The 247,644-nt window shown below is 34.3% G+C and overlaps 7 protein-coding genes and 1 long non-coding RNA gene across 15 annotated transcripts; 3 read left to right on the top strand and 5 right to left on the bottom strand.

The window, feature by feature from the left end:
- Window positions 1-18,718: 18,718 nt before the first annotated feature.
- Window positions 18,719-36,740, bottom strand: LOC125059441 (fez family zinc finger protein erm-like). Its single transcript, XM_047663869.1, has 2 exons — window positions 36,632-36,740; window positions 18,719-20,200 (listed from the first exon to the last, which is right to left on the bottom strand). Exon 2 carries the CDS (start codon window positions 20,189-20,191, stop codon window positions 19,076-19,078), a length of 1,116 nt encoding a protein of 371 aa, XP_047519825.1. The 5' UTR covers window positions 20,192-20,200; window positions 36,632-36,740; the 3' UTR covers window positions 18,719-19,075.
- Window positions 36,741-44,434: 7,694 nt separating this feature from the next.
- On the bottom strand, window positions 44,435-70,229 carry LOC125059346 (transcriptional activator protein Pur-alpha). Of its 3 annotated transcripts, none has more exons than XM_047663728.1 (9): window positions 69,896-70,229; window positions 59,591-59,638; window positions 55,906-56,018; window positions 53,475-53,639; window positions 52,634-52,812; window positions 51,178-51,301; window positions 50,622-50,744; window positions 49,477-49,530; window positions 44,435-49,337 (listed from the first exon to the last, which is right to left on the bottom strand). In XM_047663728.1, exons 1-9 carry the CDS (start codon window positions 69,936-69,938, stop codon window positions 49,302-49,304), a joined length of 885 nt encoding a protein of 294 aa, XP_047519684.1. In that variant the 5' UTR covers window positions 69,939-70,229; the 3' UTR covers window positions 44,435-49,301. The 3 variants fall into 3 exon arrangements, with proteins under 3 accessions (XP_047519684.1, XP_047519685.1, XP_047519686.1); XM_047663729.1 differs by having other exon boundaries at window positions 51,196-51,301; XM_047663730.1 differs by lacking the exon at window positions 69,896-70,229 and adding an exon at window positions 69,503-69,882.
- Window positions 70,230-71,485: 1,256 nt separating this feature from the next.
- LOC125059179 (atrophin-1) lies at window positions 71,486-142,777 on the bottom strand. 4 transcript variants are annotated; one of them, XM_047663469.1, is made up of 18 exons: window positions 142,654-142,777; window positions 110,097-110,669; window positions 88,792-88,945; window positions 86,638-86,769; window positions 85,526-85,756; window positions 84,558-84,751; window positions 83,722-84,028; window positions 82,788-82,968; window positions 82,304-82,467; window positions 81,475-81,681; window positions 80,694-80,906; window positions 79,434-79,637; window positions 79,129-79,261; window positions 78,497-78,572; window positions 78,185-78,270; window positions 77,685-77,946; window positions 77,037-77,205; window positions 71,486-76,294 (listed from the first exon to the last, which is right to left on the bottom strand). In XM_047663469.1, the coding sequence occupies exons 1-18, from the start codon at window positions 142,686-142,688 to the stop codon at window positions 76,187-76,189; spliced, it is 3,429 nt and encodes a 1,142-aa protein (XP_047519425.1). In that variant the 5' UTR covers window positions 142,689-142,777; the 3' UTR covers window positions 71,486-76,186. The 4 variants fall into 4 exon arrangements, with proteins under 4 accessions (XP_047519425.1, XP_047519428.1, XP_047519429.1 ...); XM_047663472.1 differs by having other exon boundaries at window positions 83,734-84,028; XM_047663473.1 differs by having other exon boundaries at window positions 83,722-84,013.
- A 257-nt stretch (window positions 142,778-143,034) lies between these two features.
- LOC125059180 (zinc finger protein 239-like) lies at window positions 143,035-168,212 on the top strand. Of its 2 annotated transcripts, none has more exons than XM_047663475.1 (10): window positions 143,035-143,135; window positions 159,009-159,112; window positions 159,481-159,981; window positions 160,404-160,488; window positions 161,322-161,445; window positions 162,637-162,739; window positions 163,571-163,807; window positions 164,695-164,829; window positions 165,764-165,922; window positions 167,582-168,212. In XM_047663475.1, the coding sequence occupies exons 1-10, from the start codon at window positions 143,064-143,066 to the stop codon at window positions 167,595-167,597; spliced, it is 1,536 nt and encodes a 511-aa protein (XP_047519431.1). In that variant the 5' UTR covers window positions 143,035-143,063; the 3' UTR covers window positions 167,598-168,212. The 2 variants fall into 2 exon arrangements, with proteins under 2 accessions (XP_047519431.1, XP_047519430.1); XM_047663474.1 differs by lacking the exon at window positions 143,035-143,135 and adding an exon at window positions 157,784-158,922.
- LOC125059181 lies at window positions 143,309-144,364 on the bottom strand. The gene is made up of 2 exons (XR_007118610.1): window positions 144,070-144,364; window positions 143,309-143,698 (listed from the first exon to the last, which is right to left on the bottom strand). It is a non-coding gene; the product is annotated as an uncharacterized LOC125059181 (long non-coding RNA).
- A 2,777-nt stretch (window positions 168,213-170,989) lies between the features above and the next one.
- Window positions 170,990-200,872, top strand: LOC125059246 (hexokinase-2-like). Its single transcript, XM_047663572.1, has 11 exons — window positions 170,990-171,132; window positions 189,632-189,890; window positions 193,790-193,943; window positions 195,018-195,129; window positions 195,910-196,016; window positions 196,504-196,724; window positions 197,284-197,492; window positions 197,830-197,967; window positions 198,686-198,831; window positions 199,530-199,663; window positions 200,362-200,872. The coding sequence occupies exons 2-11, from the start codon at window positions 189,639-189,641 to the stop codon at window positions 200,449-200,451; spliced, it is 1,563 nt and encodes a 520-aa protein (XP_047519528.1). The 5' UTR covers window positions 170,990-171,132; window positions 189,632-189,638; the 3' UTR covers window positions 200,452-200,872.
- Window positions 200,873-203,382: 2,510 nt separating this feature from the next.
- LOC125059113 (epidermal growth factor receptor kinase substrate 8-like) lies at window positions 203,383-231,776 on the bottom strand. 2 transcript variants are annotated; one of them, XM_047663331.1, is made up of 17 exons: window positions 231,648-231,775; window positions 221,359-221,461; window positions 220,578-220,737; window positions 219,844-219,914; window positions 218,686-218,900; window positions 217,595-217,694; window positions 212,772-213,313; window positions 212,381-212,473; window positions 211,586-211,708; window positions 211,215-211,309; window positions 210,093-210,217; window positions 209,408-209,551; window positions 208,849-208,903; window positions 206,347-206,442; window positions 204,450-204,565; window positions 203,809-203,997; window positions 203,386-203,696 (listed from the first exon to the last, which is right to left on the bottom strand). In XM_047663331.1, exons 2-17 carry the CDS (start codon window positions 221,416-221,418, stop codon window positions 203,625-203,627), a joined length of 2,256 nt encoding a protein of 751 aa, XP_047519287.1. In that variant the 5' UTR covers window positions 221,419-221,461; window positions 231,648-231,775; the 3' UTR covers window positions 203,386-203,624. The 2 variants fall into 2 exon arrangements, with proteins under 2 accessions (XP_047519288.1, XP_047519287.1); XM_047663332.1 differs by lacking the exon at window positions 211,586-211,708 and having other exon boundaries at window positions 203,383-203,696; window positions 231,648-231,776.
- An 18-nt stretch (window positions 231,777-231,794) lies between these two features.
- LOC125059115 (Na(+)/H(+) exchange regulatory cofactor NHE-RF2) lies at window positions 231,795-232,759 on the top strand. Its single transcript, XM_047663333.1, has one exon. It carries the CDS (start codon window positions 231,857-231,859, stop codon window positions 232,391-232,393), a length of 537 nt encoding a protein of 178 aa, XP_047519289.1. The 5' UTR covers window positions 231,795-231,856; the 3' UTR covers window positions 232,394-232,759.
- The last annotated feature ends 14,885 nt before the right edge of the window (window positions 232,760-247,644 follow it).

Here is a 247,644-nt window from a genome sequence, read left to right as displayed (position 1 = left end):
CGCTCCGACTAACCTAATGAGAGAGAGCGCGAGAAACATACACGAACTCCGTATAATAAACAGAGACGACCATATGTGGCGGGCAAAGCGCAATACCTATACAAAGCGAGACAGAGACAGCATTACATTTAAACGTATGCAAAAAAGAGATAGATATTGGTACTCAGTCGTGCTTGGATAGTGAATAATTCATGACGACCGCCCTTTTGCGAACGTACACAAGCGTACATAAATATATAACGAGTTATCGTATATACTAAGTAAATAAGCGATCTATGGAGCTTAGGAATTATCTCCCAAGATCCTAGGTATCTACTTTAATTAGGTGGCTTAGGTATATAGCATTATAACTTAGCTTTTGATACGAACTTTAATTCACGGTGAAAGAAGCATTTGGTTTGGCTTAAAGTGGAAAATGTTGTTATAAGCTGTTTTATTTAGTATTATTTTATAATCTCATAGGTTTTTTTTTAATTTTACGTTTATTATATATTATATAGATTTTTTATCTTACAGGAGGCAAACGGGCAGGAGGGTTATCTGTTGTTAAGTGATACCGCCGCCCATGGACACTCACACTCCCAGAAGGCTAGCAAGCGCGCTGCCGGCCTTTTAAGAATTGTTTAATGATGAATGAAGATTTTTAAGCCTAATATCACAATTTAAGTTAGCAGTTAAGGATTTTTATTTATTTATTGTACGCTATCACAATAGCGTTAGTTATGCAAAATTAAAATATTCTAGACATTTTATTCTTTGCAAAAAATACTTATCTTAACTTTAATGAGATTTTATAAATTTATGAATGTGGATGCGTCGTCGTTTATTTTTGGGTTCTATCCAAAATGTCATAAATTTAAGTTTGAGTATATTTTTACGGAAAACAGTTAACGAATGAATAAAAGTAACCAAGCGTTTGACAGTGACATCCGTACCTATGTCAAAATTGGATTTTGACCCTACTGCTATCTCTGGATCCGAAATCTTATTATTTATTGATATAACTATTGTTCTCCATATTCAAAAACATATTATTATATTATATATTATTAAAAACATAAATTCATGTATGGACATCTTACTAAATAGGACAAAAAAGCCGGCGACGCACTCGGGAGCCCTCTCGCATTGAGAGTGTCCAAGGGTAGCGGTAACACTTAACAGGTGAGCCCAATTGCCCACTGTTCTATAATTGTTTTTATAAGAAAATTCATTTTCTCTGTTTAACAGTGATTTGAACCCCAGACCAGCAACCTATGATACCGTGTCTAAATAAGTATCAATAACAATTAACTTGTGAATACCGAGTCCCCAAAGTGATTAAACCCTACAAATATTTGCGGCCCCCGGGCGAAACCCTATTTGCCTAATATTTGGCTCAATGGCTTTTACACCCGCGGGTAAAATATTTGCCTCTCTTTCTTACTCCACTTCTACCGTCTCCCTTATAAAAATCTGTTTGTCCTTGGAGCGACGTCCATTCTGCAGTCACTAGTTCATCGCAGAGAAATCAGTCACCCACATTGTCCTGCAATGCGTGGCTGTGGCCGAACAGAAATCCTCGGAGCAGTGAGGTCGATAAGCCTGCAAAGTGCCTGGAAACTTCTGATCTTCTGGAAGGAGCTAGGTTGGCTTAATCAGGCAGGACTTTACGAACAAGTGTAGGTACATTGTGTTAACTATATGAATAAATGATTTTTGACTCTACTTTAAATTCCGGGACCTCTGGAAGAAGAAGATGTACCTAACCGTATCAAATAATATCTAGTCCGTCGTCCGTGTATACATTTAAAAATGTTATAGAAAATTCTTACTGTTCGTGGTTAAACCCGGTACCAGACACGGCACGTGTCAGAACAACCTTTGTGGGAACCTAGTTAACTAAACTGTAATAAAACTAAACGATTAAAAATGTTATTAAGGAATAATAGTATCTTTGCGTTGTGTTCTTTTTAATTTTTGCGGATCAAGTTTCGATATTTTTCGTTTTAGTTTTTAGCTGGAGTTAGAATAATGTATTATATAGGTATGCCAATTTCATAGATCATGAAAAATTTGTTACTGTTTTTAGGTATTTTTTACCACCGCTATGTGGAACTAGCTGCCCACTGAAGTATTTCCGAATCAGTTTGGCTTAGGGTCCTTTAAGAACAGAGCGTTTCAATTCTTAAACCGGCAACGCACTCGCGAACCTTTTGGCAGTGTACATGGGCCGTACTTAAGATCGAGTGAGATTCCTGCCCGTTTGCCCTTGTTCTATAAAAAAATGTGGATTGACCAGAGTCGCGCGTTATTAAAATTATTGTTAAAACTAGTTTTCTTCACGCTTTATAGCGTCCGCATAATTATTGATTATAGGTGTACTTCAATTGTTTAAACACACAATTAGCGAGGTCACGTGACTACCACGTGTCGACATTTTAAACAGCCCTATGTCACGCGTTTGAACACTATATTTTGCGAATCTCTATCTGATAGGTATAGTAGACCGAGGCGAATCGGATCACTTTTTCTTTGAGGTTGAGTAAATCATACTAAAGTGTGATATAATGTTATTTTTATTAATAAAATCGTAAGAAGTATTAATAACCTATGAAACAAACATTTGAAAACTTAAATCATACATATATTCTCTTAATTACCTATTAAAAACTAAAAAAAGGAAAATATCCGAATCGCCCCAACTTTCGGGGTGAATCGGATCGTACACAACATATAACAAAATTTTAAGGTATAGTGTTAAATAACTTTGGAATCAGTAAAAATATATAATAATAAGATCAATTTTGATTATTGGCAAATAATTCACATATATATGGTCCTTTTTTTCTGTAAGCTCGTGAACGGTACTGAAAAAATCTTAGCAGCTTTACGTAAGGTAAACTCTTTGTTCTGGACTTTATTAACAGCCTCTTTCATTTTTTTTTGAGACCATTCTCCGGCGGTCATGAAATAAATAAATAATCAATAACCTCAAACATGTAATAAATCAGTTTAAAAGTATCATCCAATTCGCCCCTAAGGATATGATCCGATTAGCCCCATAATTAGGACTTTTGAAATAAATATTTTAGACGTTAACCTCTAAGATTATACTTAAAAGCTAATTGGTTCTTTAATATAAACACCTTGCTTAACAATATAAGCCAATGTAGTTGAATTTTAAGACAAATCCGTCATATGACACAAAGAAATTGTAAGTACGCGTACCTTAGATGAGCGCCAAATTGCGACACACACAAAAAACCGAGTGGCTGACGATCGGCATTGCCACTGATCCACAAGCGCGATCGAAATACTGCTTATGTCGGGAGGTGCTCAGTAAATGAAGAGACATAAAACGCCGGTTGAGTGCGTTCTATGTGATTGTGATATTTGAATTATCAACAGATTTCTAATTTTGATCCGATTCGCCCTGTGATCCGATTCGCCTCGGTCTACCCTATAGTTAATTGCCTGGTTAACTTCGATGCGGTATAAAAAAATTCTAACCTCAAAGCTTTAAAATTGATCGGTTAATTTTGTCATTTAAAAACTGTTGTGGAATTGATTTATTTATGGGTAATAGTTTATGGGTTTGGGGCATGGGGCAAATTTCTGCGTTTAAATTCATAATTTTTCGTTATACTAGACATTATCATAAACGGGTCTAATGTTTTCGTCGTAAAAAAAAGGAAATTTTTTAAACTATTTTTTTATCTAAATCTAATTGCAGCTGAAATTCCTTATATACTGAAGGATTTGCAATTACTGAACATACTCGCGTCTACTGACCTCACTGCAAAACAAATTAACCAATCAACCTTTGAACAATTGCAATTTAGTATACCGCCCGCATAGATAAACGAAACCGGTACTATCAACCGTATAGCCTTGTAATAAAATCGTTTTTTTATACTATATAAAGCAGGAAATCAATTTGCTAATCAGAGTGTCTGCCACTAGTAGGTTCAATCATTTACGACAGCTTTTTCCATGAATCTATAGACTTTTTAATATTAATAAATAACCTTTAGCTACACATATCCATACCTATTATAAAAGAAAACAATTAGACAATATACGAGTACAAAGCCAAAACAGATAACATTGTTAAACAAAATATAAATAAATAAATCCGTGGCACTACAACAGCAGTGTTGCCCAAGTGGTTTCAGCGTGCGAAAGTTCATAAGTGTACATAGTGTTACCTATATGAATAAACGATTTTTGAGTTTGACTTTGAAGCATAAACCAGATCCATGCAACTTCCTCACAATCGCATGCATCCGCTAATCATATTGATATATTATACGAATTTTGACGTACACGAGTCATACTTACCTATAGGTAAATACTATATAGTCTCGACTATGAGTTTCATCATCGGACGTCAAGGCAAATATACCATCCGTATCACCTTGATGTCCGTCGTTCCACAACTGTGCCTTTTCCAAGGCAATTTTTGCCGCGCACCACCACTATGTCGAACCAGCTGCCCACTGAAGTATTTCCAAACCAAATCGACTTAGGGTCTTTCAAGAAAAGAGCATACCAATTCTTAAAAGACCGGCAACGCACTTGCGAGCCTTCTGGCAATGTGTGTCCATGGGCGGCGGTATCACTCAACATCAGGTGAGCCTCCTGCCCGTTTGCGTCCTATTACATAACAACATTTTTTTCTTAAAATCGTTAACAGATCGTTACCGTTAATTACCTTATAAAACTTGCTATAAATATATCTTTAATCGCAGAGTTCAAAACACGACATATGAACCCTCTCGGCAGCGAGGTTTGCACAATTAATTTGTGCAAACATTTGCAAATTATTACAAATATTTACAAAACAATATTCTGTTTCCATATGTTTCGGGTTAGATAAATCCCTATTGGATTTAACATTAAGTTTTTCTAAAAACTTATATAGATATTCAGGGCGTACCAAGACTATGGGAAATCAAGAGAAAGTACCTTAAATATCGTAGGTAGGATATTTTGCTGAAAGAAGACTTTATTTTGTATTAAAAGTAAGTATTTCTGCATTCAATGATATTCTAAAAATTACTTGTCTCGTCTGGGAATCCAACCGACTCTAATGTGAATAAAACACTTTAATGTCAATCAAGAGAATGGACAATAAAAAATAATTCTTCTAATTAACATAGTATTTTGAAAGAAAGGAACAACTTGAAATCAATAATTTGAATCAAATAACAGCTCCATCGTGCTTCTAGAGGAGCGTTGTCTGAAAGGGGATGACAGAATCAGACTGTGCAGTTCCATGGCACATTCTTCGGAGTGCAATGTAGGCATCTCCTATAGAAGACTGAAAGGCAGGCAACTGGACGGCGATAGCAATGCATTGTATACCTATGAGATTTTTCTGTTGGCCCACTATTGATTTTTAATTATCTTGAATTTGTCCTAATATAACTTTTTAACTGAAGAATGCTGAGGATAAGCTGGGTCCATAGAGTCACGAACGAAGAAGTTCTACGGCAAACGATTCCGAGAACTCACGTTGAAGATAAGTTACTTGGGACATGTGTTTCGACACGAACGGTACCGACTTCTTCAAGTAATCATGATGGGCAAGGTCGAGGGGAAAAGACGCGCTGGCAGAAGGAGGAAGTCGTGGCAATATTAGAGAATGGACGGGAGTGGCCAGCGTAGTACAGTTGATGCGCTTGGCGAAATTAAGAAGGAGTTTGTCGAGCTGATCGAGACCTGAGAAGAAGAAGAACTTCTTAACAAACCTACTGGCTTTAACGAAACATTCACTATACTCTTCTCTTATAATATTTGTTTGGAAATCATATATTCAATAATTACTCACCCCATTTGACCAACTGCCACTGAATGGTTGGGGTCCATTTATGAAGAAAATTTATTTCCTGATCTAGTTTAATATTGCTCCCAATTTTGAATTTGAACGTCCTTACTTTCTGTTCGTGCGTTCGTTCGACATAATGTTTAATTAGCGTCTGTGCATTTCAACCCTATAGCCCAAGAGTCTCTTATCTTATTTATGAAAGAAACAAATGCCAAAATTGGAGAATCATTTTTACTATTCGTAATACTCATTCAAAAGAAAAAATATATATTCAATACATAACTTGTTAATCTACAAGCGTGCATGTCAAGTAATCTATATATATAAAAATGAAACCCGTTTTCCGTTGTCACGACATAACTTGAAAACGGCTTGACCGATTTGTCTGATTCTTTTTTTTATATTCCTTGAAGTACGAGGATGGTTCTTACGGAGAGAAAAATTAAAAAAAATTGAGTGAAAAAGTCTAATAACAACACTTTTCTATATTCCCATACAAAATATTCGTAATAATATTTAAAGGCAATTTAAACTTTAATACCATGTCATAAAGTTCAAGTGTTAGTGGAGGGGTTCCGTGAAGGTAAATTTTTATTTTTTTGACAATGTATTTGTTGTATTATCAACTTTCTTTTTTTTATCTTAACTAGACCGGTGTCCCGAATAGCAGAATAAGTATTTAAAAAAAAGTAAAGAAACGACTGTTAGGCGGTACGTTGTTCGCCAGGCCAACTAGTAAATAATAAAAACTAGATAATCTAATATTAATTATTAATATATAAATATTTATAGACACCTGGATTTATCGGTCTAAAACTGGATTCTTCATGTTTTCTGCAGATGGAACATTGCACAGGATTCTAACACAAGACCTTAGTGTTACAATTGCTTAAATATAATAGTTTTTTTTTCCAACCACACTCCATGTATCTATAATCCCTCAATAACCATTGACGAAGCGTCATCATTAGAAACGCTTGGAAAAATTTAAAACGCAAACGGAAGTACGGAAATCTATTGTGCAAGATACAATAGACATACCGACAGACTATATTGAATTTGTCATCACTTTTTAATATACACAACTTAGCAAATAGCAAAAAAATACGAAAATTGAGAGTGTGCCAGCAAGGGATTGAACGAGGCATGTTAAAAATCAAAAGACGAGACAGTAAGACTAGCACAAATAAGAAATAGAACGAAACTAGAGAATAAATTGCAAGGTTGAGTTGAGTTATTAATAATTAAATTATTAAAAGTGTATCTATTACTGAAGTTTTGAGTTGTTTTTAGTACACTATATAAATGTTGGAACAATTTATTTGATGACTATATTTTTAATATCAAATTAACAATTAAAAACCAATGCTAGGCTTTCTTTATTCAAATATTAAAAGATTGTAGTTTCATATTATTACGTTTATTTATAAATATCCATTTTATTACTTATTATTTTAATTTAAAGAAATTTTTTTATTATATATAATAAAGAAAAGAAAGTACATTCACCCCCACACTAGGATTCCCTGAGTCGTGGGCAGATAGTCTCTTCTTTTTGCCATGTTAACAGTACTTGACATAATCATTTCTACATAACACTTACATTTTATAATTAAACTATTGTTTCACAATTAGAATATTTTCCGTTTCAGCATGGGAATATTTAAAGTATTAAATTTCCAATCTAAGTTACAATTTTATAATATTTTATTAACTGAACACTCTATGAATTCTTCGAATGCTTAAAAAAATTCGGAAGCGGAGGATTATAAGCTCAAAGGCGGCGTTTGTATTGTGATTAGTTTGTGGGTGTCGATACATCAATTGAAGGTGTTGTGCTTTGGTTATTAGATTTAGTTTCAATTAAATTTAGGTAATGAGATAAAACTTTTAGACATAGACATAAGATTTATTACAATCAAAAACACACACACAAAATCACAGTACCTACTTAAAGAAAAAAATAAAATAAAAGATCAAAAACAATAAAAAATTAAAACTAAAATTAAAAATTCCCTTTTGCCATTCAGTTCGCTTCCAGTGTGCAATGTGTGTGCACTGTGGTTGTAATTGGCCCTGGCTCAGCATTTTGCTGAGGAGCAAAAAGTTCCACAGCGCTGGTCATTCTGCCAGAGACCACAGCAGCTAGTTTGCGCCTCTAATAAAATAAAATAAATAATAATAATACCAAGTAGAAAAATGATAATAATATTAAAGTTGTGTGAGTAAATCGTGTGTAACGGTGCATAATAAATAAAATAAAATAAAAAGTTAAAAATAAGAATAATTGTAAATAAGTAGATATTTTTTGTTTTATGGCTTTTAGTACATTTGTGACTTGCTCTCATGGGATCCTGACCCTGGGGGCTGAAAGAAGTACATCATGAGAAGTAATTTCAACTGTGTGTGGTTTGATGTTAACTTGATCATTAAATAGGACTAAATGCTATCTTATAACTTATAAAATATCATTGTCATCCCTTTAATTTTCTTTAATAATATCTTATAATAAAAATCAATGTCCCGGGACGTCTTAAAAGTAAAATACCTATGTGCTCGTTCGATTTAGTGTTAATGGCAAACGGAAACTTAAAGTGGATGGAGCAGATGCTTTTACAGTAGGAGAATTGTAGAGGAATTCTGGAGAAAAAATATACATCGCAAACCATATTTCTACAGGAGCTTTCGCCTCGTAACAGCATCAAAAGCATGAGCTTTGTTGGCCTAGTGGCTTTAACGTGCGACTCTCATCCCTGAGGGCGAAGGTTCGATCCCCAGCTGTGCACCAATGGACTTTCGCATTTAAGCGAATGGCTTAAGCTCAGGAAAACATCGCGAGGAAACGGTTTGCCTTAGACCCAAAAAAGTCTGACCCATAATGCTGATCACCTACTTGCCTATTAGACAAATGATCATAAAACAGATACTGATATCTGAGGCGCAGACCTTAAAAGGTTAAAGGGAATTTATTAAGAAAGGAAAGAAAACACTTTCCTATTCTACTAAGAAAAATCTTTGTTAGACGAATTTTGTTTATTAGTAAGATGTGTTTATAACTTATAAAATCACCGCTAGACAGATTTAAAATATTTACTATTATTGCATTTAAGTTCTAAAATACAACTGCGAAGATGTCTGCCATACAAAAATAATTCGTAGAAAATACGGAAGCAGTTGAAAAAGATGTAGCTAATATGTTCCACTCAACATCACACAAGCCGCAACCCCCGCTTTGTCCGCTTTAATCACTTCTAATCCTCAGCTAATGCCTCGCACCAATATTTCCGGTTACACTGATTTCCGACACCAAAAAAATCTTACGTAAGAAGTAAATGTATCGCTTTGTATGACACGATGACCAAAATGAATTAAAGTATTTAACAAAGCTTTATATATTGTCAAAATGAAGAAAGAAAGAACTGCTTTATACATAATAAAAACAGGACATTTAGTAAAAAGAAGTTTCTGAAGTCTTGAGTTGTTTTAGCACATACACCTTCAAATAATACTTCATACAAAATGGTGGAACAATTTATTTGATGACTATATAAATTATAACAAATTAACAATTAAAAACCAATGGTAACTAAGACTTGGTTCTTCCAAATAATAAAATATTGTAGTTTCATATTATTAAGTGTATTTAGAAATATCCATATTATTACTATTTTACGATTTCTTTATACATAATAAAAAAAAAAAGAGTATTCCCTGTGCGCTGCTAGTTTCTTCCTTTTGACACGTCCTCGGCTAGCCAAACATTCAACCCCTCTATATATTTGTAATTATTCTTATAGTGCCATTTCCTTTCGAAGGTTGGCGATCATCATGGCTACTTTAATTTTGGATGTCGGGCGTTGGAACAATGACTTGGTGCCTTTAATTTATTTGTAATTATCAAAACCTTGCCAACGCTCGGCACCCACTGGAAGAAAAATAAAATACAAGATTTAATGTGACAAGCAATTATAAGTAAACATAACAAACGCGAATAGAATAAAAGGAAAATTGATTTCAAAGTGTGAGGGGAGCAACTATGGATATCCAGACCTAGCTTGTTTATCAGAATTCTCAACAGATATGGGTGACTATTAGCCAAAATGCGTTCTTCTGAAAGAAGGGACAAATGGGATGATGGGATGCCTAGGGTATCTATAGGTAGGTACACGATTTTAATTTAGTTAATAAGTACCTTTTAATACTTAAACTACTACTGATACGCTATTGTTTCGAATTTCCCGTATACAACCTCCGAATGGGCTATTTGAAGGATGAAAAATAAAGTGTTATTAAAATATTGATTTAATACGTGTCACACAAAACTTATTCGAAAGGACGGTGACGTTTTTAAAGGCTGTTTTTGCCGCGCACCACCACTATGTGGAACCAGCTGACCACTGAAGTATTTCTGAACCAATTCCACTAGGGTCTTTCAAGAAAAGAACGTACCAATTCTTAAAAGGCCCACGCATTCGCCAGCCCCCTTGCATTGAGTGTCCATGGCGGTCTCACTTACCATCAGGCGAGCCTCCTGCTATGAAAATGTTCGTAACACCATTTTTCTTTAGTTTGTAAAATTATGATAGATTTAAATAATTTAATAATATATAAAATATCTACAGATTGCCCGTCACTTTCCTCAATGTCATGGTATTCAAATTACGAGCCGTAATAACTACGAGTCGTAGCTAAGACATTAAATTCGCTGTCTATAGACTAATAGAGATTATCTCTAGTATTTTGTATCACAACATACAAGGGCATACAAGCCGCACACCCTGCCCCGCCTGTTAATAGGCTTACCGTATTCTATATGGATTAGGCTATTGTAAGTGGAATTTGTGGAAAAAATAAAATTTTGCACAATTCCATATATACCTTTGAATTGGAATTATCTTATAAACGGAGCGACAAAAATTTGTAAAACTTTTCATCTGCCCACATTGCTACTTCTTTTGCGAAGAAGGTCAAATTTAAGATAATATGTCCAAATAAGCATACTTAACTAAAGTTCCTGGATTCGAAGTTTTCTAAAATAAAACTTAATAATTATTAATTATTTTTAATTATTTTTTAATAATTAGCAATAAATTGTTAGTTTGTAAATTTTTTTCGCTCAAAGATTTGTGTCGCAATACAGCGAGGAAATGAGTTAAAGGTACACTGCCACAGGGACCAAACTTTTAAAATTAGTTTTAATTTTCTATTTATCAATATATATGCAAATATTGTATATTATTTGATTGTTATGTTTAGTTACATGTAAAATTCTTTTTAAAATGTATTTAACAAATGGGGACATCGGAATCTCACTTACAATTGGCTTTTTTCATTTTTGATGTTTAAAGGTACAAGACATAAGAGCTTTTATTAAGTCAAAGGCAGGACCAGGTTGGTTGGTGGTTGAGGCGGTGGGTTTTGATAACAACGTTTTAAGGTTCGGTTTTAGTCTGATTAATCCAAATGACATAAGAACATTAAATTAACTTGTATATTAACTAATTCACTTGTATTGTGACTTCATTGTGTAAACGTAGGTTCGATCCCCGGCTGTGCACCAATGGACCATTTATGTGCGCATTTATATTCGCTCGAACAGTGAGGGAAAACATCGTGAGGAAACTAGCTTGCCTTAGACCAATAAGTCGTCAGTCACAGCTGATCACCTATTTGCCATATCATGAAACAGATACCACTGGTTTTGTTTAAGAATATTGTAACTACTATATATTTGTGTGTTGGAAATAAATATTAAAGACCTAATTAAGTACTTTTCCGTCTCTTTCTGTCAAATTATATTTACGCTGTGTTGAAAAGAGCCAGAGACTTTAGAAGCAACACGGCAATAAGACTTCCTACGTTTGCCTTAAGCAGTTCAAAAACTTTTTTACGATATTTTAACGATTAAATCAAGTGTAGACAAGGGTTGTTGGCAGTTAATGAATTCAGTTCATAAATCAATTAATAAAGGAAGTTTTAATAATAACTGATTTGTTGACCCCTACACTCGATAAAGTAATAAACGTTTAATACTTGAAATCATATAAAACATGAATTCAAAATCATAACAGGGTCATAGATTAAGAGAGAATTGCCGAAATTTGGTTGAGCTCTGTGAGGTAGGCGAAATCCTATAAAGAATAACAAAAAAGCAAATCAAACCATTTTACAAATAACCTTCTCATTAACGCTTTGGCAAATTAATTTTTTTAATCTCGATTCAGAACCGTATACTAGAAATGGGTATATCTTGTGCAAGATACCGAATATCCGGCCAAACATAGTTCAAAATCAAAAATCATTTATTCATGTAGTTTACACAATATACACTTATAAACGTTAAAAAAAGAAATATACATTAAATGCTTCTAATTTTACATTTATTGCCAGTTCTCAAATCAAGGGCGTAGAACGGAAGAGAAGAACTGACAACTATGTTCACCTCAACTCATAAACTCTCTGGCAAAAAGTTGAGAGGTGATCAGCTTATGCTGTACAAATCAACGAAGTTTTCTAACGTTTACCTTTCAGCGCCCTACCTTTCAGCGTCATATTTATTTGAAATCCGGTCGTTTATTAAACGGGTACTCGGTTCTTATCCGGTATTCGGCAGGATTTAAAATTTGAGCCGGATAGGCCGGTTACCGGATATCCGTTTCATATCTACTATATACTATATCTATACTATATTCACTTGCAGTCTTAAGCAGCAACTAATCTTGCCTTATCAAACCGAAACTTGTGCACAGTATTAACATTATACTAAGTTATGTAGAATTTATTACTTTAAGTTTTAAGTGTGTCAAATATAACATACTAGTCGTCCACAACACAGGGAAGAATGTGTCCTTGAACCAGGAGTCCAGCATGTCTTTGGGTAGTTTCTTTGAGTCCCGTGTGTCTGGACTCCCTATCTTACCCTATACACACGCTTACTTGTATAAAAATAACTGAGATAAAAAACTGTATCTGCCAGTAACCTAACAAATCTGTTAATCTTTGCCCCATCAAGTTTCCATAGCTATTGTTCCCTCCCTCTTGGGGTGTAAAAAACCAACGCAATATGCTTCTCATAAGCGCCCCTAAGCCCCATGCTCCAGTCGGCTCACATCAGACTTACTCTTTGATTGATATTTTATTGTTTTGACGTTTGTTGTATGAAGTGTTTTAACTCGAAGTCGCCTATTTAAAATAATAACAGATGTAGCGTACCTACTTATTACATATAGTAATGTATAGATTTGAACTAGTAGCTATTTTGTATATTTGGCTATATTTTTGAATTCTTAAATTTTTATATATTTTTCAAAACACTGTAGTTTACTATGACAAGACAAGTGTTTTGAATTCATTAAAATTATTTGGAATTTGAATTTCAGTTTTTCATTATGTTTTGAAAATTCACTTACTGTGTTTCGTTACAACAGTAATTTCTTCGTAAAACCTATCATTTAGGTTTAATAAGTAAACAATAAATTTTAATGTAAATTTCGAAGCATTTAGCATATTTTAATATGTACTTATTTCTATATTGACGTTCATAAGTGTACCTACATTGTGTTACCTAAATGATTTTGAATTAATAGTTCATGGAACAAAAATGATTGAGATACATTTATGTAGACAGTGACTTTGCAAGTTTATTCTGTATTTTAAAACATAACGTGAATTTGTAATTTAGACATAAATTAATCGATTTTTGATCGATTTAAATACTGAATAATAAAATATGTAGTTAAAAAGCCTAAATTAGCTTAACAATTATTTAACATTTATTCGAGACCAAATGGTCGGGACCTTATCCCTAAGGTTTTATAAACTAAAGCAGCAAAACAGGTTCAAATGCTTGGAGATTACGCCCAGTTGGTAAGTAGTTCGGCGTGCGATTGACTTAGTTGTCGTGTGTTTAAACTCCGTGCGTGTATTGTTTCTGTGTGTTCGTTGCTTGTTATAGACCGAATTACTTTAAAAAAACAGTGGCGCTATAACCTTTTAAGCCTCAGATTTTTGTATCTATTTATTATGTCAATCTAATAGGCAAGTAGGTGATCAGCCTGACACACACCGGCGACTTTTTGGGTCAAAGGCAAGGTTTCCTTACAATATTTTCCTTCACCGTTCGAACGTTAAATGCGCACATATACCTACAGAAAGTCCATTGGTGCACAGCCCGGGATTGAACCTACGAACTTAGGAATGATAGTCGCAGGCTAAAATCACTAGACCAACATGCCAAAAAAATACTTAAGGATATAAATATTAATTATTAAGGTGATGATGCTTTCCTGGCTCAACGAATAAATATCGCAATACCTACAGCAAGAAAATACTGCCAGCGTTAAAAGTACACAGCCACAGGGACCAAACTATTAAATTTGTTTTAAATTTCTTTTTGTTATTTTTTTTATTACTACTGGTTAAGGTTAAGAAAATTGTAATTACTGTATATTTGATTGTTATATATAATAATGATTATATTGAAATATATTATGAAATTATATAAATAGATGCCATGATAAATTTCTAGTTAGTATATTCCTTATCAAAAGTACATTTGCCCTCAGACATAGGCAATCTCACATATTGACACTCAGGACCGACACATCCCCGATAATTGCCTGTCAGGCACACGGGTGGCTTTTGAATACATGGAATCTTCATGTGAGAGCCGAAAAGGCTTATTTACCTTTTGTAGCTTTCATATGTGAGATACTTGATTAAATCCAGATACATGGATAAATAATTAAATGTTTCAAATACCATGTGTTTTACCGAAGTTATAACGACAGTAGGTACGCTTGATCTATTTAAAAAAATGTAAACAGACAACATATCTTCTGTTTTGTCTTGTCTTCTGTCTTGTCGTCTTCATATTATGTCCAGTAAAGCATGGAGTAATCCAGTGGCGGATTTACCAGCAGGCTAGGGCAATTTGGGAACCTATTTTTTTGCCACCTCATAGAAAACAAAAAGATTTCTGCATAACGGTTTTCTGGTGTTTTATAGATCTGTCTGCACAAATTTTGCTCAACCCCCCAGTAATTGGCCTCTGCGCCCTCATACTTTGTATGAGTGAAAAGAGCGGAGTTGCAGAAAGTGTACTTCCCTCTTCCCCCTGTCAACCTATACTGGTGGGAGGATTGTTTGGGTTTAATTTTGTGTTTTGAAAATTGTTGATTTCTAAAAATAATCTAGGACATGACTCTGAGGTTTATATAGAGAAAATTCACAGAAAAACCTAAAAAGTTTTCATTCCGAACAGTCTCCGGGGTAGCATAGCAAAATGATCCATGTTGGTAGGTACTAAATAGGTAGGCTAAGTAAAATAAAATACAATTTATATTGTGACAAGCAATGCATGTGACAGACACACATACATTAAGTGATAATAAACAAAACAATTAAATTAAGAAAAGTAAACGAAAATCATTCAAATTTAATGTGTGAGCAACCATGGATATTATTTTTCTGTGATATTTGCTTCCAGTTCGTGATTCCCATGGTCCTTGCCAAACCCCATTCATCCATCATAACTTTAGCATGCTACTTCTTCTGCCTCTGGGTCTCTCATTCAACAGCCTCCGTGCAACTTGTTCAGTCCGTTGTAGACCACAATCTATTTGATTGTCAAAAGTCATTCATCTATCATTTATTCATTATGTACATTGTACACTTATGCATGACAATTTACGCCATCTCATAGCGGCATTAGTGCCCACACATTGTTATCATCTACCTAAGTATTCTTGAACTGTGTAATATCCTTTTTTTATTAGGGTTTCCTTGATGTAAAGTTTAAACTTATGTAGCGGAAGTTTGGTTACATGATTTGGAATTTTGTTAAATGTCTGTATACATTTCCCCATTAATAAGTGAGCAGTTTTATGAAGTCTGAAAGCTGGAAAGCAAGTCTATTCCTACTTCTTGTGTTTATATAACGCACATAATATTTTCATACACATATTGGGAGGCAACTGTTAAAATACTGAACTCTTTAAATAATTATCTTAACGCGCGGGATTCATTTGTTTACAGCGTGTATTGGTCTTTTTTTGTAATACTACAATATCTTGAATATCGGGGTTATGATGATGTCTGATTCGACATACAGAAGGTGACGATCTGCAAACCAAGGACGAAAGTATAGGCTCTCGCTGACCGCGATCTGCTGAGGACGCTATATTTATCAAAACATATTTTACGAACATTTTATTTTATGCAAAAAGGTCCCTTACCACGCGTCGGCTGCGCCACAGTTGAGCCCACTTCCGGTCGCACAAAAGCGCAGTGCGATATGACTTCACTATTATTACAACAATAATTATTATTGTTCTCTGGCCTCTCAGATTACTTCGCGGTTCGGTTCTCAAACTTTGCTTTAATATGAAATTCACCTATAACCCTACCTACCTAGTGATTCTTATCAACTTGTCCGAAGACGAACATTCTAGATAAATTAAAATAAATTGCAAAAATAGACACATAAAACTAATAATAAAATAATATACATTGAAATAAATAACTAAACTTAACATAAACTAAAATATATCATTAAAAGGAGTCCCTTTAGGCAAGGTTCCGAAGATACTGGCAGCGTTCCCCCTTTGAATTGCTAGACTAATTCTTTGTCCGAGGTAGCTGCCAGATCTTCTGTCTCCTGTGAGATATGTGTTGGAACAACATGGCCATTCAACTATAACATTTAGCAGGTCTGAAAATTTTACAATTACGGAGATAGATATTTTTGATTAATAAATCAAAAATATGCAAAGCATCATAAGAAAATGCTTGTGTTTTGGGATCAGCAAACGGATATAATATTTTAATATAGGCAATTAAACGCCTATAATATTTTTTAAATGAAATAAATCTGAGTCTGAGGCCCATAAGCAATCAAGAAATTATTTAATTAACCGTAAAGGATCAGATAGACATTCTTATTTATACAAATGAAGTTTGTTACAAAAATTAATTCATTTATTAATTGAAGTTCATCGTGAGGAAACCACCTTGCCTTATACCCAAACAGACGACGGCGTGCGTCAGGCACAGGAAGCTGATCACCTACTTGCCTATTAGATTAACAAATGATCATGAAACAGATACAAAAATCTGAGGCCAGACCTATAAAGGTTGTAGGGTCACTGATTTTTTAAATTTATTTTATTACAAGAGCAAATTATTTTTATAATTAAAATAACGTCCAACTAATTTAGTTCCTGTCCTTATTTATTTATAGGAATATAAATATAGAAAATCTAACTATGTAAGGCCAACAAAATGAACATAATGATTATAAATTGAACTGAATTATATTAAAAACATCGTAAAAGTTTGGGCGACGTGGGGCGGGTCGCGTAATTTCGACTGTTCAGTTTACAATGCACAGCATGCACGTCACGATAATATTACTTAGCACTACATAATACTCCAATGGCATTTAAAATTGGCTAACGGACTTTTATTATCGAGTAGGTGGTTCGGAATAACGGTTTTTATAATCGTAAGTTGTTCCTTGAAGATATTTACTAAATATTTCAAGTGTAGTACTCTTTTGTCTTAAAGTATAAAAACTGTTATCTCTCAAATAAATTCCCTTCTTTAAGGGAGCTAAGTGTTCTCTGAAGATCGATCTCGAACCAAACCCCTTCCTTTAAGAAACTAGTGTACCAATTATTAAAAGACTAGCAACGCACTTGCGAGCCTTCTGGCAATGTACCTACTCACATCCATGGGCGGCGGTAACAGTTAACATCAGATGAGCCTCCTGTCCGTTTGCCTCCTATAACCTATTACATAAAAAAAGAATCTCTCACATTATTCTCTTAAAAGCCGGAAACGCACTCGCGAACCCTCTGCCAATGTGAGTGTCCATGGGCGGCGGTATCACTTAACATCCGGTGAGCCCGTTTGACCCCTGTGCTATAAAAAAATATTATATTACCCGGTACAAGAAATGTTATAATAATAAGTGTAATGACTTTTGATTTTATTTTTTGAATTTATTAGAATTAAAATTGTATTTACCGGAAAAAAATTTCAAATTATATGTCATTTATACCTTTTGGTAGTAATGGAAATCTAAACTATTGTATAGAGCAAATAATACAACGGAAATAATTTGTCATATTTATATTCTTTACATATTGCATTTTATAGCTATTTACAAAATAATCTATTAAACATTTATACTAATATAACTCTACGTAATAAACACAATTATTTTATAAGTAGGTATAATTATAAAGTATTTAACTATAAATTCGAAATAAAAAGTTCTTTGAAGGAAAATATGATACAATTTTACATCTTTACATTTTATAAAAGAAAATATACTATAAATTTGACACGATCTCCACGATTTATTTAAAAAAACAAATTAAAAATTACCTAAAGTGGGACACGGGTCTTTCGATATAATCTTTTTAACCACTTCAGTTCCCGCGTTGGAATATCGTGGCTTCTATGAAAACCATTTTTTTTTATAAAATGCGTCCATCACTCCTTCAGTTCACTACATTACTTTTTTCTCAATACATAAATTTAATATATAGAAATAATAGCCTATTTACAATATATACTTAAATAAATGCATTTATTTACACAAAATGTATCTACCGTACATAAATCATTTGTACGCATATAGCTGTTAAAAAGTTACAAATTTTTCATGAATGAAGCGCGTTAAATAATAGTTTACTAAATGTTTAAGTTTTATTTAAAAGTTGTACGGATACTCTCCGTGTATACTGTATAGACATCACCTGACATTTCGTCTTTGTTAATTTAAACATTTTTCCTAATAATTTCTAATCCTGCCTTGCGATTCTGTAACTCACTTTTCGAACTCGCACAGCGGTTATCGTAGCGGTGGTCGCGCTCAAATCAGTCGTGAAGCAGTCATTTTACGATTTGGCATAAGGAGGGAGCTTGTAGTTTATTGTTTATCAGAAAAGTGAGTTACAGAATCGCAAGGCTGAGTTCATAATAAATAAATCACTCTAATTACCCGTTTTAGTTAAACTACGAATCTGTCCCTTTTTATCATATCATAAACAAACGAATACCTACTTTAATTTAATCAGCTTTAAGACTGATATAGAACAAGGTTAATTTAATAAATATAATTACATACATTCTATAACTACTATACACCTCTATTTACAATAAATTTCCACTAAACTATTTACAATTAATATAATTCTAATCAAATCCTCAATCATATCATTCATTGCGTTCCCCAAAATTGAAGTAACTCGCGGGTCACAAAAGCTTTGAGAAGAACGTATTTGGCGCTGTCATTCGCGCCGGGTCAAGGATTCGGGGGTATGACCCCAAGAACGGTCTAAACGCTGCTCTACTACTCTCCTCGCCGGCACTGGTAGTGGCCTCCTGCGTTGATTCGTCCTGGGTATCCAAGGAAGACTCATTATTCGAATTACCAGCGCCCATATGCAACTTCCTCGTGTGCTTCTTAAGGTCAAAGTTCCTGCAAAATCCTTTCGCACATATATTACATGTGAACGGCTTCCTCTCGTTGTGTGTGTGCATGTGGAATGTCAGGTTGTAGATCTGGTGGAATGCTTTATTGCAAATGTTACATTTGTACGCTTTCTCGCCACTGTGGGTCAAACGGTGATTCTTATAGTTACCCTTTTGATGGAATCCCTTACCACAAAACTCGCACACAAATGGCTTGTAACCAGCATGGATCCGCGCGTGAGTATTCAGAGTCGAAGAGCGGTTGAAAGCTTTTCCACACGTCATACATTTATGAGGCTTTTCGGATGTATGAATGATTTTATGCCGACACAACGTTGACGCCTGACGAAAGCCCTTTCCACAAATCTTACACACAAACGGTCGCGCTCCTGTATGAACAGGCATATGTCTTGTTAGATTATAATGAGCGTTGAACACTTTACCGCAGTCCCCACATGCGAAGCTCTTATTCTTTGCTGGGGACGGTGTGGGACCAGTGGTCGATGAAACTGCATGATCCGCAGCCGGTGCACGGGGACTCGGAGGTCTCTGAACTGGGGACTGTACAGGTGGCGGTCTTGGAAGATTTAACTGATGTGCATATGTTAGTGATACTAAGTCAGGACCGTAATACAAAAGCGGATAATGTGACACCAATTGTCTTCTGGCTGCGGGAATGTATTGCTTAAACGCCGAGTCCAGCAAATGCGCTCCGTACGAGAGGAAATTAGGGGGCGGTATGGGTTCTGGTGAGGTGGATTTCTTTCTGTCCGGCTCCATGAGCCTCGCGATGGAGAAGTTGAGGACCGGGGCGGTCGGCGTGTCTGGGGATTTGGCCCTCTCCGGGGAGGACTCACGGGGTCCCTCGGGGCGTGTCGTCGATTGAAACGGCTGCATTTTGAGTACCTGCGGAGAGAGATTCATTGTTAGTTGGTGCAATCTCGCGAGTGTCGCATTGTGTCGCGGTTAGAGCGACTTGTTTTAAGTAAATTGGAAGGGGTGTAGCCCCGATCCGCGGCGCCTTTGTACAGAAATCGTTTGCAAACATTCGTACGAATTGCGTTTTGTGAATGGCACGAAATGGAAAAGAGCCCTTCAATCGTATTCAAACTTGAAATCCACTTTCGTTACTAATTACACGTGTTGTGTATTTCTTTCAAAGAAAATGTTCTTCAGAGCACATTTATAAGTGGGTCTGGAGAAAACAGAAATAGCATTGTTAAGTTAACATTACGTTAGTACGAAAGTTCTAATGTCAAATAGAAATAAAAACAGATGAATAGTATAAACATAGTATGAAATTTTTTGTAAATGTAGTGCAACAATTGATGGCGCGATAGACAGTTTAAAATTGTAAATCGTAATTACAAAATATTTCTTAATTTGATCGAGTCAACCGCTTAATTAATTAATTTTGTTTAAATCCGTTACAAAACATAAATACCTAAATAAATCAATCAATCAATAAAATATGTTTATTATGGAACATTCTTATGTTGCCGGTATTACCTATTCCACGTCATTAAATTTGAATAGGTAGACATCCCTACTCATCGGCAAAGAAGGCAGAGGGTGTAGGCCGAGAGAAAAAGCCGGCGTAAAGAACTCTCGGTAGGTACTCTTATAAAATAGCAAATCATCAAACAACACTTATTTTAAAACAAATATCGCAAATTAATTAAAAGTAGCCTGTCTAGCACTAATCCCAGGCCCTTTTATCAACTAGATAATCGTTAACAACTAACGTGTAAAAAGGCTAACTATAAAGTTAGCCTTTTTACACAGCTTTAGGATAGCATAGACCAAGACCATAGATAAACAGACTAATTAAAAACAATGCTTGAAATATATCTCTACAAAATATAATTAAATTATTTCCAAAATAATATCAAGTACCTACAACAAATATTGTTCCAATAAACGTGTTGTCAAGGGGTTGTTCATACACATTTTTAGAAGTGTACAGGAAATTCTAAATCGCGGAAGTTATAAAATACTTTAGTACTAAAGTATTATTAAAATGGCCGGCATTGTCTTAATTTTTGCAATCGGATAGGATTTCAAAAACCACATGAAAACAAAAGCGACTAAAATGGGGTTGGAGCATTGTTTTGAAATGCAATTAACACATGAAATTGACTTAACCCGTAAAATATGCTCGTGTGAACTTCAATGCAATAAAACAATTCACAAATAATTGGTCTTTTTGGCCTGAGGCAAGCATTTCTTTATGACAAAATTTTAAAATTTCGCTAAAATAATAAGTTACGTGGCAAGGTTTTTATCGGCTTGTAGAGAACAATGACGACATTTTGTAAATCTGTTTATACATTTTTCACGAATAAAAGACTTATGATACAATGAAATACATTTTAATTTTCAATGTGGACGTTATATTTTAAAATATAACGTCACACACATCCGAACCTCACCATGAAGTTGGATTCACGAAACACCGTCGATATTTTTTGTTTTATAAATTCAGGAATTAAATCAATGTACAGTTATTCAGTTGCCTATAGAAAACTAAAAATAATTCAATTCTTTGAATAATATTGCTTTCATTAAGTATGAATGTTAATTATTAATAAAACTTTTAAATTGTAAACAAACTTCCATAAATCATCTTTCGGATTTTGGTCGGTAAAAAAAGCATTTCCGTTTTGGTTGTAAATTTTATTTTTATCCGTAATAAATGCTGGCTTATGTGGAATATATTTTAACATACACCTCTGATGTATGTATTATTTAATATGTTCTTAATAAAAAAGATAATATACCTACAGCTTAGTTTGCTTTCAGGTTATTTTGTTTTTCTTTAGCTAAGAATATTTTCTTCGTACTTTTTTGTTTGACTGCGAAGTGTATCTGGATACAGTTCGCACACTACTCTACAACATAGTGTTATTTTATTTTATTTATAGAACAGGGGATAAACGGGAAGGACGCTCACCTGATGTTAAGTAATACCCAGGAACACTCAGTACCAGAGGGCTCACAAGTGCGTCGCTTGTACAGTGAAGGAAAAACATAACGGCTTTCCTTAGACCCAAAAAGTTGATCGTCGAGAGAAATTTGAGGCACAGACTTAAAAGGTTGTTGTGCCATTGATTTAATTTGTGTAATTTACTTCCATACGCAAACGTAATAACAATAAAAAACTATTTTATTAATTGAAGTGCCAGGTGGTAAATGTTGGTACAACAATTCGCTTGCGCGGTTAAACACAATGAACTCGACTTGTATGACCGCCATTATTTTGTGACTGACGGTTAACGGCTTACATTGTTTTGCTTAACTTGAATTACTCATTAGATTTTGATCTAAAGATTTTATCGCGATTGAAACTGCAAAACATATTAAAATTAATTAAATTATCCCATGTCAAATTGATTAAAACTGTGGCGGGTTCTTTAAGATCTATTGAAATAAATTGAAATATACAGAGACTTATGAGTATACGAGTAACTAGATAATATTTCAAAATTTAATTTGAGACTGTTGGTATATTATATAAAATTTTACGATGTCTTTACGTATGGTTGTCACACTGGGACATTTGACAAAATACAAATCATAGACAATACAAATAATAGAAGTGCCAAGGTAGGGCATCAAGCAAAAGGACAAACAAATAGATATCCGAAAAAGAACAAAGATTAAAAAGAGAATCAAAGGGTTTATGCACTAACTTTCTCTCTTCAAAGAAAGAAAGAAGAAATGGGCAGGATACGTGGTACAACGAAGACTGGTGATGACTGGGGTCACAAGGCACAAGATCGAGACGCCGGCCAGATGTACAGACGAAATTGCGATGCCGGCGGGGGAAATCTGGCTGAAGATAGCAAAGAAATGAACATTGTGGATTCTTGGAGCGTATGTACATATAAATACAACATTTTATTTTTATACTGTTAATGCCTTGTGTCGTATGTGTTTGTATTTTTATGGATTACCTATATTATTACTCTTTTATCATCCAAAAGACAAATCAATGTCATGACAAAAGAAAACGAGGAAGACAAATAAAGAGATGGGAAGATGATATAAGAAGAGCAGCTGGCCCTATGTGGCTACGTGCAGCTAGACACCGAGAAGTGTGGAAGCTCTTAGAGGAGGCATATGTTCAAGGACAAGCTGTAAAATAGAAATTAACCGGCTTGCCGATTAATTATTAGTGTTTATTTTAATGTTAATTATAAGTACTTAAAATTTGTATGTACTAGTGAAAGCTATAATTATTACTATTATATACATAAAATGTAAGCGATCAGACATGCTTTGTGACAAATAAGTTGATATAAAAAGATCTCCGAATAAATCTAAATCTTTGAAAATGGGAATCAACACAGATTTTATTATGAATTAATAGAAATGAAAGCTTATTACCTCGTGACCACGGTATGCATACTATCACTTAGTTTTAACAAACAGGCTTTAGGAAAACCTTTTCGAATCATTTCCAAAGCCCAAATTAGGTTCGACCCTTGTTCAATGCAATCTAGATCAGATAGTAAAATGATTACTTAACATGATGACACCAATATCATAATTACACCTTATCTTATCCTCTCGACGCGATGACAATGATTAGACAGCTCCTTTCAAAACCTCACCCTAAAATGTCTTTTAACTCGTTGTTATAAAGCTTATTTTCCATAGAAAACATATACAATGAATACTTGACATAAGTCTCAGAGGGGTTGAATCTTTGCGCGATTGTGGACCTTATCACGTCGTGATAGAAGTCCAGAGATTGCTAAAGTCAGTTGATTTAAATTAAACTTTATTTCAATTTGAATAAGATTCAATTTGATTAGAGTTTATCTCTTAGTTATTAAGTTATTACGTTGATTTAATGATATGGGGTTAATAAAAGTAATTTCCCGTTAGCGGATGTGTTGAGGGCGTATAAATATGCTAAATGTCTAGATTTTATCACCTCATCCATAAACTTACTACAAAATGATAAGGGAAGTTTTTAGGATAACATCTAGTGAGACATCCCATATGTAATCGTCTTTGACATACAAGAGCCATACTTTGTGCGATGCCTCGACTCTGAATCTCGAAAACGAATAAGTACTCGTATACAATACATAGGTAAATGACTTCTTAATGTGTAAATTTTATTTTCTATTAGTTCTAAAGGAAGGAAATAATAATTCCATATTCAATACTAAAACGGTATTAAAACGATGTACCTAAGCATTCGTTGTGTCAAAGTCATAGACCCAAATTTCACGTTTAAATTCTCAAAAAGAGTATATTTGTGTAAATAATATATATTTCAGTTACCACAAGCTGCAAAAAAGGAATATTTATCTATGTTTTTATGAGAGAGTTAGCACAATCGTGCGTTCTAACATCGGCTATGCACCCAGTGATTTTTCTGTCTGTGAAGTGTCTGTGTGCGCAATTAACACACATTATTTCGTGTATTGAGAGGAAACAGACACACCTTATAACTAAAACGACCGCGTTTATTAAGTACAGAAGGCTGTTTATGCAGATGTTATTTGCCAATGCAGGAAGATCAGAAGCCAACACCCAGAAAGATTGTAACGTATGGATGTTTAAACTATTAAAATAAATATTTTGCCTGATTCTATTCTGTGTGAATTAAAAAAAAAACCATAAATAATATTATATTTGACTTGACAGAATGAAACGCTAAATAAACATTTCTCTTTAAAATCAAAGTCTAATTTCCAACACGAAATCGTTTAGTATGACTTAAAGAACACTCGATCAGAGCACTATGAAAAGCCCGCGTTGCCTGCTTTTGACAGTTCGAATGTCAGATGTCTGTCACTTCAAGACGTCATTAGCGACGACAGAACAGCGGGTGTTTTGGCGCGAATTTCATTTGTGGCCGTAGATTGTAGGTGTCAACAGAGACTACAGATGTCACGGAATATAATTTTCCAATATAGCTAATTAAAGTTATATTTAATCTGACAACTAGATTAAAGGCGTAGAACAGACGAGAAGTATTACCTGTCTCTTGGCCACTTTGTTTGGTTAGCAGTTCAAAGATAAAATAATGCGTTAACGCGATTGTGTTTAGTCTATGGGATTATGCTATAGATACGCTTTCAATATAATTCGGTATGAAGTTCGTCTATTTTTGGAAAAGCCCAATTAGACTTTATATGTGAAAAGAATTAAAAGTTCGAACACATTTTTATTTATTTACAAAAAACAAAAATTAGGAAAAATAATCTAAAGAATTACGTACTAAATAAAGTAACTAATTACTATAGGCACTAACGAGTAGTAGAACTTTTGACAGTTCACTAAACGGACAATAAAAAAGGTTTTCCTATGTAATTCGTTAACTAAAGTACCTACAGTAATACAGTAATCATATGTGCTCTTTTCAGAAGGCTAGTCCTAGCTGTGGGCTCATGAAGTAAGGGCGGATGATGTTGATTTATGTAACCATCAGGCACATTGAAACTAAGGCACTGTATTATTAGGTTTGATTAGTTGTAACACTAAGCTTACTACCATGTACCACGGAATAATTGTTATCTAATTACCCACAACACAGGGACTCCCTAGCGTTAGATGAATTTTGTCATGAATAATGTTTTTATTATTAAAAATATATATAACAGAAGCAGTGAGATCAATATGTTTTAAGATCTAATAAAGTAGTGTTATTTAAGATGATTATTTTAATACTGTGTATTTACAATTATTGATTTTTCTGTGCACGTAAAGCCGTTCGATAACACGATTCTCATGTCATGGCGGATATCCATCCGTCCCGAGGACCGTACGTACATATTCCTAATAGAAATTTTATCTTTGGTGGTAACATAATGATTGCTAGCTGCAATTCCAACTGTAGGATTTTAAATTTAACTATAACGTCTAGGTACTATTAAATTGTATTGGAATCGTTAAACACTAATAAATTGCAAAGTCTTTATAATCCGGTAGAACAGAAATTTCGATTCACAAACCGATTATTAAGTGCGAGTGACATTCGTCACCCCATAATCCCCTAAATCACTGCTATCTTCTGTCCCTATCTGACATTAATTGTTTTGTATATCTGTCTCCCTCTGAATACGGTAATCCGGAACCGCAGAACATGGTCATTACTTTTGCGATCAACAAACATGTAGGGTGACAATAATGTACTTAGAATTAAAACTTCTTTATTTGTCATTTCCAAGTAAATACAATAGAATACTATCTAAAGTTAGTAACTCTTATTTGGGAAAAGGGATACTCTTCTTTAATAAAATCCCAGAGGCTCTTTTATCACTGCCTTTTAATAAATTTAAGAAATGTATTAAAGAAAAGCTGTGTAAAAAGGCTTACTATAAAGTCAACGATTATCTAGTTGATAAAAGGGCCTGGGACTAGTGCTAGACAGGCTACTTCTAATTAATTTGCGATATTTGTTTTAAATAAGTGTTGTTTGATGATTTGCTATTTTAAAAGAGTACCGAGAGTTTTTTACGCCGGCTTTTTCTCTCGGCCTACACCCTCTGTCTTCTTTGCTGATGAGTAGGGATGCCTACAGATTCAATTTTAATGACGTGGAATGAGTGATAGCTGTACCTTATGTTCTATAATAAACATATTTTTATTATACTATGTAGGTTGAGAATATTGTATATTTATGTGTTTGAAATATATATAGATTAATTCATGTAAGTGAATTTTATACACTATGTCCGTTATTAAACTTAAGAGACTCTAAAATTACAATTAGAACTGGCAATAAACTCTCCAATTTCGTCGAGAATCAAACCTAAATCCTCGTCTTCAGGAATTATGGTCACGCGTTGATCATAGCACCCATTTGGTATGTTAAACACAGTCATTAAATACATCAAAATAAATCGATCCCCTCGCACATATAACATGTTTGAGGAGAGAGGTCATTTTATAATGGCCGTGTTTGGCTTCGGGAATTGCTTGGGGTGGAGCCGCAAATTGTTTATTATTTATATATTGACATTTCATTTGGATTTCCAAATAATCGGGGATTAGTGTGGGGATAATGGCGAAGGAGAAGTGAGAAATCGTATTTCTCAATTACACATATAAAGCCTCTAGTGTACAATATTTTTCTCGGCCACAGAATTCTATATGTTGCGGGATCATGTGCTTTTTAATAGCCAAGCAGGTTAGGCTACAGCGAAACACAGCGTCTACCTTTTTAACGTATAATGTTTTCCTTCAGAAAGCTCAGAAATAAAAGCATTTTCCATTATCACAAAATTCCTAGTAAAGTCTGAAACTGGAAGTGTTGTGATTGTATTTTAAATTTTTTGTAACATTTTTACTATAATTGTCATATATTATAGCAAAGATAGCATTTATAGCATAGATACATACACTGTAGATATACGATGTGGTGAACTTTATTAAATAAATAGATTCTTTACTCAATATTAATCGGTCACGTAAGCTTATAAACTCTTTTGCAAAGCTAGAAGTTCTGACCAGTGGCGTAACAATAGGGTGGCAGGGCTGGCAAAATGCCACGGGCCCCTGACCCAAGAGAGCCCAAGAGATATTATGTTCTATGGATGAATGTGAAGTCTCCAATACGCATTGAGCTAGCGTGGGGACTAAAGACCATTCCCTCTCGCAAGAGAGGAGGCCTATGGCCATTAGTGGGACATATACAACGTTTAATTGAGTACGCTGAAAATCTAGAATTCTATTGAAAATGAGGCGGGACGATTTTTCCTGATAGGGCCCCATCAAAAGAATTGCCACGAAAGAAGATTTTCCACGGGCCCCAGATGCTAGTAGGTCTGGTGCTGACCTCCAATTAACCATGTCTGGGATGTTCTAAAGAGACCAGTAAGAACAGTGCCACCTGCTCCACAAAAAACGAGGAAGCTCGAGTCAGTGCAGAGAGGAAACGTATTTGTCAAACCAGTATTAAAAACATCGTGGTAAGCACGCCCAGAAGGATTCAAGCTGTGATTATGGCAACACTCGTAATTATGTTTTTACATTTGTAACTATAATTAAAAAAAGTAAAAAAAAACCTTCTTGTTCATTATTGCCTATTTCTTATTATTCTGCCGTGTACATTGGTTTTAAAGAATTCATCAAGAATTAATAAAAAAATTGCCAGAATTCACTTCTCGAGTATTTTACACGATTATAAGTAATATATACCGACTACGCCAGACATTATTAAGTTTTAACAAATCATGAAGACAAAATAACACATCGATACTTAACTTGTATAACATTCATGTACAGAAAGGGTAGTTAAGGACAAACAAACAAATTTTAATTAAAATACTAAGCAATTGATAAAACTATTGTATGAAAAAATAAGTCATAGGTACATACGATAGACACAGTTTTATAAATTTTTATTTAGAAAATAATTACCAGAAAATTAATTTATACATTTAAACCTCTTTGGTATTCGGACTTATGCGCCATTTTTTATGTCACATGCCAACATTTCATTATTTTTCGTAGTTCGATAGAAACGTATGTTTATTTATATTCAGTATTATATAAATTTAATCTGTAAGAATATAAAATTATTTGTTGTTAGGTAAATTAAGAAGTATTTTTCATAGTAAACCACTTTTAATCCTGGTTAAACGACCATAAAATTAATTGCTTATTTAATTGCTCCTGGCAATAAACCTTGTTCCTGGTCGGCAATACTTCAAATTAAAAAAAACTCACTCAATAGGGACAATTTTTTTGTCGTCATAAAATGTAAGGGAATCATAGTAAATATCAAATTATTATGACAAGTTTATAAAAGGTATACCCAAACGGATACACGTATCAACGAGTTTTAATCTATAAATTTTGCTCTATGACCATCACAGTGAAATCCAGAAACAATTTTTGACATCAAGTGGACGGGACGCGGCTTTTGTGATTTCAAAATAAAAGCGAGGGTTAAATTTAAGATTTACCCTCAACCACTTTATAAATATAATTAAATCATGGCAGACATATTTCTGTGTTTGTTTTATTGATTATTGGACGAAGCTTCTCAAAAACAAATTGCTATGGCTTTAGAAAAGAGAGGTTTAACAGTTGCAAAAGGATTTTTATGATGTTTGTAGTCTAAGTAGGAGAAAACAACATTTATATTTATTACATACTAATTATTTACACTTCATTGCCCACAAAAGTATGTAAAGTATGAGGTGACGGGCTTATTACGTATAATTATACGTATATTACGTATAAGCGATCTCTTCCAGGGAATCCGAGTTAAAAGAGATCTAAAAGTAACAGGGGAGCATGTACATAATAATCTTATTCATAATATTATCACAAAATTAAATAGGATAAGAGAGAAATGGTGATATATTTAAAAAATTATAGAGAAGTTAGTCGAATGGAAGTATGCAGCGGGTAATGTTACTTCGTCGCCGTAGTTTTAGATAGGTCTTTGCGGAGCTTTTAGGAAGCTACCACTTAGTTTAAATCTATGCTACTTTCCAACGAACATGAAACCTTTGGTCTGTATCTTGTTTACCGCTTAACATAAAAGATATTTCCAAAAAAGCCTTTACGATTAAGAAAAAAAGGAAAAACATGTCTATAAAAATAAACTATAGTAATGTCATACAAATCCTGAAATTAATATAGGCATATGGTATTCAGTAACGCAATTCAAAAAAACGAATTCACGTTAAAATTCTTTGGATTATAACTAGCGGTATCTGGTTGGAATTGGAGTAATTTTATACAAGACTTACATTTTGTTTACACAGTTAATGTAAATTACATTAACTCGATTAAAGGGCAAAGCTCCTAGCTACCTCATCTGATGAAATCAAAATAATGGTCACGGCTTTCCGCACTTAGGTGTTAGACACCCATTTGGTCCATTGTGCGAAAAGTCCTGGCTAATTAAGCCAGCCTAGCTCTTCCAGAAGCTCAGATGTTTCCTGCGTGCAAAGCTTCGCTTCGTGGAGCGACCTCACTCGGTCGTAATTACTGAACTGATTGCCGATGTCAAAGATGCAGTCTTTGCCATAACCTTGACTCTAAAACTTGGTTTTATTATTGTAACAATGTAGGTTTAAATGATTAAGCCTACAAGTGTAAGGTACGTGTACGGGGCAACAAAATTCTCACACCGTCGCTGTAGAATGATAACCTCGTACAAAAATGTTCAGAGGACCAAACATTACAGGAAACGAAAGAAATGTTTCATTTCGTCAATGTTCGTTAAATTATTATGTGTTTTTGCCCATAGTTTTGGATGGTAAAAAGGACTTATTAATAACATAAATAAGTCCTTACGTCATGATTAAATGACATAAGAGTCTAAGAACAAAAAATAAGTGGTTTTTTGACATACCTACGAGGTTATCATTCCGTGACGACATAAAAGCCTCAGAGATGCCTATAGTTCTGAGATTCAAACTTGAAAACAATTCTAGTAATATAGTACTAAGAGGAACTTAGCTATAAATGTGTTTGCCCCATGCCCCATGACATGATATTAATTGGATTGTACAACGATTGTCGCCTCTACCTACATCTACTATTGTCGCGATAAATAGAAGTTCCACCTGATGTCACTAAGCTTCACGCTTCACACCCTCGGAGGGCGGAGATTAGGCCATGTTTAATGCCCTCACAGATTGTTAAAATACGTGGAAAGAGGTGAGGGTCCCAATTATTAACGTATGCTTTCGAAATTGTATTGTAGAAATTAATTGGACTGTACCTTGAGCTTTTACCTTAGACCAGACAAGAGAATCCTCATGAGTTATTTGGACATATCGCAACGAAGCAGATATCACAAGGTAAGAGTAGTATCTATCTTCTTTTGTTTAAACTGTGTGCCGTATTTTTTTCTATGAGTGCAAAAATATTAGACCAGTGCAGATAGCCTTTAAAAATAATAAAAAGTGAAAAAAATCACAGTAGGATGAAACCCATTAGAAAAGCAGGGGAATATGATCAAAATGAAAGGAAAAATAAATTACGGTCGATCTGAGGTCGGGAAGGGGTAGGGGGGGGAGGTTTAAGGGTAAAAAACCGTTTATCTCGATTTCCGGCAAAACTAAAAGTCCTATCGAAGAAAACTAAATAAATAAAATAAACCATAGTAAATCTTCTCAGAAAATGCAAAAAATCGTATGCAGTAACGCCCAGACCCGTCATCCCCTTCCCTACTTCTCTATGAATCTTCTTTAAATTATAATAAGATGCCTATTTAATACTATTTTAAGATAACTTATATATACCTGAGTGACCTAAAAAAAAAATTTTTGCCTTTAGATGGGCTAAAATTTTCGTATTTCATAGAGAAGTAGGGAAGGGGATGACGGGTCTGGGCGTTACTGCATACGATTTTTTGCATTTTCTGAGAAGATTTACTATGGTAGTATATATATATTTTTTTACCATAGGAAAGTAGAGATTTCAACGAACTGAAAGCACACGAACTTTTTGAAAAAAGCTGAAATTTTGACGTCAGAATTTTCGATTAAAAATTAGGGTGTTTTTTCGATATTAATTCAAAATAAGGTGAAAAAATAAATATTTTTAATCAAATAAATTACAGTATATCTAGGACATAATAAGGTAAGTTTTCACCAAATTTAGTTTAAAAAAATAAATTTTTGTAAAAGATAGAAATAAAAAACCAAAAAGTTGGTTTTTTGAATTTTTCACGTAAATTTTGAGGTTATGTGAAAAATGTGTGAATACAAAAGTTGTAGATCTTTTTATGACCTACAACTTTGCCATTTAGTTTTCTTCGATAGGACTTTTAGTTTTGCCGGAAATCGAGATAAACCGTTTTTTAACCTTAAACCTCCCCCCCCTGCCCTTCCCGACCTCAGATCGACCGTAATTTATTTTTCCTTTCATTTTGATCATATTCCCCTGCTTTTCTAATGGGTTTCATCCTACTGTAATTTTTTTTGGTTTCAAAAATTATCGGCACTGGTCTATATTGCTTACTGAAGGTTTTTTTTTGTAAAATTATGAAAAATAGTTGTAAATTCATAACTTCAATCCGGTAAAAAATTGTTTTATTATCAAATGAAGGTATTTTCGATAAGTATTTAACACGTTGTAACAATGGTTGTATTCACAACTAGGTCCAGCTAATATAAATCCTTAATAAATTTAGTTTAAAGGTAATTCAGCGTAGTAAGTATGACTCAAAAACGTATTGGATATGGTGGGAAGAACTCGGAGTGTCATAGCGCATGTCATAATTTATTGTGAGTATGTATTGAATTAAATAACATATACATAACAATAAAAATAACATAACATAAATTTATCACGTTATTAGAAATAAGTAGGTACCTACAACTTTATTTCTTTTTAGTTAATAAACCGGGTTTTACCTAGGTAAAAATGAATAATTTAGAAACAAGATACAGTACCTACAACCTATTTTCGATCGTTATACCAATACAATGTCATGCGTCTCTCTCATATCAAGTGTTTTGACGCACAATATCCATCCCAGATTTCATCAGTGCGTTCGTTTCAGCCTGTTGGCGTCCATTGCTGGACATATGCCTCTCCCCTAAATCTCCAGTATGACCGGTTCGCGGCGCTCTGCATCCAACGCCTCCACTCTCTCCAGGTCATCTGTCCACGTAGTGAGGGCCCTCCAACGCTTCGCCGACTGGTCCTCCATTCCAGGATTTTTTGCCCCATAGGGAACCCGTTTTTCGGGAAATTGGCTTATACACCTTACACTTACTTACTTTATACTTAAGTTTTTCTGCGGATCTCTTCATTTCTAATTCGATGGCGTAGAGAAACACCGAGCATAAACCTATCCGGAGCTTGTGTATCAGGCTTGAAGTAAGAGAGCATCAGTATATTGCAGACAATCTCTGTATTGAAACATCATCATTGCCGATTCTGTTCTATTTAAAATGACAATCATTACCAGAAGTTTGATTGCCAACAGTTTCTCGACGATAGGCCTATACCCGACTTATAATAAACTTATAGAAACTAATATTCGTTACGAAATGTTTTCTTCCCATGTTACAAATATCATACACATCGCAAACCTATAGGTATATAAGCAACCCAAAATAACTTTCTTCACCCAAGGCTTTTTCTCCTTCCGATGCCCTTTACAACTTTCTTATAAACAAAATGTTCAGTAACATTTCAAACTCACAATAATTGTATACATTCACTAAAATCTTAAAAAAAACATATTGTCAACCTGTCCTATTCTGATACAGAAAATATTCATATTGTGCAGAAATAGTTTTTTTTTTTTAAATGGCTTTTATTTGTGCCAATTGGGTACAAGGTACTTCGCCAGTGTCGTGTAGATGGAGAAGGCACGAAGGAGATTGATCGGTGAAAATGATAATTAAAAAAAGTTGAAATTCGATTGTTAGTTTTAAGACAGCATAGACAACACAAATATGAGTAATAACTTTATAAAATACCTACTATTTCCTAGTTTAATTATTAATTGTGTTATGTAGAAATTATTGTCAAATACCGTTTACATGTCAAAAGGCAGAGACTAGTTGCCCACAACGTCATAGGCACTTTGTTTTACCTAAATATTCTGTTATTTTCAAAACAGTATTTCTTTTCATTTTTTCTTTATTTTAGTTCTCATTGCGATAATAATAGTTCAGGAATTGTAAAGTGTTCAAACTCTAACAAATAGTTTACAACTAAAAAACAATAACGTAAATGGTAATAGCGAACGGTTAACATCCCAGTTTGGACAATCTACTTCCTCTTCCCATTATGAAGGACAATAATGGGATAATATACCAGTTTACAAACATATTGCCATTTCAAAAAGCATGCCGCGGAAGGATTATCGTTTAGTGTGAAAGTGTTACCCCGTTTGTTGACCAAGTATTGTCCTCTTGGAGATTGTTTAATTTTAAAGAATTTTCTTGATATTCCTGTATTTGTCTTCGATACAAACACAATAGACTACAAATGTGGAAGCTATGAGTTAATAATTGTATAAAGGTTTAATACTTCTATATCTGATACCTAATCAGCATTGTTAAGCAAAAAACTACAGTAAAATCTAAAATTGTTTCTTTATTTAATTTAACATTTATGTAATTGGCATGTATTTTACAATAGATAGCTACTGCAGATAAAGCATCATATGTGATGTGGTGAACTTTATTACCTCAATTATAAAACTTATGAGGAACCTTAATTTGTAAGCAGTTCTTTTGTAATAACGGCTTAATACAAGAACTGATTCAGTGAGATCTGTTCAATGTCATTCGTCGTCTATTTGATCTAGTATAGAACAAAAAACAAATTAGAGTCTTATACAAAATTAACTCTCAAGCGAAAATTAAAAAAAATATTCAACATTGTCTGTATTATATAATTATTAAACGTTATATTATTTTAAGGATAAATAATGTAAGAATATACATAAAGAAATTGACGTTCTAAGGGCGATCTGTATACTTATGATCGTGTAACTAAATACGCGTAAAGTAAATTCTGGCAATTTTTTTATTGTTTTGATGATTTTTTAAATTTATAAAGGGACAAAATCTAATAACGTGTGTGACCTCTGGCAACAAAAAAAAATCGCAACTTAGATCCTTTTGGGCATGCTTTCCGCGATGTTTTTAAAAACATTTTGAGGGATACGGTATTCAGTATTCTGCAATAGCTCTTTTTAGCTCCCTGATATTTTGTGGAGCTGGTTGCACTGATCTTACACGTCTCTAAATATTACAGACATGCTATGGAACGTTCTTTTATAAGAGTAGAAGTTAGCTTTTGGACGGCCAGGGGTTTGGCTGGTAATATTAGGAGTTACCGCCCGGCCCGGTGCATTATACTACTCCGTGAGCACGGTGTTGTTCGACTTCAGTTTGTTTGTTTTTCGAAACTGTTTATATGAATACATTGTGTGTAAATTTATTAAGGCGAAAGTTTTTTACGGTTTAACAAGTACAAGTACAAGAAGCTCACCCGATCCCAAGACCGTCGTCCATAGACTCACTTTGCCAGAGGGCTCGCAAGTGCGTTGCCGGCGCTTTAAGAATTGGTACTTAAATTTAATTTATATACTAAGTAATAATACTAGTAAAATGAAGGAATCAAATCTACGTTCGTTTTTTAAAAATGAAGTTTTTTAAGTTATTTCCCGATTGGTCGAATTTCGAATTAGGTAGGTACCTACCAATTCCAAAAACAAATCAAATTATCAAAATATTACCAAGTAGTCGAACAGACGTCCCTAGGGTTGATAATCTCTTTTTTGACTGGGCTGATATAATCAGTTTTTATAAATGTTTAGAAATATTACAATTAAAATTTCTTAGACGGAAATCCTTAAGACAAATCTGCGTAGCACTATAGCGATGCATCTAGAAAGCTACAATAGCTACGGCGTAGCCTCCTTATCTAGGATTTAAAACAATGGCTATACATGTATGATAGTGTTACAAAAAATATAAAAGAAATTCCACTTTGTCGATAGAACAATTTAAAATATTGATTTAAAAAGTATTCAACATTAATTTATATTTCGAGTGAATTTTGCTATTTGTGTAAAAATTTATAAAAATACGCATAACTACGGTTTAAAATTGTATCAGAACAGATTAGAAAACTGCCTATAGGTGATAAGTATTTATACCGAGATAAATTTCAGTTAAAAAAAATTGTTGTACAATATTGTAACTTAACCAGTAATAAAGAAACCGTGATGCTACAAACGTTTAGGTCTGGGCGTAGAATTTCTGTATCTCTTTCCTGATCATTTGCTTCTAGGTGATCTGACTTCTGTCATCTGTGCATGACACACTCCGCCGTCTCTAAGGGCCGATTTACATTATCTTAGTGTTTAGGAGAGTGCTTTAGTACAACTTGAAAGGCAAGTTCTTTAGCGTAGCGTTTACTAAAGCAAGTAGCGTTCAATGTTTCAACTAAAGACTATCCTAAAGCACTCTCCTAAACACTAATATATATAATGTAAATCGGCCTTAAGTCATGCTGGTTTCCTGACGATGTTTTCCTTCACCGTACGAGCGAGCGCAAATAGGCACAGTTACTATGTTTCAAATCAATTAAAAAAAACAGTATGATGCGAGATTTGTGTACTGCGAGTGACTTTTGTTTAAATTTAAATTAACTTTATTCACAGGGCGTACGTTCAACTGTCTTTTTAAATTCCAGAAACTGTACCTATTAAAATATAACTTACAGTCATACATTAGAAATAGTTACTTCAGTATGTTACACTGACATATAGAGCCGGACTTATTGAAAAGTTTCGCCTTTGTCCCAATGTCATTAAATAGGTTATGCACTTATTTTTCCATCAATTACCAGCTAATATGAAAGTCTTTCACCAACCTTCGAATCCAGTTCAGCCTTTCCCCATCAGTTCAAAAGGTCACGGTCATTGCACTACACTACGATATACACTGGACCGGGAAAGGCAAGCAAGTGCTAGGCAAACAAGGCACAAACTAACCAACCCCCACCCACCAGCCAAAAGACAACGCCTTAATAATTCAGACTACGCCCCTCCCTTTCATACTGAGCGAGAAACATCGCTGTATCCCCCTCTAGCATGATGAGCATTCGATGCTGTATATTTCATCTCTGTCTGGTGAAAGGATATGTTGTATGTGCGTCTCATTTGCACGTGTTAGAAGAGAATGGTGGTGTGTATTATGCATCGTGTTTGAGCAAGGTTTTATGAAGTTTGCGCAGTCAGACATAGAGTAGGGGGCTATAGAGACTTTTATTGATTAAACGTATGTTTTTAATAAATTAAAAGGTAAGATTTTATACAAAATACTGTGTTCACAAATAAATAAAGCGTTATCTGTAGTTACACTGTTTTCTCTTTTTGATACTAAGAAAGCAGTACAGTCAAAAGAGAAAGAGTCTTAAACCATTATACAGAACCTAGACTTGTTTGATAGCAAGAAGACGCTTGAGCTCCCCTGTACCGAGAACCTCAGAGAAAGAATTAAAAGGCCGGCAACGCACCTATTAAAATGGTTGCCCCTGGGCTGCGATGTCTGCCCGTTTTGGACGCCCCGTAGGCTCGGAACCCCTATGCTATAAAAAATACCTTTTATCGTGGTATTATCAGAATCCAGCAAACACCAGCATTCGGTGAATGTTTCCTCAGTTACTAAACAGATAAATTAGTTTTTATTTATTGAAATACTTACATAATTAACGGATTCAGGTAAGAAAGGATAGACTGCAGCACCTATTTGGCGTGTGCGTTTGCGGCCGTTTTCCCCTAAGGCCCCTGAAATTATAGAATCGTTCCGTCTGTTTCATTGTTTTAGAAATACTTGACGTTTCATGTCGCCCAAGTGTGGCACAGGGCCACTTAGAAAACCAGCCTGGTCGGATCTGGACAGCTCTTTTAATTTCACTTCCACGTCATATCAGTTTCCATACCATTCTATGGCTTGCTTGGCAATGTGACTGGGATCCCTCCGAAACGCATGCCCATTTCCACTTTTATAGACCTGTCAATTGGCACCTCATTGAACAGTTCCAAGCTGATGATAAGAGATTCTCTCGGGCTAGAATATAAACAGTGTAATGACGGTTTTAAGTTTTCAATCATTATACTGCAGTAGTGAAGACACTTATCTGGTTGTGACTTACTCCATCATCAAAATTACGCCATCTATATTGGGAGCGTGTAACTAAAAACAGTTCTATTTCTGCTCAGTATTGTATTTAAAATTTTCTATACAATTATTTTACGTGAATTAAATACTTGAGACTAGTGATGCAACGAAAATTACTTAACAATACGAATATTTCAATAAATAATACACACAATTATTTTTTTACTAAGATTATTTAAATTAACTACTGAGACGGCGGATTTAGTGGCCTTGGAGCAACAAAGGGAGGCCCCTTGGCCCCAAATAAAATGAAAAAAAAACAGTCGAGTTTTTCAATCATTAATTTATTGTGAAACCAAGTAGATTCTTTTAGTACCTATTAAACGAACATAAAAATATACCCATCAAAAGAAAAGTTGTTTACTATTCGGACTTAAAACATTTTTGTTTTCGTAGTATTCTGTGGGGCCCTGACTACTGACAATTTTTTGGTCAAAAAGCACAACATTTGTATCTCATCTCTGATTTTTTTATGTTTATATATATATTCCTTCCGGTCGAAAATAATCTTTGTAAGGCGAATAAAGCTTTAATTAAAAGGACAGTTTAGGACAGTTTTTTCATCTTCGGGAAATATATTCGTTGCATCATTACTTGAGACAACCCCACTGTTAGTTGTTACCAAGATGTTTTAATATCGCTTTTAACTTTCGTGAAATGGAATAACAGATATAAATAAAATACACTACAATCGGATAAAAAGTTTTTACACAACTTTTTGGAAATACTAAACCCAAAATATGCTTATAAAACAATATATATACCAAATCTTTTAAACGCAAATTGTGGCATGATTCCCTAACATGATATTTTAAATACAGCAGCTGTGGACTGCGAGATTTTCAGCTAATACTACCTAGCGAACCCAACCGTTGATCTGTACACGGCTTAAATATAAAATTATCATCTAATTGTAAATCTCAACTGTTTTCGAACGATCTCGAAGATTGTAAAACTCATGAGTTTTTTTAGTTTAACGCGATACTAGGAACGATACTGTTTCGATCAGATTTTTTTTTATGTTGTAACATATTTTGTTCACGGGGGTAAAACCGCGGGGTGGAGTCAGAAATTAACACATTTAAAACATGTGTTAGTGTGTTAATATCTCTTAAATGTTACTTGATACGTGGCAATACAAACTTTTAGGTCTGGGCCAAAGATTTTTGGCGATTTTTTCCTTCTGCGTATGTAGTATTTTATTTATTAAGTATTATATAATATATAACAATTTTGACGAGACTACCTATGGGGAAGTAGAAATAAAATTGTACGCTTAAACCACTAAGCCGACACAGCCATCATGGGTATTTGAATACCAGTAATATATTTGGAATCAAAGTCGTAGGGTGGCGAGTGTCGAGAGCTGTCTTTGATGTCAATGCCTCTCATTCTGCTTATTTGCTTATTAAAGGATTATAATTGAATTGATTTCTTCCAAAAGTCACTTCACTTTTTGTGTTAATTAATGACGATTTTTGTCTTCAATTATAGGTATGTAGGTAAATTTACTTTTTTTTTAATAAACAAAGAGTGTCATACAATTAAATTGTTTATTTTTTCGGTTCTAAAAATGTAATTTGTTTGCCCAGTTTATTACGGACGGAAATTAATTTTGATTTAATTATATTTAGGTAGTGTAAAAAAAAGAACACTACGAATGATTTGTACCTATGGTTACGAAGCAGGTTGATCAGTGAATATGTAGAAAAGTTAAAAACAGACTCAGAAATTTGCCTTAATTTGTCGTTCCAAACTGCACGTAACGTTAACTTATAAGACTACAACAATAGTTTCACTCGACAGATTGTTTGCTTAGAAAAAATTATGAAAACGACGCGTTATGCAGATATGCTATCTGCCCAAGCTGCTATCGCTACTTACCTACATATATTATATATATTATATACATTATACATACTAGCAATTCAGTTAATATTTTTTTTTAACCATGACAACCACGATAACGATGTTTGCGTTCTTGGCAAAACTTTTTTTGTAACAACAAACAGTACCAGACCCATAATTTAATTATAGGTTTACGATTATAGGTTTAACTAGGTGGTCCCCAGATGTACCTACCTACAGTTTTTACATTGAAGTTGTAAATTAAAGCCCTGAATCGCGAATAAACTTAATATTATTCAGGTACAAGGATCCTTCACTCAACCTGTGTTTATTATAATCAAAAGAATAACAAAACACCCCGTTTTGAGAACCCCTTAATTTGCATCACAAAAGGCTGTTTTAACACTTATTTGAAGTCTTGTATAAGTTTTAATGAAGTTTATGTTTCTTATTTAACTAAATTGTTTAATGTGTTTGTGACATTTTTTAATTATTATTTACCTATAAAGATGAAAATCAAAAGTAAGACGTAGGGACAAGGCTTAAGTGCGAATCCCGTATGTCAAAAACGTATTGGATTTTGACATAACGTGAGTTAGGTATGTCCAAAGATAGCTGGAACGATTTTCTTGGTTTTAGATTTGTTTCCGACCCAAATATATATTAAAGAATTGGAAAATTAACGAAAAAAAATATTCAATACAAAATGTCAGTATCTATCTGGGTTTTGTACTTAACTGTCAAATATTTAATGTTCATGCAATTCAAATCAATCAAAGAACGTATGTATTTATAAATTTCGATTAGACATGATATCACAATGTTCGGATAATGGCATATTTTGATTTTAAAAATGTAGAATAATGTCATTGTTAGTTGTCAAATATTTATGGGTGTGTTCAAACGATTATTTCTTTGTGTTAATTTCGTAGTAAGTAGTTAAATTAATGTTTATTTTGTATTAATGTATTACTTTCATGAAATCTGTACCACAACACTCATTCGACTGAACATTGTGTCTGTTAGTGTTTATTAAAAATTCAGTGTTTTTTACATGTAGGAACGTAATTTTCTTTCAAAGAACCATCAATTTATTTAGAATTTACTTAACGTGAATACTGATAGATATATATCTTACGGACTCCCTATTCCGTGTAAAAATGTCCTTTGAAAGGATGCAATCACGCACACGGCCCTCGACCGACGATCAAAGGAATTCGAATCACTTCGCTCCTCTTCTAATTTATCTTCGGTACTTACTTGCTTTTGATTTTAGAAATAATAGTGTTAGCACTCGACTCATACTGGATTTTCCATTTTATTTTTAAATTAGAGGCTTCAGCGTGCAACTCATACCTACAACTGAATCAATTAACTTACTAAGTGCGCATTTAGCACTCGCAGTAACGGTGAAGAAAAATCGCCATGCCTAGGATCAAAAAATTCGACTGCTGCGTGTCTGGAAGGCTGATCACCAACTTGCCTTTTAGAAAAAAAAATGGTCACTAAACAGGCCAGACCGAAACGGTTGTAGCGCCACTGCCATCGGCTTTAATCATCTTTGTGAGATTGGTCTTTCATTAGGTACTTGGGTTCTAATCGGGATAAAGGATATGTGAAGCTAGGCACTTAGTCACAAAAAACTTAACTAACTGCTCTCGTAACTAAACCTAGGTACACTGTCGTTCGTTTCAGTCAAATAATGTTTATAAATTATTATTTTATGAATAAGGTATCTGAATATCAAAATTACCATAAAGCATATTGTTCGGTAGTAGGTATACTTGCGTAAAATTCCTTGTTAGCTTTCCTGCCTGGTAGTTATATAGTATACGCTTATATAAAATATCAAACTTTCCCAGCCTATGTGACAATAAAGAAAAATGATCCATAAAGCATGCACGTTTGAAGCAGAGGCCGATAGAGCGGCTGACGACTGGACCAATTTATTCTAGGATGATGTGGACAATTTAATAATTATTTAAAAAATCAGTGGCGCTACAACCTATTTAGGTCTGGGCCTCAGATGTCTGAATCTGTTTCATGATCTTTTTGTCTTTTTCAAGTAGGTAATCAGCCTCCTGTGCTTGACACACGCCGTCGACTTTTATTTTGGGTCTAAGACATGTCGGTTTCCTCACGATGTTTTCCTTCACCGTTCGAGCGAATGTTAAATGCGCACATAGAAAGAGAGTCCATTGGTGCACACCGGGGATCGAACCTCCAACCTCAGGGATGAGAGACGCACGCTGAAGCCACTAGGCCAACACTGCTCTCTATTTTATAATTATAGGTTAGAAAAATAAACAACAACCTTTTTTTAATTTCTTTATTTTTTCACCATTTATCGTAAAACTTTCCTACGGCACACCGCGCGTCGCAGTCGCGCACCAATATTCCGCCTTGTGTATGTCGAGCTCATTCTACCAAACACATCATGACGTAACACACCAGCCAACCAGAGATAGCTCACTTTGCTTTTATGTATACAAGAATTTAAGAAAATTTGATTACGAATTCATTAAGGAGCATGAAATACAAAAGCTTGTATGTACAAGCCTAAAATATGACGAATTTTGTATTTGGTTTTCATTACTATTAACATCGTTTATCAAGTGAGACAGTTCCCTGATTGGCTCACACAACACAATTCGCAAATTGCGTCGTTCACAATTTCAAGAACAGAGAAACAGATAAATACAATATGGCATAGCGGTTTCCATACAAAAAATAAGCGTAAAAATTCGTTTTCAAAAGTACAGAAACAATATAATGTATATCCATCGTAAGTACACACAAGCACCAAGTGTTGGCAGTTTAACTGCCTTCCTTACTCATACCGTTATAAAAACTCCCCGCGCAAACGTTGGTCAACATTCGACATGCAGACGTTAAGCGCGGAGATCCGCCCAGATCACATACATATACAGTAAACAATTTCGTGTCCTTAAGGACGTCTCCCACAGCCAACATAGACAACAGACGAACCAAATTTTTATTATGCTTTTTATCAATTTTACAACCGCGTAAACATCTATATTGGCCGAGTTTGGAAATGTATTCTAAATAGGAGATCTTTACCAGACATCTTACGTTAAATAATTAGAGAAAACAACATTATATATACTATGATAAACTTATAGGAATTTACATCACACTGCAATCTTTGGATACAAAGTATAGATGGCGCCTCGTTCCCTTGTCAACAAAACCTATTTTAGCTCTTACATACATAAACTTAAGATTTAAAATCACGAAAGCGCCAAATGTCGCTTTGCGCGTTTTGTCTTTGAAGCTGCACAACTCACAAGATGGCGCCAAATACAAACTCAACTTCAAAAACAACCCGCACAATTCCAAAACTAACCAAACCAGTCTCAAACATACGAGCCGTGTTACACACGAATTTAGAAAATTTCGAAAAAATTAAAAAGAAATATACCAAAATTTTATCCTCATCACATGAGCCACTTCAGTCCAATCGTTCCGTTCAATACGATATCCATTACCTACACCTCGCATATTGGTTGCGCATGAGCATTTTGTACCTCGACAACCTGAGAATTTAGCTTCAATCAGAAATTCTAGCCTCAAACGGCAAATTTTGAAAAATTGTCAACAAAGCCTTTTCGATGCCCTCGAGGTACAAAAGGCCCATCAGACAAGCCGCGACACCGACACATGGCTCTCCATACACAACACTCAATATGCCATCACCAACTTCAATTTATTAAAATCCTATTTTTTACAACTTATCTGAATCCGCTTATGCGGCTAACCGACCCTACAGCTATACTCATCCTGGCGTAAAGCAGGGCACAACTCGTAGTACATAATTATTGCTATCGTTGACAAATCAAAAATTCTGATTCTGCCTATACAGTATAGTTGTGGGGCCGATCGCGAACCTATCTAAACAATCCCCTGTCGTTCGATACACTACGGAACACAGTTTGTATCCATCTCACCCTAAGGAAAACATTTACATGGTGGCCGATCGTAATCGGATGATTGCACGCATCATTAAGATTGCGAGAAAGTTCGGAGCTCACCGAACTGAACTTGACGTTCGCCCGACTCGATCGCCCCACCGAATATCGATACTATACATAAAATATTAAATAGGACACATTATTTCGAAATTGTTAATCTACAAATTATCGTTTATATAAACTACAATCGATTGGCAGTATTTTCTCACCTCTCCTCGTCATGATATATCGTATCACTAGAGCATGACTCTAAATCGGGCTGCACAGCACGCCCCTCGACAACGGTGTTAACTCAAACTATCACATCAGTTGGATCTTTACCCCTGGACGTATGCTTAATATAACGCACCGAAGAGGCTAATGTTTAATATAGGGCAATGTAGATTTCAAAATTATTGCCAATAAGACTAATCGCACTCAATCACCTCAACGGCACCCCGATATCGGCTCGCATGTGTTCCCTTCAACCATTCTCATATTAAACACGCCGACACAAGCTCCGTTCAATAGAAACTTTGAAAGGAACTCGTCCCGGCAACTTATTGGTGCTTCTACGATCGTTCGGCTTATACATAATATAACTGATATTAGAAAATAACATGAATCACATCGTTTCAATCATCGTTCACGTACTTGCCGTAACAGTTCACAAAATTTGACGATGTTGATTCGGTTTTAATTAACATCTGACTTATAATTACTACATTTGATCCTTTCAGATGTTTCAAAATAGTCGTTATAAGTCAGAACTTGGACCGGGACCTGATGTACTTCTGCGATGACTCCACTTCAGTACTTCATATACCAGGTAGTGTATTCGGGGTTTTAAGAAACAAAGACGCGCGGCGGAGGCTGCGACGGCAGAGCGAATCCACGCGATCAAACGTAACGTACAGATAAATTATCTTTTAGCAAAACATCAATCAATATCAGAAATATAATTAATTAAAACTAACGTACTATTATAACTCTGAATTTTTAAATTTATTACTTTTTTTTAGTTTTTTATTTTACGTTTCGTAGTTGTCATTCAGTATCTATAGTGTACCTATTTTATGTATGTTTAACACTTAAGAGCGAGTGCGTCGCGGGCGCAGTGTCTTGTCATCACTTTAACTGTAAACGGTCTTAGATATGGTTATTTTAATTTAATCAACTATACGCATGCGTAATGCCTAGTTGAAAGCATGATCCAATAAAATACAGGTCCCGAACATGTCAAATATAACATCATTCACAATCCGTTATCCAAGAAACTGTGAGACCTCATTTTATTCCATCATGGTTTAAACTTTTTACAGTTTATCAGTGATTTTGACAAGTGAAGACAACAACTGCGCAACTTATGAATAGTATAATTGACTATCAACCTCAACCACACAATCATACCTGATTCGGTGACATCTATACAACTCCAATGACATCAAATTATGGAGAACCCTTGAAGCTAAGGAAGGGTTTTTTTAGTTTTAAGGCCTATGGCCATATATAGACGTCACCGAATCAGTTGCATTATAGTATAGGTTAAATATAGATGAGACAAATGTGCGGAATCAGAGGGGCGCGGCGCAAGTATCACAGGAGGCAGCCCTCGACCACTCGGCGGTGCGGCTCCTAACTGTCCTTAAATCGACGGCACACAATTACCCACAACACGTTCACAATTAGGACCATAAACACGATAACTTAATCATGACTGAGACAAATTAGTCAAAAAAGGTCCTTCGATCCGGATAGTACAAAACAACCGCCGATTCATCGGTACAGAAAATTTCCGAAAATCAATGAATCCGTAGCGTAACCCACAATCACGCACTACTGCCTATTGCCGACGTAATGAACTCACGCGATAACTAGCTTCATTAACATATAGACTCTATATTACTCCATATATCTCATTGTACCTTAAGTTATATTGACGACGGTCGAAAGACCGAAATGGGAATATATAATATCGATATCTTCTCTAAATATAAACTCTGTTAATCTTAAACGTCTATGGAACTAAAATTACATTTTGTACCATAAAGTTTGTTAAAATTAAGCCACAGTCGTGGGAAGACGCACTTTACGCCTCGTGCTTTCGCTTATGATCTAAAAGTTAATAATAAAGTGTGATAGATGTACTAATCTGCCGTTCTAAAGAGAAATGCCGCACTGGGAAGGGAATGTGACAATTACGAATGGAGTCTAGCTTTAGACTATGGGGTTTTGTCACAATGATTTAGTTTCGCATAAAATACTAGAACGACGAGTAAAACGGCTATCTCAATAACCCGGCAGGGTGTGAGGCAAATGCGCCTCCCCACGAGCCCTCAGTAACACATGACAAGCGATACAGAACACTGGACTATGTTCGCGCCGCGTCTCCGTCCGCACACCACTATTAAACGAATAAAGGAACAAGATATACCACAAATGATGAGACGACGTTTCAATAAATCTGAATTGCTGTGTTATGATAAAAGTTCTTATCCTATTGGATAAAGGGCAGTGCCTGGACCGTTCGTGGTCAGATTTCTATGGATTTTTTAAGTCCGTCGACCCATCTTAAAACAAAACTATAACTAACTTACGATAGTATGAGAACGCCGCACTCGCTCCGTTCATATATCTACTTTATATTAGTATAGAGAAGTGATTTTTATATGTATTTTTATTTTTCTCATCTATCTGTTATAGTTATCGGACGTAACCAACTTATTTCACTCTGTTTCACGAATAAACAAAATTGCAGACACCTCATGAAGTTTAATAAATATGGCCATATCTCGTCAATCAATAATTATGAAACTTCATGATGACGCCATTTAAGTGTCTAGAGATAAGACTAGTAGACTGCATCTGTTTTCTGTAAGTATTGACTGCATCGGATCGGATGCAATCTAAAAAGTCATCTATTACTACTATCTGTTAGGGTCTAAGTTATATTAGCTCAAATCCACGGCGAAACGCATTAATCGATTTTGATACACATGCGTTTCACGACAAAACCAGAGCTGCAAGTCTAAATTTGATGGCGCACGTAAGCTTACAAATAACGATACAGTCAACATGCACGGACCTATGACACAAAACCAAAATTCAGCTGCGTTCAAACTTAAATTAATGCTTAGATAAGCGAACTTCAATACGGTAAAGTGTTTCGATGATCGACAACTACAATATACTCAAATATACCTTTCGTTTTAGTAAAGATAACAGATGACGCTTAAAGTATATGATTACGTATGACGCAAGAAGTAACCCGTATCGAAAAATAAATTACTATGTTTGAATGTTTTTAAGTTGAAACTTTTGAAGCGATATCAACATTTATCGAGGCCATTTTACGAAGTATAAAATGTAAGACTTTTCCTGTCTATCGATACAGGTTTCCTATAGTTAGTTGCCATGAAAAAGCGAAGCGGAAACACGAAATAATTGTAGTGTACGTAATTAACAAAATGAGTCGAGCCGTAGACTGTAGACAACTACCTTCCTACTTACCGTAAACACTTAACAGCCTAAATCTTTTTTTGCTGCATTTTTTTATTTTTTCTTTCATTAATGTAAGGGGTGGAAAAAGCATGGCGCGACGTCGACGTCAAATGGGGGTAAAAACGTCCGACGAAAAAAGGCACGCCCGACGCACGTGCGCCTTAAACTATTGCGCCCGCGCATACATACATAATATATACAAACACCAACTCACGACTCGACGCGTAATAGCTTTTGTAAATCATGAAAGATTTTAGAATTCAATAGATTTTTGCACAAGCGATTACGAGTCACACAGGGTGCTTACAAACCAATCTTAAACTACCCTCCGTACGAACGCGTTCGTGTCGCGTATAGGCGGATAATTTTGAAAAACCCAAACCAAAAAATCCAAATTTAATTTGAAAACAACGATTTGGGTGGATTTAATCCAAACATTTAATTATTTCATACCATTTAACTGATCAGTGTTAGTCAGTAGAATTACCACCAAATATATAGAATAAGAGTATCACTTTTGAAGGCTACAACATATTTTTAAGTTATTGTAAATCTTAGTAGTCCTTTTTAAAGGTACGAAATAATTTGAAATAAAACTTATCGACTAGACCTGGCATAACTAAAACTAAGTTCAGTTAAATATTGGGAGTGTCACGGACGCGTTCGTACTTACATTTCTCGACTACGAGTATCACAGCAGCGTCACTTATATTATTAACGAGTGCCGCCGCCCTACCGCTGACCGCTTTTAGAAGACGAGCAAAATCTATGGAATATGTTTAAACAGGTAGTGTTGATGCATGTGTAAGAAATAGTAATTGGTGGGAAACATGTTTAGTTAGTCAAAGAAAATATCCAAGAACGACATGATGCGGTGGGAGATGACAAGAAGAATAGTCAGGGTAGAAATTACAAGAGAATATAAGAGGAATTTGATATTGATTGATTGCATATTATTTCAATGGGCACGTTGGAACGTGCACGTGTGACGTACACGTGTTAACGTTTAGTAAAGAGCGGTAAACGGCAGAGCGGCTGATTTAATACTCGCCATGTAAACACCCAATGTCTCCACTCAATGGGGTAATGTGTACATTCACAGGAATTATATTTGCTGTTCCCGTTTAACGCGAGCTAGACGTTAGAAGAGGCTATCAAACTAATAAAAATCATCCAGGTATATAACCCAAACTCTAAATCTATAACAACTTGACGATAAACCTTTAGAAGATCTCTAATGTATTTTATCGGATTTACATATTAATTAATGTATACACATTACCCCCCAACCATTCCTGTCGGTATACTACGTACACAGACAAAATGAAATAAACGAAAATACACCTAAAACTAACGTGGCTGTTAAATTTAACGCCAGATTTCATGTAGGTCAAGCGTTGCCCTGGCTAAATTGACGTTTCCCATAAATAAATAACAAAACGGATCGTTTTGAAACTTGTCGAGTATTAAAAAAAATAGACAATAGCGATCCGTTACGAGTTATGTAGATATAGGAATGGTGAATGGAATTATAATTCCGTTACAACACAAATCGTTTAGAACGAATATAAAGCTTAGCTTTAGTTTGCGGCGATTTTTTGGTTTTAAAACCGGTTAGTACAGAAGCATGTGCATCTTTCCAATTACATAAGTTTTTTAATTGTAAAATTATTGCCAAAACAAAAGTTTGAAGATCAGATATTGCTTATTACGAAGGATTAATATTAATTTTTGAAGTATTAAAAATAATTATTTAATTAGTAATAGATTGTACAAAAATCAGTTTAAAAGTGATTTAAATGAGAAAAACTAACAAGATTTAACGAACTGAAGTGCGAATATAACTTTTTACCGGTTGAAAGACAGGTTTAAGCAAAAATATGTCAAAAATCCTTCCTAAAAGCAGTAAACCGATGACGCCGCGCGACGCGAAACCGAATCAAACGAAATGTAATAAAGCTCAAACAGTTTATCACATCATCTTATTTCTAAAGGGCGTATGTACAGGGCTCACGGCCGGAAGTAGCCGAAGTGATCGCATCAAATCCGACTCGCGCCGTTTCCGCCAAATGTGTCCTGGAATTAAAGTGTTCCTATTTAAAAATTTTGTGCAGTTACGTAACCCAAACGTATACCAATCAGATGATCAAAATTCTTACAATGATATCTACGTATCAAGCCGACCAAAACTCAGTTCCGCATTAATAATATTTACCATTTCCCGTGCAGGCTGCGCACTGCCGGCTCTACCTCCAGAACCACTGCCGCCCTGAAACATTTTTTAATATAAAACTAGCAGACTCGGTCAAGCGTTGCTGTGGCTAAGGTTTTTGTTATATTACACAGTAGTAAACTACTTAACTACTATGACGACTCATTGGTCTAGTGGTTAGTACCCCTGACTGCGAAACCATGGGTCCCGGGTTCGATCCCCGGCTGAGACGAACATCGATGTGATGAGCATTTGGTGTTGTGCTTCGGTCTTGGGTGTTTAAATATGTATTTATATGTCTATCTATCTATAATATGTATGTATATCCGTTGCGTAGTACCCATAACACAAGCTTCACCAGCTTAGCATGGGACTAGGTCAATTGGTGTGAATTGTCTTTAAAAAAAAAAAAAAAAAAAAAAAAAAAAAAAAAAAAAAAAAAAAAAAAAAAAACTTAAGGGAAACGGTAGGAGAACACCAGCCATGGGGACCACCATGCTTTTTTGTGGTTATGCCATTAAATTGTAGCTTATGTGAAACTTTGTAATTTCAACACAGCGCCATCTGTTTGAATTGTGACTGCCAAATAATAAACAAATAATTTGTAATAAAATAATATTGCGGGTATAAATTAAGATGTAAGCTGTCCTATCTTTTAAGTTAGATCAAACTGCACACGGTGTGCAAATTTGATAGAAATCAGTTAAGTAGTTTAGGTGTCCATAGCGGACAAACAACGTGACGCGTAATTTATATATATTAAGATAACTGGTATAAACGCGAATGTCATTGAGGCAGCAAGGAACCGCAGCAAAGTTATTGTCAAGTACTGAATTTTCGAATGTAACAAATTCACGATTATATACGTTAAAAAGTTTTCTTTTAATGTATTAAATGATCCATGTTGGAATAAATAAAGGGTATAAGGCCATCCTCCTGGCCAAGTGCAAGTTGGCGAAGTCATATCGAAGTTAAAAAGACCTCCGTATAAAGTCAAAAACGTATCGAATTGACGTCATGCGTGATTTACGGAAATAATTATGGAAATGAAAAGAAAAATCTATTACTGCAAAGGATTCGAACCTGCGACCTCATGTTGACCCTGGAAGGAAGTCACTTTTCCATATAAAACACTTTTTTAATCATACCTGGTGCGTAGGCGGGGAGAGCTGCGCACGTCCCATCTTATCACAGTATTCGGCCATTATGTCCCGGAAACGAGACCAACACTTCTCTGGCACCGTGATCGCTGTACGGAAATTGCTTTTCACCTGAAATATGGAATCTTCTTACAAAAACATTCGGTTTTTATGAAGTCACTTAAAACTAAAAAAACAAATACTTATTTAACGTTAGTAGTAGATATTCTAAATATTTTTAAAACCATATTTTGAGAATTTCCTTCTAATTCGCAATCTTGCTGCGATAGATAGATAGAAAAACATCTTTAATCTATTTATGTATCCTTTATTTAAGGGCATATCATACGACAATTTATATATTTGAAACGAACGATTTGACACATCAAATACATTTTTAAGAATAAACACCCAACAAAAATATTTCAAAACACTTCACAAGAAGGAATGTTTCTATTAAAAACTAACAATACCAATTTTCTAAAGTCTACGAATGTTTAACTACACATACAACATCAAAAACAATACAAAAATGTTAATAAAACCGTATTGTGTTAGGAATTACTTGCAACGAAGGTACAACCTCGCTGACTTTCATGTATATCCCGCGATTGTTCTGTCCGATGTCAAAGTAGAAATTCTTGTTGTCAACGCGGAGGTGGCGCCCTTCGGGGAGCTCGCCTTTGTACCTAAACATTATTTCCAAATTTATTAGAGGACGAGGGATACTGGAGATGGCCCCAAACATGTGTAGATTAAGCATAATAAACTTTATCATATCTTCATGTTATTCATAACTAAGGGAGCGTTCAAATATTACGAAACACGTTTTTTGTCCTTTTGTAAAACGTTACGACGATGCGGGGCGGGGATTGAATTACGCGTTATTGGTAATATTATTTTCGACATACACCACATAATAGTAACTAAAGAGACACAAGGTGAAACGTTTTACTATACTTGAGTACAGTACTGTACTGAGTACTGAAAAACGTTACGGTGAGATACATGTCAATAATCTCCAAAAAATGCGTTACGTAATACTTGAACGCTCCCTAACTGCTGCCAAAACTTAGTTTCGCTCTAATGTGACCATTACAGTAGTAGTATACTACTATATAACCCACATATGGAACATTTTGCTATGCTACCCCATGTGACTGCTTTTCCAGAATAAAAATCAAAATACTAAATAAAACACAATTTTTGATATTTTCGAAAATTTTCTCAGAGTTCGAGGAATAAATTTAAAAAATACTCAAATTGTTCCAGCCGTCTTCAAGTTTTCAGCTACATTATTATTTATACAGATAAAATAAATTTTATTATTGCAGTAAATTATATTCTTTGGTGAACAAATTGAGAGAAGAGGTAATACATAATGTTGATTAGTGGGATACATATTTATTTTAATTAAAATATTAAAAAAGCTTTTCTGTAAATTAACATGCTTCACAGTTGGTGGGCTTAACATTAAGTTTAATCAAATGTATAGACACTAGTTTTTATTAAATTAAAGAAAATTTCCAAGACTTTACTTAATGTATGGTTTGAGGTATATGAAAATGGTAATTAATTATATCCCAAGTGATTAATAGTTATATGCCAAAATAAATTAGAATCCAAATACATAATTTCTTTAAATTTAAATGATAATATTAAAATAGGAGTTACAGCTGCGCTGAAAAGTAATGAAGAACAACATTTGCCTTCCGTTCTTGCTATTTCTTGCAGAATTTCTTTTACGCTGTGTAGTTTTACACAAATCTAACTAAATTTTTTCTAAAGAGAATTTACTTACCGGGATCAAAACCTATTAACAATATCACCCGTTCCTAACATGATAGAGATTGTAATTGACTGAAATAAGTATTATTCCAAAGTGAAAACTATATTTACTATGTAGTTGCTATCAAAATATATTTTGGCTTAAATACGTTTCCCTATATATAATAACTATATAATCATAATTACAATTCTGCGAGCCACTTCTTAGCTATGCTGTTTTAATACGGACTTACCCCCCATCATCAGTGCCAAAATCATCCAACAAATCAGTCAAAGCATCACGAAACTCAATCATTCCTTGAGCAGGCAACGCGATCTGACTGCGCGGTCCACCGCGTGTGATCGTCTGAGAAACGCGTAGGAAACGCCCGCGAGAATTCTCTTTAAGGTCTAGATAGTATCTCCTGTTGTCCTGGAAATTATTTTAAATTAATAAGCCATAAGGACAAAACACTTAACAAACTTATAAAATATGTGTATTGTCTATGCGTGTGTGTAGGTAACTGATTTGATTATGAGGAGTGATATTAATAGAATCTATTTCTGTAGTAAATATCATCACAAACTACAGTTTTTAACCAAAATTGGTTGGTGGTGGTGGTAGGTTGGTGCCCTATGAGGCAGAAGTTTAAGTGAAACAATTTTACTTAGATTGCTATTGTTTTCTCAGTTCACTATCAGCATTTGCAAGTACATCTATGTAAAATATATCTTGTAGAGATAGGAGTAATTGGTACCCATCTAAACTTTTGATTAATAAAAACAAAGATTGTTGTATAGCAAACAGTTAATAATATAAAAATATATTTTAATTGCATAATGTATAATAATTTAAATTTGGCCTATGTATGCTGTAAAGAAATAAATAATTGATTGATCTACTATAATATAAAGTTTATGACGATAAATAAGTGAAATATGTATTAACATACTTTAAAAATCAAGTTGACACAAAATGGTTGCAATTTTCTGCATCCATTCCATCAACCTTATTAATTACTGATATAAAACATTCCTCCTCAATCGTAAATTTCTCTTCTAGTTTCAACTGGGATGAGTCAACCAAAAACTAACCTTTAACATCATCTCGGACTTGAGTTTCCCATCATCAGGCACATTTTCAGGATTAGGCGGGCCAAGGGACGAGTAATAGTCGCTGAAGCTCGAGAGGTGGTCGCGGAACTCAGCAGCTGTCGACATCGCCAGGAATATTTGGCTACGACGTCCATCTGCACCGATCTGAAAAAAAAATTGTTCTTTGATTATATGTATGGGTGTGTAAAATAAACTATGTATTTAAGAGTGTATCAGCCTCCTGTGCCTGACAAACACCGTCAATAGTTGGGCCTAAGGCCTATAACGCACTAGCGGCTGGCCGCGATGCGGTGTGCCGCCGCGGCAGGCCGCGGTATATATATACGGTCTGCCGTAGCGGCATGCCGTATTCCGGCTAACCGTCCCTATTGCGGTCTGCCGCAATCGTCACTCGTCAAGTGCTTCTTTAAATATTGCACATGATGGACGTTGAAGAAGTTGCGGCAGTTATTTAATCGTAGAAAATATCGTCAAAAAAACTCTGCGTAGTGTCTAGCGCAAGGAACAAGCGATGACTGAGGCGGGTAGGACCCGGTATTTGCGGCTAACTGCGCCGAGTGCGTGGAGGAGACGCGGCGCGCCGCATCATTCAACCGATGCTCGCCGCAGCTCCAGATCAACCGGAGCGGTTGACGGTTGTCCGCAAATGAGTGCGTTGTTATCGTGCGGTTTCATGTAATAATCGATGTGCGGCCTACCGCATTGCGGCCAGCCGCTAGTGCGTTGTAGGCCTAAGTCATGCCGGTTTAAACATGATATATCTATTTTTTGAGCACAGCCGGGAATCGACCTCAGGGATCAGAATCGCACGCATATACGCCATCACTGCTATTTCTATTCTGTTACCGATGAAGAAAACAACGTAAATTCTTGATTGGCTGCTCTAAATTTACATTAATGATATGAATGATTCTACCATTATATAAAATTTGGGATATGGGACTTTGGACTTAAAATTGTATACAGATAATCACAATATTATCATAATCGTTTGGCAGAAATATCTTATCTTCTAGCAAGGACTATCTGATCATTGTTACATTACCGACATCAAATAACACAAGTGGTATAGATTTCTGTGTTTTTTTTCAACTGACGTTTTTTATTAATTATAAAAAAATCCGCATATAGAAGTTCAGCTACGCCTCAGAAGAGAGCTTACTTTGTCAGTGTACTTATTTAGGATACTTACGGGTCGGGTTCATAATTTGGATGTAATGGATTGGGTCTACGGGTTCTAAGCAAACCTGAACCGGAAGCTCAACTTTTGGATGTACCGCGCAATCCAACTTGGTTATCGAATCGAAAAAATATAATTTCTATCGAGGGTAGACCTATTTGTTTGTACACTGGCTAAGTTTACAAGAGGATCTAGGTATATAAATATACATATATGTATATATTTTTAAATTGATTTTAATGGTAGGATTATCGGATTATAATTATGTGGAAATAAATAAAAATTTCTTCGCAAAAATACCAATTTATCGAAAAGAACGAATTCCCGGTTAGCCCTATAAAAAGATAACTAAATCTGGCACGTGTAAGCTTATCTATTGTTTTATCCCGAATTTCAACATCCGACCTATTAAGGAAACCGGAAGTCAGAACGCTTCACTAAATCTATGAAAATGTTTAGATCGTTACGAAGAAAATATTCTTCTCAATTTCTACACCTAACAAAATTGTTTATCTACATTTTACACTTGGGTCCTATCTACAACTCTTCCCCTCATAGAACTAAATCATATTTTATCTGATTCCTCCAGTCGCCACCAGTTTATGATTTTGATGCTTAACCGTCTCCTCAGAACTGAATATATTTGCGACAGGTTAAGCAAGACTGAGGATGAATGTACATAATATATTTTTATTTTCGAATAGAAATATAATTTGTTAGTATCTGTGGTTAATAAAAAAAATCAAAAATCACATAAAAATTATGCCAAATTGGATTTCGATTTTGCAGAGGCCTTACTACGTACTTGAAATGTCTCTGAGGTTCCATAAAGGAACACCGACACAGCACACTCTTATAACAACTCTCAGCCACACACTCAAATACATAGTGTATTATACACATTACACATACATGCACGCATACTTAATTTCTTATACGACTTGTGGTTCATTAGATGTAACACTAAGACTTCTTTTTCTTAATTGTTTTACACATGCACAATATACCAAGGGATAATTGTAAGTTACCCACAACACAGGGGCTTCCTAGTGTGGGGACTAGCGTTAGATCAATTCACATCCATATTTCTGTCATGAGTAAAGTTTTATTATTTAAATAAATAACTGTAGGGTCTAAGAACTCACAAGGGTAGGTAAACATTTTCTTACATTATACAGGTCACAGTTTAAAACCAATTGCAAATATTATATATTCATTTAATGGTCGTACCTCAGCAACTTTGATGAACCGCCCCCTCCGGTTTTGTTTCACGTCGAGGTAGAATCGTTTGGATTGGATCTGCAGCATTTTCGTCGCCAACTCCTGCTCCTGTGGCTGTTGACCTGGAACCATCAAGTGAGTCCATTACAATTTTGTTTCAATGATGACATTTGAGTCTAGTGTAATAACATCAAAAGTATATAAGTGTCGAGGCCCGATCGCCAATTATTTCATACATTTTAATAAAGCAATAAAGTGTGTTCCTAAACAAGCCCAAATAGCGTACCAATTCTTAAAACGCTGGCAAAGCATTTTTAAAAGCTTTACGCTTAAATGACAATGGACGGGACAGTGCCCATAGAACCGATCGCTGATGGAGCAAAAAAGTTCTGGAATGGAGGCCGAAGACCAGTCACTGAAACATAAGACGGCCTCCCGCTAGGTGATGACCTGATAAGTGTGGGCGAGAGAAGGCGTTTGATCGTACGTCGTCTTACTGGAAATTTCAGCGGCATGCCTATATCGAGCAGAACAGTCTGAACCCAACGGTAACGCACTTGTGAGGCTTCTGTCATTGTGAGTATCCATGAGCGGTATCACTTAATATCAGGTGAGCCTCCTGCCCGTTTGCCCTTGTAATATAAATAAAAAAGGCCTCGGTAACCAAATATCTGTCGGCAAGCCAAGTACATTCATCTCAAAGATTACTATTACATATGTCATAATTAGAAACCTGATCGATTACGTACCGTCCCGCGCATGGCCCGCATAAGCGCGAGCTATGACTCCGTTATGTCAAAATGGTAATTAATTTTTGACGGGCGCTGGTCATGGTCTTCCTCAGAATAAAACGTGGCAGAATTTTAATTACTCTTGCTGAAGGATGCATATATAGTGTTATGAATACTTACGTATGCAGGCCGTCATGTGTGACGGTACGTAATCGATCAGGTTTCTAATTATGACATATGTAATAGTAATCTTTGAGAAGAATGTACTCGGCTTGCCGACAGATATTTGGTTACCGAGGCCTTTTTTATTTATATTACAAGGGCAAACGGGCAGGAGGCTCACCTGATATTAAGTGACCTTTTAAATAAATACAAATTACTTATGTCAGGGGTAACCTATATGGTACTCATTTGTTATTTCCGGAATTCTATTCAAGATCTTATAAAAGATTTACACAAATGAAGTCCCCTTGTCTAACTAATCCACTTGTATTTCAAAAACTAGGAACACGAATTTTATAAAGTTATTTAGTTTAATTTTTTTACAACACAATTGAAACAGGCGCAAAGGGACGCAAAATGGACTTGACAAATCATTATAAATTTCACACTACAGAAATATAACTAGACAAATACCCACGTTATAGGGGGGAAATGAACAGTGTTGACCTAGTGGCTTCAGCGTGCTACTCTCATCCCTGAGGTTGTTGTTTCGATCCCTGGCTGTGCACCAATGTACTTTCTATGTGCGCATTTAACATTCGAACGAACGAATGCTCGAACGGTGACGGAAAACATCGTGAGGAGGAAACCGACATGTATTAGACCCAAAAAGTATACGGCGTGTGTCAAGCACAAGAGAGGCTGATCACCTACTCGCCTATTAGATTGAAAAATTATCATGAAACAGATTCAGAAATTTGAGGCCCAACCCTAAAGATGTTGAAGGGCCACTGATAGGGGGAAATACGGCGTTATATGTGGGGACGGAAAACGTGTTATACTGAGATTACTGTACTAGATATATAACAAGCATTAAAGATAACTACAACAATAATATCTTGCGGACTGAACGTAATAAAAATATAATAGAAATTATTGTACTACACTCCATAATAATAATCCCCTATATGGGACTTGACTTCAGGTCGAACGTGAATACTATCAGTGCTGTACGGTCATCGTTTTTGGGGATAAGACCTGCCGGTTTTCTCGTGATGTTTCTTCGACCAACATGGCCAAAAATAAGATATACATGTACAAGCTATCCAGGTTTCAATGGGCTGGACATGGGGATAACGTAACATTGTAACGGTGAAATAATTTTTGAAATCTTTCCAGTAAATAACATATTTTTTGGTAAAATAATTTATTAACATTTTGTGTTGAATATTTGGCGAAACTGTTATTGTTTATAATTCTGGTGTGAACAGTTAAAAATTATTCTATTATTTTAATGTGAAATTTATGTCGACTTAATAAGAATAAGAATCTCAAACTAGTTTCGCTAGTAACCGAAGTGAGGACCAACGCTCAGTAAATCAGCTTAGCAACAAAGCTGGCCAATAGGGTTGCCACATTGGACTTTCTAATTAATATGGATAGCTGTTTTAATTAGTTAACAGCGAAATAACGTTACAAGATTCGTTTTTTTTCAATTAGTACCACGTTCTATATTTGACTTAAATTAAAAATGGATAATGGAGAAATACTAACCATGTTGGTGTAAAAAAATGTCAAATTGTAAACGTGAAAATATTAGAGAATTATCGACACTAATATGAAGTTTATTTGTTTGAACGCGCGACTCTCAGGCATTAGGGTTCGATTTGAAAAATCATGACTAAGTCAAATTATAAAAAAATCTACAGAAATTCGTAAACTACAATTCTGCGGAATTATTAATAACTAGAACGCGGATCGATATTTTGATTAGTTTCCTAAAATATCTGTTGTTAAGTCATTTTAAAAGAGGCAACCCTAGTCAGCAGGGGGGCAACACAATCGTTATGTTAGGAAATTACATGACCTATTTCTGGCACGTTCAGGATATGAGAAAAGATTGTCTAGCCAATACAAATAAACCGGTATTGAAGAATGCTGCATTCCATTCTTAAAATGTTTTTTTAAACTTATTCAGACATTTAAATCGCAGACTTATTTTAATTTGTCAATTTCCTGTTTTCCATGTGTTATTTAGACGACTTTATAATATAGTCGTATATATAGTTTTAGCTTTTTATATTTATTAAATTAAATTCTAAACATTTTTCATTAAACATATTTTTAAGAATATTGCTACAAGTGTGCATGTGCAATAGCTAATCATTTGACTCGAACAACACCCCGAAGTGGGATGTTCGGGTCGGAGTAGAGAATAGATTATAAAAGAAGTTGTAACACATGCGCACGGGCAATTCCTTTGTTTGAAAGTTTGCAAGTTTGAAGTTATAGAGTTTACTTAGTATCAGTGAAGTGAATCAAGTCATCATTGGAGTGTTTAATTTCGTGCCTTAAGAACTAGATCAACAAGCCTTTACAATAGATACGATCAAATTGGACATACTTAATCCCTTTTGAGTTAGGAAATACGTTATGAAATAATTTATCGTGGTTCTAAGAAAAGATAGTGGACGCAATTAAAGCAATTTTTTTATGTAATAGGAGGCAAACGGCCAGTAGGCTCACCTGATGTTAAGTGATATCGCCGCCCATGGACACTCACATTACCAGAAGGCTCGCAAGTGCGTTGCCGGTTGCCTTTTAATAATTGGTACGTTCTATTCTTGAAGGACCATAACTCGAATTCGTTCGGAAATACTGTATTGGGCAGTTGGTCCGACATAGTGGTGATGCGCGGCAAAAACTGCCTAAAAAACTCTCAGTTGTCGATCGGCAGTCGGACGTCCGATAATGAAACTCCTATTCCTAATCAATAATTTGTTAAAAATCAAAATCCTTACCGGAGTCAAAGTTGTTCCCGCCTGCATCCATGCCTTGACCATGATATTCTGAAAGAAATAAACATACATTTAAATAAACAATTACCACAATACCTAGGACAGGTACGGCTCTAACAATTTGAGTAAAAGCTACTAGGATAAGCGAATTTGTATATTTAAAAACTATCGGTCAGGTTTATCAATTACTTACAGTAGTTGGACGCAAAAAGCTTGGGTTAAGTTGCAATAGGTTAACAATACTGGAGTATAAGGTATCTTGTTGATAATATAGAAATAATAGCAGTCAGTTATATTCTGGAAAAAGTTTGGTAATCCAGGCATAGTTTAACTATTTTTCAGTAGTTATGTAGATAGCCAAGTTATTTCTAGTAATGTAATAGCCCCAAGAACTAAAGGGACGAAGTAGGGATCCTATATAGGGATATACATTAAAGATAGATGTACTATTATGAATGAGGTATATTTTCCCTCTGTTGTAATGTTTTCGTTTCGTTTTTGACGTGATAACGTCTTTAAAATCGTTTTAGTCGGGTGACATGTTCAGAAACTTGTGTCACACCAAAACCTCACGAGCGCGATCGCAGGTATAACGAGAGAGAGACGGACCGATCTCCCGTCTCATCTCGAGCGCTGCCAGTCATTCCGTGAATGTATGAAGAAAAATGTATATCATAGTCGAATAAGTAAACTTGTCATTTTACACCCGAAATTTATCATCAAAAGCGTGAATAAAACGATAGATGTAATTTAAAATTTGAAAAAATTGTTATCTTCATTAATTCCTTACTTCCCAAAAACTTATATCACCAATAAGACGTTATCACGTAAACATCTCGATCGTAAACCTACTTTACAAACAACCAATATTTTTTTTGTATTGGTTGTAGTTTTTCCGAAAGTTTAAAGAAATTTGTGGGTACTTTGGGCGCCACGGTTAAAGTCCTTACCTGGACTTTTTTTAGTGATTCCTGTACTTTTAGGGATTTGTAATGTTTAAGCAATAATAAAAAAATATTATGGATAGCACTACGGCCATGTATGTTTCAGACCATTTGTTACTAATAATTATTTATAACCAATAAACACTACTCCTGCTTAAGAAATAACTTCACACCACAAAAGCAGTCATTGTTCTATATGACAACGTCGACCTCAGTATATTTTATCTCATTAATTTTATGATAGCGTTACAAACACTTAAACTGATGACGTCACGTTCACCTAAATCCCGAAAACCTATTTTAAGAATTTAGTTCTGACTTCTAGGTTACGATTTATTAATTCCGTGAAATCTTGAGTTTTTAGAATTCTACGCCCAACCGCAAAGATTTGGAGCGAGGTGAAATTCGAGGCTCGAGAGCAAACGCAATGGAGGCTCTCTGTGGACTTCTTCTGCACCATCCAGGGGTATTAGGACCATTAAGCCAAGACGCCCAACGGGCTGGGCTGTATTTGTTTAAGTAATAGTAAATAAATTGGAATACACAACCGAGTCAGGCAAGACGCAATAATACACGAACAAAAATTATAATGAGAAAATTGTATCAAAAAGAAGATACACTTTCAGTCTTAAACAAATTCCTCAAAATCTTCTTAAAATTCTGTACTTTTTTTGTTACCTTTTATATACATGAAATAAAAAATAAAACCATATGAATAAAACAAGCCTGAGAGCAGTTAGATAATATTATAATCTTAATACATATATATAAATTACGTGTCACGTTGTTTGTCCGCTATGGACTCCTAAACTACCGAACCGATATCAATCAAATTTGCACACCGTGTGCAGTTTGATCTAACTTAAAAGATAGGATAGTTTACATCTCAATTTATTCCCGCAATATTATTTTATTGCAAAAAATTTGTTTATTATTTAATAGTCACAATTCTAACAGATGGCGCTGATTTGAAAGTACCAACGTTTCAAATAAGCTACAATTTAATACCATAACCACCAATAAAGCATGGGGGTCCCCATGACTGGTGTTCTCCTACCGTTTCTCTTGAATAGTTTACTACTATGTAATATAACAAAAACCTTAGCCACAGCAACGCTTGGCCGGTCTGCTAGTAGATATTAATTATAACCCAACTGTCTTGTCAAATTAATCAGACCCCACTCACTTTTAGGTGTGGCCGAATTTTATTATCACAGTACGTTGACCTTAGATAATTAGGTTTATTCTAAGCGTTTCCTTTATAGACGATAAAAACGATATTTTCATTACCTAGACTGTTACGCTGCGCCTATTTTTTGGCTGGAAGCCCGAATTACCTCCAACCGTATTACGAAAAGATTTCAGGAATCCACACATTCAATTTTTCATGCTACTTCTTTTATCATATGTCTAAGAATAGTACTAATAACGATTTGTTTAAAAGATCCGGCATCGCAAGTGGAGAACAAGAACACATCCTGGAGGATCTTACACCCAAGACTTCGCAAACGAAAAATTGTCCGGGCAAAATAATCCTAGCTGAGTAGTACCTAAGTCCCAAACAATAAGATTGACGTGGGCTGAACCGTACCTAGCCTAAGATAGAATGCGTTGGCGGAACACTGTAGACGCCCTCTGCCCCACCCAAGTTTTATGTTTAAGTTATTTATTTATTTGGGAAACAAAACAGATACATCTCTATGCAATAAAGTTAAAACATAAAATAAACACATTGGATGTATCCACAAAAAGTTTCACAGACAAAAAATATGATATAAAGCAAAACAAAACAAGACAAAATTTATAAATCCGGAGAACGACAAACATACTAGTATGTTTGAAGACTAAGTTTTTTTTTCATTATTCTTAAATTAATTAATTATAGGAAGACACATTATTTAAATTATGCAATAATGTGTCTACCATCTCATATAAACCAATCGTAAATGTATATGAGACTAGGAAAGACGAAAAAAAGAAAAGGTATTTAAAATAAATCTCTTAGTTTTATTTCACAGGTATATATAAACTTGTGGGAATTTAATGTCTATTTCAAAAACACATTTTATACAGACTGCATGCTCACATGTCTTTATGTACCTACCAACGAAATTGTAACATAGGAAGAGAAAACTGCTCGATGTAATGGCCGATTTACATTATCTTAGTGTTTAGGAGAGTGCTTTAGGATAGTACTTTAGTTGAAACATGTAAACGCTACTTGCTTTAGTAAACGCTACGCTAAAGAACTTGCCTTTCAACTTGTACTAAAATACTCTCCTAAACACTGAGGTAATGTAAATCGGCCTTAAGCGATTTAACTAAACGAATTCGAAACACGCCTACCTGGGCATCAGGCGTGTCAAATGTAACCACGCAGGTTGTAATTAATATTCAAGTCATATAAAATCCTATAAGCTGGGCCAATCGTTACTTAGCATCGTTAGTCTAGTCGACAAGTTGAAAATGGAACAAAATAGAGATACTACTCTTAAAATTATGTGCGATAGCTCATTGGATCCGGAATGACGTCTAGAAAAATGTGCTAAAAGCGTGTATTAGCACATAAAAAATTGCAAAAGTTATAGACCATTAAAGATGAAAAAATAATGGCATTTAGTTTTTTGCCAATATCTAATAAACTATTAATATTTAAGAAATTTCAAATAAAGATTCTGAAAGAGGAGGAAATTTCCAATAAAAAACTCCTGACTCCCAGAACTCTATCTCCATTATTTATAATGTTAATTTAACGCTGAAAATAGGTCTGCGGTTGACATTTTTAGGATTCGCGCGTGGCGTCAAAAGCGACTACGGCACATTAATTAATTTATTTAAGGTATTGAATATTTTTTTTTAAATTTGAAAAAATTATGGTGTGTTCTGAACACTATAATTAATTTATTCCCGTTGAAAATTTTACTTAAAGTTAATTTTTCAACAAGTTAAATAATTGTTAACTAACGAAATTTTCTCGAACGACCGTCTTAATTGTAAGTGAAAAAAAATGTTTAAATAATGGTCGTAAAAATATTTCGCTTCGTAGAGCCTTTCTTACATACATACTTAACAAGATCGTGCCATAAAAGTTAAAAAAATATTTATACTTTGTTTATAACATTTTTTTTACTTAAACAAAAACTTAAAAATCCATGTAATGATGTTAAAAAAAAATTTTTTTTTCTAAATCATCATATAATCGTTTTTCTATTAATACAAGATATTTATTGATTTGCAAAAAAAAAAATTCCCGCCATTTGTTGATAAATTTTTTTTAAACAAATTGATTAAATCAATATTTAAAAAAAAAAATTTAACACAACTTTATTACATTAAAAATTTTATGATTTTTAAAAAAAAAATTTTTCCTTAATAACAATTTTTAATTGTTTATAATCGTTTTTTTTAATTTTCTATTGTTTAAATAATTAGTTAAGAATTTTTTTTTTTCCTAAAAATCATAATTGACAGTCTTCTATAAAGTAACAGAAAAAAATTGTTTTTTAATCAACAATTCTATTGTTTATTAACTTACCAATTTGTTATAAACAAATATTCAACTTTTGTTTATTTTTTTTCTAAAACTTCTAAAATTAACAAAAACAACCATATATAACAAAGTATAGAAAAAATTTTTTTGGAAATTTTTTGATTATCATGAATATTACTTTTATTTAAAATTAAAAAAATGTTTTTCTATACTTTGTTATATATGGTTGTTTTTGTTAATTTTAGAAGTTTTAGAAAAAAAATAAACAAAAGTTGAATATTTGTTTATAACAAATTGGTAAGTTAATAAACAATAGAATTGTTGATTAAAAAACAATTTTTTTCTGTTACTTTATAGAAGACTGTCAATTATGATTTTTAGGAAAAAAAAAATTTCTTAACTAATTATTTAAACAATAGAAAATTAAAAAAAACGATTATAAACAATTAAAAATTGTTATTAAGGAAAAATTTTTTTTTTAAAAATCATAAAATTTTTAATGTAATAAAGTTGTGTTAAATTTTTTTTAAAAAATATTGATTTAATCAATTTGTTTAAAAAAAAATTATCAACAAATGGCGGGAATTTTTTTTTTTGCAAATCAATAAATATCTTGTATTAATAAAAAAACGATTATATGATGATTTAGAAAAAAAAAAATTTTTTTAACATCATTACATGGATTTTTAAGTTTTTGTTTAAGTAAAAAAAATGTTATAAACAAAGTATAAATATTTTTTTAACTTTTATGGCACGATCTTGTTAAGTATGTAAGTAAGAAAGGCTCTACGAAGCGAAATATTTTTACGACCATTATTTAAACATTTTTTTTCACTTACAATTAAGACGGTCGTTCGAGAAAATTTCGTTAGTTAACAATTATTTAACTTGTTGAAAAATTAACTTTAAGTAAAATTTTCAACGGGAATAAATTAATTATAGTGTTCAGAACACACCATAATTTTTTCAAATTTAAAAAAAAATATTCAATACCTTAAATAAATTAATTAATGTGCCGTAGTCGCTTTTGACGCCACGCGCGAATCCTAAAAATGTCAACCGCAGACCTATTTTCAGCGTTAAATTAACATTATAAATAATGGAGATAGAGTTCTGGGAGTCAGGAGTTTTTTATTGGAAATTTCCTCCTCTTTCAGAATCTTTATTTGAAATTTCTTAAATATTAATAGTTTATTAAATATTGGTAAAAAACTAAATGCCATTATTTTTTCATCTTTAATGGTCTATAACTTTTGCAATTTTTTATGTGCTAATACACGCTTTTAGCACATTTTTCTAGACGTCATTCCGGATCCAATGAGCTATCGCACATAATTTTAAGAGTAGTATCTCTATTTTGTTCCATTTTCAACTTGTCGACTAGACTACGTTACATAAGTGGTTCAAGGCTGGTCAATAGCTTTACTCGTCAGACGCGGGCCAGACGCACAAAAAAAGTGAAACCCAGTTTTTCTTGAGAAATCGCGCTCCGCATCGAATAGGGGGCCGATTTTATTCGCCAACTTGTTTTATTGACTATTACGACGGCCTTTTCGACATTTAAATGCACAGGAAGTTGTTTCCGTTGGTATTCGTAACGTACAAAAGGTATGTACAAGGATTATCAATCTTAATATGTGAAATCACACGCCGTCGCAGCCTGTTAAAAACTAAATATTGTCAGGGCCGTAATGAATTGGATTAGATCTGAATGGCATTTTTAAATATACATATATTTCCGGCAAATGGCTACTGTCAAAGGATCCGAAACACTACTAGAAGCAATTAAAATTAAACCATGCAAGAAATTTAAGGGAATTTACTTCAATATTTACGCCATACTGTGAAAGACTAAACATTATTATATTATACGCTATGCACCTTAATAAACGTTTCTATGCCACCGTTAGATCTCTTACACATCTTTTAAATAACCATGTGTTATCTGGTCGCCAACCAGATCGGTCATTAATAACTCCAAAAAAGTACATTGTTTCTTGCCATTTTTGGGCATCGTTTCTTGAAGTAGGGAATGGAAAAAATATATGGTGGAGTTGAGTAGTTTATGTATCCATTTTGAAAAATCGATATACGATTAATATATTCGCTTGATACAAAAAAACCAAACATAGAACAAGATTTTTAAATTTACACAATACATTAAGCCAAGTAAACCATTTTAGAAAAAAAATTAAATTACATTCATTTAATGTTTTACATAACTAATTGTGATTGTGGGCTGGCGCGACTCAGTGCTCCAGCTCTCCACTGCGCCCCGCAGTCCACCCCGAGACACTGACACAGCAATTCGTGCTGGGATAGGGCCTTAAATGATTTATAAAGCAATGTTATGTCAAAAACGCTTTAGAATTATAACGTCTTCCTTACACAGAAATTGCCATATCGAGGCAAAAAAATTGGCGTCAAGATTTAGCTGTAAGTGTGACTTCCGTATTGGATATATAAATATTTTACCCTCAGTATAATATGACAAGCTAAGTACGATGAGTATCACAACACTACGGCAATGAGATCTTAGCGTTCTTTAAAACTAGGTGGGCATACTTTAAACCAAGAATGAATATAAAAATGTATCGTACTAATTAAATGTAAATTAATTATAATTACAAACAAAAATATAAGAAAAACGCTTTCTATAATTCGAACGCATTGGATATTATTATTCAATACATCACTTGCGAGTAAGTATGTATTAATTTGGATAGAAGTGACAAATATTTTATAAGTATTTAAATTTTTCTATATGTTTATTTTATAATCTTAAATAAATTAAATTAGGTACATAACCATAATTGAAAATAATATTTTTCATTCAAATCCATTAGAATTCTTTATTCAAGCAATTGAGGCATTATTCTAACTGTACCTATTATTTAATCAAATTAGAATACAATGTTTAATTATTTATTCGGTACATTTCGATTTCCTGATGAAAAATCTAATATCCAAAAATTTATCCAACTTCAAATACCTGAAAACGAAAGAATGCGCCGAAGTTGGAAAATATCTATATTTTACTTTTAGATAAATTCGTGCACGCTAGATGTATGCACACGTACATGAAAGCCTAAATAGTGATCACATTCAAATATTTTACAATACCAATCGTATCCGAAAAATACAAGACATAAGTCAAACTAAAGAGCATCTTGTTTGAAGTTGGTGAGCTTAATTTAGAATATAAATAATAATGAAATAGTAACAAAAATAAAGCTCATTGAAACTCTTGAGCAAAATACTGTTATTTTATTCTTTAATCAATCAAATTAGAACAAAAAAACAATTACGAAATCATGTCGAACATCACCGTTTACAAGTGATGGTAGCTCTCAAGGTAAAAAAACGCCATGACGCAAGCTTGTAATAGACGAAATAAATTGGCAATATGCGAAATCTTTTCACAATGTCTTGCTCAATAGACAATCTGTTACAGAATTACTAATAGGAGAATTATTATAAAATTAGTAAAGAGATGAAATATTTCACAAATACCTATTAGGTTGCGAGACAAATTAAAGGGAATATTTAGATGATTGGCCATGATTAAAATCCATTAAGTTGTAGCAATAAATACTAGCTAATTATTTTGCATTTAGAAAATGAAAGTTTACTTTTAAGTCTAATTCCTATTAACTTTTTTCCGAACGTCTTACATAAAGTAACTAATACGCTAATACTGGGAACTAAAAAACTAAACAACTGCAGCCAAAATATGTGTACTAAGGTAGTGTTTCCCAACCTTTTTTGTGCCATGCCCTCCCTGCCTTTTTAGAATTCTTATGACCCCCACCCCCCCATATGTAACATACATAACTTTTAAAATTAAAAAATTGAATTGTTCACTTAAAAGAGGATTTGAGGAAGAAATTACTTAATGTTAACGAATCACTAAGTACATTTTCAAAACATAAAGAAAAACTGAAAATTACAAACAATTATCGAATAGGTCCCCTTAGCAATCAAATTGCCTCTTTGTAGGGCGTAGGTCCCACGATGGGAAACACTGTACCAAGGTCAGTAAATAGAAACTACTTTTAATTATTTAGGCATAATTCGTTAAGTAGTTAAATAAATTTGCCACATATATAAGCTAAAAAAAGATTACACACTGTCTTATGTTTTCTTTATTATGTTATTATCTATTTAGCCATTTCAGTAGGCCATTGAAAAGAATCAGATGGAACCGGGGATACAGGAGCTTATGATACAAGATTGTCTGCCAAACAAGGATCTCTGAACTCGACACAAATACCAGTCAAGGTCAAAGTAATACATATAATTGAATGACTATTCTAATAGTTCTAGGCTTGGTTAAAAGATACTATTAAGACCAAGACTAGACACTAGCATTGTCTTATCAAACTGTAATAATTTACATACCACAAATTTACTGATTATTCTATAACCTAGATGGTAACCTCTTTTACAGTTGAACTTTTCCCAGTATATTTATATATATTAAAACTAGGTATAAAAGCAAGTATATTACAAATAACCTTATATAGTACAAGTATTTGTAAAATAACACAAATACCTATTAATTAATATATTGCCTGTATTTAGACAATTTTAATCCATCTTTATATACATTGCCCATCACTATTTTTATAAATTTGTATTATCATAAATAAATGTCTTAAACATTTTAACAATATTAACTATTACATTATCTAAGATTAAATAATAAGAGATGGTAACCAAATAGGTTAAAAAGACCTAAAATGTCACCTAAATTATAGTTAAATTGAAATAATATTATAATAAAGATTAAGAGTTATGTCATATTTACTGAAGATCAATAAAATCTGATTTTTTACTATAGAACAAAATAGTTACTATAGTTAAAATTCAGACTTTTTATAAAAATATTGATTTTACATCCTTGTATAACAATGGTACTCATGGTTAGACCATTAATTTATCTAACTTTTTAATCAATTTATTTTACAAATTGTAAATATTTTACTAAGAAATGTGTATAAGTTTAGCAAGTCTCAATTAGGCTAAGCAGTATGTTAATTTCAGGAGAAGTAAGGAAATAAACAAAATACAATTAAAAGGTTTAATGCTGATAAAATTTTAAATCTTCACACTTCACTTGAATACTTACAGTTTTAAGTATCTTTTTCCAACCAAAATGGTCACTGAGGTTTAAGATTTTCTGCATACTCTATCAGCTGGCATGTGAATACTAATTCAGCACTAAAAATCAATATTTAACTATATACAACCTACCAAGTTACACAATATAGCTTAGTAACAACTGACACAATCCTTTGTTCACACTTCATTGATCAAATATTTAGCACCACCTAATGAAGAACACTTTCACTTTTTCACAATACACTTCACTCACCACTGAACAAAGAAAATTTAAGAAAAATTTAACTATTTCAGGAAAAAACAAAGAAAGGAGCAGTGTCATAATGGAAGATATACTGCACTCACGTTAACACTGACCTGCCATGATGTCAGCTGACTTGAAGAGCGGTGGCTCGGCGCCTCCGCAGACCCGGGAGCCACCCTGGTTGACACCAGTCAACGGCCCGCCCGCCGACAAGAGGTCGCAGACAAAAAAATCGATAGGTCGACAACCTCTCGCCGCGCTTACGAGTCGTCAGCCGGGCGGCCGTCGCTTTGCCGTCGCCCGCCGCTTAACCGATCCCGCACCAGAAACCCCTCGAGGCCTCAACGTTCGACTTATTACAGATACAAATTCGCCATTTTGAAACAGGAACAATGAAATATTTGCTATAGAACCGTACGACAGCTGAAAATATAGCCCGCGGTCCGCGAATTCGACAGCGGTAAATTATACGTATAGACGCTATACCATTGTAAATAAATACGTACTCTGACTAGAAATCCCCTCGTCACCGCTGCCGATATCCGACATCTCAATCCACAACGAATTCTACAGGCAATCCGCCGATCTTTCGGAACTTCTGGGACAACTGAAATTGTCTATGGATGCACGGCCATCAAACTTCACTTTCTTTATGGTTACACTTATTTCAGAAATTTAAACTAAATACCAAGTACTTTCCTCTTAACACACTTTTTTCGTATTTATATCACTGAAAGTATTATTTTTGCCCAGTAAATAAAATTAATTTGGACCCACAAAGACTTCGCTAGCGTAACCAAATACCAAAATGTGAAGAGTATTAATTAGAATGACATTAAAGGAATGGTGTCAGTTGTCATGATGGTCAAAATCATAAACTAACACCATAGACAGCTAATACAGAGTAGATATTTACGAGTGTAAAATGTACAAATAAAAATACATCAATATTCATCTTTTTGTACTTTAACTAATTATGGTATTGTTCCCGTATCTACTCCAACACAGGCCTCTAGCCCCTAGATAGTTCTTATAAGATTCTATTTAGCACAATATATTTGTGTAATAATGATATTTTTTCTAGAATATATGTAAATCTAGAATTAGCATGCATTCAAACATGATTTGAAATATCGACACGAAAATCTACATAAAAAAGTTTTTAAAAATTAACTGTTAAAGAAATTATCAAAACTTATTAATCTTAACTTGTCCACAGACGGCTTCTGATTTAGATTTGTCATTGTAACTTAGTTATACAGTTATAGATGGCGCTTTCCTTAAATTAGCACGATAACCGTTTTATAACATGTAAATGTCTCCTTGTAACATTATTGGAATTGAAAACCTCTTACCGGCAATAATTCATATTTACCCAATAACCTTAGATTCTAAGGCTTAGAATAATAACTAAAGGACCAGCCCTTGCGTGAAACATACACGCGTCATAGTGTAAATACTTTTCTATGAGCTAATTCGACAAAAGTCGTAACGCCAGAGATATCTTAAAAAGTTATGACACGGACAAAGAATTAGTTTAGCAATTCAAAGGGGGAACGCTGCCAGTATCTTCGGAACCTTGCCTAAAGACACTCCTTTTAATGATATATTTTAGTTTATGTTAAGTTTAGTTATTTATTTCAATGTATATTATTATAAGTATTTAGTTATATCTGTCTTTATAGTATTAATATGGTATAAATACAACTAGTATTTGAAAAAATGTACATATTATGATACGTAGTAAATGAAACAGAACGGGCATACACACAATACCAGAAAATTATTCCTTAGTTGAAATAATTGATTCGTGTGAAAGGAAAACCATTCTGCGCTTTCAAATCGCACGGCACATTAGCACGGTGTTTATGTAAAAATAATCAGTAATAAAAAAATGCCCGAACTATATTTTCGTTAGTGGTTCCACTCTACAAAAAGGCATGCAATCATTATTCATATTCTCCCTTTCTATGTGCTTTTTATTATACCCAGTGTGTAATCCCTTTGGAAGCAGTATTATTTCATAATGTTAAGGGGATCGCAGTTTAATTTGTAAAAATAATGCAAAAGGATAAAGGTGTAGAATAAAACATCACTTTAATATTACAAATGACTATAATTTTGTCACAATTTTCCATACAATGTTAATAACTTTTTACCTTATTCCTATTTTATAATACATTACTTAAATAATATTAATGTAGTATTAATTTATTTAAAATTCTTCCAGTTAAATTTCTAATTACATACGGATCGTTTTCAGATGATAAATAAAACCGATAGGACAATACAAAGATGAAAAAACGCAATTTGAAATACTCGAGCAATTTTATACACTAAAATGTAATTCGATTAGATTTTAAATATATACTAAAATATTTCTTGCTTAGTACGCTACGAGAAGTATCGATAAAAACTGTACAAACATTATCAATCGTTACAGCTAGCGTAAGTATAATATAAACGGACACTCAACCGGCCTGACGAGAACTTGCGACATAGCTCAACAGTTTATGTACTATAATTAATTAATGATAAAGATAAATTGTACTTTATAACGTGACGCGACGCGCCGAAGCGGGACCGAATCAAATAATTGACTAAAGTTAACACGTTATTCTCGATAGCTGATATGCCAGCCGTCCACAACGCGTCGCGCCGAAACAAACATACGAGAAATAAGCACCGTTATTTAAAAATGCGAGTCGTTTGAGTACTATGCAGCTTGGAGGCTGGAGACCAGCAACTACAAATTATCAATTCTATCAACTCTTAAAATTCCACGAATTACCGCTATTGTATTATCTAAAACCAGCCAAGAACAAATCGAAACGGCAAACAACAAGCGAATAAATTACAATTATGAAAAAATTGAGCTAGATTCGATATTCGCCTTTCGGAACTCTGCACGCGCTGTCGCGGGTAACTTTCATAATATTCACAGACAGTTTTCAACACCGAAAGGGCAACGAAAACTTTGTATTTATTGCTCTATACATCTAGTATTATTGCTTACGAGTTCCTGCGTTCGGCAATACTGTGTTGATGAGGCTGACGGGCGACAAGCGAATATTCACAACCAATTGGCGATACGTCGTACGCCCTTGCGCCTGCCTTACATTCGTAGGCTCAGCGAGTCCACGCTCCGCTAAGCCCGCGTATGCAACCCAAGGCTTAACAAGAAAAAGAGTGGCTACACGCGGTGTACAAAGTAATTAAAACGGTTTCTACTAATTTTTACTTCGAAGGTATATTTACTTAGAAAAATCTGATTACACCGCGCGCAACAAGAGCCCAAATTCGGGTGCAGTATGTCTTGTATTATTGATGACCAAATACTCAAACAATAATTAAAGTTAAACATCTCAAGATCATCCATCTCAGGTTCTAAAAATATAGTTTGCTTCCAAAATTTATCCATTTGGATGTTCTATTGAAATCATTTTTGATACTCGTACAAGTAAGCAAGTATAATCAACCTAAACGTAAATTAAAAAATTGCGTCGCTTTATTTAATGTTTAAGTACGGCCCTAAGGGTCAACGATGGCGACATGAACTGTCCCGAATAAAGACTTCGACAGTGCGTTAGCGTGAGTCGTGCAACTATCAAAATGAGTCAGTCTTATCACCGACAGCGTCAAAACAAAATCTCTAACAAACAAAAACTGTATAACAATTGTACTAGTTATCAATAAGAGTTTAAAATTTGATATTGCCACGAAGAGTTGAAATTTTACAAAAATATACATGCTGTACAAATAGTTGAGCGACTCAATGCACTGGTCAACCCTAACAATGTTAGTTGCGCAGGCGTTTCCCGGGTGTCAAGTAGACGTCTGCGCAACGAACCGTAGCACTTAGAGAGATTAGATACATCGTTACGCAGGCATACGTACATCCAACGTACGCGCACACAACGTTTTACGTACGCCAATGCGTGCGCGCACGTAACGTTGCGCACTTAAACTAACTCGTTGATAGAGACTTAGAACTAGACTTAGATTACTCCTGACACGGCAAAGTCAGCGAACGATTGTCGCCGAACGGTTCAATACAAGCGGTCATCGATTCACATTGCACACTAATATTCGAGACTGGAACACAATACGATCACAACTTATTCGAGAATAGGCCAAGAAGCTGTGTCGGTTACCTAAACGTTAATATCAGTAGCTACTGCATACATTGCCTGCGTCATATTCCAATAATGGTAGTAATAATTTAAATGGGATATTGGTAAAATCGCATTTAGCCTTATTCGTAACCGACACGAAACCAGAAAGTTAAGTACTCAAAAAAAAATATGTACAAAAAAGAATTACGCATAAACATATAAGAAGTAAAAAGCACTCATATTTACATGAGACGTCTTCATAACGAAAACGCCCCAACCGACATGACAAAAGTCACAAAACAAAACTTTTGGCAGTTAATATAAATATCACAAATTGATTTTACATTGTCGGAGCATACACTTAAAAAAATAAGTACGGTAAAGTAAGCGCGAGGCGAAACTTAAAATAAATAAAACTCTTAAGCAATCTTAAATACCCTGTTGTTTACATTTTTAAAATAATTTGACCGAAATTTGAATAAATAGATGCGTAACAGTGCGGCGATGCGCCAAACGAGAATTTCACGAAATAAATACCTAATATATATACATGGTGTTCTAATAGGAACAAAGAGGGCTCAACACACCCCATACAATATCACAAGTGAAAATATGCAAAACCTTACGCTACACGCCACTACTCGCTAACCTACTTACGTCTTCTCTTTGTTCTTATCAAAAGTCGTATAGGACTCGAAAGAGGCGGTATTAAAACAAATTACGTTCTTGGCATATCGGTTTACCCTTAATAGATTTTTGTATGGAAAAGCTAAAACGTGAATGTTTTTGGACCTTAACGAACAAATGTGAAATCGATCTTGATACTTGACAAATCGTAAGAGTTGGAGCAATATTAATAAATAATGTCCACAGACTAAGAGTCAGAGTAATTAGCGACAATATTTCTCCCATATGTCAAACTCCAATAGGTTTATGCCATATGACAGCTATACTTAGCGCTAAGTCGACTCAGTATCTTACCTTTGAATCTACCAAAGACAAATACACTTCGGAGACAGGCGTGACCCGCCATCGCCCGTCAAAATAGTCACGTGACCACGCGTGTGCTGTCTATTGTACCTATACTATAGCGGTCTAGTTATTTTTGGTATTATGTCGTTTAACAATAAAAAATTCCATCGGCCAATATCGCGTTTAATTAGTCCGTAAATTTTTAATTAATGTCATTCGCTTCTAACACCGCCCCGATAGGCATCGCCACACCCGCGACGCATTGAGCACAAACCGACGGCTTGCGACCGTCCACGCGACTTCCATCACTAAAATATATAAATTCTTTCATGTAAACCTAGCTTTAAACGTATATGTCTTTATTACGTATGTTTTCGTTTTTACCTAACTTATTTTTGTGCAAAAAGAAATTTTGTACAAGATTGCTAACACCATACCCCATTCAAACGGTGACACGAAAAAAACGTACTAAAGACAAGGAAATAGTAAACTAGAAATGCGCGGAGATTTAAAGAATAAAAAATGGCAACACTGACGTGTGACTAAATCCCCGCCCACCTTTAGCATTAACAAAAAACCCACAGCACCCTAAATTATGCATTAACTCGAAAATAAATCTATACGTAAACAGTCGTACAACATATCCTTAGAGTAAAATGGCGCACGAATAATAAAATATAGATTTTTAATGTAAAATTATGCTAGTCACTAGCGATCCGAAGCTATTTTTGTTATTAAAATCCGCAAATCTTAATAGCAAAATGTGGGTAACATTAAAATGCACGATGACAGTTGACACTGACAGTTAACATAAAAATGAGCGGGACATTGCAAATAATACACATCTCATTTGTGTGTACTATGCTCACTTATAAACATCGCTCAACTAAACGGCTCTCCATTTTAGACCAAAAGCTGAGCGACGTTTATAAGTTGATTTAGGATTGCCTTCACAAAAAGATGAAAAGTCACTTAATATCTGTATAAAATGCTTAAATTTGTAAATACCAACTCCACGTAACTAAAAATAAATTTTCATAGGCCGCTCTTGTGACTTAGATAAAAAATTCCGTAGCGCCACGCGCGGGGTCGCAAACTTCAGTTAAATTTGACTAGCCGACACGAATCAAAGTGACTAGAACGCGACAAACATTGGCAAGAGATACCACCACTAAATTTCCAATTTGGAACCAAGACCGTCAATAGATGGCGCTATTTAAAATCAATGTATTTAAAAACGAAATAATACTTTAAAGCAGCTCCATCTACCGGCGACATTTCCACTAAATTAAGTACTCGACGTCCCCGCGCGAGTCGTATTCAAAAAACCCTTAAGTAAAAATTCCTAGGGCCGTATAGGCAAACGCGACTCAAGCACGTTCAGAAATACGGGCCTTCTCGAAACTAATGTGATGCCTAGCGTTCCGAAAAAATAAATACATACAATATTTACAAATAAAGGATACAAATTAAGCTCATCAGTTCGAAGGGGGGCGATCACACTAGCACAGATTAAACAGTTGCTCATTTAAAAACGCCTCGTTAAGCGACATAATTTGAAGTAAAAAATCACTATGAATTTGTTACAATTTTAATGTTACATTCGAGACTGTACAAATGTTTTTTCAAACCAGCATGAAGAACTTGCTTTTACCAGGAATACTTCGTACTTAGTGAGCAACTGTTTGCACTGTGGAGGGCAGAGATTCACTAACAGAAGCCACCGAAGCCGACAGAGGGCACCGACGGCACTGAGGGAACAGACGACTCCGCGTTCTTGTGCAAGTCTAGAAGTGGACTCGCTGATAGGTAGTGGGCCTGGAAATATACGGAATATTACAGCAAAACATTCGTAAGGAGTTATTGGACATTAATACCCTTGGTTTCCTATGTGGAGGTTTCCTATCTATCTATTTGGAATGATACTCCAAACAAACACAGACACAGCGCACGCTTACTACTAGCGATAGATGAATTTTGTCCCAACCATATTTCTGACATGAATAAAGTTTTATTATAATTTTTTTTTTAAATAGTATAATTTTTTTTGAGAACTGTTTGTAGACATATTATGTCTACGAACAGTTACAAAAAAAATACGGTTACAATTTTTTTGCTATATTTTAGCAAAAAAATTTTAAATTATCAATGTAAAATTATTATATTTCTTAGATTAGATTCTTTAGATTATTAATTATTATGTATTATATTGTGTTAATTGATGTTTCATTTAATTTGTCTGTGAATCTGTGGAAAAGACGTTAGGTTTAGCCTGTCATTTAAATTTCAATACGAAGTTTTTTTTGTTAGAACATTTTGGATAAAAGAAGAAGTCTAAAATGTTGATTCTTAAAATACATTTTTCAGCAACACATTTGAGTTTCATTCATCAGATTATTTATAAAAAAATTACTAACCATTTTTTTTTTTAAATCTATCATATATATCTATAGCTCTCAATAATTCCGTTTTTTTTTTTTATTATATAATTTTTTTTTGTTGGAAATAATGTAGATTTCTTAAGAATAATTATAATTTGTATGTGTTATCGTCTTATTACCTGCTGATGATGCGCAGGAGGCGGTCCTGCATATCCATTGTAGTAGGGCGTGTTGTAGGGCGCATACCCAGGGGCGTAGCCATACTGCCAGTCCGGGAGATAGCCCGGGGCAGGCCGCATCAGCTGCGTGCCCCATCCACCGCCGTAGCCCACGAATGGACCGCCGTAGCTGCAATTTATTTGTACATATGTAAAGACTGGTCCAATTTCCAAAAACGTGAGGCCTATTATCCGAATATAATAACAAAGAAAAATTAATGATTTTTCTTCTAATTATTTGAACTCTTCTTTGTTTCTAGTACTAAAATGGATCAATATAGATAGGTATATCACATGAGAAATATACATAATGTAATGGAAAGACTGTATTTTTTTTTAAATTGTCCAATTTTATAAATAATTGTACAGTTTGTTAGCATTCAACCTAACCTAAACCCGTTTAGAATATATAGGAATAAAAATATATATTAGGAAATTTCATAATAAAATATATGTATAAAATAAGGTCCCGCAAGACAAGAGTGGGGGGGGGATTAAGAAATGTATAATGAAAATACAAAAAAATATCTGCCTATTTTCTTTGACAGCAGGAATATTGAATTGGTTTCAAAATGGTCAATATCGAGTTATGTTAATATCAATACTCACCCATTATTCCCATATGCAGGTGTGCCATACGCCGGATAGGGGGGATAGAGCGCCGGAGTGTAGTCAGGCAAAGCTGGGACCGCAGGAGCTGGGGGCTCCGTTGTGCCCCCCGTCGCCCCTCCGCCAGTGCCCCCCTCCGCGATTGAGGGTATCTGGTCCACCAGGGATTCCAACCCTGAAAGACTTTTGGCTGAGACATCTTGATTTTTGGGCTTCGGTGTGCCAGGTCCGCTTTCGGTACCACCGTATTCGGCTGGAGAACCTGCAGAAATCATTGCTCGAATAAGATATAATTTATTCAATACTTAAAGGAATCCAAATAACTAAGAGTGGTATACAGTTTTTGGCAGATATGCTCCTGGCATAGTCAAAAATAGACTATCTCTTTCTGTCAAATCGTGTTAACTCTGTGCAGAAAAGAGCAAGAACATTTTTCAATATCTCCGCCAATATAACTTTAAAGCATTTTAATTAAGTACTGCATTATAATCAAATCTTACCAGGCGGATGATGATGCTCAGCAGGTCTGAAGGCTGTAGAAGCCATGGGAGAGAAGGCAGTCTCTTCGCCCACCGGGGGAGTCGATCTGAATTGTCAATAACTCCACTTAATAACATGTTAGAACTATTTAAATTTGACCAAGAAGTGCTTAAGTCACAAAGGCTGTGGCGCCACTGATTTATTTTATTTTGTAAACTGAGTTTTTTTTTATCACAAACAAAAAAAGCGTTTGTTCTTTATTATAAAAATTTAAAATGTTTTTATATTTCTGGTATTTTATTGAAAATTGTTACACTAACACACACACTTACCTATTGAAATTACTAGGGAACATGGAGGGATGCTGATGTAACTGGTCTAACCGTGGACTCTCTGGGACACCGTTACCTGAAACACCTTTTCATATAACTCTCGTTTCGCTGCAGTTATGTAGCTTATACTAAGCCTTAATTATTAATCTGCGAATTGTCTCAAAAACGATTTATATATTAATTGTTTCCTGTAAATAGTGTATAATATAAAATATATTGAGGGGAAATCTTAGATTTGATGAGGAATTTAATTAGGTATATTCAACTTTTTATTACTTAATTTCAAATTAATAAAAAAGGAAAACCATATTTTTTTATTGTCCTCTTAACTCTAGTTTATAAAGGAATGTGTAGTGGTGTGTAGCTATAGGTATCAAGGTTCTTGGTTTATTTATAATGTATAGGCAATAATAATAAAATATATATATATATATATATTTTATTATTATTATAACGACATCGTTATAACTACTCATATTTGGTCGTAACAACCGATGAGGTTGTTATTAAGTACCTAATACAATAGAATTTAGCCGGAACCTTTGATTTTGGTCAATATAACCGGTATGTTCTAAACGATGTCGTCATAAACAGTGTTGACTGTATATTATATTTAACGACATAAAACTCACCCTGCTCCTGCGCATAGTGGTAGTCGTGCGGCTTGTCTGCGTCATAGGGCATCTCCCTCTCGTACATGTTGCTAAAGGCCCCCGAGGAGGCCCCGGGCCCAGGTGACACTTCCGCCCCGCTTGCGCTGGGTTGCTATAAATAACGACACATTATTTCTACGAATCACAATTTAAAGCTGCGCTGCGTCAAATCACTCCTAAAAATTCTAAATTCATTTAATTTAAAAAAAAAGGATATTTAATATCACTATGCAATGTCAAAATATGTACATAATATATAGATTATATAATATAGTATGTATTACCTTATTATAATCCGACAGGGATGAATTACTATTGCTTCCCGGATGCATATCCGTGCTTCCCATGGGGCTTGCGTCATCCCGGGGCGGCTCAAAGTCCAGAGTTGCCATCCCGGGGGAAACAACGCCAGGGGAGGATATCGCTGCGCCGATCTCATGTGATAATTCACCGCCGTACGAACCCGAACCACCGTTTGAACCTCCACCCTGCACGTAAATTGATTTTAATTACGAGAACAGTCCATTATACATTTCTTACACTCCGTAGGAATAAGTAATAATTTAGTAATTATTAAGAATAGTGGAGACCAGTTTTCTTTCTAAGTGCGTATTTTCGTTCGTGCGTTGAAGGATAACAAGGGAAACTGGCAAGCCTTAGACCCGATAAGTGGACCTTGTGTCACGCTTATCACCTACTTACCTAGTAGAAAAGTATAACGAAAAGAGATACAGAAATCAGAGACCAACACCAGGGGTTGTAGCACCACGGTTTTATACTAACTAGGCATAAATCATCACACGAATTATTTTTTTGACGAAGGATATTGGCATTGAAATCGTTTTTGTCATAACAAAGTAGTTATCTCGTAATCTAAAGGTCAAAATTACACATCTACACCAAAAATCATAACGACCCGGCAAGGTTTAGACCCAAAAATTTACGACGTATAATGGAATGCTGATTATTTAAAAAAAATATTACGAAACAGATGCAGACATCAGAGTCCAAGACCAAGAGTTGCAGTGCCTGTTATAAACGGTGGTAGAACCGAGGTACAACGAAATAAAGATTGTGTAGGAGGTACTTATTACAATTATTAATAGATACAATTTATATTACTTTTAAGTCGCTCTATGTTAATGTTAAAGTAACAATGAAGTAATAAACATTTATTCACAAACATGGTAAGATTTACCGAAACTTAAATTTTGAATCTTATCCATACGGTGGGAAATGAAAAATGAATTCAAAATAGCAAAAATTGGCTATGTTTTAGATTTTTTTCTATCAAGCGAAGTTATTTAAATGGTGTATCGATCGATCTTTCAAAATGGAGACATAATCTACTCAACTCCAACATATATTTTTTCCATTCGCCCTACTTCAAGAAACATTGACGAAAAATTAAAAGAAACAATCAACTTTTTTGGAGTTTGGCGATCGGATCCTTAAGTAACTTTCGTGCGTCAACATTGTAATAGATTTTGACATACAGGATTCATAGTTTGTGAATCCCTGAGTGGACGATTGTTCTAACGCACCTGTGAGAAGTGATGCGACTCGGTGTAGGCGGGCGTCAGGGGCGCTGGGGCGGCAGGCGATGAGTGGTGGCTGTAGGGCGTGTGAGCCGGCGATGGAGTGTACGAGTGCAGTGTACCACCCGCAGGGGATGCCGCGGGGAACGGGGTACTGTTGCCCCCTGACATCACTCCCACCGCGGGCACGGGGGACTGCGAGTAGGGGACGGTTTGCGACTGGAAAGGTATCAACTTCATGAATACACAGAAGATGGAATTAAAGTGGATAACAAATACACAATATTTACTTAGCATTTTACTAACTAAAGAATTCATCTTTTGGTGTCTTAAATTATTTTTTACAAATATGGGAGAAAACACAACAAATAAATATTTTTAACACAAAATATAAAATTTAAAAATCTCTGAAAAAAATTATGAATTTATGTAACTTAAATATAATACACTGCCACAGGTTAAGAAAATTGTAAATACTGTCCTAATACATATTTTAAATAAAAAAAAATACAATAAAAAAAAATAAAAAAAAAAATTGTTAGACCATGATTATTCACCACGCATGCGAAGCTTTTTTTTAGGTTATTATGAGTTATATCTGAGTTTCATGAGGATGAAATTTTCATTTAACATGAAATATAGTTTTAGTTAAATTGAATAAAATAGAACCTATACCATATGGTAAAGGCACCATATACGTAAAACCATGAATAAACAAGTATAGACACAAGGCCGCCAAACCCATAGACTATGAAGAGAACTAAATATAAATAATAAAATCCATTACCTGTGCCCCAGGATCCCGGCCATACGCCATCTGCTCGTGGGCGAACCTTGGCTGCGATTGCGGCGCTGGGCTCGGCTGCTGATACGAGGGAGAACTAGCGTAGAGGGGCGAGCGTGCGGCAAAAGTGCCCCCCACTCGCACGCCGGGCGAGCCGAACGACCCCCGCGGCGGAGATGGAGCCGAAAAGGCCGCTGGACTCGAGGGGTACTGAGAATCGAAATAATTATTTATAATGAACCCATTACAATACATGTTTTTATGTGACGTCAGATATTTTTATGTCTCAGAGAACTGGCAGTAAGGGAGCGTTCAAGTATTACGTCCCGTAATTTTTGGAGATTATTGACCCCCCCCCAATAACGTTTTCCTGTACCCAAGTATAGTAAAACGTTTCGTGACCACCTAGTGACACTTTATGCCTAAAACTTACCATTATGTGGTGTAAAATACTGGAAAGTCGAAAATAATATTAACAATAAGAATAACCGTAATTCAATCCCCACCCCGCAACGTAACGGTTTACAAAAGGAATATTCGTTACGTAATACTTGAACGCTCCCTTACTGCCAGTTCTCTGAGACATCAAAATATCTGACTTTACAAAAATTTAAAGAAGAATTTACGGAAAGAGAACCGTTGTTTAATTTGAGGCCATTGCAGTACTGTATTATTGTGATATTGGAAATACTGCTACGTCATTATAGTTGGAGCATTAGGCAACTCAAATAAAAATTTTATTAGTTCGCATAAGCGCCACGCAACGGTTCTGTTCCCCGGATTTGGGAGACTGTATAACAGAGACAGAACATATCATTGACTCTATAATTACCTGTTGTCCCTGCCCCTGCGGCTGTGGAGTTGCGGCTAACCGTTGAGGTGTCGGCGAATAGGGCTGCGACCGTGGGGACGCGTACACCCCGCGAGGGGACACGTACCCGGCACGGCCTAATCCCAGAGACCCAGAGACGTCTAGTGGGGAGTCCATACCACCGCCTAGGACAAAATATCAATCAATGGATATAAACGAGAGTATAGACTAGGTTTTTTAACAAAACACCAAATAGAAGATAGGTAATGTAGGTTAGTGGCACTAGGTTCAAAAACAAATAGGTTTTTTGTGTTATATCATTCTAAATTATCTATAATTGCTAAGAGTATATAAAAATTAGTTTTAATTTTTTATATAATCCAATATATCTTTCATTTTAGTATATAAAGCTTCAGCAAGGGCTCAGTATGTCGCTGCCCTTGCCCCTTTTTGGGGGTATGGGACTTATAACAATACGCACAATAAATTAATAATAAATCATTACCATTATTAGGCTGATAATACGGCGAGCCATCAGACATCTGTTGGTGTTGCTGGTGGTGCTGATACAGCATCCCTTGCTGGAGCGGAGATGGCATCTGCGAAGGGTAGTCACCGTGACCCATGAACTGCTCGTGCGGTAATGATGACATTGATGACAATTGAGGCTGGAGCATTGTATTAGGCTGAAAAAAGGGTTATTTGTCAGAATTTAGAGCATAATTAAAACTACTTAAATTATTTCTTGTAATTTTTAATTAATGTAAATGTAATCATTTGGAAACCACACATTGGTTTGTGTTAGTAATACTTAATAAATAATTCTAATACTAAATTTGTTTTGTTTTTTAAATATTTTCCAGATTAATCTCGTTATAATATAATTGCAAAATATAGCAAGGAATCTGAAATAATATCACAAATTAGTCGAGTCAGACTATAAAATGTTTAAGTTTTAAATGACCAGTGTGGATAGACACTGCGATACTCTCAGATTCAGTTGACTTAGTGTTAAGTTTAGTTAGAGTATTGTATTGTTAAGTTAATGTATTGAACTAGACATACACAAATCATACATGGTTAAAAGTATCTAGTACTAAAAACCTAGACCAGATTTGGGTTACACTGTTACATGACTATAGCTATTAATGAGACAGTTGTCAAATAACATCGCTTTGTCAGTTGGTACTCGATTCTAGATTGATATGAATATGAAAAAAATCGATTGTATCTTAATAATCATCCACATTTTAAAAAATGCTCACTTGTTCAAAGCATTTATATCATCTAATATAGTTATCAGATAAATATGATGTTGAAACATGAAAATAAAAACTGATAAATGATCCTATACTTTATATATGTATCTTGGACTTGTTACATATATATTCATTAAATATAAGACTATAATAATAAGATATAAAAAAGGCTTTACTAACATCTGAGCTCACCTGCGGCTGCGGTGGTTGTTGTTGTTGCTGCTGCATCAAAAACTGTTGCTCTTCCGGCCTTATCTTCTTCGGTCTGCCTCTCTTCTTTTTGGGCGGTTGTTCGGCGTTCGGGTCTAAGTTTGCCGGAGCGCGTGGCTGCCTAGGTGCCCTCGGAGTGGGCGGCGCAGTTTCCCCATTCTCCAACTTAATCTTCTTCGGTCTCCCCCTCTTCTTTTTCAGGGGAACTTCTGTTCCATCTTCTAGTATGATTGTGTCACCCGGTTCCGGCTCCATCGTCAGCCTGTGGATGGACGTGCTTCGGTCCAGTATTTTTACATTTCGATAAACTGGTTTTGGTTAGGTAAAGCAAGAACATCTAAAGTCATTTGTTAGTGCACAAATACAAACAAGTATTATATGTATAGAAGTGAGTTTGTTACGCGTTTTCGTGTCACCGTAAAACTATAAATACCGTTACATTATGTAGAATATTACGGTTATATGTATGTATACGGCGAGATTTATAGATTACGATGACATAACACATGAACTGATTTATGTCCTAATGTAGATAGTACAAGAAAACATTATATATTTTTTTTATTTGATTACATCAAAGAGTACGTAGATTAGTTCAGCGTAACAAACAAACACTTTTTAGATGTAATTTTTAAATAAGTAAGTTGGTAAGCAAATCATGGCATTGCTTCACCAAGTATTAAATTAAAGTTTTAAATAATAAAAACAAATATATTTAAATATAAATTGCATAATCATATAACCTGTAAATACATAAAAACATTAAACAGAATCCCGGGACACATTTATAGAAAATTATCATTCACCTGCGAATCTCCATCTCCTCCTGCGGACGTCTACTAGTATTATCAGGAAAGACCAGTTCCGCCTCATCCACGTGTGCTACTAATCCATTTAAGTAGTCCCGGAACTTCTTGAGCGCCGCGTAAAATGGTACTTTATCCGCTGCTCTTGGTAGTTGAGCGCATCTAGCTGATGATGACGGCATAACCCACATGTACTGGAATCATAATTTTATTTTAAATTTTAGAGCAAAAAGGCTTTTAATTGACAAAAAAGTCCTAGCAAAGTTTGTTTTGTTGAAAGAACTTTTCCAGATTGCATCATACTTTAATTAACTCAATGATTTTTTCAATTTAAAATAATAAATATGACCTGCACTTTATATTATACATTTTTTAGTTTCAAATTAGTTTAATTTAATTTGTTATCAGACATAAGACATTCTTAAGCAGCGTAGACAAGAATTATTGTGAGTGATCGGACTTTACTTCGGTAATATTATTAATTTCATCTATAATTCATTCTGATATATTTGTTTGCGTGTTGTTCCCACTATAGTGCGTGCTCATGCTTCTACTGCTGATAGCGGCTTAGAACGAAATGGTTGGCAATTAAATACAATGGCAGAGTTTCATTTTGTTAGCCAGTGATTCTCATTTGTGCTACGCCCTTGATCAATACAGACAGTTTATGTAGGCAACATGTTAATATTTTATATATATAATTCTACTCTACGTCATTGATCTCCTCTTAAACGGCTGGACCGAATTGAATAAAGTTTATTGTATGCGTTTGGGTGACGCCCTGGATGGTTTAGATTTACAAATCAGCCCGGCAGATGGCGCTGCAGTCGGTACTTTCATACTTTAATATGCAGGACGTCTGTCGGGTCCGCTAGTATACTTATATCTACGAACCTAAACCCTTAGAAAACCACCTAAGATGGACCCTGTTGTGTGCTTAACCAGTTCTAGAAACGTGATATATTTACCGTATTCGTCCCAGCGATCGTATCGGGTTGTTTTCCGAAGCAAAAGTCCTTTTTCCCAGAAAAAACTTCATATATCAGCTTCCCATTAAACACGGCGACTTTCGGCCGAAATGTCTGCAATTTCTCCAACAGTATCGCCGAACCTTCCTTAATCTCACGTCGCGTTAAGTCTGCAGAACCCTTCGTCGGTCTCGCCACCATATTCGTGAAACCGATGCCGAAGTTCAGTAACTGAAAATTATGATATTTCTATTAGTATAACGGTTCTATGACATTTATATAAAAATCTGCTTGTTTAGACACAGACTCCATTACATAATAATGGTTCGTAATATTAGCGCGGTTAACCAATTCAAAAGGGCATTAAATTTACTTATCAGAATGAACCTAGTAGACTAAAATTGGAACGGCTGATGGCGACATGTATTTCGTTCGTATATATATATATTAAGTTTCTCATGTAAATAAAATACATTATTTTTTGTTATGAGAAATAAGTTCTTTAAACATTAAAATAAAACTTTTCGAAACTGCAATTAACCTCTCTTGATATCACATTTCAAAATCATCTCAAGATTGTCAATACGACATAAACTTACATAAGGGGAAATTTATTTACAAAAAGTACACCTGTCTCTTGTCATCACATCGTAAAAATAATTTGACAGAAAAAGACGGAGTACTTTATCGTTACACTGATTAAATTTTTATAAATAAGGGCTACAAAGTTTATAACATAGTGATAATTATGAAGTCCCAAGAGTGCGTGTAGATTAGGAACGTATGTATTGGATTAACTGCTTGCTTAGAACAACTAATCAGTGATAAGCCCTTTAGAAAAGAGGGCATGCATAATTAATATTGCAATTTCTATTTAACATCGCATTAGTCCCGTGCGTCCTTATAGATTTCAGACCACTGGTCTTTGGGATAAAATATACATTTATCGATACAATATATATGTCGCAGCCAACTAGCTTAATTAGCCGTTTAATTAACAGCCTAGCCGTTTAACTAGCGGCCCGATAATATTTTGAAAATTCCAGTTTCCTGACCTTATAATCGAATAATAACCACTAGACTAGAGGCAGTTATAAAAATATATTATCTACCTTGTAATCCTCATCAGCGCTCATCTGTTCCCTCGTAAGCCCGGACAGGTACAGACATTTCCAAAAGTGGTTTCCCGGACCCGCGTAATGATGACCCTTGTACGCCGCAAACAGACCCGGGTTAATACCAATCTGTGGAGAGTAGATAATTTATTAATATACCTTCAGTGTACACCAGGTCAATAAAGCATAGAATTACTACTACCAATGCTAAAAGCTAATTCTTCTCCAGCCGAAACATTGCTATTTCGTTGGGAATCGAACCAAGAATTACACTGAGAGAATGAAATTGTAATATATGTATGCGCAAAGGGGGCAGTTAAAACATTAATACGACATTAATGGCCTGGCTAGGCATTTATATAAAGTAAAGAACAATTTTTAGGAACAAGCAACAATGATTCATTTGGTACCTATGGATTCCACACCGACTTCTATAATCTTTACCGTTACTCGTTTTAGCAACAATTCCCCAATTTTGAACGTACACGTAAACGTTATACGACCTAACTTAGGACTGGATTTAAAAAGTTCTAAGCACTCTCAATTACCTATACAAAAGATTGTTATACCCACATTTAGCGCAGAAAACCGTTTGTAAATGTAACTAAATATACACAAAATTGTCTATGGGTTGGCGACAAAAGAATTTGTGGGGTTATGAAAGAACAAATGTGGAGAAGGCTTATTACCAGGGGTCCATACTAAAATGCACAAAATAATAACGAACCTAGACTAATGGATACATGAAACAAAAATATATAACTATGCAAAAAAACTCAGTCTTGTTTCGCGCAGCCCGTACATACGACTAATAATTAAGCGTTGTTGGTTAAGTTATCGCGGAATATGCTAAAAAGGAGTACATATTAAGAATATCTATAGTGCTAAATCTTCATGAGCCCCCCACATACACACCCTGACGTATATACCATCACTTACACACCATCACACAGCACAGCCGAATTAGGTATTACTTATTTAATAATTTTTATTGATTTTTCCTTTCGTATTAGTTTTCGTAAGTATTTAACCTTTTTAAATATTATTGGCTGTATGTTTTGTATAATTAGTTTTTCTTTTATATAATTTATGTCAGTTGTATGAATACGAAATAGTTAAATAAAAATTCTTCAATACAGATTCTTATTCATATTATTTCATGTGATACCCAATAGAGGTCAAATTACTAATTGCGTTTTTTTCCGATTACAAAAACGTGTGCACTTAGCCTTATTAAATGCCTCAACAATTGCAATAAGGAAGACAATTACAGAATAAAAATGGAGATTTTCGCATACAGTAAACAAGAACTGCGTCTGAAATTAAATTTTCGTATCATAAATACGTGCAAACGATCAACTATACCTCTCGACTAAAGATCTCCAGTTTTAAAGAAAAAATAAGGTTTAACTGTCATATAGGGTATGAAGTCATTGATGACGAAACAAGTACGTCGCGATTTACTAGTATAATTTAATTTATATATGAAGAAGCTTATGTAACAACACATATATATATATATATATATATATATATATATATATATATATATATATATATATATATTTTCATTCCCAAAATTCCCTCTTATCTTAAAATGAATTCAAATTCTCAGTTCCTTATAACTATATGTTACGCTCCTCTAATAGATGTTTTTTGAAAATTCCATTTTACAGCTCATCCTTTTTAGGCAATTCGTTTAGGATCGCCGCCATTAAGTTGTGGAATAGGCTGCCCGACTCCATACGATTGGCTACCTCCCTAACATCTTGTAAAACTCTTCAGCATAAACATTTCTTAACCATATCCTATCCTGCTCAATCGTGACTTTTGTAATTCTTGTATTTCTTATTCTTTTGTATTGCATCGCAATTTATGAATCCGTGATATTACTTTTTTAGATTTTTTTTTAATACTTTTTCGATTAATAATATAGGTTGGTTATTCTATAATATTTTTTAAGATTTATGCACTTCTTGCCCACCCATAACATTTCTTTTTTTAAGTTTTTTTCCTTACTAGGGTTACCCGGAAGACATCGCTTGTTATCGATAGCCCCTAAATTTTTCATATTCCCTAATAAACTACCAGGAGTGAAGGATCAACTAGGAGCTACCAACAAATATAAATAGGACTCTCGATCGTACTCACAATGATGATGTCGAGGTTCTCCGCTAAGTGGTCGGGTAGCGTCCGTCTTGACACCTCCTCTTCGCTCATTCCATTGAATCTGTCGTGCTTTTTTCTTTCCTTCACTGGTCTTGGTATTAACGCGCCTTCTAAGCCTTCCGTTTTGATTTCCATACTGAAATTAACAAGGTAAATATTTAGAATAGCTTTGTAAACCAAAATTTATTGTAAAACTGTGTGATTAAATAATCTTCTTATCTACTATATAAAAATAAGTCGGGTTTTCCTTCCTGACGCTATAACTCCAGAACGCACGAACCGATTTCCACGGTTTTGCATTCGTTGGAAAGGTCTTGGGCTCTGTGAGGTTTATAGCAAAGAAAATTCAGGAAAAATTTCAACAGAAAAGCGGGATCACCAAACGAAATGTTACATAAAACGAAGCCATCTGGTGGCGAAACGGAGTTCGCCGGGTTTGCTAGTTACATTATAAAGTTAGCTTGCATGTCAAACTTTGATAGTCTAGGATTAAAAGAATTTAATTATTAATAATCTCATTGGCAATATACATATTTTTATAGGACGAGCTTAAGCCCAAAAAAGGCAGTCATCGCAGCTAAATGTCTATATCTGCATCATTTGTGTCGTTTACAATTACAAAACATCCTTTAACTATTAGAGGGACCGGAGTATTTATACCGCCTTCGTGACAATTATTTTAATGCCTTAGATCGGAATACAGACTCCAAATACAGCTTTATTTGGCACAGACAGCCCCATTTGCCCGTAAACTTTTTATTTATTTTTACCAATTTATTTTTTATTAATATATTCATTCGCACCGAAAAGTCGTATTCGTAAAAAAGACCAAAAGTGTTTATTATTACCTAATATGTTTAATAATATTAGAAATTCTTTTAGAAGAGTAAGAGTAGTTCTCCTTGCGACTCTAATCCCTGAGGTCGTAGGTTCGATCCCGGCTGTGCACCAATGAACTTTATGTCTAAGTCTATTAACCTTTTCCTCGAATGGTAAAGGAAAAAATTGGGAGTAAACCTTGCCGCAGACCCAAAGTCGACGGCGTGTATCAGACACAGTGGGCTACTCACACGTCTCACTACACCTCTAAAAAGGGCCCAGGTCTAAAAAGACTGAAGTGTCACAATGTTTTCCGATTAGTAAACATAGTACTAAGTGTTTAATCAAAATATCTTTGATTAAAGTTAACCGAAGCTATAACATTAATTAGTACAAAGCAAACTAAAACGATCTCAGATAGAGATTCAATTATCGCCATTGTGTCTACGACACTTGAGTTTTAAAGAGTTTTATTTGTATAGGCCAATTCAATCGGAGGAATAATATTATTAGTACGTGGTATAATAGCTTCTAAGTACATATTAATAGGCTATATTTTAATATTTCTTTTGGATTATCGAACGCCTAAAGCTATTTTTATTGTAATAAGTATACCTACCTATTGTTCAACAATCATGTATTTCTTAGATATTAAATATTTTTCTTTACGCAAACTGAAGGTTTTACTATAACTAACCCAGCCCTTAAATATAATTCCCGGTAGACTTGAGAGAGTTATCAAAACAAGAATCAAATTAGAGAATAATAGGTTGCAAGTGGGAACAACGCATCGACCAATCAGAGCACTTGACCGCGCAGACGTTCCACGCTCTGATTGGCTAATGATGACGACATATTGAAGCCGCAACACGGTACAATCTATACCGAAGACAACAGCAGAGTTCCGTCACAAGTGGCCAATATTCACTAAACAAACACTTCACTTTAGCAAATCCCGGCGAGTGTTAAGTGAAAATCCTCTCTCACCGGCATCAGTCACGTTTCTATCGATTTTGAGTATTTTTCTATACTATTTTTGGAAAGTCTATTTGAAGAGGGCTTTAATACTAAATCACTGTCTCTCTTAATCACAGCGCAAACATGATTTGACAGAAAGAGACAAATGAGTTAGTTAGTATGTATTTGGATTGATTTAGTTTTAATGAAGTTAGAACTAGATTTAAAAAATTATTCATAAAAATTTTATTAATTAAAACAATGTAATATATACCTTATTGTATTTATACATATTTAAACCTATGTATAACTTGACGTATAATTGATATAACTATGCTTTATTTCAACTAAACTTCTAATATGATAAAACAACCAGCCCACAACGCTTAGATAGTCAATTAAAAAATAATATAACCATTTTTTTTACTTTTTAAAATCCATAAAACTCCGAAATAAATATGGTTCGAAATGTATTTGCTATTGTATGTGGTACCTAAGGTTTGATCACTGTCTCAGTGAAAAAAAAAACTGTAAATCGCACTTCTCTCTTTGTGCTAATTGAGGCTACCATTAATGTGAAAAGCATTAGCCCGAATCCACCTTGATCCGATTATTTTAGTGGGATTTTTGGCTAGCGGTATCGCGGTTCCGGTACAGAAATACTTCCTACGTAAACACTGCGCAACGCATCTATTAACAATCGCAGTGCCACCAATACTAGCTAATGTTAACTTCAGCCGCATATACTAAACGGCCTTTTGACTCTACACCACTCTCTGCTATTTAGAGACTGATAGTACAACCTCAGGTAGGGAGAATCCAGGGTAGCTCTTGTATTCTACTGGAGTAGTAGTTTTAGCTTAGCATAGCAGTAACATTTTTTCCTAATAATTATATCGATGTCTCTTAGAGATGGAAGCTTACCACGGGAGTTTTCCTAGTTTTCCAAAGCCTTTAACATTACCAACAGTACTGTTCGTTTTAATGATTTAATTTTTTTTTCTTTAAACTACAAAAATGGCCCGACGTTTCTGCGTAGTAATCTTTCTCCCAGCTCATCCTTCGTAGGCAAGTCTATTAGGCTCTCCGCCATAAAGTTATGGAATTTGATCCCCGATCCCATAAGATTAGCTACTTTTCTAACATCTTTTAAAAGTTTTATTTGTCACCTCCTAACCATATCCATCAGTTTAATTGTGACATTTGTAATTATAAAATAATTATTTTTATGTATTTCAGAACCTAGCATTTCAATCATGACTGTTAAGATTAGCTTTTAATTTTAATTTTGGTTTAGCAATTGTAAAAGTCTACATAGTTATCTGCTATTTTATTTGTTTCAATTTAGTTAAGCAGTTTTTGCACTTTACCCTTAGTATTTATTTTTTATTTATCCTTACTAGTTGCGTGTAAGAGATCGCTTCTTAGAGATAAGGCCGCCCGTTGCCACCATAATAAATGTTATCTTTATATGTACCAAATATGTAATGCACACACGCATTACACTCTTAAAACGTACCTGGTTCTTTAAAAGAAAAAAAACAATTGTTATGTCTCATTCCCTTTATTATTAATGTTATTTTGTGTATTTCTGTGTGTTTTGTTAGTAATAAATGTTATGTCTATGTCTAACTCAACAAAGTGTTAATAAAAGAAATCTTAAGTAAATCAAACTCATAAGTCTTTTATAATCGTATATATACATACCTTAATATAGCCGTTAATTTGAGAGATATTACAGGCGGAAAAATATAGGCTAATTAAAATTAATTACTATCCGTAGAGAGTGGTATCTGAAAATGTGGTCGGTTACGGAACCGCAGAGCTCTCTGACGCATGTCCTCGTGTGCACGGGTCACCACGCTAATTTTCATATACCTAACTGTAATTTGAGAGTGCACCGCAGTCAGTACTAGTTCGTACGTTCGAAAAACAGCTTTGCACCAATGGAATGGAATGGAATTTTTTCTATACGTGTAGCTTGGTCCTTCAATGAAGGTAAACATCGTGAGGAATCCGGCATTTTTTAATCGATAACACGTGTCAGACACAGAAGGCTGAATACCTACTTGTCTATAAAATAAAAAAAAATTGCAAAACGGATGCAATCCGAGGCCAAGATCCATATAGGGTTGTAGCGCCACTGGATTATTATCGTAATATAAATTACGTGTCACGTTGTTTGTCCGCTATAGACTCCTAAACTACCGAACCGATATCAATCAAATTTGCACACCGTGTGCAGTTTGATCTAACTTAAAAGATAGGATAGCTTACATCTCAATTTATACCCGTAATATTATTTTATTTCAAATTATTTGTTTATTATTGACAGTCATAATTCTAACAGATGGGCGCTGTGTTGAATGACCAACGTTACACATAAGCTACAATTTAACGGCATAACCACCAAAAAAGCATGGTGGTCCCTATGACTGGTGTTCTCCTAGCGTTTCCCTTGAATAGTTTACTACTATGTAATATAACAAAAACCTTAGCCACAGCAACGCTTGGCCGAGTCTGCTAGTGAACTATAATTTGCACATTACATCAAGCTTTAGTAAAGAGACCGCCTGGGGATGGGGTTTGCTTATGCTGGGTTGTAACCACTACTGGAGGGGGTTGATGGCTGGTCATGCGTCATACTCGTGAACGTGAGCGAATACCTCTTGTATTTTTAGTTTTGGGTCCATAGCTTTCATCACCTGTGACGATGTCAAATACAGTATTTGAATCACCGCCGTTGATCTTATCTAACATTTGGCGACACCTGTCCATGCGAATGTGTTTCTGGTCGTCGGTTAAAGTATGGGGAATCCATCTGGTACAAAGCTTCCTGACGCCTAAATGTTCGTGTAATATTTTTTGAACTTGACTCATACAAATGCCTAAGCTTGCCCGTATCTGCTGATAAGTCACTCTCTTATCTTCCTATATCATGCGTCGCACAGCACTGATGTTATCTTCAGTCGCTGTTAAAGGACGTCCCTCACGCGGATCATCATTGAGATTGCTACGTCCATGCTTAAACTCGTTAAACGAATTGTAAATAGTGGCACGAGATGGATCTTCATTAAGAAATGCAAATCGCAGCCTATCATAGCTTTGTTGTTGAGTAAGCCCACAACGAAAGTCATAATAAATGATTGACCAAAATTTTCTCCCGTTAGGTTCATTTTCACGTGTAACAAGAGTTTGTACATTTGCCGCCAATTCACAAAAACAAATGACAAATGAATGCAACACACTACATTAGGTTACCAAAGAGTTCTAAACTTGAAATTCAAAAAAGTTTTCATAACCAATGTTTCTAACTGGCCAATTCTAAACATTTTCAGTGTTACCCACGTATAATGATTAAATGATAAATAAAAAAAATGTGTTTGGTCAATTATTTGTATTAGACCAGAGTTCGTTGACCAACACTTTGTTTATTTTATTTGAGTAAATGGTAAACTTCAATAACAAGTTGATTCCATAAGAAATGTTGTGTATCAAGGATCTACTACTTTTACCGAATAACCTTTGAATAAGCCATAACTACTGTTTGTATCATAACTACCAAAGTACCTACACGAGCAAAGTAATTAAGTTAATTAATATCGTTAATTAATCAACACAGGATATGATGGTGTGGGTGTAACTTTTAAACATGTCCTTATATCTTTCTCCCTATTCACAAATTGGACAGTAACCTGTTAAAAACCTTGGAGGCCTGACATGTGGGTGTTGACGGAAATCCTGATTTCTTTCCCGAGGTCGTATCGTGTGAATTTAATCGTTAACAAACCTGCAAACAGAATTTCGTGGGAAACGAACAGATTTATATCAACGTTTAATTAATTGGCTTTCGAAGCATATTTTCCACATCAGCGCATAAAGAAAGTAATATAATTTGGTACATATACACTGGTATACTATATAATATAACTTTTTAATTTATAGGACGTGATAAAGCTCTATTTGAGTTTGTGTGCCTGACACACGCCGCCGATTTTCGGGTCATCGGGCGTACGAGCGAGTGTAAACTGTTCATATTTTTTTATACAGCCCTGCGATTCTGTAACTCACTTTTAGAGTTTTTTTTAGTTTAGTCTTTTCAAAATACCAAATCATAAAATGACTGCTCACGACTGATTTCAGAGCGACCGCCGATGCGAAAACCGCTGTGTGGGTTCGAAAAGTGTCTTACAGAATCGCAGGGCTGGACGGACAGGCAGCCACAATCCCACCTGAGGTTAAGTAAGATGCGGCCTATTGGAGGGCACGCCTATCCAGGAGATGCTTATTAAGCCGCCACTTGAACATAACGAAAAGTTCAACGCACGACCCCGGGTTTGAAAACACGCGAAAGCCACTGTTGTGCTATCTAAGAAAAACATCCCTAAATAATTCTCCCTAATTTTGGTGTTCCGTTACATGTAATAGATGACTAAAATCAACCAAAATACTAGTCGTAATTTCTACGAGGCGTAATGTGACCAAGTCACAAAACTTTTTATATAATAGTACAACCTATTCTCTACAGTATATGAACTTACATGAAGCAAACCTCTTGTCATTTCACTCAACTGACAATTCAAAACGTCTTTTAATCTACGCAGTTCATTTATTATTTTCATACATTGAGTGATTATTGCCGTTTTCGAGAGGTAAGTCTTGAGGGGTACGAATAGTAATGGCGGTCGATGACGCATCCTATCGTTACCATCAGGTACCTTTTCCTTTCCACGTAACAACATCAGATACATGGTAAGCGCAAATTCTCGGCGTACTCAGAGTTCGTTGTAACCCACACAACTTATTACATATAAGTTGGATACCTGAGCGGGTAAAATGGGTACACACCGCACATTCTACAATACAGGTGCCTGATGAATCTGTTTTTTTATTTATTTATAAAAGCTTGCCAACGCTCGGCACACTGGTACATTGGTGTTAAAATACAATTTTTAATGTGACAAGCACTTATAGGCAAACATAACATACACTAAATGAAATTAAACAAAATAATTAAACTATGAAAACTAAACGAAAATCGATTTTAAAGTGTGAGGGGAGCAACTATGGATATCCAGACCCAGCTCGTTTATCAGAATGCTCAGTCTGGACATCGGTGAGTTTTGACCAAAACGCGTTCTCCGGAAAGAAGAGACAAATGGAATGATGGGATATCTACAGGGTATACGAAACTTAAATTTTGTTAAAAGGTTTGGGCAATCTACGTCAATTAATTCGCTGCGATTCTCCAATGACAACATCTTAAAGTGCGCTAGCATTTCGTATGTTGGCAACTTAATTCGAGATGCCACTGGCGAAAAGAAAAAAAAATTGTACCCGCTCCAGCATCATCATACTTTCTTTAGAGTAATTATTAAGTTCGAAATTGACCTACTATTATAGGAATCTACGCACCAATTCAATTACAGTAAAAAGACTTCAAAGTCCAACGTTATTACGCAAAGCATTAATTTACTCTGCTATTCCAAACAGATCGCTAAATTATAGTTTTTCCAGGATGATTTCTGTGTCAATTATAGCATCCATTAGTCTTTGAGCAACGGTTCAAAGATTTCGGATCGATTCATTACGGGCTGTGATGTTTTTAGAGAGTCGCAAAGGGAGGTAGGAGTGTTATTACTATGAGTTTTAAATTATAGAGATTGCAATTTCTTCTAATTTTTGGGTGGACACCCCTTATCACTTAGGGGTTTTAAAAAAAGATAGATAGTAGCCGATTCTCAGTCTTACTGAATATGCATAAAACATTTCATAAGAATCGGTCGAGCCATTTCGGAGGAGTATGGGAACGAACATTGTGACACGAGAATTTTATAAGATAGAGATTGAATAAGAGAATTGCTTCGATACGAGTATTAACGCAATATTGGCAAAAAAATCCAATAGTTTTAACATTTAATGGATACCATGTAGAACAATACTAAACAAAAGATAGATATTTAAACCACTTAGATTTATTGTTTAAAAAACGACAACTATAAGGCAGCTTATCATACAGACGCTAATCTACACATTGTTGTGTTGTGGGTGACCAGATACACTCACACAGACAGTGATCTCTGCTCGTAGAACAACTCAATGCTTAATAAAAATCAGAATCGGTATCTTTTACAATAAAAAATAGCCTATATTCGAGTACTATAAAAATTACATTACGTTTATTTTTTTTTGTTGTATTAGTACAAGACAGTTGGAGTGTAGACCTCCTTCACTCTTCCATTTGTCTCTCACCTTCATTACTATTTTCCAATCTTTCCCCGCTATCTCTTTTATCTTTTAAAACACAGCTAACGTATTAACGTTTTGATTCTCCGTCACGTGAATAAGCCGTGTTCGTTTATATCGCGTGACCTATTACAGTTTATACAATTTCGGTAGTTTCGTGACGCTGGGATTCTCGCATGGCGTTTAAAATAATCTCGTTCGCTATTAATAGGGTTTAATCGAAAAATCCATTCTAGATGCCGTCCCTCATCATAATATTTACTTCGATTAGACTACATATAATAGAAGAAATGAAGTTTAGGAATATTATTTGAGACAGAAAACTTCTTTTTAAGTCATATAAACATAGATTTTTTAAACATCTCTCTTTGTTTATTGTTATTTTGTGTGTTTATGTGTGTGTGTTTTTGTTAGTAAAAAATGTTATGTCTATATCTATGAATTTCTAATTACTCCATAATTCTGATGCCCGATATTAACTAACATATATATATATAATTTAAAACAATATATAAAGTAACTGTGAAACATTATTCTCTTCATATAGTTAGGTACATTTCAAAATCCGTTTCCCAATTAGAAACTGCAGTTTCCGCAACCGGGCTTAATCCTCGTTTTTGACAGATCGAAATGTTGCTATGGCAACCACCTTTCTCCATGCATGATAGCCAGGGTCGTATCTTGAAATCGCAAGCTGCATTGCGTAAGAAATTGTTCCGTGATTTAAAGGCTTAATGAGAAATAACACAGTTTAAATTTATTAAATGAAAAGATTATCATTCATATATATATTTTGATAACATAATTTTGACACCTGTATTTAGTTTAGTGCTGTTGAATATTGTGTGGTCAAAGGCCGGTGAAATAAACATATTTACAACGAAAACTTTGATTTTATTTGAGTAGTACATCCTATTCACTCCACCATTTTATTCTAGAATAATTTTTAGTGGAAAAAATACTTGACATACTTATACATGATTATTTTGACTATGGGTTGCATTCCTATACTCTAACAAATACAGCGTTGGCTTAGTGGTTTCTGCGGGCGACTCACGTCCCTAACTTGTAGGTTCGATAACGGATTTAATATTTACTCCTACGGTGAAGATAGACGTCGTGAGGAAAGGCAGACCTTAGACCCAAACAACAGTGTGTCAGGCTCAGAAAGGTGATCACCTACTTGTCTATTACCAGATACAGAAATCTGAGGCCCAGACCTAAGAGGTTGTTATGAAATCATTTTTGGTCTTCTATTTCTATTTCCTCTTCCATTAAATTTTGTTCAACCCCAAAAAGCTAATCAATTTTATTTTCTTATACCTTCAAAGTACAAAACCTAACAGTCACATATCTAGACTTAGAAATCATATCTACCTTAATTTCTGTAACTGTAGCAGTCCAACGATGGTCTCCCGCGGGAATCAAATCTAGGTCGTGCGGCGCATACGAAACACGTGTAAGGTAACGAAATTTACAGGCTGTTGTTAGAATTAAAAATTCTAAATTAAAAAAAAAAACAGTACCTTTGAGATGTACAAGAGAAATCATTTCTCTAACAAACTAAAATCACGGCGTTTGTAACCCCCGATACAGCTTAACCGATTTCTATTTATTTTTGTGTATGTCTTGAGCAAGGCCCAAACCAATTGTTTTTATTATTAAAATAAATATATACTATACATTACGCCCCGCTAGGTGATTATACCATAGACTTAAACACGCTACGACAGAATTTATAAGATATAGAATTAAAAATGATGTGGTGGTTTAATAAAGCAATAAAGTTTTTACCGTACTTGATGGTACTCTCGTACACCAAACACAATCTATTACGCAAAAATGACAATGTAATTACGATAATTATTGCAATACACATATCACTAGGCACCAAGGCACGTTAGTCACGTACATCCATGCGTGTGACGTCGCCATTTTGCGATAGCGGGGGTGCTTGGACCATGAAGGCTGGGCCTTATCGGCGCTATAGCTATATCGTACAGGTTTATTCACGCAATTCTTATTGCGTCTCAACTGCTTAGAAGGATAACAACTACTGTACGTACTCAATTTCGGTATTAAGCTTTTGAAGTTATTCCAATTGAGAGAATTATCCTACTTGGGCTTCGGCGTTAGATCAAATGCCAGGCAATTAATAAGTGATAATTAAAATGGATATTGATTTGAGTAAGGTAAGCAAGTGAACAGTGTCGGGCTAGTGGTTTCAATGCAGACTCTCATCCCTGGGGTCGGAGGTTCGAAAACAGCTGTGCAATGGACTGTCTGTATATGTGCATTTAACACTCACTCGTACAGTAAACGGAAATATCGTGAGGAAATTATTCTTAGACCAAAAAAGTCGATGCAGTGTGAGGCACAGGAGGCTGATCACCTGCTTGCCTATTAGAAATAATCACGGAACAGATACAGAAATTTGAGGCCCAGACCTTAAAGATTGTAGCGCCATTGGTCAACAAGAACAAGCCACGTCAAACGAGAAAATTGTTTAAAACAAAAACATGATCACAACATGTGATGCCACCTGTCAAAAACCTTGCACCGAAAAGTACACACACAATAAGCTAAAAGATATGCCAAAAGTTCGTTTCAGTTGACATTTACTTGTTGCTTCAAACAATATAAATTCACATTTATATTTCATAAACGACGAACTCGACATCATAACATTCGCTATACTACGATTCATTTACAATTCCGTCACGAGAATATGTCTTTATACGAACGCTGTATCTATACATCGTATAACTATAGGTATAGGACGGCATAGAATCGTCTAGTCTAATCTGACTTTATCGCACTAGAGTGAAGTAGAATTTTTCTTTAAGGAAAATACTTTTCACTGAAGGTCCCAAAATCCTATGGGACACGGGGCAGCCAAAATAGTCAAGTCCATGTGACACTTCAATATAAGTGTAGTCGACCTATTGGTCATTATCGGAAACGATAATGTTATATTACAATTTATGAGTGTATGAAAAACTAAAGGGCAAATTTACGAGTATTACTAAACTGACGAAATACAATTTATTGGCTACAAGTGTAAGTTGATAACATTCTTCTAATTATTAAATAAAATATATAAATGTAACTTAATTAATGATAGGTTTAAATTTTTATTTTGGTCAGATTTAGTCGCTTGTGTGTTATTTATTAAATTACCTACTTCTTTTTATTATTGTTTCTTTGTATTAATTTATCTTTTCTTCTTTGTGTTGTGTAACTGTTAAAAAAAAATTGCTGTATTCTCTAAGTCTTCTGTTTCTTGTCTGTTGTACTTACCATTGTAATATACAATTAAATAATAAGCATAATACATTTATTATGGTAAAAGTATATTATTAATAACTACTTAAATGTTGTAATGTTCTTAATGAGTAATAATCTTTAGCAATTGTACGTTAGCTTATTGAAGAGTTACTGTAATTAAAAAAGGTTTAAAGAGGTTCAAAGTTCCTTTTTTAAACTTAAATGATAAGGTATTATCTATGGGTCTATGGGACAGAGCAAAGACGGTAGTCCGGGGATAATTGGACGTCCTTTCCGGGGACAGAGCCCCCATTGATCAAACGTTTTGAGATTAAAGTATTTACAAAGCTTTACTGCGCAGTGCTATTAGTAAAGTAAAAGCACACATACTGCGGTTCGTATCTGGATGGGTATCTACCTAGATTATTACTATTACATAATTAATGAATTTGGTTATGAATGGAACGCATTTGAACCCTCACTGCCAAGAAGTGTCGATGGCATCATATCAATGATCCAAGACTAAAAGAGAAAATCTTCATACGTAAATATTACTGGTCTTACATTATTGAGTGTACACAGACAATCTCTATTCCATAACACTCATACACGGATCACTTTTTGTCTGAAAATAATAACAGCTCATCTTTTCAGTAGCGTGGCTGTACAGCATCCAGCTATACTTAGCTAGTCAATAAAATTCCACTTCGCGCCAAGCGGTTCTCTAAAATCTAGACTCTCGTATTTCAATGATAACGTTGAGATTAACCTAATCCAAAATCTTGATTAGTTCAGTTTGAGTAGGGTTTAAGAGACAGGCCTATACATAATTAATTACTGATTGCAATCTACATAGAACAAAAATCTATTCTATTGACAATTTTTGCTTGAATTCATTTGCAAAGTGCTACATTTAGATTGATTAATTATTTATAACAAAAAAACAATTATACTAAAGATATAGCCAAAAATAGAAAACATAATATATACAAAAACTAAAAAGATATCCATGTACTAATACATTTAACTAAGTACTACCTAATTCGGTTGTGTTGTGTGATGGTGTGAAAGTAAGAATATGTACATAAGGGTGTGTATGTGGGGTGTACTCATGATGCTGGTTATTTAGCGCTATATTTTATAATAAAAAAAACAACCATATACAAATAGGCATACAAATTTCATATTAAAAATAATAACAGATATTTAAAATTGTGGTCTAAATAGTCTCCAACTATAAAGGCACCTTGCCTTTAAAAATCTAATCTTCTTTAATATTATATAGATTTAAAACCGATGCGCAATATTTTAAAACAGAATTTAATTAAAAAAATCTCCTATATTATTTATGGCAAATATAATACAATTCAGTACGTAAATTGATATTTTATTTATTTTAAAATTAAGAAACCATTTTGGCGGCAACGTTTCCGACGCAAAAAATTTGAATATTATTTACAGGCCAACGGGCATAGAGGTCTTGTATTATAATGAGGTTTTTCTGAAACAGGTTTCGCACGGTTTTTTATCTTAGTGTACATTACACTTTTACCGAACGGACTTAAAGCCCCTTGCACATTGCCATCATCGTTTTAAAGAAATAAAACCAACGGGTCTGATCACACAGAAGTTAACTGGTCAGCTTGGATTCTCATCGGATCTTCACAGATTTAGAGTTAAGCAACATATATAGTATAGCTAAGACAGGTTAACCACAAATTATAGGAATTAACATAACAGAGACAAACTTCAAAGAAACCCTGTTGAAATACAATACTACATACTTACAAACATTGTGTGAAACAAAAAACTTGGCGATTTTAAAGAGTGGCGAAGAGTTTATTGCCAGTTCTTCTATTCCATTCTACGCCCTTAATTTGAGAATTGGCAGTAAATGTAAAAGTAGAAGCATTTAATATATTTTATTTTGTGACGTTCAATAGTGTATATTGTGTTACCTTTGTGTATGATTTTGATTTTGAATAAGTCTAATTGTTGTTAATACCAGTGGCCTAGTGGCGCCAGCGTGCGTCACTCATCATTGAGGTGGTAATTCGATCCCCGGCTGTGTATTAATGGAGTTTCTGCCTGTGCGCATTTACCATTCGCTTGAACGGTGAAGGAAAACATCGTGTGGAAACCGGCTTGCCTTAGACCCAAAAAGTCGACAATGTGTGTCTGGCACAGGAGGTCGATCACCTACTTGCCTATTAAATTTAAACATGATCATGAAACAGATACATAAATCTGAGACCCAAACCTAAAAACGTGGTAGCGCCAATGGATTTGTTATTAGATAATCATACTCAATACAAATGTTATTTACACACATTTGAGGGGTAGTTCTTTAAAACTGAAGACCACTCACAATAACACAATTCCCTAAAGAACTTTCTCCCAAACCGAGTAGTGGCCGACTGGAAGTCTTCCGAAAAGTGTAATTAGTGCACCATCTTTTAACTCTTATCATCTTACTATCAGCTTATTAAGCTGCTAGTGTGTTTATAAACATAATAATATATATTTGAAAAATAAATAAATAAAGTTTGTAAGTGTAGAAGCAGCTTAAAGCAGTGGTCAAAATTTATTATGTTAGTTAAAATTAATTAGCCGTTTAAGACACGATGCGCCGGTTTTATTACTGTCTGTAATTCTATAGGTTTGATCTCGCCATGCGCGTAACACTCTATTTTGGATCCTTGTTTTACGTAAGATAACTAATAACAGTTGCGTAAATCAAAACTACATAACGTATTATATATAGGCATGAAATAAAAAATCATATACCATATGTGATGTTGGAATTCACGCCACGACGCTTGTTTTTGTATATAATTGTTGAACAAATTTTTTGACATCACGAAATTTAGCACAAGTGATTGAAACTTAAATAGGCCGTACCTACTGAAATATATCCAATACAGCCGGCAACGCACTCGCTAGCCCTCTGGCATTGAAAAGACTTCAGTTAAAATAGTCAATATATTTTAGGTAGATAATTTAATTTCAAAATTATGAAAAATCTGGTACAAAATAGTTGAATTTTACAAGTTCTGACGTATATATTTCGGTATGTCTCGAGTGAGGCATTCCGCGCCATATACCGCGGATATTCGCGTCCCAGTTAACACGCCAGCGAGCACCAACGACCTGTCCCGGCTTCCCATGCTAATCTTTATATTTACCAACTTTTAGATAGAATATACGACGAGAAGGGATATATTTCATAGTGATATTTTTAATATATAAGTCCTCCACAATACAAGTTTTTCAAATTCCGTCTGCAAAAACCAAACTAAGAGTTCTGGCACCTCTCATTCGAATTCTTCGCGAATATAACTGAATAAACACTACGTATCCAGAGATCGATATATTCGGTAGTGGGCTGATGTAAAAAAAATACATTTGTATGTACCTATCTGATACATAATCCGCTATTTTGTTAGTAATTTATTGCCAACACTTTTCAATATTATGTATAAAATACTAGTTAAATCTAAAATTGGAAGTGTAATATTAATTTTATTGTATTTCTGTTACTTTTACTTTTTATTTTTTGTAACATTTATACTTAGGGTAGAGCGGGGCTAGTTGAGCATAGGGGCAAGTTGGGCAATTGAAATATCTCGGAAACTATTCACCTTACGCGGGAGTATCAAATAGCGAAAAGAAGGAGTCGTAGGAGAGGTAATCATCGCACGATAGCTAGTGGCAGCTCGACGAGTGAGTGAAGTGTCACGGCGTTTTGTTTATTTTGTGACGAAAAAGTAAAAACATTGTTTATCGCAAGGTTTCGTCTGTCTTTGTCAAATGTTCTCTGTTTTCAATCAAGAGAGTGTTTATCTTTCAGAAGATTATTGTATTTTTGAATTGTAAATAGGTTTTGGGTCTAATTCTAGGCATTTATTTACAATCCTACTTTTCTTTTAACATTTCGGGTTGGGGTAAGTTGAGCAACTATAGCTCAACTATCTCTACGACTTAAGCAACTGATGAGTAATGAATCTTTTATTTTTTGTTTGGATGCGGACTTACAAGAGGAAGACTACAAGATGTTCTTACACTACTGAATACTTAAATAATGCTACAAAGGCTGTCCACGATGAGGGAAAAAGTGTGAATACCGCCGCTAAAGAATTCGGTATTGGTTGACTTTTAAATAAATTAAATGAAGGTGATGATTCATTTATGGGCTATACAACACCGAGGGAAGTATATCCTCTCTCACAAGAGAACTGTTGAAAAAATTCTTGCTACAAATGGCATTTTCTCCAAAAGACGTCCGTCGCCCTTGCCTAAGAGTGTGCTGAAATTCCACCAAGCTGAATTGCAAAAAAGATTTCCGGAAAAGTCAAAAGAATGGTTGATGATGTTTTAAAAACAAAAAAGTCGTAGCTATCCATACAGAAACCAGAACCCACCAGCTTTGGTAATCTTTTTTAGAAATTATCGGAAGTAATGGATAGATATGGATGCTCATGTTTTGTAGATTCTAGTTTCGGTTAATTATACAAAGAAAATTTCTTTAAATTTTGTTGTTCTGTCAATAAAATACTATTAATAAAAAGCTGACTGTCTAACACATATTTTATTTCATCTCAAGTTAACATAGAACCCATGGTTTGGCCTAGACATTCTTAGTGCTCAACTTGCCCCATACCCTTGCTCAACTTACGCCACCTATGGGGTACATTGAGCATACTTGACTTTCTGCATTTAAACATCTGTAGCTATTATATTGGACTTGTTACAAAAAAATACTATGGACACTTTTGTTAAGGGATAAATTACTAATCCATCAGGACACATAACAACTCATTGAGACTTATCATTGAGGAGCTATATCCAAGCAAGTGAAAAATTGCTCAACTAGCCCCGCCCTACCCTACCATAATTGTCATATATTTTAAAAATGATTGCCTGAAACATATATTGTAGATATAGCATTATATATGATGTGGTGAACTTAAAAAAATAAACAGAGAACTTATTTGAATTTGTTTTGTCCTGCATATATACTTTAATTATTTATATTCAATTAAAATGTATAATTCGTTATTCTCCTATGAAGGACAAAATTTTAGTCATGTTCAAAAAAGCTACCTCTTCCCGGTTTCCAAAACACAAATCAATACACATCACGAGAATGCTACAAATAAATCCCTTACTCATTGGCCATATTTATTTTAATTTTTTAAAATTTAAGAATATATCTTGATACATTATACTATTCCGTTAAATACCTAAAATTCTTAAAATGCAATTCACACTACACACGAATGGAATTACCATTAACAAATGCCAACAAAAATGCTCAACAATGTGTCAAGATGTATGGCACTATAAAACATCAAGTCCATATAAAAAGGTTTCAATTAAAATTTCCAAGACATTTAATTACATTTAGCGAACATCGCTATGCCAATAAAAATTTTATGCACAATGTAACATGTCAATCAATTGGCAGGAGTTATTAACCGTTGCTTCACTTTTTATATACTTTTCATTCATATACAAAAGTTATGATCTAGATCTTGTTATTAAAATTACGATCCAGATATGAACAGATTTTAAATATTTATTTATACACAATTATTGATTTAAACACAAAAATACATATACTATCCTTACAGTACTATGCCAATACGATAATGTCAAAAACGAACGAAACGAAGTGTGGAGTTTCTTGCCCATTCTTCTCCACACGAAACTACCTTTTGGAAGGGGCAACTAGAATCTTCTATGTATATATTTTTTTTTGACGTTCAAAAGTGCCATTTTAGATGGTCTAATTGAAATAAATGATTTAACTTTTGAGTTTGACTTTGAACAAAAAATTAAATACATAATAGAATATGATATACAACTTAACTTACTTCATTTATCTAAATTTTAAAATATACTGATGACACTATCAGAGGTTAATAAGATTGTGTCATGCAGATCTGGCTACCATGGGGTAGTAAAGAATAGGATTATGAGCTAAAGTAATATTGAAAATATTGAGGACCGCTAAGTAGACTTTGAGTAATTAGACATGGTAAGTATTTTAGACAATATTTTAATATCCCAAGGTATTTTTTTTTTACTTCCTACTATAGATAAACGAATGTACATAGATTTTTATAGTAATAGATTTGTTACTATTAACTAAAACGGATTTAAACCCTCTTAAAACAGAGGTGATAAATTGTAACACGAGATACGCGTACGCGCAACCTTGAAGTGATATGTCCGGATATTGCGGCTGGCCAGTATCACTGCAAATACTGATAACGAGATATATTTTTGTTTTAAACTTCACTCCCTCAAACCTAAGGTATTTACTGAAATATTACAAAATCAGTGACACTCTAAAAGGCCCTTGCGCGAATTGTGCCTACCCAACTGACGGTTTCAGTGCTATAATTCAGAAAGGGTGGCCTCCTGCATCGTGTTCGGCACCGATGGTATCCTTAATCGATGACAAACAACACGACTTGATATCTAATACGACTTGATATCATGAAGCGTTGATATGCTGTCCATGCCCCACTATATGAGTATTTTTTGTTTTATTTACTAACCAATACTAACATAGCAACTAGAGCCGAATGGTTACTAACTAAAACTACATACGAACTACATACTGAAATAAAGAAGTTATCATATAATATGTAGAGTCGAAAAGATTTTTGAACATTTTTTAAATACTTCGTCCGTGGGCGTATTCGCAAACGGAAGTACAAACATACATTGTTCGCTAGATTAGAGCTGTCAAAAAGTGATTCATATAAACATACTTGAAATACAAATGCTTTCAAAGGAACGCATTACTCCCGTATGTTCTAATACGTTTTTGACATTTGGGAGTTACGTTCCGCGACTCTCGTCTTTGAATCCTACCCTCAAAACCTTTAGTTCGTTCAACACCGGTAAACCATGTAACTTGCACATTTGTACTGTACGTGCACAGAAGGCTGACTTTAGTATTTTTTAAAGATCATAAACACAAAACATAAATGTGAGGGTAGCAAGCACTTACTACCCGTGGTACCTTCTTTTTTAATTTTGTATACAACATGTAACAAAAACTATCGACATATACAATATATTGAACTTCAATCAATCTAATACGACTTGATGTAGTCATAGATACTAGAATATCATACATTTTATCTTTATCTATCTAAATCGATAACGAAAAATAATGTTTCAGAATTTTTACAATACAATTCAAACGTAAAATTTTTAAAATCTCCCCATACAACAGACGTTAGGGTGTCACCATTGATATGGGTCGCGATACTAAATCGGTCCCGGGGTCAGCGGCCCTGCGCCCACGCACTCGAACACGGTGCCATCTTGGAAGCACACCCACTTCGCTAAACCACGTATAAATTTTCTATAGGTTGTATATTTGAATGGACAATTTATATGTCCTATATTCTATGCGATTTCAATAGTTTTAACGCTACTGATAAGCGGGAAAGGAGAACATATAATTTTTATATTATAAAATATAGATAGCTCTACTTGTAGTTATTGCAGTTATTAATCGATACGTTGCTTTGATCATGCCTGAAACACGTTTATTATACCTATACACTTTAAGTAATACGGTAGAAGACCGAAACACTTTTGCGTGTTTCATTCATTACAATCAAGCCATTTTATCATCGAAATTATTTATTTGCGCCGTAAATCGCCACGTGTGTGAACTACTAAGCATGCCGCCATACAACAAAGTTTAATATAAAAAATCGTTAATTTCTTATCACTTACTACACGATCACCAAAATTAAATAAAACCCTTTTGTTAAGTCTACAACGCGGCTAGCGGCTAACTTCATATCGTATTAAAAAAAAACTAGCACGAAATACATCCAAAAGCCAACCCTCATCCGCGATTTGAGCGTAAATAAGGTTGCACTCTCGGATGTATCGCTCACAATCCAATTGGCCGCAGCCGTCTTATGCAAGCCTTGCCACTCGAAAGGTGTCCTACGTCAAGTGCTGAAACGTTGTTTGGCCTTGTCTTTCACTCGCAAGAGTTTTATAGGAATAACAAACACATTTATCTCAATGATATAATAGCATACGTGAGTCAAGGATGCCTGTATAAGGAGAAAAACAGTCAATTTGATTAAATAACATGTTCCTATATTTACTACACCATTCGTAAAATATTCCATCAAAAATGACACATTCTTTATGTAAAAAAATAACGGATGCCACAAACTTGCCAATGGCCTCAGCAGATGTTCTCAATTTCTTTCTTTATTGGCAAGTATTGTGTCTGAGATGTCTCATTAAAATCACCTACCGAATGAACAAGCAATGAGTGTTACTTAAGGCAATTTTCACCACCACTATATGGAACCGGCTGCCCACTGAAGTATTTCCGAACCAATTCCACTTAGCTCACCATTTCTTAAAAGGGCGGCAACTTACTTGCGAGCCTCCTGGCAGAGAAGAAGAACAAGTATGAACTATATAGAAAAATAGAGAGTTAGGCGCCAAGCCACTAGTTATTAACTATATAATTAAAAATTCACAGCGTAATTTTAGTAGGTACTTTGTCTGCGGCTTTAAGACGTTGAAAAACTTTTATTTTATCACCATAATGTTAAAATGCAACAAGTAATTTAACAAATATAGAGATATTCGTTTAAACTTTTGCCCATCATAATGTACTGAAACTAGTCAGTTCATTTAACAATATTATGTAAGAACCGCGTTCCCGACCCAAACTGTTCACGAATAGTTCGAAACAAACTTCGTCTTTCAAGTTTCAAACTTTTACCGTATAAACGTACTTCGAAAACATCGCAAGAATAACTTGAGTTGTTTTCGTAATACCTAAAAAACCTATTAAGAGCTTTTGGAATCAAAGAGGCTCTAATATTTTTTTCAAGTTGACTCAAAACTGCTCTACGTTTTATTGTAGCTGAAAAATGACTATTATTTCGACTAATTGTTCTTATTCTTACACAGGAAATACTATTGCATAGACAAATCACAAGTATGTATCATATGATATTAGAGCAGTGTTGGATTAGTGGCTTCCGCGTGCGACTCTCATCCCTAAGGTCGTAGGTTCCATACTCGGCTGTGCACCCATGGACATTATTTCTATGTGCGCTTCAACATTAGTCGAACAGTCCAGGAAAACATCGTGAGGAAACCGACTTGCCCAAAAAGTCGTTGGCATGTACACAGGACGCTGAACACCTACTTGCCTATTAGATTGACATATTATAAAACAGATACAAAAATCTGAGGCTCAGACTTAACGAGGTTGTAGCGCCACTGATTGTTTAATATTTGTATCATATAAACGTTACAACATAAAAAAATAATGACTTAAACAAGCTCAAAAATTATATATCTAAAACGCATTGGCCCCGCAACAATCATCGTAGTATTTTACGCTTTGGAAAATGATTGCATGTCTTCAAACCGTTGTTCATAGTAAACATTGATCTACTTAGAGCAGCATTACAACCGACAATTACGTTACGAACCACGTGATCAGCTGTTTTTATTATAAAATTAATTAAATATTATGAAATAACTTCAGTATAAAATGTATATAAAGCGGAATACTTCTAGAATTGGTAGAACAATGGTGTAATACATTCGTAACAATAAAATTAAGGCTAACCTGACACGCTTAGGGTCGGAGTACCTTAGCACGCGCTAATAAGGCCTCTAAGCCCATGTTATCTCAAGATATAGGTCAGAAAACTGGTACAGCCACGCCTAGGTACCTTGGTACTCGTTATGCCAACGCGCTAAAGGGTTTTATTTAATTGGAGAATAGGATATACATATTTGAAGATAATACTGTTTCCTGTTAGATAAAAGATTAGGTAAGGTTTCGTGAACAATTTCACATCAAGAAGACACGAAAACGGTATAAATGTTAATAATCTTAAATAAAATATCTCGTCTGAAAACAATTGGGATATAAAAATCAGTGAATAAAAAGGTTTCTTGAAATAAAAAAAACTTACCCATTTTCATCTTTAATTTTCTTCTTTCGACCTCGTTTCTTCGGTTGATTGAGCATCATCTGCTGCGGGTGCATCTGCATATGGGGATGCTGATGCGGGAGGTGTTCGTGATGTTGCATATGCGGCGGCATATGATGCTGCTGTCCCAACATGGCACACATAGCATCGTCCTCCACAAAGGAGTAAGGATCCTCGCACTCTTGCTTGATACCATTGTATAAGTCCTCACTACGTTTACCGAACTGATGTGGCATTTGTTGGCTCATGTCGTACGGCGCCTCTGGTTCTCGTTTGAAGTACGCGTCTTGGTTGTACTTTGGAAAGGGGAAGTGCTGGTATGGTTCCGGGTCGTGATGAGGTGGCGGCGCTGGAGGTTCAAAATGGCGGTAGGGGGAGGGGAAGGGCCGTTGTAAAAGGGGCTCAAAAGGCGGTTCAGGCGGAGGGGTGCGGGGAGGGACGGGCGCGGGAGAACCCTCAGCGCTGGAGGGCTTCCGCCGCGCCTCGCCGCTGTTGCTCGTCTCGTAGCCATCGTCCTGACTCTCCGCCGCTTTCGGCTTCTCCTCTCCGTCCTCCCTGAAACAGGAAAAATATAAATTAATTTATATATAAGTTACAGATAAGCAGCAGACCATCATATAAATTATTTCCTCTTTTATCATTGTAATGGTTCCCCTTAAATGTTGTGCACACTTGTTATTGAAGCAAATGCATGTAAGATGTTTTGTATGTCGTGTATTCTCTGTAAGTGTTTGTATGTGTTTTATATAATAAATAAAAATAGAGAAATGCCAAATACGTATTGTGACATTATCCCTTAGGGTAGCATTCTGTATGAGGCTATAGGAATTTTTAATATCCTAACAAGATCATAAACCGCAAATAACTACATCCTTGTATTTAGTATCAACGTCGCAATATCAGACTTATTTACAAAAACCACTCAAGTATGAGTAATTATCCTCTTAAACGATAAAAACTGTGCATTCATATTGATATTATTATCAAAATATCAAGGTGGAAATACACGATATTGTACTCACATATTTCATGATGTACTAGGAATTTTTGTAACTAAGCCAGTACAGGTAAGTAAAAAAAAGTACACAATAACTGAGCGTATACCCCCTAATAGAGACTGTAAGTGTTTTTGGACACATTATGTTAAAAATCCTTTTTAGTAAATTAAGTTAGTTATTTGGGGCCGTTCAAGTATTACGTAAGCAGTTAATACTGCAATTTCCCCCCCCCCCCATCCTATTATCAGCAAAATTAAGCAAAACTCTTAATAATAATAGTACATAAACGTAGGTATTAATTTTTTGTAGGAATCCTCGAAAATGCATTTCGTTTTCAAGCAGACAATGTGTGGGTATTATGTGTAACAAAGTAAATAATTACTGTTGACGTAATCACCAAATAATAAAAACAAGGAAATAGAAATGAAATAAAAGAATTTCGATTCAATTTAAAGTTTATTATTTAGTATAATTGATTTGCATGTGACAATCTTTTAATGTATGTACATGGCTTTTAAATAGAAATTCCTTACACGGGACGGCAATAAGTATAGCATAAATATTAGTTAGAATAAAGTGGAAGGACCAATAAAATTCTCGAACAAAATACTTTTTACAGACACTGGCGCTTTTTTTCGCAATGACGTAAGTATGCAGGTGCAAATTATCGGTTTGTTTTTGAAAGGGGTCATATCAAGTGCAAGACTGTTTCCTTCACACCAATTATTGGTATTGTCTATGTATGCGTCCAAGTATGATTCAATGTAATCGAAAAGTGAACGAATCTTCCTTCTTTAAAAGTAATCAATATCTTAAACGCTAATATTAAATAATTTTCTAGATCCACAAACAAAGGGTAGTTATATTATACCAAGAGGTAAAGAGAAGACTCGAAGAAGAAAGGTAAATACATGACGCAAATTTTATTAAATATTTATAACTAATTAAAAAGTTGTGATACAATTATTAGCATAAAATGAATATTAACCCATGTAAAATGAACCGTTACTTTTTATCTACCCTCAAAATTAGCAATCATCAAGTAGTTTCAAATATCGACTATTGAGTTACAATTTTGAAAAGATACAGAGAGATGTGTGAGCACATTACAATTACTACTAAAATCGTTACATCACACTTATATATAGCAAAAACTAAAACATTCCATAGTAGTTTGAACCTTGTTACATAAACTTAAAGTCTTATTTTGAATAAGACAGTTAATTCCACAGTATGCATGTATGTCCCTAATATCAATATAGTATATATAGTTATATATATACTATATTGATATTAGGTATATATAGTTATATAGTTGGCAAACGATATTCGACAAACAGTATAGTTTTCGTTTCGGTGAACCTATTTGTAATACGTTTTTATTCTATAGCAAAACATCTCATAAAACACGCTTAATTAACGAGTCGATCTTGACCGTATTTTTTTGAATACCTAAGTTCGAAGATGCCAATTTAAACATCCATTTCCTATGACCTACTAAGTATTTTAAAAGATTTCTAGAACCGCTTTAATTATGGTTAACTAACTATTTTAGCTTAACTTTTGGTAGAAAAAAGATGTTAAACATGAACCGGACTCATTTCTTCGTCTGTTTCATTGATTGACATAGGTATAGGCTATGGCCTACAACAAAATATTGTTTCACCGGCATTGACCACACCAATTGAACTATTTATTATAAGTAAAATATAACCTATATTTGCGTGGACATAAGAAGTAAAGAAACCAAATCGCTTTCTTGCCAATCTAAATGATAAATGAAACATGAGATCTTTCGGACAGGACATTACACACTATGCAATACCAGTTCTTCAGCTTTGGTGAAGGCTATACCTCGTTTCGTATTCTTATACATAAACATACTCAAATGTTCATAAAAAAAATCCCGCCACGACTATCTAACAAATTCAATGCCTTATTATAAAGTAGAATACTGATTTAAAAGTTTAAACGTATACAGAGTAAATTTGAATTTGGAATAACTAATTCTTAAATTATAAAAGTGCAAGGTTAAACAACACAAGGATGATTTAGAAAGTGCAACTTTAAGCTTAATTCGATTAAAAATGTATGAATGAAATTCTTATTCATACCAAAAATCTTGAAGGACTTTTGAGACAGTAAATAATATTGCATACTTTGACTTTTGAAATCTCTATATTAAAGGCCGATATTCCTCATGACTTTTACATGAAAATTATTGCGTCTTATTTATTAAAAACATTGTTGCATATATATACTACAGTAAGAGACTTAATTGGAGGGCAACGCCTTATCTAGTACAAGCGATCTCTTCCGGGCAACTTTAGTAAACTACAAAGAAACGGTTTATTATATTTATTTAGGTGATAATCAGGGTAAGATATGAGATAACAAGGTGGAAATGGCCAGCAGGGAAGAGAAAGGTCGCCTTCTTGCACGGTAGGCTGACGAGCTTAAAGTGTGGAAGATTGGGGAAGAAATGCTCATGATAGAGAGAGATGGAGCCAGTTGAAGGAGGCCAAATGGCTCTATGAGTAAAAAGAATTAGTGTGTGTATCTTTTGTACATATTAATGTTTCATAAAAGGAATAAACGAAGCTTAATTATTATTATTAATTATAAAGGGTAAGAGAGTCGAGGCTAGGTATTGTAGGAAATGCCTCCCAAAAATCAATAACATCAAGATGCAACATATTTCATGCATATTTTTTTATTAATCAACAAATATTAAGAAAATGACGCAATCATGTACCCACAGGTTGATAGTTCCACTGGATTATTACTTTTTATTTATAAAGGTTGATTGAGAACTTTTATATAACAATACCCACTTCACGTGACAGCTACGTTGTACGTTATATAAGTATCTTTCTTCTTCAATGTCTGGGATACGTAACGACCGTTTCAATTGTTTTTATATATAAAATATTCACATGCCCTTTATGTAATAATTACTCTCCGACTTGAGAAATGTAAGTCTTTGGAGGACATAAATAAAAATTCTACAATTTCAACTCAGAGAAAAATTGTGACTTGTGAGATGCGAATTCCGGGACTAATATTTTTTTAACTTTTAACTTAGTACTCTAAAATAACCTAGTTCAAACTAAGCCTTTAAGAAAAGCTAAACCAATTCTTAAAAGATCGTCAACGCACTCGCGAGTCTTCTGGCATTAAAACTATCCATGGGCTGCGGGGCGGTATCACTTAACATCAGATGACCCTCCTGCCCGTTTGGCCCCTGTTTTATAAAAAAGCCAAACCCAGGATCCCACTTCTGGGTTCGACAGCTACATACCTGTTTTTTTAAATTAATTTTAAATAAATGTTGAGGGAGAGTGTATTGGATCGCTAAAATAGGTTGCCAATAGAAAATTAGTCGCAATTACCCGTAATTATTTTTGTATAATTAATTCACTGAAATAAATTGCAACTATATTTTTTAATTAATTTTACTCCACAAGGAAATGATCTGTCAGGCTCTCTAAATAGCAGAGATTTTGGTGTGGGTTCCACATACCCCTGCAACTTCGGGGGCCACACGCAAATGCATTTCCACCTCGGATATATAAAAAAAGCTGTCAGCCACAACGCAGTAGAATCTTACTCCATTATTGTAATCGTCATTGCTCATAAAAGCAAAAATGTATTAGGTAATAGAAAACACATAAAAATAAATATTCAATAGTAATTTGACATTTGACTTTTGACAAAGCTTTGTTTATAAATGCCGGTGATTGATGTACTTGTCAAACATCTCATTTACACATGTTATGAATATTTATAAAAAACATACCGGTGTGGGGTACATTCCACGGCTACCGTAATAATAGGATAAACGTTCCCTCTTAATTATCATAAACTACATAATATGTCATCTTAAAAGGGGAACTTCCCTATCACCTAATAATTGTCTTGTACTTGTATCTCACATACGACTGGGATACATAGTCATACAACACAAAAATAAAAACTAAACTAGTATGCCAGAAAGCAATTAAAAGAAGCGTACTAAAGATAAGAATACAAAAAGTAAAAAGCAAAAAAAATAAGGCGAAAAAGAAAAATTATATATGTATATTATATACATATAGTCTTCAATTATGCCCTTAAACAGAAGTGGCAATGGGCGGGACATATAGCAAGATGCACAAATAAAAAATGGACTTTAAAACAACTATATGGGAAATGCCAAGGGAAAGAAGAAGAGGGCGCCGTAGAAAAAGGTGGATAGAAGACATAGAAACGTTAGCAGGAAGCGAATGGAGAAAGAAAGCCATGGAGACATTTGGAAAAGGCTGGAGCTCTATACCCGTGAAGGGTTTGATCGGATCAATGGTACTGAAATAAATTATGATAGCGACTAACAAGAAAAAAATATGTATACAACAGGTTTAAACTGTATATTGGTAACAAATATTGTAAATATTATGTGACTAGGAACACACATAAATCGATAATTAATCTGTGACTATTCACAGGCTCATAAAACACAGTTCTCAGAGCATCAGGAACCTAGAATATTTCTCTTAAAATAATTAAAAAATATATATTGTTCTAATAATAATAATATAACTCCCAAATCTTTCTAAATCCCAACACGTGAAAAATAAGCCAGTAAAATAAATGTCCTTGGATTTTAGAAATTAATGTTTTCAACGTGTGCGCAGGTGATTAGTCACCTGTCTTTACAAACTGGTTGGCTAAGACGGCCACAGTGTGTTTCAAACAGTGCCAAGTATTTGCCTAAATGTGAAAACCTTGGATAGATTCAAACATGGGTTATTTTGATGATTAAAATGGGACTAGCCCATGATATCATTTTAGCTACTGGCAATTTCAATTAATCCTATTGAATGTTTTAGTTACTACTTGTTTAAAATTTATTGACTTATATTTAAATTTAAAAACTTTGGACGGAATTAATAGACGCAAAAACACCAATATACATAATACAACGCCATTAGCTGAAGTTTTCTTTATCTCTTTTATAGAGCGGGACTAATGGGCCGGAGACCCATCTGATGTTAAGTGATACCCTCCGCCCATGGACACTCACAATGCTAGAGGGCTCGCGAGTGCACTGCCTTTTATGTGTGTATGCCCATAACTCAAACTCAAAATAACTTCAGTCATATTGGTAAACAAGTACACTTATGAACGTCAATAGAAAAGATGTTAAATTAAATCTAAATTTACATTTACAACCAGTTCGCAAGTCAAGGGCGTAGAGCGGGCAATAACTGGCAAGAAACTCTCCGCTACTCTTTTTAATCGCCAAGTTTTTGAGTCATACAAATTGTTTGAGCAAATCAATCCCAAAGATTAGGATCTTTTAAATATTTGTAAAATTTATAAAAAGCTATATTGATTAATTTACGTTTAACAAGAGCTTTGATATTCAGTGATAATTCTCTAATTTCATATTTTAAAATACCTATTAAAAGTTACTTAATCATGATAACTACGTGTCACAAAAAATAAGAAAAATTGTTTTTGGACGTGACAAAAATGTTACCGTCACCATTTTTCAAGTAGGTACCTACATAAAACCAAATTTAGATATGACGTCAGAGCGTTCGTTCGTGTCCTTACTGTTCGTATTTATCTTGCGGTTTAGCCTCGGTTCGACCTCAAACAAAAGGCCTAGACAATGCGGATCGTTCACGCCATTTGAGGGACTTTTAAGTTGACATTACCACTGTCGTTTTAACGGACTGATTCGCTTTTATGATTACGTACGTGTATTTGTGTGAAGGGTTAACTCTAGTCTCTATAAATAACCAGTCGTCAATCCTACGTTTTTTCTCTAGACAATCATGATAGTTAATACAAGTTATAAAATGTGTGCTGTTTCTAAAAGACTATTTCCATTCACAAGAATTTTGTACTTGCTATGACTGAAGGGTTTACTGTCGCCCGGGCTCTATAAATAACCAGTCATCAGTCCTACGAGTCGTACAACTTTTCTATAGACAATCATGATAGTTAATACAATGTAATATAATCTTTTGTGCTGTGTGTAAAATGCACCTTAACATAAAAGCATAAAGACTCTAATTCTATTCACGAGAATTTAAAGAAATAATGAAACATCTTGCTATAAAAACTCGACGTCCGCAGTTCCAGAACTGAGCGATTTTTAAGGCAGTTTCTGCCGCGCACTATCACTATGTGGAACCAGCTACCCACTGAAGTATTACCGGACCAATTCGATTTAGGGTCCTTCGGGACAGGAGCGTACCTATTCTTAAAAGGCCGACAACGCATTTGCGAGCCCTTTGGCATTGAGTGTCCACAAACGGCATTTGCACTTAACATCAGGTGAGCCTCCTGTCCGATTTCCTCTGTTCTATGATAAAAAAACACCAACAATTGTAAACATAGGCAGGCTGTGGTATTTGGAATATAGAACCCGGACGAAGGTACATACTAAGATATTGCATCACTAATGTACTAGTAGAATATATTTTCTCATAACGCAATTTGTATTTTATATATTTTTTTGTTGTTACTTTTGGGTCTGAGAGCCAGCCAATTAAAAACCAATTTGCCGTCCTCTTGACGGATATATCTAATCATAAAATTGTGATATTACAAGTTCAAAAACATTTATCGTATGTATCGAGACATTTTACAAAAGAGAAAAAAAAGAATCTCTATATTCAAGGTAAAACTCTATTTGGTTGTGCACCTGTTACAACTTTCTTTGTTAAGTTAAAAGGCATCGAACCCGTAGAGTAGTCGCAGCAGGTGCCTAGACTGGACTGGCATCTCCTTTTAACGTCCAACATCCCATATGGCTGTGTGAAGATATGATCTACATAATCATCAATCAATATGAATAAGAAAAAAGTATGTTATGTACGAAATAAGTGCGTACAAATAATTATAAATATCACAGTACATATAACGTGTGCAATTCCCGCGTTATATGTGGTAATACCCGTGTTATACGAGGAACTGAATTAGCGTAATATGAAAATGCATTATAAGAGTACCGTGTTTACGATTAAATGGGGTAATAAGATTCCTATACGACTTATCGATGTCTCTCGTTAAAGTCAAAATACATTTTTGACTTACAGGAGTCACACTAAGGATTTAATCTCGTTTCCGCATATCATCCAGAAAATATCTTATTTAAAAATTGGAATTTGTTTTAAATCAAGTAACACACTGTTACAAAGATAATACAAAATTGAATCCATCAAATAGATGCCAACTCTATTTTAGAAAGCCGAAATTAAACATCGCACAGTATTTTTTGCTGTAATAAAAATTAAAAACATCCGATTAATCATTGTAATAGTAGAATCACGGATTACCATCAACATATTAAGATTTACGCAACTTAACATATTATAAATTACATAACCTTAAGGCCAATAATGTGTCAATTATGATACCGTGTATCGAACTTAGGACTTCCGGGGTTATACCTCTAATAAATTCTTGACCACTGATGGCTCAGTAGTATTGTTATGGTTTACAAAATGTACTGATTCTGTTATTAAAAGAATCATATATATACATATGTCTGTTGTTACATACAAAAAATGTGCTGTAATAAACCTAATATTCTATATTTATATCCAATTGGCAAAACTTGAAATAAATATCTAAATATATTTATTAATCACACTTCGATGCAGTAACACAAAAATGCAATACAATACAATTAAAACAATTAAATAAAAAGGAGGGCTACTGGCGGCCTTATCGTTATCCAGTGAACGCTTCCAGGCAACCACTTAAAAAAATAGATAAGGTGAGCGCAAGAAGTGCAAAACTACATATAATAAAAGTAATGGAACAGAACAAAGTAATAAAAACATATATAAATAGTGAAACCAGACCATAGACCGTAAACAGTAGACCAAATGATTAAAAATTCGCGTCAAAACAAATAAGTTACCATGCCAACCGAAATTACCATGGCAACCCAAAGTCAACGGCCTAAGTCCCAGACAGAAGTTCGAAGTTAACTTTCCCAACTCCCAACTCGGATCGTTAAACAAAGTTTTACAAAGTTCGCGAGACGTCGAATCTATATTCTATTACGCAACAAGGTCTCAAACGAGGCCACTTTAATATTAAAGGTCTAGTCATACAAATTTGAACACATACATGAACTTGATTAAGCTGCATATATCAAAACTATGGAAACAAATCGTATGGAAGCCTGTCATACATTGTAATTTATGTACCAATTATTATAATTACACATTTATAACAAAGCGTTTAAATCTAGTTATTATTTAAGCACGAAATTAGTGTTTCAATTTTAGCAACTTGTTTACGTCAACTCGAAAGGTTTAACATACATAAAAACAAATGATTTTGTAAGAAAACTCGGTTATAAAAACATCAAGATAAACACAATACACTCGGTCTTATATAAGATACATATCAGAATTTTAAATTACCAACCACTTGTTATAAAATGGGCCATAAAGTTTCGCGCAAAAACTTCGCTACTGGACTATTATTAACTTAACGACTAAATAATATGATTGACGTGTTTATACAATATTAGGCTTGTGTTAGTAAAAGTGTTTTACGACTTATTGGATAGAAATATACTATATATATATATATTTTAACCTTTTAGAATTGTATACATGAGCATAACAAGTTGCACACCAGGCAGGTTTAAACGATATATTGTATAGTAAATCTATATATTAAACATATTATCACCTAACGTCTATTTTCGAAGGAAATAAGCAAGTCGAATAGATTTTTAACATCACCAAAAAACGCACACACACTTATACATCCCCACACATTGCACACACACCTCAACAAGCAATTTATGAGTACATAATGTTCGTATGTGTATGGTGTAATTCGTGTTTGACTATATCAATGTAAAAACTGTTAAGATTATCTTTTTTTTTAAAACGTAAAAAAATATATACATATATAGTTACTATTGGTTAATTTAAATAGGCCCCCGTGCCCAGCAATCGTAAAGAAAAAAAACAATAAAATTATGATATACTGTAACTAAGATAAGAATAAAATATACTTAACTAATCGTATGATTGCGACGCGTAAACTGTTAAGCACATGACCGTGAAGATAACATAATTTCATAAAAGCAATTCAAAATTAGTATTCGTCCTTGTCTTTCGTATTCAGTTTACACTTATTCGCATTAAAGTTAATACAACTCACAATCAATAATTAAACCAGACAATTAACCGATTCATCCCGATGAAAATACAACACGACCGTAGAATTGAAATGAGAAAAACAGCTGATCCGAGATCCCGCTTACAGGCAATAAACATAAATGCCATTCGAGCTTCATTCATAAAATTGTTCACTTGAATTATTATACGGCAACGGGTGTAAGCGTGTGTAATACGGATCATTTGTGCGCCTTATTACCAAACAATGTCAATTATCGAGTTTTTATTTACATTCTTGTTTGAGGTGTTTAAGCGTTGCCGGCCTATCATTTATCGGAACAATGTTTCGTCTCCTTAAGATATTTGTATTACTATGCCATGTATTGGTCGAATACAATATTAATGATTTAATATCGAATGATCAGTTCTACATTAAACTCTGTTGATTTCTGAAAAACAAATTTAGTTTAGATTAAACAACTACTTGCCAGCAGGACTTATTTATAAATTCGGTTTTTACATTAAATTGCACATTTAGCGATAAAAAGCTCCAACATTAAAAGCTTTTAACGAACTTTATGACCACCTAATTACTTAAACAATTACCAAGCATGTCAATTTGTACTTTATTTATTTTATTACTGTGTTTAATTTTTAAACATAAACCTTCTCATTTTGATTAATCACTTAACGCAATAAAAGAGATAGTTATCACCAAATTTAATATTTAATTATTCCATAATTTAATACGAATAACATGAAATGTAATTTTTAACAAAATTCGTAATTATAATGATAATGTTTCGAGTTCTTTACAACAGGTGTGGTGAGCAAGACATCCATAAAGTTGATAGAATTTGTCGATCTTTATAATTGACACAATCTAACTAAGGACCTAGACTTTCAGGCTGTGTGTTGTCCGAGAAGCGTGTCAACCAAAGGTAAGACTATTAAACTACACTCCCTTTGATTGTGATTGGTCAGCATTTAGTCCAAATTTGATAATCTCCCAGAGAAAGCGGAATTATTTTTTAGTAGAAAGATCTAAAGTTCTAAAAATCGATTTTCTATAATAATCGATCTAAGGGCCTTATCAAATTAGAACGTTCTTTCCCTGAGCTCAAATTGGTTCGAAAATAGATTGCATAGGGTGCCACATCGTGTCTTAAAAAACGCTCAGTTTTGGAAGTACGGATGTCCAGGTGATACGGGTAGAATTTCGTATTCTGCCTGTCAGTGTACGACTTCTTCTTCAGACATCTAATGACACCTATATAAGATTTCTACAATAAAACACGGCATTGCTACAACTCTCAAGCCTGATTTTATAACAGAATTCTGGCTGTCACCAATGGACTTTGAACACCACCGTAAGGCAACCGACATTTCTTACCTTCACATTCATAACATATAGACCAGTGCCGATAATTTTTGAAACCTAAAAAAATTACAGTAGGATGAAACCCATTAGAAAAGCAGGGGAATATGATCAAAATGAAAGGAAAAATAAATTACGGTCGATCTGAGGTCGGGAAGGGGTAGGGGGGGAGTTTTAAGGGTAAAAAACGGTTTATCTCGATTTCCGGCAAAACTAAAAGTCCTATCGAAGAAAGTTAAATGGCAAAGTTGTAGGTAATAAAAAGATCTAAAACTTTTGTATTCACACATTTTTCACATAACCTCAAAATTTATGTGAAAAATTCATAAAACCAAGTTTTTGGTTTTTAATTTTTATCTTTTACAAAAATATATTTTTTTTAACGAAATTTGGTGAAAACTTACCTTTCTATGTCCCAAATACGCTGTAATTTATTTGATTAAAAATATTTATTTGTTCACCTTATTTTGAATTAATATCGAAAAAACACCCTAATTTTCAATCGAAAATTCTGACGTCAAAATTTCAGCTTTTTTCAAAAAGTTGGTGTGCTTTCAGCTCGTTGAAATCTCTACTTTCCTATGGTAAAAAAATATATATATATTACCATAGTAAATCTTCTCAGAAAACGCAAAAAATCGTATGCAGTAACGCCCAGACCTGTCATCCCCTTCCTTAATTATAATTTAATTCCTGATTATAATTTAAAGAAGATTCATAGAGAAGTAAGGAAGGGGATGACAGGTCTGGGCGTTACTGCATACGATTTTTTGCGTTTTCTGAGAAGATCTACTATGGTAATATATATATATTTTTTTACCATAGGAAAGTAGAGATTTCAACGAGCTGAAAGCACACCAACTTTTTGAAAAAAGCTGAAATTTTGACGTCAGAATTTTCGATTGAAAATTAGGGTGTTTTTTCGATATTAATTAAAAATAAGGTGAACAAATAAATATTTTTAATCAAATAAATTACAGCGTATTTGGGACATAGAAAGGTAAGTTTTCACCAAATTTCGTTAAAAAAAAAATATTTTTGTAAAAGATAAAAATTAAAAACCAAAAACTTGGTTTTATGAATTTTTCACATAAATTTTGAGGTTATGTGAAAAATGTGTGAATACAAAAGTTTTAGATCTTTTTATTACCTACAACTTTGCCATTTAACTTTCTTCGATAGGACTTTTAGTTTTGCCGGAAATCGAGATAAACCGTTTTTTACCCTTAAAACTCCCCCCCGACCCCTTCCCGACCTCAGATCGACCGTAATTTATTTTTCCTTTCATTTTGATCATATTCCCCTGCTTTTCTAATGGGTTTTATCCTACTGTAATTTTTTTCACTTTTTATTTATTTTAAAGGCTATCTGCACTGGTCTAATACGGAATGCTACTAAACAAAGTTTAACAACGGAAGTCATAATCATAGTTAGCGCTAAATTTCACCTCTGAGTGAGATTCAGAAACGCGCGAACTATGGCTCTCTTTCGTTCAACTCCAAAAAAGTACATTGTTTCTTTCCATTATTCGTCATCATTTCTTGAAGTAGGGATAATGGAAAAAATATATGGTGGAGTTGAGTAGTTTATGTATCCCTTTTGAAAGATCGATCGATACACGATTCACCAACTTCGCTTGATAGAAAAAAAATCCAAACATAGCCAATTTTGACCCTTTGAATTCCTTTTAAATGACGAAAATGGATATTATAGAACATGATTTTGAAATTTACACGATATATTTTATCGCAAGCCAAGTAATCCATTTCAAAAAGAAAATTTATAATAAAATTACATTAATTTAATGTTTTACATAACTAATTGTTATTACGGGCCGGCACGCCTCAGTCCTCCAGCTCTCAACTGCGCCCCGCAGTCCACCCCGAGACACTGACACAGCAATTCGAGCTGGGATAGGGCCTTAAATTCCAATACATTTTTAACATACGCCACACTTATCGCTAAGTTTCATTCATGAAAATAACTCCCATTGATTCTACAGACAGAAATACGTTCCATATAGAAGAAAGTTAATAGACAATTCCGCCATACTTGCCTTTCTAAAAAACACAAGTGAACAGTTAAAAGGGGTATATTGTTTGATGCCCCTATACCAGCGAAATGGTTGTACCCTCCGTTTGCTTTTGTTTTAACAACCATTAAGATATTTGAGTGGTGGAACACTGCACTTTTCAAAGACCTCTAGATAGTTAAAATGTTTTATTTAGCTTGATTACTCTTTAAACGAATCTAGTTAATTGAAGTGCTGTTGTTCTACTTTTGCCTTACAAATTTTGATATATCAATATAAAATTATGAAAAAAACACTATTTAAATTTAAGTTTTGGCATTTGATATTATTTATTTTGGGTTAAGAAATATCTTCCTAATTTATTTAATACTAGCTGGTGCCGCGACTTTGTGCAGTATTAGTAGCTTATATTAGGGTAGAAAAAAAATTACTAAAGATATTGACTATTTAAGATAAACATTTCCATCATACATTACATGTGTGTGTAACTCTAGGGGTTTTGGCAGCACAAGCCAGAATAGCTCGCAGATGGTAGATTTTTTCCTATTTACTTGATATTTGGACAATTCACACAATATTTTTCTAAAGTTTCATTGAAATCCATTCAGTAGTTTTTACGTGAAACAGTAACAAACATCGATCCATACTAAAGTTTGCGTTTATAATATTAGTAGGATTCGAATCTTAAGTCCGTCAGAGCTCATTAAATGCCCGCTTGAACTCGTAAGTTAAAAATTTTATTAGTAAAAGTTTTCGCTTAAACTAGGAGCTTGAGTTTAGTTCGGTGGCAGTTGTTGCAGATATGTTCTATATTTGTGTATACGTTCTATACGTGATATATTTAAAAAAAAATACTTTGTTTGAAGCTGGGTAACAACGGACTTTAATCGTTTAAAACACGAGCTTTTAACTAATATAATATTAGGGGAAGTGGGGTTGCGACGCTGGATTAACAAAAAACTAACTTGACTTATTGAAGAGTTCGTAAATCTCCTCTTATGTTATTGGACATTGTCGGAAACGAGAATGTAAACAACTTGTGAGTGTGGAAAAAACTAAGAGAGGTTTAAACTATGTGTTTCTATCGCTATTGTGAATACATATTAAAAACGTTACTATATACTAGCTCTTTCGTAATTTGGTTTAGATATAGTCTAGACTTAGCACGAACTATGTTCTATAAGTCAAAGACTTTTCGCAGTACAATTTAATACGTTCGTAGGTCTCTAATGTTAAAACAACTCTACTCATATCGAAGATTATTATAATTTTTACGGTTATTAAGCAATGTACGAGAGAGGACGCACCGCTAGTTAACAATAAAACATTTGAACACAAACAAAACAATACCAGTAAATATGTCAGAGCTCGCATTCAGCACCAACTTTCCTCGGCATTCTGGAAAGTGGGACAACTCCTGTTTAAATTTTCTATTTCGGGCCCGTATAATTGAGATACTAAACGCGTAGCGTGTATATATTCAACTCTAGATATACAACGATTACTATTGGTTTTTATTGCAGCATACAAAATTCTTATAAACCAATAATAATAATAAAAGCCCGTTTAATTTTCAATCATTACAAAAGTATAATATCTATATATTATACTTTTGTAATTAGATTTGTTATATATACATTTTTTTCTTGTTATCCTAATATCCTAGCTTCCTTCAGTACTATTGATCGGAACCACTTATCCTCCCTCCAGCTTTTTTCAAATATCTCTCTGTCCATGGCTTTCTTTCTACAGTCGCTTATTGCTAACGCTTCTATGTATTTCTTCTATTCTTTTTGGCGATAAACTAATATCATTCCCATATTGATTTATTTTGTGCCTCGGTAACACGTTGCACTATGCTTGTAAGCACTTGTAATTGTATTATTTACTTTGCGTGTACTTTTTATATACTTATCGCCACCACGGAAACGAATTCAATTTTAATAAGCACCTGTCAATATTGAATCTAAGTCTCTCTGTAATCGGCAGCTCATGTCTGATCGTCGTGGTCAGCAAGAAAGCGTCTGGAACGAACTACCGTGTACAGTTTTGAGGACGACGAGTCTTTCACTTGATCGGTCCATCTGGTTGGTGAACGGCCACGTGATAATCTAAGTCTAACCTATTTTATTATATAATATTTTAACGAGTCCTTGTCCTAATTCTATGTAGACGACGCCACGGGCAAGCGTAAGTCATTAATAAAACATTTGCTATTCATGTCTCTTCATGTAAACAACCAGTGGCGCAACCCACAGAGGCAAGACAAATTTTGGCCTCAGATATGTTCGTTTAATAATTTTTCTTTATAGGCTTTAATAATACGGCAACGCACTTGCGAGCCTCTTGTGAGCCCGTTTGGCCCTTATTATATATGTGCCTTAATACATGAGGTGGATGTTCTGACGTAGAACATGTAAGTTTCAATGCGGTGTTTACCTTCACCGTAGTAAAATCCATTGGTACACAACCGAGAATCGAACGCTCCCAGGGTACCGCGCTTAGCATGAACACATGTTGACACTGTTCTATAAACAGTCACATTTACGAGATCATTATAAAATCTAAAAATAACTTAAACACTAAAATTAGCATTGGAGCAAATGCTAAGTGAAAGTTCTCGAGCCTCGAGACGGGAGTTGTTTGCGTAATAGGAAACGATCCAACACTGCAAAACTTGTTGAAAGAATATCACCTCAAAAAAGTTTCGTAACATTCTTTGATAACTTTGTAAACCGGGGATTTTCATTGTTGTATTTCACCACTTGCTAACCCGAGCATTCTTGATACTTTATTAATGCTTTGGTTTCATAGTTATATGATAGATGTAGAAGTAGTTTGTATAAAGAGGAAATATACTATATAGTGTCATAAATATTCTAAATAGCTGACATTTTACTGGGAGGCGAGCAAGTATTTTTTTTTTTGACGTTCATAAGTGTACCTGTATGAATTTGACTTAGACCTGGAAGAAATGGATAGAACAGTGTTTCCCAACCTTTTTTGTGCCATGCCCCAACTTAGCCTACCTAAAATTGCCCCCCCTACGTAACATACATATTTTTTTATTAAAAATTTAATTGTTCACTTTAGAAATATAATGACAGTTTTTACGAAGAAACCACATGGAAATTGTTAACAATAAGGAAATTTTCAAAACATAGTGAAAAACTGAAATTCAAATTACAAATAATTTTAATAGATATTTCTATATTAATTTAGTGAGATCCTTGCTTGCTGCACAGAGATTTTATATTAGGTTCCAATTTGGTTAGTCTTCAGTCTCAAGTCTCCACGTTGTGTTTTATCCAGCTTTTTTTTTTTTTTTATTTTTTTTTTATTTTTTTTTTATTTTTTTTTTACTTGGGGAAATGCATTGCGCATACCCCACCGCGGTGCGACTGCTTAGTGCGGGAGGGTTATGTGGGACTCGCGAATGTGCATACCCACTAAAACCCCAAGGCGCCACCAACAATCGCCTTAGGAGGGATGCGGTAACAGCAGAGCCTTATCCGCTTCCCGACATGCGATGCGGCGGTTGTGTCCGCCTCTCCCCGCCCATTGTTGATTTGTGAAGATACTTGACACAGCAAGTATCCTTCACAGATCGGGCCATACGCTTTTAGGAATAGCTAGGGGAGATCGGGTCCAGTGCTTGCAGGGATGGATCACCATCCCTTCTTTTGAACGCATGGACCCCTGCTTCCCCGCTTGGGCACTCTTTAGGTGGCGAGGATTTGACGGGCCTGCGGTTTCTTTCGCCGCCGCGGACGGGTTCCGGGACAAAGCTCCCTGGTTCTTCCCGCTTCTTCTTTGACTTTCATGACCGACTCGCAGAAATTGTAGAAGATTTTCCACGAGCCGTCATTTCCTGCGCTCAATATGGCTTTCACTACGTTTGGCAGAATTGCGTCCTCGCCCTGGAGGGCATCTAACAAAGGTCTCCTTTCCGCTTCCCATGCTGGGCAGTCCCTAAGTGTATGCAGGGCGTCGTCCCGGCTGTCTCCGACACAGTGGTGACAGGTTGGTGACTCCTCACACCCTACTACTTTGTGCAGATAGCTACCAAAACATCCGTGTCCGGACAGCATCTGCACAAGTCGATAGCTGAGGTGACCCCAGCGCCTCTTTACCCAAAGTTGAAGCAAAGGTCTGAGGGCTTCGGTAGTATATTTACCGGCACTCGCATATAAGAGGCGACAGCCCCCACTCGGCCCGCCGAGGTTTGGCATTATGCGCGAGAGCATGTTTGCGGTGGCGGTGAGCTTAGGGGCAAGTGCCACGAAGTGTGGTCTGAAAGTCCACCGTGGGTCAAGAATCAGCCCAAGGTATTTGAGCGTAGTACCGACCCGGATAGCTACTCCGCCGACGATGATGTCTACGTCTTGAGGTGGAGCTTTTCTGTGGCCGTAGAAGCATATAGCTTCTGATTTCTGAAGGGCGACAACAAGGCCGAGCTTCTTGATTTCAGAAACCACCCGAGCTACTCCAGCTGTCGCTCGGAGGCGCGCTTCCTTAAAATCTTCTCCAATAGCGACCACGAGGGTGTCGTCTGCATAGCATATAGTTGACACTCCAGGGACTAGTTTCGCTCGCAGCACCCTGTCGTAACCTATGTTCCAAAGAAGGGGGCCAAGAACCGAGCCTTGTGGGACGCCGCACTTGATGAGGTGACTCCCTATGCCATTTTGTTTCGGGAAGATAACACGGCGGCCGTTGAGGTACGATGCTACACATTTTCTTATATAGGCCGGTAAGCCGTGGTGGCGAAGGCCGTCCGCGATACAGTCCCATGGCAAGGAATTGAAAGCGTTCGCGATGTCTAACGATACCGCGAAAACCACTCTGCCCCGTGACACCTGCTCCTCGCAGACGCTTCGCAGGCGCGCAATTGCGTCGATCGTTGACCTATGTTTCCGGAAGCCAAATTGAGCCTCATGTATGTTTGGTCCTATAGTTTCCAAATGATTGTAAATCCGACCGGCAATAATACGCTCGAAGAGCTTGCCGGCTTCATCTAGGAGAACTATAGGTCGATACGCTGATGGTGACTCTGTAGGTTTTCCACCTTTTTTTAGAAGAACTAGCAACCCAGTCTTCCATGTCGACGGAAAGAGGCCATTTCTAAGACATTTCGCGAGTAGGCCTCGAAAGCGCATGTCAAGACCAGCGTCGAGGGCCAGAGCTAACACTCGTCCGTGCATGCCATCGGGACCAGGTGCAGTTTTTTAGTGGTCATGCGTGTTATTGCTGTCTTCAGCTCCGAAGGAGATACTTCAGACACTGTGACACTGTGTTCCGTGGTCGTCTCATGTGGGGAGCTCAGGGCGTCGCGTTCAGGAAAAAGTTCCGCAACCACTGTGCTGAGCAGTTCCGGCTCCATGTTTTTCGTGAGTGGCGGGGCCCACGAGCGCAGCTTGTTTGTGACAATCTGATACGGGCGTCCCCAGGGATCCCGCTCCAGGGTGTCAAGCAGTTCTTGCCATGCTTTCTTTTTTGCTTCGGCGATACCTATTCGCAGCGCCAGTTTTGCATCTCGGTATACGCTATATGCTTGTTTTTCCTCTTCTATGCGAATTGGTCGCCTTCTGCGAGTCCTGGTGTAGCCTCGACGAGCTGCTACACAAGCAATCCGCAACTGGGCGAGTTCTGCCGACCACCAGAATACACTGGTCCGGTGAGCTCCAGGGCGTCTTCTTTGCATTGCAGCATCCGCGATGCAAGTCATTGCGCCACGAAACCACTCTGCCTCTTCCTCTGGATCTACGGAGGCTGGGATCGGGCACCAGGCCTGCACAATCGTAGCCAATTCCGCCTGTTCCTTGTTAAGACTCCCAAGTGCCCATTTTGGGCCCAGTTCTGACGGGTCCGAGCTAGGATTGGCCGACGGAGAGAGAGTGCGGAAGCGGATATACCGGTGGTCCGAAAGCGTCTCAACCCCCGTCAGGACCTCCCAGTCCTGAACACGGCACGAAAGATGGGGGCTCGTGAACGTCACATCCACAATAGATTCTCCGTTTGTTCGAACACACGTAGCTTCAGAGCCCCTGTTAGCCACTACCAAACAATGCGCTGCTGCCCAGTCCACCAACGCTTTTCCTCGTGGGCTGGACACCTGTGAACCCCAGGCCACAGACTTTGCATTCAGATCCCCAGCGATGACTAAATGTCTCGGATGGCTCCATTGCACCAGGCTTCCCAGTTCGTTTAGGAAGGCCTCAAATTCAGCCAGCGAGCGATTGGGGGAGAAGTAGGTACTCGCGATACACATTTTGCTACCCAACTTTGCTGCCACATAGCCGTGGCCTTTTCGAACTGGACCAATGCAGGGCGAGCCATCTGCCGGTGTAACGATAATTGCGGCCAGACCGTCGAGGTCGCCAACCCAGTTCGCCCTTTCGGGTATTGAGTAGGGCTCGGAAATTATACCAACGTTGATATTCCACTGCGCTAGACTCTGGTACAGTAGGTCTTGTGCAGCAGCGCAGTGGTTTAGGTTGCTCTGAAGAAACCGTAGGGCCATGTTAATTTGCTGGGGTTTCTATGACCTCCATACGCGCATTGTTGCGCGGAGACTTTGCGGGCGTCTTTTTTTTAGGTGACGAGCGGCGCCTGGGTACCCTCACACTGGGAGCTGTGCAGCTGTTGCCACCTAGCCTGTGATGCGCTTTCCTACCGGCCTCGTCGCAGAGTAGGCACTTGGGTTTTTCACTGCAGGAGGCTGCCCTGTGACCGGCTTGACCACAGCGAAAACACAGTTGGCTACGATCAGTATCGGACATGCAGCGGCTAGCTACGTGCCCGATTTGTAAGCAGCGAAAACACCGTAGCTCTCTTGGCTTTGCAACACTAATATTTGCCGCAACCCATCCGACAAAGAAACGCCCCGCTAAGAGTTTTTTGGCGGCCGTTACGGGGCAGTTAGCCCACGCTGCACCAAGACCCGATTTATCTTGTCGTATACGGCTGATCCTTATTTGATCAGCCGGGCACTCTCCCTTCGCCGCAATCGCCAATCGCAATCGCCGTTATCCAGCTTTCGATATCCCCTCTTAACAATGAAACTGCCCCCCTGTGGGGCGTGGGCCGCACGTTGGGAATCACTGAGATAGAACATACCTGAATGGCATAATTGGAAGCCCCTTAACAATATTTTTTTGTGTTTCTTAATAATACTTAGACTTTATAACAAATATTGGATGACCTCACTGAATTTAAGTTATTGTTGCATATTTAAAATTTGCTTGATTGTCAGATTAATAATTAGAACATATACAAAAATTAAACAAATATAGTAATTGTGTGAAATAGTTAAGTTGTGAATTGAATTTTTGTTTATAATTCAGAGGTGCTTAAATTGTTAACTTCAATGGAACGATTAATTAAATATTTAGATGTAATAAGATTTGCTAAATGTGTGAGAAGCGAATGAGAACTCGGGAAATAATGGCATGCGTTCTACCTTTGAATATAAAATCTAACTGACTGAATTTTACTGTAAAACAATATATCTTTTTATAGGATAGGGGCAAACGGGATGCTCAAAACGGGCAGTCATCGCAGCCCATGGTCACCCATTTTAGTGGGTCCGTTGCCGGCCTTTAAAGGAGATTCCCTTAGAAAATAATTGTTTAACAACTATTTAATATGCCCAAGTATCGACAGAAAGTTGTCATACGTACTAAAAAAATTGCATGCTCGGATATTTAAGCTATCGTACGTGGATGTTTCTAAGGAAAACGACCATATTGGCACTAAGTTTGCAAGGCCTTCGAAGAACCAGAGCAACGCACTGACCTTTTAAATACGTTATCAAAACCGGAACGTGAATTGATTTTATCATGACGTAGCGTCAACCTCTATTTATAAAGTGATGTTCACGTTTATTTCCTGACTCCATACAAATTAAGACAATTACCTACAGAGCAAGAACCACTTTCATGTTAATCTCCAAAACCTAGTTTGACGCAACCCAGTATGGGAAGGGTAATATCGTCACTGTATAATGATAGCCGCGTATGTCAAAAAACCATTTATTTTTTATTCTTAGACTCTTATGTCATTCAACTGGTATAATCATGAAGTAAGGACTTATTTATGTTATTAATAAATAAGTCCTTTTTACCATTTAACTATGGACAAAAACACATAATAATATTTTAACGAACATTGACGAAATGGAACATTTTTTTCGTTTCCTGTAATATTTGTTTCTTGGACATACGAGGTTATCATTCTACAGCAACGATATATATAGACTTTACATAACTCTTTTAGGCGATTCCGATATCGTTTAAATTAGTATTGAAAGTAACCAAGCTGGTTTCAGTAAGACCTTCCGTCTCTAGCTGGATTGAGAGCCCGAATCATTTAAGGATACGCATTGTGACCACAGTTAACAAGTGGAATCGCAGGCATTAGCTAGTTTAAATATTAGGTGCCGTACAAAGGACAGAATCGTGCGCAAGGATAGTCCATGATCCTTGCTGAGAGGTCACTGCTGGCGTAAACGGGTTTAAAGTTAACGACCGTTTATAATTATGAAGGTTTCATGATAATTAAACTATTCTTTGCCGTACTTAATATCATATGTTCGCATGCAAAGTAAACCCTGAAGCACGTTCTCAAAGCACTAAAATAGGTATTGAGTAACTGGTATGGTGTGGTTATTTCTTGATTCTGTGTGCTGCTAAACCTAAGTAACGTCAGGCTAGATAATATAATAGAATAAGTTATCATAACAATTCATTTTCCACATTCAGAATGATTTAGTAGAGAACAGTGTATATTACACTAACACACACATATAAATGTGACAAAAACCGGGCGATATATTAATTATTAAAAATACACTGACTATAAATACATGTCAACCTTATTTAACAACATTATACATGCATTTAGAACAGTATTCATAATTCAAAAACATCTAAATCCATTTCGATGAAATTTTAACTGTTCCCTAGTATGTAACTGATTTAATTGAAGTTTCCGAGAAATACACTTTCTAAATTAAGCACAGATGAATACTCAACAGATTCATGAAATTACAACATTATCACATAACATAACGATTAAATTGATAACCTCGTTTTTGAAGTTGGCAAAAACCAAATGAGAAAGGTATTAACATCAATAAAGTATGCTTTGAGTGTTGGTCTAGTCACTAGACTCTCATCCCTGAGGTCGTAGGTTCGATACCCGGCTGTGCAGCAATGGTCTCTCTTTCTAAATGCGCATTCATCACTTCTTTTACTTATTGAAGCAATTAACATCTTACTGAAGCAATGATTGAATCTACGAATCCTTTTTAGATCAGTTAAAACTTGAACTAAATAAGCTGGCGACTCGAAATGAAAGCATTTGGTTTGGGCAACATCTTTTGCAACGCGTTACGCAACCTCCACCAGGCAAAGATTTAGTAATTAGCATGCTAATTGTGAGTAATTAAAGTTTTTTTCAATGTCTGCATCACGGTCCACGGTCATTGTAAAAAATTGTGAATTTAAATAATGATTATAATTTAAACGTTAAGATGCGAGTCGTCAGATTAATATTATATTATATCGGTAATCAAAAGGAATTCTGTAGCATGTTGATCGGCCTATAGGTTTTCCAAGGAAATAGTAAACAATAATTTATCTTCAGTATATAATATTTTTAGTTGTAAGGGTTCACGACGAAAACACCATTGTGCCGGGATTTGAGCGCAAGAGCTCAGGGTTGACTCACACGCGTAATTGACGACGCCCACACTGGACAATGGCCATGTATCGTTTGTATCATTAGAAATAAAATAATACAACTATTTAAATATTTTATACATTAACCTAGACTTACGACAGACGCGTGAAGCTTATGACTGATTATTTGGGTTAAAATTTATAAAAAGAATATATTTATTAAAATAATTATGAATAAAATGCAGATAAAAATACACCAGTCAGCTTTCACTTAGACGACAATTAATTTTGTTAGTCTCTCATGACCATTCAGGCTGAGCACGCAAAACTTCGGGATATTTAAACTTTGTAATTACAAACTAGACCTAGACGAGTATATAGCCCGGATTTTTCAGGAAACACTCATCTCTCTCTATCACAGCTTATCACTATTCGACAGAAAGAGACGAATATTATGTTGCAGTACAAGAATAGAATTAATGAATTATTTGTCCATTAATTATGATTAAATAACAAGGCTATCAAAAACCAGATTTTCAAACACAAACATCGGATATGAGTCACACATGATAATGTTGAACATCTCCACTTCTCATATATCAAAGAACGTGAAGCTTGCTACGCAGTATGTAAAACATTGATAAAAAATGTGTTGCTATGGGTAAACACTGCACGCTCTTTCTTGCGATCCTTGTTAACTGAGACAGGTAATATGAAAAATTTTACGTATTAATAATTTATCTGCACTAGCATGACTATAACGTAAGATTTAATAGTTTGGTATAAGTCTTAGTCAACTATAAAAAAATCTGTGGCGCTACCTTTTTAGGGCTTTGATTTCTGTATGTTTCATGATCATTTGTCAATCTCATAGGCAAAAAGGTTGATCAGCCTCCTTTGCCTGACACACGCCGTCGACTTTTTGGGTCTACGGCAAGCCGGTTTCCCACGAACAACTTCACTGTTTGAGTGAATGTTAAATGCGCACATAGAAAGAATGTCCATTGGTGCACAGCCGGGGATCGAACCTACGACCTCAGGGATGAGAGTCGCACGTTGAAGCCACTAGGCCAACACTCAAAGCATACTTTATTGATGTTATAATACCTTTCTCATTTGGTTTTTGCCAACTTCAAAAAGGAGGTTATCAAGTTGACCGTTATTTCGTGATAATGTTGTAATTTCATGAATCTGTTGTTGAACTAATAATAATATTAGTTCGGATTAATATCAAAAAGGTTAGTCGACATCACAGGAGATCAAAGAGCTGGCAGCTCGGACAAAGATTTAGTCTAGCTATTCAAAGGGGGAACGCTGCCAGTATCTTCGGAACCTTGCCTAAAGGGACTCCTTTTAATAATATATTTTAATGTTAGTTATTGTTATTAATTATATATATCCGAACTAACATACTATACATAATTCTGTCAACTAGTACACCAAGTCCACTTATAGCCACGCCAAAGTCACATACACTGAGATACTCTGTGTCAACCCAGTGGGCAGCGATGAAATAACTCAAATGTACTATATTATTTGCATGAGCTGCCATCCAAAGGCGTACGCCGCAAACGAAGCATGCAATTATACACCTAATTATGTATTTAATATGCGCGCACTGCGCAGGGTTACGCATCAGCTGATGCCAGCATTAACGCTAATTTTATCCATCTTCAAAATAGGAGGTGATTTCAAAATAAAATATACCCTTGGAATTTTATGAGTACGTTTAGTGGTTAATGCTTTTTGTTAGCTATATAGTGTATCTAATCATTTGCATTGCAGCTCTTCAAGGCATAAATAGATGAACAACCTTTAAAATCAATTCATCGAAACAATTGTACAATCGGAGAGCGCAAATTTCCTTAAGACAGCGAAAAATAAGCAGAAATATGTTCATGGATAAATCATCCTTAAAGAATTACGGAAGTTCATAGATTTAGACGTAATTTTATGTTTAGACTAGGCTAGAACATGTAATTGCTAAAAAAACAAGTTAGTATTTAGAAAAAAATATACATACTTATATTGCTAATTCCAAATCTAAGCAACATCACAAAAAATTAGTTGATATCATTAATTTCAGAATAAAATGAATGATTCATTATATATTTATTCATTATTATTATTTAATAATAGCGACATTTTAGAAATACATATATACCAGTTGCTAAATAAGATATATTTGGTTGTACCATTTAGACTCGAGCTGGTTTGTGTCGCTTGCTTGGCATTTTTGTATAGTACCTTGTGCTATCTCTTTCTATCATTTGTCCCGCTCGCTCTACGTCAATACTAACGAACGTATAGTGCTTTTTGTCTGAAGCAAAATTCACCTAATTTCAGCCAAGACAACCGAGTAAAATTGTCCTGTATTTGTTCACATTTAATAAAATATAGTTTTAGACTTTTAGACCACGGATCACAAATTTCCCGTTACAATAGATATACAATAGATAGAAACTACAATTCGATGTTTTAATTCATACTTTATTCCAAACAATAATTAAAATAAATAAGCCTTCCCACTTCCTCTTGTCAGCAAAAGTAAGCAAAGTCCTCAAAAATAATAGTACCAAATTAATTTTTTGTAGAAAACCTCGAAAATGCATTTCGTTACAAGCAAAGACAGTGGGTAATATGTGTAAAAAAGTAAATAATTACTATTGACGTAGTCACCAAATAAGAATATCAAAGATTCCCCCCTATTTAGTGTGCTTACCTAATACTTGAAGGGCCCGTAAGTGATATACATATCCCAGCCAATCTGAATATAGAAATATAATAATAATCTGAAATATCCATAGTTCTGTATTTCATAATGCTTTTCCCGCAAAACACTATATACATTTGGTACTTAAGACAAGTTAAGAAAAATATTAATTATAAATATTAACCGTTGGTTAATTTAAATAAATAAAAGATTATTTCATGCGCTTTGCACAATACAAAGGTTGCGGAATTTTCACGAATGCAAATTATAAGTAGCCATTATATTTAATAGATGAGGACAACCCTAGGGACCTTGGACGCAGTGGTAAGCGGCAAAAGGCCGGGTATAATTCATCTTTAATTATATGTGTTTAAATAGACTACTATAAATAGATTTTAAAAAATCAGTGGCGCTGCAACCTCTTTTTAGGTCTTGGCCTCAGGTTTCTGAATCTGTTCATGATCACTTTTAAATCTAATAGGCAAGTAGGTGATCAGCCACCAGTGCCTGACACACGCCGTCGACTTTTTTGGGTCTAAGACATGTCGGTTACCTCACGATGTTTTCTTTCACCGTTCGAACAAATGTTAAATGCGCACATAGAAAGAAAGTCCATTAGTGCACAGCCGGGGCTCGACCTCAGGTATGAGAGTCGCACGCTGAAGCCACTAGGCCAATACTGCTCACACACTATTAATAGATCAAAAAGAAAAATTTCGATAGAGAACTTGTGAACGTACTTATGAACGGAACAGAAATTAAAATATTACATTTATTGCCAGTTCCCAAACCCGGGGCCACGCTGACCAATCCAGGGTAGAAAAGACTAGAAGAACTGGCAAGAAAACTCTGCAACTCTTTAATTAACAGTATCAGCAGTAACCTTTTTTTATACAGAACTGGTCATGTTTGGTCACAATTCCACCTGGTGTTATGATGTGGGATGAGGGCACGTATGTCAAATTAAGATTTAACGGTAAGTAAGGTATTAGTTGTCTATATTTATTAAGATTTAATGTTAATTAAGTTTCGCATTATGGCACTTCTTCAGGATTCTTTTATAGAGATCGCTTAGTAGGGATGAGACAGCCCGTTGCACCATGTTTTTTAATTCTTACGCAAAAATAAAAAAGTGTTACTAAAAAAATAACACGTTTGACAGTTCGAGAAATATTATTTCGTCCTTCTATTATGTACTATTAAAAACTCTATATACCTATCCCTTTTCATTCTAGCGTAGACACGATTTGACAGAAAGAGACTAGTATAATCATTGGAGCTGAAGTTAAGTTTTAAAAGGTTAGGTAAATATTTATTTTATTATTTACAGCAAATATTGTCGAGTCAAATTACGCTTGCTAATTTTCTATGGCGTAACTCACTATGACGTAAACATTCCAGGTGTAAAAATCATTTTCCTAATAATAGCAATGACCGATTGTACGAAGATTAAATGATGTCTTTATTTGTATACATATATTTATTAACACGAATCATAAACCCAATTAAATTACTCCCTGTATACCATTCAGTTAAAGGATAAAGATGTTTCTAAACTAGAAAGTCAAACACAAGCACAAGGTTTTGTTTATTGTGAAACTCGTAAACAATACGACAATCGGTTAAAAATTAATAATTTATTAGTTAACTGGATAAGTCGAATCGTGTCGTGCAAAGTAAAAACTTATAATAAATAGAAATTTCTATAAAAACATTTATATTGTTTTAATTACAATGGCAGCTGTATATATACAATTTATCCGATTGAAAAAATGACGATTGCTTCACAGTAACAGCATCAAAGAACAAACGTATATTATATTCTATTCTATTATTCTCCTATTTAGAAGACACTGATTACTACCTAACAATGATAAACTATTCAATCAATATATACTTTCTTTAATATATGAAAACTGTTCGTAGCGTGTTTATGGGACCTTCGATAAAAGAACTGTCCAATATAAAAATAACATTTCGTTTCAAACCAGAAGTTGCTCACGTATAATATTAAGTAGATATATAGCGTATATAGCGAAATATATGACCTATGAAGACATAAGTATATAGGTATCACAACAATATAATATTGAAACTATTAAAATATACCAAACAGTGGACTGCACAAATAAATACGAAATATTGTAACTTCACAAAGTCATAATATTGCATGGAGCGACCCACTTCAGTTGAGTTGGCGATAACGAAGATATTTCCAGAGGCCTAAGCGACACTACAGATCGGTAGACCATAATGAATCAAGTCAAAGACTGCCATGCCTTTGACAGAAAATTCCTTGTAAACAAAGAAAACGACAGATTACATATGGGCTATATGTAGGCAACTACTTTATAACAATTCATAGATCAAGAGATATATTATAGAGAATCAAGAACCAATCAAAATAAATTAATCACTGGCGCTACAACCTTTTTAAGTGTGGACCTCAGATTTCTGTATCTGTTTCATGATTTGTCAATCTAATAGGCAAGTAGACCTCCTGTGCATGACAAGCAAGGCAAGCTGGTATCCTCACGATGTGTAACTTCACCGTTCGAGCGAATGTTAAATGCGCACATGGAAGAAAGTCCATTGGTGCACAGCCGGGAATCGAACGTACGACCTCAGGGATGAGAGTCGGACGCTGAAGCCACTAGGCCAACACACACAAGAACCAATCAACTTTCATGAAATATAACCGACTTGAAAAAACTTAAGGTTTACAATTCGACGTGGATTTTTAATGCGAATTTTAATGAAGTTTTTCATGACAGTACTTAAGAGATACTGTGTCTTGGAAAACGTTTTTGAAAACGCGCCTTTGTTTTGCCGTCTCGTCGAAAGACTTAAAAGACATTGAACTATCACCTCTCAATGTCAGTGATAAAATTAATGGAACAATTATAATTAAACGCTTAATCGCTATTACGGATGTGACGAAAGCAATACAAATAATTACTTCAGTCAAAATTTTTGTGGGTTAAGAAAAACAAAGAAATAGCGCACCATAAAATCTTTAAAACTAAAAAATTAATTCAGTTAAAAGTAGTTAGATAAGTAAAAGTCTAGCTAGATTCTAAAACAGCAGTTTTACTATTTATCCCATGCCTAACAAATATCAGAGATAGTATCTGAAACAACTAATAATAGAATTGATGAAATATAGTAGGAAGATGTGCAATACCAAAATCCCAAATAAAATGGACAACAACAAAATACCTACTGCAAAAACAATGGGAAGTTTAAGTGAGAATCTTCTCAGGTGGCTGGCAAATGATCATAAAGTTTTGACCTCAACAGGACCTCATAATGATTTAAATTATAAATTATCTCTGAACCTAAGCATTACATTACAACAGAACAAATTAATCCATAAAAAGTGCCATAATAACGAAATAAACTAAACAAGAATATTATCTCCCTTTAATGGGTAGGTTAGTAACATTAAATATAGGAACTAAACCTACAAACAACAAATAAGTCTAAAAGGTAAGTAATACACTTGCTATGTTAAAGCATATTGTATTGACTTTTGAACTAAAATATATTCCATAGTATTTAAGCTTGCCTCTAATTGATGTGGTATGACATTATACACACATGCAAATTTTTTTACTCATTCTATTGTAGATTTAGAAATACATGACAAAAGTTAAAGGTTAATGTTTATTCCTTGTTTATGTATAGGAATCTGTTGTTCTCATGAATAATTGATAAAATTGTAGTTCAATGTCACTAAACCAGGATTTGTTTAGATACACCACAAATCTGTGAACTTGGATAATTGGGAACAGATAAGGTGGCTATTTTAATATATCTCTTAAATTCTATATATTAACTTTCATAGAAAATGTATATAGTGCCAGTTTCAATCAAGGCAACACAGTAACTATTCCATAACATAACATAGCGTTTGCAACACTGGGAGACTCACTAATTAGTCCTCAGTTGCTTTAATAGCTATGGTATAAATATATCAGTTTTAAAATAGTTGTAGGACATTGTGTGACTTAAGGCATAAAATTTAGAAACAATCTATTTCTTTTGGGCTGTCATATAACAACAGAATAAGTTTTTGGTATCACACTTGACCCAATAAATAGGGCTTAAGTTGCTAAAAATATTCAAAGCAGTTATTGATTCTAATTACATACTAAATCATAAAATACCATAATATAAATAACGATACAACTTCAGGCTAAAAATAGGTGTACATGTCTATACACTATACTGTTACATAAGCGTGGAAATCCCAAAAACCTAAGGTTTCAAGTCGATAATTTATTCATGTTGGAAAAAAATATTATTGATGTTATATATGCAAATTTAAAAAAGCTGCAGAATAATCTCTACATGTGGTAAAAACATGCATGTTATAAAGTTATAATATAATCAGAATAAATAATCCATGATTAGTTATAATTAATCATATTATTAATGTAGTGTTGACATGAAAAGTAATTAAAGCCTATGTATTACATAAAACATGTTCAACTCAGTCTTAAGTTTCTATCTTTGTGTAGGTGAAAATTTTGTATAAAACCTAACAAACAAAACTCAATTAAAACACAATCCTTCTTATTTTAACTTGCATATACATTAAATATTACATTATTCAGTAAAAGAAGAGTTTTCATGAAGATTTTAGGTTATATGTGACTAATAAACTTTTAAGACCTAGTTCACAAGTGTTGCTTGCAATTCTTAAATTATCTTTATAATAAATACAAATAGGCAATTAAGTTTCATCACTACCAACCATGAATTATAAGTATAATTACCTACTTATTAAACCATTATTCTTTATGGTTCAGAGGATCAGCAGAAATTACAAAATAGGGGTCTCCTCCACGGAAATATACCTAAGTATACTTACTTGTATAAAGTTTTTGGCTTTACACTGACCAAATTGTTGTTAAAGTCCACCAAATATTGAAATTATTTATGTTAAGATAATCATAATGTGAATGTTCATAATTTCTACAAACACACTATTTAGTCAATTACATAGCTCTAGCGAATAAAACCATCAGTTAGAGCTTCAATATCTCTGCATGAAAAAAAAACTAGAAATCTTAAGAGAAAATTAGTATTACATTGAAAAGATTGCTGAATAGTGTTTAAGAGAGTACTAAGTTATTTGAGATAAGCACAAATACTAAAAATATAAACAAGGCAGAAATATAACAGAAAGCTGAAGTACAACTACAGCTAAAGTGAAGATAACTAGGTACCATGTTAGAAAAAAATATGTATAAGATTATTGTTGTCTCGATTAAACAAAAGAAGTTTAATTTAGCTCAAGTAAATTTGATCAGACTATATATATGAGTATTGATGATTAAATATCCATTGATTATGATTGTGACGTTTATCATGTTTGTAAAAAGGTTTATAAATTTATAGTTGTGTTTGAGGATCATAATATTGACTCAGTACTTGTTAATCATGTCAGGGTCAAAAGCAATAGATCAACATCACCTGAGCTTGCAGACCAATAGCTTCAGTTTTCATAAAAGAATATCATAGCATGGCAATGAATAACTTGGCATCACTGAACTTCTTCAAAAATAGTGAAAAATAGTTACCAATTAATGTGGAACTGCTGCATTGGATAGACGGTTGAAACAAAGATTATGTACTGTCCTTGGTAACACAGTTTGTATTTAGCAAACACATTTTTTACACACTATCAACAAAGTATCTATAAAACTTGTGTTCTTACATACACTTTTATGCTCACTGCAGTATCCAATTTCTTGACGATTCGCAAATTCAGCACAAATCACGGCCTAACCTCAAAATGCACACTAATTGAAACAAATGACAAGCACAGATGTTTTCAAACACATTAATTATAGACTCGATGTAAACACAGCGAGGATATTACGCGAAATTTTATAAAGAACGTAAAAAGCAGCCGTTCATGTTAGCAGTATAGATTTGTGAGCAAAATGCTTTGTTTGAACTATGTACGTAGTTACAGCCTTCGCTCATCGCTGCACTATAGTATAGATATACGCGTACGTTAGGTATGTATCGTGCACGACGTATAATATGCACATAGCCATAATTCACTCGGTCGTTTCGTGAGCGCCAGGCGAGCCCGACTCAGGAACGGCGGCCTCCCACCGCCCAAGATGGACAAAGGGCGGCGCGACAGGCTGGCTATTGACAAAAACTGTAAACACGACTGACTTATGGCAATGTCCGATTGCCATTCATGCAGTAAACGCGGTCGCAGCGCTGGCGAGCGCCAGTGGCGAGTGGCGCGGCGCTGCGGAGGCGGAGGAGTCACGCTCGGTCGCCGCCGAGATCGCTATCGGCGGCGGCGCCCTGCCGCCCTGCGACCGCCGTGTCCTCGCCTAGCGCTCGCGGACGATCCGACCGCTCCGAAATGGCGCAACGATGCGGAGGCCGTGACGCCGCACGACCGAGAGAATGGCGACTTTGCGATATAACGAGAAATGAACGCAAGGGACGTTTCGCAACCTCGATGGATTTTACTTTGAGAGAACCAAAATATTCCACCGCCTGACGACGCAGGCGTTTTTGTGATGGCTCAAGGATATCCAGAGCGCAAGATACTCACTGCCTAGCCGTTCGCAGCGGGTCAGCGGCGTCCATGGCGCGCCCAGGCCCTGGCCGCAGCCAGGCTCCGGGCAAACGGCCTAGCGACGCAACACACTATGATCTCACTTAAAACACGCCGAGATACACCGTCGCACCATCTCGGCGATACAACACATCGACCGCGACGTTTTAATACGCGTATAAACACTCCGCGAACGGTGTTTTGTTACATCGGTTGAGTTTTCTTTGAAAAATCAATATACATTTTCCCTGAGTTAGATACGAGCGAGTCGATGTCCAGCGCAGGTTACGTGCGTGAAGTTTGCAAGCTTTTTTAGCGCACCGGTGTTACCAACATTTTTTTGCCCATTTTTTGTATGGCTGTTGTGATTTTTTTTGTGATTTGTGCCGAACTTCACACTAGTTCGAATGGATTGGGTGTTCCCCAAAACTCGCATGCGCGGATGTCAGCGCCATCTACTGTATAGGAATACCAAGGCGGTAATTTCAAGTACATAATTTATTTTAACTGATAACTCGAGTTTTGTAAAGAACTATCATGACTAATGCAGATTTATTGATAAGTGTAATGGTAGAGTAAAATATAATAGATATTTTTTTATATTAAGTAATTTATTTTTCTTTTAGGATTGCGATGAAATAATGTAACTAGCAATTTTTACTATCTTTATTTGTCAAAAATATAAATTTTACAGCTTTAATACGCATAATTCAACCTTGTGACACATGAAATCATAAGCAATAGTTACAATAAATAATTTATCAAATTATTTGAGCTTCAGAAGATCGCCGTTCAGATGCAAATGCGATTCAGGGTTAAGTTGGAGGAGTTGAATCTCACTTTAAACATAAAAAGTGAAGAGATCACACCTCCACTTAATCCTTTACGCAATTTCTTGTTTATTTCTTCTACTGCTGATGTGTCATGACGTAGGTGGGCTCACATATGAGCTGGAAAGATAGATCTGGCAGCATAAAGCAAACTGTCAAGATCCCCTGTCCAACTCAGATATGTAGCCGTAATATCCGTCGACTCACGTGTCCTGCAACAAACAATAATTAAATGTAAAATATTATGTGATGGTCGTGTATTAATTCCGTGTGATAATCAGAGTGCGCGCGCGCGTTATGTAGCTAGCGTGCTATCACCGCTCGAAAAGGTGCGGCGAACGTTCAGATAAGAGCTCTTTTTCCCGTCACGTTGACTATTCTAAATACCACTATTCATTTTCATAAAATGTGATTATTAGCGGCATTCATGAATTAAGGAAACACATGTGCCATGTTGCGTGATTACGTAATCGAAATATATGGCACTATTCGAGCTACTTACGTGTCGATGATAAAAATAGAATAAAACAAAATGGAGCACAGACTGATTACAATCACACGGAAAATTTACACCAGAAATTACCTATATAACTACCATTATATTCAGAACACTGAAGTCAATATTAATCACAGCTCAAACCTCGATAGAGAGTCGATCAATCGATGGTCCCATATTTATACACTCGATCATATCTTCAGATACGATATCAGGGAATTGCCACGAGGTACGAACGTCCACCATGATTATGATAAGATTGGACGGTTCGTGGAATCGATTGGTCTTTACTGCTGATATCAGGGACGCAAACACTTTACTCCACCAATAGGCAAGGCCTTGATAAGCCTGTTCAGGACTGGAAGGTGTCAGCCGCCCGGGGCCGATGGCACCAGCTATCTGCATAGAACCACACTATGACTAGTTGTTTACAATGGAGATACACGTTTATTACGTTATATCTCGGCAATAGATAATTATATTTTCTCGTCTACTTGATATAGGGATTAAGTGTTTGTCTAAAATATTAATTATTATTTCAGTCGACTCAAATTGAAATATAATTGTATAAGCTGTGAATTTTATTTTAATATAGATATAGGATTATAATTGAGCTATCATATCTTTAAATCATTGATTATCACAGCTAACAAATTAAGTTGACTATTAAAAGTCAAACTTTTCTTTCGGAAAAGTTGGTTCAATGTTACCAAGCAGATATTTCAAGGTGCTAAAATAAAATTTCTATTAAGAGATATATAATTTAGGTATTATTATTAGAATAGGCATGTACGTGGAAGAATTTCGACATGACAGATAAGGTGCCTATCAAATGGTGTCATTTGATAAGAGTTTAGGTGTGCTTTCTGGAACAGATACAGGTGTAATTTAAATCATTTTAATTCTTCAAGCCGATATTACTTTAATATGACGCTGAAGAGTTTTTCGACGCTAATTCTTCCAGCCCGAACTATATTGCGATGGGAAATTGCTAACTCAAACTAAAGGGGCTTTATTTTCATGTTCTTTTTTCTACTTTTCGTATTTTAAATTCTCTTTTATAATAGTCAATCTGTCTAAGTAGGCTTTAGGTTATTCAACATCACGGTTATACTGAATTAACGCGAGTGGAAACGCAGGGCATAACATATCTATATATAATTCCATCATCGAAGCAGTAATTGGAGTCTTGCCCGTCCTAGTCCCTTAATAACATATATTAGAGAATTATTTAATATATATAATATATATTATATAATAAAGATTTTTTTATTACTTAATCATGTTGTCGTCATTACGGTATGTTTTTCATGATTAACAATATTTCTTTATCGATATTTATATAAGTAGTATGGGAAACAAAAGTCGAATATCTATGACAATCAATTTTGTCACTATCAGAAATAATGTTTTTCTGCCGGTAACGGAATTTTTAAAATCAGTACTAGATCCATACTATACCCAAACCTTAATACAAAATAATTGAATACAAGAATATAATATATATATATATATAGATAACAGTGTGTTACGTGGACCAACCAACACGCAAAGTAATAATTTTAGCAAGAGGGCGCGCCAAAAAATCTAAATAAATATAGGGTTTGTGTTAACTTTTTTTTAAATCTATATTTCGTAAGTCCATCATTTAAACACAAAAATATAGTATTTACAATATCCTTAACCTACATAGTAATAATAATAATTAAACATTGATAAATTAGTTCTAATTCAAATGTTCGGTCGCTGTGTACCTTTAATGCTGGCAGTTTTTCCTCGCTTAAATATACTTATCTATATTTATCTTTAAAAATATATTTTCCTTTTAAATATATCTTTAGTAAAGTGATTTTATTGTGGTAGATGTTTTAGACGAGATAATAATAATGGATTTAAATTACTATCTCGACTACAGCAGTGTTAATTTAAATATACGTTCCTTAGACACTTTAGTAATTACTAATAAACCATAGATACATGTTTTTTAAGCTAGTTTTATACAAAAGCAATACATAAAAAAGAAATAGAGCTTCTATTAATGGCTGTAAACGAAAATTGTCCGTAGGCTATGAGTGGGTGAAGAGTGAAAGGTATGGAGTAATATCTGGGGCCGCGATAACTTCGGGGGGGTCGGGGTAAAGGGGGAAAATAGGGGGATAGGGGGCACAGCGCGGCCGTGAACTGGAACTTCGAAAACTTCTGTATTGTGTTTACATTGAACTTTGTTATGTGGGTTAAAGTTAAGCCGGAGTTCGTATGTGCCGTTTCACTGAATTACAAAGTTGACTCGCAAGTTTTCCTATCGATTTTCATCTTATGTTTATCAAATGTTTCAAGGTTCTTCGGGCATGCGTTAGTCTGACAACTTTTGGGTCATAATATTCAATTTATGCGTGAATTAGAGATCATATATGGGGTGGGATTTTGAGCTAAGTGGTCTTGTAATATAATAGTGACCTCTGGCCAGGATCGATAACTCGGTGAAGGGCTGTTTGTGGGTTGTGAAGTTCAAACTGAATTGTTTAATGCTGGATATGAGATCGATCACCAGTCTGCAAATTCAAAGCAGTTCACCATGTCTGGTGCAAGGAAGTGATTGACACTCACTCCACCACGCCACTCTCTGTTGGCGGATATAGTCTTTCTACCGCAAAGACCTATGTCAGAAACCAAAGACGGTGTGTCTCAGCAATTTCTTTGTCAGCCTTGTTCCATGGTCACAGGCAAGAATTTTGAATTTTATATCGTATAACTTAATATTATCTTCAATACACTCAATAAACAACTACAAATAGTAAGTATAACGCAAGGATTCAGTAACAATCTAGTAGATATTATGAAAAAGATACAGGATATAGATTTTTTCGAATTTTAATAAGAATTAGTAACGTTCTTATAAAAACGCAAAATAAATTATAACTCTGCAGTGGTTGAGCTAAGAGACCTCCCGTAGAACATTTTTTTGTAGCTGATTACCTCATCTATCCCCTATTTACGTTTGATCCACGACTTTTTGGCCACCCTGTATAATAGAATTACCGAAATCTATATTACACAATAATTCTCCCACACAACTACGTTTCTGAAATCAGCTACCAATGTGTTGTTTAGAACTCAATGTAGATTTGTATGTGACCCCAAAGGCCGTATACGTAAGCAATAATAGACAGACATGTGTACATAGGCTGACAAGAATGTATGAAATAGCATCAACTCCCACCAGCTTCCTAAACATTAAAAAAATATATCTTAGCTACTGCCCCGGTGCGTAGGACCAATAAAATTTTTATTTATTTTCATAAGAATTTTATTAGTAAGGCATGGCACTAAAAAGGTTGGAAAACACTGTCCTAGAGTATAATTTTCTAAATCTAACAAAAATTATTTCCACTGCAAAACTCAGTTTGATTCGGTTTATTTAAGTAATGTGTAATCAATTACAATTATATCACTCTAACTGAAATTAAACTATTTAAAACAATTACCAGACAACAATATTACATACATAATGTCTTCTAATTGTCTGTATAAAGTGTTATTTTATATAACATCGCTTCAAGGGCATTATTGAAAATGAAAAGCGGAAACGCAATTTATTATTTATAATATATAAATAATCATCTGTCCATCTAACTCTTGTATATAGCCCCGAAGACAAATGTGATCAATCCTTTTAACAAACCACGGATGATTTGTCTAAAAAAGTACCTATTATTAAAATACCTGCCATGGCACATACATATTTTTATAATAATAAAATACATGTGTGTGTACATATGTACACGCGTCTTAGGCGTAACAAGATAAAAATCTTTTTAAATTTTTTATCTTTTGCCTTATTCTAGGTATGTTTCTAGAAAAAACGACACTAGCAATAGAAAAAAGGTGTTTAATACATAGAATGTTTTATTATAAGGCATTACCTAGTTAAATAAAGTAACGCGCCAAAAGAAGTATTACTTCAAAAACTTTATGGCAAAAGGGTTGTGACAGAATTTATATAGTGTGTAGTGTGTAGTCCAAGAGAAAATCTGGCATAAAAAACTCTCGGTAAGTACTCTTATAAAATATCAAATCTTTAAACAAAATGACTACGACAATCATAGAAAGGTGAAACCAGAAGGAGGGAGATACGGTCCGCTCTTTATTTGTATATTGTGCAGCAGTGTTGGCATTGTGGCTTCAGCGTGCGACTCTCATCCCTGAGGTCGTAAGTTCGTGGCCAGGCTTTTACGCACCAATGGACACTCTTTCTAAGTGCGCATTTAACATTCGCTCGAATGGTGAAGGAAAACATCTTTAGGAAATTTAAACCTTAGACCCAAAAAGTTGAGGGCGTGTGTCAGGCACAGGAGGCTGATCACCTACTTGCCTATTAGATTAAAAAATGATCATGAAACAGAAATCTGGGGCCCACACCTATCACACTCACAGATATATATCTTGGATTGGCTGGCGTGTCGCTCTATTGGTAAGTGTCAAATTCGGTTCTGTAGAGCCAGTGATTATCCTCTACCTCGCAAAGTGTAAGTATCTCTTTATAATATTAGAATATATGAATAGGTTATGAAGTTTTAATTAAAATAGTTCCTATAATATAACCTACCTATGTTTGCAGAAGTTAGAGTCAGATTCAGAAATAAAAGTTTACGCGACCATACAAAAGTCAAACTTAGATGTAGTAGACTCGTGGCGGTAGTTGTATGGATATGTTCAGATATATCTTAAATGAAACACTTTGTTTAAAGCTGGGTAACAACTGGCTTTAATTGTAAACAGCATGAGTTTATAACTAAGATAACATTAGGGGTAGTGGGGTTGCGACACTGGATTAACAAAAAACTAACTTGACTTATTGAAGAGTTCTTGAACACAAAGTGATACAGGATACTTATGTTATTGGACATTATCGGAAACGAAAATGTTAAATTACAATTAATGAGTGTGGTAAAAACTAAAGGGCTCATATTTTTAAGGGTTTTCCTTCACAATTCGAGCGAATGTTAAATGCGCACTTAGAAAAAGTGTCCCTCCTTCTGGTTTCATCTATCTATGTTTGTCATAGTCATTTTGTATGATGATTTGATATTCTAAAAGAGTACAGGCTTCAAATGTGCGATGATTGTTTACATTTTGTTTACGCTTTTAAAAATTAACATATATTAGTTAAATTACATAAATCTCGCTATTTTATAAAACTTAGACGATTTCGTGGTTTCTTCTAGTTAGATCCATCTTCGGTATTAAGAGTGATGATGAAAACAATCGCACAGATAAGAGTGATTGAAGAGGTGTTTAAAATTTCGTCGAACACCAACTAACCATTGTTTGACAATGTATAGTTTTAGCGTTTGATGTAACAGTTTTCATTAGAAACAAATAAGGAAAAACAATCCTTCTAATAGCAGTAAAATCCAATATCAATTTTCTTATAATAATAGTTGAAATTGAATTAACAGTTCATATGAATTGATAGTTCATTCCGTGGGCCCAGAACCCGCACAGTCGACACTGGACTCCAAATCAACATAATATAAGCTTATTACGAAGCTAAGATTGGTGTCAAGGAATATAATCTAATAGCTGATAGGGCCACGCCTGAACCTATTTTTCACTGTTATCAAATGGTATCTGATTAAATTCACACGAAACGTACCAGTGCAAGACAAGTTGTACTAAATAACAAATCACTTTTAAACTAACATTGAATTCTGATAAAGGTTTGCTACGCTATTAAATGTAACCAAAATTTGATCTAATCTTTAGGGTTATATTTTATTTACGCACAACTTACGGTATTTCTAACTTATGTTACTTATTTTGGACTACATAAAGTCTAGTTAGTAGTCTCAGTTATCCATGTTCCTGTGGTAATTAGAATGTTTCGGATACACAGTAGTGTTGCCCAAATGCAAGACCAAGACGAGACTTAGCCCAGTCTTGGTATTGTCTTGCGACAATACACCTGGTCTTGATCTTGGTCTTGGTATTGCGCTCTCAGTCTTGGTCTTGGTATTGGTCTTGCAGCAAGAGTCTTGCAAGTCTTGCGAGACTTACAAATACCTATTAGCCTATTGCTATTTATTGAACACGTTAGTTTAAATTAGTTTTATTTATTTAGTAAATTTATTTAATTATTTAGTAAAGACTATTGTCTTCAGCGATGATTTACTAACTAATAATAATTAATTTGTTTAATGGAATGGGATGGAAGAGTTGTAGAATAAAGACAATCTATGCAATTTAACATTTATTTAAATAAAAAAATTGCAGTACAGTACAGAATAGCATCGACATAATTAACTTCCAGTAGACTTGCAAACGTTATACAAAACGAGTTCAAAAAGTTATAAGTACAAGTCAAAGCGTTTCCTTACACAAAAATTCTCCTAATGTACCTATGTAAATACCTATGTATTATTGTATCTACCTATAAATTGGTAAAGAAATGATATGAACGGCTCGCCAACATGCAGATATAAACCCCGAGAGGTTTTTGTTGTGTGGCTAAAACTAAATATGAATATGGTTGTTTTCGAATTAAAAAAAATTGGTTACTTTATATTAATTCTTTTGACCAAGAATTAATACAAAGTAACCACCTCGCTGATTCATCACTTAATCTATTTCTATGTTTTCTAATTACTAGCGATGCTTTAGAAAATAATCTCTCAGCAGGTACTGAAGTTGCAGGTATCGAAAGAAAATCACGAGCCATCTTGGATAAAATCGGATATTCCGTCTCATGCGTCCTCCACCACTCTAAAATGTCTTCCGAGCTGGCGGCTCTCGGTTTACTTAGATACTCCTCCAACTCGTCAGAAACTAAGCCTTGAAGACAAGATCCAGATGACGACGTAGAGGGACATGCATACAGTTTCTCAAAGTCTATTACATCTTCATATTCCTCATCCTCACATACTTTGTTTTCATTTCTTGGTAATTCTGGAGATTTAGACACCGAGTGTTGCTGTACGTGTAGACTTTTATATTCTTTATAAAGTTCATTAAATTTGTGCAGGCTTTCTGTTTTAATTTGCTGCCCCCATAATGTAATATCAAAAGTCTGAGCTTTGTGCCTTGGGTCTAAAATTAAAGTGGTACAGTAAATCCAGTTGCTCTTCTTATAATGTTTAAGCATTTTATCTCGGGCTGCTTGGAAACCTAAAATGAGCCTTTCATCCACTTCAGTTCGATTTGGTTTCTCATCTAATTGTTTTACCATTGATTCAATTTTATCAAGCAATAGATTGAATGATACAATGACTAGCGGTAATGTAACATATTTTTCTCCACCAAGTTTCGTTGATAAAAGTTTAAAGTTTATTAAAAACTTATGTATTTTTTCGAGTATTTGCCATTCCGTTTCTGTGATTTGAAAATCATTCAATTCGGTTACTGAAACGCATAATATGTTAATGCCAGGTCTCACTTTTAAACCAAATCCAATCATATCATGTGTGGAATTCCATCTTGTTGGACAGTCGAGTATAGGATTGAGATTTGATGGCACGCCAACTGCTTCACAAGCAGACTGGAACTTCCTCTTCAATATCTCGCTTCTTTTTATTTTACTGGAAATACTGCGTAATTTTGTAATACCTGTACGTGAGTCAGCAATATTTGGCACATATTCTTCATCTTCCTCAGTTTCGTCTTCATAGTCTTCATACTGCTGTTCTTGTTCTTTATTGTCAGTTTCAATGTGTAAAGCTAAGGTCTTTAGTAAATCTTGTACACCAAGGTTCAAAATGTGAGCAAAGCACCGGAAATGTTGATTGTCTGAATCAAAATGCAGCAGTTGTTTGCCAAGTTCACACATAAATTTGGTATTTGCAGTTGCGTTGTCCACCGTGATACCCTGTATTTTATTAATTATGCCATATTCCAATAAACATTCGTGGAAAATCGTTGCAATATCTAACCCAGTATGTCGACCGCGCGATGGTATAAAATCAAGGACTACAGATCGATACTTCCAGTCATTGTCTATAAAATGAATTGTGACCCCGTAGTAACTCCTACCAGCAATGGACGTCCATCCATCAATGGTAAATGACATTTTACATGAATATTGTTGTAGTCGATTTTTAACATTCGATTGTAGTTCTTCAAATCGCTCTTTAACTTTCCTTCTTAGTGTCGACCTTTTAGGAAATATCGTATTCGGGCATATCGATCGAAAATATTCCTGTGTATCTTCATCATCGAAAAATGAGAAAGGAAGATATTTTTTTACAATCCAATCAACTGTAGCTGTCATGAAGTTGTCACTTCGGTTTTCAGATACTGACTGAAATAAAATATTAAAATATGTGTTAATAATAGTAATAATAGGTACCTATTAAAATTTAAAACTATGAACATAGCATGATATCTATAAAAATATAATATAGGTACTAGAAAACCTAAACTATACCTAAACTAGCTTCGCATTTGAATAAATTACCTAGGTATAGGTCTGTACCTATATCTAGGTATCCTAGGTATACCTTTAATCTGTATTATAATCGTGTTACGGAAAGGATATACTTAATGTACATACATATCAAAGGCACGGATTCCTATGGTGATAAGTGATAAGAAACCAATAAGGCAACATTTTTCAATACCTATAATTACCTACATAATTATTAATGTTTGTAAGTCTATACGTACACAAATCATTCATTACATAGGTACCTACGTCAGCTGATCGGTGTCAAATAGTGTCAATCAATTAATAATCGTCCCCGTAGAGCGAAAACACATTAGGTTGAAAAATGCCCAAATCGAGTTAACAATGCCAATAAAACTATAGTTTTTTCCCCTATTTAACTGTCTAACCGTCAATTTTGTAGGTATCCTAGTTTCCGATTTACAAAAAGTGAAAATTAAATAAATCTATTCTTTGGTCCTAATAGAAAATAAGAGAAATTACGAAATCATGTTAACTATTTTTTTATTTATCAAAAACTTACATAGCTTATAAAATAAAAGATTACCTAAGTTACTTTTATATTAACATTTTTAATTCATAGGAAGTGTAGAAGATTTTTTTTATATAAAAGTAGTTAGATTTTATACTATTATAAAACAAAATGTCTTTTAACTCTTAAGTTTTTTTTCATTATGTATATTTTGTATATCTACCAGTTAGTCGTAAATTACCCAAATCAAGTACATATAACATAAAAATAAACTCGATCTGAGTGAAAAATCACTAACTAGGGGCAAATATTAACTAATTCATAACTACATCGGATATTCTACAGAGAACAAATAACTAATTGGTTTTTTTTTTAGGTTTTCTCAGTAATAACTTAATCATCACTTTGGGTAGCTAACATTTTAACTTAATTTGATTTCCTTCAAAATGAAACTAAAAACATTAAAATATGGCATGACATGCTAAAGTTATGGCAATTTATATTTTTCAAAACTTTAACCCTCATTATCTCAAAACAGGTTTTTTGGACTTAATGAATTTTCGCTCTACGGGGACATATATTCATCCAAGAAACAACTCCGTATAACATTTGTTTTTCTGGTATTTTTATTATTATATTGATAGTTTTATGCCACAAAATAACAAATAATTGAACACATATTAGTTAGTACAAAATCGAAGTAGGTTTTGTAGCTTGGGAAATTGTTTTTTGTTTGTAGTAAAATAAACTTAAGTAGTGCCGCGGCTGCCTCAGTAATTAAGTAACTATGTACCTGCTTAAGTAGAGTACTTTATTTAGCTCACGGTTCAAATGAATGCAGATTCTAAACCAGATACCTACCTACCCTTTCTGTAACACGTAATACAAGGATACCTATACAAACACCCGTTTGTAGAAATAGAGATTAAAATCGTAAAAAAATTTAATAACTACGAACTACTAGAACGTCCACTGCTGGACAAAGGCTTCCCATTCGGGGTGTAGTTGCCCATAATTGCCACGCTGAGGACTACGTACTACTAAATAATTTATAAAAAAAAAATTTAAACTATAAAAAGTAAAGTAGGTATTTATGAAACACCCTAATTTGCATTGTTTTTTTTTTCATAAATTTACAAAAATAAAGTACCTACGAGAAACAGCTAGGTACTTTACTCTGGAAATTACTGTAATTATTAATTGGGTACCTAGTATTTACGTAACATATTTTTTTCTTACCTGTCTACTTATTGCAGTGGTTGTTAAAAACCTTGTGATATCTCCACTTTGACTTTGACTTAATGTTGGTTTTCTTACAGGAACAAATATTTGCGATTCCTTCCCGTGAAAAGATACTAGATGCTTTCTTAAGCCTGAAGTGTTTCTGTTTTTCATTTTTATTTCGACTTTCTTATGTTGGCACAATTTACACATACCAATTTGGGACGCATGAGTTATTTCGAAAAACTCGTCATATTTGCTTTTAAGTCTTTTAGATCTAATTCTGCAACTCTCACTACTCCGACTAGAGCTATTTGAATCTTCGTCACTCATGTCAAATTGTAAACATTCACTCCGAAAGTAATAAGGATTTAGAGTATCTAGCTAGGTAAATCGGCGAGAACAATAAATAAGATAGACTCGAAGCGGAACTCAATTGGAAATGACTGAAAATTATTTAAAAACTCATATTTATAAGCACAAGCCGAAGACCGACAAAGAAAAATGCGGCGTTCTTTGATAGATAGAATAAATCTTTGAAAGATTAAAAAACAGAAGTATCAGAATCAGAATCAGATAGGTTTTGTGCCTACGCAAAAATATAGTGCAGATAATAAATGCAAATAATATTGTTTATCACGTTCCTTTTTTATTGGAACTAGGCATGTTCCGTTAGGTCATGCCTCACGTCATGTAGGTACGATAGAAGTTGATAAACCGACACTTTAAATCTCGATTTTTGGAAGTGTGTGATTTTAAAACAAAACCCACGACGTCACTCATATTTGGAGTTTTTCCACGTTTCAAGTTTGTTTAAATTAACCCACTTCCAAATTTGCAGTGCAATGTCCTTTAAAAAGGTATAATAATAATATAAACTAGGTATATTGTTATTACAAATTTTTTTATAATATGCTTACGACTACAATCTTCCTTGCGAGGACAACATAATCTATTGGCGTCCGTTCTGAGCACCCGGAAACCTATTTTATTCTTTGGAACATGGGCAGTGGCGGCGACCTTTGACATGAAAGCGACGCGACGGCGGCAACACAAAGTCTAGGACTAAGGCGGACTAAATTTTTACCTATTTTGGTAGGGTTGTCAATGCTGGCATTAGCACAGAAAAATAAAATTAAGTAAACACAACGTTTTAACTAGGTATCTACGATAGAATATTTTTTCTACTAATTCCCTAAGTACTCAGTCTAAATATATTTTTCATAATTTGTTGTGTGTAATAGTGAACTCTAAATCTTACTTAAGAGCTTTTTTTAAAATAAACTTATGGAAAGCACTGACATGGCATATACAATTTTCAATCTTGCTGCTCACATTTTAGTACCTAGGTATATCACTCACTATCTATCATTTACCGATATTAACAATGATTATTTCGAAATTAAAATATTCGAAATTCAATAGATGCAATACCTACTTAGTTATTAATTATGATCTCGCCGGACAGCCAGTGTGAGAATGTATTTGTACAAGAAACTCAGAGCATTCAATTTATACCTACCTACTGCTGAGACATTTAATTTTATCCCCCTATACCAACCCTACCAAAATAGGTAACAATTTTGTGTGCCTCTGTCCGTACTCTTTGTCGGCAAATGCGGCGCTCAAACAGTGTCAAATGCTGTGATACACTTGTTGCAAACCGCGGCGTCTTTGTCGGTAAATTATCAAATAATTAGGTATATAATACACCGACCGACCAACAGTTTATTCGCAGAACGTCACATTTTCCCAATTAACCTTGAACCTTAATACTCTAGCGATAAAGTTGAAAATCTGTTAAAGAAATTTGACAGATTGTAGGAGCTCAATGTGCTGGCGTCTGTACCATAACATTGGCTGCCGTAGAAACTGTTACTAGACCTACTCGACTCGCTAGCTTGTTAGTTTTAAATTTTTCTGAATAGAAGAATAATATAAACTTTGAAACATAAGTAGCTACCTACATAATGTTTATATAATTTTGTTGGCTATAATTTTAAGCACATACCAACCTACGAGTACTAACGTAAAATCTGCACATTAGACATAAACAAGCATAATATATTATTATAGGTAGATACCAGCGTTGCCATACGTCCCGATTTTTTAATGAACATGAAATGCCCCGCGCGGGACATTTTTCCCGCTTTTTGGGGTTACTCAAGACACCACTGCCATGCTCAGAAATTGCACCAGCTCTTTTAACAGCTACCAAAAAAAGATACCAGGTATATCATATACTCATTCCTCAGATTTCTGACAATTATTTGAAACGCCATTTGTCTAATGATATGAATACTTTTTTTGGTTTAGTTTTGTTTTGTTTATTTTTTTTTTTTTATTAAGAAGACAAGTGTTTAACGATAGGGTAACTCTGATTTAAAATATCACCTTTAGTTACTATGTCCCGCTATTGACGAGAGATTCCCACTTTTTTAACTGAAAAAGTTCCAAAATCCCGCCTTGACAATAAAAAATCTGGCAACGCTGGCAGATCTGTGGTAGATCAACAAGGTATGAACTTTGCTAGAAAGTTATTCTAGGTACATTTACATCACATGGGATGATGGGAACAGATTTGTGAGTATTAACACGCTACCTACTTAATAAATAGTTGAAATATAATAAGTACTTACCTACCTAATCAATACAATACCTTTCAGGGTTCTTTCAGACGAGCGGCACGTTGCCAACTGCAGATACAACTGCAGCCCTTAGTTTAGTGTTATGACGATACCTACGGTTTTGATACTGGGGAACGTTTCTCAAAATCGGGATTTAATACAAATACCTACTTAATAATGCCCAAATCTCAGTTTGACTTAACTGCAAGACGCAAGAGTCTTGCAGGTTTAAGTATTGTCTTGCTCAAGTCTTGCAGGCTTCAGTCTTGGTATTGGTCTTGCTACAATAAGGCGGTCTTGGTATTGGTCTTGGTCTTGCAAAAGTGCAAGAACAAGACCAAGACTGCAAGACCAAGACCGATTTTGGGCAACACTAATACACAGGGTGTTCGTCTTGATGAATTAGCGTCAGTCAATAATAGAGACAAGATGGTCGATGACAATTCAATGGGAATCAGTGTATGGTATAAAATTAAGAGCCTGACACCTAACAAGTTTCGACTATTCATAGACTTGGAAATAACTTGATAGTTAAAAGATTATAATACACCCACCGGAGTCATGATTTGCCCATAAAATATGTATGAACAATTAACAGACGTAGTGGTCCGCACATCGGTTGTGGTACTTAATAAAATTTATTAATAATTACTAATTAATGTTTATATGAATATAATTATACGGTCATTGTGTATATGATATGTACATCATTTATTTAATTTCCCAATATCTGATACCAAAACAACCTAATGTTGTTCATTTTTACAGTAGATAGCTGATAAAATACCTTGTATAAAAATTTAGACAGAGGTGTTCCAGGAATATACATTTCGCCTCGGTTCAGACTCAGAAAAAGTGTAATATTTACTCATCTCTACTTCATTATAATAATGCCAACAAAAGTATTTTATAGATAGCTAATCCACACGAGTAAATATTTGTTATATTCTAAAAACACAATAATTAAGGCCCTTAGTTGATCAAATATAAAACTAAATTGCAGGATTGCTTAAAGCAAACAACTGTTTGGTCACGTGGATTTATTCAGGAGATTAACTCCTGGAGAAAACATAATAATGATTTAGGTATGTGTAATTAGTAACGCAAAAGAGACCAGGTCCTAGGGGAAATGGTTCGATAGTAGTGTCAGGGACAGTCACATTTATTGTTTGTGAATATGTCAAAGTATAAACGTTGCATTGCAAAACGATTAGAAAATAGTGAAATTCATACCAGTCACGTCAGCCACTACAAAGGTACCTTGGTTTTATCTCGTTTTTTTACACTTTATTTATTGAAGGCGCACGATAAAGATAAGTGGCTGTCGACGTATTTATCGCGGCCTATCGCAAAAGAACTCGCACAAGGAAGTTATATTATGCCAATTCTTTTAATGTTTAACTATGTATGATTATGAAAATTTGATTCGATTTTGTTTCCTATGTGTGATTTGTATACTTACAATTTGGTATTTTGCAGAATTTATAGACTGTATATTTAATTGCATCGATTCTTTGTTTCTTTGTATGTCTATGATTTTTGAAAGAATTGGGTGTTACCTAAGTTGATATCATTTTAATTTAAGTAAGTACCTATAAATATAGAAAATTCAAGCTTAAATCAATAAGCTACCCTTAACAAACGTGCAAGTTTACTTCACAAATATATGTCCAACTTTCAATTTTATTTTCTGAATTGCAAGAAGTAAACTTTTGAACAATGCATATTAGTCAGTTCATTAATCAAAAGTTAGCACAAGGGCTCGTCTGCGCCTGCCTTCACCGCCCACCCCTTTTGTCTGCTAATCTATAATATACAAGAATATAAGTACAGATCACTATGTGTATACATTTTCTTTTTAGGTGTTCCTCAAAAATCTTACAATATTGTTATATGGCAACACTTTGACAAATAATTAATTTGACATATAGCTGACACACAACCACGAACAACAATCTGTCATTTCGTAGTTTGTGAAAAAGACGAAAACCTGTGGCCGAAAACTTTCGAGTCCAAGTACAAACATCCCAAGTATTTTATATTTTATGATTTCGTAAATCTTGTTTATTTTCGCAATGGACGATATTTGTCGTCTTTGTTGCTCCAACAAATTTGTAAACAACTACATATTTGACGAAGAAAAGGCGTTGTTTTCAAAAATGTCCATGTATTTGCCAATAAAGGTAAAACTTATAATGTAATCACTAGTTTCTATGTTGTATTTTGGCCTGATGAATTTTAGGGCTTAATATATTTAATTTAATTTTAGGTGGTCAAAAATGATCCTTTACCCAAGAAAATTTGTGACAAATGTAGCTGCAAAGTCAATGATTTCTATCAGTTTTGTAATGAAACAATTGAAGTCGAAAACAGGTAATCTTAGATACATAAATTATTACAATACAGTTTGTACTTACGGTAGATAATATTTAAAATTATTTGTTTAAACAACTACCTGTAAATATTATTAAAATAAAATATTATTTGGCTAATTTTTTCATTGTTTTAGAGTTAATATGAAATTTTAAGTACATATTTTTCAGTTATTATGGAAATAATATTTAAATAATTTAAAATAAAAAATACATGAAGAATTTCTTTCTGTCAAGTAATTTTATGCATTCTTCATTTGTAACCTCTGTATAAACATGTTAAATATGGTGTAAAATAACTACATTTCTCTGCTACAAAGTTTATTTAATGAAACAATAGCTTATTTTTATTTCACAACTGGTTTTCAGACTCAGGAAAATGCTATCCCTGCAGTTAGCAATAACTGTACCAAATCCTGTAAGAAATACACTAAATTTAGGCATTGAAACTACTGATTATCTAAAAAATGAACAAAGTACTCAGGCTGAAGAAGATTTTCAGATAAAAGTAAAAGTTGAACCACTACAGTCACCCATTGTTATAAAACAGGAGTTGGTTTCAAACGATGACAGTTTCGATCACAATGGCTCAGACAGCGATGATAATCTCCTTATAGAGATTAAGAAAAATAAAAATCCAAAAGAAGAAAATGAAAGAAATGGCCATGTGCAGTCTGCAGAAAAGAAAAACCATGCTATGTTGCACGCAGAATTCTTTGATATGAATTTGAAAGACAGCATTAATTTAGAAATAGTTAAAGATGAATCTGATGATGGATTTGATAATATGGATTTTGATAAGGAAGTTTATTACTGTTGTATTTGTTTTGTTAAGTGCAAGACAAAAAGTGATATGATTAAACATTACAAGTAAGTCAACTGGGAATTTTAATCATAGGTTTTTAGGTTTTTTACTTTTATTTCACAGAGACATTCTTTTATGAGAATAAATATATTTAAGTTGTTAGGGATAATGTTGCATTTTAATACTGAAAGAAAATTGAAAAAGGTTCAATAGTTTTTAGTTGGTTTGTTACAAACACACAGACTTACAAATCTCACTTCTTTGATAATTTTTGTATAAACAAGACCACATTAAGAACTTTACATTGATTTATTCAGATTTATGGAAAGATATAAACCGTTTAACTAACAAATAAAAATATTTTTATAACATGCAAATGAGCATGTTAAATGTTAATTTAGATCTACCCTTTTACCCTTTATGTTCATATGTGTGCAATATGAATAAATAAATTTTATTGCTATATAAGAACTAATTAAATTTTCAGGGGTCATGTTGATCAGACACAAGATATGAAGCCACCAGCAGCTCCGCCATTTCCAGCTGAAGGTAGATGTGAAAGATGTCGGAAAGTAAGATATCTTTATTTTTAGTAGGATACCTATCTATCTAAAATGCTAGTTGTTATGCTAAAAATTTATTTATTATTTAAATGCCTTTACGATATATGGCTTAGTTAGAAGTGAACATAGAGTAGATCATAGATTTGATAATAATGATTCCGGGTTTAAGAGCAGTTTTTTTGTTATTAATGAAGCTTGGAAATGTTTTTAACAGTTTGTTATATAAAAGTCAGAAAACCCACCTTTTATTTAGTAATAGGGTAATTTTCTCCTATAAAAAGCTTATACTGGTACAAATTTGAAGGCAAAAAAAAAATTACAATTTTATATTTAATTTCTAGTCTATACAGCATTTTCAAAATACGAGTGTTTATTAAATTACTGTTTTAAATAGTTTCGAATAATTCATATCAATTATAAACTGTGTAGCAGTACTGTCGCCACAGATTAGTATTTGATTGTCAGAATAAGCTTAAATAAAAACTCCTTACTGTAGATCACTTTCTTAATAAAACAGTGTTGTTCTTGTACGTTCTACGCCCTTGTATTGACGTTAACATCTTAACGCTTGGCCGGTAGAGATCGCTTATACGCGATATGCCCGTTGCACTTAGCCCTCAGATAAATTACCGAGGCACAGGGCGCTGATCACCTACTTGCCTTTTAGATAAATAATAATAAAACAGATACAGAAATCTCAGACCCAGACCTAAAAAGGTTGTAGCGCCACTGATTTTATTTTTTATAAATGAATTCATGATTTTTTATTGTTATGAAAAATAATGAAATTTATGTTTTATTTTTTAAATAAATATATTAATATTAATAAATGTTACTTTCAGGTAGTGCGAAATCCAAAAGCATGGCGTACACACTGGCAGCGTCACTGGAAACGAGATAGACGACCTTACAGATGTACACTGTGTGAGAAGTCTTTTCAGGGTCATCAGCAAATATTGAAACACGGTAATTACATTATTACCAATTATTTAAAATCTTATATATAAAATACTCGTGTCACGGAGGAGTATGGTAACTAACATTACCATACTCCTCCGTGACACGAGCCGTTTCTTGACTGATTTTTATCAAATTTTATATGCATATTCAGTAGGTTTAAGAATAGAGAGAAGAAGATAGATAGTAGCCGTACTATCTATCTTTCAACCAACTAAGTGATAAGGGGTGTCCAAAAAAAATATTTTTATTCTTTAGAATTCTTTTTTGTTTTTATTTTTTTATGATACAGCATACAAAAATAGATACAACTCCTAATTTTTACCCCTCTATGATCAACCCTTATTTTTTATTATTGTAGATAGTTATTTTTATTGAACTAAAATAACATTTCCTAGAAATAATATACATGGCAAAACAAATGTTTGCCGGGTCAGTTAGTTTTAATATAAAAGTAAATAATTAAGAACAGCCTAATTGAAAGTCAATCAAGGCAACCCTAATTACATTATCTAACACTATGGGCAAATGTGAAACTATGTAGCAAATAATACATACAATAACCTAATAACAGACAAACATATTGGCAGAAATTTCTCTTTGAAGACAGCCTTATGTGCAATGGTCTCCTTTGCCTAAGTCTGTATCTACGACATAATTCTATAATAATTGCGCATTTAAAAAGATGTTTCTTAGTACACAGGGACCGAACCCATAACCAAATACTAAGAATTCCAAAGCTTGTCTATAAGAGCGTTATTTTGCGTTATAGTGCCGTCGTAATGTGCGGTTACTGTGTCGTACGTAATTAATTTTAAAGTAAAACAATTGTAACACTAATTTTTTCTTCAGTCTAATTTTAGATACATCACTTTAATGCACATTTTTAAACTAATTACACTAAGAACGAAACAATGTTTCAATCGTCAAATAGGAAAAAATAGCTTTCATTTGAAATATATAATATGTATTTGTAATGTACATAATATCCTAGTAATAATAGATAGCACCTTTAATTTTTACTGAAAAAAAATAGATTTTGCTTTAACAACTTCTTTTCCCGGGGCAAGCAATATATCTCTATTTCATTCACCGTAAGTACTACCAAACCATAAGACCGTTTTGAAGTTAGGGTAGAGACTAAAGATGCTGTCTTTTATAAATAAAATATAATTATGCATCTATAATTTCTTATTTCAGGTCTAATACATAAACCAGAATTTGAAAACCCAAACCAACAACCCAGCAAGCCCATTAAGAGATTTGTATGTGATCTCTGTCCCGAAGGATTCGTTTATATGAGGTAATATAAAGTTATAATCGGCTAGCTTAGAATCTTTGAAATAAATAGTCTATTTTATAATGAAGTATTCTAATGGTGAAAGAGTTTTTGAATTTTGTCCAGTAATTTTTGTTAGCTTTAAGATTTTTTTAATAAACTAAGAGTAACTTACGGGTATAGTATGATTTGAAATAAATAATTTTAATAACACTTTTTATAATGATAAAATTTTTGGCTGTTATGCTGTAAATAAAAATAAATTAGAATTTATTGATTTCTATGTTTTGCTTGCTATTTATACCAATATCATATTAAAACGTCTATGTTTGGTATTTTTTCTCCTAAACATATGAAATGAAAGTTGATCCCAGGGGGTCATGACCCCCATGACCCCCTGTTATCAATCCTTGTTCTTCTTATTCTATCTTTTCCAACAACATTTATTTTCTCAGTTTACAAATTAACTAATAATAATGATTTTTTATTTAATTTTGTTTAAGTTTTGCACTTTTGTGCTTCACAATTTTTTATTGTTTTCACTACCTAAGGAAGTAGCTTGAAAAAGATCACCATATAACTGTTTCTATTTATTATTATTGTAAAAATAATAATAATTAACTTTAGGCGCGCTAGAGTAACATGATAAGAATATTTTTTTACTATGCGCGCGCACACCGTCACAAAAAAACCGACACCCTGAAGTAAGCTATATTCTATTGTTAGTGTAGTTTATTCTACAAACGTAGAATAAATTTTTGTAAAGATTTTTATCTTACGCCAGAGAAGTATAACTTCTAACGCGTGTACATAAGTACACCCCCCTTTTTTTACAATTTGCTTTGTTTTTTTTAGATGTCTCCTAGCCCATCGCAATAGCACTCACCCCGAAGCATCTTCTCGTGAGTTAGCTTTGCGCTGTGCGCTTTGTAGTCGGTCCTTTACGCATCTCAACTCATTGAGGAGGCATTTGAGATCGCACTCGGGCGATCGGAATTACCTTTGCAATGTCTGCGGGAAGTCGCTCACGTCTAGGGAACATCTGAAGTTTCATATACGGATTCATACGGGATATAAACCTAATGTTTGCAAGTAAGTTTGGAAAATATTTCTTATTGGTAAAACTATTTTGGTATAAGTATCGGAATGACATTTTTTTGTACTAAGACTAGGAAATCAATTTAGCCTGTGCGTTTGATGGACTTTTGGAAGTCCAGATTAACTTCGAACTATAGCGATATAGTAAAATCTACGATTATACATAATTTAATTTACTCGAGATACGACATACTTCATGTAAGTCCCGACATTGAATCATACAAGACAACGCAACCGTGAGTTGACAACCGTGATTCGAATTCACGACCACAGGGTTACTAGACAAAGACTATTTAATAATTCTTCAAAGACAAGTTTTCGAAATACCAAAAGATTTTAATTTCTCCGGGAAATCGAATTAACAATTACACGTTCAATTGATTGATAGGAATTCGGGAATAAATTAACGGACACTTTTTTTTTTCTGAAAACGTTTATGAATGATCCCTTGCGTTGCATCTCCAATGACTCCTGAAAGGCTGTCATTATCCGAAGTCTTCTGTTTATTGGCAGTCTAAAAACTTCTTCCATTGGTTTGATCCTTGTCCACTTCGACGTAGGGTCCCTCAAAAAAAAGAGCGTATCAATTCTTAAAAGGTCTGCAACACACTTGCGAGCCCTCTGACAACGTGAGTGTCTCTGGGTGGCGGTATTACTTAATATCAGGTGCACCTCCTGCCCGTTTGCCCATCTTGTTTAGCCGCGATTTGCAGTATTTGCAAAAGTAAATGCTTCTGGAGGAAGTGGATGCTATGGCCATCTTATTGGTAGATGCATGATACATATCCTTGAGGTTTCCAGATTCCCATTAAAACGATTTGCCTGATGATAGGCATGATAGAATGCAAAAGTTGTGTTGATGATTAATTTTGACATTTCAGAACTTGTGGAAAAGGCTTTGTAAAGAAATGCAACCTGACGTTACACGAGAGGGTGCACTCCGGTGAAAAACCCTACGTCTGCTCGCATTGTGGAAAAGCATTTTCACAGAGATCCACCCTCGTCATACACGAAAGGTATACCCAAAAATATATAATTTTGTATAAAATTTGAGTTCATAATAAGTCCGCCATTCATTCAATTGTGAATCTCCACAAATAATTCCAATTAAAGTTCATGCAACACATTATCCAGAATTACATTCTTCAAAAAAGAGCATACTAATGCTTTAAAGGCCGGCAACACACTTGCGAGCCCTCTGGCGACGTGAGTGTCGTTGGGCTTCCTGCTCGTTCGCCCCGTGACATAAAAAAATCTACCCACATAAATTTTGTTCTGATGCTATAGTAAACGTTCCGGATAACTAATAAATAAAAACATTTTAAAAGCTTTTGGGTGGGTTTTAAAAGAAAAGAGGCAAATAGCTAAATTTGATTTTATTTCGATTCACGATTAATCGTTAAAAACAAAATTAGCAGCGCTAGAACCTTGTTAGATCTGGGCCTCCGATTTCTATATCTGTTTCATGATCATTTGTCAATCTAATAGAAAAATAGGTGATCAGCCTCTTGTGCCTGACACACGCCGTCGACTTTTTGGGTCTAAGGCAAGCCGGTTTCCTCACGACGTTTTCCTTTACCGTACGTGCGAATGTTAAATGCGATAGATGTCCATTGGTGCCCAGCCGGGAATCGAACCAAGACCTCAGCGATGAGAGTCGCAGAAGCCACAAAGCCAACACTGCTCTTAATCGTTACAAGCGTTGACCAAAAAGGACCAATGACAATTTTCACAGATAAGAAAGGAACATTTAGTTCAAACACTATTCATAGGTGGCGCTACGTACACGTTTCTAAATAATTATAAATATTTATTTCAAAAAAAAAAAAAATTTGGAAATAAATACAACAATTGCTCTAGTCCAAACATAGAAATGCGACACATACCATCTTTCCATTAGACATTTTCTTCCTACAGAAATTAAAATGTAAAACAATTCAAATATTCCAGGTACCACAGCGGCGCTCGGCCGTACAAATGTGCAGTTTGTGGGCGTGGCTTTGTGGCCAAGGGTCTACTGTCGATGCACTTGAAGACGTCGTGTGTAGACCTTCCAGCGCCAACTGGAAGAGAAATGCATTCCCCTAAAGTCGAAAGAGTTGATCCTAGGTAAATAAAACATCTACTCGATTTAAATGTGTATATTCGAGTATTTAAAGTATTAAAAGCAGCCTTCTGTGAGCGTATTTGGTACTAAATATATTGTTTGAATTTTATTGTATGGAAAATTTATAAGTTTAATATTGTAAGGGAACCTCTTATGTTGGAAATTGTTATTTTGGATTAAATTCTATCATATGACAAATCTCATTAAGATATTGTTGAACTTTACATGTCTTAGATATAATTTTTTTTTGGACCACAAAATTAGGACAAACACATGATAAAAATTGACATACATACATAAATATCAAAAGCGGTGCCGTCTCTATAACATGTGGACACGACCAGCGAAATCAAGTAGATACAAAAAACAGTGTTAAATAAACAAGCATAAAAAATAAATGTATATAATGGATATTGTATGCTTCTCTATCATATATGTAATTTTTTTTTTTTAAATTGTGAATGTACAGTAGGACCTAATTCAATAGATCACATTTTTAAGTTTAGGCTCCATAGCGACCTGCTTAAAACAATGTAATGGATTCATTGATGCAACATTCAAACTGAAACTCAAACTCAAAACGTCAACAGAAAATACGTTAAATTGATTATAAATTTACATTTACTACCAGTCAAGGGCGTAGAGCGGGCAAGAAACTCTCCGCCACTCTTTTTAATCGCCAAGTTTCGAGTCATATAAATTGTTTGAACTGGAGCAAATCAATCCCAAGGATTAGGATAATTTAAATAATCGTCAAATTTATAAAAAGCTTTATTGATTAATGTACGTTTAACGCGTTTTGAATTTATTCAATGATAACTAACTAATTTCGCGTGGGAGTTTGTTGTAAAAACGAATTCCATATAAAGAGTGGTTTATCTTATGGAGCCTGGTTGGTCGTAAACTCAAATTAGTTTTGTTTCGCATATTACACTGGTGAAAGTCACCATTTGTTTTAAAATCGTTTATTTTTTTTTTGGACATACAACAAGGCTTCAAGAATATTGACCAGTCATAATATTCAATTCCTCAATTATAACGATGTTCAGCTCTTTTTGGAACTGAAATTGTTTATTATTGTTATTACGAATAGCTTCTATTGTCAAGCTAAAGACCTTTCATGTATGGAGTACTGCAGTCATCTTTGGGCCGATGTTGCCAACTTGTATATTGGTGACGTGTTAAATGTGATCTATTAATTAGGTCCTACTAAATGTTACCGGACCAGTGAAGTATTTTAAATGACTAAACTAATATTAATGATTTTTTTAATTTAGCGTATTACAAAATGTAATTACTTAGACTTGGTATAAAATCGCAAAATTTACAGGTCTTAAGACTGGATTAACGTTTAAGACATTCTGCAGATTTCTTCAAAATTCAAATTCAAATTCAAAAATCATTTATTCACGTAGGTAACACAATGCACACTTGTGATGCGTCATTAAAGAAATCCATATTAATGCTTCTAATTATACATTTACTGCCAGTTCTCAAATCAAGGGCGTAGAACGGAAGAGAAGGACTGGAAATAAACTCTCCGGCACTCTTTTTAATCGCCATGTTTTTTTTTGTTTACACAATGTTTGTAAGGAGCTGCAACCATTACACCATGTTCCACATGACATCTTAATAATATAGATAGAAAAAATTAATTTCAGGTTGTTGGAGCATTAAAAAATGCTAAAATAGTTTATTGCATAAGTGTTATTTTTTAGTTTAAGTTTTAAAGTTCCTTGTATAAACATGTATAGAAATAATACGAAAATAAATTTCATCAATTTTGTGTAAGTTTTTGTGTAATTAAGCGACATCTGTTGGCCTATATCAGAAACTAAAGTGTTTTAAATGGTTTTAGTAGGTTATGGTTTATGTTGCCGTTAGGGTCATCCTTTTAATCACTTATATATCAATGATATTAAAGATATATTTTTTTATTGTCTTCGTGTATAAAATATATCGGCATGTAAGTTGGAAAAAATTTGCGACCGCAATGAGGGTAGTGTACAATAATTTTAAAAGGTTTTTGGAGAATGTGTATATAGCAAAAACATTGTTACCGTTTTTGCTTATTTGCAAATACGGAAGTGAGATATAATTCACACGCCAAAGAAATATTTAGAAAATCTACCAAAATGCACCTCACCTCTAAAATTATGATTATATTTTTATGCTTCAACTTATATCATTGAAACTTTTTATTTCAACAAAAAATAGAATTCCTATTAATATGATCTGCTCTGGATTTGTTAATTAATAATTTTTGAGAGGAGAAAAATTTTAAAGGCTTTCATAATGTAGGTAGCGTTTTGGTATTGTTTAAATATGGTAAAAGTATGTATTTACATAATTTTATAACTGCGCATCAGTTGCCATCTATTTGCCTGTAAGTGTAATTTGGAAAATTTATTCTCAAATGCAGTGCAGCATTCAAATTTTGGAATCGTTTAACGGCCTACTGCACCTTCTTATCAAAGTTTTCTTCATGAAACTTTATTAATAATATAGTTTTATTGTATAAAAAATACAATTAAACAACACAAAACACTAACAGTTAGTGATTAAAATAGAATTCCATCTCTTTATATGGACCCTCCACAGATGAAAGCCACCTCCAGGGAGCTACAGTTATTTGTATCACTTGCTGTATGAGATTTAAAACTCAAAGATTAATTATCAAATTTAAAAGTATCTACCAAAAATTGTTTTCAACTAACGAAAAATTTCAGAGACCTTTCTCTCTTTCTCTCACATTGTGTAATGATATAACTATCCTGCTTGAAGTCCATAACAAAAGTTGAAAAGGCTTTAGGGTCTTAACTCTTAACTCTATAATTTATTATATAAAACTGCTCGAATCAATTTGGTCTGTATATTCGAGTAATGGCAATTCTAAGTTGTTTTGTGGTAAACTCCTGTATTTTGATTATATAACACTATCTATATCTATGTAAAAAACAATTTATTGTGTATGTCTATTGACAAACTACGGAATAATATACGATTTCACCAATAATTTTATTAATTCTTTGGATTATTATATGCTCTACTACCGAAGGATTATGTAATAAATACGAATTGTATATTTTTATTATTCAATCAAAATAAATTAAGCACCTGTTTTGCATTTTACGTGCACAAAAATTGTTCAAAGACGAGTGGTTCAACGGAAAGAATTGAATTTATGAAATGAAATGTGTTATGTAAATGTTAATTGTAAAATATTCCGATTATTTAAATGATGCGAGTAAAGTATTTATAGAGGTGATCGTTTTTAATTGTACCTATAGGAGAACGAAAATGGACAAATCTTACGGCGCAGTTGTGTGTCACAATAATGATTTATAGCTATATTAAAATGGGTACAGATACCGGCAAACATCTTGATCAAATGTCCTTGCCTGCGCAAAAGCGATTTTTAGGTATCACTGGGAGGGGGGCAGCGGGAGAGACGTGTCGATCGCGTGATTGGTAAATCAGTTAACGTTTGTGTCCCGCGCTGCGTACGATGCTCAAACTTTCCCCCACTCCCTTGTTTAATACTCAAGAAGTTTGCCGGTATCTGTAATAAAATTATCATTTTAATTTAGGCTCTTAACTAAACTCTAATTAGTATTGCTATTTAATCACACATCGTACAAGTATGAATAGAACCACTTGTAAATGTTAGTCTAACTTGACTGTGAAAATAGTTTTGTTCTGAATCAATAATATTAGTTTATATTTTAATTAACTGCCAATTAATTTAAATAAGATATCGTTAATCGTGGAAAAAAACAATAATGTACACGATAATGTATTTATATGAAGTGCCTGATGTGTCATAGTTATAATTTTTCACTGATAAAAGCACATTTCACCATCTATTGAGTTTTATTTTATATAGGAAAGCTTTAAATATCTCGTAGTACTTTGGATATTACAGAAATTTATCTAATTCTGTTTAGATGATTTATTGAGTGATAATTTTAATCAATTCCAGACTGGTAAAGCTGTGGACTTTGGTTAAGTATAATTAAATTATTAATGTTTGCTTTTATCATTACAAGATGAAATTTATTCACATTAGTTTTAGAGTTTTTTAGATAGCCACCAATATACTAAATATATACAATTTCTAGCTTAATTCAAAATACAAGCATTTTTATGATTGGCGAGAAATTTGTTTCTTTAGAATATTGCCTGCTTTGACCCGTAACCCAGCAAAAAGGAAAGTATTTAATTGCGTCTTATTAATCATGTTTTAAGGTAATGCCCTAGCTCAGCCTTCGTGCCTCAAATATATATAATATAGTACTAGCGGACCCGACGTTGCCCTGCAAGATATTTCAAGCGATTAGGATATTAAACAAGGTATAAATGTACCGACTGCAGCGCCATCTGCCGGGCTGATTTGTGAATCTAAACTATCTAGGGTTCCACCCGAATGATTTCAAAAAAAGATAATTCAAATCGGTCCAGCCGTTTAAGAGGAGTTCAGTGACATACATGATGTATCATGTATGTCACTGAACTTCCTTTCCTTCCTATCTTTTAAGTTAGACCAAACTGTACACGGTGTGCAAATTTTATTGAAATCGGTTAAGTAGTTTAGGAGTCCATAGCAGAAAAACAACGTGATGCGTAATTTATATATATATGTACATCCAACGACCACCATGTACACGGTAGACCCTGCAATTTGCAAGTAAAACACGCTGAATGTTCCATGTAGACAGTTTTACAATTAAAACCAAGTCGTAATTAATTACTGTGTTTTATTTCCGTAAACGTTAATTTTATTGTAAAAGTCACAACAGTGGCTCTACTTACGCGCTCTACCATATTTTTGTCAAGATATACTAACGGCCAGATAAAATAATTGTATGATCCTAACATTTTCCTTCGAATATTTTACGAAAATGTTAACTATTATTATTTATCAGACTTGTTAAAGTAGATAGGAGGCTCATCTGTTAGTGATATAGCCTACCAAACTCGCGAATGCCTTGCCAGATCATTGCGATTCTCGCTCGCATTGTTTCGTAATAATCCTACGGGTGTGGCGACGGGCCTCCAACGCGTCTCCGACTATTAATGCTATATCAACAAATGTGTATGTTTGACTTGTCAGTGCCCTGCCAGCCGTGGTCCCAAACAGCCGTATTCGCTCTCGTGTATTTTATTATCATCGCGACCTTGACGTTATTTTGATTCGGCAAAACTGATCCATGTGAGTATTATTTGAATATAAATTCCTATGTTAATATGTTATTATCATATTTCTAACGTAATAAATTTGTTGTTGTATATGTTACGTATAAAATGTTAAATAATTATCTATCGTTTTAAATTATTCTATTCAAAATGATCCGGCTCATTTATTATTTGTTTATTTTCTATATAAAAAAACGACGTCTTCTGATCTTGGAGCCTAGTAAACAGATGTATAGGTGCATTTTAAATCATATAAACATTTACTATGTATTTTTTGGAAATTCGTCATCGAAGGAAAGCTCATACGAGAAAGGCTTTCAGTAACTAGTTTGTAACTACGTAATTTTTAACGCATTTGATTTTTTTTTGTTATAAGTCACCGTTCCTCACTAATATATTAACAAAACATTCACACATCTTGGAATAAGATAAAATTCGCGTTATATCTACGAACGAGCGATAGATATAGTATATGCGTATCTAAAAATTATGATAATGCCGAGGTAAAGTAATTTATGCAAAGCACACGAATCAGCACATATTTTTAATTATTCGATATTTAGTAATGGCGTAATTAATTTTTTCTGTATAAGCAATTTAAAAGTAATTAAAATCGTACTAAATTAAAATTGAGCGATAAAAGAGCATCTAAAGTATTGCTAATTGAACATTGTAATTTATTCTTTAGTTCCAATATTTTATGTTGAATCACTTGAATTCCGTAAATGGAAACGTTATGAACACGAAGAAAATCATAACAAAATAGCCAATTAGTTTAAGCTTATTAAACATCAGAATTAAGCATTTTTATAAGCAAATACTCAGTCTTTTTTTATCATCAGAAGTTTAGTATCGTATTAAAAGACGTAAACATGTATTTTTCAATTGAATTGCTACGTATGTTACAAAGTTAGTTAAATGAAAAACAATATAAATTATAATCAACTGAACTCAAATATTACTTATTTTAATAACAACGACACTTAATATATATTTGAGAGAAAAAATATTAATATATTTTTCCTTATCTTAATAACATTTCTATTATGTTTTTGTTAACCTTTACTCATATCTGATACGCAGTATTTGTTTTGATGAGATTTTAGCATACATATATAATATTTATTTAATAATAATCGAGTGGCGCAGGAATGCATCCGTTTCTTTGATAATTATTATTTCATAGAAAAGTAGGTGATCATCATTCTGTCTGACACTTGTAGTCGATTTTTGGCATTGAGGTTTCCTCACGATGTTTTACCTTCAACGAGTTATTTGCGAACGTAGAAAGTTCATTGGTTCATTGGGATCGAACCGACGACCTTAGGAAAGAGAGATGCACGCTGAAGCCACTAGATCAACACTGCTTCTGCAAAATATTTATTTACACAAACCTTTGCAAACCCTGAACTTAAAAACTTAATTACTTACAATATCATAAATAATTAGCTGTGCTTCTGTAGCGTAAAACATTCCTTGATAAATAAGCCAGTACAAAATCATGTTTAATTTCTAACCACAACTAGAACAAACAAATTCTTCATCTTTATTAGTGAACGGTTCCTGGGTCATCGGAGTGCTTTAAATAATAGAGGATTTCATTTTTAGTACTTTATATGAACCACTCGCATGCAACAATAGAATATAAGCGAAATAATGAAATGTTAATTGCTATGAAACGAATGAATGCAACGTAACAGTTGAGGAGAGTGCCAACGTCTGGCTATACTCTGGACTCTCGAGGCGTAAGGCCGTTTCTCCACTGCTCCGGTCCGGCAAACGTTAATTACCGATCCGATTTAGAAACTCACAACAGTACTTACGTGCTTCTCCACTACTCCGGCATCCGGTTTTTAACGGGCCGATAGCTTGCTAGATCGGAACGCGGTGTTTTATCGGTCCAAGTATATCCAAGAGTTTATAAATTATTATTCATAGGTTTATTTATTTATAGTTATATTATATCATTAAGTATTAGTGAACTATTTATTAAGTAGATTATAATATTTCAAGATAGACAATATGAAAAAAGTAATAAACTAGCCAGGCAATAAAATATTCAGAATTTCGAACGTTTTATTAATAAAATAAAGTATATGGGTTTTAGTTAATATCAGTGTTGCATGATAAATATACAAGTATCGGTTATTGTCGGATCGGATATAGTGGAGAAGCGCAATCCGGCTTTCCGATATTTTTTTAATGACTCATTCCGGCTTCCGACGCCGGACCGGAGCAGTGCAGAAAGGGCCTAACTCCGACGATTTAGGTAATCGCCACGCTTATAAAACTAAGAAAGCCTGAGTGAACAAAATATACAGCCTGGGCTCGTACAATTAGTAAAGACATATTTAAACTAGAAATAAAACATTGTAGTAATAATCTGTGCAATAATAGTTTAGCTCTTTTATGTCTCATACTATGTAAATGTAGGAAAAATATGTTCAAACTGGTGATAAGAATGGCGTGAAATCATAAAACTATAAAAGTGATTTGCAACATCATTCATTACCATAATTAGGAATGACAAAGAAAACACAATTCATAATTTGTTCAAAACGACTTTTCACCCTTAGTGGATAAAAAAATCTCTCATTCATATAACTTTAAACGCTGATGAAGGAACGTAAAATTTAAATTTTAAAGTATTCTTTTAAAAAGCACACAAAACCGACAAAAATTATAAACTACAGTAGACGGTTGGGAGACGATAACACTGAATATTTATGTCTGTATTTTAATGAAGATTGTTAGAAATCTTTTAGCGCCTCTCAAACCTAAATATTTTGCCAGACTAAACTATCCATCACGTAAGCACGCGTGCAGAATTAAATAGTAATAAATTATGCAGAGGTAATATCACATTTTTCTTTTGCCCTCGCATTTCTGCATTTCTGAACCAGCATTCTAAGATGCAGAATTTGGTAGGGCATACTGGTTTCTTCACGATGTTTTCTTTCACCGTACAAACATTGCATTTGAATAGAAACATCATTTGGTTCGCAGCCGAGGTTTTAACTTCCGAGTTTAGAATTGCATCCTAAAACCCTGCAAAATCTTCAAAATAGCACATCTTTTCTCTTCTACTTCTACTTTAAGATACTTGTGTAACAACGAAACAATCATACTTTACCGGTATAACTACGTAATATCAAGATGTGCGCAAAAAGCTAATTGTCACAATTGAACGTCTTCATCCGCTACAATTAAATCATAATCGCTTTTGAAGATTACGTCTCAGGGCAATTTATAATTTTAAAAGATCTTTATGATTTCTTACTGAAAACTGAAGGATTTCATGTTTTTCTATATATTCGGCTTCGCGGCTGAATTTTTGCCATTGGCAACTCGATCTGCAAGCCTCTTTTATATACTTAAAGTATGCAAAAAGATATTCACAATTGTTCCATGTGCCTCGTACGTACACGAATTATCTGCGGAATTTGCCAATGTTTTGGGTTTTAGCTAACTATAACACAAATAATGAAGATAGAGAGAGAAGAACATTTTCCACCTTACCAAAGAGGATGTGAGAAAAAATTTCGTGAGATGGGGTTTTATTTAGCAGTAGTAACAATTTAGTTTTTTTTAAATATTAAGTGGTCGTTTGTTTAGTGTTTAATTTCAATTTCTTTTTTTTATCTAAAAGTACCTAATTGACATATGTTATGTTTCGTATATTTTGTTTAACAATGTAATCTGTTTTGGCTTTGTATATGGTCTAAGTGTTTTCTATTATAATATGGATATGTGTAGCTGTAAGATTACTTATAAATAAATAAATAACACTTGAGGTATTTAATTCTCATATAAATATAGGCAATTCAACAAAGTCGGATATCTCAAAGAAAATCTTTGAACAATTATTAACATAGAACAAAGTGCAAAACTAGACATAGCGCTATTTTATTTTTATTTTATTTTTACATTTTTGGTACAGAAACAGAAAACAGATTGATTAAATACATAAAGTTATTACACACTAATCAACATTTGTAAACCTGAAGTCCAATTATAATAATACATCTGTACACAGCATTTTAAATATGTATATAATTTATATACAGTATATTATAAAAAGATCTCACTGGTATAAATAAATATAATTATTAACAACCAGATGTGTTAAATGTTGTGTAAATAAAAAAATCGAGGTGTGAAATAATAAACTTCACAGACGTTCTATCCCACATATTTTTATTTATAAATATATGTTTGGATTCTGCGAGTCAATTCTAACTCAATACGGCTTAAGTGCACTCATTGTTGTGGGCAAATAAATCACGAGGGTAGCCAATTGGTCATCCTGTGACGGAGTTCTAAATACTATTGTGCGTCCAATTAGTCCATCGGTCGGGTTTTGACCTGTTATATAATAATAAAAACTTTATTCATGACAGAAATATGTTGTCTTATTAATTTAATCGGTTTGTTAAATACTTATTAAAGCTGCGTTGAGTTTCAGCCGAACTAGCTTGGTCGTACAGTGATGCCTCACTCGATAAATAAGGGTTTTCTAATAATAAAAATAAATAGTATAGGTACACAAACGGGACTCAAGAATGCGCTTGTACAAGTCAGGTTTCTCCACTTGAAAACTCGTTGGGAAAATCCAGCTTATTTCTATAACGTTTCTCTCTAAGGGTCTGTTTCACAATGTACGGATATGTTCCAAATTAGCTATTTATTCCTTATTGGTAGGATAAACACTATTGTTGCGTTTCACGTCACATAAAGTCCATCATAAGTTATGAGTCCGATGAAGTGGCAAATAGCACAATTTATCTTCCAAATAAATGTATGTGTTGCATAGCTATTTGGTACTTTATCCATACATTGTGAAACAGACCCTTAATCTGCGAAGTCCCATAGTAACATTTTATTAACTTTTGTACATTGTGTGTCAAATAAACAATATATTGAATATTATGTGGAGGAAGGAAGATGTGTTCTTCCTTCAAACTAAAGGACTATCAAAACTTGTAGATAGCGCTGTTTATGATATGACGTCATCTCATTGGTTGTAGAAGCAGAATGTAGATGTCGCTTACAACAAAAAATAAAATATTAATTTTCAACAAGATTTTTATCTTTGGTGATTACTCATTTAAATAAAATTTCTTCAGTGAATATGATATTTAAATAATTCAAATTAACTTTAAATAATTTGATAACGTTACCAGAGAAAAGTCTCTGGAGCCTGTATATTATCGTGTCTAATATACGTATGTGCAATTGTGCAAGCTGGTCATTCACTGATAAACAAGAAGATCTAAGAGTATGTCAAAATTGTATCGAAAAAAGTTTTCTAGATCTGAAATTGAAAGATAGAGCAAAACTAGAAGAAATAAAAGACATGACAAAGTTTATAAATGCTGTTACTTCTAAAAAGTAAAAGTAAAAGATTGAAATGGAAATGGACAGGACACATGAGAGAAGAGAAAGATAAGTGGACGAAGAAAGTGACGGAATGGCTTCCTCGCTAGGACAAAAAGATGGGAAGATGATATAAGTAGAGCCCTATGTGGCTACGCAAAGCTAGACACGGAGAAGAGTAGAAGCTCTTAGAGGATGCCTATGTGGCTATGGCTTGCCGACACACAACGGACCTATTTGGAGTCTAAGTGCGGAAACTGAGTCTGAATAGAGTGAGTTTAGAAGGCAGAGTTTTGGTTTGGCGAATATCGTCCACCACAATGGCGTATCTTAAATCGGATATAATTTTTTTTTAAATACAATTTTAAATCACATTAAATCTAGAATAAATGCTTTAGATTACAGATTGAGATATGTATTTAAGATATTGATATTTTACTTTGCCAATCTCGAAGGTAAAGAAGTATCTATTATTTTTTTTATATAATGAAAACAATTCAATTTTTTTATTTTATTTTGCCCTCAAAGATCACACACACTTGGAGGGCAGTCAGATACTTATGGAAATATGTTATAGAGATATGTCATGTCTAAAAATAACATGACAACTTAAGAAAACCCAGCGCTAAATTGTTAGTTTTTTATGTAATAGGAGGCAAACGGGCAGGAGGCTCATCTGATGTTAAGTGATACCGGCGCCCATGGACACTCACACTGCCAGAAGGCTCGCAAGTGCGTTGCCGGCCTTTCAAGAATTGGCTCTTTTCTTGAAGGACCCTAAGTCGAATTTTACAGTAACCAGTAATACATGTCTCTCGATTTATTTATTGATTTTCGTGGATTTCTTAATTTATCAGAATTAATCTTAATTACACAGTTTATATGATTCCATTCACCAACTGATAAAGACTTAAGATAAAAATATCAATTAGCGATATAAAATACTATGTGTTGAAATGAAAAAATTAAATTAATTATTTATTGGTTGTAAAAATATACATATAAATTTAATAAAATTAAAGCATTTGATCAAAATTTAAGTTAATTTGTCAAGAACATCATGAGCAGCAGTGTCGGCCTAGTGGCTACAGCGTGCGACTCTCATCCCTGAGGTCGCAGGTGTGTTCCCCGGCTGTGCACCAACTTACTTTCTGTCAATGTGCCCATTTAAAATTCACGCGGTAAAGGAAAACATCTTGAGGAAACCGGCTTTATACCCAAGAAGTTGACAGCGTGTGTCAAGTACACGAGGCTCGCCTATTAGATTTACAAATAATCATGAAACAAATATAGAAATATGAGGCCCAGAGCTAAAAAGGTTGTAGTGCCACTGATTTATTTTCTTATTATATTGCTATTGTACGTAACAAATGTATAACATAATTTACATGAGTTTATAAGACAATTATAATTAATAACTGCGTTTATGACTTAGGTACATTGAAGATAGGAAAGCAATGACATTGCCGCTAATTAGTTCTAAATTCATTTATCATTAATTAGTCATTGAACTTAACCTGACCCTTGATTATTGGCTAATGTTTGCTATAGAAATAAATTGTACGCGATTATTGTGGAAAATTTATTTAAAACATAAAAGCTATTGTAATTGTTTTGTAATTGTTTTTCCGTCAAATAAAGTGATTTTATTGTTATTATTATTGTAATTTTGAATAAATTTGTTATTTAATTGATAAGTTATATAAAAATCTTAAGGGATAGTCTAATTTATTTATTATAAAAAAATTAGATTAATAATTTGTATTACATAAAGAAACACGCACTTAATGTCTTTTTACACATTATATTTTTATTATTATTCTATGACGGCAATCTTATTTACTTTTTATTAATAATTAAAATATTGATATTGCTTTTAGACCTAATACAAAAATAAGAAATATTTCAATATCATGTATATCAAATTTTATCAAGATACCTAGATAATACAAAATAAATGACTGTTTAAGACATGATTAATTTATTATTTTCGACTTCTTTTGCGTACGGCTCTCCCTTGACTTGCTAACTAGTAGTAAATGTAAATTTAGAATAAATTTAACATCTTTTTTCATAAGTGTACTGGGTTTCCTATATGAATAAAGTTCTTTTTAGTTACAGAACAACACTAAGTAACTACTTATTACCTACAGCCTACAGGACTACTATTAATATGCAAAAGGAAGTGTAAAAAACAAAATACGTAAGCCTGCCTTTGCCTGTAACAAAAAAAAGCGACATATACAATATAATGTTATTATATTGGTATGTCCAATCTAAGAATGCACCGTTTCATATTGCGTCTTTCGACTAAAATTCCACCGCCGCTTAACCTCTGCCCTCTTCGGTTCCGTGCCTGGCACAAATTAAAGTAACCTGAGCTGAGCAAAGTGGAAGGTGAGTGGGTGAAAATCTATTATAACAAGTGTCTAGAAGTAACCGATATTTGAACCAGAAATAGTAAAAACTTAAATTCTATAGAACGTAATTTAGCTTTAAATAAATTAAATGGAGTTGATTTATTGGTCAACATAATCCCCAATTCAAAATCGGGTAAATCTCTTCCGCAATGCCAATCTCAATATGATGGACCCACGTTCATTTAAGTCTAGATGAGAACACATTCAAGTGATATATCGTTAATAGATTCAATGCAAGTTTGTTTCCTATCCTGAGAATATTTTTTTTTATAATTTCTCATACAATACTATATTAAAAGTATGTTTGTGTTGAGAGTTATTATTTATTTATAAAAGATTGCCAACGCGGCAAACTGATACATTGGTACAAGAAAAATACAATACACACCCAGCTAGTTTATCAGATTGTTCAATGGAATATCAAATCCGTGATTTTGGCCAAAACCGGTCTTCTAAAAGGAGGGATAAATTTAGTTAAAAGCTTATTAACTCGAACTTAAATTGAATTACAAATTTAAATGGCTCAATCGATATTTAGCAATTTTATACTTCTCTCTACTAACTCTGACTTAACTTTGACTCTTATGCAAAAGCAAAGTGTGTGTCTCTACATATTGCTTATTTAACTAAGTGATATATATGAAGACTTATGCGATAAATATGTGCGTAAGTATATGTACAAATATATAGTTGTTAATTTGATGTACACGAAATGAAGATTGAATCTTTCATTTCACGTACTTACAAACGAAAACGAAAACTTACAATTATTATAAAACGACGTTCCCCGACTGCGTCTGTATTTACGCTATCAACCCAAAAACTCCTGATTTTTGTACGCTTTTTAACCAGAGATAGTGTGATTAGTTTAGCTGTGTATTAGGGGTTTATGTTAATTACCTGATTGATTGATTTCGTAAAGATGTGGTAAAAAATGTTGCCGATTTAAAACGCTAGCGAAGTTGCCGGGAATGTATTTAGTTCTTAAATAATTTTGTTGTTACTTATCTACGTCTCTATAATATTATTAAAAAAATTCTATAAGGTAATTCACCCTTCTCAGTCTCTCTCAATCGGTCTCAATCGCTCTCTCCCTTTTCTTCGACAAAAACGCTGTATTTCTTCGTGATGCTAATATTATTATTATTGCGTTTCATCCGTAACAAGTTTCACTTCAATAATTATAAGTGTAATAAATGTATATAGTATGTATTAAGTATTAAAATTGAATATCAATAAAAAAGATAAACAATTACTGAACTTTTGAATATGTCATGCAATTTCTATGTTAATTACGATTTAAATACAGACTGCTAAATTAGTGTGTGAGAAATAACATAAGAAAAACAATTTTTATCCCAGATAAAATCAGAGCAATTTCAACAATTGCCGACATTATATTAAATACAGTTTATAATAGAAACACATAATAATTGTTTTGACTGGTAGTTTATTTCAAGTATTTATACATTACCTACATATATATACGTAGATAAAAAATCCAGTGGCGCTACAACGCTACCTCTGAGGTTTTCCTAAGTTTTATAGGTTGGCGGATATCGTGATATTTATCTTCTACGTATTTTCATTTGCCTTCTGTGGTTGTCAGACACCCTGGATTTTTCTATCTAAGGCATGCCGTGACGAAAAAACATTGTTAGGGCAAAGCCGCAATGCTGCACTCATACTTCGAGTTTTTGGTGGGATAAGGTCTCTAAACTCTTTAGTCAAACAATTTATGTAACCATTTCTTTATTTACATTATATTTTATATATAGTTTTCTATTTATCCAATAATTATTATTATCACTATGTAAGTTAAGTTAAGTAAGAATATTGTAAATACCAATTAGTCGCAGTTTGTATCGTATTTATAACGTGAAAATGATATCGTTGGGTTTGAATGCGGTATTTTTTTTTATTGAACAGGGGGCAAACGGGTAGGAGGCTCACCTGATGTTAAGTCATACCGCCGCTCATGGACATTCTCAATGCCAGAGGGCTTGTGAGTGCGTTGCCGGCCTTTTAAGACTTAGAATTTAATTTGCTTCAAGAACCTGCTAGCATAATATCGGCAATATTATTCAGAATTGTGTTTATTTTAGTAGCGTTTTAAGTCCTAAAAACTATGTTTTAGGCGATTCTTAAGAACGCAGCAAGAACTTGTTATTTGGAATAAAGATTTAAAGGCCATTTCTTGAATTGTATCTAAATCTTTGTTAATTTAAAACAATTTGACCTTTTAAGTTTAGAATATGACTTATATGTCTAGTCTATATGTATATGTGCACTGTGCAGTTTGGTGTGACGCTCGTGAGGGGAGATCACCCACAGGAAGTTATTAGAACTAACTCTCTTTGGAACCAAGATATAGACCTATGTTTGAAGATAAAACTTAACTTCTTTTTATAACGAAGAAGGAAAGGTGAACTGTTGTCTTAGACCCAAACACAAACGATTTACTAGGCAGATTCAAAGCTCACCTTCTTCCATATAAACAAAAAAAATCAAAGAATAATATGAGGTAGGTAGCGCCAGTGAAATATGATTATAGTTCATTATTTATTTCTTGATAAATAAATAATTAAACAAATATATAATTATATTTATTAACGTTTTTATACATATCGCATATTTATTTTGTGATAATGATAAAGTTACCAATTTTTTGTTTATTTAATCTAAAACAATAAATTTATTGTAAACATTATATTGTTTATGTTTGATTAAAAAAGAGGACAAGAATTTTTTCTGTTCAAGATAATGTTTTTAAGCAGTTTAGTTAAGATTTATTTTGTTATTTCTGTTTTATGTTCAAAATTGAAAGAGGATATCATTCGACAAGTATTGTTTTTGTATGTTCAAACAAACACAAAAATCTCCTTCATTCATGAACTGATCTAGATATAGGAGATAGTGTTTAGATTTAATGGAAACAAGTAGTTTTGTATGTGGAAAATAACTAAGACTTTATTTAGTTTGAAAAACAATACATCGGCTAGTAACGTTCACAGAGTAGAGAGCAGGGCAAAGACAAACGAGAAGCAGTTTTTAACAACAGATTGACATAAAAGACAACTCAAGTCAATGGAGCAAAAGGCGCGAAATTTAAATATTGCAACAGATAGGATTTTGTAATCAGATGGGTTTACCGGGATATTAACTAAAATGTCTCATGAAAAATTAGAAAATCGCGCCATGGCGACGTGATTAGCCGCTTCTATGACGATTTTTTAACCTATACGGATGAATAGATATGTTTATGATCTACAATTTTTGTTTGAGGTGATTTTACGATAAAACTTTCCGTTTTGAAGAAAATCGCGAAAAACCTATTTTTTTTTTACCTTGAGTCTATTTCTTTCCAAGGGTAACGATGCGTAAGGATGGGAAATTTTGAAAAGTTGTTTTTAATTGTGTTTTGAACAAGTTTACTCAGTTTCAGCTTGATGGTAATTCTGGTAGCTTCGCTCTTGTTTTTTGACCTAATTTGACCGGACTAATTGTAAAAAATAATTTTGACATAAATATCGGCAAGCTTTTAGGGTACATATAACTTTCGCGAAGGCTCTGAAATTGTTGAAAATATTATTTCGACATTCAAATAAGATTTTCATATAAATAACCAACTAACACTTTATTGCTATTTAGAAATTTGTTAAAAGGCTCTACGATTTTGTATTTAAAAAAAATTGAAATTTAAGGCTTACGCTTACTGGTACCAAATATTGCGTAAGAGAAAAGTATGCAGTTAATACTGCATATATTTTTCGGTTAAGTGATATGTTACTACACTCTACGTTATCAGTAAAGCTTCGAACTCCCGACCCCTGATAGTAGCCATTGATAGTGAAACAATAAATATTTTTTATTTATGAAATTATGGTAGTTGTATACCTTTTGAAATTGTTATTTTCCGACAACATATACCTACGTGATAGCTGTCCTAAAAAGTACAAAACCACTTGAATTAGTGTTAGTGCACTTTAGTCGTAAGTGCTAAACAGTGGTAAGTGGAAAAAATAGTACAAGAATAGAGTGTCTTTCTGAATAGATTGTAATGTAAAATGATGTCTTTGTGCAGAGACAATTTATTTAAAGAAGCGTGATAGCTATGTACCCAGAACCCTCTTGAGTTAATAAATGAAAGTTTGAATCCATGCAGTCGCAGATGAATGCTTTGGAAATGGTTTTATGAATATTATATAATATTTTTAAATTATGTAAAACCTCAATAGATCAAATTACTTGTGGTTCGTCAACGTGGCGCCTAGAAACACGTGATGATCTAGCTGTAACACGTGATGACGTCCGAGAAAAATATAGAAATAACGGATTTCTCCCACATGAAAGAGAAAATAGCCGCTGTCTTAGTCTAGTAAATCGCAAGCTTTCAGGTTATTTTTGTGTAGTTTTGACAGGAAAATATTACGGTAATGGAAACAGGACTGGCTGAAAGTGCCTTTATATGACAATATATGTAGCAAATAGCCATGATCTTATGTAATGTTTCTTCTGATCATAAAGTTTATTTTCTCCTTCTCCTTCTTTAAGTCGTTGTCTTAGTGTCAGGTCAGCTCCAACAAGTCGATGATATCAGACATAGAAAGCTGATTAATGTTGCAAACCTGCTGATAACGGGTTTGCGGTTTCAGAGTAAAACTGTGGGCTGTTGACAATGGTGTGTTAAGCTTAAAGAAAAGATCGAGAAGATTTGAGTCTGTGGGCTACAATACCAATTAGTCGCCCGTGGCCAAATCGGCCCATTTTTTTAAAGTGCTTTAAATAGTTGGATCACTATGTTCATTTTTCTCTGCCTTACGAACTATTATAGTGCCACATACTTTTCTTGGCCGGTAAGAGCTTCGCTGTCATGGATATTAGTATTGCCAGTAAATAAAAATTAATTATAAGGGAAATTATTTGAAGTCATGCGAACTAACTTAATAATTTAGTGAAATGTCTTAATAAAACAATCTAGTATCTATAAAATACAGTTCTAGGCTTAAATAAATGTAACACTAACTTCGGAACAACGGATATGATAGGTTTTGTTACCTGTACTATTAACATAATATCTTTTAAGATACCTAGCAATCAGAACCGTTCTATAATAAAAACTTTGCCATTGTAATTAATAATACTAGGAAATAAAATAAATACATTTTAGTTAGATGTTGGTATATAGTCAAATTATGAGTTGTATTTGAAAGCTAACTGGCAATGTCAGTCTGACATTTCAAAATGGCGACGGTAGTACCAATTTCACCCGCCGGCCAATAAAAGTATGTGGCATTGCTTTCAATTTTGGCCTAGGGATATAATTTTAATTCCAATTATACTCTTGTTAAACAATTGCAAATTAATGAACTTGTATTTGAAGTAAACGTTGCTTCAAAACTAAAATAAAATATGTTTATTATGGAGTATAAGATACAGGTATCACTAATTATTTCACGAAGAAGTTTAGTAGCAGTTTAGTTTTCAAAGAAGACAGAGGGTGTAGGCCGAGAGGAAAAGCCGGCGTAAAAAACTCTCCGTACCCTTTTAAAATAGCAAATCTTCATAGAAAATGAACATTCAACATTTTATTTTACTAGAAAACAACCCAGTGCATACAATCATTAAATATGTGTAGTTATGTATAACTACAGAAACGTGAATGATTTGTGTGTATTATCAAGGCCATATTGTGTTTGTATGGCAAAGATGTTTCGTTTGTAAATAGTCGAACATACCAACAGGTTTTCTAACCTCATAAATATGTATGTATAAGTTATTTATTTCATATAAACGATACTTAGTAGTGATCAGTACTGGTATTCTGTAACTTACAGCGATATCGATCCCGTCGAAGGGTAGTATTGAGTACCATTTTCATTGAATGCAGTCCACTTAAAACAATGTGTAATTAAAAGTAATAATATCACTTAACGTTATGTCCGTGTTCCCAATATGGGACAGTAGGCATTCACTTTGATCCTCCATCGCCCTAGGTTTTGAACCACGTATCCAAGGCTTATATCGATCGTTTGAGACAGCTTCGTTTCCGTTTTCTTGTGGATTCCATTCAAGAGAGATAACAGGGTAATATTACTAATACGTACAACATATAAGTTGAATGGAAGCTTATGTTAATTTTAATCATAACGGTCAGATGAAGGGACTTTGGAAATAGTTTTGACTATTATAGAATATTTTTTTACTATGTAAAACGTCAATAGATCAAATTACCTCCGACTGAGACACCTGGCTCAGCTACTGGAACCATGGACATTCAAACTGCCGATACCGACATAGAAGGCTCGCAAGTGCGTTGCCGGTCTTTAAAGAATTGGTACTTACCTAAAAATAAAAAATAATCTCTTATATAAAATTGAATCACATTTTACGTAATGTAATTTATTTTGTGATATCAATGAACAAGTATTGACAGGGATTGAATTCGTATCGCGTTTACATTTGTACAAGTGTCGGAAGGCTCGACTCTACGTCATAGCCACACCGATGCGCTGACGCATATTGCATTTGTATGCGTTTTGACATAATTATAATACATTATAAGGAAAATTTACGACGTTTCCAATATTTATTCATTCTGAGATAAAACATATACTGGGCTTAACTTTTTGTTGTATTTGCTATCATTATTGACATATATATGTTATTTATGGTGCCGGGTCGAACTTTATAAGTGGCATATTAACGTTTCGAGTACATAACGAAACGTTGACCTATGTATGAGTGTATAATGTAATAGACTCGCCTTTATTATTAAAGATATTATTCAGCAGTGTTGTCGTAGTGGCTTCAGCGTGCGCCTGTCCTGTGACAGGCAGCCTTCTGTAAGGCTGATCACCTACTAGAAAACGAACACGAAAAAGATACAGAAGTCTCCGGATCTAAAAGTCTTTTTCTTACTAAAGTTTATTATGTAGCCAAACCAAAGACAATTTACGTATACGTATTTATCCTCTATTATTGCTTGTATCTGTATCTGTGGTCACTTAACCATAACGTAAACTTTGACTCTGTTATCGCTCGACTGATAAGAGCTCTACCATGACTGAGGTCGTTTTCTTTTTTAATCGATCATAACCAAGTTGCACGCTCATAGTATATTTACTTACTCAACTGTTATATAAATGTGTTGGCTTAGAATATATCTCGAGATATATAAAGATTAAATCATATAGAGAGCAGGTTATTAGGTATTCCTAAAAAAATATGTTCTTTTCTGGCGGATGATTTGCGTTCCCTTGACAATATAATTCTTGAAACCCCTACTCATTAAACTGAATTCTATCACTCCTCCTTTACTGTGCAATGTAAAACTTTGGAACTCCTTCCCTTGATACCTTGATATCAGACGAGATTTTATTTTATTTTAAAAGGCACACTAACGAAACACATGCAAACACTTACAGAGAACACATAACATAGAAAACAAGATACATGCATGCATCAATAACAAGTGTGCACAACATTTAAAGGGAAACATTACAATGAAGAAGAGAAAATAACTTACCTAAACATTAAAAGTAAAAAAAAAAAAAAACTAGATTTAAAAAAAAAAAACATACAATTTACAATTATATATATATTTAAAAAAAAAAAAAAAAACAGATCAGACTTTAAATTTATTTAAAAATCTTCTTTTTGATCATTTATCTTCTGCCTCGTAATTAGCTACTTATATTTTGACTCATTACATATCAAGGTATCAAAATGTAAATAAATAAACGTTTAACGCACAAGTCTGTATATATGGCGATAGGCATTCTGCCTAAAAAGTCCCGCAGGAAAATGTTCGACCAGGGAATTACTGTCCACATTATCTTTGTCCCTGACACACGTCTTTCGCCCTATAAAGGAAAGTAAACCGAACTAGCCACTTGCGAATCGAAGTCCGTCTGCAGTTCTGCTGTTCACCACCACTAAGAGAAACCATCTGCCCGTCGAGGTATTTTCGAAACGATTCGTCGGAAAGGAGCGTACCAATTCTTAAAAGGTCGGTGACGCACTCGCGAGCCTTGAGTATCATTATAGATTGACAAAATTATATATAGACCACCTGCTCATTAGCCCCCTCTAAATTAACCAGTAATTATCATAATAAATACACAATTGATATCTTATCATCTACATTCTAATGTTATCACCAGACATTTCTTCCAATCAATAAATAACCCACGGACGGCTTAATATTTATCATAGGAAATATACGTGCTGAGTCTGGGAAGTTTTAAATATATGATATATAATTTTAAATATATGATATATAATTTTAAATATACGATATATAATTTTAAATATATGATATATAATTCTTAAGTAACGATATGATTTTGTATGGGGGGACACGTTAGTCCGGTATACCTTCCTCGGACAAGCACAAAAGCTGGCGCGGCCGCAGAGAAGGCGGAAAATAATAAACGGCTCAAATATTTGATTATTTATTATTATATCCAAGATTATTTGTTCCCTTTGGAGTAGAGACTCTTGGGCCGTGGTTCAAGTGCACAGGCGCTAATTAAAGTTAAAAGTTTGGCGCCTGGCAGATAGTACCGGTGGCCGGTGCTTTCCTCGCTCAATAAGTGTGGCAATACAGCGAGGAAATGCTGCCAGCGTTAAAGGCACTGCCACAGGGACTAAACTAAAAATTTGTTAAAATTTTCTTATTATTAATTTTTAATTATTATTATTACTATGTAGGCAATAATCTAATATATAAAATTCTTGTGTCGCGGTGTTTGTAGTTAAACTCCTCCGAAACGGCTTGACCGATTCTCATTAAGTTTTTTGTGCATATTGGGTATGTCTGAGAATCGGACAACATCTATTTTTCATCCCCCTAAATGTTAAGGGTAGTCCACCCCTAAATTATTATTTATAAAATTTTAGATAAAAAAAATTTATTTATTTATGATAGCATTCAAAATACATACAACCCCTAATTATCACCCCTCTACGATCAACCCCTATATTTTATTATAAATATTATACATGGCAAAACGACGTTTGCCGGATCAGCTAGTTTCTCTATAAAATTCTAGATTGAACACATTATATAATAATTAGAAATTGTTTCAAATCTTACTGTGTGTAATGTATATCACTCTGTATATATTATATCCGCCATAAAGATACCTTATCAATTATTATAATAATGTGTAAACTGTCTAATATTATTTCAAAAGACCAGAATATTTTCAAGGTGTAAGTCAAGTGCTAGCAAATATGCAGATGTGCTGTATTTTAAATTGTTTACCAAAATGCTTTCATCGGTACGTATTTGACTGTGCCAATATTTAATTTTATTAATAAAAAAAAACATATTTAGAACTTTTATAAAATCTTATCAAAAACTCTATCACCATCTGTCTGCTGTGAGTAAAATAGGTTCTCATTTAACAAAATAAATGTCCAGTAAAATAGGAGCAAAGGACGGACGCTACTAATATTTATTTATTGATAAATGATTTATTTTCTATAAGTAGGTTTGTACAAACAGTTTTACACGTCAAGAATATTTTTTTTAAACTAGAGGCGTTCGACGTTTCCTATCTGACTACTCTCTTTAAAAGTCCAGACATAATCTTGGTCAGATCATGTGAAGGCCATGTAGATTGCAGTCTGAAATGGTCTTTTGAGGAAAAAACCACACAGATTGAGTGGACCTGTCAGTGCACGCATTTGTCAGTAATCGTGCATCGTGTATTACAGAAATACATACATTATCCAATATATAAGAAACTTTATTATGTGGTAGTAAATTGACACCAAAATCTCAGTAGGGCTATGTAGTGTGGACTCTGTTTTCTGGCCAAATAAGCCAGCCTCGCTGATTCAGCTCAGAAGTTTCATAGGCCCTTCACAGACTTCACGGAGCGCCCTCACAGCTTCGAGGATTTCTGTTGGAAAGCCACAGCCACGCATTCCAGGACTACGTGGGTCTTGGATTCCTCTGCGCTGAAGCATCCTCTTCAGATGTTCGTTAAGGAAACAGTGGCCCGTAATTGTCCCTATAATTGTTTTTATTCTGTTGAGGCTTAGAAGTCGCTTTGTAGTCGCTAGCGGGTACACTGCAGTGCCATTTTGGACTGTGTGCCATCCCCGCTTTGCGACCAATGACAATTTTGCAGTTCTGTACATACTTGGCGAATTCACTTCGCACTTTTTTTTTACCTAACGTAACCTCATTTCAAAAAATTAATACGTTTATGTACTATTATTTTTGAGAAGAGGTAGGGGTGGGAATAAATTGCAGTAAATCTGCTTATGTAATATTTGAACGGCCCCAATGACGGCTCATTGGTCTAGTGGTTAGTACCCCTGACTGCGAATCCATGGGTCCTGGGTTCGATCCCCGGCTGAGCAAACATCGATGTGATGAGCATTTGGTGTTGTGATTAGGTCTTGGGCGTTTAAATATGTATTTATATGTCTATCTATTTATAATATGTATGTATATCCGTTGCCTTGTACCCATAACACAAGCTTCACCAGCTTAGCATGGGACTAGGGCAATTGGTGTGAATTGTCCAATCAAAAAAAAAAAATGACATTTACCAAATACCGGGGGCTGTATTAAATTATCTGGACATACATCTTGTTCCCAGTATTAATATACAAGATCGGCTTATAATTTGCTTCATCGCTATCTTTTATAAATATGTCTTAATCAGCACCTAAATTGAAGTTATTTTTTGTTAACAGAAAAAACATGTCTACGGTCTTAGAGAACGGATGCGCGGGAGTCGATACACACGTAAACGGCCACATCCCGTACACAAATGGGAATGGTACCATTAATGGGATACATAACACCAACGGAAATGGCATCTCCAATGGCATCTCCAACGTCTCCAATGGTACCATTAATGGGACAAATGGTGTGAATGGCAGCGGGACTCCTTGGGAGAAGCAGTTTCTACCACCATCACTCCAGCTTGAGGACAAAGCTCGCGCTCTTAAGGTAAGTCTTTATGGAACCAGCATTCCAGGTCCAGCAACACACTTGCAAGCCTTCAGGTGTTACAGGTGTCTGGGTGGCAATTAGCAATCTAATTGCTGCTCTGCCTGCTCGGTTGCCCATAATAAATTCCTGTTAGAATTAATGCCTTTGTTTCCTCTCGTAATTTTTCGTGAGACTGATGATGAGCAGACAAAAAAGTTAATAAAAAAATGCGTTATAATATACGTTGTAATCGCAAAAAGGATTACATAAATTCCTATATATAATCTATGAATTTATGAATATATCATAGTAACATGCGTGGCATGATATACATTTTTCATATCTTCTAAATACACCTATAGTTAATTGAATATATATATAGCCTCAGATTTGTATATCTGTTTGTTGATAATTTTTTTCTCTAAGCAAGTAGGTGATCAGCCCTCTGTGCCTAACACACGCTGTCGACTTTTTGGATCTAAGGCATGCCGGCTTCCTTACGATGATTTCCGTTGGAGCTATTTTAAATCCGCACAAAGACAGAAAATTCTATTGGTCTAAAGACCAAGCAATAGTTCGATCTCAGGGAGAGTCGCACGCTGAAGCCACTAGTTCAAAACTTACTGATTAAGTATTTAGATACATTACATAAACCTGAAATAATAATAACAGTTTTTGTTTAGGGTTTCTTCATTTGATGTTGTCAAATATGTCTTATTTCAGCTGACTATTATGTTTATTAGGGTGGTAATATTGAATTAAATAAAAAATATACAAGTCCAATCATATCTGAAATATTATTTGCCTGTACCAGGGTAAAACTACTTTAATACAAAATGAAAACTAAGTAGGTATTAAACATTTAAACTGGAATTTTGTATGACCAAACAATTAAAATGTTATCAAAACAGTAGTTTAAATAATTTAACATGAATAATCAAAAAATATCATTGCAATAACAATAATGTCATTTCTCTTATCATTTATTAGGTGATTACTTCAATAAAAGTAGGGTTAATTTGATAGCTAGGAGGTTAATAGCTATAATATAATGATTTGTTTTATATAATGTATACTCGTATGTATTTTTTATTAAAATTTATTTTGATTTAGTTAAGTAAATAGAATTTCTAAACCTAGTATCAGCTAGTAATTTTCTTTTCATTTTTATATTACTCACGTATATTTGATCGTAGCGTTATGTTATATAACCCGTAATAAACGCCTATATTAATGATATCTTACAGTCTTCTGTCTCATTTACTCAGTAATTTTTCATCATTTAATTGTAATTAATTATTTGCTTGCAATCAAAAACTATTTTTAATAATGCCAAATAAGTATAACTTCTTACGCGCGTACATAAGTAAACGCACTCTTTTTTGTCTAGTATCAAACTTATTAGCTTCCTTGAACCCGACATAAAAGGCTTTCTTGGCGCTAAAAGTCAGGCCTAGAGCGGAGGCGTAGAGTAGTAGTCCAGAGATCACCAAATCAATCTGGAGACTACACGAGACATTGAATATAAATATGTTTCCACGAGTATTATTAGCTGCATCTTGGTGTCAATCAAGGCGCCATCAGTCTTAATTGCCACTGACCTGATGAATTGAGCTCGGCAATGAGCTTCCACTTGCAATTGTCGTATTATTGGAAAAAAAGAAATGAATCAATAAAGCTTTTTATAAATTTGACGATTATAATGATCCTAATCCTTGAGATTGATTTGCTCCAGTTCAAACAATTTGTATGACTCAAAACTTAGCGATTAAAGTGGCGGAAAGTTTCTTGCCAGTTCTTCTTGCCCGCTCTACATACTATTGTATAGCAAACTAAAAAGCTCATTTCAGGCGTTCACATGTTTTATGCTTACTTTAATGAAACATAATTCATTAGACATCTGGACCGGGAACATTCGTATAAAAAATCCAATATGTTTTAGTAATAATTTGCGCATAATCTCCACTCTGCATCATACAGCCTCCCAATATACACGAGCCTTAATTTCTTTGATATTTTAATTTATGTATATGCACTATATTCGTTTGAAAAGGCTGGATTTGGAGTTTATTGCTTCCAGATAGGCGTCGGGAAAGTTTATTTGTAGTTTAAGCCCGCAATAATTGTTTTATGTTCGGTCTCTTTAAAGCTATTAAGATATAAGTAGATATGATTGCAACGATTGTATATTAATTGCATTGATGTTTTCGCTTAACAAATATATCGTCGCTTACTCTAGAAGTGTTGGCCTAGTGGCTTCAGCGTGCGACTCTCATTCCTGAGGTCGTAGGTTCGATCCCCGGCTGAGCACCAATAGACTTTGTTTAGATGTGCGCAATTAACATTCGCTCGAACGGTGAAGGAAAACATCGTGAGGAAACTGGCTTACCTTGGACCGAAAACATCGACGGCGTGTCAGGCACAGCAGGCTGATCACCTACTTAATTTCTAGATTATAAAATTAGATTTTTAAGGACGTTTTAAAACAATACATTTTGATTTGAACATGATTGAGAATCTTTACTACTATGAGAAAGCTTTTAAAGATATTTTTGTTTTTTATAACCTTATCAATATAAATTATCTAAGTAATTAACATAATCAAGTTAGTAATCCTTAACCTCAACTCAAGCGCAGCTGATAACGAATTGTTGTGGGTCAAAATTATTGCGACGCAGAAGGAAAATAATATCAAAACTAGATAAATATTATTATATTATCATGTTCTATAGTATGTTAAATATTCATATCGAATTAAAATCATATGTCGTTTCAAAGTGTATATTATACATTTTATCGAGGGTTCGTATACGACTATAATACAACTAAAATGATTAGATACAATTAGATACAGTTGGAAGCCTGGTTATCCATATCACAGGTTCCAACCAAAAGCTTGGAAACCAGTCTCCTAATACCTTCTTAATTGTAATCATACTGTTTTTTCAAATGTTATATGGGAAATATAAAGAATTATTATAGTTTTTTTGATTTTATAGCTTACAAACATTTAAACTAAATTGACAAATGGGAAATTTGTAGATTCGGATTGGTTGTTATTCACGTATAATACATAGATATATGTATAAAATTCTCGTGGCACAATGTTCGTTCCCATACTCCGAAACGGCTAGAACGATTCTTATGATTTTTTTTTATCTTTCAAACCCCTAAGTGATAAGGGGTGTCCACCCCAAATTTTTATTTTTATTTTTTAGTCAAAATTTTTGTTTTTAATTTTTTTATGATAAAGCATACAAAAATACATGCTAGTTGGCTGCGACATATATATTGAGAATCTCATATGTAACCAAACTACAATTGAAGTGATATATTTAACCATGTTCCAGCTTTATGGCACAGTAACATATAGCATATATCGGAGGTGGTAAAATAATAACTTGATAAGAACCAAAGCCTTGCTCTAAGAAATTTAGGTATAGAAAATTTAATTGTTTACAAATAACCATAATATACAAGATTATAACTTAAAACTTTCCTTAATGGGGTTATCTATATTACGACAACTCTATTTTATATCGATTAATATAATATTGATATAAATGCGTTTGCTACGCTTTGCCTTTCCAATGAAAACCCACAATTAAACTATTATTCAGATTAACTAAATCTTAACTTTTAAACTTTATTTTTTATTTATTTCTTCACAGAATATTATTATCTAAATCATGGTAAAACCACTTTGGGTAGTCAAACACGAAAGTGCTAATTCGTCTCTGTCAAATAGTCTTTACACTGTGGTAAAATAAAATCTATTGTAAATGTATTTCGTGTATTGTATGTATTCTAATCTAAATGTATTTCGTAATTTGTATTTTTGTGTTTGTCACGAATAATCTCTACTGGACCAGGTGAAGATATGTGAGACAAATAAATAAATGCATAATTAATTGCAGGTGGAGTCAAAGTTATCGGGTCTAGTGCTCTGCGGTGCCACCTTGCGGCAAGTGGGTGAAGTTTTCGCTCGGGAAATTGAAAATGGTCTACGTGAGAAGCCATCCAGTCTCCAGATGGAAAACACATACGTTCCAGAACTACCAGATGGCACAGGTCAGTCAGAATAGTTTCTGAACGGAGAAATGACTATAGAATATTTATTTTATTGTGTTTTTAAATTCAAAAACTATGCCATTTGTACTTAGTGAACTTCCTGTTTTAAAGTGAGAGTACTTTTCAAAATTTACAGAAAGAAAGTTTAGTTAAAAGGATGTAATTACAATGATTAACTGATTTTGAATGTGTTACATAAGATTTCTTAATACCGCATACGTTTGGAAAAAATATATAGTTGTTCAAGGATATAATATATTTACTCTACACAATTGTCAGTCCACCATTTGATTGTTAAGGGTGCTAATATTTGAAAATTTATTAAAATGATTTGGAATTTGTTTTTTAAAATGTACTTACTGCGTTTCGTTAACAATTTAACAAAAGTTTTAGGAATACATGATATTCCTAAAACCTATCTAAGTTTCTTAAGTGAATAATTTTTTTTTAATATTAAAAATTATGTATTATACATAAAAATTTTTGAAACGCGTATAAGTTATGGCAAAAAAAGGATGGGAAACACTGATCTATAACTTAATAATTGGTATAACCACATTTAATGGCATCGGGAATACTGCATCTGTTTTGGATATCATTATTGCATCTATGCTAATTTTAAAAACAATTATTGAGTACTTAAATGTCAAATAGTGTATACATCTATTTAACATATTCAGTGATCCACAAAAGATATATAACTGTATTAGTCCATTGAAAAGTTACATTTGGGGTTGCGTTTTTTAGAGGACGCAATTTTATTTATGGAACATGTAGGGGGGGTCAATACAAGCTTAACTCCAAGTTTGTGGGGTTGGCGTGCTTGTCCCCCGGCCGCCATCTTGGATAAAGGGGTCCAAAAACCACGTTTTTGGCTATATCTCCTAAACTATCCATCGTACATAAAACTTGTAAAGACACATTTTGTAGCAAATCGCTGTGTCTACGATTATGTGTATGTAACTTTTTATCATAAATCCAAAATTCAAAAAGTTATAACATGATGACATGTGTGTTTAGCATAATAATGTCAATACTACATTTCGGTAACAAAGTGTAAATATTGTTTGACAGAGGAAGGTGTTTTCCTGGCGCTCGATCTTGGCGGGACGAACTTCCGGGTCCTATTCTTAGAATTAAGGGGAGGTCAGCTGGTGAGAGAGGATGTCAAACATTATCACATCAGGTATGTATGTGTTAAGTGAATGGTATATTGGTTTCGTTGTTGCGTATTTGAACACAAGCATTTATTTCGAATAAAACGAAATAAAAAGGATTAATAATGATCAATAAATAAATAAAAAGACAGTGTCATTTCCGAGGGAGGTTTTTTTGTAATATGGTTTTATGTAAATTCATTGAAAATCTTTACATGAAAATGTCTGCCGTTTTATTAATATATTAATTACACTGTTATTAAAATTTGTACGCCCGCAAAAGAAAAAAAGTGCGTACGTACAAAGTACACATGTCAGAAGTGAAAATTTGTAAATTAATTATTGAGTAATTAAGCTGCCCAGATCCCATAATTTAATTTTGCCAGTCTTTATATATAATTGAATGACACTATGGCTTATTAGAAACCAGAACTAAAATTAGTTGTTGTTATGTATATAGAAATACCGCCATTAATATAGTAACAATTACCAAATAATATAACAAATTCGTTTTTATCATAATTGCTAACTTATGTCCACATTTTCTAAAATAGCCAACTGGGTCTTAGCAAAAAAGATCTTGGTTCTGTGCCCTTATAAAAAATACAAAAGCAACAAAAAAATGGTAATTTAGTTACTTAATAACATAATAATGATATTGCGTGTATCGGTCTCAATTGCTCTCTTCCTTTTCTTCGACAAAAACGCTGCACATCTTCGTGACGTTCCGTAAACATTTTACCCTCACGCGCCTAAAGAAGTTTCACTTCAAAAGGATTTATAATAATTATGTAAATCTAAAATTTCAGTGATGAACTCCGTGTTGGCCCTGGAGTAGACCTCTTCAACTTCTTGGCTGACTGTGTGCAGGACTTCCTCCGATCAGAAGGCATGGAGAAGGATGAACTGTCTCTTGGTAAATAGAAGTGATTTTACTTAGGTGCAGTAAATTACGATGGGGCAGAGGACGTCCATAGTAATCTTCTAGTTCTTAGTCTTGAGCCTTGCGTTTCAAATTTAGTATATTTTAAAGATACTAAATAGCTTGAAAGGTTAAGGAAAACCTCGTGAGGAAACCGACATGTCTTAGACCCAAAAAGTCGACGGCGTGTGTCAGGCACAGGAGGCTGATCACCTACTTGCCTATTAGATTGAAAAATGATCATGAAACAGATTTAGAAACCTGAGGCCCAGACCTAAAGAGGTTGTAGCACTGATTCATTTTAACTTACAAGAATTAGTGTATTATGATTTACGACATTTGATTCTTCATTAGGTTATCCAGGAAACTCTGGGTTTTATTTCCAGAGACACCTTTTTAACATTATTTCGAAAGGAGTTTTCTTAAACAAGCACAGTTTAATACTATTTGACATATCTAAGCTAAAGCCCTTCTTTTCCAGGTTTCACCTTCTCATTCCCCTTAAAACAGCATTCCATATCATCTGGGGAGCTCACAACCTGGACTAAAAGCTTTAACTGTGGAGGCATGGCTGGTGTTGATGTAGCGGCCTTACTCCAGCGGTGTTTGAATGAAAGGGGTTTGAAGGTTACAGTGCAAGTTCTTCTGAATGACACCACTGGAACCTTGGTTGCTGGTGCTCACTTGGATCCTGAAGTCGCGGTAGGTGGCTCCCTATATTGGCTAATGCGACCTTCTGTGTTTAAAGATAAAATAAAGATCATGTATATTTCAAAACATGTGTGCAATTCACATGTGGTAGAAGTGAAACCTTCAAAAATTTTGGTTGAAGAAGACGAATGTAATTTGAAATTTAAATTTTAGTATCAATTATTAATTTTGAAAAAAACTAAACTAAAAGTCGATGAAACGAAAAAGCGACGGTAAAAAGAGATAGACACATAAATTCATAAGATTTATCGTAGGAGAAAATGAGATAGGAAGCAGTATCAGTGTATAAACTTTAAATTAGTGTAGTAAGAAGTTTTCACTTCAACAAATTATCATTACATTTTCATCAATGGTTGATCTTTATCTATCTCAAATACAATGCAAACTATATATAGCGAATTCTGATGATCTAAACGAAAAGTTACACGCATATCAAGAAATTTCATTTAAATCGAGAAACAGGCAGTTTACACATTTATGTAAAGCTTACAAGCATATGTACCACTGTGCGTGGCTAACTTAATTTTTTAATGCTTTTTCTACTTTTTAGATTGGTGTCATTCTGGGTACCGGTTCCAACGGTTGTTACATGGAGAGGGCTGATCGTGTCATGCATTGGGAGTCATCCCATGAGAGAGTCCACGATGTCTGTGTCGATATTGAGTGGGGTGCATTTGGTGATAATGGCTGCCTGAACTTCATGAGAACGGAGTTCGATAATGAGGTTGATCGGAAATCGTTATTGGCTACGAGTTTTACGTGAGTTTCGCTTTTTTGCAACATTAAAGATTTTGGTTCCACTGCAATGTATCTGCGTGGTCCTATTTTTCCGCTGATGCTTTGACTCATTCTTGATTGAAGCAAAGCCAAGCAGTAATATTGTCGATTAAAAAGAGTAGCAGAGAGTTTGTTTACTTTTCTTCCTATCCGTTCGCCTTGATTTGCGAATTCATATATAATGTTATTACATATAATTTGCTCGTAACAATGCAATGAGATCATTATCAAAGCTATGAAAATAAAACGGCAATTTTTATAGATTTTATTATTTTTTGATAATTTGTCTAAATGTGATTGTGAAACGTTTTTTTTTCAGATTTGAGAAATACATTGGTGGTAAATACTTGGGGGACCTGTTGTGTGCAGTGCTGGGAGGGCTTGCCAGGGATGGTGTCTTCCCTGCTGCACCCACATGGGGAGAACTTGCTAGTGCACACGTCAGCATGTTTGAAGAGTAAGATTTTTGAAGTTATACTTCGTTTGGCGCGTTAGGGAAAAATGATGAGAGTATTTTTTTACGACGCGCGCACACCGTAACAAAAAGCCGATACCCGCACACCGTTACAAAAAGCTATATAGTCAACATTTTAGTTTTTTTGAATTTATGTTTCATTCGGCGCGTTAGGGAAAAATGATGAGAGTTTTTTTCTATTGTTAGGGTCGTATTGATAAGGCGAAAGATAACATTTTTGAAAATATTTTTATCTTGTTTTAACATAAGTTTTTTTAAATCTTTTATTGAGTACCACCACTGAATATTATTTAACTACCTGATTATTAAAGATTTACTCTAAACGATAGGCACTGTCATTATGGAGTCTAAAATTATATTGGCTCAGGATACAAATTCGGGATTATTAGACGTATGAAACGAAAGCCTCACATTAGAAAATGGTGTTTTTTTTTTTAGTCGGAAACACACTTATGTGTCGTGGCGTGTCGTGACGCGCCAGAAGCATTTTGGTTTCATACATTTAATATGATTAGACAGAACGTGTTGCGACACGACACAACATGCAAATATGTTTCCGACTTTAGACTAACATCCAAAAAATAATTTTTTGTATAAAATTATGAATGTTTGGAAATACGTATTTTATTTAAGTTAATAGACGCTAGCGAAGCTGCTAAGAGCCTTGTAAAATGATCTCTTATTATAAAATTACTTTCAGAGAAAATGCAGTTGGTGAGTGGAAACGTACGGCTGAAGCTCTTTGCGAAGCCTGTGGAGGATCTACAATGTCACGCGCCGACGCCTTAGTCGCCCAACATGTTGCCCGTGTCATTTCAAACCGAGCTGCCCAACTTGTATCTGTCTGTAAGTACATTTTTTTTTTAAAGAGAGTTTGATATATTTTGTGGATTAAACTTACTTGATACTTGAATTTATTATTTTTTACATTGATAGTAACGGTATTTCTATGAAATTATAGCTTTAAATTTACTTGAAAAGTATTGAAAATGTTACCAGTGATGGAAGCGATTTCTTTAAAATACTGGTTCTGGGATTTTATTCTATCTTTCTGCTCTAAATCAGTGAGCTTGCCAATAGTTCTCACTATTGCATAGACTCCTTCTACATCCTCCAGATTTCCTGCGAAAGAAACGAAATATTCTATTAAATAAACAAAATTTAGGCTTTTATACCTGTTAATTATTCGGAAAAATATGTAATAGAAATAAAAATGAGTAATGCATGAAGTATCAAGTCAATAAATCATACTAACCTAAGAAATTCAATGACACTCTGTGTTGCCATTCGAAAGTTTTCAAATAATTCAATTATCTTCTATCATTAGCCAGACTCTAGATAAGTAGTGTTTATTATGTTATATCTGCGAAGAATTCGAATAACAGAGAGAGAGAACTCCGAGGTTGGTTTTTGCAGACTGAATTTGGAAAATTCTGCTGACTTTAAACCTTGGAAATTAATAAGGGACGACAATATTAATGTTCTTAAAATGATTATACATTTGTATTACAGCAGATAAATAATATTTTTTTATAAATTTGCAGGTATCTCAACAATACTTCGTCGTATGGAACGGAATCACACGGCCGTGGCAGTTGACGGGTCCGTTTTCAAAAGACATCCGCGTATCGCGAAACTCATGAACAAATATATCTCATTACTGGCTCCTAAGCACAAGGTAACAAATAAGTAATACTAAGCTTTAAAATTCAGTCTTTAGTAAATTACTCGTTTGTTTTTCAAAACGATTTTTAAAGAAGTATGAAAATAATATTGTAAGAAGCCACCTCCAACTTTTTCCATACTATTTTATTTCTTGCCGTCATCATCAAATTTTTACCAGCTATCCTTTCAATCTCGGCTCAAAGAAGGTTTAGGTCAAAAAGAAGTATGATAGTATTGTTTAAAACGATATACTTACACACTCTGAGCAGCTCCTTACAAAAGTTGTGTAAAACTAAAAACTGTTACGATTGAAAAGAAAGGGCGGAGAGTTTATTGCCAGTTCTTCTCTTCCGTTCTACGTCCTTGATTTGAGAACTGGCAGTAAATGTAAATGTTTTTTTTTGACGTTCATAAGTGTACATTTTGTTACCTAAATGAATATATGATTTTGACTTTGACTCACTCATTCATTCAACATGCACCCACAAACTCACTCCTGCACTAAGGCATGTTGAAAACAGTTGAAAAACCAATATTAATAAAAAAAAGCAATGAAATTATTTTATTTTAATAAATATAATGTGTAGGAACGCAACTATCATGAAACAAATATATCTCAGCATTTATCATTTTATATATTTTAAATAGTACATCTCCACAGGTTGTAAAAATCTTATGAAGGTGCTTAAGGCTGATATATTGTTTTTACAGTTCACACTATTAGGCGCTGAAGATGGAAGTGGCAAGGGGTCTGCGTTGACAGCAGCAATTGCTGCCAGAGTTGCTGCAAGAAAATTCTAACATTAAATCCAGGAATGTACTCGAAATGACTGACTATGATATAGAAGAGTAAATTTAGACATGAGTAATTGAGTATTGCCTTCTTTTTCCAACGATGATGCTTACTATATTCCGATTTTTAATTCCGTAGAATTGTGACAGCTATCATTTTTTAACATGTCAGAGATGGAAATGCTTTTTGGCCGAGCACATTTTTCAATTTCAATACGAGCCTGAACATCTGACTCTATACATATATTTCATTTGTTAGTGTGCTTCACATACAAGTGGTTTAACGGCGAGTGATAATTACGTCGTATTCATCACAAACAGTAAAAAACTTACAAGTTAAGATAACATTTTATTTTATTAAAAAGGTTTACTAAACCCTTAATTAGTAGGCAGTGATGGCAGCTAAATAATAAAATAAAGTAATTAAAGTTAATTCGATATATTGTTCACGATATTGAAATATTTGTTATTTTTGTAATAGGTCACTTGAGTAAGTTAATATTTAGATTTACCTTTTTGTAGATAAAACATAAAAATACGTAGCATTTTATTTTTTATTGCCCTCCAATGGGTCAAATTTGTCCCTTATTTCGGCGGAGAACACTTATGAAATGTCAGAATTCTACGGAATGAAAAATCGGAGTATATTATGTCAGCGGTTTGAGAGGGATTGCAATATATTTGATATATCGGCGTTTTAGTTTGGTAAAAGAGACAAAATTTATTGGAGTTTTTGTCTGATATGTGTATATTTTAATACGAAATAATTTTACATATTTATATTTAATTTCTATAATTTATATTATATATTGAACCATACTGTGATTGATGCACCTCGCAATTAAACAATTGTAAATTGTCGTGAACTTTCAGTATCATAAGATATTCCTTCATAAACAATATTTTAACTGTCAAAGGTTTTCAATTTGTTAAAGCAAGTTTTTCTATGTTTTGAATCGTCAGATTTTATTGATATTAAAATAACGATAGGAAACTTCATAGTCCATTTGCAAAGAGTTTCTCGCTTAAAAGGTATAAATTATGAAAATTATATAAAGGCCATGTAGATGTACAGAAGCGGTTAAAGCGAGAGAGGTATGGTGGAGTGGAGATCCGTTGTCTCTGTCTACTCCTTCGCGAAAAAGGCGTGATATACATAAATAAATTGCCCACATACGTTGTACGTAAGAAAAGGCCCACCATGATCTGTGTGACTGATTTTGGTTTATGTAAATTACTAAATATCTCCGAAATACGTTGTTGCAAACCGTACGACAAACTTTGTTTTACGTTTAAAATTAAAATTTGTTGAGCCGAATTTTAATGTAAAAAGGAAAATGACTATCTCGGAATATTTTTTCACCGTTCACACATTTCACATCGTTTCCTATATATTGTTATTGATACACTTCAAATATATTTTCGATCTTATGGTTTATGAATAGGATAGAATTTTGCTCGATTACTCGCAGGGCGAGTTAACCATTTCCGTAGATATAATCTAATTTATGTGCCATATCCATATATAGATAATTAGACCATTCAAATTGCATATCATTATGTTAAGTGGGTTGTTAAATTATTTAATATATCATTATATAATTTTAAGCATATTTGAACAGGTCAGTATGGGACAGTAGACTGTCTCTGCGATTATTTACAAGCACTTTTAGTGTCAATAATATTTCACCAGATTTCGAACTTAGGACCTCTACTTATTGAGATTTATGTATAAGGTCAAACTGTGTCAATAAGTATGGTAATTTGTAAATTGAACCTAGGTTAGTAGAATACTATAAGTAATTGTTATACATTTGTTGTTACAGGAATATATAGTTATTAATGAAATGTTATATATTAGACTTATTGAAGACATTAATAAAGCTTTTTAAGTATTTATATTTAATTTCTCTTCAATTTAGTTTACTAAGCAAAAAACTTAACAATTTGCAGTTAATGGTTTAAGAACTTTTGTCATTAACAAAATGACAATTATGTTTTCACGAGAACTTAATTATAGTAATATATCGGGACATTGTTGATGATACTGTCAATATGGGCCAAAGTAAATATAAACAAAAATAGCCTTTTTTTGATTACTACATTGAAGTACACAACCTTCGACTAAGTAAGAGCCTGGGCCAAAGCCATGCGCTAAAGTACCATATAAGTAACAAAAAACCTCGCCAACCAAGTAACGTGCGTCTTAAAGGAAACCATTATTTATCCACAAATAAAACAAAAGATTAAGCAAGAAATAGTTTATTATTTTAAAATTACAGTTGCATTTACACTATAGGTCGTAATTTTCTATAAAGGTAACATTTGAGTTTCATTATATTTTATACATACAAAGACAATGCATTATCTGTATTAGTATCTTCTTTTATAATAATCTAAAATCCAGTATTTGTATAACGATAATTAAGACAAAACGGACTACATTTATATTAATATTATAAAAAGGTATTATATGTAAAGAACAATTCAGCAGTATCGGAGGTTGCAATGCCTAAATAATATTAAATATGAAGAATAAATATACTTAATTGAATGCTACTAGGCCATAAGACGTAGAAACTGTATGAAATATTGATTAAAACTATTATTTATCGAAAAAACCTATTTCCGATATTTGACGATAATTTCTTACCTTTTGACTATAATTTTAAAGATATGAGATATATCGTTAATCAGATGCCCTCAAATCAATAACTGTTAGTTGGAATACCTACATAAATTTAAAATAAAATAAATAAATCAGTGGTGTTACAACCTGTGTAGGTCTGGGTCTCATTTCATTCTGTATATCTTTCATTTGTCTAATAGACAAGTAGGTGATCAGCCTGACACACGCCTTCGACTATTTGGGTCTAACGGTTTCCTTCACCGTTCGAGCGAATGTTAAAAGCGCACATAGAAAGAAAGTCCATTGGTGCACAGGCGGGGATCGAACTTACGACATCAAGGATGAGAGTCGCACGCTGAAGCCTCTAGGTCAACACTGCTCTACAAACCTAAATTTACTTATTAACATTAGTTTTGTATTGTTACCGCTTTATTAGTATCAAAATTTAGAAAAATCAATCATTAAAATATGTGAATAATTTGAATTATAAATTTAACTTAACAATAAGAGGAATTGCACGTATAGTCCAATTGTTTGTCTGCTTCATTCATGATCAGGTCACTTCCACTTTCTCCCGTACCTTCCGAAGGATACTCTGCAACTCTGATGCTGATGTGGTTCTGTACTGCTCGTGGATACACCACCAAAAAATAAATGACATTGTGTTATAAATTAATGAAATAAAACGACTACCCATATATTGCATCTTGTAGACGCTATTAAGCCCAAAATCTTACCCCAGAAATATTTCTTTGTACGAGTACTTGGCTGTACAGGCGTTTCCCCTCATCAGCCCCCAGGACTCTTTCAAGTTGTGCTCTGGAGAGGGCAAACAGCTGGTGCCCTGATACACGCAGTTGCTTTTGAGCAGTCCGACTGAAGCCTTTTGCTTCTAACCATGATAACACTTCATCTGGATTCGATTTCTGTAAAATAAAATTAAGATAGCAAATAAAAAAAACTTTAGTATGACAAAAATGAAGCTTTTTCTATACGTAGCTTTAGGGCTCATAAATTAAGATATATAACATGACCCATTCCAAAGTGAGTAATTATAATAGCGTGCTTGCATTCAACCAATTTTATTATAATTCTGAAATGCCACTGCATCTGTTACAGGGTCCAAACTTTTTAAATTTGTTTTAATCTTCTTTTTATTAATTATTAATTATTTTTATTATTACTATGTATTGTATGTTAAGAAAATTGTTAATACTGTATATTTGATTGTTATGATTACTAATAAACGTTGTATATTTTATTTTAACATTAAATTTAAATAATAATAATAAATATAATTAACAATAAAAACTAACATAACTAACTGTAACTATTTATTTACCGAATATAACTACTGATAGACAATACATAAATTTACCTGATGTATGAAAATGTCTGGAGTCTTCTTGATTTCGAGTCTACGTTGAATCTGTGGCAATACAGCCATCAGCTCCTCGTGAAGACCACTGGTGGTGCTCATAACAGACTTGGTAGCTGTAACACGTCACGTTACAGTTAATCTCTAGCTCTAATAATAATTTATTTGCAAGAATATGGTACAATCTATTTTCGCATATTCTGCCACACATAATGGCAAATTTGTGTTTGAAGAATAGAAGTTACAATTACATTACAACGTCATATCATTATAGTCAATTCTTATATAATTTTATCACTACATCATCACATCATCATATAATGTCTGGTTTTGTTTACTTATAACTGATTCTCATGAAACCGTGTTATTTTTTTTTCATTGCTTCTCAACTAAGAAAAGTTTTGAAAGGAAAAAGCTAAAGTTAGAGAAATTGATAGGTTTTATTTATTAATATTGTACATATTTGTTTTCTAGAAATGCCAACTATATGAATCTCACCTACTTAGTTTATATTGGGTTGGGGAAAAAGTCTTTTCGCATTACAGTATGTATGAACTTGTAATAAAATCTCTTTGGCTATACTATATGGATCTGGCTGGTTTTGTTATCAAGGAATGTTGAGATATTAAAGAAGATAATTCCAAAATCAAATTAGGATAATGTTTGTTTTTATTTATTTTTCGTACCGTCAAGATGAGTGAATCGAATGAAGAAATTCGATACATTTATAATTTTACTCCAAAAAAGGTCAAAATGCAACACAAGCCGCGAAAGAAATTTGTGATGTTAATATGGCCCTAGCACTGTGTCTGTGACAGTAGCACAAATTTGGTTTAAGCGTATTCAATCCGGAAATTTTGATGTCAAAGATCCGAGTCGCTCTGGTCGCTCTGTGACGGATAAAATGGATGCCATTTTTGAAAAAGTGGAGCAAGATCGGCATATCAGTAGTTAAGACGTAGCTGAAGAACAGGGAATTGACCACAAAAAAGTTTTGGCGCATTTGAAAAAAACTGGGTACACAAAAAAGCTCAATATTTGGGTACCTCACGAGCTCACTGTAAGAAACCTAATGAACCGTGTACTCATTTTTGATTCTTTATTACGACTTAATGGAACCGAACCATTTTTGAAGAAGCTGACAACTGATGATGAAAAGTGGATCACGTATGACAAGAACGTGCGAAAAAGGTCGTGGTCAAAGGTCGGTCAGGCTTCCCAGACTGTGGCGAAACGCGGGATAACTCGCAACAAGGTGATGCTGTGTGTGTGGTAGGATTGGAAGGGCATTATTCATTATGAGCTGTTACCACCAGACACGACCATCGATTTTGAACTCTACTATGAACAACTGATGAGATTAAAGCAAAAAGTTGAGAGAAAGCGGCCGGAATTAATCGCCAGAAGGGGTGTGGTTTTTCATCATGATAACGCTAGACCTCACATATCTTTAGCCTCTCAGCAAAAACTAAGAGAGCTTGGCTAGGAGGTGATAATGCATCCAACGTATAGTCCTGACCTTGCACCTTCAGATTTCCACCTGTTTCAGTCTCTTCAGAATTCTTTAGGCAGTGTCAGGTTAACATCACGAGAGGACTGCCAAAACCAATTGTCGCGGTATTTTGATCAGAAGCCCCAAAATTTCTGTAGCAATGGGATCATGTCCCTACTTAAATGATGGCAAAAAAATATCGAACAAAATGGTACCTACATACTTTAGTTAAATGTAAATAAACTATTTTAAAAAATGTTTTGAATTTTCTTAATAAATGCGAAGAAACTTTTTCCCCAACCTATTATACGGGTTGTTTATCAATTTTCTCATTATTGTAATCTACATAATTAAACCTTTATCGTCGCTTCTGTGAATTCGCTGAAAACTATGTTAGGTACTTACATTTCATAGTATCAGTTTTGGTAACCGGTGGCGGCGGAGCAACCGGCGGTTCTGGCGGGGGCGGTGGCGGAGGAGGCGGAGGGGGAATTGGTTTTTCTGTAACGAGTCGTTTGTTTGTGAACTATTTCAACTAGCGGACCAGACAGACATGACCTGTACACATGTCAAACTTAAAAAAAAAAACATTTAATTGTAAATCTAAACACACACAAAAATTTCATCTAAGGGAGTGTTCAATCATTACGTAACGAATTTTGGGGGGGGTCCTTTTGTTAAGCGTTACGATTACTTTACACCACATAATAGTATAAAGACTACCACTAGGGGGTCACGAAAAGTTTTACTAAACTTGGGTACCTACAGTACAGTACGTTACGGCGCGTAACAATAATCTCCAAAAATTGCGTGACGTAATACTTGAACGCTCCCTAAATCGGTCTGTTTAGGAGGAGTTTAATTACAAACACTCACGACGACTTGTATATAAAGATGCCCTGTAGCCTAGCCATAATCTAATATGATGCAGATACATTTCTGGCTCTGACAATATTGTTTCAGGTATATAATCTGCTTTCTATGACCCGACAATTGTTTCTTTAGAATTGAACCCAAAGGCTTTGCTATACATGTTAAGCAATATTATTGTTATATTAATTTAAACGCCTGACAATTACTGTAAACGATTGTCTATAGTATGAATGTTCTTTGTATAATCACTATTTACCCCCTTATAAATAAATGTGTGCACCAAAACTAATGTACTCATTTCTCTCTTTTTAATACAGCTTAAACACGATATGACAGATAGAGACTTTATCTTGAAGAGTGGAAATGGACTGATTTAGTTCTTATGAATAAGGGAACATAAGTGTTCACAGACTAGACTACACACAGTGATTTCTAAAGACGTTTTATATAAATAGTTGAAAATTAAGGTTCATTATAGTTTATGATTAAAATAAGTTTTAACAGTCAACACTTACCCACATCGAAAACAAACACACAAAGCAATACAAACCTTATAAACACTGTTAATACATGTTTTGAAACTCAAGACACACAATAAACATTTATTTTGTATAGTCTCGTTTTGTTTAATGTTAGCCTTATTAGATTTTAAGACGTCACAAGGAGAAAGGACAGAAGGAAACCACAATTGGTAGATTACGAGTTTATTATAAGATTAAAAACTCATTTTACATATAATTTCTGAAAGCGCGCAAACAAAAATCCTGTAAACTTAGAGGTTATTACAGATTAACCATAGATATATCTGTCTCTGATTAATAACTTCCCACGTTTATCATGAACAGCTGATAGCTCATGAGGTCAAAGACCTCAGGTAAGTGACCTTTTGACTGTTGAATTTGCGTTTATTTTCTTTCAAGCAAAATGTTTTTGTATTTATTCGCATATTTAAATGTTCACAGGGTTTTTGTTGATTATAACATATTCTAAATGTACGTATTTAATATCTTAAGATATGTACATTGTAATTAGCGATCACAGACGCTATTAAAAAAAAAGGAATTTGCATATAAAAAAGTTTCATTTCTTGGTATGTTGAGTATTTTAAATAGAAAAGAGCAAAACTTTATAGAAATATAAAAAGCCTTAATTAAGGCGCGCTTTCGTATATCTTACATTATTTGTTCGCTCTGTCATACACAGAGTAATAAATATAGTATATAAAAATAGACTCTGTTTTATAGTGTAGAAAACATGTTTAAAAGACATTGCCAAGCGCACACCGAATTACACTAGCACATAGCAACACACAAGAAACCAGAAATATAAGTCAAAAACTTACCGAAATTTAAGAAAGTCTCCAAACCAAACAGTGTTAATATTATATCTAGCTTTTTGACATGATTCGTTAGCAATAAATTAACTTTCAAGGGAAACTCATTCACCATCGAAAAGAAAAATTAATGAAATATAATATGATACATATTAAAGTTTCGCCTGGAGGCTTCCTTAAAATAGGAAACAATAAGATATTTCTGTTTTTCACCTAAACACCATGGTTCTAGCCGCTACAGCTTGTTTGTTGAGCTGATTCGCGATTAACTTCACGCTGGTTTTGTGATGACCAGTCTGAAGTTAGTCGAAATCTTTACAGCCCTTACGCTAAATGCAAGTTAGTACGCGGTTAGGTATCTACATAATAAATATAAATTATGACTTATTTTACTCGGAAATATCTTCTTTATATATGTAAACCGTAAAAGAATGGTTATAGATTAGGCTTAGATAGGTTTTTGGTCTATTTTACTTTTTTAAATCTGTTAACAGATAAACATTATTATGTATGTAAACCGTTCTATGTATTGATATTTAATATGTTTATGTTATTATGAATCATTTAGCCTTAAACTTTGCGTGGTTAAAGAAATCCTAGCCTAATAAACAACCATTATTGAGCTTGTAGCGGCTAGAAATAGCGGAATTCTCCCTTTTTGCCAATACGTTCATTGCGAACCCACTCCGCGCCCGCCCTACCCGCTGGCACTGTGGGACTGCTTCCGCCGGAGCCGCGTCCGCCGCTTGTGCCTTCCTAGAAACAAAAATATAATTATCTCTTTTGGTTATATAAATGATAATGAATTATGGTAATGTTCAAAAATTAAGACTTTTCATTAATTTATGTACTTCTCCTAAAATGCATTGGCGTATATTTTAGTGTTTCTCATTGAATAATTAGTAACATTTTGTATTATTATTTTTAAATAACGGCTTGAACTTTTTGTATTTCTTAAGTAATTGAAGCGCAAGTAAAAGCTGAAAGACAGGGAGAAACTAAAAATATAGTATCAACACTACGCCATGACAGACAATGCAAATTGTCGATAAAACAGAGCAAGCGCCAACTAGCGGCCCAGACTGTTTTACCGACGTTTGAACAGATATTCAGGGTGTCGGTTTTTGTGACGGTGTGTTTTGTTTTCTTTAAACTAAAACTATATTATTTTCGCTCTAATACTAGCTTAAACTCTGGGGTATTTTTTTCATAGTATGGATTTTTTATAGAAATTAGTTGTAATATAAAAGAACAACTAACCTGATAATGAGTATAGATGGGGTTCGGGTACAGGTGAGGTGAAGAGGGTGGGGTGATAGCAGGTGCAACGATCGTGTGCGGGACATGTGCGGTCACACCCCGCCGGTTTCTGGCCTTCCACCATTTCCGGGAGTCATCTAGCACCTGTAGTCAAATGTAATGTTTAATTATCAAGATAATTATTTTATGTGTCGTCAAACTGTTACAACATGATTGTATAATTAAAAACAATTAAATTTAAAAATCATGTAAGCATTCATACAAGTACTCATGCGCAATATATTCGTGAAAACCCCTTGAGGTTCATTTAACAGACGGTATTTTACTTTTTAAAAAAAACGTGTGTACTTATGTACACGGGTAAGCAGTAATACTTCTTTGGCGTAATAATTTTCTACGAGCACTTTAGAGGGACGTTTCCCTCTTCGAATTGCATTTCTTGTCCATTTTAATGTTCACTTCCAATCGAAACGATATAATATCTACTAATCATGAAATTTACGACTCAGAAAAACACTACGCCATGACAGACAATGCAACTTGTCGATAAAACAGAGCAAGCGCCAACTAGCGGCTCAGACTGTTTTACCGACGTTTGAACGAATATTCAGGGTGTACGATTTTTGTGACGATGGGTTTTTTTGTTTGTATTACTTTTCTAATATCGTTTAAGTAGCCTACAAACCTCAAGATATTCTCCGCGAACCACAGTTAGCTCTTTATCATTATTAGCAGTCCGTGGATATGTCACACGCACCACGCGACCACCGCGAGCAGCCACACCTTGCGCCCAGGCTTCACCCAGATCATCTGAAAGTATTAACATTTTCTATATTATATTAAAGTCAGTGTTATACAAAATACAGTGGATTCTTTATAACTTGAAATCCTCAGTACCTCAGTCGAAAATAATTGCCATTCCCTTCCGCTGAATCCCTAAAAATACGCGATTTCTCGAATAATTTAGGCTTTGAAACTCGAAGAAAATGTTATTTCTCTACAAAGTATTCATAATACATATTTATACTCGAATTTCAAAAAGAAGACTCCGTATGTCGTCAAATATATAGACGTCTTACTTGGAATTCCCCGAAATAATAGCAAATTTCGTTTTCGAACGATTTTTTTTTTCATTTCCCTTGACATTCGAGTTATAGAGACTACATTGTAATTGTAATCTGTATATATCTTTGGTGTAGTTATTGAAATTACGTATAAAATTGCTATTGTATTGTCACCTTTTAAGCGCTTGAAGTTAAATAAATAGTTATATTTTTTTATGTAATAGGAGGCAAACGGGCAGGAGGCTCACCCGATGTTAAGTAATACCGCAGGCCATAGATACTCACATTGCCAGAAGGCTCGCAAGTGCGTTGGCGGTTAAGAATTGGCCCGCTCTTTTCTTGCAGGACCCTAAGTCGAATTGGTTCGGAAATACTTCAGTGGGCAGCTGGTTTCACATAGTGATGGTGCGCGGCAAAAACTACCTGGAGAACGTTCAGTTGTGGATCGACGGACGTCGAGGTGATACGGATGGTATTTCTATATGGTATTTCCGTGTGCCTTGACGTCCGATAGTGAAACTCAGCTGCAGCTATTAGTCCGAACAACTCCTCTGAACACTCTCCATGGTAAATGCGGTAGATACAGCGAGGCCCCACATCTCTATGCAATGCCAAGGGAACAAGCCACACGGAAAGTGACTGGTTGTTGACGATTCGAGCCGCACTTCTTAATACGTTAAAATCATGTGCTAGCTTGTGATTAAATATATTAAAATGTGTGATATTTGTTATGTAATAATTACCATCATCTCTTTCTCTTTCAGGAGGGCGATACTGTGCCTCTCTTTCCGGAGAAGAAGCAGCCGATTCTGAGTCCTCTGCTCTGGTACGGGTATTCCTGTGGAGATTTTTAATTGTCATTATTCATGCTAAAACTAAAACCTTAGTAACGGGACTAATATTATTAGACCAGACAATCGTTTTCCATCTTATTATTATATAATATTTTCTAGTATGTAAATAAGAATAGCGGAAATAAATTAATTAAAAAGTGATTTTGCTTTGAATAGTTGGAAGACGAAGAAGATGAGTTGTAATGAACAATGCATAACCAAAAATGAAGTTCTATTGAAAGTTCAATGACAATGTAACATAGAGCAAACGAAGATGATACCTTGGGAAAGGTGCGTATTCCCTCTCCCCATATATATCCGGTTCGTCTCTTTCAAACCCGTACCCTTCCGCCGCAATCGCTGCTGCTTCCTCTACTCTTCCTTCGCTGCGGCGTGGTGATGGTCTTTATAAAGGACAACACATAAGCATGATGATGAGGAGAAATAAATGATAATGGTCATGTTTATGATTTCATAACATATACAAAACATCACGATAAACGAATAAGTATCGCTATACAGTGAGGAAATGCTGCGCAAAAGTTTTAACAGACATTTAATACACTGACACAGGGACTTTTTTAATCTGTTTTAATTCTATATTTATCCACTTTTAATTGTAGTTAAAGCTGTATATGTATTGTTTAGTTTTGAATTTAAACATGTGATAAGAAATATTAATATAATATATCAATAATCTTGCCATTATGTTATAATAGCCCATTTTTACTTCAGTATTTAAAGAATTAAGGTCAATTATAATTGTATTACAAATATTTCATAATAGATAAATTTCTAGACGTGACATGAACTCGTAATATCAGCAGTAAAGTTGCAACAATATTATTGTAGAAATACTTTATTACTTGACGTAATAGATAACGTTGTTAATTTTTTAAAACTCCTATTAAACACGTATTGTGACATTGATACGATTTCTAAGAAAACATTTGAATGTACTTTGTAATGGATAAAAACAACAAAACTATGAACCCATTAGCAATAGTGCGTTGTCAGGTCCTAGGGAAGTGCGCAAGATATGTTTTACAAGGAGATGAGAATGAGGTATCTGCTACCTTCTTAGCGGCTGATCGTCCACTTGGTAATCTGGCGTCCATCCATCCATGAAAACTGGCTGGTATGGTGGTATAGTTGTCTTCCACTGTTCTCTGTAAATTAATATATTTACATTTATGACTATGCTTTTAGATATTATAAGTTGTTGACTTGACTACAAAGTATCAAAATCTGAACAATATTTAGGTAGTACAATGTACTACTTATTTCCAACACACATATACAGTATTCTTAACCTACATAGTAATAATAATAATATAAAAAATTGATAAATTGAAAATTAATTAATCAAGGAATTTGACGAATATACCAGCGAGTCAACTAAAGGTTTCCAAAGCGCGAACAGATAAAATATTCCTTTTAAATTTCGTGTAAAAGTAAAACACTCACCTCGGAATCAACCAAGCGTCTCCAAGCGAATGCCACAATTCAGTCTCTTTACTGGTCACACAATTAGCCAATAGATTGAGCGCATCCCTCGTCAACAAAGGCTGTATCACCCGTGAGGGTAACCTGCCATCTGCCACGTCCTGCGCCGCATCGACAATCAAGGCCAACGGAGTGAATAGAAAATGCACCAGCTCCGGAGCATTGGGGTCGTGAATGTGCGTGCGTAATCTCGCTAGCAAATTAAAAGACAGCTTAAACTTCTGCAGGACGTCCACGAAGTCTCTCTCAGGGGGTGGGCGGGTCCGTAAAGCGAGCATCCCCTCCCCCGTCCCTTTCTTCCCCCCTCTAGATCGTCGCCGACGTTCCAATTCACGTGACGCAGCTGCGGCGTGCTGCAGCCGCGCTATGAATTTTTCTATGTCGTCAAAGCAACGGTTTAAAATTGCGATGTCCTGTTCGTAGAGGCGTTCAGAGCCGGTGGATGAAGCGTCATCTCTTTCTCCCGCTGAACCACGATCGCGGCCCAGCTGTGCTGACATTTGCTGAAAGAAAAAAAATTAAATGAACATTCGGAAAGGAGCTATTATAGTGATTATCAACTAATTGCATCTAGTATTATATTTTATAGATATACCGTTGTTCTAAATGAACAGGTTTCTGAACGCCAGCCTTCAGGTTTGAGAAAGAATCAGCCACTAAGTTAATATGACATTACGAATTGGAATATTAAAATAATTTAATTATCTAAATATATCAATTGTCACTTCCTTGATTAGATATTATCAGTATAGAGTTCGTAATTAGCCATGTTGCTGATTTAATTAAGTGCAGAAATAGGCAAATCGAATATCAATCAAGATAATATTGATAATATTTTTTGGAGAATTTTTATTCTTTGTTTGAAACTTATGGATATTTTTTTAAAACTCAATATTTATTCAGTAAACCGGTTTATTCATATTGAACTATATTTTCAAGCTGGTATTATCGTTGTTAAATATTTTAATTTAATTTATTTATTTATATCATCACGCCTTTTGCTCGAACGGGTAGCGACGGATTTCCACTTGCTACGGGTCCGGACATACCTCTCGCTTCATCCACTTTCATGTACCTCTTGGATGGTTCCAGGTATGTAAGACAAGGCCTACCCAACCTAACTTCACCATCTACAATTGCCTTGTATGTCACACTTGTTAACTTCTCATGTATCCGTTCTACATGGCCAAAACACCTAAGCGTTCCCTTTTTCTTTGTCTTCTCCTCTATTAATCCACACTACTCACGTATCTCACTATTACTTATCCTATCACGCAATATTACATCACACATACTTCTTAATGCTCTCATTTCCACTGCATTATCCTACTCTCATTCTTTCTCTTCCACACCCAGCATTCACAACCGTATGTTTCAAACATTCTCCTTTTAACGGCAATGGAGCCTCGTTTGAGATTTCTTGGTTATACATAAAGGAATGCAATGCTCCATAAACTCTATTCCCAGCATTCACTCGTCTCTCTGTATCATCGTCACACTTTCCACCCGGAGTAAACATACTGCCTAAGTACATGAACTTATCAACTTCTTCAAATTTTTCTCCATCTCACAGAATATCGTATACAGTCCTGACACCTCTTTAAAATATTATAGATTTTGTTGTGTATGTATGTAGTGTGGGCTCAGTTTCCGCACTTAGCAGTCCATTGGATCCCTTAAGTCCTGGCTATTAAAGCCAGCCAAGCTCCTTCTAGAAGCTCAGAAGTTTCCTGGGCACTTTGAAGGCTTCACGACGATCTAACTGCCAAACATTTTGTTATATGTTTCATTTTAAAATGTACTTATAAAGCTATAAGCTTAGCTTTATTAATATTTATTTTCTCTTTCTTGCATAAGAATTTAATAATCATATTAACAATAAACGTAAAAAAAATAAAAACAGGGTGCAATGGGTTCGTTTAGGCTACTAAGCGATGTCTTCCAGGCAACTCTAAATAGTGATATTTACCTTTTTATGTGTTATTTGAGGATATTTAGAGGCTTAAAGAACAAATTAAAACAAAATTGACATCGTTTGTGATAATTGATTATAATAAAATTTAAAATATAACTTGAACGGACATTAAAGCTAATATTTAAAAAAAAATATGTTTTTCATTATATATCTCTGTAAAATTGATGTTTTCGTTATTATTAAAACACTTTAGGTAGATTAATACATTGGCGCGTAAAAAAATACGTAATTTTTGCAAATAAGAATTGAGATATTCTTGAACATAATATAGTGTTTATACTATATTATGTATATGTTTATACTTTATATAACTTACGGTAATAACAGCCTCCCATTGTTGTTTCGTAAACGTGCGATACGCTGGAGGCATACTATTCAACTAATGAATAATCAGTGATATTGAATTAATCCAAATATCATTTTCGTACGCTTTATTGTGCGACGTATTATCACCTGCAGTATGCTAATAGGTACGGAGGTTCTATTCTTCCGTTAAAAGTTAAACGCAATGTGAAAAACAATAAAAAACTAAGCCATACAAAAATGACAGACATGGTAACACACTCAAAAAAATGGGCCGGTCGCTTTGCCCGAGTTTGTTATGGCCGATGGGTCATAAATACCCACTACTTGGAATGGCCCAGTGGGTAGAAAAAAGAGAGGAACATAACATAACAGGATAGCGGGTTAGATTAGAAAATAGTAGTGAAGATGAGAGGCAAATGGAAGACTTTGATCTGTCGGAGTTTACTACTACTACTAATATTAAATACAATATAAGTAATAACAACATATATATCAATATTAAAATACAATATAATAATAACATAAACTTAATGCAATCCCCATTATAGGACCTACTCGAATAAAGGCTATTTTTATTTTATTTATTATCACCTAGGACTATATACTATTTACCAAGTTAATTTTTTGAAATAATAATTTTGGAAATCTGTCCTCTATTTGGTGGTTACGACACTTTAAATTACTTGAACTTTAAGACCCCAAATAAGTAAGAAATATGAAAATCTTGACAATAAGTCAAAAGTAGTTTTAAAATCTTCTATAGACATACAATTGTACTATATTTAATTCAGATAAGATAATTTTAATCCAACCTAATCGGTGTATTATTAAGGTAGTAGAAAATTATCTATCAAATTTAATTCCAATTTAAGCGACCTTGCTGGCTGAATTCTGATTATAGAACGAATGTCAAGAAGGTGGGCTTATGACCTAAATAGCAGGAAAAGACTGGCAGACTATTGGCAAAGATGGAAAGGGTTAGAGAAGGCCTTCACTCGAGAGGAATCCATATCCACAGGTGACTAACATATAACTACTACTAGTTTAAGTTAATACTAACAACATTTGAAATGTAACTTAAGGAAATTACAATAAAAAAGGCTGTATTATGTTTGGTTACTGCTGGGTATTTAATTAATCAATCTTGGTACACTGGACACTGGCAAGTGAACACAGTGTTTTTTATGGGGTATCTTGTGCACCAATGGACTTTCATCTATGTGCGCATTTAACATTTGCTCAAACGGTGAAGGAAAACATCGCGAGGAAACCGACATGTCTTAGACCCAAAAAAAAGTCGACGGCGTGTGTCAGGCACACGAGGTTGATCACCTACTTGCCTATTAGATTAAAAAATAATCACGAAACAGCTTCAGAAATCTGAGGCCCAGACCCAAAGAAGTTGTAGCGCCACTGATTTACTTTATTTTTTATATACCGAGTGTATATATGTATAACGATTTCACATAAAATAATAAATATAAATATACGTCGAGTACTTCATTTAAAATTAAAGCAATCTTTAGGTATATGTATCTATATTCTATAATTATTTTATGAGGATTATTTCAACGCACGTTTATCGAATATATATGTATCGTTCGAATATATTTTAGCCACGCAACATAGGCATTTGAATGTTATCGTTGTGATAAGCCATAGTACGTAACCGTGTTTCTGATAATACGTTTCTAGTAAACAGTTATAGTAATATACTGTGTTATTTTTTTTTTTGGAACAGGCCGAAAGAGGGCAGTAGTCTCATCTGATGTTATGCTATATTGCCGCCCATGGACACTCACACACTCGCAGATTGCAAGTGCGTTGCGGCCTATTAAGCATCGGTACGCTCTTTTCTTGAAGGACTACTGAAGTGAAAAGGTCAGTAGACAGCAGCACATACACACAGACATAATTTGTTCTAAAACTGTTTGACACATGCCCGAGAAATACCTCGGCAAGGCACCTCTGTGTATCTTCAGTGCAATCGTCCGCAAGCAGTAAATATTTCTAAGTTGCAACATATCATTGATATGCAGAAGAAACAGGGACGGATAGAAGACACAGCCTTGTGGGAGCCCCAGCTTTCACGGGTTTTTAGTCGGAACATGCACCATCGATAACGACCTTGATGCTCTGATCAGCGAGAAAGCTAGAAACCAGTTGCATAATTTCTCGGGGAGCTCTTAGGCTGGGAGCTTCAGAGGAAGCGCTCTGTGCTACACACGATCGAAGGCTTTCTCTATGTCCTATAAAATTACCACTGTAGGTAGTGAATTTTAATTAGACAATTGATTTTCAATTAAAGTATTCAAACCCTCAACGTTAAATATTGTCATAACAAACTAAGACAGTTAGGTTAACCTTTAAAATGGATATTTTGAAGTTTAAAAAGCCCAGCAACGCACTCGTGAGACTTCCAGAAATGTAAATGAACATGGGCTCTATCACTTTTCATCACGTTAACATCGTTTCGCCTGTGCTATAAAAAAGTTTCACCTACCTGTCGCCTCGGTCTGTCCATCTCTGTCTCCTTCTCTCTTTCTCTTTCCCGCTCGATCACGAAGTCTCGACCACCTTCTGAGCCACCGCTGCCTATACCCCTGTAATATAAGGTTTTATTTTATCATTTGTCTTTGAAATTAAATAGTCCGCATGTAAATAAAAACACGATTTATTGTGTGCATGCAAGGCTTGCACATACACAATGAAAAACACAATTACATCTAGGTAACATTTTTGTAAACAACTGTGGAATTTATATATTTTGATAGTAATTCAGTTCACGTATAACGAAACCAAAATTTGCACCAAAACGTATAGGCAGAATTTTGATCAACGCATCGGTAAGGTAAATATTCTAACCTTTCGCCAACATAAACCTAGCCTGTCTAAATCTCTACTTCTTCTTTTACTCTGACCTAAAGAGCTGATGACCTGATGACCTACTTTCCTATAAAAAAATGATCAGGAAAAAAAATGCAGTCTGTTAAACTATAGACAGAGGAATAAAATACCATATCGTAGAACCAGGTAATCTAAAATTTAGTTGAAAGTGGAACATCACTTCACTTCACATCTCACTCATACACTGGCTTATTTATCGCGAGGTTTTCGGATGTATCCTAAGATATTTATCTTAAGATGCATTTATCTGATACGTTATCGTTTGTACTTTAAAATATTAGGTCACCAAAGAATGTATAACATTCCTATTTGTATTAAGATAGCCAGATGCGATATAAATCGATTTTGTAACATCGCTTTCCTGTGACTAGACTTGAAAATAGTTAAAAACAAAATATTTAATTCAAACTTAAACCTATTTTCAGCAGTCCAACAGTTTGTTTTATGAAGTGGATTAAACCAATTTACCAAATGAATATTATATAACAAATACTTTAAAATTACAAAAGGCTCTTGTACAGAAAACACAGAAAATATAATTTACAATTTTCTTAACTTAACATAGGTATAAATATATATATGAAGATATATATTTTAGAATGCTAAAGACGATATTGTGATGTGAGATACAAATTGAAACACACATAAAATCTTGAAGAATTTTCAGGTGATATCCATAATACTCACTTAAGAGCATTTAATTCTTCAACAAGTGTCTGTGCACTGACGTCATGGCATTGGAAAATGTGTAACTCCCGTCTGGAGCCGCCAGGGGAGCCACCACCACTCTCTGGGGCCCCTACTACAAAGGCCAACACGTTGTTGTAGAGTTCAGCAGGTTCTGGCGATGTGAAGGCTGTTGGTGAGTGCACCCAGTTGGCTGGGAAACGCTCCATTATGGACTGCAAATGTTTTACAATGATTAATAAATAGTTATTACAGTATTGCGACGGTGTTTGGCGTATTCGCTACAATGAAGAACTTTATAACATCCTTGACGACGCCAACATCGTCCAATTCAGAAAATGCAACAGCCTCAACCTCAAGGTCAAGAGAAAACCCGATAGACCAAGACTGCGTTGGTGGGATGGAGGTGTGAAGGACCTCGAAACAATAAGGGTTCGAAGTTGGATACAAGAAGCACGAAATAGATTGCGATGGCGAAATATACTTCAGGAGGCTAAGGCATAGCCATTGATGATGAAAGATTTATAATGTTTAAACTTACATCTGAGTTCTATTTCCAACCTTACAATGGTAATGGTTAACTATGTATGTGTTTTGTTATAAGCGAATTTTACTATTCATCATTTTACTGTTCGTAGCAACTACAACTGGTTGAATAAAGAACTCGGGTCTTAGGGCTGTTAAAACGTTTTTGTATCTTCGTAATTACATAGATAATTTGATTTATTAATAATAGTATTTACAGCTGTGACAATGTCCTGAAATAGATTACAAGCACAGTCAGCGAAGCGTTGGCCAGCCTCCCACTAGGTAAATAGATGATCTGGTGAGGGTGCGGAGGGTGGGATTCAGAGCGGAAAACCGGAAGACCGGGAAACCGATCGTACTGGAAATTCAGGAGATGCCTATGTCCAGCAGTAGAAGTCTACAACTACTAATTATTATTAATTTGTAGTTGTTGACGACTATTTATGTATATGCTGGACTCTACATAAATAGTCATAACTTAACACATTACTAAATCGACTTCTGACAGAATTTGAATGTTGTTAACGAAACTGCATTTGGGCTGCGCAATGTAAGTAATGCAATTTAGTGTGTGCGAATAGGTACGACTTTAAATCGATGGTTAAGAAGAATGTATCAGCCTCTACTTACCCCAGTTTCATAATCCATAACTAGAACCCACTGATCCTCAAGAGATAACTGCATCTTTTGACTCCATATTCCTGGGAAATGGAATAACCTTATCAAATAAAACATAGGTACAAAAAATATTTTATAACAGAAGAAACGTGTATTATGTATGATTCATTAAAAAATGCAATTATTATGCCCATCAACATTTATTGATAAACTAAATTTCAAAGTCATGCGTGGAGTCTGCAAATATGTTATGTAAATAAAATGATTTAGTAGATATATTGCAATTGCAGTCACTGTTTAAGTTATTTTTTATGTAACATTATTAGAATTAAGTTTATATAAAATAATTGTAAGTAAAAAATTCATCATGATCGTAGAACAATGTCGGATTTGAAAATTGATCGTATTTGGATGCTACATTGACTAAATACTATGGCTACATTTTAAAAAATCCATGTGATTGAAATTTCAAATTAATCAGTCGGTAAAATGACGGATTTGATAGATGTGATGTGATTTTCTAGAAAATTGTGTAATTTAATGTCATATTTCGTTTCAAAGCAAACCCTTTTGTTTGCTTGTATGCCATTATTCATAATAACAGAATATGAATTAAAATAGTTATGACAAAAACTAACATGATTATATTATTTTGAAATGGCTGCCCTGTAAAGTTTACTATTTGTAAGATCCATCACTATTCTACGATTATGACGAATTATTTGTTTTAATCTAAAAAACTTTACCGTTTGTTTTCTCCAACTGAAGCAGTCGCCGCATGCCATCAGCTGGATAGACGATACCCGTCTCCCTGGTCACGGTAAACGTGGCCAGATGTTCCAGAACATACACGGCCCTACCCCGAAGACCGGCTAACTGCTCAAACTCATCCATTGCTCGCGCTGCCTGTGATAAAAATCCATTTAATGCCAGAATGTCCATTTATGTTTTATAAACAATTTTTATAATATTTGAATTCAAAATGTATTGTAAAATAAAAAGACGAATAGCTGTGCGATTCTGTTAATCCGTGAGTTCACCTCGCACTAACAACGCTCCCTTCGTCACTCACGTCATTTTTGGACTGATTTGACCGCCGCTGCGAAAACCGCTGTGAGAGTTCGAAAAGTGAGTTACAGAATCGCAGGGCTGGTACTTGAAAAGTTGCAAGAATGACGGGTATAAATACGTTTGTACATCCCTACACTTTGTTAAATTATTATATATTATATATTAGTTGAAAGAACTAAACTGGTGCCCACAGTACAATAAACACAAAAGAGGAAGACACACAGATATTTAAAAGAATGAGATGATAGAAATATGTGTTTAACTGTATGTGTTTAAAGTATCTAAAATAAAAGGCTTTTAGTATTATATGTGTTAGGTGAATATCATACGTTACGCCTTCTAACAGAAAATGAAGAGACTTATAAGAAATTTATGTTTTTTACAAATGTCCAGTTTAAACTTATACCCGCTAAGTCTAAAACTAATTTATTTCACGATGAGTAAAAGGGTTTTTACCTGCGAGTCCCCCCCTCGGGATCTTCCCCCCGCTGCTGCGCCGCCACTCCGCATTGCCATTTCCGGTCAGTACCTCATCTTCATAAGAAATTTGTTAATTGATCTGAAACAATATATATTTGTTAGCCTGTTAGATTTTTATGACAATAGATAATGCAAGTATGAATCATACAATTTGTACAGTTAATACACGAATTCTATTAAAAAAAATAATAATAATTTATTTATTGCAAGAATATGGTACAAAAACGTGTAAGGTGGAACAATCGTATGTTCGCGTATTTTGCCACACACAATGGCGCGCAAATTTGTCTTTAAAGGAATTTTACATATTACATTATAAGTCATATGAATTGGTCAATACTTATATTATTTATTAAATTTATATCAACTAGTCTCACGCAAATAATCATTTATGGAATAGTATTTTTTTTCCTAAAGTAATACACCAAGTCACTTTTTAAAGACTAGTCGAAGATCTTTTAATTCTTTTTAAAATAATTAAAAGATCTAGCCATGCTTCCGTTCTGTCTGATCGTCGTGGTCAGCAATGACATCTGGACTATCTGTTTCCACCGGTTTCTGTCCAGCGCCTCTCGTGTACAGTTTTGAGGACGATGAGTTGTTCACTTGATCGGTCCATCTGGTTGGTAAACGGCAACGTGATTGCCTACTCTGTTACCAACCACGATCAGTGTCTTCAAGTTCTCATCGCCTCTGCACATTATATGGCAGAAATATGAGATTCCAGATGTTGCATATACGTTGTGTCGAGTTCCAATAGTTATTCCAAATACACCGCGCGCTCCTAAAGTTTCTTATATAGTTAGGAACGAGTGAATATATTTTTAAATTGCCTGTAACAACTCGAAATATTTTTTTTTTGGATAGCTTACACCTAACATCATGAGTTTAAAAAAAATTGCCTTTGGAAGTAATTAGTTTTTTATCATTACATCAGCATAAGGTTATCAACAAATCGTGCTCCGTGGGTTGTGTAATTTATCTAGGTTAATGTCAACTACAAAATACCTTAATTGTAAAATTGTGATAGCCAATGGGAAACGTCTCATAGAATATATTTTTGAATTAAAAACAATACGATAGGTAGCTTTTTTACCCAGTTGCTAATCAATTGATTTTAATCAAATTTACATAGATTAAGCTAGTCATTAAATTGTCAAGCCATTGGTCGTTGTCTTGTCAGTTTTGTAAATGAATTACTCGAATGTTTAATCTTTTAATTTAATTGAAATATCTAAACATCGACATTGCAACATTATTTAATTTATTTGAATGTGAAATTAAGACATGTATCAAAATATTAAAAAATATCTAGTGCATTACAAAATCTTCACTTCACTTCAAAAACTAAACTTGTTTTAGGTCGCAGAGTCAGCGAAGTGAGTAGGTGAGGTAAGTATATACATATATACAAAAGATACACACACTTAAATTTTTATACAAAAATAATTATATTCTTTCAAGGACCTTATAGGCATTTTTCTCCCAATCCAACCAACTTATATGGAATTACATTTCCTGCCAGTTCTGTCGAAACGGACGAGAAGAACTGGCAATAAACTGTTTGTAACCATTGTAAATCGCTATAATTATCGATGTCATATTGGGTGGTTTAGCCATACTAATTTAAAAGTTTTATATAATGTTTTAATTACAATACGTAAATACAAGATTCTTTTGAAAGAATGCCGGTCGAAAGCTGATTTTCCGTACAAATGAGTGTGAGGTAATATTTGATGTAATGCGCCTAGTTGTGTAAAATGTTAATAGTCTACTATCACCGTCATCGTCTAATTGAAGGTGCATTAAAAATATTTGGCTTACAATAGTAAAAGTACTCTTCTAGTGGGACCCTGAGGTCTAGAGTACGAGCCACGGCTGAGCATTAATAATTTTCTTTATATTATGCAAATTAACCACTCATACTTTAGACCCAAATATAGCTGCATGTGTTGCTATATTTGGCTGCCATATAAAGATCGCCTACTTGCCTTTAAAGAAATAAAACAGGAAAAATTAATCAAATAATTTGAATTATACTACTAGACTATTCTAAAATGAAATCCTCATTCAATTATTATTTTTGTAACTTCTAATCATTAGGACGAAAACTGTTTACGTATTCGTTGGGACTCGAACCCAGGAAAAGTACGCTGGTGGATTTGGTTTCCCTAATCACTAAATTTCATAAAATATTTAACGGAACTTGCGTTTTGAATACTTGTAGAGCATGTGACAAATATAGTATTCTCCCTTACACTCATGTGTGTAACATACATCTGTCCCTTTCTATCACTTTCTCTAATCCATGGTAAACAGAACACATAGTAGTAGAAACTGGTAGAAAGTGTGTGAGAGCACAATTTTAGAATAGCAATTGTTTAATTATTTAAAAAATGTCGACCTTAAAATATTGAAAATTTTAAATAAAGGTGACTCGACCAGTGCGTTGACCTAACAACGTAGTTTTAAATAAATAAAATAAAATAAAAAAGCCTTTTTATTTATTTCAAAAGAACAAAATAAACTGAATCCTATTAAATATATTGTTTTTTAAGAAAATAAATTAAAATATTTTTCTTATTTTTTATCAGTACTAAATTACATCTATTTTCTAATTGTTTTGCATGAAACCTTCCGCAGGGATCCTCCAAGGATCTCCAGGTATCTAGGTCTTGGGTGAGTTGCATCCAGCTCGAGCCAGCCGTTTTAAATTACTCAGTAGTAAAACTAACACGTAAACACTGAGTCAATCCAATTACACAGTTTTCATCTAATTCGGTCTTCTTTTATCATAGCGTAAATATAGTTTGAATGAAAGAGACAAAAGAGAGTTTTTTGATAATACTAATAAATCAATTAGAATTTTTGATAATATATTGAATGTTTTGTCTTTATCGCTCTCGTGTCGTATTGTTATCACATAAACGGTATAAAAGATTCTCTAAGTAATAAATATATATTTTTTAATTTCAACATTTGACAGTTTTTATGGGCACCTTCAAGAATGATGTATTGTGGTTTAGGTTCGATTCCCGTTTGGTGCGTTAATTAGAATTAAACGTTTTCACCGTCAACGATGAATAAGAATCGTAAATTTAAACGGGTAATTTTTATCCGTCTGCCTATGAAGGTCGCTGTTAGGTCAAAAATATTTATTATTAATATAATTCTGTATCGATATTAAAGAACATTTTTTTTCAGTTGTAATTGCTGTTTAAACAATCGTTTTCGTGGTAAGAAACGAAATGAAAAATATCTCAACATGTTACGAGAGTGTTGGGTTATGCGTTGAAGTCTTTTATAACTAAAATTGTCAAACATTTCAGTTCCTTAAAGATAATCACATTTTTATTGAACTATGTATATAATATATATACAATTATACATATGTCCAACTCTTATCTATAGTTATTATTTGTGGTTTATTTGATTTGTCATTATTACTTGATCTACAAATTAACAGAATTTATAGTCTGTAGTTCTAGTAACTTCAGTCATTATTTCTGTCGTAGCAATGGCGTTAGTGTCAGCTGCCATTGTCATTATATGATAATAATGAGTATGTTGTCAATATTACTATCGGCCATTGAAAAGTTTTTAATTTAAAGATCTAGCAACATTGAAACATCAAAAAAACCTTTGAAAGTTTGATCGGTTTTGAAAATGTTAGTTATTTATATGAATGATAAATAATTAATGGATAATATGATACCTTCGAGTAGAGAACGTTGTGGCGGCCCAAAAAAATATCTTTACCTAATCCTTTACATATTTTTTAAATTATCCATTCATGACGCCACATCCTGTATACTTTTAATAAACATTTAAATGGTAAAATACTTGTTTACAGAATTTATAGTCTGTAGTTCTAGTAACTTCAGTCATTATTATTATTGTCATAGCAATGGCGTAAGTGTCAGCTGCCATTGTCATTATATTATATTATATTGTCGTTGAAAAGTCGTTAATTTAAAGATCTAGCAACATTGAAACATCAAATAAACCCCTTAACGGTTTTGAAAATGTTATTTATTTATATGAATGATAAATAATTAATGGATAATATGGTATCTTCGAGTAGAGAACGTTGTGGCGGTTCCAAGTAATATCTTTACCTAATCCTTTACATATTTTTTACATTATCCATTCATGACGCCACATCCTGTATACATTTAATAAACATTTAAATGGTAAAATACTTGTTTTAGGTACGACGTGACGATGACATATTCATAAGTTAGCTCTTAAAACATTTGTGAATAAAACAATAAAATATAAGTATGTAATACGATAGTTGTTAAATCTAGAAGAGAGATCGAAACGGAGAGATGATTCAAAGTGCTAATTTCATGTATGAAGGTTGTATAGGCAAGGTGAATTGCATTGTTAATCGTTTCACAATCGCATTCCGATACCACTGTACGTCACTAGAACTTGGAATGCCTTTAAATTATTTCCTACAACACGGTACTGCTTTGAATAAGGGAAGTTAATAATAATAAATAATCATTAATCATACAATCCTAAATGGATTGAGTTCGAAAAGTGAGTTACAGAATAAATGTTACACAAACGTAGGAATATACATCTTTGGTATAAATAGCAAAATAATTTGTTTGATTAAATGATTAGATCTATCCTTAGATTAATCATCGTCCAAATTAAAGGCCTATAAACCCAGCTTATATACTTATGCTTTCTCTAAATACATATCTAAGAGAATATACTAGTGCATTTCTCCCAACGTGAGGCCCACGCCCCACAGAGGGAGAAATTTGAGGTTTCTTAAGGTTAATTCCAATTCGAAAATTTACTGAAATTATTTGGAATTTTAACAATTGTTAACAATTTCCTATCAATATTAGAAAACGCAAATTATCACGTAATAGATACAGGAATATAAGGTCCAGACCTAAAGGTAGCTATGTTTAACATCTCTAAAATTCTCTGTTACCTATGTTTATGTAAAATAAACATATCGTGGAAATATGACAAAACATCCACCCGTCATCGCGAAACTATGCACGTACGGAATTTCGCTCATCGTCTATTTAATAATTAACTCTATTCCAAAGACATTGAGTTTATTTTTGATCATCTTACTCACATTCAAGCTGTATGGCATACAACTATAATCTATAATAACATCCAGTAAGGTACATTTTCAAAAATTAAATATTTTATCAGTTCATTTAAATACCACTTTGCGTAATTTCAGAATTTAAATTGGATTCGTATTAATTGTAGGATATGATAAGATACGATTTATCTAGTTTTTTAATTTATTGATACGTATCTCGATCGAAGCTTATAATAGCATCAGCAGATGTTTGTTTTTAATAAAGGAAATTTTGAGTTTGTAAATTTAAAAAAAATGGGGCAATTATAAATACAATTCAGCTACGCTGACCGTAATGATACTAATTATATATTACATAATTCCTCACATTGCTCAATATGTACATGAATAAATTTATATTTATAATAACGTTTAGTTCTGATTCAAAAGTAGTTTTTCTGACGAAATTGTACTGTATTTAGCATTTTTGGCAAGTTGTTTTATACGTCCAAAATGTAAAAAATAAAAATTAACCCACCATAAAAAAGAAAGAAAGGTTAATACAGTTGATGGGTAAGAAAGGCAGAAAAAGGTTAAAAAATCAAGATAGAGAGAGAGATAGTGCCAGTTGGAGGGAGCTCTTTAAGAAGTCCTTAAAATATAGTTTCTTATAAAACGTGTTGTTTTATGGGAATAGTTAATTCAATTTTTTTCAAAGTATAATTTTAATGTAAAAGGAGACAAACGGGCAGAAGGCTCATCTGATATAAAGTGATAGGAAAAAAATAAAAAGTAAATTTTCGAATTGGAATTAACCTTAAAAAACCTCAAATTGCCCCCTCTGTGGGGCGTGGGCCTCACGTTGGGAAACACTGCACTAGTATATTCTCTTAGATATGTATTTAGAGAAAGAATAAGTACACAAGCTGGGTTTATTGACAGGAGGCTCGCAAGTGCGTTGCCGGCCTTGTAAGAAATGATACGCTCTTACATTTTAATAAGTAGGGAAGGGTGACGATATAATTCTAGTAAAAGTTGTTATTATAGTTATTTTTAGTTTCCTTGTCACGTGTCATACGTAGTATTTAAATTTTTTTTTATTAAAAAGACCAATATTAACATCACTCTCATATAGGTACTTCATTGGAAATTACTATTATTTATGACTAAGTAATTATTAATTCATTTACTAATAAGGCTTTAACACAACTTTATTTCTATTTAAACATTCAAAATGTGCTCAACGCATTTAAACATTATGGACAGGTGAAGGTCGTAGCGGCGACATTCTTGAAATATTTACGTGCCCTGTTGACCATCTACTTAACTTAAGTACCTACCAGGCCAAGTAAGCAACGTATTTGGCGAACACATTTATGTAATTTAAAGTATAATGAATATAGACATACTTTTCATCTACCAACCTATACCTATATTGAATGCTAAGTTTTATAGGCAAAAGTGATTATTAACCAAGATTCAAAATAAGTCAATCAAGTGGAAAATGTCGCTCCCGACCTGGTGACTTCTACGAGAAAATAAGTCTACAAAGAACTACGTTTATTATTTCACTATCACAATTTTAATCCGACTTTTAACGATCAATTTTGCACGTTTTTACTTAGTAGTCAGTCAGTTGATACTGTACATACTATAAAAAGTTCATCAATAAAAAACAGTACAACCCTTGACCTTGGCCTTGTTACATCTGATTCATTATCATTTTTTAAGAGCCTAGTAGGTTCATCCTTTTATTCCTCAGACTTTTTGGGTCTAACCTCACATTCCTCGACCACACGAGTGACTGTGTGGCGGCGTCCATGCGTCCGGTTGTCTCTCTCCCTAAAATATGGCGAGGGGGCCGATGGCTGGCCATGCGTCATACTCGTGAACGGGTGCTACTTGTGGTGACTGGTCGGACTTAAATTCGTGTATGCGGTGATGTTAGTTATTTCGACTATGTATTTGCGTGTTGTTCCCACGAGAATGTAAGTGCGTGCTCCTATTTCACCATGCCTCCTGCTGATAGAGGACAAATCTTTTTTTTAGTAATTTATTTTATTATTATTAATTAACTATTAATTACTTAAGATGTCATGTGGAATCTGGTGTAATGGTTGCAGCTCCTTACAAACTTTGTCAACATCTTCTATAAAGGTACTTTGTTGATGTTTCTGATAACGATAAGACATTGTGACCACTTGTTAGTTTAGGTATTGTTATATTTATTTTGACAATGATATTGAATCAAACAATTCAATCACAATACAGTCACAATTTACTGACAAAAATCTATACTTTAGACTACTCTAGAAGCTTATGATTCAGAAATGTTATCAGAAAAGTAATTAATAACACATTAAGTATCGATATGTTACCGATTAATCGATTGGAGACTCATGTTAGTATTTTATCTGAATGGTATTTTGTATACGCAATCCAGCGGCGATACAGGCCTTGGTTCGCCTGTTATCATTTCATTGGTATTTAATCAAGAAGACAATCAGCCTACTATGTCTATCATCCCAATATACAGTGGCGTAACAATAGGGTGGCAGGGCTAATGCCACGGGCCTTGCCCAAGAGATATTATGTTCTATGGACGAATGTGAAGTCTGAAAGTCTCCAATACGCATTGGGCTAGCGTGGGGACTACAAACCACTACCTCTCGCCTAAGAGAGGAGGCCTATGGCCATTAGTGGGACATATACAAGGTGTAATTGAGTACGAAAATCTCGAAGATTATTATAATTAAACTGAGTAGGGACGATTTTAGATAGGGCCTCATCAAAAGAATTGCCACGAAATGGTATGGCCCCAGGTGGTATAGTTACCACTATGCTAGTTACGCTATACACTGCCAATATACACAGACTTCTAGCATATGATGTAACACAAACTTTAGGGTTTAAGTCTTACCCTTGGACAGTTACTTTCGTTTTTCAAAAACATATTGGTTTTGATATGCGGGCGCTAAGTCTCGACTCTGAAGGTAAGATTCAAAATCAAACGCTAAGTGTGACTCCCATATGTCTAAAACGTAGGATTTTGACATACGAGAGACATAGTTCGCGCTATCGTTTCTGAAACTTACCCAAAGCTGTAAAGTGAAAATCGTATTTTTGTATGCTACCTTTAAATTAGCGCTATTATTTAAGCTTCAGTATTGGTATTCTGTATTTTACAGCTTACAGTTATTGCAATAAACAATTTGAGTAAAATTCAAAACTATTTATTATATTATATTTATTCGTTTAGGTAACACAATGTACACTTATGAACGTCAATAAAGAAATACATATTTAATGCTTCTAATTTTACATTTGATGCCAGTTCTCAAATCAACGGCGTAGAACGGACGAGAAGAACTGGCAATAAACTCTCCGCTACTCTTTTTATTCGCCAAGTTTTTTGTTTTACAAAATGTTTTAGGAGCTGCAACCATTACACCATGTTCCACATGACATCTTTAAGTAATTAATAGTTTATTAATAAAAAAAAACAAAGATTTGTCCTCTATCAGCAGGAACTTATATAACCGGACACTTAGATCGAGAACCAAAAACCCATCTAGCTCATTTATCAGAATACTCAATCTGGACATCGGTGAGTTTTGGTCATAACGCGTCCTTCGGAACAAATGGAGGGATGCCTGAGGCATCACGGGTACAGGAAATTGAAACTTAGTTTAAAGGCAATACCTGATTGTTAACTATCTTAAATGCAAACGATACATCAATTCATTTTCTACGATTCTCCAATGACAACATCTTAAAGTATGCTAGCCTGGTTTCGTATCTTAGCAACTTTTTTTCGAGATGCCATTGAAGTAAAGTAGATGCCACACTAATCTTTTTTGTAAGCGATTCTAGTTTTCTCACGATATTTTCCTACAGCATACAAGCAAATGTTATTCATATAAAAATTACATAGGGGAACAAACGACCTTAAGGTTAAAAATCCCTTGCACTAATTAACTTAGACCGCTCAGTGGCTTTATACACGTTTTTATATTTTGGTTTAGCATTTCGCAATAACGTTACATGAGTAATTTTTAAGATTTTCTGTTTAGTAATACTTACTTAGTAGTACTTCAAACAAATATTTTAGGAATCGGATTGCGGATTTAAGAAATGATTTTAAATGTAATTTAATATCAATTTAAAGCTATAGATCTAATTGGAAAACAAAGGCGTTCGTTATCTAATCAGTTACGTGAATAATGTATTAAATATCTATATATAATACACATTTTAATCAGTTGCCGTCTAAGGTTCGTAACATTAGCGTGATTAATCAGTTCAAAAGGGCATTAAAGATACACATCAGAATGAGCCCATTAGACTAAAATTGGGCTAGCTGATGGCGACGTGTATCTCGTTCGTATATACTTAATATTAAATTTCTCATGTAAATAAAAAATAATTTTTGTAATGAGAAATAAAGTTCTTTAAACATTTAAACATTTTAGCGGACAAGCGTAACAAAAGTCGAAACACTACACACTCTTTGAAGTCTAGTGAACCATACTGAATGTAGACAGACTTCCGGTTAATTCATATCCGCTGTGTTTTTATTTATGTCACGTCTAACTGCTATAAATTCATAATATTACTGACCATAGAAGGTATATCGGCCGTTAGTTTGTCGGATTATAAGCCTAGATACAGATAGCCAATAAATCTAGTGTTTTAAAGATAAAAATTGTAATTTAATTAATGTGCAATCTTTTGAGGATATTGCTAAATTATGCCACGATGAAGTAATACCTAATTAACATTTAAAATGTCTTACGAAAGTTCTTTAAGATTCTAAATGTTTAATTGGTTTTACTAGGTGTTCTGTCTGCTGAAAAGGTGTAAACATTACTTAAAATACAGCTGGGTTGCGTACACTCGGAGCAACGACCGGTCGGTCAAGTCGCCATCTATTGGCCATCTTTCTCGCCATTATATCATTACTTTACCCGTGTTCACAAGACTCTTACTCAAGACACAGTAGCGAAGTACTTTATTAACAACTAGAAGACTTTCTTTGAGGGTTATTGAATGGCTAACGACTGAACCGTATGTGTGGAATCGGGCTGGGAGTGGCGTCGCGGGAAAGCGGTACAATCGGCGCCCTCAATCCTATTATGCGCATACGCAGGTAATGTTGTCACATCAATTTCATTACTAGCTAATAAATCAAGTGAGAACTTACCGTTTGGTAGTTTTAAAATGATGAACTTGATAACACAATCACATACACGCTACGATACGCGCCTGAACGGCGACCCGGTGAGTACTGGAAGCCTCGGTCGTACATTCACGCCCTCCCCTCCTCAGCGGAGCCTCCGCAGGTGATACGTGGTACGGGTGGCAGTGGCTCATCGCGACCGACAGCGACCGCGCGTCTATCAAGCTCCGGCCATGTCTGCGAACGGCTCGGCCGCCGCCGAATCGCGGCTCTGCCACGTGCGAAAAGTCCCGGATTTCGACGGCTACGGATTTAATTTGCATGCAGAGAAAGGAAAACCCGGCCAGTACATCGGCAAGGTGGATGATGGATCACCCGCAGAAAAGGCCGGGTTGCGACGCGGCGACCGCATCCTTGAAGTAAACGGACACAGTATCGCGGGCGAGACGCACAAACAAGTAGTAGCTCGCATCAAGGAGCGCTCGGATGATGCTGAATTGTTGGTAGTGGCCCCGGCGCCGGGAGAACCAGTTCCCGACTTAGACGCGCCCGAACAGAAACAAGCCAATAACGTATCCACCGAGTCGACGTCGACTACTGGTTCCACAGGCTCCGATAGAACGGATGGTGCTTCCCCAGAACCGCCGCGTCTGAATTTACAGATGACAGCGGCGGAGATGCGTGCTTTCCTAGCTGCTAAGAAGAAAGTGGACCCAAAAAAGGTGCCGATGGATCTCAAATCCAAGTTCGATATCGTTAAGAAGTTGTGAAGTGTGTTGCGTGCGAGCGTATAAACCTACTCTAGTACATAATACGCTGTTGGCGGGCGCGCAGGTGTATTGCGATGTTGCCAGTCCGCGCTGAGACACTGTTTTACCTGGGTTCTACCATGTCATGTTTGATTTGTGATCGTTGCTGTACAATTTTTGTATCTACCGAAAGAATGTAACATATCGTGCCTTTTTAATTGCCATTGAAAGTTGTACATAGGTACTGAGTTTTAAGGAAATTGAATATTTTTTTTATTTATGTGCGTATCATATAAATTTTATTAATTGATTATCTAATTGTTTAGTTAGAATAATGTTAATTAAATGCAATTATTGTTGAGTGATTTAATAAAGATGTTGAAAGTGGTTGGATTTTTTTTATCAAGGACCTGAGTCACGCGGAGTCATAATTTTAGTTTTATTGTTTGATAACTGTTATCTCGTAGGCTATAATTTATAAAAAAATTACGCATTAACTTGTCATTTATTGTTTAACGACTTAACAAATTTAATAACATAACGTTAACATCGCTTTTGACAAATGACAAAGAAAGAGAAGTCGACTGAAAGGTGTGAAAGAGATAGTTTTGATAATTTTAACTGTATTGTACGTTAAATTGATTATGTATTTTTATTAATAGAAATATTAAGCATTATTTTACACTTTAGTGTGGGAAAATTGTGCCGTGGACAATTACTAATTAATTTTTAAATTAAAATGTACTAAAATAAGATTTTGCACTAAATATACTCTATATATAAACGTTGTTGAACAATAAATATAAGTATGTATGACATTACGAAATAAAACAAAATAGAATATTTGTGTCTGTATCAAAGTTTCAAAGGATTCTAATTCAATTTAATTTGTACGGAGTCAAACCCTGGATTTCCAGCGTTACATTTGCTTTATCATGTCGTAAACTCAGCTTTTTCACATTTCATATTCATAGGGGATATATCAACTTATCTACTCTTATCAATTATCACAAATATTAGGCCATTTAGATTGTAATCCTATTTATCTATTTCTGATAATAGTTATCAGTGTGAAGGGTTTTATTAATTATGCAAGGGAATAAATTGCATAGTGTTATAATAACACAAACGTGATTATAGGTTTAGTTTAACATTGATATAAATTAATATAGCAAATAAAAATTATAAATTGAAAATAAAGTAGTATGTTAATGGATTTCGAAATAGTTTAGAAATAATAATAATTAAATATCAGATTACATAAAAACGTCCCTTCGATGTTCAGGTTCCAGATGAAGCGATCCTACTTTAATTTCTAATAACTTTTGTTCGCCTTTACGCTGCTGCGTGTACATGCAAAATTTTTCCGCGTCATTGAATAACTGGAGAGGATTTGGAAGGACCTTTTTGTGTATGTCCACGCATAACGTTTGCGTATGAAAACGCTATATATTTTTATTTGACTTGTTCTGTTACTAATAGAGTCATGTATCTGCTGCCTTTAAATAAAACGTCAATTGATGACAGAGCTGTCAAAAGTTTTCTTGATATATTTTAATGCTTCATATATGCAAAACAGAATTTTGAATATCGAATAACGAACTATTTATGCAAATTACCAAAGACTAATTTTTAAACGAAAATAAAAAATGATTTTTAAACGTTTAAATGAGCGATGTAACTCGGTGACGAATGACGAATCCGTCCAAAAATAGTACTAGAAAGGCACACACCAACTACCACATATTTTGTTCATATACTTCACCCGCTATATATAAACAAGGTGATTTATTCTGTTCATTCCACCTAAGCCCATAGAGTATAAAACGATAGCTTATGCGAGACATGGTCGTGACAAGGACAGAGATAATAACGTGTCGCTCCTTCCCACGCTCAGAGGAAGATGTGATTATAATACAAAGCATGAGTAATTATCACTAATTTGCTATTTACTTATTCATGAGACTTTCGTACTAGTGAATAAATACTAAGTGAACTAGCTGCCGCAGCTAGGTTGAAACTTATAAATTAAATATTATTTATTTACCCCGTCCGCGTCTGTCTAAATACTACAAAAAACCACAGAACTGACTTTTTGAAGGTCACGTTTGATTAAGGTTTTATATAAATTGACTGAATTTTTACACGCTTTATATTAGCTTCACCTGTATGTACGTATGTACGTATGTAACCGACTCCTTCGGACTCGATTTTGACCCACTTTTAACGGACAGATTTAATTCAAACTTTGCGCACCTGTCAAAGATTGATGACAATGCAATAATCCTAAAAAAAAAAAAAATTTTTTTTTTTTTTAACTAAAAACAAAAAATAACCGGCAACGCACCTGCACACTTTCTGGTCATGTAAGTGTCCATGAAGCCCATTTGTCCTGGTTCTATAAAAACATGAAAAGTGCATTAATTTATAATTAGATTTAACTTAATTTAATTAGCTAAAAAATAACGTAGCTATGCCCACACTTCGTTCTCAAAAACAGAATAAATCTATAGAAAAGATCTCAGGGTTAAGATTCAGCGACAAGACTGGTTTTAACGTGAACTTCCGTGTCAACTAACAAGAGTATATTAAAAATAAATTATAGTAAATCTACAATATAACCATAAAAATAATTGACTAGCTACTTCTAAACGTGAATTCCCTAAACCTATCACTTTTAAAGAAACACAGGTTTCACTAAAGATATCATTTAAATAAATTTTTGTTAAAATTTTCCTAATAGATATGTATAAATAACTTAACAAATCATTTAAATTCAAAACCTAAGCGGGGTTACATCGCGCGAATGCCTTTGAGGTCATTTGATTATGTCGAGGTCATTTGACCAAACAGTTATCTGTAGATGTAAAAACTGTGAAGTCTGTTCATTGTCATGGTTAATTCGCTGAATTTAAATCCTAAGTTAATTGTTAACAGTAATCAGTTATTATATAATGTTCTTATATGTTGGTGATGAACCCAAACCGTCTGGATTGACATACCTATATAAGTGTTTGCAAAATCGAAATCAATTTTTCAAATAAAAATGCTTCATAATCTGCTATGGTGTCTGTATAAAATAAGATACCTATAACATTATACGTAACGCTTTAGTCTATTAGAGAATTGTACTCTGATTATTAAGTTGAATTATACACGATATATCATACGAGATGGATATATTGCATCTCTCTATCTGTATGTGGTAAGGTGGAAAGCACTTTCATCATTAAGTATGATCCAATAGCTCAGTATGTATTTTTTATATTTTTCCATGATTGCCTGTAACAAATCGCTTGTTAGCAAGCGATAAGGCTGCCCCGTTTCCTAATCATTTATGTAATCAGTAATTTTAAGTATGTTTAAGAAGTATAAATAACAATAAAGTTGGTGGAATTTTCCTTGAATTAATACGTTTTCCGTGGACGATTTTTGATAAAGTTTTAAATCATCATCATTTATTATAAGTAAAGATTAAAACTAATATAAATTATAAGTATCGCAATACAGCGAGGAAATGCTGCCAGCGTTAAAGGTACACTGCCACAGGGACCAAACTTTTTAAATTTGTTTGATTTTTCTTTTTATTAATTATTTTTATTACGTAGGTTAAAAAAATTGTAAATACTGTATATTTGATTGTTATGTTTATGTTTTAATAAACGATTTAATTTTTATATCTAAGTTTATCCGTTCTCTAACCAGTTGGTTGGGTAATATAAATCATAAGGTACACGTTTTTGCTCAAATTGCTATTTAACGAATATATTAAAACAAAGAGTCACTTATCGCAGGTAAATGTTATTATTATCTTCCTAAAAATACCTTTTTAAGTATTTTGTAAAAAACATTATTTAAATAAAAAAGTCTTAATCCTAATTTTAATGAATAAAAGTACTAAAATACAAAATACTTAAATTTGATTAACATAAAAACTGTAAGATTATAAAATTATTCAATGTTAAGTTTTATTATTCGACAGTTTTCCCCAAATTTTCTTTTTAAAGGCGCAATATTCAACTCGCCAAATACAATGCAAAGTGAAACTGCCGACGAAATATTCACAATTACAAGACTTTAATACCGGATATAAGCTTGTTTTGTAAACAAGACGAGTTTGAAATCGTGATATGAATAAATAAATAATGAAAGTCACAACCTATTCTTCGTATACATCAAACCTTTGTGGTTCTGGCTTCTTCATACTGTCGAATAGCCTGGTCGAAGCGACTGGTCACGGCAGTCAGAGGTGATACCACACTTCATGGACGCTTAAACTTTCAGAAGAAAACCAGGGTCTAGCTGGTCATGACCACATCCTAGACAGGGTATTAGAGTCACAAAATAGCCTTGTAAGAGAATACAGTGTACACTCTTTATAACGTCATTCGTTTTAAAGGAACAGTACTAAACGTAAAAATTACATTTGTTTGGTTTAACACAAAACCCATACATTGATTCACTCTTTATAACGGTGACTCTATAACGAATAAATATTTTCACATTTAAACATCAACATCATACTTAAGTGTAATTGTTTTTATAATCAGTTTACAAAACTAACCTTTTGAGCTGCCGAAATTTGTAAAAAAGCCACTTGAGGTCATAAACAGCCGTCTTGCCTTCATTATTTATTATTATTCTTGGATTACATTGCCTGTAGGAAATTTTGGTCTCAATTACTAAACGCACCACCGTCACCTATCGTGTATTGTCAGTCGTAAACAAACTGTTGAATTTGAGCTTAATAACGAAAACTCTCTATAACGCAAAAAAATGCTAGGTCCCTTGATGTTCGTTATAAAGAGTTTACACTGTATATAGAAATCTGAATCTAGTCTTAAATTATCATGATTCATGTGCACTTTTTAGTTTCATGTGTCCTTTTTTAGTTTAGTTTGTTTTTTGTTCCTGTTTAGTTTTGTCTGAATAACTATATTATGTAATATTTATTTTTGCATTCTTGCCTATTCTTGCCTACCTTATCTAATTTAATATATTTTTTTTTCTCATAGTAGTTGCATGGAAGAGATCGCTCGAAAGCGATAATGCCGGCAGTTTCCCTCCTTTTCATTTGATCATATTATATTTTTATAATTTTATGCAGCGAAGTGTTAATAAATAATAAATAAATGTGTAAAAATCCAGAACATTTTATAATATCCAACTTGAAAGTTGTACGATGAAACAAAACTTCTAACGGTTAGACAACTACTTTTATATGCCGTCTATTTTTGAAACAAACAACGATCTAACCACAAACCCAACCTACATAATCTACCCAAAAAACGCGCTTTCTTCGCCCAACGCTTTTTCTCTTTCAGAGGCCAATTCACCTTTAATGACTTTCTTAAAGATAAAATGTTTACTAACGATTCAAATCTTTATACATTCACTAACAATCTTCTCCTATCCTACGCTGAAACGGACAGTATCCTTCTTGTGCAACAACCTTGCGATTCTGTAACTCACACAGCGGTTTTCGCATCGGCGGTCGCTCTCAAATCAGTCGTGAAGCAGTCATTTTATGATTTGGCATTCTGAAAAGGTGGAAGCTTGTAGTTTATTGTTTATCAGAATGTCAAATCATAAAATGACTGCTTCACGACTGATTTGAGAGCGACCGCCGATGCGAAAACCGCTGTGTGAGTTCGAAAGTGAGTTACAGAATCGCTGGGCAGTAGTTTAATTATAAAATTGTAAGTGTTATGTAGAATTTATTCAGTACCTACAATCATATATTTTTTATGTAATAGGAGGCAAACGGGCAGGATATGTTAAATGGAAGAGACTAGCTCCCACGACACAGGGAATCCTCCTAGCACTTTCTCTTTTAACTATACATCCTATTTTATTGTATGAAATTTTTTTTTTTCTCTTTTTACTTTTAGTACAATATGAACAATCTATGACTGTGCGCCTTACTCGCGTTCTAAATGAAAATATTTTTCATTATAAAAGCGAATTAAATTAGCGATAACAAGTTTTATTTAAATGTAGGTACGTGTTCCGAAAAGACTTTAGATTTGGTTCGATAATATCTTAACCGGCAGCTGGTTAAATATAGTGACGGAAAATGCCTTAAGATACGCTGAGCTGTGCAACAAACGCAATGTTAACATTCATTCATTGTAATTGAATTGGATAATATGGTGACTGTTTTTTTAAAGGATAGGGGGACAAACGAGCCTACAGGACGCCCATAAGTCAATCATCGCAGCCCATGGACAGCCATTTTACTGATGCGTTGCCGGCATTTGATGGAAGAGTATGATCTCTTTTTAACATTTGGAGGTCGTACCTGGGACGTCCACCGAGTTAATTCCACTGTTCACTTGTTCGCCAAAGAATTAGCTGTGTTTAAATAATAAAACACCCTTGAAATACTGTAGATATGTTCTAATATAATTGCTGTGTATGTGTGTAAAATTTGTTAAGTCATATTTTCTTGTATATTTATATACATGTTGTTTTAGGAATAATAATTAAATATAATGACATTTCATATATGATACCTATTTAAAACCAATACCCATATGCCCTCTGTCACACAATCTATACACTGACGGAAGCTATATCCAAGTGCAGTTTTTTTTATAGAATAGTGGGCAAACGGGCAGGAGGCTCATTTGCTGTTAAGTGATACCGCTGCCCATGGACACTGTTAATGCCAGAGGTTCTCAATGCAATAGAAATATATATCCAAGCGGAACTTTTTACAACCAAAAAGCTTTGATAAGCACGAACACCAGACTACAATACACACCGACTTACAAGCCACCCTCGTATCTCTCAACCATCCAACCCGCAGCCTCTCGTCGCAGACATCACATTGTATACATTATACATAGTATCAACACCAGAGCCTTGACATGCTGGCATCGACATCAGACCACAATATACAAACTGCCAGCTTTCCTAAGCTAAGCGATCGTACTGATAGCTAACACACAGGAGAACACAAAGACATTTTTCCACTTTACACAATATCTAACTGGGCTATATACAACCTACTTATAAAAGAACCAGTGGCACTACAACGTTTAAGGTCTGGGCTCTTTGTGTATCTGTATCATGATCGTTTTACTCTAATAGGCATGATCAATCTTCTGTGCCTGACACTCGCCGTCGACTTTTCGGGAAAAGTATGCCGATTTCCTAACAATGTTTTCTTTCACGCGTGTGCGCACATAAAGTCCATTGCTGCGCTGCCGAGGTTTGAATCGACCTCAGGTATGAGAGTCGCACGCCGAACACTGCACCTGAAAAAACGTACCGTCTTACGTATTAGCCGAACTTTAATACTGCAAACGCTAGTCCAGTTAGTTCTATCTAACCTTGAGCGAGATTGAAACATGCACGAAATATAACACTCACGTACTAATGAAAATAACGGAAAGACCAATCAATTGAAGCCTACAACAATACAAATCAGAAATAGGATGAGATTCATTAGATATAATTCGTTTTAATTAATATGAAAGTTAATAAATGTCAGTTTTCATATAAGATTAAGTGGGCTGAAAAGTTCGTAAAATTTTCTTATAGAATTTGATTTGATTATTCAATAGCCTTCGAGAGCGATACAACGATTAGAGCGGTCATTTTTTGTTACCATTTTTACATTACGATTTGTCTTTTTCAATTTCGGCGATTACCTTATAATCAGTGCAAAATTTCTCTCCAGCTAGCATTCTTTTGAGCTCTGAGAACAGGAAAAGGCCTCTGGCCACTGTTGTTGGCACACTACATTGGCGTAAAAAATAATTAGAAGCACCCTGGCACAAAATTGTATCAAATAGCGAGTCAGTTAGAAACTCAGTTAAAAATCTATAAATAAAAAACATTACAAATACAATTTCAATATTTGTGTATATAATTAATTGGGTGGTTAGTTCAGTGGGATAGACATAGAAAAACTTGGCAGACTTGAATTTTACGGCTAATTAAGTCACAGTAATTAGTTAGTTTAAGGATAAGTTGAAAAATTAAGATGTTAAAATTGTGAATATGTTTATAGGTAAAACTAAACTTCCTTTCACTATGTTCATAACGAACGAAGTTTCCTTACAATGTTTTCCTTCACCGTTCGAACAAATGTTAAATGCGCACATAGACAGAAAGTCCATTGGTGCACAGCCGGGGATCGGACCTACGACCTTAGGGATGAGTCGCACGCTCTAGGGAAACACTGCTCAATTCACATATTTAAAGGGCACACAGACAAATACTTCGCGGTAATTTACCTTAACACATAAATTGGTATTAATTTTAATACTAGCAATATATTATCAGTAATAAACACATTAATAAAGTTCCTTATGGTCTTATCATTATCATTTAGATAATAATCTTTATCAATACGGAATATGGTCGGTGATTAAAATGTGGTTTTACATAGTATGTCATTTAAAAAAATAGCGTTGATTTTCTCTAACAATGGAATATATCTTGAGAAGCCCGGTATGTTTTTAACCTAAAAAATATACAACGGGTGTCAAAGAGTTACCTATGTAGGTATGTATCTGCCCCATGACTCATGGAGTATCACATGAAAAGGTGGGAGCTTGTAGTTTATTGTTTATCAGAATGCCAAATCATAAAATGACTGTTTCACGACTGATTTGAGAGCGACGGCCCATGCGAAAACCGCTGTGTGAGTTCGAAAAGTGAGTTTCAGAATCGCAGGGCTGGTTTTTAGGTGTACTCCTTAGGTATACATAAATTGTGTCAGCATCACACTACAGCAAGTATATGCTCCCTGCCACAGGTACACACTTTTTAATTTTCTAGTATTATCATACGATTTACATAGGTTAACGTACAATTTTCATTGTCCGTGGAGTGAACTGTCAAAAGTTCTATTATTTGTTAGTGCCTATAGTAGTTAGTTAATTTCTTGTATTTTTATTTAATTTTGTTTTTCCTAATTAATTTCTGATGTTTGTATTTTTTTATTTGTCTGTAAATTTTTATTCACTTATCAATTTAGGGTCAGCTGTTATAGGAGTGTTTTTATAAAAAAATTAAATTAGTAGGTACAGTTTTTCTTGAAAATTTTTGCCTATATTAGCTATAGGGAAAAGTTATGTTCATGTCATCTTATTTATTCATATTGTCTTTCCTCGTGTGCGGTTACTCATTCTGATGAGTCATGCGTGCGTAATTATTTCATCAAATTGAGATAACATTCTTATGATACTCTCAAGGATTAACTCTTTAATGGGTTAGTGAATGAAGCCTGTTTGATACAGAAAAAACATTTTTACGCTATTCAAATCATAGAATGACAAATTCCCCGATTTTAATCCTACTAATATTGTAAGTAAGGATTGTAAGTATGGATGTATGTTTGTTATTCTTTCACGTAAAAACTGCGGAATGGATTTTAATGAAACTTTACAATAATATAGCTCGAACACCAGTATAAAACAAAGGCTACCATTTATAAAGATATTGTATGAATTGTCTAAACTATCAAGTAAGTAGGAAAAATCTACCATCTGCGAGCTATTCTGGCGTGCGCTGCCAAAACCGCTAGAGTTACACATATGTAATGTATGATGGAAATGTTTATCTTAAATAGTCCTACAAAAAAGCCCCCAACATTTTTTATCTATGTCTTATGTGTAAGCCATTATAGCCAAAACAGTAAACCATAACTGACACTGGCACCGGATACTGATCACCTACTTGCCTATAAGATTTAAAAATGATGAAGAAACAGATTCAGAAATCTGAGGCCAAGACCTAAAGAGGTTGTAGCGCCACTGATTTATTTCAAAAGCACATTTGGTAGTAATAAATTGATTCCTGAATGAAAATAAATACATTTATCGCTTCTGGTATTTAAAGTAGATAAAATATGTCTTTCACGCTCATCATTTGGACGAATATTATTATAATCCTGCGCAGACGAAGTTGCGGGTGCCAGCTAGTATACTAATAATATTAAATAAATACAATGTATTTACTTGACAATGAAGTCATCTGATTCTAGAAAACGAATGTATTTAAAATATTGTAGGATAAATGTAGTAAATATCCTTACCGTTTTACTTGTTTCATGATCATTTGTCAATTTAATAGGCAATTCGGTGATCACCTCCTGTGCCTGACACTGGCCGTCGACTTTTTGGGTCTAAACATGTCGGTTTCCTCACAATTTTTTCCTTCACCGTTCGAGCGAATGTTAAATGCGCACATAGAAAGTAAGTCCATTGGTGCACAGCCGGGGATCGAACATATTACCTCAAGGATGAGAGTCGCTCGCTGAAGCCACTAGGCCAACAATGCTCACTGTAATACATGAACGACCCCTAAGCTAAAACAGAATTTCATACCTTTCACGAATAATTAATATGAAAAATTTGAAATACGCTAAATAATTAATTCGCATCTTTGCGTCACATAGACGTTTTATCATTGTCCATTTGATATATTTTCTTACGAATGACGTCATGTACAGCTTCGAGAATAGTTTAAATTTTCCTTTGAAACATTCCTCTTAATAAACATATTATATCGTTCTCAAATAGCTAGTAAAAGTGTGAATTGTGCAAGCGGAACTTGCATAACAAAGGAAATGGATCTTAATTAATTCGCAATCAATAATCATCTAATTAGTAATACTTCAGTGATATATTAACATATCGTAACATGTATATGTTCTCTTACGTATGTATGTTAGCTTAGGCGTCGTTGGTTTGGTGTATTTGTCTGCTTAATAAGCCGTTCAATTAACAGCCTAGCCTCTTAACTAAACAGCGCCGTTTAAATAGCGGCCTGAAAGATATTCAGCCGTAGCGTTTGTAACAATATTTAATAAACTGGCTGGCTTAGGCCATTCGTGCAATAGAGTGATCATGTGGCAGAAATAAATATGGAACATCTGACAAAAAAAAAATATTTCTTTAAAAATGAAATTGCTTGAGTCAGTCACAGCTAAATTCACATCGTTATTGTCACTGCACTCTTCCATTGTACTTATTGTTTTTCATTAAATTTTGGAAAACACTCTGGAAGTTGTGGTTTGCCGACGCCATGTTGACTGTTTGAAGAGTTTCGTTACGAGTTTGAGAGTAGCAGAAAGTGGAACTGTATTTAAATTTAAAACGCCATCGCTCCAACCTATCTGCCTGGCTGTTTGATCAACTGGCTGAATATCATTCAGGCCGCTAGTTAAACGTCGATTTTTAGTTACAGGCTAGGCTGTTGATTGAACGTCTAATTAAGCTAGTTGGCTGCGACATATACACGGTCTTGATTTCTTAAAGATCTATAATCTAGTCAGCAAAATATATACAGTCTAAATGTGCAGTCTGCACCTCAGTCCAAGCTACCGCCAAAACAGTCGTCTCTGCAGCGTACATCTCCATTTCCTAAATCCCCTCAATAGATGCTTTAATAATAGACAACTAACAATTGTATTGATCTTGTGGTGGTGACGCTCAAATCACAATACCCAACCACAGTAAAACGCAGATGACCTCTCGTTTAAGTAATAAAATAGGGTTATTGGTAAAATTACTTTTAGTTAAGTAATAACAGGATTTTTACACTCCCTTAAAGATCAGAAGTTAATTGTTGATAGGACGAATATTTTGTCTGATGTATGTCGCAAACTGCAATTAATTTTACCCTCAATAAGGCTTGACTAGACTTAAGTGACTTAAAAATATCTTAAAATACTAACATTAAGTAGAATTGTTAATCATTATGGATCTTGTGTTCGAAAATATGATTTTAAAACGTTTTTCCTTGCTGTCTCTTAGCTTAATAATTGAGCATGAAATTTCGTTTTGGAGATTTGGGTTAAACCCATTAGTAAATTGATTTTCCTTATGATTTAGAATAAGAATTATCCGTTAGTTAGAACATATATATTAGAACCGACTCATAAAGTGCATTATGAAGGTTACAGTCATTAGCAACGATAGGAATCACGTGTTGATTTCGTAGATAAGGCAACAATGGCTGGTCATATTTGCATAGTATTGCGTAATGTATGTTGTATCCAGTGGCGCTTCAACACTTGGCCACATAGTCCTGCATATGCTTCATATCTTATTCTTCAGCCTAACCCACGTCTGTTTGACCTCCGCATGTCAAAAACGTCAACTCAAGACATACCTCTATAGTTTTGGTTATAGAATTAGGGGGCGTCCATAAATTACGTGAGGTGTTTTTTTAAATTTCCTGTGACTCCCTCCCCCCCTGGTGAGATGTCGTGAGATTTTATTCAACCCCCTCCCCATCCCCCCCTCACGTGAGATTTTTCAAAATGTGCGTTTGTTACGTAAACGCGTTGGATTGTTATTGTAAAAAGAAAAAAAAGTTGCTTCGTGGTTTTATTTACAACTAAAACAAAATAAGTGAAATGTTGAGCGTTTAGGTATGCAGTTGCAGAGATGGCCTTTAGGGTCAACCGTTTTCCTAATTGTTTTTTTCAGTCAGAAAAAAAATTGCGTGATATTTGCCGAGACCTCCCCTCTCTCCAACGTAAGATTAAATGAGATTTGACTCGAACTGAGGATTTTAAGGACTTTTTTATTTATTTATTTATACATTCTAAAACAATGTGTATGCCTAAAAAATACAAGAAAATATGACATTATAAATTTAACACACAAACACATTTACATTTTAATTAGTTTTGTATTTTTTTAAGCCTAAACATTTTTTGTTACACCACTCCATGATCGATAATTCTCACTTTCCAAAACAAATACAAACAAAAACATAACCTACAAACTGTTTTGACGAACGAAAAATGTCGCATGGAATCCATTGTGCCCGGATACAAGCTGCGACAGTCTGCCACATGACGCAAGATGTTGCCATGCCGCACGGTTCTTGCCAAAATGTGCGACAACGCGGCGCTCAGAGAAAAAGTCTCTAGACGCAGGTGATCGCGCGTTGACGCGCGCTTTGATATTAATGTAATATCCGTTTGCTGTTCAGATGAGCGCGCGCTTTCATCGCGATCGCATGTAATTTTGTTAATTTTCGTAATTATATTTTGTTCTCGCATTTAAAATGAGTTAAATTGAAGATATTGACATCGACTTACTAATCGATGAAGTAGAAAAAAGGCCAGCAAGTTAGAATATAGCAAATTTGTATAAAAAATATAATATAATTTGTATTTTTTTTTCAAAATCGGATGAACTCAATGTGTACGTTTTCTTTTTCTATATTTTTCTTTATAATATAACCACAAAATAATAGCCTCTTCCACGTCCATTTTCTACGTTCTACCGAACTAGACTGACGAGTACTCTCGCAACGCGCGTTAGCGCTCATCATCTGAACGCTCTTCAAATTTGATCGCGCGTTGACGCGCGTTAACGCGCGTTACATGTGAACATAGCCTTAAGCTATCCTATCTTTTAAGTTGGATGAAACTACACACGGTGTGCAAATTTGATTGATACCGGATCGGTAGTTTAGGAGTCCATAGCGGACATACAACGTAACACGTAATTTATATATATTAAGATATAACAGCTATTTTAGTCTTAAACGCCAATATGATATTTAAGATAGTATACACTTATGACAGTAGTATTTTTTTATTATTTTAGATTAACTTTATAATTTTTCAGTATTGGGTACTTGTAAATTTATTTTTGTTGATTTGGTTATGCACTTCTTGCACTGTACCCATAATATTTATTTTCTTTTTAGGTTTTCCCTAAGTAGGGTTGCCTGGAAGAGATCGCTTGTTAGAGTTATGCCGCCCGTTGCATCCCATTAGAGACAGATTATTAAATTTGTGTTATTTGTTTTTATTTAAATGTAAGGTTTATGTTGGCGTCTGATAAATACCGGTGACCCCAGAGCTGATGCTTTCCTCGCTCAACGGAGTAGGATAGTATTCAGACCATATGTTTTGAAAACATTTATAAATATCTTAACTGTTCTTTGTCATATTATTATAATTATTAATATGACATTTGCATTTCTATTTTTATATAACTGATGTTTTTTTATAATCAATCTGAAAGTACTCTCCTTGCAAATAAGAGATTTATTTACATCCGTTATATTTTTAACCGTTTAGATATATTACGAAGGTTTTTTACGATAATTGCAAATAAAATATGTAAAACCAATACCTTTTTCTTATAAGAAATTGTGCACCTATTTTCAAGGTAACAATGCTACATTAGTAACATACTATATTTAACTTTGCTAAACCACAGATAACGACGAATAAGGATTATGTTATATTCTAAAGAATCCTCGCGTAACATTGCCTCTATATACAAGGTCGCATGTATATGTGACGTCATCATTTGATAACTAGGTTGAGGATCTATGTTACTACTCTATATAATACTTGTACAGTGTTCAACTTACATAAATTATTTGCCCACAACATAATAATAATAGCCTTTATTCAGATACATTTACATATTTTAAACAAATTTCCATTTTTATCCTCTTCTAGTGTATGTGTGCCCTTTTTTGGCAAAGGCCTCCTCCAAATCACGCCATTCAAAGGAATGCAGAGAGCTGCACTGTGCCACTCTCTGCCATGTACCACTTGCTGTTTCTTTAATGTGTACTATCCACCTTCTGAGTTGTCTCCCTCTTTTTCGTTTACGGAACCTTGGGCACCTGTTTAGTAGTTTTTTGCTCCACTTTTCTGTTCTTCTTGCTATGTGCCCCGCCCATTTTTACTAAAGTTTTTTATAGTTATTGTAACATCTGTTACCTAATAGTTATTTTTCTTAACGCTGTATTCTTTATTTTTTCTCTTCTTTTCTTCCCTATCATACATCGTTCCATCGCTCTTTGACACATCTGAAGCTTTGCATACTTCGCTTAAGTAGGCTCCCAAGTTTGTGATCCATATGTTAGTACAGATAGTATACAAGTATTGAAGAGCTTTCTTTTAATTCCATGCTAATTTTCTTATGACTTCTTTAAGCGCTCAAAAGCTCTTCCATGCTTTTGCTATTCTTTTTTCGATTTCTTTTATTTTGCCGCAGCACAGACCTCTTGAATAATTACCTATATTTCATCCAATTCAGATAAAACCATAATTAATATTTTACACCTTAACATTTTCCCTAAAGCATAAGTGGCAATGGGCGGGGCATATAACAAGGTGCACAAAGAAAAGGTGGACTTTAAAGACAACTATGCAACGAAGCAAGGGGAAAAGGAGAAGAGGCCGCCCCATAACAAGGTGGATAGAAGAAATAGAATCGTTAGCAGGAAGCGAATGGAGAAAGAAAGTCATGGACAGAGGTATTTGGGAA

Source organism: Pieris napi, chromosome 19 (assembly GCF_905475465.1).
Source record: "Pieris napi chromosome 19, ilPieNapi1.2, whole genome shotgun sequence".
Taxonomy (NCBI): domain Eukaryota; kingdom Metazoa; phylum Arthropoda; class Insecta; order Lepidoptera; family Pieridae; genus Pieris; species Pieris napi.
This window is presented reverse-complemented; position numbering and strand designations above follow the sequence as displayed.

Excerpts from the sequence above, each read along its gene's own strand:
- LOC125059441 (XM_047663869.1), bottom strand. The coding sequence starts at position 20,191 with ATGCAGCCGTTTCAATCGACGACACGCCCCGAGGGACCCCGTGAGTCC.
- LOC125059346 (XM_047663728.1), bottom strand. The coding sequence starts at position 69,938 with ATGTCGGATATCGGCAGCGGTGACGAGGGGATTTCTAGTCAGA. Across the intron at positions 53,640-55,905 it reads GGTTCATCAAAGTTGCTGAG|ATCGGTGCAGATGGACGTCG; the intron begins GTACGACCATTA and ends TTTTTTTTTCAG. Across the intron at positions 49,531-50,621 it reads TCTCCCCGCCTACGCACCAG|GGCGGCAGTGGTTCTGGAGG; the intron begins GTATGATTAAAA and ends AAAATGTTTCAG.
- LOC125059179 (XM_047663469.1), bottom strand. The coding sequence starts at position 142,688 with ATGGACGCCGCTGACCCGCTGCGAACGGCTAGGCA. Across the intron at positions 88,946-110,096 it reads AAAATTAAAGATGAAAATGG|TATGGAAATCAAAACGGAAG; the intron begins GTAAGTTTTTTT and ends TGTTAATTTCAG. Across the intron at positions 86,770-88,791 it reads AGAACCTCGACATCATCATT|ATTGGTATTAACCCGGGTCT; the intron begins GTGAGTACGATC and ends TACTCTCCACAG.
- LOC125059180 (XM_047663474.1), top strand. The coding sequence starts at position 158,815 with ATGGACGATATTTGTCGTCTTTGTTGCTCCAACAAATTTGTAAACAAC. Across the intron at positions 159,113-159,480 it reads ACAATTGAAGTCGAAAACAG|ACTCAGGAAAATGCTATCCC; the intron begins GTAATCTTAGAT and ends ACTGGTTTTCAG. Across the intron at positions 159,982-160,403 it reads GATATGATTAAACATTACAA|GGGTCATGTTGATCAGACAC; the intron begins GTAAGTCAACTG and ends TTAAATTTTCAG.
- LOC125059246 (XM_047663572.1), top strand. The coding sequence starts at position 189,639 with ATGTCTACGGTCTTAGAGAACGGATGCGCGGGAGTCGATACACACGTA. Across the intron at positions 196,017-196,503 it reads GAAGGATGAACTGTCTCTTG|GTTTCACCTTCTCATTCCCC; the intron begins GTAAATAGAAGT and ends CTTCTTTTCCAG. Across the intron at positions 198,832-199,529 it reads TGCCCAACTTGTATCTGTCT|GTATCTCAACAATACTTCGT; the intron begins GTAAGTACATTT and ends ATAAATTTGCAG.
- LOC125059113 (XM_047663331.1), bottom strand. The coding sequence starts at position 221,418 with ATGGCAATGCGGAGTGGCGGCGCAGCAGCGGGGGGAAGATCCCGAGGG. Across the intron at positions 210,218-211,214 it reads TGAAAGAGAAAGAGATGATG|ATGATCTGGGTGAAGCCTGG; the intron begins GTAATTATTACA and ends TAATACTTTCAG. Across the intron at positions 204,566-206,346 it reads CAAAACTGATACTATGAAAT|CTACCAAGTCTGTTATGAGC; the intron begins GTAAGTACCTAA and ends GACGTGTTACAG.
- LOC125059115 (XM_047663333.1), top strand. The coding sequence starts at position 231,857 with ATGTCTGCGAACGGCTCGGCCGCCGCCGAATCGCGGCTCTGCCACGTG.